A 257691-nucleotide genomic window follows, 5' to 3' on the forward strand; every position below is an offset into this window, starting at 1 on the left:
TAAAGTACCGGGTTATATTACTAGCATCGAACTGCCTTTATGTTGAAGTACGTCATTTTGTTTGCTTGTCTTTGTGTGTTTAACTGTGTGTGAATCTTGAGTAGGCCTATGTGTGTGCGTGAATGCGTAAACTGTGTTTACGAATTAGCAGAGCGTTTGGCAGGAATTAGACTGAGATAGAGACAGACTTTGTTTAAAGTTTGAGAATGGAAGCCAGTTTCTGTTTAGGAATAAAAAAAAACATTTAACAATACTCAGCTTATCAGCCAATTTATTATTGATGCCGCAAAGGTGGCACTAAAATATATTGCAGATAACAGAGTTAAATTTGAGTACTGTCTGGTTTCATAAACGGTAATTTAAAAGGCTTTGAAAAAACATGTTTAATATATGTTATAAGCTTCCGCAAAATACGAAGAAAAAAAACAGCTATTGTCTGTGTACGTGCCATTCTTAGCTGAATACTGTTTTACACACAGAGGTGGGTGGAGCCAGCAGCAAGTGCAGGCTGCATGAAAAATAAAAAGTGAGTGAGAGCACATGGTTTTAAAACTGCTTATGGATAACTTAGAGGGAAAAAACAATTCTTGGAGATTTGTTAAATCTGTCACAAACCAGGAGTATTAAAAAATATTCTCGTGATTACACGTAGTTGTTAAACTCTACTTACAAGTATTAATGTGTTGTGGCAATTTTGTAAAATAGACGTGGTTTAAGGTATTGCAAATAGCATAAATAAGACTTTATATTCAAGTGTTATTGTGTTGTTGCTATGGTGCAAACCAGACGTGGTTTAGATTATGGCAAGTAACATTAATAAGGCGTACTGTACTGTTAATAAATTTAATTAAAGCTACTATTTTATGAATTTGATTATTTTGACTGTTAAATTCCACCGTGGTTAAAGTAAAATTTAAATTGAAACCCAAAACTATCTTTCTTTTATTTGTATGAAATAAACAGAGCAGTAAAGTTTTAGAAACTTTCTATTTTTTGCCAACATTTCAAAATGCAGTAGTATTTAATCATTTAATCATACTTCTACTTATGCAATCAATTATTTTCTGTTTTATATCTGTAATTAATTTAGAAAAATTTGTAGATTTTATTCACTTTGACATTATGGTCTTTTTTTGTGTTGATCAGTGGCAAAAACTCCAAATTAAATCCATTTTGATTCCATGTTGTAACACAATAAAATGTGGAAAAGTCCAAGGGGGTTGAATACTTTTGAGAGCCACACACACACACACACACACACACACACACAGTACCTATAGAAAGTCTACACCCCCTTGAACTTTTTTCACATTTTGTTGTGTCAGTGCCTCAGAGTTTCATGCATTTAAATGAGGATTTTTTCCCCCCACTTATCTACACACCATACTCCACATTGTTAAGGGGAAAAAAGTTTTTATTGAGAAAAAAAAATTATATTAAATACAAAACTGAAAGATCATAATTGGATAAGTCTCCACACCCCTGAGTTAATACTTGGTGGAAGCACCTTTGGCAGCAATTACAGCTTTGAGTCTGTTGGGATAGGTCTGGCAATATTTGACCATTCTTTACAAAACTGTTCAAGCTCTGTCAAGTTCCTTGGGAGCGTTGATTGACAGCAATCTTCAAGTCATGCCACACATTTTCGATTGGATTTAGGTCGGGGCTCTGACTGGGCCACTCAAGAACATTTACCTTTTTGTACCTTAGCCACTCCAGTGTAGCTTTAGCTGTGTGCTTTGGGTCGTTGTCATGCTGAAAGGTGAACTTCCTTCCCACTTTCAGCTTTCTTGCAGAGGGCAGCAGGTTTTCCTCAAAGACTTTGTACTTTGCTCCATTCATTTTCCCTTCTATCCTGACAAGTGCCCCAGTCCCTGCCGATGAGAAACATACCCATAACATGATGTTGCCACCACCATACTTCACAGTAGGGATGGTGTTCTTTGGGTGAAGCACTGTATTGGGTTTGCGCCAAACATAATGCTTTGCATTTAGGCCAAAAAGTTCAATTTTAGTTTTGTCAGACCACAAAACTTTTTGCCACATGGCTGCAGAATCTCCTGAGTGTTTTTTTGCATACTTCAAACAGGATTCAAGGTGGGCTTTCTTGAGTAATGGATTCCTTCTTGCCATCCTACCATACAGGCCAGATTTGTGGAGTGCTTGGGATATTGTTGTCACATGCACACTTTGACCAGTCTTGGCCATAAAAGCCTGTAGCTCTTGAAAAGTTGCCATTGGCCTCTTGGTAGCCTCTCTGATCAGTCTCCTTCTTGCTCGGTCATCCAGTTGGGAGGGACGGCCTGATCTAGGCAGGGTCTTGGTGGTGCCATACACCTTCCACTTCTTAATAATCGTCTTGACCGTGCTCCAAGGGATATTCAAGGCCTTTGATATTTTTTTATACCCATCCCCTGATCTGTGCCTTTCAACAACTTTGTCCCGGAGTTCTTTTGAAAGTTCCTTGGTGCTCATGGTTAAGTCTTTGCTTTGAAATGCACTACCCAGTAGAGGGAACCTACAGGAACTGCTGAATTTATCCTGAAATCATGTGAATCACTACAATTTAACACAGGTGGAGGCCACTTAATTTGGAAGGCGATTGTTTACACCTGAGCTAATTTAGGATTGCTATTACAAGGAGGGGTGGACACTTATCCAACCAAGCTATTTCAGTTTTTATTTTTAACAAATGTTCTACAAATTTCTAGAATATTTTTTTCACTTGGAAGTTGGGGGTAGGATGTCTAGATAAATGGGAAAAAAAACTATTTTAATTCATAGGCACTGTATATATATATATATATATATATATATATATATATGTATATATATATATATATATATATATATATATATATATATATATATATATATATATATATATATGATGGGGAAAATCAATCAGCGATTTTACTGGAAAGGGATTGTAAAGGACGTGGAGCAATGGGTACTTTTTTTTTTTTTTTAAACTAATTTTTTTACTTTTTGTCGCTTTTCCATTCATGATTTAAGTATTAGTTGTTTCATCATTACTGTTCCCCTTAAGATCCTGCATTGTGAAGCATGCCAGAGATTTGAGAGGGTGAAGACTGTTGCCCCAGAACTGAATCCAATCAAAGTTGTTTCTCCATGGTACATGATCGGTGAGTATTACATCATTATACTTTTATAGTGAGGTCAGACAAAGAATGGAAGCACATACGTAATTTAAATGTAGTCTGTAATATGTAGAAAACTAAGAGAGTAGTCTGGTAACAAACTTTCTTGCTAGCCAGTTAAAACAGATTGTAAGCATGTGCTCGCACACCATCAAAAAGAAAACAAGCAAAATAATGTAGCCCCTGCCGGCTGCAACATTATAGAATTTCTCTCATTTTTTCTTACAGCAAGAAACAACACCCACCTGAAGGTGTCCAGTCAGTCTGTGGAGACAACTAACCACCCAGAGGACACGTGCCTGAAGGACATGTCATCCCATCAGGAAGAGGCAGAGGTGGTGTCACATGGACTGAAAGAAAACACCTGCCAGGTAACCCCAAGATACTAAATACTTATTTGATTGTTCACTGATGAGAATTAAGGAAAAATAAACAAACATTGTAGCCCGGCAATTGGATGGTTCATGGTGACATAGTGTTGTAGACATTAGAAACCATACATTTTTACTGTTTATATTAATATAATATGCACTTAAAAGTTTTACAATATTTCACTTGTAGTCCATAAATCTTATGATTCCACACAGGTGACTTGCCAGACGGGTGACACTGTGCTGATGGGGGCTCAGTGGGGACAGCCAGCACCACTGTTACTGCTGGGAAACCTTGGAAGCATCCAGAACATTGTGTTGGGACAACACACGTGGCTGGGTGATGAGGTGATGGACCACAGCCAGGCTCTGCTACGTAGACAGTACGCACAGGTGGGAGGTTTGTATGCTGTCACCAGCCTGACACAGCTGACTTCCTTCAGCTCATCGGCTCAGGGATTTGTACAGATTCTCAATGTGTCTGGCGATTACTGGGTCACGGAAAGTAACATAGGCTGCGAGTAAGGTTCTTTAAATGTGTTTGACTCTTTGGGAATTAATAATAACCATGATTTCCGTTCCCAGGTCGTATCACTGCTGCAGTACAGTGGAAAGACAGTTCAGATCATGTGGCCACATGTACAGCAGCAGCAGGGATGTAGTGACTGTGGACTGTTTACCATCACAAACAGCTTCACACTCTGCATGGGTGGAGATCTAGGCAAGTTATGTTATGATCAAAAGCAAATGCGTGATCATCTTTTTTCTTGTTTTGTAGATAGATCTCTTACTCCTTTCCCGAGCTGTGAGAGAATACAGGATTGGACTGGAGCTGATGGTGGAATGTGGGAGGTGTGGCAAATGGTTCCATGGCCAGTGGGAAGATCTACAGCCAGATGACCTCATAAGTATGGAGCAGTATATGTGCTCCATTTGCAGTTACACACATGGGTAAGTATGGCAAGTAAAGGTGAAACAGATTTATATGTATATGTATGTTTTTTTGTACATTTTATACTAAGCATTCTAGCTTAGTATATTATACTAACACTAAAATTTGGTAATGCCTGTCAAGCAACATTACCATAATTTACAGCTATTTACACATGTACAGTAGGGCATTGGTATTAGGGCTCATTGTCTTCAGTGTTTATTTTTCTTGAGTGCACAAGCTACTTTGATTTTTTTTTTTTTTTAAGCAGACTCTGATTTTGTATTGAGACCTTTTTATTTGGAGAAATATTGTAGATGCTTTTGCACTCTCATTTAATTGGGACGGTAGTCTTAGTTTCTAAGCTACTGAATTATTGCCCGACTTGAGTATTTCCAGGGCAGAGACATCCAAAGTAAACTGGATGTCAGTTATAAACACCCACCTTATTCAATGTAGTTTTTGTGAACCAGCTGGGGAGGGGCTGATTCACTGTATTTAAATGAAATTGTGCCAAATAAGGTGGGAGTACCATAATATAAAAGTACAGTAGATGTAATTCTCAAGTAATAAACAACTTCACATTTTACATGGACATATTTCAGACATTAGTGCTTCAATTTCAATTAGTTGAGATTAGACAATTACATACTATACAAATTAAGAGTATGAAATGTCCATATGATTTACTGGTAACATATATCACTATAAATTGGCAATGTAATTTTTTAGACAGGCAACCTCTTTAAAGTCCTTTCGTTGTGGGCTATGCGAGAAGGTATTTTAAATTTCTGTTAGACCCATTACTCACACCCCACTCCAAAGCTGACCTACAGTAAATGGGAATTGTATGTAAAAAATAATGTGATATTTTGTAACAATTGTAAGTCACCCTGGCTAAGGGCATCTGCTAAGAAATAAATAATACAGTACAGGGATTTTTTTTTTTTTTTTTTACTACTGCTTACACAGTAAGTCCTGAATAGCACTTTACAATGGAACTAAGCAATCTGATCATGTTTTATTGTGAAGAATACAGAAAATAAAGTTTGTTACATTCTAACATGTGGTGCCTTTGTGTGAATGTCACTTGCTGGTTCCGACATATTTCTTAGCAGACACCCTTATCCAGGGCGACTTACAGTCATAAACAAAAATACATCAAGAATCACAGTACAAGTATTAATACAATTAAGAGCAAGATAAAATACAATGACTTTGGTTGTAGCAAGTATGACAAAATACAATTCAATAATGGAGCAGATAAGTGTTAGTTATATAAGGATATAATTAAATACAAAATACTACAGATTAAAGAACACTTGAGAGATTATAGTACTCTACAGTGTAAAATAGGGAGCAGATGTGCAAGAGCACATTAAGGAAGAGTGATAAAGTGTCCAGAGGGAAAAGAGGAGGTCTACAGGTGCTGTCTGAAGAGGTGAGTCTTGAGGAGACGCCAGAAGCTGGTCAGGGACTGGGCAGTCCTGACATCTGTAGGAAGGTCATTCCACCACTGCGGGGCGAGGGTGGAGAAGGAGCAGGCTCTGGAGGCAGGGGAGCGTAGAGAAGGTACAGCCAGTCTTCTAGTGCAGGAGGAGCGGAGAGGTCGAGTTGGGGTATAGGGAGAGGAGGGTCTGGAGGTAGCTGGGTGCAGTCTGGTCAAGGCATCTGTAAGAGAGTACAAGAGTCTTGAACTGGATACGAGCGCTGATCGGGAGTCAGTGGAATGAAGGGAGCAGTGGAGTTGCGTGGGAGAAGCAAGGTAAAGAGAGAGAACATCAGGTGAGCAGCGGCATTCTGGATGAGCTGGAGCGGACGGGTGGCATACACAGGGAGGCCAGCCAAGAGGGAGTTGCAGTAATCTAGGCGGGACAGTACTAGGTTCTGGACCAGGAGCTGGGTGGTGTAGTTGGTGAGGAAGGGTCGGATTCTTCATATGTTGTTCAGGAAGAAAATCGGCAAGTGTATGTAGAGAGAACAGGAGAGGACCCAAAACTGCCGCTGGGGGGACTCCTGTTAAGAGGGGGTGAGGAGGTTGCTCCACACCAGGTTACCTGGTAAGTGTGGTTGGAGAGGTAGGAGGAGAACCAGGCCAGAGCAGTGCCAGCGATTCCCAGGTCAGCGAGAGAGGACAGGAGAATAGAGTGATTGAGTGTCAAAGGCAGCAGAGAGGTTGAGGAAAATTAGGACAGAGGAGAGAGAGAGAGAGAGAGAGAGAGAGAGAGAGAGAGAGAGAGAGAGAGAGAGAGAGAGAGAGAGAGAGAGAGAGGCAGCTCGGGCAGCGTTTAGTGAGTTAGTGACAGACAGGAAAGCAGAGAGCTGGCGGTGTACAACCCGCAAGGGTTTTGGAGAGGAAGGGTAGGATGGAGACTGGACAGTAGCTCTGGAGGGAGGTGGGGGTCGAGGGTAGGTTTTTTTGAGGACCTACACCCAATACACAACTCACTAAAATGATTGAGATCAGATTTCTGCTCGCCATGCAGTGCTCCGTTAAGGGTTCACCAGCACTAAGGCTAGACAGCTCCGATCTAGATTGACTTCTACTCTAGCATTTACACAAATCTAACATCCTGTATGCTTAATTAGTTAAGAGACTGAATTATACACACTAAAGTCAGGGACAGTATGTAGTGGTTAACAATCACATTGCTTTTAGTTCCAAATTTGTACTTGAGTATTCAAAGTTATGGAAGAAACATACTTATTTTATAGCATATGATATAATTTGGCTTAATACTTAAAATGCATATACAGTATTACTGATAACAAAAAAAGAATGTTATATCCAAGTATCAAAAACAACCAATCTGCAGACCTGCTTTGAAAAATGACAGGCTCCATTCCAGGATGATACCAATGATCTGACAAACACTGTATGAAAGTGGCAACATATACAATGAGGGTGTATTACTGCATTTTTTTTTTTTTTTTTTTTATTAAATGACAAGTTAAATGGTTAAATAAACAAATTTGTTTGCAGATTTAATTAAACCCTTAAATTGAACTAATCAGAGCTTTTACTTAGTTTAAAAGAGTTGGAGATAGTTAAATAAAATAAGGAACTTGAATTCAACATTTTGTAAGCTAATCAATTAAAAAAGTTAAATTAAGCAAATTAGTTCAATTAAGGTTTCAATTAAGCAATTGCGTTTGGTTGGAACAAAAAACACCAGGACAGTGAGTCCCCAGGACCAGGGTTGAGAACCACTGGCATAAAGAACTGTTTGAGCAGCTCGCAAAAATCCACCATTAACAGCCAAGGATTTAAAGAAACATCTGGTATAGCAGTGTATGAAATAACTATACAAAGTCATCTAAACACAAAGGCTTACACGCAACCTTAATGCTAACCACATTTGACAATTAAAAATTTATTTTATTTAATGGACTAAATTGTTATAAATATATATATTTGCAACAAACTTACCGTAAATTTTAAAATATATGTTTTTGCCTTTGTAACAGGGCGAGGAGCCCTGTACGTATTTGTTTATTTATTTTTAGAACGGGGGCTCCCCCTCTGCCTCTGTGCAGTGTATTTTGTATTTGTTTTGTTTTATGATTTATTTGTATTTATATGACGGCGAAGTGCCGTGTGTTTTGTTTATTTTTAAACGTGTTCTGGCAGAGGCGAGATTGGTGCTCGTCCTCTGCCAGGAATAAATTAAAAACCTCGTGCAGAAGGTGGCCATCTCCCAAGTTGATTAAGTGATTAATTTGTTGCTAATCGGGAGATGGTCACCTGTATAAAAGCCTGCAGCTCTCTCCCTTCGGGTGTGGGTGTTTTAGGAGTGAGAGCGGAGAAAGCGAGGAGAGAGAAAACGAAACTTAAAAATTAAAAATTAAACTTAAATACAGGAACAGTGACAGCAGTTGCCCAGCCTGACCTGTGTTGTTTTGCTTTATTTTGTGTTCATGACTTGTTTTGTTTGAACTTTTATTTTGCATTTTGTTTTGTGTTTAAAATATTTATTTTATTTTTGTATTATTTAAATAAATGGCGCCACCGCGTCTTTATTTTGAATCTGCAGTTCTGGTGTCAGTTTCCTTCCTGCTTCTGACCTGACGTCACTGCACAGCCACCCTCTCACAGCCTTACATTCGTCATACATTTTAAAAACATAATTTATGGATGCTGTTTAAATATATTAAAAAATATATTGATCAACAAATTGGTGTAAATATTTTGGAACTGAATAAAAATACATTAAGAATGTATTCATAAGTTTCCCTGAAACGTATAATGATGCTAATATGTGATGTTGACCTTAGACATTGGTTAAACATTGATAAAAACATGAACTAAATATATATACCATTGTGACAAAGTGGGTTATAGTGCGCAGGTGTAGAGGTGATGCAACCATACAGTACATAAATTATATATTTAATTGTATTGAAATATGTATTTACCTTTTTTTTAAATTTAATATGAATCAATATATTTATTATACAAAGCATTACGTATGTATTTGTCATATACAGATATTGCCTGAGCGGACTTATGTTAATTAGTTGCTTGCAAAGGACATTTGAGGTTGGGATTTTTTGTGTGGAAACTATGATTATTTGTTGATTAATATTTGATTACTGTTTTTGTGATAATTGTTCAAGTTATTGTTTTACATGTTTATTGTTCATTTGGTAGTATTTCTGTGATTTGCAGGCGCCCGGACAGTCTACAGGGGTTGCTGGTGTGCAGTGAGCCGTTGACACCCTGGCCGACCTAAGCCCTCCCCGTGGGAGGCGCTCGACTAATTGTGCCAATTTTGTTGTATGAAAAATGTACAAAATATCTTGATAATCTATTTTTAATATAATCTATTTAATTCAAGTTTGATGTTGGTAAAATATAAGTATCATACATTTCTTATTATATATAAAAAATATATTTTTGTTCTGTATGGGTTTAAGTTTAATAATAAAAATAGAAAGAACATATTTTTTTACACTTTTTGACTGTTTCCTAATTTATCACATTAAAAAATGTATGATGCTAGCAGGGAAGAAAATCGGCAGTAATGTATGCTCTCAAGAATGGCTAATAGAGTATTCAGACTTTTTCTTGTCAGTAAGTTTGTTCCTCTTACAACTCTAACTCTATATACTGTATAGCCTAAATTCACCCTTATTATTCTGGTTTCCTGCCACAGACATTTGTAATGTAGGCTAGATCAGTCAAAGTGTCTTATATATTATTATGCACCAGCATCCTCTAGGGCACAGAAGTTTATTGCCAGCCAAGCAAAAGGAAACTTTTATAAAGGCACTTTGGCTGATCCAGGTTATGTTATAAATTTCTATGGCAGGCAACCAGTACCGAAGAGCTACTCTGGAACTCTGAAACACCTCAAGACAGACGTAAAAAACAGTATTCGAGTAATTCACTAGAACCACTCAAAGGATTGCAAACATCACATAAAGGCAAGGGTATTGTAAAAAAAAAAAAAAAAGCTAGCTAGTGATATTCTGTTACAACCACAGAAATTTGTCTTAACATTTGCTTCTAAATATATCTTCTGAACTGCTTGCTCGAATTTGATGAAACACTACATCAATATAGATGTTATTCCACTACTATACTATAAATGTAGTCATGGTGACCTACTGACACATATCTTGTACTGTAGGGAACAGTGATCATAATACTGATTGCTCTTATGCCTTTTAAGACATTAAATGAAATGTCAGCTTGGCTTAGTTTCATATAGTTTTATAATTGTTTGAGGTTATAGATGATTTTACTGGCTGCTACAAACCTCAGACCAGGCACGAGAAAAGGGTCTATTATAACAAATAGATTGAAATACCACTGTTCAGCTTTTGGTTAAAACTTGAATTTGCAGTTTTTGTTGCTTCCGCTCCCTTCAATGATTGTGACACAAGTAAGTTATTATAACTTTGAACTCACAAGATCTGTTGTTGGATGTCCCTTCAGCTAGAACATCCAGCACAAATTATTTTCCAGATTACGTTGTTCTTACTTTGGGTTTGGCGTCACTGCTGCAGCACTGAATCAGTAATGAATATTTAAATTAGAAACCAAATTCTAAAGTGCTTAAGCAAGGAATACCTGATTGCATTGACAAAACTGTTGGTTAAATAGTTATGTTAGTCCCTGCCTCATGGATGATTCGAGATCGGTCAGTAACGTTTAGGTTTCTCTTTTCTCGGCAGTAAGTCACATTGCTGCTTGTGTATTCGGACAGTGACGTCTTTGTTCATCTTTTCTCTGCAGTCAGTCACATTGCTGCATGTGTAGTCGGGGAGTCATGTCTTTTGTTGGTGATTTTAATACACGCATCACTATACTGTACTCGAATTTAAGATGCAGGTTACTTTTGAGAAGCAAAAATGGTTAAAGTGCGTCTTAAATTCGATGGAATACAGTATATTTAAGATGGTTAAAAAAAAACATCTACCATAGGATTAATCACAGGGTGCACGTTGCATTTAATTTGTGGAGTAATTATACTTTTAAGCACCTTTTTCTACAGCCTGCTATTTAGTGCAGTAACAATATTAAAGCCTGCTCAACGAACATGAAAACGGATTGACGTCAGAGCAGAACTCGAAACCATGTGCAGTTCAGCTGTGAATTCTTAAGATATCAGATTTCATTTAAAATATTTTCCACTACTATAGTATGTGACCAAGAAAGTATTACGTATTCCCTATTGCGTATAAGACATTCTCTGAAAATAACTTGGTTATAAATACTTTAGGTCAGATCACAATGGGAACTCTTTTGTAGTTTAAAGTGGTTCCTATCTATAGTTCTGCAAGAGGTATACTGAATGCAAATCACAACCAGCACCACTGTGCTCTCTATGACATTTAAGGGTGGTTCAGTCTGGAGAATTGAAGGCTCTGTCATGTTTTTGTTTTTATTAGTTTATACGGTGTACACTGGCAGTTACCTTGCATTTCTGTTAAAGACATGTAAATCTATCTATGCCTACTTTTAAAATCCACAGAATTGAGATCTAGTTTGGGCCAACGTGCCTTTATATATCATTGCCTTCAAACATAATAAACAGCCTCTTCAGAATACCTTTTTAAATCTCTCATAAACATTTATTTTAAATCTGACCAGGGTTGTAAATCCTGTGAATACTGACTTTGACCAGGATCATGTAAATTAGAATTGTTTGCTTTTCTATGATTTCTCATTTTATATTACTCTTTTCTATGCTATGTTTGAACTGTTTTTGCCTTGTTTGAATGATTTGTCTCTTTTTGCAATTGCTTTTATAATGTTGTTTATTGCCTTCTTCTATTGCCAGTGGTACAAGTAAACAGCTTAACACTTCCTTTGAAGTGAAGGTGTTTATCCTGGTAAGTTTTGGTCTGTCTAGCTCCTGAATTAATCACCCTAATCAAGGAATCATTTGTTCAAGACTAGTCAGAGTGTCTCTGATTGTGTCGTTTAATTAGATTACTTACTGTCTGTTAATGAAGGCAGTATGGCCTACAATATACACTTTATTGAACAGTTTAACCTGTTCTTTTTTCCCCTCTAAATCAAATGGATAAATGCATTCAGACTTTCAGAGTTAAACAAACAAACAAAAAAAAAAACATTTTGCAGCATTTAGTTCTTATTAGAGAGGTCATTGAACAGAGGTCTGATACACTTGGGAACAGCAGATGGTGGATTTAATATTGAATACAGAGGTGACCTTAATATTAAATCCAGAAGTGACCTTAATACTGCACGGGACTTTGCATAGCTGTCAATAGGGGGAAAATCACCTTGAAAGTGAGGTGGCCTGAAAGCAAAATTATATTTCTCGAATATTCGATGGTTTGAGATTAAATAATATATATAAATAATATAAATAATCTTGTAGCAATTGTAAGTCGCCCTGGATAAGGGCGTCTGCTAAGAAATAAATAATAATAATAATAATAATAATAATAATAATAATAATAATAATAATAATAATATAATGTAGGAATGAGGCAAATACATATTTTGACTCATGACAGAAAGAAATTATCAACTATCTTGTTTATACATGATGTTTCTTGTTTTGTGTTTCTGATGGAGGAAAAACATCATAGGCAATGTGCAGATTTGGATGTTCTCTGTTAAAGTGGGGGGTTTGGCTATCTACAGCACACATCAACATTTTCTGAATTCATTCTTGTTTGCATAAAGATATTTCACACCTGAAATAAATAGAGAACATTTCTGCCTGTGATGCTTGACTTATGGGATGACCTGTGTAGTATTTTTGGACAGTAGCTGTTTTTGTTTTATGGAACAGCTTTATGCACAAGCTATTTTCGCTGGGATGATATTGCTTCTGTGGTCCAACCTGTGGGATACACAGCCCTAAAGACATTGCATTTATACCTACAGTACCGTTGTCTAAAAATGACACTTTTCCCTGGTACATTTTTTCACCATGTTATTATTATTATTATTTATTTCTTAGCAGACACCCTTATCCAGGGCGACTTACAATCGTAAGCAAATACATTTCAAGTGTTACAATACAAGTAATACAATAAGAGCAAGAAATACAATAACTTTTGTTCAAGCAAAGTACGTGTGACAAACCACAATTCAATAATACAGCAGATAAAAGTGATAGTTACATCAGGATATGATTAAATAATGATAGTTACATCAGGATATGATTAAATACAAAGTACTACAGGTTAAACACTTGGCAGATTACAGTATTCTGAAGTACAGGATTAAATGCAGTAAAATAGGGGGCAGATAAGAGCAAAATAAGGCACATTTAAATGAAGGGTGATAGTGTCCCAGGATGCAAACAGAGGAATGCAAACAGAGGAATGCAAACAGAGGAATGCATTTATTAATGATTCAAAACTAGTAATAAACAACAGTTACATATGTTTAAGCCCTTAAATTACCTTTCTGAGTTCTTGTTACAAGTTTTCTTACATTAATAGCTTCATTTTATCACAAAATGGTGCTAGACTAGTTACATTTAACCCTTTGCAGTCCATTTATTAAGTGTGTGTCAGGCGCGTCAGGTCCAATTTATTTTCACATGTGCAGTTAATTTTAGACGCGCTGTTTAAAAGTATTTTTTTTCCACAGTCAAACAGGTTTAAAAGGCCCTGCTTATCAACAAAGCACTCACTAGGCATCTCCAGCCCCGCCCCACCCTTTCGTTCGCTATAGCTTTCACATATGCTAAGACTAAGAAATAAATAATAATAATAATAATAGTCGTACATACCGATCAATCATCTCCTGATCACTCGTTTTTATCACCAAATGCCTCAATAATGCGATCCAAGTCATCATTTTGTTACTATAACATCTGTAAAAAGCTCTGCAAAATGTCTGTGATATTCGGGAGCGCTGATGCAGTAACAGCCAGCTTGTTTCCTTATGGCCGCCATTATCTGATGCCAGGGGCAAGTATGACTATTCATGAGATACGCCCTTTTTTTTTGGCTTGTCTCGGCTCCTGTCGCTACCACTCGGCCATTGAATGGTTTTCTCAGCTTTTTCCAGAGAAAAAACGACTAGAAACCTGTTTTTTGCGTCTTTTTGATGATGTCGGACAGGGTCCGACATTGGACCGGATAGGAATAATTGCAATGTCGGACCAGGTCCAACATAGGACCGCTAAGGGTTAAGGTGCTTTTTTGCTTTTCTCCAAAATAGTATTTACTTTCAATTACTAGGTAAATTCAGCTTCACTTATTTCTCACTCATTTTCTTTACTGGCTCAAGGACAACCTGGTTTAGGACATGGTGTTTCGATTCTGGAACCTGAATAGAACACATCATTATTGTATCATGCCAGAGGGTACATTTCCTATAGTGTCACAGAGCAGTATGGCTTTAGCTAGTTCTCAACTGGTTCAGGCCAGCTAGCAAGTGTACCAACACATTTTAAGTTATTGGGTGCAGGTCACTTTCAAAATAAAATATTTTGTTTCAGTAAAATGCTTAACACCTCAGCACTGTCTATTGACAGTTAAAGTTAAAACCAGTACATCAATTGCTATCTTCTGGATTAAAACATGGAAGACCTGTGTATTTATATATATATATATATATATATATATATATATATATATATATATATATATATATATATATATATATTGAAGTAGCGGTTAATATGTTTTTAATATAAATAATAAAACATATGTGTACTATTTAGTACAAAATATGTGGACAAAAATGTATTTGATCAATTTGAAATTATAGATGCATTACTTTGATAATGCTTATTTATATGTATATACTAAATAAATAAATATCATGTATTCTATATTGTATAATATCTGTTTCAAAAAGTTGCAGCTGTTAAATGTATATGTTTAATTAAATGTGTGAAAGTTCTTGTCTCTGTAAGTCACCTTGGATAAAGGCATCTGCTAAATAAATAAATAAATAAATAAATAAATAAATAAATAAATAAATAGAAAATAATAATAATAATAATAATAATAATAATAATAATAATAATAATAATAATAATAATAATAATAATAATAATAAATACTTCCATTTTTAAATGTATTTCTTACTAGATTATTTTATTGTCCCTGCTACATATGCTTAGCAACAAGATTATAATTTTAATTATGTGTAAGTATGTATTAGTGTATTGTTTGTAATACAGTAGAATAAATTTAGGTAGACCAGATTGGAAGTGCCTGAATTGGAATTTAGCCATTATATTTGCATAGTCCAACTGTTTAAACATGATCTATATTCTACAATTGAAACTATCAGCAATAGGTAAGGAATATTTTACCAATACAATACAATAGTATTGATGTTAAGTTGTGAATGAGCTGATATAGGTCTTTATTGTATTTTTGTTTTTGCGTGTGTTAGGTGAATAAAATATATTGAACTCTGCCATACTATTCATGTTGAGGTCTGATAAACCTCTAGGCATGTCTATATACTGATGGACATTACATAAGCAAATGAGATGTCCTTTATTTGGAATATTAATATTATTATTTGTTTATTTAGCAGACGCCTTTATCCAAGGCGACTTACAGAGACTAGGATGTGTGAACTATGCATCAGCTGCAGAGTCACTTACAATTACGTCTCACCCAAAAGACGGAGCACAAGGAGGTTAAGTGACTTGCTCAGGGTCACACAATGAGTCAGTGGCTGAGGCAGGATTTGAAGCGGGGACCTCTTGGTTACAAGCCCTTTTCTTTAACCACTGGACCACACAGCCTCCTATGTGCCTTCTCAGAACTGTGGTGTAATATTAACCTTTAATAAAGGAAAACACTTGCTTTAATGAATTTTCATGTACCTATTTCAGTACAGTGTAGTTCCTTCATGTAATAAGGAAATAAGCTTTTTAAAACAAAACAAAACAAAAAAAAAACATTACATTTTATTTTCTTCATAAAAAATTATATTTTCTGGGAAGAGTAAAAAAATCCATTAACTTTAATTCATGTTCTAAGGCTTACTCTTAAATGAATTCACGATCCAGTTCTGGTGTACTTTTTTATGGTAAACTGAGTATGTATGACCTAAACCCCAACGTTATCTGAAAACCAAAGCAGCCCAGAATTTGGGATATTATCTGAAAACCAAAGTGGCTCAGAATTTGGGATATTATCTGAAAAACTAAGCGGCCCAGAATCTGGGATGTTATCTGAAAAGCAGATGACTCCAAAAAATGCCTCCAAGCTTTTCCCACTCGTGTTGATGTCATATTCCTCCGACAGCCAAGGACCAATCAAAACGCGAGACTGTTATGCGGTTCCATCCCAAAAACCGGGCCTGTGTCATACCTCACAAGTATGTTTACATAAATTTAAAGCAAAATTGCCTGTGTTGATAATTATCTATGATAAGTGTATTGATTTAGTTATCAAACATACTAAAGTGTAAAACAAAAAATCATTTTTTTCTGCGTTATTCTGCAGCAAACTGATTCCTAGGGTCCCTGGTCATCAGCACAGGTCTTCTGGTTTGTTGGCCTTGGGGGTGCCTCCATTTGTTAAGCTTATCCTGGGTGGCTTCTTGTTGTTAGCAGCCTTTAATGAAGTTCTGCAGGTGGTATTCTACCACTGCTCTTAATTTAACTACTTCCTGTATCTTGTACTTGATTTTACTCTTATAGGTATCCGTATTCACGTTTTTTGTAATTGCTCTTATTTTAAAATGTTCTTACCCATTTATCGTACTTACTATGTGCCTTTAATGAACTTTACTCGCATAAGCAAATGTTTTTACCATAAGTTAACTGCTTTTAGTCGAACTCGCTCTTAAATGTAATTACTTACTGTATTCTTTATTTTGCTCTTATTTGACTTTGATCTTACCTGCTACTGATTTTACTGCACTTTATTACTTCTCTTATCTGTAATTTGATATCCTGTAATGTGATATTTTATAATGTGATATTGTGTAATGTGAAACTTTGTACTGTGATATTTTATTATTATTATTATTATTTATTTCTTAGCAGATACCCTTATCCAGGGCGACTTACAGTCGTAAACAAAAATACATTTCAAGAATCACAGTACAAGTATTAATACAATTAAGAGGAAGATAAAATACAGTGACTTCAGTTCTAGCAAGTACAAGTATATGACAAAATACGATTCAATAACGGAGCAGATAACAGTGTCAGTGATAGTAACATCAGGATATAATTAAATACAAAATACTACAGATTAAATAACACTTGTGACAGATTACAGTACTCTAAAGTGTAAAATAGGGAGCAGATAAGTGCAAGTAAAGCGCATTAAGGAAGAGTGATAAGTGTCCAGAGGGAAAAGAGGAGTTTCTACAGGTGCTGTCTGAAGAGGTGAGTCTTGAGGAGGCGCCGGAAGGTGGTCAGGGACTGGGCAGTCCTGACAACTTTTTTTGTAACAATTGTAAGTCGCCCTGGATAAGGGTGTCTGCTAATAAATAAATAAATAAATACATACATACATACATACATACATAAATAAATAAATAAATAAATAATCTAAAATTGAACAAACAACTTGTCACACATGTTAATATATTATTCATGTACAAAGTATTGTGGTTACATCAACAACCATTAGATATTTATTTATTTATTTATTGCATTTATATAGCGCTTTTTATACTAAAGTATCGCAAAGCACTGTACAGTACATAGCAGAAAAAAAGAACAAACCACAATACATTTGTACAGCATGTCACACATACGACTGCCACACTCAGCCCATTTAAATACAGATTTAAACAGTATACACAAAATACAAAAGCAGCAATTTTAAAGTTATATTAAAACCCACTAAGATAAGAAAGTCATTTTATAAAAGTGCAATTTTAGTCTTGACTTGAAAACTGTAACAGTCCCAGCTTCCCTGACAAACAAAGGCAGAGCATTCCATAATATAGGAGCTCTACAAGAAAAAGCCCTACCTCCCATGTTGCTCTTGTTCACCCTAGGAATAACCAGCAGCCCCGCATCATGTGATCTCAGAGTGCGGTTTGGAATATACAGGGTCAGTAACTCCTGCAAATAACTAGGTGCTAATCCATTCAGGGCCATGTAACTTAACAGCAAAATCTTAAAATCAATTCTATACTGCGCAGGGAACCAGTGTAAAGAGGCCAAAACAGGGGTAATATGTTCAGAATTCTAGCGGCGGTATTCTCAACAAGCAGAAAAAAGTGCATTATAATAATCAATTCTAGATGAAACAAAGGTATGTGTTAGTCTCACTGGATCAGATACAGAAATAATTGGTCTAAGTTTGGCTATATTTCTCAAATGGTAAAAAGATACTTTAGTAACCTCCCTAATATGAGATCAGGATCAAAGACGACCCCCAAACTCTTAATTTCTAGTTTAAGTTTTGATGAGAGACTGCAAGGGTCGAGCTCATGTAATCCCACATTTCCTTTTAGTTGGTTCTGTGAGCCCACTAACATAACCTTTGTTTATTTTATATATATATATATATATATATATATATATATATATATATATATATATATTTATTTAATGGTATTTTGTATATGTCTATATATTTTAAATATATGTTTTATAACAAAAAAACATGGAAAACCAAAGTAAACTGTGGTAAATGCATCATATAACCATGGAAAAAGTATGGTGGTAAACTTTTATAAGGGTATATATATATATATATATATATATATATATATAATTTTACCTATCTTTATATTACATTGTCTTTTATTTTCTTATTCTTTTTACAATATTTTTATAATTACTGCTTTTTTTAAGTCTGTGTGAAGCGCCTTGAACCTCTTGGTATGAAAGGCGCTCAACAAATAAAGTTTATTATTATTATTATTATTATTATTATTATTATTATTATTATTATTATTATTATTATTATTATGTCTTTCCATATATACAGGTATTTACCGGTAAATACATGGTTCTTCCATAAGGTTTAGAACATTTAGTTTTTATTTTACAACCCAGTACCCTTCCATGGACAACAGAAACTTTTGTTTCAATTAGGTTTCAATTTGACATGGAAGTGCTTTAAACATGCAAAAGGTCCCAGTGTTTCACATGCAAATTGGCCCATTGGTCATCACTTAACAATACACATATAACTCTTTAACCCAATACACAGCATGCAATATTAAACAGAACATGTATTTCTTTATCTTTTTTTTTTAATATATATATATATACATGTATTGGTAAACAGGTAACGCTGCAGCATCCCAGAACTATGTTTAGTATGACACAAAAAAATAAATATTTGGTGTTAATTTACTACATTCTGCCATAGTTTAGCCCTTTGTGACCCTTTGAAAGGGACTTCTTCCCACCTGAGACCTGTTTACCTCTTACACTGTATAAGTAGGTATAAATAACACATTCCATTAAAAAAAAGCTATTGCCTGTTCTTATAAACTGTTGTTTTTTGCTTACCACTTAAATATTCAGTTAAAAGTGGAAACACAGCCAGCAAAGATTTTAAAATCAGTATTGGCATCAATGCAGGGACTTGAATCTTTAATTTAAGTAACATTTCTAGCGAGACTTGTTTGTTTTTCTTTAGAAAGATTCGCACAAGAGTAGTTTTTATACCATAAACTACATTTTTCAATACACCTAAATTATATATAGAATTTGCACACTTTCAACCTATTCTTATTTCAATTCACAATGTATGCATAAGCACTGAAAAAAATTAGATACATCTGTATTAAATTTGACTGCTCATCCAGATACATACACTTCCATTTTAAGTATTGTAGTATCCCTGCTTGTCCAATTGTGTCACAGCTTGGAATCCTTGGCTCATTTACTTGAGGGTATTAGAATCTTGGTCATATTTTACAAGATACTAATAGCTAACTGGGACTGACTTTAATGAAACTGCATAGGTGTTTTTTTTTTTTGTTTTTTTTTTTTAAATTTAGTCGTTGCCAATTAGTTTTTATTATTTTCTCCCCAATTTGAAATGCCCAATTATTTTTTAGGCTCAGCTCACCGCTACCACCTCTGCGCTGACTCGGGAGGGGCGAAGATGAACACACACTGTCCTCCGAAGCGTGTGCCGTCAGCCGCCCGCTTCTTTACACTCTGCAGACTCACTGTGCAGCCGCCTCAGAGCTGCAGCGTCGGAGGACAACGCAGCTCTGGGCAGCTTACAGGCAAGCCCGCAGGCGCCCGGCCAGACTACAGGGGTCGCTGGTGCGCGGTGAGCCGAGGACACCCTGGCCGACCTAACCCTCCCTCCCCCCGGACGACGCTCGGCCAATTGAGCGCCGCCCCCCTGGAGCTCCCGTCCACGGTCGGCTGTGGAATAGCCTGGACTCGAACCGGCGACGTCCAGGCTATAGAGCGCATCCTGCACTCTAGCGAGTGCTTTTACTGGATGCGCCACTCGGGAGCCCCCAGAAACTGCATAGGTGTTTTAACCACAAAAGTATTTAGCCCTAAGCCAGTAAGGCAACTGTATAAACTAAAATTGAATGGCTTTTGAATTTGCTGTAAAACACATCCTTCCTTTGGTCAGTGCAAAAAAACAAACAAACATGCAATACAGTAACTGCAGTAAACAGTGAGATGTTAAATACATCTTATTGCTTGGAATTGTATATATATATACACATAGATTTGAAATTATTTTTAAAACTATTTGGTGTTTTCTGATAGGATTCAAATTAAACAGACATTTGGAACTGTATCAGATGTACAGCTAATTAATCAACACACGGTATGATCTGATAGGATTTAAATTCAGTTGACATTTGGAAGTATATCAACTATATATATAATTAATAAACACGTTTTAAGCTGTTCCAAGCATATCACAAAGTGCAGAAGCCCTTCAGGTATGCCAAATGATTAAACTTGTTTCCTGTAATACTCACTACTTTAACTACATCTGTAAAAAAAATCAACCAGTAAATCATTTACAAAGCATCAGGATATTAAAAAGAAACCAGATCTTAGTTTAAGCAGCATTAAAAAAAAGGGATAAAAAGTGTCAGCCTAAGTAACATCTAATCCTTGGTGATTTCTTTGTCAAAAAAATAAATTAGAACAAGAAGAAACCAACACATATCAGATAATCACTGAGCACTGTATGCTTGCACAGATGTTAGCAACTGAATGGCTGTTTCACAACTGGGTAATCACTTTAGGACCTGGGCAGAGAATGAATTGGTTAAATGTAATAATAAAGGTTGTGATTAGAAAAAGGTCCACCAGGTGATTTAAAATGAAAGGGGGTTTGTTTTAATGTTTTATTTTTAGGTATGCACACCTTATTTCCTCAAAAAGGATGTTTAAAAAATATGTTATATATACCCATATTTACTAGTGCCAATAACTAGTGTTGCAAACTATGACTTTGATTAAAAGCTTTCCCATAATGCTTTGGTTAAGTAACCCATTCATTACCTTGATCAAGACTTCACACAGAACACTTACATGATATCTGATTTGAGTTTCGGATCGGGAAAACCCATGTTCCAAGGAGGATGGATTAGTTCGACCTCTTTTCTTGTTACTTGAATTCTGAGGTGTCAGCTGGGGATTTCAGTTAACAAGATAGGTCTAACTATTACATCCTCTGAAATTAAGGGGTTTTACAAACTTATGCCCCAAAAAGATGTTTAATCAAGAACCAATGTATTTATTTATGTATTTATTTACTAAAAATGTAAAGAAAAATATTGTTTCATAGCAATGTGAAAAACATGTAGGTTATTGTTATTATTAAACTGATTCATTTACAATTGTATGAACTTGATTCAGGGGTTTAATGAAAATCTGGTGCCTTTATGCTTAAATATTCATTTGTTTAAAAAATCTCTACAGCATATAATTATAGTTTTACATGAAGATGTTATGAGTGTTTAAAGTTGTGGAAAACTTGAATTTGGTAGACACAGTAAGAACATACAGTAGCAAAGCATTTGAAAACCTGTGGCTTTATTGTTGCCTGTAATACAAGCACTTCTTTGATAAGGGACTGTCCTGTTTCTGTAGCAAGTCACTAAAGAAAGCCCCACCTACTTTTTAAATGCAGTATAAATACCAGCCTTGCAATGAAACATTGGTCAGTAGCAGCATCCTTTCACTAAGACACTTTGGCCAGTGAGAGAAAGACAGGACAAAACAGAAGAGGGCATTGCATTGATTGGTTGCAGCTTTACATAGGTTGCAGCTTTACATAGGTACAGGCAGATTGGTGGAGAACTCTAGTAAAAGAGAAAGCAATACAGGCTAAACATAAAGAAAGAAAACTTCCCATAGCAGAAATAGTTCTAGGTCAGAGAACCAAAGTTGCATGGAAATGCAGTGCAAAAAGCTGAAAGAGCGTGTCTCCTTGTTAGTTGTAGTTTTATTACTATGTTCCTCAACCAAAGCTGAAAACAAGATAAACGCAACAACAGACACTGGAGATGGAGGTGGTGCTCCTCCGTCTGGCTACAAGATTGTTACCTTCAACTGGCAACATGTCAAGAACCCTTATATCATCTCTGTCTGGATAATGGTGGCTAGTATCGCCAAAATGGGTATGTAATGTCTTATTGTATATTCATATTGTGATGGTTTAAATGCCTGGTGAATCGTATCAGTTCTCAGTATCAATATAACAAGTTTGTTTTTATGTATCGGTCTGTCATAATTAGGTAACTTACCACATTTTGAAATAAATAGGTATTTTATTATGAATTAATGGTAGGGTTTAATATAAAGTTTACTTAATCTGAGTTCAATGTGAATGACTTTTGTATATTAGTTACTAGTTTCAGTCACATATAATTTTACTTTAGTCAAGTCTGCATATTTGTATGTTGCATTTCTTACTAGCTGGGTTACACTTTAAAACAATGGTCGCAAATTCCTCTTCATTCCAGTACATTAGCTGTTATTCCTGTGGCATTCCATTTGAATTCATTATGAATCTCTGGCCATTTAAAAAACAAATGATCTTTCAAGACTGCAATAATCATTAGAAAATAACAACAAACCATTACTTATTCAGATGTTACTCCTGTGCAATCCTATATTAAGTTTAGTGAATTAAAGTAAATCAAATATTGAAGTTTTTTAATCTGATGACATTGAGAGTCTGAGATATGCAGAAGAGTCATATTCCATCACTTTTCTGTCCACAACAGTACAATCAATTCTAGTTTTGCATGACTTGTAGTGTGTGTGTGTGTGTGTATATATATATATATATTGGGCTTTTTATTGTATAAATCTATCTATCTATCTATCTATCTATCTATCTATCTATTTATCTATCTATCTATCCATCTGTCCATCTATCTATACATATATATATAATTTGTAGGTCAACAGAGGGAGTTTCTGCCTTTGATACCTTGATAAAACAAAAGAAATAGAAAAAAACGACTTTAAAATAATAGGAACTTCACAGTTTTTAATCTCATGTTTGTTTAGCATATAAAATAACTTGGTCTCAGCCTTATGTAGTAACCAGGGGCTGGTTTTTCAAAACGTAATCTGGATAACAGTGATCCAGATTTTGTAATCCTATATTTTGTGATCAAGACTCCAGCAGTGGCATTTTCTGAAAAAAAAATAATCAAATTGATCCAGATAAAAGTAATCTCGATGGCAAAATATAGGATTACAAAACCTGGATCACTTTGATCCAAATTACAAATTTTGAGAAACCGGCCCCAGGAGACTCCCATAACATGCCCAGATAATTGGATTACATTGTCATTCCCTTTATTGTCATGTCTCTCTGCTGCCTGCTGAATAAAGTAGAAACATCTTGTCTTACTATGCAACTATTTCAGGGCTTAACAGTCTTGTATGAAAAGAAAAAAAATACACATTTTGATGAATGGAGGATGTATAGAATTGCTACATGTCATTTGTGCTAAAATGGAAATACCTCCTTTAACTAGCTAAAGTTGTTTATGCTATCTTTTTAGAGAAAAAAATGAAAATGGTGTCTATAAAAATATACTTGATTCAAATATTAATACAAATTGGAAGTGGACAGGATGTCTTTAATCTATCTGGCTTCAAGGTCTTTACACTATATTGGTTTTCACACTGAATTTGAAATGGCATGAAGTATCTGATTGTTATCACAATGTCACAGTAATGATTTGGATTGTGTCTACATCTTTTATCCTGGTAAATGGGTTCATTTTGAATACGTACATTTTTACATGTAGGTAGAAGAAGCATATAGTTCATGCAATTTGAAGATCTGACTTCAAAGATAAAAGGTGGAGTTATGGACTACTGGTTTTAGAAAGTATTTAATATGTGCATAGAGCCTTCTGGTGTTCAGTATCTAATAACTGTCCTTCTACAGAACCGAAACAAAATGAGGGGAACGCATAAGGAACCCTATTGCTACTATATGGGATGCCCCATGAACCTTCTTTTCTCTGGTAATAGTGGCTTTAACTATTTGATGTGGCCTAATCACCTGTTAATGACACCTTACCAGTAAACCCTTTTTCATGTTTTGCATGTGTTATTTGATAGATGAACTGTACTGTAATTCTCCATTCATCCAACACAATTGGGTATCATATAACATCCAGTGTAGTAAAAGCCTTTCTTCAAATGGGTTTTGTGCTCTTAATTATAAGAGGTGGGGTGTCAGCAAAAAAATTAATTGGCAACAGAAGACATTTGAGTTTAAATGGTGCGTAGTGCTGAATTTAAATGAAGTTGATTTACAACTCAAAATTAATGCAGCAGCATGATGCTGGGAGTTGATTAACATTTCTCTCCTCCCCTCGCTTGATTGAATAGACCAATATCTGTTACTACTCTATAAAACAGTGTTAACTTTTTAAGTTAGTTCATAACGGCTGATGTTTAACTTTCTATTGAATCTGGACTGTTTGATTGCAGTTATCCAAGGCAATATGTGTGGAAAACTACTGAAAATAACACTATGATTACAAAATGTTCTACTAGCCTGGTGGCAAAACAGTACAATGAGTGAAACAATCAGTTAATCGCTTACTTCTCAGGAACAGCTGATGTAACTACAACTGAAGACACATCTGGTATTTAAAGCAGATGCAGAACTGATATATAAGCACCTCCCCTTTAAGTAAAAATTAACCAACACATTTGTAATGTTATATCAATTGTAATATTGGCTCAACTAATAAAGCGCTGCCGGAAGTGCTGATCTCAGTTGCAGACCCATAAAGAGCACTGCATTGACCTTCTCACTCCTGCTGGTTTAGGAAGGAATGTCGTCTAGGGCTAGTTTGCCTCATTGCGCTTCAGTGATTACTACTGATCAGGCGCCCAAGTCCAGGTGGGAACTTTTTAAGCTGGTCTCCTGCCTGCAGGGTTTAGAAACCCTGTTTCTGCTTCAGTTCAGTGGGTGCAAAGCTGGGAATGAAGTGTAATATTGCAAAAATAAGCATGTGCATATGTGCAAAAACACTTTGTTCACAGATTCACACATTGCAAAATCAGATTACGATTGGAAATTATAATAACAGTAATAATAATTGTAACTTCTAGTTATGCATTTTATATTATGTATGTTCAGCTGACCAAAATAACCCTTATTAAGATTGCAATGTTAATAGTTTTTCTATGCTTACACCAAAGTTTGATCTGTCTTCTGCTTCAAATCTCCTGCACACAAGTGCATGTGCCGATATTTGCACTAACTCAGTGGGTATTCAACTGATTAACTACTTTTAATTTGTTTAGCATTTTCCTTTTTTAAGCGGTATAATTTTGAATTGGGGTCAGTGATCATAATGTAGGCATTATACAGTTAATGGTCTCATTTAAAATGTATTAGGATACCAGAGATGGAGAGAAATGGAACACAGAAGTGGGAACTTGCCTTTAGACAGATACGTTCAGTTGATTATTTATTCATTGTAGATACACTGAGAGGTGTCATTAACATTATTAAAAGTTTGTAGTACCCAAGTGGTTTAAAAACATATATTTATAAAGTAGTTACTTTATATGGCCATTAAAAACCACTGGTCCAGTGGTTAAAGAAAAGGGCTTGTAACCAGGAGGTCCCTGGTTCAAATCCCACCTCAACCATTGACTCATTGTGTGACCCTGAGCAAGTCACTTAACCTCCTTGTGCTCCGTCTTTCGGGTGAGATGTAATTGTAAGTGACTCTGCAGCTCATGCATAGTTCACACACCCTAGTCTCTGTAAGTCGCCTTGGATAAAGGCGTCTGCTAAATAAACAAAATAGTAATAATAATAATAATAAAACACCTTTATAGCTGTGTGTGGAGCTATTGCAGAGTTTAAAGCTGACGCTTATAAGCACCTACAGCTAAAACTGCCTGGCAACAATGTTTGTGGACACTGCAGCTTTATGACTGAATGAGATTTGTTTGTGGACTTGATAGTGAGTTCCTGTTAATGTTACTCAGCAGTGTTGAAGATATTTCTAAACTAGTTTTATTAGCTTCCTGACAAATCAATTTGACACAGGTAAACTTTACAGGAATACATAAAAGGAGTGGTCCTTCATGGTCACATTTTTTGTTGTGCAACACATATTGCATTTTACCCAATCTGTTTTTTTTAAAAAGTTTATTTTCAAAACAAAATGTGGAGTATTACGGTAAATAAAGATAAATAAGGAGAGATGTGCAATACCCTGAGTATTGCAGTCAGGGTATTGCAGTTAGGTGCAGTGCTTGAATATGTGATGCAGTAAAAAAGTTGCTCTGGAGTTTTGTTGCTTATGACAGACTAGGGTTTCTGGCCAGAAATGACTAAGGGTGGTCAATGAGAGAGTAGTTTAGCCTCCACGGCCATCATATTCTTGGCCTCTCACAACTTCAAAGGTGTCCAGTGCCAATTGTGCTGAAATCATTTTCCCTGTGACCCAAGCAGAATTTGAACTCCTGCCTCCATATAAACTTGGGTTACTCAGACGACACTGTATGTTAAAATAATATCTAATTAGATTCAGTTTCGTGTAGGCCGGGGTATTGCCAGGTAGTGGCAGCAGATGACACCTGGTGGACAGTGTTAGAATAACAGTGATGAAACTAAAACATGCCTTTTTTTAAGGATCTTGCTTGTTTATTTTCACTTTATTGTTCTTTAATATCCTGGAAAAGGCAAGAGAAGAATCAAACGGTAACCAAGGCTTTAAAATACATTTTCTTATATAGTCATGATGTTAATAAGAGGCATCAGTTGTCCCTCTTTCAATTTGTCCATTTACACTTCCAGCAAATAACCATCTGTAATTTCCACCAAATATTCCTGACTAGTTTATTATTTGCTCGTGCCACTGGACTGGATAGCCTAAGGGCCCCTATTGTAAGAACCAATTAATTCTGCGAGTGATTAACATCAGTGTAACACTGATAGACTTGTATTTCTAAGAAATGTAATTATTGGTATGTGTTCTGACTTTGCTATTTTGAATGGCAGAAGAAAGTGACACTGTATTACATTATACTGCAATGTACTGCATTGTATCTTTTAGAAACTGCAGAGGTTGTGCATTAATACATCATTTACCATTGTATTGCATGTTCACTGAAGTTCTCCCACCCTAACACAGGACCGCTGAATCAGTCCCCAGCTGCATAGATAACAAGATCCCGTAACCTGTCTTTAAATTACATTATAACAGGATTTAATCCAAGAAGTTTTATCAGATACATCTTGTATATAATAGAGAACTAGCTGTGTAGAGCAGGTGCCTGTGTACTGGCCTGTAGGGCAGAAGGTTGTGGGTTTATCTCCACTGTCCTATTCCATAAAGATTGGAATTGCACTTATTTTAATTTGAGAATTGTAATTTTGGTTTTGTAATCATTTATATTAATAAATCTTGCAGTTATTCAAGTGCAATGTATGTAACCCAATACATTTATAGTGTTTCACTGATTAAAATCAGGGCTAAAGGAAGAGGATGTTTAATTTAAGTTAATAAAAGGGAAAGGTGTAGTGATTCTTATTTTAACATGTTATGTAAACCTATACAAAATTCAGCAGGTTCACATGCCTAGCATTTCCAATAGGATTGCAACCTGCTACTAAGTAATTGTAAAACATGTTGTCCAATGCTAGTATCTATTCACCACTTCATTTTTAATCATTAGCTTAATATTTAGGCTATTTACTTTTGTAGTCTTTAAATAGTACTCAACAGTAGCCTACTGTAATATTTGTTCAAACTCTGTACACATTCAGGTGGGCTCAAGACAGAAACTATTTTACAAACAAACAACAGATATATTCAATAAATTAGTTCTTATGTCCAAATAAAGCAATCACAGAATGCTTTCTACATCAATACAATAAAAAAAATCAGCTGATACTGACAGTTTGAGAATGTAACCAGGAACAAAATACATTGCATACCAGGATAAATTGTAAAATGTTATATATAAAAAAAAAAGTCATGGTCATAGTGAATCTGTTGGCATGAATAGGTCTGGATCAAGAAAAAAATCACAATAGGCCTTTTGATAAGGAAGTCCTTGATTTACTCACATGGGTTTACTTGAAAAAGGAGGTTTATGTCACAGTGTGAAGGGGCTGCACTTACACTGATTATTTTACAAACACATGGAACAATGACTGTGAGTAACACCAAATACAAAGGGCTAATAATTGCTGTTGGAATTGTTTGTAAAAATGAATAATTGACTAAAAGATCATTCAATTTAATCATTTCCTACATTTACTATCCCCTTCATTGTTTTGACTGTGGTTTGAATACAGAGTGGCCTAGCCTAAACTATTAAATCTTTTCATAAATAAAAAAAAATGAATTGTCTTTTTATGATTGGGTGTTTTAAACTAATGTTTAAAACACCCCATCCCACCCCCCATTATACCTTTGGGAGCTAGGTAGATCACCAAACTTGTTTTACTTTTGAAGCTTGTGTGAAAAAAAACTGCTTTAGCATTATGTTAAAATATAATCACTTGCAGTATGTCATGAAAACATTAACCGGTAATTATACTGTAAGAACAACATTGCTACAGTCCTTCATGACTCATGATATGAAAAACCACAATCTGGTCACACCATTTTTCTCTGGCTATTTGGTTGCAAACGGATTGACTTGCTGCCAGCGCGTAAACAAAAGGTTTTGTGCTACCCTTATAACATTACTAAGGTATAGAAAATGGATTGTCATTTTCTTTTGTTTGTGACATTTATCACTGGAAACAGCTTCCTTTGTCTTGATTATACCTTCTTATTCTATTCAAATATGCACCATAAAGTGTTTTCTCATTCTATAACTATGAGGACCTGAATTGTCATTTGTCAATTTTTTCTCATAAAAATGCAGAACTTCATAAAGATCTTCTTCTTCTTCTTCTTCTTCTTCTTCTTATTATTATTGTCGTGGTTGTTGTTGTTATTATTAATACGTGGTGATCGATAATATTCCTATAAACTTCAGTGTTTCACAGTCTTATTATACACTGGTGTATAAACACAAAACACCATCAATACCAAAACAAACAACACCAGCCTGCAAATCTAAAGTTTTATCCACAGGAGGCAGGGAGACATTTGTGGAAGAAAATAAATAAATATTTTTTTAAATGTGTACATTCAGATATAATTTATAAACTTAAAATATTTAGCAACTTTTCAACATTTAAATGCTACATCTGTATTTTAAAAATAAATATATATTTTGTTATTAAATATTTATTTTGAGAATCAGGATTTAGCTGGTCGCAAATAAATCTGGATTTTGTGATCTTAAATATTTAACTAAATCTTAAATCTTTAAATAGATTTAACATTTAGCTAAGTATTTAACAAAATCTTAAATATCTAAAAAAAAAAGATTTAACATTTAGCTAAATATTGAACTAAATCTTTAAATCTCTTAACAAGATTTAACACTAAATACAGCTAAATACTGTATATCCACTGTCTTCGGTCAGGTTCACTTCAGACAGACATCATGGCCGATTCCAATCATTTACATGAAATTACCGAGTGTGCGGTTGCTGCTGGTGGGGCGATTTTTGTCGTCCAGTGAGAGAATGGCAGAAGGGAAGTGGAAACGACTGAGACAGAGAATAACCAAAACAAAGTAAGAGACATAATAATTAAAGGGTTTATTATTTTGGCGTGGACCGTGACTGACAGTGGATCTGTTTATTGTAAAAAAAAATAATAATAATAAACCATCAATTTCGGAAAACGAAGACCCTGCTTGTGTGAGTCTGCTTTATTTTCAGACAATGCTACAGTATCATAGCGTGTCAATGCACCGTTATCTGTTATATTAATTGTGTACGAAGTAGGACTAAGGTAAAAAAAAAAAAAAAGAAGTGCGCTTAAAATTTATAAATTAGATCTGAATGTACACATTAAAAAAAATATTTATTTATTTTCACAACATTTATAAATCTGGGGAAAAATACAAGATTTAAGTTAAATCTGGGAAAAAATACAAGATCTGGAAAAAAATATTAATGCTTTTTTTCAAAGGCTTTTGAGTAATGAGGAAATCATCCAACTCCACTCTCCAAAAAAGCCAAGAAAATTTTCTACTCCGAATTTTCTACAAAAAAATGCTAATACATTTTTTTTTTGGTAAAATACTGAAGCTTAACATTTATTGTTAAAAAAAAACAACTTGTTTTTACAATTTTGTTAAATTCTGTTTTCCAGTGTTATTCTCAAACTTCAATTGTTAAAAATAAACTCTGCTAGTTCTACAATTTCTGTCTGTTATGTCACCATGTATTATAACAAATAATACAGACCAAAAACTGTACATATAAGGCTACATTTTGGGTTTCTGGTGACACTGAGAAATCACTCGAGCTAGCGCTTTGATAATTTGTCACCAGAAACCCTCCATAGAATTACAACCTTATTATTAGGCTTCCAAGTTGGCTTGAGAAGCCTATTGTTATTGTAAAGATTTTTTTTTTGTACTGTCGTTTTCTTCCCAAAACTTTAAACTGCCCCTGTTCGCACGCGGTGTAACCAATTAACTTGAAACTTGGCAGGTATCATCCTGTACAGATTACAGTTCAGATACAAAAAAAAAAAAATTGCAGTCCTGCATCAACCAAGATGGCGGCCTGACGCATTTTTTGGAAAAACCTTTCAAAATTTTCCTGGAATCGGTGAACCGATTGATCTGAAACTTTGCATATGTCAGATACTATGTCAAAGTGCAGATAGGTTAATGGTTACTATGGAACACATATAGGAACATAAGAACATAAGAAAGTTAACAAACGAGAGGAGGCCATTCAGCCCATCTTGCTCGTTTGGTTGTTAGTAGCTTATTGATCCCAGAATCTCATCAAGCAGCTTCTTGTCAGCTTCAACAACATTACTGGGGAGTTGGTTCCAGACCCTCACAATTCTCTGTGTAAAAAAGTGCCTCCTATTTTCTGTTCTGAATGCCCCTTTATCTAATCTCCATTTGTGTCCCCTGGTCCTTGTTTCTTTTTTCAGGTCAAAGAAGTCCCCTGGGTCGACACTGTCTATACCTTTTAGGATTTTGAATGTTTGAATCAGATCGCCGCGTAGTCTTCTTTGTTCAGGACTGAATAGATTCAATTCTTTTAGCCTGGGAAACCATATGTGCTCTATCCAAAAATGACCTTGCCTGCGACCTTTGACCTCTCCTTAAGTTAAAATGTAAAACTAGCTTATAACTTCTTACAGAGTATATAGGTTAATGGTTACTATAGAACACAGATAGGAACCCATATATGCTCTATTAAAAAATTACCTTGATCGTGACCTTTGACCTTTCCTTGAGGTTAAACGTAAAATAGGCTTATAACTCCTTACAGTGTGTAGATAGGGTCATTGTTACTATGGTGTTTAAAGTTATGAAGCATCGTGAGATAATGAACTAATGCAGTATTTTGAATTGAAACTGCTCCATAAAACTGATCTGTTGCTGACACTTGTGCTGCAATGCTACAGCTTGCCAAACCTTCCAACTGGTACTGAGCTTGGAAGCTGTAAAACTGCCTGGCAGTTCTAGTTATTATTATTATTATTATTATTATTATTATTATTATTATTATTATTATTTGTATTAACAATTTTATGTCTTTTTTGTTCTCTTTTCTTGCAGTGTTTCACATGTCCAGCAAATTAACAACTATAATTCCAGAAAGTGCCTTGCTGATTTTTCTTGGTCTTCTACTGGGTGGTGTAGTATGGGCAGCAGACCACGTCGCTTCCTACACCATGAAGCCAACACTTTTCTTCTTCTACCTCTTGCCACAGATTGTACTTGATGCAGGGTACTTTATGCCAAATAGACTATTTTTTGGGAATCTTGGAGCTATATTAACGTATGCAGTGATTGGCACGGTCTGGAATGCTGCAGCAGTTGGTTTATCACTATATGGGGTTTACTTGACTGGACTGATGGGTGAGTATGGAAACATTAGTAGTTATCCTCATAATACAAGCTGTGCAAGCTGTGGCGTCCATTCTCTCTCAGTAAACAATACCCTATGGTCCTGATTTTACACTGTTGGCAAATTGCCCGTGCAGTACATTTACTATGGAAGGGGGCATTGGCCTGTGATTTGCCCATGGAGGAAAATGAAAGCCTGTGCCTACTTTTCAAAATGCGGTTGTAGCCAACCAACTTCTATATTTGTACATCAAGGGGCTTTTTGAGTTACTAGTGAGGTCTATGGTTGGCTTGTATATCTATTACCCTGAGTGGAAATGCACTTTCTGTTGGCAGAGCAATAAAAAGTACATTACTGCAGAACTCTCCTTACTAATCAGTTTTGAGACCATACAGCACTAAGCTACTGCTTAGTTATTTAGTGGGTGTGGAAAGACACTATAAAACTGTTGCTCGATTGCTTTTATTTATGAGCTTTCCATTTTAAATGGTGGTTAAAATAATAAATGGTATGAGTCCAGGATTGTGAGTTTACTGTACAAAAGATGTGGTTTGTTTTAGTTAAGCTTTATTGCAGTACACTGCATTATTCATTCACATGTTTTTTTTTAAGTGGAACTCTACCTATGACCAGGTCGCTAATAATGAAATGAAACCCGTTGTGAATGGTTCTCAAAGATCGGAGTTGCTTATGCCTTCTTGAGAACGCTAAGTAATTATATAGAATTAGTTTCTCAGATTTCAAACAGTTTTATTCTTCATGGAATTTGCATGGGAAGACGTCTGAACCAGGGAACACTATGTATGGTAATGGTAAATGGTAATTAAAATGATAATACATTGTTTGGATTGCTTACCATCACTGGGTTAGCATGTCTGCATTCAGGTTGAAGGTTCAAACATCAAGTTTGTAATAATTTTAATTAATATATTTTCCTTTTAATTAATATAAAAGTATAGTAACTTGGTCCCTTTTATTGTACTTGTTTTGTAAATGTGTAATGTTGTTCCTGTTATTAATTTCTACTGCACCTATATGAATTTGGCACATAGAGAGCTCTGAATTATTTAACCTTTACCCTCAGGGGACCTCAATGTCGACGGCATGCTTGACTTTCTTCTGTTTGGCAGTCTGCTCGCTGCAGTGGACCCTGTGGCTGTCATAGCTGTGTTTGAAGAGGTCCATGTTAATGATGTGCTTTTTATCATTGTGTTTGGAGAGTCTCTCCTTAATGATGGGGTTACAGTGGTAAGTCTGTCTGTTTACATAACAGGTGTTCAATACTTGAAGGGACATGCAGTAAATATTGTAAAGCAAGATGAATGGTTGGGTTAATATTTTATGTCTTAGGGTGCTATTCATGGCAACTTTTGAACACTACAGCCATAGAAAACACTGTGTTATTTTTGGGGGAAATTGCAGTACTTCATCTATATAACACTACATTGCAATTGTATGTATGAAGTACTAAAACATAGTCCACTTGTCTGATAAATGTTAGACTAGACTTGTTTTTATCAATGTCGTCTTCTTGCACTACTTGACCAGAGATCCCCAAGCTTTTTGGCACCAGCAGACCATCAATATTAATTTTAAAATGTAATATAATGCAGCATCTATATTATTGGCTGCATTGAAAGTATATATATATATATATATATATATATATATATATATATATATATATATATATATATATATTCCCTTTAGTTTTTTAAAGTATTGGATATACTGATTTGTAAACATCTTTAAAATGGGGGTACATCACATGCAGGCACAATGAACACATGATTGGGAAAGAACAGACTTTGGGCTGGGTTCTCAAAGCTATTTCTATTACTGGTAAATCATGGTCGGGCCAGTTTTGTCTTGAAGATAACAAATACCTTTTACAATTCTTAAACAAATAAGAAACAACTTCAGATGACCCCTGAATTAAATGTTTTGGTAATTTTATTGGGTGCTTTTTTACTGTCTGAAAAAGATGTGCTAATGACGATTTGGAGTATATAGCTTTGAAATTGTAAACAGTATTTTTATAGTGAGATGCAGCATGTGGCAGATTTCAAGCATAACATTTTGTTAAAATAACATTGTCTTTTTTATATTTTAGGTCCTTTACAATGTATTTGATTCTTTTATTGCCATTGGTGGTGTCAATGTTACAGGAGTGGACTGTGTCAAAGGCGTAGGTATGGATACAATTATGACTATTTGAACAATTTTCTTTTGAGACTTGCCTTTTGTTTTTGTGAGGCCCCTTGGGTAGTTCCATTCCAACGACCTCAGCTGAAGGAAATATGTTAAACCAACTGAAAATGTAGGGTCATCCTGGAAGTAAAGCAATATTTATTAAAACAAACTAAATACATTGTGTAACAAGGGGGTTTTGTTACACACGTGGCTCGTCATTGAACAAGACTGAGGCATTGGGTGTTGACACGCCGCACAGGCTCGCAGAATTAATAAACACCTGTGCTGACACTAAGGTACCAGCAATAGTATTTAATAAAAAAACAAAACAAAACAAAGCTAAAAATAAAAGTTTGCCATACAAATGGCGAGCACTAGTCCCACTAAAAGGAACGTCCCACTCCAGGAACCTACTACTCTAAGCAAACCCTTTCTTTACACTGTTTGGGATCAACATCCCCTAAACTGACCTACTGGGCTCCCAGAGTCCCAGCCTTCTCACAATGGCTCCTGCCTTTTCAAATGGCCTCAGCTGGGCAATGCCTTCACGAGCAGCGTCTTGGGGTGGAAGGGTTTCATGTAGTAGTTCCCTCCATGGAGCGGACGCTCTCCTCATTGATGTCAACAAAGCAAGCTTTCTCACAACGCCTGTCTGTATGGCTAAGGCCATACAGGCAGTGTTGCCAACTTTTCAGATTTGAAAGTTGCCAAATCGGCCATAGTCGCCAAAAGTCGCCAACCAATCACAGTACATAAACACACCAACAACTACACATAGTATGCAGTGGTGTAATCCTAAATCGAGAAGTACTGGAACACTGGGGTGATAGAGAGCGAGCGCGCTGGTGTCACGCAAAATTTGGTCCCCCCTGGAAAATGGTCCCCCCGGACTATATTTCATAGATCAGCCTATGAAACCCCCCCCCCCCCCCCCCCTCCCCCCAGATTTATATTCATACATTGAAAATAAATATTTAGCTTTCCAGGACGAATTACATTTTAAGCATGGCTATTGTAAAAAAATAAATAAATAAAAGTACAATATTTGAGCTTAAAACATAAAAGATGCCTGATGCAGAACAATGGTTTAACTGGTGTTGATATAGCAACATAAAATGTAATAGTCTACGTAATGAAATTCAGAATTATCACAATCAAATGGCTAGGCTGCCAAACCCCAAAGAACATGGGAAAGTTTGTCACATCTGTAACTGCAAAAACACAATTTTTAAGGGGAGCTTATTCATTTGAATTGTGCTATTTAATTTCTTATTATATTCACAACCTTTTCTTTAACTGTGAATCTTATAAATGATTTGTGAAAATCAATGCAATATTCCATATGCACACAGTATATGGGGATGAATGAGGAAGCATTTTATTAGGAACCATGTCAACTAGACTACATGCATATGGGGTATTGTGTTGATTTTCACAAATTATTTACAGGATTCACAGTTAAAGCAAAATATGTGAATATATTCACAACTGGTCCGCTTCCTAAAAAAGTTGGTTTGAAATGTGTAGTGGTATTGCTGTGAATAAAGCTTCCTCATTCATCCCCATATAGAAAGCGCATTAGCGATATTGTATTGATTTTCACAAATGATGTATAGGATTTATAGTAAAGGAAAGGTTAACCACTCAGCTTCACATTTAAAGTTGGTTTGAAATGTTTAGGTGATATGGTAGTGAATATCAAATGAATATTGAACTTCAAACTAACTTTACCACTGGCGACACCATGTTGCTGGCTTGTTTAGAACCAGGTTCATGGCTGTTAAGCCCGTGGCTAAGCAAATGACGCATTGACTTTCCTTGCGTATCAAATGGGGCGAGGCATTATTTGATTTTATTTTATTTACCCTGACAATGATACTAAAAGGACGTTGCTAATACAGGATAATCGAAAAGTTTTGGCAATTTTATATCTCTGAAATTCTCAGATGACTGACCTGGAAATCACTTTTGATAAATTGTCGCCAAGTCAGCCCTTAAAGTCACTAGATTTAGGAACAAATTCGCAAAGTTGGCAACACTGCATGCAGTAGCCTCAAGCTGTGGCGCAGACGCCTTTTTGAGCTCCGCGCAGCTTTCCTGGGCACGCCCCCCAGCAAATCCGAACCACCCGATCAGCTCAGTGCTGGGTGAGCCCACCTGCTCAACTAGTTGCTTAGCAACACATCTCCTGTTGTGCGTCCCAGCTGCTTCCCTAAAGGCACACATGCACTCCCAAGAACGAACGACATGGTCTCCCTGTCACAATTCCTGTGAAATAAATAAAGATTTACTTCATAGAGAGGCCATAATGGTTGTATAACATTGTTTTTCTTTTATCTTTTGTTGTTTCAGTGTCATTCTTTGTTGTTGCTCTTGGTGGAACATTAATTGGAATTATATTTGCGTTTTTGCTCTCATACATCTCACGATTCACCAAACGTGTTCAGATCATTGAACCAGGATTCGTCTTTATCATTTCTTATTTGGCCTACCTAACAGCAGAGATGCTCTCTCTTTCATCCATTTTGGCGTAAGTTATAAGTACAAATGTATTTATTTATTTTCAGCTATATACATCTATATATCTATCTCTCTGCTGTAAATGTATTAACCTTGTATAGTAGATAGTTCTATATGTAAAAGTGGTATAATTTCTTTTACCCTGTTTCTTCAGGATCACATTTACTGGTGTTTGCTGTCAAAAGTATGTTCGAGCTAACCTATCTGAGGGGTCTGCTACAACAGTTAGATACATGATGAAATTGTTGGCCAGTGGATCAGAGACCATTATCTTCATGATGTTGGGTATTTCGGCAGTGGACGTAAGCATTTGGGAATGGAATACAGCCTTTATTCTATTAACGCTGCTCTTCATAGCAGTATACAGAGTCATTGGTAAGAATGTAAACAGATATTTTATTAATCATTTAATATTATATAATGCATTTTTTGGTTTTCTTGAACTGCATTAAAATATTGTATTATTCAGCCAAGAACAAGCCTTAGACACCTTGAGTCATTTCTTTCCCCCTCACCAAATGTACACGGTTTCTGATCTTCTACTTCCATTTAATAGTTTTTCCAGGTTCACATGTATGCCAAATTATAATTATTTTCTTCATGTGGAACTGGTCATCAAAACTAGCTTGCCACACCTTTGTTTTATGTTTGAATAAGACTGTAAACAGTCAATAATGGTCAATAATGTTCTTGAACAGATAAATCTCAAGTCAAGGTAACGCCTAACTGAAAAAAGGTCAGGGGAAATAGAAAACTAGCAGAATATTCCTGTAGATAAGGTCTGGGGTATGAATGAAAGCGCTGCTAGTGCGGTTTAATTAATAAATAAAAGGTTTGAACAAAATGAAACACTATACACAAAACAAACGGCATGTTCGCCAAAATAAATAGACAAAACAGTGGGCAAACCTCAAACAAGTATCGTGCTGAACTCTTTCAGCACGAGTAGCAATTGTTGTTATTATTCTTCTTTCTCCTCCTCTCTCCCGTTCTTCACTCTGAACACCCAACCCCCAGTGAGTGATTTGTGCCTCTATATGTACAGCTGTGCCAGGACTCAGTTACTAATTAATCATTCACTTGAATCCTGGCACATGAACTAATTTGTGCAATCCCCGTGCCCCATACACATTTTAAGTCACACATGCTACATAACCCAATTTATACCCCATGCACCAATACATACACACAACGATAACACACCACATACAAATAAAACACAAAATATGCACAGGGGCGGGGCACCCTGCCACAGTATGAAACAATTGTCTAATAGTTCAGTGCTTCCAACAAAAGTAGAAAGCTATGTTTAGCAATATTATCCATGCACTCTTTTCTGTTTTTGTAGGTGTTGTAACCCTTACATGGATCTTAAACCGCTACAGAGTGGTCCCACTGGGATTTATAGACCAAGTGGTTATGAGCTATGGTGGATTGAGGGGTGCAGTTGCCTATGGTTTAGTAGCCTTACTGGATGAAAATCGAGTAAAAGAAAAAAAACTGTTTTTCAGCACAACTGTTATTGTGATATACTTCACAGTTGTTTTGCAGGTAAGCATGTTGCCTTACAAGTAAATATAGTTAAGGGGTCCCCGAGTGGCTCACCTGGTAAAAGCACAGCAGTGTGGTGTGCAAGGTGAGTCATACTGCCAGGGGAGTGTAGGTTCGCTGGGGATTCCATTGGGAGTGTCGGATTGGCCTTGGTGCTCCCATGGGTTAGGGAGGCAAAACCGGAAGGGGCTGTTTCTCCTCATCGTGGACCCTACCCAGTTAGCTCAGGCTGGCCTTTGACCTCCAGAGGTCGGTAGCTTGCTGACATCAGCTTTTGAGTTCCTGAGTGTAGAACAGGAAGCTGGCTTGCTCGTGGATCAGAGGATGTCCATTGAATCTTCAGTTCCCTCAAGCTGTGTAGAGAGTTGCTGCGGTGAGGGGAAAATAATAATAATTGGACATTCTAAATTGGGGTGATACTCAGGGTTAAAATAATTGGGCACTCTAAATTTATGTTTTAAAAAAGTAAGAAAAAAAAGTAAATATAGTTAATTGTAAATAGGTTTCAATTTGTACTTAACAAGCATCCCAATCATAGTACAGTTTGAATATATGTGCATATTCAGTGATTTATTTATTTTCCAACAATGAAATGGTTAAATAAGTGACTGTTTTGTAGGGTTGTACTACCAAATCTTTGGTGACCTGGCTGAAGGTGAAGAGGAGTGAACACAGAGACCCTTTAATTAGCGAAAAACTTCATGGAAGGGTGAGTCTACCTACAAGTATAATTGTAAAGGAAGTCCTTCATGACTTTAATTGTACATATCAACTTATCTCGTTCTAATTATTTCCCAAGGCATTTGATCATATTCTTTCTGCTATTGAGGACATTTCAGGGCAAATTGGACACCACTATATAAGAGACAAGTAAGTTCAAACTTGTTACATTGAGGTTTAAGGAATGTATTTCCTGACACCTTTCAAAATGCTGAACTGTGCAATTTTAAAGCAAAATGATTTAACCCTTTGCGGTCCTATGTCAGACCTGGTCCGACATTGCAATTTTCCCTTTCCGGTCCAATGCCATCATCAAAAAGACGTAAAAAACAGATCTCTAGTCGTTTTTTCTACAGAAAAAGCCGAGAAAACCATTCAATGGCCGAGTGAGACCGATAGGAGCCGAGAGAAGCCGGAAAAAAAGGGGTGTGTATCTGAGCAATACAGATAGCCTCGGTACCACATAGATAACGCGGACATAAACAAACAAGATAGCTGCTTCTGCATCCAGTGCTCAAAGAATATCACAGACATTTGCAGAGCTTTTTTTAGATGTTATAGTAATAAAACAATGACTTGGATTGCATTATTGAGGAGTTTGGTGATAAAACGAGTGATCAGGAGATGATTTATCGTTATGCACCACTATGAAGAGGTATGTGAAAAATACAGCGAATAAGGGGTGGTGCTGGGCTGGAGATGCAGTACTGAGTGTCCTGTTGATATGCAGTGCCTTTTAAACCTGTTTTACTGTGAAAAAAATACTTTTAAACAGCGCGTCTAAAATAAACTGCACGTGTGAAAATAAATTGGACCTGACACGCCTGAGACGCGCTGAATAAATGGACTGCAAAGGGTTAATAGATGAAGACTGTTTGCATTTAGCTATAACTGTTTGTCCAATTGTAATGATGCTTGTTAAGGACATTCATTAGCACATGTTACTGAGTGTACCAAAATCTGTATATGGAGGATGTCTGTATATTTCAATCTGGAAAAGGACATTCTTTAGCCCAAATTATTAAAAGTATGTTTGGTGGTACAGTATGTGGAGTAACTCTATTACTGTCTGCATGTCAAACTGTTATTTTATATACATACAGTGACAGTGATAGGTCATTCTTGTTAACCTATAGTATATTGTTATAATTTCAGGTGGGAAAACTTTGACAAGAAATACATTAGTAAATTACTGATGAGGAAATCTGCTCTGAAATCCAAGGATCAAATCCTCGATGTCTTCCATAATCTGAACATTAAGGATGCAATCACCTATATAGCAGAGGTAATAACGCATCATATTGAAAAATACGAAAACAGTACATGCATCATTATCATAACTTCATTATATTCAGATCTGTAACCCACATTTTATTTAACTACCAATACACAACATTTAAGTTAGACTTGTTTACAACCATAAAATAAACACCACCCACACCACCCCTAAAACCCTTGTGAGACATTTGTGAATAATATCACCGCTGACCAATATACAAGGTGACTCAGCACACCACAGGAACACAAACAATTACAGAAACTGTTTATATTGAGCACTGCCATTGGCCTTATCATATTATGAAAACTTGGCATGGACTCTATATAGAGTCTTGATAACAGAATTTAAGTAATGTGTTATTATTATTTGCACAATCAGCCCTTATAAATGTTTATCACAGTCATTTTGCAGTTTTTCGACATGCTTTTCCCATGGTTAGGCTATGTGTTTACTATGGGAAACTTTTATAAGGGTTAGTTTACCTTGGTTTGTTTTTAATAAGCAGTACTATACCTCTCTGTGCTTCACAATGCTTAACAACGCTTTGCCATGCTTTCACTACGCTTTATTTCACGTAGCTGTGCTTTTACGGTGGAACACTTATAAGGGAGACCTTTTTCCAAATTGTGTCCTATCTTTCACATTGACTTGCCGCCTTTTTGTTTATTTTTAAGGGTGAGCGCAGGGGATCTCTTGCATTTATAAAGACCCCAAGTGCTCTCCAGTTGGTAAATGTGAACTTCAACAGCAATAAGCAATCAGAGGTTGAAGCACCCACGTCTTCTGTACTGTAAGTGTGTCAAACTACTTGATTTAATTGGATAATACTGAATGGCTGTTTATGAACTACTAAGTTGAGCTGGATTATAAATAAACTACAACACGCCTTTCTTCTGCTGCTCCTGTTTAAAGGCTTAAACATTATCACTTGTCCCTTTTCTTTGGAGAATTATATTATTTATATTGTATCTTGTATGCTGGTTAAGATTCACTCTCTATTTTTTGGAAGTTTAGCCTGTGTTTTTGTAGAACCCTTTTACTTCTTGTTTTGGACCGTTTGCCAGCACATGTAATGTGACCTTTTCCACAGGAAACTCTGTTTATCACTTTTACTTATGTTAAAATACTAAATAAAATATTCTGAAAAGCCTGAGAAAGCAGAATACAAATTAAACTGAAAGGGCAGCCAAATTGGATAGATGTTCTTATTCAAATTATATATCCTATAGCACTGTTATTTTTATGACAATGACTGCTAGCTTTATTTGCATCGCAATTGCAATATCTTTTTTTTATCAATGACACCTATGCTGAGGTACTAACTGGTGAACCCTCATTATTTTCTTTTTTGTGTTTATTTTTTAACAGGAGGGAAGATGCTAGTGCTATTTGTCTCGATATGCAAGCAGTGGAGCTCAGACGGAAGAGTTTACGAGACTGCGAGGATGTTTATACACATCATCTGCTTCAGCAGTACCTCTATAAACCAAAGAAGCAGGTAAGAATCTCCCAACCTAGTTCATTGGTCAAAAAAGTACATCAGTTGTATAAAATATATTGAATACAATTATACAAACATTTAATACAAAAGTTAAAACACTATGAACAACCCTTTTTTCAATACGCTGGGTAGTTGAAAAATCTGCGGTGTTTTTGAACATAGAAGTTGAGTCACATAACAGGGAAGTGTTTTGAAAATATTACGCTGGCAGCATAATCAGTGCAAATTTCAGGATTATTTTAAAATCTGTACATTACAAATGTAAAATGGAACAAAGATTTCTATTAAATAGAGCAAGTAAAATTATTCTCTCTTAAATTATTAAAAATAAAAAATAAAATCTAATTTAATTTAAAGGATTGAAATGTTGCAATTTATGTATTTATTTATTTATTTAAATATAGCAGAAATACAAATACAGCAGACACGAGGTCACTTCAAACGAGGACGATGCTCAAGAAAAGGAGATTTTTGAAAAAACAATGAAAAGACGACTGGCATCCTTTAAATCTACCAAGCACGGAGTGTCCCAATCGAAAAAACTAGCAAAACATTATAAGAAAGATCCTTCACAAAAGAAGGTAAGTGGTTATTTTCACACATTTGCAATTAGTACAGTTTTGTAAGCAATAACATAAGAACATAAGAAAGTTTACAAACGAGAGGAGGCCATTCGGCCCATCTTGCTCGTTTGGTTGTTAGTAGCTTATTGATCCCAGAATCTCATCAAGAAGCTTCTTGAAGGATCCCAGGGTGTCAGCTTCAACAACATTACTGGGGAGTTGGTTCCAGACTCCCATAATTCTCTGTGTACAAAAGTGCCTCCTGTTTTCTGTTCTGAATGCCCCTTTATCTAATCACCATTTGTGACCCCTGGTCCTTGTTTCCTTTTTTATGTCGAAAAAGTTCCTTGGGTCGACATTGTCAATACCTTTTAGAATTTTGAATGCTTGAATCAGATCGCCGCATAGTCTTATTTGTTCAATTATTTTAGCCTTGCTGCATACGACATGCCTTTTAAACCCGGGATAATTCTGGTTGCTCTTCTTTGCACTCTTTCTAGAGCAGCAATATCCTTTTTGTAGCAAGGTGACCATAACTGAACACAATATTCTAGATGAGATCTTACTAATGCATTGTAAATGTTTTAACATTACTGCCCATGATTTAAATTCAACACTTTTCACAATATATCCGAGCATTTTGTTGGCCTTTTTTATAGCTTCCCCACATTGTCTAGATGAAGACATTTCTGAGTCAACATAAACTCCTAGATATTTTTCATAGATTCCTTCTTCAATTTCAGTAAGATTCCTTCTTCAATTTCAGTATCTCCCACATGGTATTTATGATTCACATTTGTATTGCCTGCGTGCAGTACCTTACACTTTTCTATATTAAATGTAATTTGCCATGTGTCTACCCAGTTCTGAATGCTGTCTAGATCATTTTGAATGACCTTTGCTGCTGCAACGGTGTTTGCCACTCCTTCTATTTTTGTGTCGTCTTCAAATTTAACAATGTTGCTTACTATACCAGAATCTATGTCATTAATGTAGATTAGAAAGAGCAGAGGACCTAATACTGATCCCTGTGGTACTCCACTGGTTACCTTGCTCCATTTTGAGTACTTTCTCTTTTCTACATGTTAACCACTCCCTAATCCATGTGCATGCATTTACTTGAATCCCTACTGCGTTGAGTTTAAGAATTCATCTTTTATGCATTACTTTGTCAAAAGCTTTCTGGAAATCTAAGTAAACCATGCAATATGCTTTGCAATTATCCATTGTCGATGTTGCATCCTCAAAATAATCAAGCAGGTTAGTTAGACATGATCTCCCTTTCCTAAAACCATGCTGACTTTCTCCCAGGATACTGTTACCATATAGGTAATTTTCCATTTTGGATCTTATTATAGTTTCCATAAGTTTACATATAATAGAAGTCAAGCTTATTGGTCTGTAATTGTCTGTAATGGTCTGGTTCGGTTTTGTCTCCCTTTTTGTCGATCGGTATTGCATTTGCAATTCTCCAGTATGTCGGTACAACCATATTTGAATTATTTATTACACATGGGAACATAAATGTATTAATGTGGTGTGCTGTTATTTTTTTCTATGAATTGGTAAACTGCGATCTTTACATTATTTATTGTTGTAGGATTGGATGTGCAGATTGCAAGTCTGTGGCACATGGACAGTTCCCCTTTTATATCTGTAAATGCATGCAGTTAAGTTCCAGTGTATTTCTAAGATCATGTTAGATTAATTTCAACTCTGTTTTTGTTCCTCAGAGAAGTGATGAAATGCTGTCAAATGGAGGTCAGCTTGTTTTTCACGGTAAGGTTTATGTTCCATATTCTCATGCAGTAGCGTAAGTTTTTAATAATCTTGCATCTTTTGTGGATTTGTGGGGGGTCATTGCTTATGCTACCAGTCCATTGGTCACAGGACGTTTGTTGTGCTATGAATGGTTATTAGAAACGTAATGTTATCACCACTTATGCCAGTGAAAAATGGGATTTAATTCTAATGAAAACCTTTTATAATGATCAGTGGGTAAATGCATGTACAAAGGAGGACATTTTGCAAAAATAAGGTATTGATGGAGGTTTGATTGCACATAATTTCTATTGCTTGTAGGGGTCTATTCAATTGATCTAAACAGTGATGAATCTGAAATATTAAACTGGGACCAAACATGTAATTTTGTATTTGAACCTGTCTGTGTGTAATGCCTCTAGAAAATGGTGTTTCATTTTTTTATTTGTTTTATTATTATTTGTTTTACCTATTTACTTCTAGATCCCGAGTTCTCTGATCCAGAAGACCCTTGTGAATTTGATGTTATTAGCAACGGTGGTAGTAATTTTATCTCTAATGTTGCCAGACAGGCACTGGCTGACACATGCAATGGTAAATACTGCATATTCTTCATGTAACCCTACTCTGCAGCCTGTAATATAGTATCTGTACAGACTGCTTATAAACTCACTGTTTAGATGACTGCTGTCAGACAAATAAATAGACAAATCTTGGTAATCTTGTTGCCTTCTCTGTAATTTTTGTGATAGGAGTATTGTTTTCTCCACAAGATGTATTTCCTTTAAAGCTTGAGAAGCAAGTGCTTGTCCTTGGAGGTGCTTTTGTGGAATATAAAGCTGTGGCTTGGCTAGGCTTTTTACACTTCACAAATCTAATGCAACGCCAACCCATCAGAAATCCATCAAACCCATCAACTACCATTTTTGTCATTGTTTTTTAGTAGTTTGTTAACCTAATGATAAACTGAATTATTTCAGTGAGAATCACTGATTTTAAAGTAAGTATAACAGTAGATAAGCCAAGTCCAGTAAATTGCTAACTGACTTACAGTACTACTGCAGTTATGAGGTCATGCTGTTTTTTTTTAATAACCTTATTGTATTTTATTTTATTTTTTTTGTAGGAATTGATAACCTAGTATTTATTCCCGAAGAAGAGACAGTTACTAGCCAAGCACTTCCACCGTGGGCAACGAATAATGACACAGTTGCGCTGTCGCAGAGGGCTCAGGTTCAGATGCCATGGTCCCCAAATAACTTCCGTCGCCTTATGCCTCTGCGACTCAGCAGCAGATCAACAGATTCCTTTCTGTTAGCTGACATTCCTGTCCCTGAGGAGCACCCATTGTCCTTCCTCCCTGAAGGAACTGCCTTGTAATACTTTATCAAGTATCTTTGTATTTTTTTAAATGAACTGCTACATATCCTACCTAGAATGAGCACACACTGGAATCACTCTTGGTATTGTTGTAGTCCCCAGTATTTTGACCCAAAATAATTTCATTAATAACATTTAATGTTCTGTGGAGCAGTTCTGTTTTTTATTTTTTATTTTTTTTATTAATGCTATATATTATTTCATTTACATTTTATGTTCAAAGATTTATATTTTCTAATTCTAATTCTTTTAATTTTGTATATTCTAATGCTTTCCACTACTAGCAGCATCTTTAAATACATATACACGTATATGAATGTATATGTAAAATTCAGACAGATTTTGGAGCTTAAATGTTCAGGCATGTAAACAAACATATCTTCTGTCACTATTTCTGATATAATAAAGTTTAATCCAGGCATTTTTCAGTAGCAAAGCTGAGGTGTGTCTATATATATATATATATATATATATATATATATATATATATATATATATATATATATATATATATATATATATATATATAATCCCAGTTAACATTTTTTATAATTTATAATAAATGTAAAGAAACTTGGTAATTCTTTCAACAAGTTATTGAGTGTATCAGAATATATATAGAAGCTCAATTACAGAACCACATATTCAGTTGTGATGAAAGTTAGTTAAATAATTCTTTAACATTCTTTATTGAGAGTGTCATAATCTGAAGATCTAAGGAGATGCCTGTGTACTCTGTATTCAGTCATAGCAGGAGGGAGGGGGTGTGCGGCATGTTACAATTTATGATGTTTGCTGATTTTACTTGAATAAATATAGACCACTGCGAACATATAGTAAGATACGTTATCATAAAATGGTTCTTCAGCCAGGAAAGAACAATCTTTCAGCTACTGTATTTGTTTTAGAAGTAGTGGAATGCACAAGAAATTACAATAAATAACTTGACCATGAGAAACTGACATTCATCCTACTCCCACAAGTCATTGTCAGATTTGAGTATTGGTAACTGTAGAAATGATTCTGTAAAATATATCTTTGTTTGCTCAAGTGCTAAGCAGGCATTTTTTCAAAAAGTTTTCATTTTAAAACCATTCTACACCATTTATATTATGGTTTTAACTATGGTCAGACCATGCTTGGTATAGCACTTAACACAGAACCCATTTTTAACACACATTGTCATACCACAGGCAGTGTTCGGTTCTGTCTGGGTGACATTCATGACACAACAATCTCCAATTAACTCTTATTATAAACTGCTCTGGTTTTTTTTTTTTTTTTAGCCAATTAGAATGCACATTTCACTTTCTGTATTCTACAACACATCCCAGATAAACTCCATTCATGATTCAACCGTGCCACTTTCAGTTGGTACCATGTTGTATAGTCCATATCAGCACGGATTAGATCACCTGCTTTAAAAAGTCATACCTGGGGCATCTTTTCAAATTTCATTTAAAGTCCATTCAAAACAGTGACATAAGAAATCGGCCACGGTATTCTCTTCATCAAATTTGTCCCTCTTTTCAATGAAATTGACTACGTAATGAGTAGAAATGGTTAGAAAACAAATAGAGCTGGGTTTTTAACTTGTTTTTAATAATATAGCAGTATATCATAGATTAATAGGCAAGTGTCTGTGAATGGGCAATACCGGCACTTTCAGCCTTGGTCCATTCACCTCTGCTCCTGCCAATACTACCCACATACAAGTTCATGTTCGCAATCCTATAACCCTATACTCACTGGAACAAAAGTGAACACCGTGCTAGGCTTTTATATATGCAGCAGAATCAGTGATACATAAAAAAACAAAAAAGAAAAGAATATCCTTGAACCAACATCATAAGAATACATTGCATAAAAAAAATATATTGATCCCTGTGGCCAGGTATCACTGTTCAAACAAAACAATCAACATACAAATTTAAGGTAATTTAAGGTCAAAGGTGTTACTGGGTAAAGATGGGTCGAAGTTTTACTGGTTGGTCTGCTATTCTAACTCACCACCATGTACGAGCAGTTGGAGAATGTGTGGATAGTTTGGTTCAATAAAGTAGCTTTTGTCATAAGAAATGACGCAAGGTTTTGAAGCAAGCTCAGTGAGAAAAAAAATATACATGCACATGATATTTTTTAGCTTTAACCTTTTAGGATCCGCCCAATGTTAAATATCTTGCCGGCGATCTGGCCATTTAACTCTTTACTCAGGCACCTGCTTGTTATACATCATTGGAAAGAGGAGATTCAGGCCTTTAAAACAAGGTTGTGTATTTCAGGTAGATGACCATATTAGGAGATAGCCTTGAATGCGGGTGTTTTGGAATGTTGCTGCTGTGCTGAAGACAGACCTACCTCATGCAGTAAACAAATATTTTCACACAAAAGCTTTACAAAATAACAGAAACGGCACAAGGACCTATTTTCCGAAAAATATATATATATTTATTTTTTCATGTTTGTGGATCAGAGACAAGAGCTGTAGGGTTATGTTGCTCTTGTCACCACCATGCTAGCCATTCAAGCCACAGTGAACAGCCCCATCTTGTGCCACATAATCAGGCTGCCTGGGACAAATTATTTGAATGTTTTTTTTTTCTTTTGCACATTTTCAATTAAACCGTTTATTTTTGGTTGCTTTTTGTCCCTTTTGTACATATGGCCATAATTCCTTTTTTATCCAATTTGTTAAAAAAAAATGTTTTCCATGTTCCCTACATCTTGAAGTTTCATTGTACACTGTCATGCTAAAATATGTTTTACAAACAATAAATAATGTTTTTTTTCTTCTAAAAAGCATCTCTCTTTTTCTGTGGTTTTTGTTATCTCTATTGAACGGGTGAGTTTCAGACCATTAACTTTTTTTTATGGAAGCCTAGTATGTGCACATTCATTTCATGTATGACATGTACCTGTAACCTTTATCGTTAAAAATTTATAGCCACAAATCTAACAACAGTAAAAAAAAAAAAAAAAACAGGCAAAACTAGCTTGGACCCTAATGTATACCCTATTAAGAGTGGGCTGTAATATGCTTATCCTCCTGCTGTCATATATCATTCAAATATAAAAATAGCTTCTGTCTGTTTTTTCCCCTCACTCTTTCTCTGTAAGCTGAATCCAACTCCTGATGTACAGATACAAAATCATTGCCAACTATTACTGCTGCTTTGTGGATTTTTTAAATTTTATTTTTACTTTCTTTCAGTTTTGTAACTGCTGAACCCCAGATTTTTAAAGGACGTGTATAACCTGTCAAGTTTCTCTGCATTTTTTCCACCAAAATGCAAGCAATATTGACAGTAGGCTCCATCAAATTCTATAAAGACAAAACACTTTTTTTCTTTTGTATATTTCAATTACATACTTTTTTTTTAAAACAGTGTACAGCATTTTACAGCAATTTTTCCTCATCTAACATCTTGTCCCATGATGACTAACTGGAACACTGCTGCAGCAGGGTGATCCTGGTTTCATACCCTGATGGAATTTTTTTTTTTTTTGGGGGGGGGGGGGGGGGGGGGGGGGGGTGACAACATTCTTTCCCTGCACTACTCTCACTGAAAAATCAATGCATAAATGAATTAATACATAAACAGTGTGCCATGAGATTTACAGCCTATTTTATTTTAAAATATACAGTATTATACAGATAATCTCATATATGAGCTGATAAACATATTTGATAATCTTCATGTTTTATAGTTTCACAAATCAGTGGATTGTGCATGTCCAATAAATAACTAATCGCTTCTGTTCAAATCCAGTAATATATATATATATATATATATATATATATATATATATATATATATATATATATATATATATATATATATTGTAACACAGTGGGGATGGGATTGGAATCATCCCCGCAGTAAAATGTGTGGCTTCGTTTTAAGGCACATTTGTTTAATGGTTTGATTGTATTGCTTTATTGTTTAATTGGTTTTGTTAATTATATTATTGCTTAGTTATCCCCTACACCTGGTGAGTATTATTAAATTGGAACCAGGTGCAGGGTATAAAAAGAGAGCAGTTAGTTTGCTCGCGACTGCTGAGAAGAAGGAAGCAGAAAGTTGTACTCTGCGTCCTGGCAGTCGTGAGAAAAAAAAAAAGGTGCTGTATTCAACCTGTGTGGTTTTTGTGTATTTTAGTGGGGAAACAGCCTAGCTGTCCCACGTGTAGTCAGGGTGTTCCTGTGTGTTAGTTAGTGCTCGTACAGAGCTAGGTATTTATTTTGTTTGTGGGTATTTTGTGTTCGTGATTTGTTTTGTTTTGTTCATTGGTTCTTTATTAAAAATTAGCGCAACCGCGCTTTCAAACCTTCCATCTCTGTGTCTGGTCGGTATTTTAAAGGGCAAAACGAACCCAAGCCACAAGGCTCGTTTAGATATGGTGGCAGCGGTACTCAGCCCTACAGACCAGCACAGTTAAGAATCATGGACATTGCAGAGCTCATCAGGACTTTAGAAAAGTCCACGGCGGAGATGCAGGAGGCAACCCGCAAGCAGAACGAGTGCACCCAGCAGTGGAGGCAAGAGTGGGGGTTGCCCACATGGGAACAGGAGTTCCCCGTGTCACAGCTGGAGCTGGTGCTACAGAAGTTGGTGTGGCCGGCACCCCAGCAAGAGTCACGTGTACCAGAGCCAGAGCCAGAGCCAGAGGTGCAAGCTCTGGAACCGGAGCTGCATGCTCCGGAGAGAAAACCGGCAGTGCCTGAGCTGCAGCAGGAGCTGCAGCTGTCTGAGGAAGAGGAGCTGCCGCCGCCCGAACCAGAGGGGGAGAAGCTGCCCGAGCTGTAGCAGGAGCTGCAGCTGTATGAGGAAGAGGCGCTAAAGTGCCCAGCTCCACCACAGCCTCGACCTCCACCCCAGCAAAGCAGTCCGGCGCTGGTGGGTACGGTCCCTTGCCCCGTGCTCGTGGACACCCTGCCGGAATGCATGGACCTCCCTGTGCTCGACCTAGTGTCCAGGTCGGAGCACCACCAGGCACAGTTGCTCACCTGGTCCCTTGCTCCGCTATCCCCTGAAACCTCAGACGTCACGACGCAGTCGTGTGACGTCACTGGCGTTCCCCCTTCCTCCCGCTGTGTTCCCCCTGGAGTCTCAGAGGTCGTTGCGCCGGTCCCGTGGCTCACACCTCTGCCTGTCGCTGCACCGTCCAGGGTACCGGCCTACGCGCCGGTCGCCCCTGGCAAGCCGTTTGGGTCCCTCCTCGCCGGATCATGGTCCCTACCCTGAAGCGCCGGAGGAATCCACCCATCCTCAAGCCCACCCGAAGGATCGGGAGAAGGTGGAACTATGTGGACTCGAGGGTGGGTGGTTATGCTTTAGGGGAGGGGGTGGCCTTGGAATGGCCAGTCAGTGTTGCACACTTGGGGGGGAGGATGTGTAACACAGTGGGGATGGGATTGGAATCATCCCCGCAGTAAAATGTGTGGTTTCGTTTTAAGGCACATTTGTTTAATGGTTTGATTGTATTGCTTTATTGTTTAATTGGTTTTGTTAATTATATTATTGCTTAGTTATCCCCTACACCTGGTGAGTATTATTAAATTGGAACCAGGTGCAGGGTATAAAAAGAGAGCAGTTAGTTTGCTCGCGACTGCTGAGAAGAAGGAGGCAGAAAGTTGTACTCTGCATCCTGGCAGTCGTGAGAAAAAAAAAAAAGGTGCTGTATTAAACCTGTGTGGTTTTTGTGTATTTTAGTGGGGAAACAGCCTAGCTGTCCCACGTGTAGTCAGGGTGTTCCTGTGTGTTAGTTAGTGCTCGTACAGAGCTAGGTGTTTATTTGGTTTGTGGGTATTTTGTGTTCATGATTTGTTTTGTTTTGTTCATTGGTTCTTTATTAAAAATTAGCGCAACCGCGCTTTCAAACCTTCCATCTCTGTGTCTGGTCGGTATTTTAAAGGGCAAAACGAACCCGAGCCGCAAGGCTCGTTTACAATATATATTATATATATATATATATATATATATATATATATATTAAATATAGCGTTTAATCTAAAAAAATATGTCAGTATGGTAAATAGCAAACTAGGTTGGAAACACTAAAAATCAAAAGAAAAAATCATTTTTTGCAAGGTAAAGTTTGTCTTGAAATGCTTTACTACTTTTTTTTTTTTTATTGGACCACAAAGTTGACTCAGAAATGATTTTATAAATTACACAAAGCATTTTTTTTCTAATCCACTTAGCGACTATGGTGTTTTTTTTTTTTTTTTTTTTTTTTTTGGTTGTTGTAACTTTACTTGATTGCTGCATTTAAATGTCAGGTTCAAGCATTTAAAAAGCAGCATCACTTATTTGCTAATTTACAAAAAACGTAAATACCTTAAATTTAAGATTAGTCTGTGCATTTCTAATTGGTCTTATTTGAAATCATTCTTATCCATTTATTGTGCTTCCTACGTGCTCTTAATGGAATTTACACTTATAAGCAAATTAATTCGCTCTGAAATGTATTTACTGTATTCTTGAATTTTGCTGTTATTTGAATTTGATCTTATTTTTTTATTGATTTTACTGTACTTTAACTGCTTATCTGTAATTTCACAGGGCGGAGCTAGGCCACCTGCTGTAATGTTTAGGACATAACATTCGTAACAAATTGAACATATAAAGAGAGAGGCTCTGTCCTTCGACGGCCCTATGCATATAAAGGGGGGTTCCGTCATTGAGGAGACCCAACAAACAGGAGGGGGTCACCGTCTCTGAGATGACCCGACATATGAAGAGCGGTCATCGTCTCTGAGATGACTCGACATACGAAGAAGCTTGCGAACCAGAAAGAAAAACATTGATTAGTAATATTAACATGTAAAAGCGGTTCCGGCTCTTCCATGGCCCAATATATGCAGTAGGGGGGTTCCGTCGTTGAGGAGACCTGACAAACAGGAGGGGGGCCATCGTCTCTGAGGTGACACGACATACAAAGAGGGGCACCGTCTCTGAGGTTACCCGACATACGAAGAGGCTCGTGAATCGGAAAGAAAACAAAGTTAGTAGATATTAGAACATATAGAGCGGGGTGTTCCGCTTCTTCAAAAGCCCAACATTATAGAAGGGGGTTCCGTCGCTGAGGAGACCCGACAAACAGGAGAAGGGTCACCGTCTTTGAGGAGACCCGACAAACAAGAGGGGTTCTGCCTCTTGGGGCCCTCACATAAATAGAGGCATCAGAACCTGAAAGAGAAGAAGACAAGGAATCATGCATGCTAAAGGAGGGGTTTGGCCAGGGGTCCCCTCTGACTCACGGAGAACCCTCCTTTATGAGATAAATGAAGCAGCGCTTAACAGAGGGTTGGAGAAAGTGGAATCACTAACCCCCCAAAAGAAGGACCCCCGGCTCCCCGCTGAAGACGTTGATGAGAAGAAAAAAGGAGAACCGCCAATGCATATAGAAAAGAAGAAAAGAGAGAAAACATTTAACACAAAAAGAAAGAAAAACGCTTAATGTGACACAGGGGTTAGTAACTGTACCCTATTGACTATGTGAAGACCCTCTGCACAGTGGAAAGGAAAAAACCCCTTTCATTTTTATTTATTTTCTTTTTTAGGAGGAAACCTTTTGCCCAGGCGGATAGGTCTCTCCACTGTGGACTATACTAGCAATAGACTGATGGGCAGATGCTATTTCGGCTGGTGAAGAACAAATGTAAGCTTCGACTGCTGATGAGGTCCAGTGTCCCATATTTTTATTAGATGCTAGTTAATCTTTGCTCTTGCTGCTGAAGTGGCTGCCCCAATTCTGAATGAATGCGGAGTGTAGAATTGCGGGGGAAGACCTGCTCTGGAAACCAATGTGGAGAGCCGAGAACAAAACCAATGTCTTGAGACAACAGACCCGCTTGCATTGATAAATAGGGGGTTGGAAAGAGATTTGGGTTTACATTCTGTAATTTATTTCAGCATATGGAAGCATATGGGCATAGTTTGTTTTTCCCATTGGACCAGATTGTTTTGCATGAACTATGAAAGCCATGTGGTTAAATGGAGTCGGATTAATCCTGCTTTGGGAACAGAAAATCAATAGATGGTTCAGCCGGTGAAATAAGAGGGGTGATGGAAGAAGGAGTGCTGCAGTCATGTATGCTTGCGCTGTATTGAGTAGTCTGCTGAAAGTTGGGTTCAGTTGAAAATTAGCTGGCTGAACTGGAATGTCACTGCTGGAGTTGGCAGAGCTGTAGGGACCAGACTAAAATCTGGAAATCGCCGTAGTAATTGCATAATAACAGGTGAACGGGAATAATATGAACTGTAGATTTGTTTTTGCACATGAAAAGTATTCATTTCTTTGACCCCATATATGTGCTGCTGCGACAGTTGGGTATATTTTAAGAGCTGTGGATTTTAGATGCAGTAATAGGTTTTCAATTTCTAGTGACAAACAAAATAAAATAAAAAATCATTAATTGTTAAGAAAACCTCCAAATCTCTTAAATGAAGCGTTCGTAAATAAGGCCAGGTCGAGAGGTGCTGAAATTAAATCATCACAGAATATAGAACAGGCCTTTCCAGTGTTGAATGAGAGCCAACCACATTTAATTGTTTTATCTAGCTTCTGATGAAATATTAATGTAGGAATCCAAGTTTTTTGCCGTTGATGAAAGAGCAAGTAAATAAAAATATGAAATGTCCGACCTTGGGGGAAAATGCGAATTACAAATTAAAATGGTCCTGCAAATCGGTGCGTGTTTCTTGATCTGAAAGTTCTGAATACGGGAACGAATATAGTCGAGTTTAGATACAGAGGGCTTGCTTAAAACATCCAGTGCCAGTATGATTCCTAGAAATTGCAGAGGCTAAACATATCGTTTCCATCACTAGATCTTGAGAGATTAAAGTATTTGAGAACGGTAAAAATGGAAAACAAGGAGAGGTAGTTGATGGCTCTTAAAGATCCCACACAGGTGAAGAAGAACAGCTGGAATGGAGTCTAGTGTTGAAGAATCGATATCACATAATACTGATGTTGGATTCCAGATAAGTAGACTTTGATAGGGAAGAGTCCTTGCAATGAACAATAAAAAGCGAGAATCCAATCTTGATTGAAAGGAGTTGAAGAAATCCATTTTAGTTCAGAAATTGTTGAGAAAAGTACTCCAGTTGGTGGCGTAGGATGATCTAGTAGTAGGGTGAGAGTAGACGCCATGTATCCTGGGCTGAATCCAGGATATTACTAAGGAGAGATTTAGTTGAATAGATGATTTGATTGCGAAGCTTCCAGAGGCGTTGGATGAGCTGCAGACTTTATGAAGGAATCTGGATATCTGTATCTGAGCTAACGCACCGGCCATGTTATTATGAGTACCGGGAAAGTGGTGTCTTGAATAAAAAGGATTGGAAACTGAAATCCATATTAGACGACAGAGAAGTTGCATGACCAGTGACAAAGAGGACCGGTCAAGAGGGCTGAAGAGAGATAAATTCTACAAATGTTGGGGCAGATTTAGGCAGATCGATATAAAGTGTGCGGTGGATTGTATCCCTGCAGGCGTTTGCTCTGAGGTTGCTGCAAGACATAGATTTGCTGCAAAACCTGTTGAACTGATCGGGAACAGTCTATGAATACATTATCCATTGTGAGGTAAGAGGCTGCTTTAAATTATATTAATAGTTCTTCAATGTCTGCTGGCAGCTCCACACATTAATTATTAGCCTTTTAAAGTAAACATTTCAGGCTTGGTCTCTCCTCTCTAGCACCACGACCCAGGATCCTACAATGGAAGAACAAAAAGCACTTGGTCTCCATACTCCCTCTGTGTCCCTGGCCACGTACACCCCGATCTCGGCCCTCCCTACTCTGGTTTGGTTTTCCGACCTGGCCACTGGTACTTAACTTAGGTAGGGTAGGACCTCGGGTCTCAGGTGTGTACAGGGAGATGGGCGTAATAAACAGAAATAAAATTGTGAAACATAATGTGCACAACCTCAACTAATTAGTCACTCGTGACATATACCCGTGACATATGTCTTTCTAGCAACAGAACGAACATAAATAAAAAATAAATAAATAAAAAAACTACTTTTTGTCCCACACACAAATCTTGTCCCGGGCAACGGGCGTTACGAATTGCACACCCCTGAAATGATACAAGCAGCATTTTAAAACAAGTTTAATAGGCTTTAGTTCCAAAGTAAATATTACATTTTTTGGCCATCATTTGTTGGCAAAATCCCACCTTATAGACACTTGTCCTTCACAAACGCTAAAGCATCAGGGCCTATTCAACTTATCTAAACAGTGACAAAACATCAATGGTATTTGGATTATCCACCATTTCCATCAAACGAATAGACCGCTCCACTGTAAGACAAATGTTAATGTTTTCACTTACTCACAGAATCGAGCAGGTCCCCAGCGTTAAGATGTAAGTCATTTTCTTCAAGTTCATGATATATTGTATTACAGTTGCACAGTGCTGTGTCCTGTCTTCTGCTTATAATGCAGGGACCTCACGGTCCAGTTTCTTTTTTTCATTTTTGTACCTCCTACTACTTTTATAAACCTAAAGTCCACCTCTACTATCCAAGCAACTGAGCTGCTTTTCCTTATCATTTGTCATGGCCTACTGGCTACTAGTATGAACAGCACATTCTGCAGGGCAGGTTAACAAGGGAAGTGACACAAAGATACATTCATAATATGCTGCATATCAGGGCAGGTGAATAAATGCAGATTACCTGAGTTGGGTCATTTGTTTCCCACCTTACCTCACTTAAAACAGTTATTTACTAAATACCTTGTTTCCCTAAATTCAATGTATGTATTTTGCTTTGCCAGAAGACAAAAAAAAAAAAAAAGTATGTTATAATGCAATAATACTGTTAGCCACTAGATGGCAGTGCAACAATAGATTTGTTGGTTTGTAATTGAATGAACTTCCGTGAGTATTGTAACTACCAAGTAGTTAATAAGACTAAAGGGGAAAAAAACTGGGTAATTTTTATTTATTATTTTTTTTATTTTTAATGCTTACTGTGGTGTTTAAAGTTTAAACTTCTTGTAGTTTGACAGACAATTAAAGGTATTTACAATTTTACCGTTTTTTTTTTCATTATTATTATTTTTCAGGTGGGGATACACCCTAGCAATAAACATTCTTTTCAATGATGAATGAATAAATACTTCTAAAATGTTTAGATATCGGTACACGATACATTTTTTAATACAAAATAATACGTACCTTTGTACCCTCTGCTTGTATCACTCAGTCATGTACAGTCAAATAACACTTAAGTTGGATAAAGGCATCTGCCAAATAATAAGTTAAAACTTAAATGATAAGTATTAAGAAATATTACACTATGCAGTAACTGATGTAGATATCCTAAAAAAAATGGGTGGTGAAGTAAAATAATTTGTATAACAAAACAACTGTGCTATAAAGTCAAACAATCCAGAAAATAGGCTGAAATACCCCTCTAAATGCATTTATTATGCTTATTACTTAATCTTACAGTGATATATTCTGTGTGCTTCTCTTTTGTGTTTGTCTAGATTAATTAACATGAAGAAAATTGCTTTTGAAAAGGCTTCTCAAAGCTGAAATGTGATGGAATGATGTCAGTGTTACACATACTGTACACACCTTCAATTCATTTTTCATCACAGTGATCATCTTACCCCGCATACTTTTTGGCTATCTTTTTTTTTTTTTTAATAGATTTGCCAGTCAGCACAGCAAATACTTAAAGTACTATTTTACGTTTCAGGTTTCCAGAAAATGTGTGTGGGGTAGGGGGGCGGGTGTGGGGTGCGGGAGTGGAAGGGGTGACATCACAAATTCTATTTTTGCAGGATATAGATATTCTGTCTTCACACAGAATATCCATTGCAGATATGATCTTTTGACTGCTTATGGTTGACATTAAAGGATTGCTGGTTTATACTTCACATCTGTATCTATATTCAGAAATATTTAATATCTTATCTGTAAAATATCATGTTTTTTGTCTTTGACCCTGCTAATCTATTCAACCAAGGGGGAACGCTTCTGTGAATTCAGACTTTCTGAAGTAAGGTTGTTTTAGAAATGACCACTAGGGGGTGTACTTTCATTGCAACTGCCTCTGTAAACTGTGGCAGCTGTGAGTTAGTATTGTATTAGTAAATTTAAAATCTCAATACAAAATTACAGTTTCAGAGGGGGCAGACAGAAGTGGTTGAAAAAGGACATGTGTTACTGTAATAGTAAGTTAGCATGTTAAATGATGATACAAGTAAGAACAACAATAGGAAATGATAGAGATCACACATGATAGGATATTAAAATGGGGACATTTTATATGCTATAGCATAGTATCTTTAACTTTTTCAGGTTCCTATAATTTGTTATATTGCACAGCTGAAGTGGTATAGGCTAAAACTATAATGAACAAAGTCTGGTCAACAACATTGCCTCCCACAAGAAGCACTTGAGTCGCCATACCCAACCAATGTCCTTGGTCACTCTTTTCGCCCAGTGCTGATCTTTGTACCACTTAACTCATTTAAAGATGATCTCCCTTATATTCTGTTTAAATGATTTATGTTCTAATCCTACCTCATATTGAAAACTGCATTTAAATATGGCAAAAAAGTAAATTAAAAAAAAAAACAAAAAAAAAAAAACTTTGGTATGAATTTTTGAATGCTTTTTTGTAAAGATGTCCTTTGAATAAAGTTTGTTTGGGAGAAGCAATTCACAGTCCATAAATCCCTGCTCTGGCTTTCATTTGCTTAGTGTCACAAATGTTTCAGTTCAAATCCTTTATTTAACCAGGTAATTAAACCATCTGCTACTGCAAATTCAAATAAGTGTCAACCCAATGTAGATGAAACCCTTGGAACTGCCAATTTTAAAAAGCCTCAGGTCTAAGCTGATAGTTTGAAGAAGAAAAAGTAGGTATGTTTTGGAGAGGCTGGGACTTTGACAGCTATTGTTCTATAAATAAACATATAGCAGTATTTAACATGCCTGATACTCAAAGAAAGCCAGCCGTCCGTACAATTCACAAAGTTGAGTTTGATATGGCGCTCTGCTGAATGATATAGACTTAAAGTATCTCATTTCTTCAACTCAATCATAGGGGCCAATCTATAAATCACATCACCATAATCTAACATTGGTAGTAACATTTGAACTAATTCATACTTAACAGAGTGAGTGAAATGCTAGTCATTTTTTGTCAAACAGAAATAACGTGTTATGGCAGGCCAGGAGCCCTTTGTGTAAATAGTGTGTAGTATGCAAATAAAGATGTATTACTTTGAATGTAAGTTTAGCAGGAAAGGTTAATTCCATCCCTGTCCGATTCACATTTGGAATGTGGCTAACTGGTGGTCAATCAAGCCCCAGCCACATGGTATGTAGAGGGAGCCAGAGCCTTTGTTTGTTGGATGAGTTTTAGAGATGGTTCAGTGAAGGCGATGGCCCAGCCTGATTCTTTGTTCCTGTGCTTGTTTTGTTTTTGTTAATAAACATGCATGACAGTGCTTAAATGGCAGCTATCCAGCCTTTGTGTTTTGAAAGTTAAAGTAGTATCCAGCCAAATGCCCACATATTGTACTCTGTTACATGTTCCAATGCCACTTGCTTTAAAGTTGTTATATTAAAAGCTTGAGTATTTCACAGACATACTATTTTTGTTAATCACAAATGTTGTTTTGCTAGCATTCAGCAACAATCGTATGTCTGAAAATGTTTGCTGAATGTCAACAAAGCTCAGTTGCAGTTCCTTGGTAACCGAAGACAAACAAGTGTCTACAGAATACAAAACTGTATCACCTGCATCAGGGGTGAAGTTCTCAATAAAAAGTGCAGGTGCTCATATGCTCAGCCGGGTGTAAACATTAAACAAACTGGAACGATTTGCGTGCCAGTGAATATATACTTCAAAAATTTTTAGATATTGGTAAACGATACATTTTTTATTACAAAATATGCCTTAAAAAATAAAGCTTTGTACCCTCTGCTTGTATCACTCAGTCATGTACATTCATATAACACTTAAGTTGGATAAAGGTGTCTGCCAAATAAATCAGTAATAATAATAAGTTAAAACTTAAATGACAAGTATTAAGAAATATTACAATATGCAGTAACTGATGTAGATATCATAAAAAATGAGTGGTGGTATAAAATAATTTGTATAAAAACACAACTGTGCTATAAAAAAAAGTTATATCCCTCAAATTTTTTATGTAACAGGCATTTCTTTTACTTATTATATCTTACTTGTATATGTTTCTGTGCTTCTCTGTTGTGTTTCTGTCTAGATTAATTACCATGATCTATTCCAGAAAAAAAAATAGCTTTTGAAAAGGCTTCTCAAAGCTGAACAAGACGAAATGTGATGGAATGATGTCAGTGTTACACATACTGTACACACCTTCAATTGATTTTTCATCATAGTGATCCTCTTCCCCTGCAAACTTTCTGGCAATCTTTTCAGAATTATTTTTTTAAAACAGATTAGCTAGTCAGTACGATAAATACTTAAAATACTATTAAAACTTTTCAGGTTTCCAGTAAATCTGCACCACTGGCGCTTCTTAAAGTGTCTCCTCTCTCCATCCAGAGATTGCGAGCTCTGCTGAACCCCTTCTAATTCAGCGGTTTAAAGGGATAGTTCTGCATTTGGCCGATATAAAACTAGCCCTCTTAAGCACCCGGTTACATATACAAATTAAAGTATTTTTTGTTGTTTAACAGCTGCGCGTAATTTTACAAATATTTCACACCCGTAAGAAAAAGTGCTAGCTAGACTTTTATTGTATAATGAATTACCATACCATAAATTACCATAACATTTTTCTTGCGCGGAATGGTTAATCAACTTCTGAATCATTAACCATCTGAATTTATGAACACATCAAAACAAAACATGTAGCTAGTGTGGACACAAGCATGACTTGCATTTTTATCTTCATGGGAGTAACATTCAAAAACGAATTAGGGTATTTTCACACCTAGTTCATTTGACCGTTTAGAACATAAGAAGAACATAAGATATTAAGAAAGTTTACAAACGAGAGGAGGCCATTCAGCCCATCTTGCTCGTTTGGTTGTTAGTAGCTTATTGATCCCAGAATCTCATCAAGCAGCTTCTTGAAGGATCCCAGGGTATCAGCTTCAACAACATTACTGGGGAGTTGGTTCCAGACTCCCATAATTCTCTGTGTACAAAAGTACCTCCTGTTTTCTGTTCTGAATGCCCCTTTATCTAATCAGCATTTGTGACCCCTGGTCCTTGTTTCCTTTTTTATGTCGAAAAAGTTCCTTGGATCGACATTGTAAATACCTTTTAGAATTTTGAATGCTTGAATCAGATCGCCGCATAGTCTTCTTTGTTCAATTCTTTTAGCCTGTCTGCATACGACATGCCTTTTAAACCCGGGATAATTCTGGTTGCTCTTCTTTGCACTCTTTCTAGAGCAGCAGTATCCTTTTTGTAACGAGGTGACCAGAACTGAACACAATATTCTAGGTGAGGTCTTACTAATGCATTGTAGAGTTTTAACATTACTTCCCTTGATTTAAATTCAACACTTCTCACAATATATCCGAGCATCTTGTTAGCCTTTTTTATAGCTTCCCCATGCAGATTGAAGTGCGGTTCAGTTCACTTGGAGTTGAAACCTCCGAGAACCACATTATCCAACCGAAAGGATGGCTCTGGGAAAGCAAGCCTGTTTCCCAGCCTTGGAGCCTAGCCATGCTGTCCTCACCTCCACGAGGGCAGCTCTTCAAGAGCCAAGGGGAGTTCTTGACTTTAAGTCACAAGCACTCCTGTCCTTCTAAACCCCAGAAGTCCTTCCTCCACGCAACCCTTGCTCCTGCCCTGTAAAATGACTTCAAGATACATTTGCCTCTTTCTGTATAAAGATAGTACAGCTTTAACTTTTGAAGCCAATTCTAAGTCAGGCCTCCAGAGATGAAAATAAATAATTAGCACATTGCTTCACACTGACCTACCTCAGCATATCAGCGTTTCTCACAATTTACTTATCACTCTTCCTTAAATGCACTTTACTTGCTCTTATCTACTCCCTTTTTTACTGCATTTAACCCTGTACTTTAGAGTACTGTAATCTGTCAAGTGTCATTTAATCTGTAGTATTTTGTATTTAATTATATCCTGATATAACTATCTCTGACACTGTTATCTGCTCCGTTATTGAATCGTATTTTGTCATATACTTGTACTTGCTAGAACCAAAGTGATTGTATTTTATCTTGCTCTTAATTGTATTAATACTTGTACTGATTCTTGAAATGTATTTTTGTCTACGACTGTAAGTCGCCCTGGGTAAGGGCGTCTGCTAAGAAATAAAAAATAAATAATAATAATAATAATCTACTAGTCACAATACAAATAAAACTACTACCACTAAGTACAGCGGAATGATGGGAGTAAAGATTTTATATGTAAATGTTCGATCTTGGTGTATATAGGTAGTTACTTTCTTCTTAGTACCTTTAGATTAAGCGTATTAACACCTTTGATTAAACAATACGAAAGCTAATCGAAACAGTCTTTCAGAGCTTTTAGCTTGGCAAATAATTAACTGTATGTTTGCGTGGAGTTTACGTTCTAAATTTCAAATATCTTCAGTTCTAAACATTATAATATTATAGTTCAATCGTCCCTGCTAATTATATACCTGATTGAAAAACAATTAAATACCTTTTACCTATGGCATGGAAAAACGATATACTGTATTATTGTAACTGAAAAGAAGGTGAGAGGTGGTAACACGCGAAGAAAGTTACAGCTTGTAATACAACTATGTTTTAGAAAGGTATTTATTTAAATGTTACTGGCACTGTATAACCATCTTGTGTTCAAATTCACAGCATTGATAGCTTTAGTATAAAATGTAGTATGGAATGATTAGACCCAGGATGTTTGGCCCAGGAGCTGCCCTCAATTGAGATGCGACCTCCAACATTGCTCAGAGGTCAGCCAAGGCCGGCAGACAGAGGACCACTTACCCCCAGAAGGAGGCAGAGGTGAGATTTTGAGAACATTTAGCCAATATGATTAGTGTAGTGAGCTGAACTTTGCCCCTAAAATTATTATGGCGATTCATTTTTTGTTTTATTTTGAAGTGAACCAGAATATTAATCACTGAGACCAAGGTCTCATTTACAGTGACAAAAATACTGAATGCAATCAAACAATAACTGGCTTCAGTGCAACACTTTGTATAAATTTCACAATTGCATCGTACCATCTTCAGATGAGAAATAGGAATTAAGCCTCTTTAATTGTCTGATCATTACAAGCATGCAACTCCCCTACTTCTGTCTCATGTGAAGCATTCTTTCAAGGCAGGAAGCCATTCACAAATACCTGAATCCCAGGCATCAGCGTAAAGCTCTGGAGTCCTGAGTATGGCCTTTGTTCTACTTAATCCTCTTTAGCAAAAAATAATTCCTTTTCCGTCTCAGTGTTAAATGGCTGCCTTAGTACTGTTAATCAGTGTTCAGATTCCCGCAGCTTTGTCTCAATGGACTCTGCTGAAGTATTTAAGGTTTTATTAATTCAAAACTCAAGAAACTTCCATATACATTTTGACATTTCATACAATATCTGTAGTTTTTGGTACATAAATGGTAGGTTTGTTATTTTTACAGTAACATGCATGACATATCAGCCCTATTCCCATGGTAAAAAATGGCTTATTTCACAGCATTTCACTGTCTAAAAATAGGTATTTCAAGATATTTCACAATTAAACATAATATTTATTAAAGCAGAAGAAAAAGTTGTTACATTCAAAATAGATTGTTTTCTCTAGTTTTTATACATGTTCCTAAATATTTAAATGCCTACCTGAAAAATAGTAAATGTTAAATTGTAGAATATTTAATTGTTTATGTCCACCTTTTAAAGATGTTATATTCAGTGAATTATCAAACAAAATAAAATCAAAAAAATAACAACAGATGTGAAATATTTCCGATTTTTGATGCAGCTGGTGTCTTTTTTGTTGAAGACATTTTAAAGAAATCGAGTCTGTTCAATCATTTACCAGAAGCAAACTAAAGCAGCTGCAGGTTCCTAAACGCAACGTAACAGGTAGTATGTCAATAAGGCAAGCGTTTACTGTATTTATTTTTAAGTGAGAAAAAATATGTGCTGTATATGTACAGTATTCTTTCAGCAACGGGAATTTTCACAGAGAACTAAATATTACACAGCAATGGGTAGGGGAGACCGGGGACAGTTGTAACACGGGACAGTTGTAACACCTTGAATTTCTCCAATCAGAAGCAAGCTAGAGTGCCATCACTCAGTCAGCACATGCTCAGTTCAGTTCTCTGTCTGCCTGTGGAAGAGGAGCTGTCTGTGCCAAAGCCCTGAGATTTTATCTACAAAAATCGATTTTTGACCTAGTATAGTAAATTGTTTCCCCAATTTTCTTTTTGTGATATATACCAGTTATCTAATTTATGGATCCAGGCTTTTAGCATTCTCATCCCTGATCTCTGTATTTATAATTGACACAATTGATTGCTCTTAGTTTTGTTGTTTCTTGCTGGAACATGAGGTTTAGTAATGGCTCCCTGGGTTGGGACCAGTTGTAACATGTGTTACAATTGACCCCATACACCATTAGCTTGCACTGAAGGAAATCTTGCACTGAAGGAAACAAAATGTTCATATATCACAATTGTGACTCAGTGACATATTCTTGCTTGATAAGGCCTATGTTACAACTGTCCCCGGCCTCCCCTACATTTCTCGGAAATTGTGAAATCTGTGATACAGCCTTAATCATGATTAAAGAGCCAGTATCGTGTCTGTATAAGTATAACAATGGCTTCATGCCCGAATTCTCGTCATCATTCTTTCCAGCACCTTGCACCACGATAAAAGCTGCAAACTCCGCCAAGTTAACTTAGACGCTGCTCAAGTTGCTAGGATACAATCTGCCTGCTGTCTGGGATGAATTAACTCAATGGTCTATTGATTTTAAACATATTTTATTTTTGTATTTTTAGACACCATTACAATGTCATTTTGAATTTTTTGTAAAACACCCACTACAATGGTTAAAAATACCAAACCCACTCTGGCTGTGAGCTGAGGTCAGAACCAGTCATAGGCGGGGTTATGGGGGGTTAAGCAGGGACATTTGCCATCCCACATACTTTTGACAACATGTTCAAGGAGCAAGGCCAGAGCCGATGTCAGCACCCGGGCAAGAACCTGGGGCTCTGATACGAGAGGGGGGCCCACACACATACAGAAATCAAACTGCAAATGTGAGTAAATGTACTGTTTCTATACCAGCTATCCTACTCAAGCAGCCTTTAGGGCTAGAAATGTTTAGTTTTCACTAAACTAAACTGTATGCATGCAGTGCAGTGAAACTTCAGATCTCCCCCTTTTTTCTTTTCTGTTTTCCTTTGCACCTTGTTTCTAGTGTTGTCAGAGACACTGAGATCCAACTTTACATTATCAATAACATATACAGTGTAATACATTTAACTGTTTACCTGATAATTGCATACAATTGTGAAGTATTTATTTTGAAAATTAGTATGTTCCTAATTCTGGTCAAATGAAAATCATGTTTCTTATTCTGGTTAAATGCATAAAACTGTTAGGCACACAGGATATGCAATTCACAGAAATCTTGTGCTTCACTATTTTAAAGTTTTAAACAGGATTATATTGGCAAACCATGGCTACATAAAAACAAAATCTGTAAACGTAGTTTTTTCTTCATTTTCCAGAATATATATTCACTGACTTGCACAACACTTAAACGCTGCTCTTACAGCTACATTTATTTCCTCTGCAACAAGTATTAGGCCTCCACCTGTGCCGCTCACAGCACAGACTCTCTGTGGGCCTAGGGGCCCTAATACCTGCTGCACATGAAGTGATCTTATACTGTGGCAGTCAAAGTAAATGGAACGTCTGGAGAAATTCTATAGAAATCTGTAGTCGCAGCTGCCAATTGGCATGTCACAGTGCATCTGACCTTAGTAGAGGAAGGACTTGAACATTATGAATACATCTTAGGGAACTAAATGTTTTCAAACAGAAAAAAAAAACCTTTTTAGAAAATCCTCTAAAATTATAAATGTACCTTTAAAAAAACTTCTGTCCATTTCCTACCTCCAGATTGCCCTGAGCAGAAACGTAAAACCTCTAGATCTGGAGGGAAAACCTCTGATCTGCCAATACTGCCTGTTCCCTTAGTCCTGCCTTTTCTCACTCTCTATTGGCTTGTTGTTCGTAAAGCTGAAAGCCATTTGCTAATATCGATATACAATTATACAAATTGGCCAATTAAAGACATTATATAATTGCCACAGTTCCGTCATACTTTCCAACATCAAGACATTCATTTGACAAGCGTTTTGTCGAGCCTCATTATCATAACGTTTATTATTATCATAACACCTAAACGCCTATTACAATTATACGATTTTAAACCATCAAAAATGAAACCTGCCAAACCTCTGGAACCTCCAAATAATAATAAAAAAAACACAAATCTGGATGTCAAAAACTTTAGGAAAAGACTACAAAAAAAGAAAATCTAAAATAAACTACAATAAGTACACTGTCAAATCGTCTATGTAAATTAAAAATATATATTATTTCTGTAAAGTGTGTGTTCTGTTTTCTGTTAATTGTGTACTAAGTAGGCTACAGTAAAAAAAGAAAATTCGCTAAAATCATTTTTATTTATTTATTCATTTATTTATTTTTACTATTTTCACACTGTACAGTAATGTGTAAAATGCAGCAGCATGATTTATTTTGTGTTACCGGTAGGCTAAAGTAAAAAGAAAGTGTAATACAGCCAGTTATTCATTTGATTTTACTACTGTATTGAACATACAGATTTATTACATTTTTTTTTTTTTAAATCGGACAACTCTTGTCTCCTGGCATGTGCAATTTAGCGAGGAGCTACTGATTATGAAAACCTTTTTGATAGAAACATTTTTTTGATCTGGAGGTCCGTTGCCCGGGGCCCACAAAACCCTGGTGCTGGCCCTGGGCAAGACTGCAGTATCAATAAAACTACTTATTCCTGTATTATTAATATTATATTCTAAACTGCGTTTTCATGTGATACTGACCTAAATGTAAGCGTACTCGTATTGTATAAATACATTTTAAAAAAAAACTATTTAATGTATTATAATGAAGAAATATAATACCGGTCTCCCAACTAATGTAGATTAACGGTCAAAGTGAGGATTGCAAAAGGACCAAAGGTGGGTCGCGGAAGAGGGCATAGTTAAAATATACAAACACATTTTTGTGAATCAGTCAAGGACAATATTAGAACAATTATTTCCTGAATGTTACACTCTTGTGGACTGGTCCTTGGTTTTGAATATTACACTCTTGTGGACTGGTCCTTGGTTTTGAATGTTACACTCTTGTGGACTGGTCCTTGGTTTTGAATTCCTGCCCCGGGGTGGCATGGTCTACCACGTTTCGCTATCATTTTTTTCTTCCTTTCCAAACTGAACTGTACAATTAGGGAGATTAATATTGGATGTAGGACGGTAGTTGTGCAGGAATTGTCACGTTTCGGCCTGCCACAGTAATGTAACGAGTAATATAACACGCTTTTTATTAAGTAATAAGTTAGGAAATTATATTACTTTTTTTCTGAAGAAATGAATAACGAGTAATAAGTTATTTTTTTCAGTAACATGCCCAACTCTGAATACCTAAGTGCAAATCACACAATCGGAATTCTCTCTAGGTGGGGTAAGGGTAGGGAAGTGATGCGGATCAGCAGTTCTGTAACACACAAAAAAAAAAACCTTACAAACAGGCGTTTGCGTTTTTAAAATATCAACCAACACAATCCCCGGACATAAAGGTAGTGCCCAGACAAGGACTTTTCCAGTCTGTCGCCCAGGCTGTCACATGTTTCTTACTTAACTTTGTTGTCAAACATTATTTTCCCAACTACAAACAACAAGCCAACTAGAAAGCCTCCCTCTCAATATCTCAATTTTTCAGGGCTTATATTTTCAATTTTTTGGAGTGTAATGACTTGTGCTAAAGAACAAAAAAAGTGCGCAAGGTATTACTGTATACTGTATAGACCTACTGTAGAGATTTATGTTTTTACATAATGCAACGTGTAGCGTAATAATTTACATTTAAAATACATCGAGAACTGTAAATGTATGTGTGTGTGTGTCATTTTATTGTATTGTTTTTAAACCCGAGCTCCTCATGTCGGACAAACATGTTATTTTGATCTTGCACCCTTGCATGTATAGACGTTATCCTTCGGGCACTCTCTGCTGCAGCAAACCACAACTCAACTCCCGCTATTTTATTTGAAAAAATGTCGCACAACTCTCGCTAGAGATCGCGCTAAGATGACGCAAATAATATTTAAATTTGTGTATTGCGGCTCTCTTCATTAACATATTTTTTTTAGTACATATGACAAAATGTGCACTTTGCGAATTGTCGTAACCAAAATGCAAATTGCGGTATGTTTGCACTGCGACTGGCCCATCTTAATACATCTAACCCTATGTATTTAGCATTATTTCATATAAACATTTGTTTTAAAATGCATCACAAACAACTGCAAACTGGTCACCTTCATCAAAAAGTAATGTATAGTGTCAGTCTATGTGCTGACATATAAGAGAGTCAATACAGTAAAAAATGTGCTCTGTAGTGAAAACAAAACACAAGTAGAATTTTTGTAATTGTTTTTTGTTGGTCCTCTCCTATTATTAAAAAAAAGCAACATAACTTGGTGATGTATTGAAAGTATAAACTATTAATATCTTTGTTTAGGAAACTTAAAGTAATAATATTTCATTTTATAAAAAGGAAGCATTTTAATTGTATCATTCTATAATTTGTTAAAAAAAAAAAAAAAGGACTGCACTGTCATGATAAATTATAAAGAGGCCATCATTGTATCATAAAGCTTTTTTCAAGCAAATCAGTTGCATAGCGCATATGATCATGGGTAGCCTGTAACTGAGGAAAGAAGGGTAATTAAATGTGGGGGGCTGTTATAAATGTGGGGAGAGATGGGGGGGGGGGGGGGTGTATGCTTGTGTAAATATGGGGGGGACACTGGGTGGAGGTGGTTTAGGGACGAGGGACGATGGTCCGCTCCTCTGTTGACCCTCCCTGCTTTTGCTGTATTAGAGCAGACATTCTTTGCGCTCTGCAGTAATAAACTGCCTGAGCATTCATTGAGTGTGTCAGTCTGTCTTTTCTTTCTCTCCTGCCAATTGGATCAGTTCCATATACCCCTGTCTCGTCACAATACTTACAGTACATGGTTCACATGACTTTGTTTGTATGTGACACTTATGCAAACCGTTCTGTCTTGTATAAGTGAAATTATTATAAACTGGCCTTATTTGCACTACAGTGCATATATGGTTTATACAAGTTTGCTTATATGAAACATATAAAGTATGCACTTTTTAATACGTTTTCTAATAACAATAAGTTCAAAAGTTCTGTGTGAAAGTCACAGAATCACTGTTTCCCTTCTGGTATCTGTGTTCGATTATCTGCTAGGCCTGTCCATTGGGAGAAACTGTCACTGATGCTTCATTGTTTTGTTTTTTGTGTTATGTGTTCTTTTGCTGCTTGCAGTGCACAGTGTTGCAAGCCAGCCTTTCATTGAAGAGCATCAACAATTTGTTCAGGGCCAATAAGAAGCCATGCCTAGGCAAACTATGTGCCCATGAAAGGGGAGGGTGGGTTGACTAAATGCAAATATCCACTTTCTGCAGAATACTCCCCCAGTATTGACAGATGGCAAATCTCCATCCAATTTAGTGTTGGAACAGGCACAGTGCTTGAAAGAGCCTGAACTGAAGCACATTCAGTATCACTGGTAACTTGATCGTACTTAGGATAAGCTACATGAATAAAGTTGAATAAACACAGCCAAAGAAGGATATCATTACCGGTTTGTTTATAAGGTGAAGACAAAGGGAATTGTTTGTCTTGTGCACCTGTGGGGAGCCTTAAAGGTAAGAAGCTTTGCAACCTGCTTCTGTGGGTTCAGGATGATCTTTTGCATTAGAAAGTATTGTACATTCTAAGTGATAGGCTAACATTGCTGAGAATGGATCTTCTCAGGTGTTTATTTCTAGTTTAATTTAGATTTAATTCTATTTACAAAACGTGTATATTTATTTGTGTACATGGTTTTATTTTATTTTTTTAATGGTATTATAAATATAAGCAATAAATAAGGCAGTGAAAGCTTGTTTTTCTGTATTTTTTACAGTCTTTACTTTGTGGGAAACACCATTGGTGTGTGCTTGTTAAAGGTTGTGTTGAACCAAGTTGTTCTCACACAGGCAAACTAATTATTTTGGTTTGCTGATACTACAGCTTGAAGTCCATGATAACCTTATAAAATACAAAGAGGCAGAGGAGTTGAGTTTTAGGATATGAATCTTTGTTTTTTAAAATCCTCACTTTCATACCTGTTAAGGATAAAGGACACCTATGAATAATCGTCAGGTTTAACACCACAATGAAGACCCAGGTCATATACAAATGGCAGTTTTATTGACAAGGGTTGGTCAAAATACCACTATTATTCATTTAATGTTTATGATATGAACTGAGGTCTAATAATGCATGTCTTTAATTATAGCAAACAGTTAAGAGTTTATAAACTGTAATAATGTGTATTTTCCTTATCCATTTTGTTTCTTGAAATAGTTGGCTGTTGTGTGTGACTTGAGTAAATGTTTATGAGGTTTCCAGAAGAAAAGCTTTTCTTTATAACCACATGAAAGAGGCCTCAACATTAAGGGTCACTCACACAATTGTGCCATTCTCTTGCTACCCTCACCCCCCTCAATCGCTGCTTGATTAAACTCCAGGCTTCTTGAGTGAATCTGGAGGGAAAATGGTTGGCTAATTCTAAGACTAGAAGACCAAAACAAAGAATACAGAGACTCTTTCGTTTCAGTTCACATACCAAGTTTACCTAACACTTTTGACGTATGTTATGACATGATTCACAGATAAAGATCTTTTCTAGAAACATGAAAAGTCATCAGTTACAGCCAGCAGTTTTTGCTGGATGTTAGTTTTTCTGCATAGTTTAAGAAAAAAATTAATAAATAAATAAAAAAAAACTTTTTATGACAACTACCAAATTTGTAGAAGTAATAATAATACTTGATATTTCAAAATTCGTTTTTCATTTGTTATTGAAAACAGAACATTTTGAAACAGATCTGTAGTAGAGACAATCCATACTGAAATGTCAACTTGACATTCGCTAGGTGTTGTAACCTCATAAGGTTTTCCATTGACTTGACGTTCCCCTTGCTGGTTTCTAACAATGTAAGGCTTGTGGAAGTAGTGTACTCATTAACTGTTTTGTGTCTGATTAGCCATTACTGGCGTGCTGATGCTTTCCTGACTGTGTCTAAATCCAAACTCTAACCCCAGCACCATAACTGCTACACACTTCCTCCATCCCCCCCAGTGGAAAATACATGAAGCATTGTTCACTTCTAGCCCAAACCTTTATTGTTGAAAATAATTATTTTACACATACTGTACAGGACATAAAACATGTCCAAAATGTACAAGAAGCACTATACTTCCTAGGCCTTTCAAAATCCTGACAAGATGGTGGACAGATACAGTAAGCGCACTTTTCATAGTGTAGGAGTTCACCCTACCCTACGAAATGCGCACAGTTATCTTCTGTAGAAAAGTAGACCACAGTAAAAGCATTGCAAAGTGTAATAAAGCACAGTGAAAGCATGATACACTTCATAATGACTAATCATTGTAGACTTTTCTGGAAAGCCAGTTCATAGCCACGATGCCCAATGTACCTCATGTGGGATCATTTCATTGGATGTGCATTTTATTTTGTGCAGACATTTGATCTCAGGTTTGCAGGTTTGACTTTACAAAGTTGTTACTTCATACAATTCAATTACATTTTGTTTTACAGGTATATATTATAGTTCATACATATATACACCAATTTCTAGTTTTGCTAATGACCCTGGACATTGTTTTGTGGGTTCCCATAGCAACAGAGTTAAGAGGGGCTTAGTTCTGTGCTTACTAATGTAAAACGAACAGCAGCGCAGTCAAATTCACTGTGAACAAAAATGTGTCTTTTTTTTTTTTTTCGTAATGTTGTTGTTTTGTATTGCTAGTATACTTTGTAGTAGGCCCAAAAGCACATTTATTTTCTAGACACAGTGGCTGCAGAAATATTTAAACATGTCCTAAGTTTCATTACGCAAAGTTTTAGATTTTAATTTCCCTTCTCAAACTGCACAAATCTGTGTTAAGCATTACTAACTCTGCTGTGTACTTTGTTTTGCCTTTTATATCTTCATAGCGTTTTGGGGACGGCTTTAAGCTGTCTTTGTTCTTGGTCTTAATTATATATTTCATCTCTTATGGGCATCTTGATTGGTGACTTTTCCATTAATAAATATCTGTGTGGTCAATAACAGAGCTGTTCAATGCAGTCCACTAATGGCACAGTACATGAATTATATTGCTGTTCTTATTTTTGTTAAAAAACACAAGGATATCCACAGCCTGTATTTATTTATTTTTTGCTGAAAATAAAGTGTAATTGATCTGATAACTCCAGATTTTAAAGGCGTTATACGTTATGTCTGTGGCCACGTTTATGCCCTGATAATCCAGAGTGAGCATGTACAGTACAAGCCCTGAATTATGTTGTGTTATGCTAGTAGTATATTCAAGTACTCTTAATTCTACATACTAGCAGCAATATCCATATCCTATTTATGGCACAGAATGTACTATCCAAGATGATTTATTGTGTAAATGAATGAGTGAGGTGGAATGGTCTGTGAATAGTAATCAGTCTCTAATCAGTCTCAGATTTTAGACAGCAAGGGAAGCTGGGTCACAGTAGTGTTTGCCAAGTGATCTGCATCTCAATACAGCTTCTTAAGTAATAGGGGTAACAATAACTGTTTTAAATACTGATGCGGCCATTCCAGCTTGAGGGAACAGTGAACCATAAACAGCAATTACATTTTCTCTGAAAACTCCCTCAAAATCATGCTGGGGCTGTCAGAACACTGCTGTTGGTGGATTCCATGAAATCATGATTCTCTAAACTGCGGGGAAATAGAAAAAGCAATTACCATCAGTAGAACTAATAATGGATATGCTGCAGCCTAGTTTACTGCTGATTACATTGAAAAGAAAACTCTTCACATTCTGAAATTATCACTTTAAAAAACATGTTGTTTTACCACACTACATTCATATAGCTGGATAGAAACCGAAAATATCATTACATGTCACAAAATTAGAAATACACAACCCAAGAGTACCTAAGAACCCTTGAATTAAATACCTGGTTTGTTTCATTCAAGTTTTGGAGTTTTTCTCCTTTCAGAAAAAAATAGTGCTAATGACACACTGGAGTGAATGGCTTTCCTGAATTTCCCACATATACAGTAGCACTATCTTTACATAGTTATATGGTTTCTGAACCCTGTGTTGTAATGAGGGTACTGTAGATAATATAGACTCTACAAATAAGCCTGACTATACATTCTGATACTGATTCTGAAACCAGGTCTAACCTGTGACGTACAACTGTCAGTATTCAAATATATTCTGTATTCCAATTGAAAATACTAGTAAATATTTAAATAGTTACTTAAAGGTTGCTGAAATTTGGTAGTGATGTTTAGATATGATGTGCACTGAGAGGCAGAACAAAACAGATACTGAAACTATTTTAAGCCACTTCAGGAAAATGTATTTTAAATCTGTACTGTAATTTTAAAAGAAAAGTTTGATAAATGATGCGCTGTTATACAGATGTGGGTGGAAACAATGCTGATGAACTGGAATGAGTGTTGTATGTTTCACACCTGCAGGGACAGCTATGTCTCTTTGTTTTAAATACTGTGGCTTGCATGTTTTCTAACAGTATTTATACATCTTTTTGTATGTATGTTTTGTTAACTAGATTGACAACGCTGCTGAGATGAATTGTGTTGTCTTTTTCGGCTCCTGAAGTTTATGGATAGATGCTTTCTTTTTAGAAACTATTTAAATTGTGTATTTCAGTTGTGTACTGTAAAGTAATGTCTTGGTTGTGAAGGATGGGGAAGGAACGGAAAGAAAGGGGGAAAAAATGGAAAGGGCCTTTTTTTCTCTTTGATGGAGTGACACGTGGTAGCAGTCAGTATTGTTGGGGAAAGCTAACTACAAATAAATGTGATAACACACAGATGACATAAATACAGTGTGTTCCAATAACAAGGCAGCACTTGTGATATTAATTACCAATGTTTATGATAAAATAATAACAATACAAAGGAAAAAAAAATGTTAGCCTAACATTTTAACTTACCAGATGATTTATAATGATGTGTTGTGAAAAGTTTTGAACTGCACAACACCATCTGGGCTCCAAAACTAGTTTGATGGGATACGGTAGAACCCAGATTAGGAGCATCACAGTGAAGAGCATTTTCTGGAGTTCTTTTTTAACATCAGTACATGTGTATCATTAATGTAATCAATTCAATATTAATTACATTATTTAGTAGTCAATCATGTTTTAGTTAATTGGGTTTTTAGTCTACAGAGCAAAGTTAATGACTAATGTTGTTTCCTAAACAGGAGACCCATCTGTTTGTGCCCATTCTTTGTTTTGATCTTTGTTGTGATCTGTCCCTAAGCCCACCAATTATTGGTGTTTGATCTGGTAAATTCCACTCTGACACACTGAAACACAACAAACGTTCCACTCCAGCTTTAAGCACATCAGGGGAATCTTTGATCTTTTACCGGATGTAAACTTTCTCTGTCTTCTGTTTGAAATACCTGCTCCCTCTGACAACAGAGCCTAAGACACAAGATGTTTTATCCCACACAGCCTTAAGGGGTAGTTTATGGGCCTGAAATAGGGCAGTTATCTTAACTATATGTATTCTTTTTGTTGAGTCACTGAAAATCATTCACTGTTTCAGTCAGAAAGCCTGTTAAGTTTAATACAAATGCACCCCCTATAGAGCTGTCACATGTCTTGTCTCTAAGTACTGTACACTGACTAGAGTGTAACCATTAACTTGTTCTCCTGCGACCCCAATGGATGTAAGAAATACTGCATTTGTTCAATTGAGGCCACAGGGTGAGTTTTAGAGCCAACCTGAATAAACTCCTCAGAAATGGCCCTATACCAGGACTATATACTCTGCAAATTGATATTGAAAAGTGGAACATGTTTCTTATTTGCCACACCATAAAGTAACTTGTCCATAACTTTTAACACTCATATAATCATATTGTAAAACTGAAATGATCTATATATAGCTTGACGAACATTACAAAAAATGTCAGTACAACTTTTTCATCAGCTGTGTTAATTTGTTATTACTAAGAAAGAATAATAATATGATTTAATCTCCTCTGTTAAGATTATGCTACAAATAAATAGCATGAAACAAGTGTTGAAACTCATTAGTGCAGTCATTTACCACTTGACCTGTAGAATTAGACGCATGAATGAAAGCGTTTATTTGTTATTAAAGTGTTAGAAGATCAGGCAACATTGGCTAATAAGGACAAGCTGTTCTTCTACCATAGTCAAGAACATCCCTGGACTTTTGATTTGGGTTGCCTAGCAAAGCCCGCTCTCTGGCTTAAAGCAAGAAAATCTATCTTATTGTGTTGCTCTTTTTGTGCCTTACAGGAGCAATGCACTCTACTGGCAGAACAGCTTATCAAATCAAGCAGGGGCGACGACAAAAGCATCACAGTGAAGCCTGTGGCGTCATAATTTCTTAGTACCTCTTTAAGTATACATTGTGGGGCCTATCAATTGATCTAAACTGTGGTGGAGTTTGCATTGTTGTGTAGGAGGCATTTTTAGATTGATTTACATTCAAAAACAGTAAAACTATAAATGAGCCTGTAGGCTGTTAGCAGCAATACCTTACAATCTTGTCCCGCTGTGGCAATGCGCCCCGCCCGTGTGCATTTGTGTGTTGTGTTGTATGTTGCGTGTGTTAATGTTGGTGTATAGTCATTGGTACACGGGATATAAACGGGTCTGTGTTTCACGTGTGTTTAAAGTGTATAATTATATTTAGGCACGAGGATGGCACATCACTTCACGTGCAGATAAAATATGTATAATGTGAGCACGGGGTTGCACAGAATTAATTCACGTGCTGGGATTCAAGTGAATAATTAATTAGTAATTGAATCCCAGCACAATAGTATATATAGACGCACATTTCATTCAGTCAGGGTTAGGTGTTCAGAGAGTGGAGAACGGGTGAGAGAGAAGGAGTAAAATCGTAAGCGTAATTATAAATATAATAAGTGTATTCTCACCGTGTTTGTTCGTCTCCGTTTCACCTGTGTGTTAGTGTCTAGTCGTTTTGTCTGTCCGTTTATTTTGGCGTCAAGTGCCGTGTCCCGTGTTTTTGTCTGTTCAAACCTTTTATTTTCTGTTCTGTTTATTAAATGGTGAGCGCGATCACGCGCTCAGCTTAACGAAAACCCCAAATCTCTGTGTGTTACTTCCTGATTCTGGTCTGACGCCACCCACTCCGGCCGTCTTTGTGACACGTGGTGTCATCGTGGGATAATAGCGCCTCCAAGCGTCAGACCAGGAGAGGGGGTTCTGTGAAAAAAAAAAAAAAAAAAAATAGTAAAGCGAGGATGGGAAGAAAGAGCTGCAGGAAGCAGCAGAAGCAGCAGCAGCAACAACAGCTGCAGCCCTCATCCTGCATGCCGGGCTGGGAGGAGGACAGCCACAACGGGGCAGTAGCCACCCCTCTACCCCCACTGCCACCGGGTTCCCCACCGTCCCGGGAAATATGGGACTGGCTGGTGCACCCCGAGGGGAACTTCGCCAGTGACCTCCCCATGGTTATTCATGCACTGCAGATGCGAGATGGGAAACGATGGGAGGACTGGGAGCAACAGCACAACCCGGCATCCGTTCGTGACCTCACCATGGTGGTGCTGGGTTACCTAGCTGCAGACATGGGAGGGATGCCTTCCAGTGAGCAAGAGGGAGAGGAGCAGTCGCTGCCCTCTCCAGTACCTGAGCGGGAGGAGCCTGAGCGTCCACAGCCCGAGTGGGAGGAGCCTGAGCGTCCACAGCCCGAGTGGGAGGAGCCTGAGCGTCCACAGCCCGAGTGGGAGGAGCCTGAGCGTCCACAGCCCGAGTGGGAGGAGCCTGAGCGTCCTACGCCTGAGTGGGAGGAACCCGAACGTCCTACGCCTGAGTGGGGGGAACCCGAGTGTCCACAGCCCAAAAGGGAGGAGTCGGGGCGTCCACAGCCCAAAAGGGAGGAGGTCGGGGATGATGGCTGGGAGGTTTTTTTAAAGAACCTCGCAGCAGAGTTATGCCCTGGCTGTGGGGCTTATGGGCACACGTTAGCCATATGCCCCACCCAGTATGAAGAGGAGGAACTAGCGCCCAGACGGGGGGACCGCGAGCGTCCAGCGCCCAGACGGGGGGACCGCGAGCGTCCAGCGTCCAGACGGGGGGACCGCGGGAATCCGAAGCCTGAGAGGCAGCTGTTCCCACCTTCACCAGCAGAGCAAGAATGCCTGCTGGTTTCCCCATCCCAACCAGCAGAGGTAGAATGCCTGCTGGTTTCCCCAGCACAACCAGCAGAGGAAGAATGCCTGCTGGTTTCCCCAGCCCAACCAGCAGAGGAAGAATGCCTGCTGGTTTCCCCAGCACAACCAGCAGAGGAAGAATGCCTGCTGGTTTCCCCAGCACAAACAGCAGAGGAAGAATGCCTGCTGATTTCCCCAGCACAAACAGCAGAGGAAGAATGCCTGCTGGTTTCCCCAGCACAACCAGCAGAGGAAGAATGCCTGCTGGTTTCCCCAGCACAACCAGCAGAGGAAGAATGCCTGCTGGTTTCCCCTTCAGAGGCAGAGCCGCACCAGTCCGCTGCAAGAGAGGCAGAGCAGCACCAGTCCCCTGAAAAAGGGGGAGACTACACGCTGCTCCCACCTCCATCGGCAGGAGACTACACGCTGCTCCCACCTTCACCGGCAGGAGCAGAGCAGCCGGAGCTGCCTCTGCCTCCGCCACCTACATCGGCAGGAGCAGAGCAGCCGGAGCTGCCTCTGCCTCCACCACCTACATCAGCAGGAGCAGAGGAGCAGGAGCTGCCTCTGCCACTTCCAGGAGCAGAGGAGCAGGAGCTGCCTCTGCCACTTCCAGGAGCAGAGGAGCAGGAGCTGCCTCTGCCTCTGCCACTGCCAGAAGCAGAACAGCAGGAGCTGTCTCTGCTTCCCGTACCTCCACCACGGGGAGTACGGTGGCCGGAGCCCCAGAAAGGGGAGCTGTCGGCCACGAAGAAGGGGGAGGAGGTCTGGAGACCACCAACCCCAGCAGCAGTTTCGCTGCCGGAGATCGTGGGGGAGGTCAGGAGACCTGCTCCCACTGCAGCAGTTTCGCTGCCGGAGATCGTGGGGGAGGTCCGGAGACCTGCTCCCACTGCAGCAGTTTCGCTGCCGGAGATCGTGGGGGAGGTCCGGAGACCTGCTCCCACTGCAGCAGTTTCGCTGCCGGAGATCGTGGGGGAGGTCCGGAGACCTGCTCCCACTGCAGCTTCTTCGCTGCCGGCAGTACTGTGGTCGGAGCCCCATCAAAGGGAGCTACCGGCTACAAAGACAGGGAGAGAGGTCAGGAGACCACTTTCCCCAGCAGCAGTTTCGCTGCAGGAGTGGACCAACAGGCTGTCAGCCGTGCCACTACCGGCAGGGGTGCTGACAGCATGGCCAGCCATGGGCCCACTGAAGCCTCCCTTCCCAGCCCGAGACTTTGTCCTGGACTGCTGGATTTTTAAGGGGGGAGGTGGCCGTAAAGGCCATGTGTGCTGCGCACAAGGGGGGGGTATATGTGGCAATGCGCCCCGCCCCTGTGTGCATTTGTGTGTTGTGTTGTATGTTGCGTGTGTTAATGTTGGTGTATAGTCATTGGTACACGGGATATAAACGGGTCTGTGTTTCACGTGTGTTTAAAGTGTATAATTATATTTAGGCACGAGGATGGCACATCACTTCACGTGCAGATAAAATATGTATAATGTGAGCACGGGGTTGCACAGAATTAATTCACGTGCTGGGATTCAAGTGAATAATTAATTAGTAATTGAATCCCAGCACAATAGTATATATAGACGCACATTTCATTCAGTCAGGGTTAGGTGTTCAGAGAGTGGAGAACGGGTGAGAGAGAAGGAGTAAAATCGTAAGCGTAATTATAAATATAATAAGTGTATTCTCACCGTGTTTGTTCGTCTCCGTTTCACCTGTGTGTTAGTGTCTAGTCGTTTTGTCTGTCCGTTTATTTTGGCGTCAAGTGCCGTGTCCCGTGTTTTTGTCTGTTCAAACCTTTTATTTTCTGTTCTGTTTATTAAATGGTGAGCGCGATCACGCGCTCAGCTTAACGAAAACCCCAAATCTCTGTGTGTTACTTCCTGATTCTGGTCTGACGCCACCCACTCCGGCCGTCTTTGTGACACCCGCTCATAAACTTTTAAGGTAAAATTGATTGCCCAGCTTTTTTTTCCATGACCACCGCCATTTGTATTTCTGCTGCTTGTGTTGTTTACAGTGACGCAACCAGTGATGTTTCTACAGGTGGGCGCACATGATGGATCTGCTGCCTAAAGTATTCATTTGGAAGGTCCTTGTATTGTGATTGGGTTCAACTGGCAACTCATGAGTCACAGCTAATTAGAGGGCTGAGCAGAGTTTTCACATTCCAATGTCCTTGATGATACAAGTGGTTCACTTTGAAGCTTGGATCCATATAGAATAACATGCACTTGGTAGTTAAGGACATTTCATTGAAAACTGAAGCCAGTCTGTCTGTATTTACTGCTTACCACTGGACTAACAGTCTTGACTATGCTTAGGAAAATATATACATTCCATAAATGTAGTATTTAGTATAAAACATACTACCCTGGAATTAACCTCAAGCTTGCTTGTTACTGTAGAATGAGGCTGGTTTAAAAAGTAGGCCACTAACATGGCTCTTTTTGTTCTGTGGAATGTTTCTGGTGTTTATTTGTTGCTTCTTTTTTGGCCTTATAGATACAAAAAAAAAAATCTAGTATCAAATACCAACAATAGTAATGCAGTACACCCTCGCTATAACAAACCTGTTGGGGTCAAAGCCTTTTGTTTGTTATATCAAGGGGTTCGTTATAACGAAATGACAATCAAAATGAACAATAAACAGTTGGAGTAAGTTAATGAGATGAGATTGTGAATAAAAGTAGAATTACATGTACCTGTTCTTCACATGTATGCAGTATTCTGCCTTTGCATTATCCAATTCGTTAAAGAATTAAAACACAGTACAAAAAGCAAAAATCCCGAATTGAAGCTGAACTTTTATTCAAAACCAATCTGACATGAATCGTTTCAAAGTGCACCAAATCTTAATCCAACATGCAAGAATCCCAAACGGACCTTTTATTCAAAATTAACTGACAATTTAGACATTAAAAGTTAAGCAGATCCTCAAGTATTTTTGTTGTTGTTGTTGTTGTTGTTGTTGTTGTTTTCTTTAATCAATTTTGCTTTGCCGCATGGTTGCTGAACAAGCCAAAAAACACAGTTCTTTTTGACAACCCATATTCACAACATGCCCGCGTTACTCCTTTTTCCAAACAATCAATGTCGTTTCCAGCTTTGTTGCAACATGAAATGATTTCCGTTTTGGAGGCATAGTTACACAAAAGAGTTGACTTCACTTTTTTGGGGGCCAGGTTCGTTACAGCTGAAGGTTTGTTATAATGAAGGGCGTTATAGCGAGGGTGTACTGTATATGTCATTATTATTATTATTTATTTCTTAGCAGACGCCCTTATCCAGGGCGACTTACAGTTGTTACAAAATATATCACATTATTTTTACATACAATTACCCATTTATACAGTTGGGTTTTTACTGGCGCAATCGAGGTAAAGTACCTTGCTCAAGGGTACAGCAGCAGTGTCCCCACCTGGGATTGAACCCACGACCCTCTGGTCAAGAGTCCAGAGCCCTAACCACTACTCCACACTCCACACTATGAAAGTAATTTACCACTAGAGGTATACCCATGATGGCAATGTAAAAATGTTATATAAGGGAGTTAGTAAATGCCCTAGACCAGGACCAAACCCCAAAATGTCAGAAAAATCCTCTTTCAGTTTATTTGTTCCTTCACCAAAAGGTATGTTCTAGACTAAACATCCCTATTGAAATATTTTTAAACAGGAAAAACACCATTATACTGATAAGACCTGAAAAGAAAGATCTTGCATATTCCAGTACATTTATTGTGCATATCCTCCCCAAATTAAGTATTTTTTTTTTTTTTTTTTTTTTTTTTTTTTTAAATCCGTATGCGACTCTCTAGGCAGTAAACCTACCCTTATCTTTTGTAAAAGCAGATGCCTATGTAAAGCTTTTGGCATATGAAATATCAGCTGTTCCCACCTATTCACAAAAACTTTTAGGTCATTTTTTTAAGGACTGTCTTAATAAACATTCTTTTTGCTTAAAAAGAGCTTTAAATCTAAGTATGAACTAATACACCCTGTCTAAAACAAATGACAAGAAACAGCAAACTTGACTTAATAATGTTTTGTGAAAAGGGTCCTATATGTATTATTATGGCCTTTAATATCAAACTTAGTTTCTGTATTCATAAAAACAGACTTTAAAAACAAAATTATTTAAATAACTCACAAGTTTAGGTTTAATGAATAGAGCCCGATTGCTAACTTATAGCCAGTCCTATAGCTTCGAAAAAAAAAATCCTTTCCTTTGAGAAATTCCACATTGTTGCTACAGGATGGGACACTGACCAGTATCTTTATATGTACAAAGTAAAGGATTTCAGCAGATATTTTAGTTTTGAAGCTTAAAAAATGGTTGTGTTTTTTTACAAAAACATTTAAAGTTCCAAATGTGGATTGATGGGAGTGCAATAACAACAATTTCCAGAAAATAAAGAGGAAACTTATCAACATAAACATGACGTACATATCAAGTCCTGTCTATAAATAGAGCGCACTGCAATGGGTCAAACTGAATCTGCTTTGCAATCACTTGGGACTGTAAATACACAGTGACGTCAGTGCAGCTACCGACTACATGTAATCAGGAAAAACTAATAATAAATACTTTGTTTAAATGCCATTCTGAGTCTTCAGTGGACTAAATGTTCTGTCTTTCGCGTACGAGGTACTGTAGATGGGATAATTCACTCCTACACACAGTGAAAAAAGTAAGAATTAATCATAAGAGAAAAGAAAAAAACGAGTCCCATGACACTGTAAATTTGAAAAATAGTTTATTAACTAAATAAGAGAATGAAACTGATCTTGAAATGCAAGGCAGATTTAAAAAAAATACATACATTTTAAGCTTTTGGCTACAAAAGCTCCATCTCTTAGAGCCTCAGCCAGCACCAAGAGCCTTTTCTGCAATATGAATGACTGTCAATTCTTTCATAATCAGTACAGGTAATAGAATACAGGTCCTGTTATAGGAATCTATAGGTTATCGCTGGCATTCTAAGTTGTCATATCTACGGTCAACTCCATTCACCCAATTTCCAATCAATCTCTCAAGCTTTTCTTCTTTATTCTTTCCCCAGGGTTTGCTCCTCATTTCAGTAACAGAATGGCTGCTTACACCTGGTGTTAATTTGTACAATAGTGTATTACGATTTAACTCCCTATTTTAAATGAGGTGATAATAGTGCATGCTTTCCTCTCAGTTTACGCTAGGCAATAAATGTTTAGTGAATTTCAACCTAAGGGTTGTATTTTATGAACACATTATTTGTCCTCCTGTAATGTGTAAGGTGCAGTGTTTTCCCTGTGTATTTTGTATTTTCTGCTGGTTTATATTTATTTTCATTCCTTTACTGTATTTATTTATCTTTTGCTCAATGTTATACCCTATTGCAAAACATGAACAAAGTTTTACACAAATTCAGCCTGATTAATGTAAAGTTGTTGTATAGACATTTATACAGGGACTGTGATGTTTTAATGGTGATTCTTTTTTTTTTTTTGGATGATTGAATTTTTTGTGATGACTATATTTTGTCTCGTAATAATATGTTATTATAGTAAAGCTAATGTATATTGTTCTGTTTTCCTTATACTAGTTACATAAATGTTCAGGGGAACAAATTAAAGCTTCAAGAAAATGTTAAAGTGGACAGGTAATCTTGTAATACCTGATGGCAAGGCACATTTAAAATAAACATACAGATCTGTGAAATTTATTAACAATTGTGGGTCATTTTGGGGGATTTATAGAGCTCAGACACGCTAATCTGAACCAGCTGAGGCGAGACCCTATGAGTGTTTTGTTCTAAGTACTGTACTGATCCAAATGAGAGGGCCATGCTAAAAATGCCTTGTCTAGTGCTGTGGTACTTTTTTTATTCAAGACGCTCCAGGCATCGATTTTTATTGAACTTTTGTAATTTAACAGCTGCTGCTATGTTAAAGGATTTCGGGTAATATCAAACAGCTGTTTTAGCCACAGCAAACAAAATACAAATACCGAGTTACTGAAATAACTGCAGGTATAGAATACAACTGAAAGCTGCAACACATTTAGTCACAAGGAATTTGTATTAGTCAAAGTTCAGCAGTCATCTTTTAAATGATCTGCACTTGATCTGCTACAAAGGTTAACAGGAAATTCAAAACAAGGAGGTTAAATAAATACAGAGGCTTGGAACAATGTTGTAACACATCAAAGCAGATGGAACAGAACCTGTACTAATATTAGAAGAGGGGGTAGTGAAAGGCTATCAATATTGCAGCAAAAGTAAACTAGAAAAGCTGATTCAGATTATCTAGGAGTGCCGGGTTTAAAAAGAGGAGGAAATTGCTGGATGTATTTGTTTTGCTTCATATTTTCTGCTCCTGGAAACCTACTGATTGAGACTCTGCATAATATGTCAGCATTCCCTGCCTCATCTCAATGAGACCAAGTAAAGTTCTTCTCATTGAAAACGACTGGAGTGGAACCCAAGCAGGACAGGAGCAGGGGTGTACCTCAATATGTATATTGTGTCTATTAATAACAACTTGTTATACTATGTTGGCAGTGATTTCTAGCCATGAATGTCTACCAATGTTTATATTGTGTCAATGATAAATAATTATTATCCTATTTAGGTTAAACGAAAAGAAAAAAAAAATAGGGTCCTGTCAATTTGGAATAAAAAGGTTTGAGAATCTTGCCCAAAATTACTAGAGAATGCTGTGACATTTGACATACTGGCAACTTGGTTGGAAGTTGGTTCAGCAAATAAATTACACAAAAAGAGAGGAAATTATAAACTGATACCATCAGGTTACTGTAACTCATTATCAGAGATTGCTACATTGTTTACACTGCTGATGTCTGTTTATGAGGAAATACAGTCACATGTGCCCAACAAAATACAAATGCAATGACGCTCAAACTTTGAATTCCTAGATAATATATTTCATCATCTCTTGCCTCCAACATAATAGCCATGGGTTCAGTCTTACATTTTCACACAAATGAAGGAAATCTTTAGAAAAAGGTGTATTTTTAAATAAATTACTAACTCATGTGGTTACAAAGTTTCTAGGGGCTAGGCTAATCTTTGCTGGTCACATTAGGTCAAACTTCCTGGTTTCGTCTGTCGCATCTCTCATACAATACTTTACATCACAGTTTGGAAATCCTGAAATCCCATATTCTTACTTAATGCTGCGTCACAGGTAAGAGGAGAAGGAAGCAGGAATCTCTACCTCTCCCAGGTACCTAGGGATTTCACACTTGTATTTGACCTTTATTTTACCTGAGATTAGAAATCTCTTTTACCTGGGCAATAAGACAGAAAATAAACATCAAAATCACATATCACACACACACATTAACTAGTTAAAATATTACATTAGCAAGGCTGTTATCTGCAAGTTAAAAAAAAAATAACACTTCAGATTAAAACATTATGTAAAACAGCAACATATTTATCACTAGTAGCAAAGATACTAACAAACAACAAGATACTGAGTTTGAGCTAGTTCTGTAGATGGTTGGAGATATGTAACTAAAAGCTGTGTGTACCTTAGGACTGCAAAAATGTAGAAAATGATAGAGACCGGAGTTTATAAGCACTGGTACTGGTTGTTAAGATGGTAATTATGGCAATTATCTACCAGTGCTTCATTCTCCGAGAGGATGGTGCTGACTAGCCAGACAGTTTATACAGATCACAACGATGGATAGAATATCTTGAATCGGTCATGCACCATAAACCATCATGGTAAAGAGGATCTATTTATTTTAATTCTTTGTTTATAAAGAGAAGCTAAAAGTTTCAAACAAAAAAAAATTTGATTGTCAAAATGTTTACCACTAGTATATACTCGTATATAATCCAGGTCAAACAGTGGAATTGAAGAAAAAAAGCATAAATCATGTTTAGTGCAAAGAAGTATTAATAAATTCATTTTATTGGAACATGCAAAGGAAAGTACATCTGTATTGTTGCCATTGAAAAGATACAGCAGGTGGTAGAGTTGAGACGGCACCGAGTTATTTTTTTTCCGTCACTAACAGTGCAGACACACTGGCGGCGTTTACATGCACAAGTCATGACAGTTTTCCTCTCGACCTGTTTGCTGTACTTTTCAGGAAATGCGTTGCTATGCAGTTCTGGTTTAGGAAAAAAAGTTGGCCATACCAATGCAGATTACTCAATTCATAGTCATTTAGGGGAGGGGATATTTAAATGTCCGTGTCTGCTTACTAAGTACGAAAAGAACGAATCTGAACATCGTGAGGAGAGCTTCATGCGTTGCCATGAAGATAAAAACATTTAACAAGAGAAATTAATTCACATGTTGTCGCGCACATTCTGAATTACGCCGCGCATTAGCTACTTGTTTGTCTGGTTACCTTTCCAACACACACACACACACACACACACACACACACACACACACACACACACACACACAAAATTATATAAAATATAATTTCTACAAGTTTTACTACTTAGAATTTATATTAGTGTGTGTGTGTTTGTGGAACATCTAAAAGTTACATTTCATTAACACTAGAACCGCTTTTTACAATACATGTTTTTAATTTGAATCTAACCTACAATATTCCACTGACCCAACACAGGAACTTGCAGTTTTAGCTCAGTTGTGTACTTTTATTTATAAAAACAAAACAAAAACAAAATAAACACTTAGCTCCTTTTTGACTCCACTAACTAAACATAAACAGGAACCTAACTCAAACAGGACAGCTAAGCTGTTTACCTGTTAAAATAAAATCAACCAAAACAAAACAAAAACACAGTTTTCTAAACAAAACACACAAAAGGCTATACACAGTACCTTTTTCTTTCTATTCGCTTGAGCACACTATCAAGCGGGCTTCTTCACAGCGCAGTGATTTAGAATATGTGACAAGGCTCCAACTGTCCTTATCCATCCAATATATGGGCAGCTGGAACCTTGCTCGACCAATCACATTACTTGTTTCACATTCCATTGCCAGCCCTGGATTATATATATATAATGTAGGAAACAGGTTAATAGTATTCAGCATATAGGTCTGGAGGCAGCTGGCCTAGTCCTATGACAATCAGAAAGATAAAGAGAGTAGCCCTTTATTCTTTGTGTTTTGAACTTATTTTTAATTGTACTGAATCTGCAAAATTGTCATAAAATAGGTAAAAGGGAGTGAGCCTAGCTCGGTATCCACCTCAGAGCTACAGCATCGGAGGACAACGCAGCTCTGGGCAGCTTACAGGCAAGCCCACAGGCGCCCGGCCAGATCACAAGGGACACAGGTGCGCGGTGAGCCGAGAACACCCTGGCCGACCTAAGCCCCCTGCCCACCCAATTGTGTGCCGCCCCCTGGGAGCTTCCATCCACGGTCGGCAGTGGAATAACCTGGACTTGAACCGGCGACGTCCAGGCAATAGGGCGCATCCTGCACTCCACGCGGAGCGCCTTTAACAGATGCGCCACTCGGGAGCCCCCATGAAAATCTTTTCTGGCATAGTTTATACAAGTCACTTAAATAATGATAGGAAATGAACTACAAATCCTAATACTGTAGATCTGTAAAACGTATTTTTGCTTGATGCTTTGGTTTTAAGTTAGCTTGCCTGAGTTATATCCACACTAGTAGCAGTATAAAGCATATTACATGTGGGATACCATAATAGAATTAGTGCATTGCTTTTCCCATTAATTACCTTGTTGTTATTTCTATAATTTGAACAACCTTTAACGAATAAAGGTAATATTGTGAAATATTGTGACATTTAATGTAGTAGTAGAAATATTGCTATCATTAATTTAACATTCTGTATGTACTATACGATATTTAAAAGTGCACATATAAAAACAGTTGATGAAGAATACACACATTGTTTCTAAATCTAAAAAATGAAGCGTGAGTCTGTCACAAACCTGAGATCAAAAATACTCCCACCCTCATTTATCATCGGAGGTTCATATGAAAACAAAACAGTTTAAACAAGAGTCCAGTAAATATGTTATTTTTTTTTTAGTTGTTAAAGTTCATAATAATTACCTAATAACCTTACTTTTCGCTGGTCTCACATTTTCCCATATATAAGACACATGGTAATTCTTACAAACCTACTAATGAACTAAATTTACTGATCATGCCTTGCCAGATATTTCAATGCTGCACTTCAGCTGCATCCCTGAATTCACTGGAAAAGCTGTGATAGGCTAAACGTGAGGCTTTGGTGAGTTATTATAAATTGCCATAAGCAACTCCTCAGCAACCAATCACAGCTTTTGAATGACTCACTGTTTTCAATGTGTCTCCGTTCCTTGATGTAACCTTAGTGTGCTTTTTCTGTCTCAAGATGTTCTTTAAATGCTGTATTGTGCAATAATGCCAGTAAAGTGGTTCACTCTGTAAATACAGTGTTATAATTCTCCCTGTAATTTACTAATCGTTTCTGTCATTGCTTGTGGTAATTACTTGCACAAACAAGAGCTACTGTATGCTAAACAACAAACTTGTGAAAGTAATTTAGCAATGTGCAATCTGCACATAGGTGTTACATGTATAAACAGCTGGAATAGGCACATGTAAAAGCAAGGCAGGAGTTTGGTTGCTGTCAGTACAGTATTTCCAGAGTCAAACCTGCTATATCAAATAATTCAATGTGAGTTACTGCTAGTAGATAGAACTCAGACGAAACCACCCAATACAAAGCTCCTCCCTGTATCTTGCAAGTTTCATACTCTTACAATAGTTTTATTCCAGCCCAAAAAATTGCCTTTGTCAGAAAGGAAACACTCACTCTGTAAGGTTACCTAAGCAGAAAAAACCTAACTCCTATGGTTTGTTTATAGGTTTGTAAGTTAGGTTATTTATTGTGATACCCCGTAGGGGTTACAGGGATATAGTGGAGGTTGCTGTGGCATGGTAGAAAATGATAAACCTATAGTGAATTCATGTGAAATAAAAATAAAAAATGTAACATTAGCAAAATAGATAAGGTCACAGTAAAGATGGGTTACATTCCCAATATGTCATAAAATTCAGAGTACCTTCACTGTGACATTCCACAGTTTGTTGAAGGTGTGAAAACAGATAAGACCATGCTGAGATCACTCTGCTGAATAAATAATAAAACTTGAAGGAGTATTTCACCACAGGAGATTCCCACCAGAGCCTTTGGCTAATGATACACTAACTGTTTTTCTTACAAGTAAAAACAAAGACCTATACTGATTTATAAAGTATGTAAAACTGACTGTTGGTAACAGATGGCTACATATAGTCTCAAAATAGTACTCTATAACGTTAGGAAATGTAGAGTTCCATGGCAGACAGCACTTTGCTCATCCTGCATTTAAATAATAATACAAATACAAAACTAATAGAAAACATAATAATATGCACAGGGGCGGGGTGTACCCCATCACATATCCTCCCCCCCCCCCCCCCCCCTTGTGTGTAGACCACATGGCCTAGTTGACAGCTCAAATGTTGTCATCCTCCTAGCTGACAGTGGAAATTCTGTAAACAGAGCCATTAACAGCTCCCAGGCTGGCTCCTCCAGCCCCAGCAAATCCCTGGAGATCAGCAGCAAATGACCTCCAGGGCAGGCATCTCTAGGCAATAGTGCACAGGCAACCCCAGGCGATGGAGAACTGGCCTCCCCAGGCGATGACGAACTCGCTTTACCTCCCAACCCTCGTTCCTCCTTTGAACACACTCCCTGTTCAGCCGAATCTGCAGGTTTTTTATAGTGGTGACCGAGGGATTAACTAGCTATCAATTATCTTATTAACCTTTCGTTCAAATTTTGCATGGGTATAATAAATCTGTGTGACTGTCAGCTAATTCAATAATTACTAGCTGACAGTCATGCATTCTCAACAACAAACAATGGCAATGCTCGTCCTGCATTTCAATAATAACACAAATACAAAATAATACAAAACATAATAATATGCACAGGGACGGGGTGTACCCTGTCACAGCTTCTTTGTACAAAATATGAATCAGAAAGTAGACAGAAAAACAAGAACCTATAACCTATTATTCTGTTTTTTGTTTTTGTAATGTACATTCATTTGTAATTAACTATCCTCAAAAGTCACTTTCTAGTATAAACAGACCCCAAACAGGTTAAAATTGTTTATTTTCCATTGAATCGCAAATTATACCACAATAACAGCTTTTACATGTTGTGACAGAGATCGATATATTTGTTAAAATGTGAAGTTTCAGGAGCTGCACAACCTTAAAAATGTATTAAATTACATCTAAAGTATCATGATTATTAATAAATGACATTACATTTTTGGTTTCTGCTTCACCACAAGGAAATTGAGTGGTGTACACACTAGTTTTGGTAACACTTTATATTAAGGCGCTGCTTATTCATATTTTATAAAAATATAATATGCTTAATAACTATGTTTTAGAGTGTTAATAAATCATTATAGATGGTTTATAATCATGCAATAGCCATACTATAGATTACTATATCACCATACTATAACCATACTATAGATTACTATATCACCATACTATAACCATACTGCATCTATTATATATTTATAAAACATTTATAAACCATTCATAAGCAGCACTTTAATATAAAGTCTTACCCTAGTTTTTAATCACATAACAAGCTCAATAGATTAGGATTTTCAACAATATATTTATTACATTTGTATATTGTAAATCTAATCAAAAATGTTTTCTTTAGCCTTCAGAATCTTTTTCTCCTCCCCCCCTCCACACACATGCACACCCACACACACACACACACACACACACACACGCACACTTGTGTATAACAGGGACGCATATCCCACCCATTTCCCCTGTAATTTTAATCTTGGTCTTCAATATGGTAGTAAATAGATCACCTTTACAGTTTCACCTAATAATTGGTAAAAACTGATGATCCTAAATGTTAATTGAATTTTGCTGTCTGTTTTCATAATCATGCAGCTTCTCAATAATACATCAATATGGAATACCATAGATGACAGATATCATTTTTCTCCAACATTCTCAGTGGACCACGCTAATAGGATATGAGATCAAAGAATGCAAGTTAAGTCTTTTATCAAGTAGCAAAATCAGCTTTAGTGTTCTTATGAAATCCAGCCATCCTCATGGGACACCCCAATCTGCTGTCTAAAATCTCCTAAGTGCTGTTTACAAGCAGTGTCCGGAAGTACAATGGTCTTTATCATAAGCAAGCCTCTTCAACATAGTCTGTGATTTACACTGACAAAATGGTATTTGTAAATGTTTGCTGTGTAATTACTACTAGAACAATTTAGACTCAGCTGATGCGTTTTCTATTGTTTAAAACAATGTATTTATCTATAGAAATATTTGTTAGCAAACCAACATAAAAAACATATTACTAGTTCATCCTTTCTAGCACAGACTAAATAAACTGTTACGCCCTATCTCTGTGTTACTTACTCTACATGTTGTCTTGCTAAGTTACCTTTCATAAAAGACAATGGACCGGATTTTAAGAGCTATTTACACCATTTTTTTTTTTCAAATAGCAAAAACGCACCCAGTAAAGTTGCCAAACTAGAAATAAACAACTCAAACATTTAATGTAGGGGGTTTGAATCGTCTAAAGCTGGTTATTATTCATTTTAGAAATGTGCTGATAACAATTTGGAGTAAATATCTTTAAATCAGCCCAATGTACAATAATCACTTGTACAGGAATTAACATGTCTAATGCAGAAAATTCTTGCTAAGATCCAGGTTATGTAGTTTCTGATACAGCCAATTCTGATGCATTGATTAGCAAACAAACACCGATCTGTACGTTTTTTTTAATGTATTACTTAAGTTAATGATGATGTGAAATGTGCTTTTGGTGAATATATCACTGAGCTACAGAATAAGACACAAGCAGGTTTTGAGATAATATGCTCCTTTTCTCTTTTATCATAATTGTATTGTCTCTTTTCTATGATGTTACCATTTGATCTGTTACTTCATTAATTCTGCTAGAAAACTGAAAACTTGTTTTCTACCTTGCAAAACAGACAATTCCAAAGGTGTAAAACTTTTTTTTCCCATTTTCAGCAAAGGTATAAACAGCTATACTGAGTGACCTTCAAATCAATAAATAACCTTTAGTATGGTTTCATTAAAAAAAAAAAGTGTCTGGTGGCAACTGGTTTTTTAAATATGAAAAACAAAACAGCCCCTCATGCTGTAATACATGCAAGAGCGACCTCATTTAGAGCAACATGAAATAAAGTTTACAGAAGCATTCAGAAAAGTTGTGTTTGACCTAATTTGACGATGTGAATGATATTCATTTCATTTATTGAGATAGGGGATTGGGTATTACAGAACCTCTTAATGTTTGTATACCCCCATATGGAAATATCTCATTCATATATGTGTACTATAGTAAGTTCCATATAAGTTTTTGTTGTATGAACCATATAAGCATTCTGGTACAATGTCACAAAGACGGCCGGAGTGGGTGGCGTCAGACCAGAGCCAGGAAATAAATAAACAAAACGAGAGGTAGAGTTTGGTGAAGCTGAGCGAATGCTTTCAGTCTGCGTCCACCCCATAGCGACTATGATTGGGAGGTCGGGACACTCTTCCTACTCTTAGCTCTACGCTTGCTTCGAGGGGGCTTGGGCTTATTTGCAACTCCCATCACCCCTGAGAAGGTACTCACTGCTGCCTCGTCCAAGAAGGCACCGTCTTTATATGCACAGTACGTGGAGTTGTTTGGGCTATTCAACTCCCCACAAGGCAAGTCTGGTGGAACTTGCTCAGGGCCCCTCGGAACGTGTGGGTCAGCTTTGTCCTGGGGGGGGGTTATGACAGACAGCATTCTTTGGCTGTTACCGTCTGTTGAATTGGAGCTGTTAGCAGACTTCTGGCTTACCGCGTCCAGGGGTATTCCCATGTCCTCCAGTGCTGTATCTAGGAGGACCTCTAGGGGGCCCCTGGTTTTGCCCATACAAGGGAGGGGGTCAAGGATGCTTTGAAGGGAGGCCCTTCGCTTGAAGAGGGTCATTGCTACCGAGGTACTGCTGGTCAGGGAAGGTGTTGACCCTGACCTCTCCCTCGGTGCATTAGTGAACACCTCTTCTGCGAGGTGTGCTAGGGTTTGTGCCAACGACTGGGAAGGCTGGCTGGGGATGCCCTGGCTGGCTGCTACCTGCCCACTAGGCGGCAGTGTAGCCGTCCCACTCGCCTCCGTCTCTGCCTGCGAGGGCAAGACTGGGGACTTTGTGTGGACATTAGCTAGTTTTTGATCTGTGGGGGCCACCTGCAACTTGCTGTCTTTAATCTTTATCTTCTTTCTTTTCCCCCCATCGTCTCTACCCTTTCTTTTCCCCACCCTCTGCTGGTTCTTCACTCCCTTCCCCTCCTTCTCACTCTCACTTTCACTGTCGCTTTCGCTTTCCTCCCCCACGGACTCAATCCTTATGGCGTCATAACGAGAGCCGAGGGGGAGTGCTGGCGCTGAGAGGGCCCTACTCAGGGGGGGGGGCGCTGCTGGGTCCGGGCTCCCTCCCTGCCTCGTGTTCTGTATCAGAGGAGCTACTGGAGGAGCTAGTGGAGTAGCTGTTGTACTCTCTCTCTGGGCTGGGGGAAGGGGTCCTCGTAAAACGGGACATGTCTCGGGGGCGGGGGGGTGAGGGGGGTGCTGGTGATGATGGTGGTGCTGGAGTCTGGGTCTTGGATGCTGTTGGTGGTGATGTGGACTGATCTTTGTTACTTGCTCCCTCTTCCTGCTCAGGCCTAGGCTTGTTCGTGTTTGCCTTGCTGGCTCTGGCCATGTTGGCATAGGAAGAGGGGCAGTCCTTAAACAGGTGCCCTTCTTTCCACACAAATTGCACTGCCTCTCTTCTCTGCAGTGGCTGGTCTCGTGGGGGGCGCCGCAGTTCCTGCACTTGACTACAGTACATGCGGCCGCCAGGTGTCCTAATTCCCCACATTTCCTGCAGAGTTTTGGCATCCCATTATAGAATACCAGCCCTCTGTTGGGCCCTAACACTATGGAGTTTGGAATGTGGCGGACGCCTCCAATGCCCGATGGATCAACATTAAGGCGTACCAGCCACTTTCTGGCTCCTGTCCAAACCCCATCTTCGTCTGTAATTTTCCTCCCTTCTGATGACACCCTCCCATAGCGGTTAAGCCATGTTGTAATATCATAGTCGCTAACAGCCTCATTGAAAAATTGGACAGTAACAACTTTCATTTCTCTGTCTGTCAGTGCATCCACACAAAATTCTTTGTATGGAGCGAGATATTTATTCTCCCCCCAAAAGGACCACATTTCTTGTAACTTTTGGGGGTTCCTAAAACTGACCTCAAACACTTCCTTAAGCCCTGGCAATTTCACCAAACAATTCAAGTCAGAAGGGGAAAAACCCATACCCCTCTGAAGAATGGTCCGGCTGAACTCCAGTCTCGTCAGTCCTGGTTCCGTTTCCTCTTGATGGTTTCTTGTGAAACGCACCGCATTGTGCCTCCTGGTCTCCTGGGTTGGCCGGAACGCCATCCTTCAGCTGGCTCCTCCGATTGGGGTGGGAGAAGCCTCTGGACGTCCGGGTTGTCTCTCTCTACGGAAAAGAGACAACGTAAGCAGCAAATCTGGGCAGTTGAAGGAACTATTACTTTAGTCCCTGAGGAGATGGTCGCCTCGCACACTCAATGAATGCTCAGCCAGTTTATTATTGCAGAGCCCAAAGTGTGTCTGCTTAAATATAGTAAAAGCAGGGAGGGTCACAACAGAGGAGTGGAACCCCCTCTCATGGTGACCATTGTCCATCATCCCTAAACCACCGCCACCCAGTGTCCCCCCTCCCCATATTTACACAAGCATACACCCCCCTGATCTCTCCCCACATTTATATAATAGTGTCCCCCACGTTTAATTACCCCTTTTTCCTCAATTAAAGGTTACCCATGATCCTATGCACTATGCAACTAATTTGCATAACGTCCCCCGCTACAACTTTTTGTAATTCGACCAATAAAGCTGTGTACTATTCTCATATAAAAACGCATATGAAAAAAGCTTTACGATACAATGATGGCCACTTTAGATCACCTGACTATTCAAACACATGCAATCTTTATATATATCTTTATATATATTTTGTGATAAGACTTCCAGAGAATCAGTTAAATTGAGATGTTCACTGCATCTTTCCTTATTAGAACACAACTTACATAGCTGTGGACATTTAGGTAATTTATCATGACAGTGCAGTCCTCTTTTTTTTTGTAACAAATTAGAGACTAATTAGAAAATTAAAATGCTTCCTTTTTATAAAATGAAATATTATTACTTTAAGTTTCCTAAACAAAGATATTAATAGCAAGTTATGTTGCTTTTTTTTAATAATAGCATAGGACCAACAAAAAAACATAATTTCGAAAATTCTACTTGTGTTTTGTTTTCACCACAGAGCACATTTTTGACTGTATTGCCTCTCTTATATGTCAGCACATAGATTGAAACTATACATTACTTTTAGATAAAGGTGAACAGTTTGCAGTTGTTTGTAATGCATTTTAAAACAAATGTTAATATGAAATAATGCCAAATACATAGTCTCTTTGAACCACTGCAAGTATACTGTATACTTATTTACATTTCTTCATTGTGTTTTCTTATGTGCTGTCTGAAGTTCCACGTTATTCTTTCCTATCCTTATTGTGGCTCCGATAAGTATTTGTACACTTGGTATACAAATCCTTATTGGATCCAGTGTACCAGTATGTATATAAGACAACCATGCAAGCTTCATACAATGTCCAGGTAAGACACTAACATTTAGCAGTCATATATGAGTCAACATAAAATCCAACATGTCTGCCTTATATGAATTTTTCCTTGTATGTTAAATTCACAACATATATGTTAAATATATTATACACACATAACACAGAAGAAGCTTGTATGATTTGTATATATTTTTTTCCATATGGGACAAGAAAATACAAGTTCTGTGTTAGGGAATGCTTTCTGCAAACATGTCCCTCAAGTCCTCCTAAAAGTACAAGAGGTAGATACATACTTTCTGTCATTAACCAAAACTCAGAGTTTCATAAAACAAGGCTATCTTAGAGGAAACCAGTCCTAATCCCCAAAGACTCTGTGTTCATTTGTGTTAGATTTTGTGATAGCAGAACTGGAATTTGTTGTTGTTGTTAATGAATCAATTTGTCCGTTGGGCCAGTGATAGTAGTTATTTCAGATTTTTCTGCTGATTAGGGTATAAGGGTTAAGGTACAGAAACACATATGCAGTTAACATGGATTTGATTAAATGTACATTAATATTCAATATTTTATAGATAAATATAATTGATAAACTTTTTAGAAGATTATGAATCGTTCTTACGTGGTGCTAGAGTGTCATAACAAAAAACTAAAAGTGAAACTACCTTTAGGGAAGAGTAATAAACTTGAAAGCCAATTACAGATGCAGGGAATAAACTACAATAAAATAATATAATAAACTGTCACTAGGGATTATATAAGTTATAAAATACTGTGTACTGTTTAAAGGTTACTGTTGAGTAAGCCAATTGCTTATATATTTTATGCTGTGCAAACAGGACTTGTCTCTAATTGAATCAATTCAGCTAAATTATACTTCTCAATGCTCCAATAGCTGTGTTAATTCTTATCTATTTTACACTGTTTCATGATTGTGTGCCAAATGTGTTTTCTACTTAATCATGAAAGTAGAAACTTTTAAAAAGCATCTGCTTGCAAACTATTTAAAAGCTGAACATAGATTAAATAAATGTTTACCCTTACATATTACCAATATTGTATGTGTCTGGTAAATGTATAGCCATGTAAAGTCCAATATGTATATAAAAAAAAACTTTGCAAGGATTTTGCACAGTGTTTCATTTGGAGTGCTTAGTGGAGAAAAATTGCTGGGAGATCAGAGACTAAAGTAAACAGGAAACACAAGACGTGATTGTTCTGTTAGTGATTAATGGTCTTTTACCCTCCTAAACAAAACGTAATTTAAAAAAAAAAAAAAGTATCTACTTTAGAAATATAATTAATATACAGAAGTACTAAAAATACAATTAGTAATTAACTTTAACAGGCATTTAAACAACAGGTCTACTGAATACTACTGAATGCATAATGAAGATTTAAGACAATATTGACATTTAAATTGGTACATGGAGTTTGAAGCTGGATTGTAACTTGCATTTAAAACATTTTCAATACATTTTAAAAGGGTTATGTGTCATGCCTCTATTTTAAACGTGTTTTTTTTTTGTATTGGTCAATTTATACCTGTGCCTTAGCCTAAGACTTGATGACTGGCACGTCATTGCTTTTGTCATACAGCATGGAGGAGCGAAAGTAATGCTTTGGACAAATCTGAATTTGTTTTGCAACTTGGAGGTTTGTGTGTGTGTCCATGTACAGGAGAGTGTGGCTGTTTGTTTTGCCTTCTTAAGCCAGCTAAGAAGGCAAAATGTTTTGAACCAATAGAGATGTTAAAACATGTTAAATTATGGTCTCATTTAATTTGGTATTAAAAAGGGCTTCAGTTGGATCAGTTGAAAACATAATTGGACCATTTTTTAGTTTGAATATATATCTTGTAACTTTAGGAGGAAATGTTTTAGGGGGAAATAAAGTAACTACATGTACACTCTCTAAAATAGGTTTTGTCATCATTGGGGTTTAAAAGAGGCATGTAAACACAGAAAAAGCTGTCATAACACACTTTTTCTTGAAGAAATGAAATGAAACACCCCACATGAAATTTCACGGGGCGTGAGCTGGGTTGAAGAGTAAGGCAGAAGAAGCAGCAGGGAGCCATTAGTAGGACAGAAGGTGGTCACTGACTGAGGGCGACGATGCCGACACATCCCAGGGGTAGAGGACCCAGCAACCGAAATGAGATAGACAAGATGATCGCTGACTGAGGGCGACGATGCCGACACATCCCAGGGGCGAAGGACCCAGCAATCGAGGACAGGATAGAAAAGAGGTCGCTGACTGAGGGCGACGATGCCGACACATCCCAGGGGCAGAGGACCCAGCAACCGAAAACACTAATGAGGGTTATGACTCGGAGAGCCGCCCCTCGAGAGGAGATTGGAGAGGTACCCAGCATCTGAGACTTCTGTAAGAGGCGCTCGTAAAACCCCTGATAGGCCGAGACGTCACGCTGCCTGGGACCTGAAATAAGGACAAAGCATTGAAGTTAGTATGGGACTCAGCACGAGTGGCCACGTCCTGAAAGAGAGGCAGTACAGCAGAGCCTCGAGAGAGGTAAGATAAGCGCAGGAGCTGCAACAGAACAGATTTTGGCCGGGGCTCCGCTCTGACTCACATGGTGAGAACCCCCCTGAAGGTAAGGGAGGCGGATGCCTAACCCTGAGGTCGGGGAAGTGAGACTCACTTGCCCCACAGAGACGACCGATGCGAAGGCATGTAAGAAGGAGGAGGAGGGGAGGAGGAGGAAAACGAAACACTAGACAGAAAAGGTGCAGGTGATCAGAGCTTAAATAGAAAATAGATGCTAATTAACAGGAAATTAGAAAATTGGGAGATTGAAAGATTGGAAGCACCCAGCTCCATGCCCCCTGAACCACGCAAGCTAACATATAAATACCTTTAGCACTCTTTAACTCACAAAACATTTACATGTAGCCACCTTTTTCAAGGCAGCCCTATACAAATGCATCCTAAACCCAGTTTACACTGAGGCCAAAGCTAAATTTGAAGCAACTTTACCTTCCTAACCTCCCACCAGTTTAACATGGAAACACTTCAAAACACAGGTACATTAAGTACATGTAGTTACTCTGTAGTTACCATTTACTAATTAGTACATTCACTGATGTGATTGTGAGGATACAATGCACATTACCTGTACTGAAAACAAGATGAGAAGAAATTGGTTTGATACCTTAAAAGACACCTTGTTGAAACAAGTTTTTTTATTTTATTTAAACAATAGAATGATTGGAAACCGTTACACATTTAACACCTTAAAGTATAAAGCTCTTCTTTTTTTGCATGGTCGGTGGTGTGCTTCACCCTAAGCTGGGGTGAATCCTTTCCCTGTTGTATGTGGAAGTCTTTTTTAAGATCAGCAGTATTGGTAGAAGCCCAGTCCATTTGTTTTAAGTACAAAAGAGAGAGGTAATCGCTGTTCCCCTGCAGGGCAGAGAGATCAGTGTGGCATTGTTTGGATGGGAGGCTCTCTGTTTTTGAATGGTGAAGGAAGTTGCATCAGTATGCATAATGAAGCAGCAGGGAGCAGCTTCAGCTGCAGGGACACAATCCCAGCTCTCTCACGCTCCAGCAGGAATTTATTGTTAACTTTGAGTTCAGTGTAACTTCAGCAGAGTGGGAGGACAGTATGGCAACATGTAAGGAGGGCTAAAATGAGATGGGAATCAGGGCAACTTTTACTGACTTGACCAAGTGGATTGTATGGCATTGCTTTTTTGTTTGTTTGTTTGCACAGTTTAAATTGCTAACATGAACCAGAGAGGAAGAACTAGAAGTTGTGATACTTTTCTTAGCATAAAGGTAAGCACAGCCAATTGATACTGATAGTTTGTAAATAAGACAGCACATAGTTACATACGTGTTGATCATTTTACTCTTTGTACTAAAATACTAGTATCTTTACAGACAACTTTGCCCTTACATTTTTCTTACTACTGGTAGTAGTTTGGTTACATAAAAATTTGTAACCGAGGCATCCTTTGCAGTATCTTAATGAATCTGTTCCATTGTAACCACACCAGTAATAATATAAATGTGGGTAAATTAACACCATTAATTTTGAGCTTGTCAGTATCTGTTAATTTGATAACTTATAAATGATTGTGTTATTGAATTTTGTTTCAGATTTCAGATGTAAATGCACGTTTAGCATTTGAACCCACATTGTTATATATGTGTATAAAAGAAAACTGGAGCATTGCTGTTAGTGCTTGGGAAGGAATTCCCTTTCACACAGAATGAGCAGCAGGAATTTAGACCTCTGTGAACCAGTGTAGCCTGATTATAGTATTTAGTGTGGGCACAATTAAAGCAAAGGGACTGCATTTTTAAATCTTTTTTTTTTTTTTTAATGGTAGATTTCAGATCGATTTTTAAATATGCAAGGATCCGGCATAAAGGATCGCTCTTTGAATTGCAATTAAGTGCAAAGTACTGTGAATGGAACCTATTGAATTTTGTACTCACTCTTTTATGTGGAGGACAGAGGGTTGCTTAACTATCTTTCCTCTATGTTGTTATTTCTTGCTTATCAGACAGTTATCTGTATATACCTTTTATCACATAACTGTGGCAGAAGGCATTTATAGTTCTGCTTCTTTTTCTTTGATCTTTAGAAAATGTTGTCAGGAGCGTTCTTAAGTACCTAAATCTTTTCTTTGTGTTATATCTTAAAACAAAATTGTTTTTTTGTTTTTTTTACTGTGTTAAGCAGGTGCATAAATGACATGATCTCAATTGTTACTAGTACTGTATACATGGACATAGTTATTGCAGCAAGGAAGTATAGGATATTTGCATATTTTATCTGTCAAGTTTGAATAAGTTCTGTCAGACATAAAATTGCCACTTTTAGATAGATAGATAGATTTGCTTGAAACTAGTAAAAGGTATTGAGGTTTGTTTGTTTTGTTTTTTTTGTTTTTTTTAAAAACATATTTTTAATTAGATTGGGCTAAATTCTTAAAGACATTTACTCCAATTCATCATTAGCACAATTTGTTTCAGAAAATAAAGTTACCAGACCAGAATTAAACAACTAACGCTTTTAATTCAGGTGGTTGAATAAAGTATTACGTTGTTTGTTATTTTTTTTAGATGTTTAATTAGTGCTTTTTGAATTCATAATAACATAATAATTCATAATACTATTTAGTGAATATGTGTACAATTTAATTTACATTATTTTCCATTGGTTATTACTTAGCTTTGTGAATAGGGCTAATTATCTGTAAAGACTGTTCTAAGATAACTTGAATATCTTTCCTCAAATCTCTTCACATTCCTTTGGGCCACAGAGAAACACCTTTAATATCAAAAACTGGGTTTATGATCTGTCAGTGCCACCCAGTGTGACATGGTGGTGAGCCAAAACAGCTGGTGAGATGATGGGTGGGTCCTCAGTATCAATCTGTGTTGATACACATCCAGGTTCTACCCAAGGAAGCAGCAGACTATATGGGCGTAGGTGGCATTAATGTCACAGAACAATACCAAATGTGTTAAAGCAATTCTACTTGCCATTGCCAACCAAACTCATCAGTTATTCTACATGTTACTGCCTTTCTTTCTCAGGTAGTGTACTTTTAAAATCACTCAATCATTAGAAAATGACCCTGACAAAAGGGTTTTATGTGCTGTGCCTCTTGTAAGCACCTGATTACAGAGTGCATTGCATGCAGGCAGTATGTCACACAAGTATTTACTTACTGCTCCATAGAGCCTGGGGCTGGATCTGGAGCCTGACTGTCTAAATATCATGTCTAGTGTTTTCAAGTTACACCAATTGGTTATAACAGTTTACATTTTAAAGAGGCGCTTGTTTGTTTTTTTTCTGTATAAAACCATACAAAATGCATTAGAATAATAACTGTCCAAGTTTTGATGTTGTAAAACTGTATGAATCTCAGCAGCAATATAACCTGCAATCTGAATTTTGTTCAATAAATACATGAGAGTACTGAATCTTTTTAATGTTTTCTATGAAAGGTTTTTGTTAAAAGAACACTCCTAGTTGAAAATAATCCTATGTAATATGTTGAATTTAAATGAAATGTGAAAGAATTCAAGATGATTGACTGATTCATTTAAAAATAATGTGTCAGATTTACTTCATTTGCATGGCTCCAACGTTGAGGCTTGAGTCTGTGTTCTATAATTTCTTTTGGCCTTTGCTCATTCTTATTAAGAAAAGAAAATGAAGCTGTTCATATTTCAAAACTAGAAATCCATATCTGAGAATAGTAACTCAGTGTACAAAATATTTTTCTTGGTTCTCAAAAAGCACAGACTTGCTGATTCTAAAGCTTTGTCTATTTTGCTACACGAGAGTTGCATATAAATGGGTGTCACTTATGCCAAGTGAGTCCTAGATACACAAAATACAGGTTATACATCATACTTACATATTTGTAGCATTATTTAATATCACTACAGAGTTAAATGACCTGGAAAATAACTTTGCTAATACATGTTATTGTATGGAGTTCCATTCTCACAATCACAGAATTGTGAGCTAAGTGCATGCAATATTAGTAAATGGAAGCTACATGTACAGTAGTTAATGTACCTGTATTCTGAAGGGTATCTGTTTTCCTTAATGGCAGTGAATTAATTTATCAGCACTACCAGTATCTAAAATGGTTTTAAAGACTTTGCATCATCTGCCAGGGTATAGCTCTTTGAATGTCAGCTCTGTCTGTGTTTGCAGCTTTTATTTGAATGTAGTCAACTGTTCGGTGTGTTTTTGTTCATTCTTTTGTGCGGTGTGGGGGGTTTTGCATTCCATGTGAGTTCTTTAGTATAATAAATAACCTTTGCTTAAGTTTCTAGACAACATGAAAAGAAATGTCTGCTGTACATTTCATTATCTTTTGTCCATACCTAATTTTCATTGCAAAATTGTTAGTTTGCCTTACACACCTTGTCATCTTAACTTACCGATAATTGTGTCGCAAGCCATCTAAAACACGCAAATCTACTTTATTGTAGACTTTTTTCCTGTGGGTTTTATTGTATGCTTATAATAGCGTCTGAAAATCAACCAAGAGAATATTCTAGCAGGATTGATATACAGTTAAATGTCTGCAGTATTAATATACAACACTCTTTGGATCATTAAGATAGACTCTTGTGTGTCTATACGTCGTCCCTGGTAGTGCAGTGTGTGAATGCATTTTGTTGTGACACACATTTGTTGTTTATACCTAATGTTTTCTCTCAATTACAATACCTGAACAATGAAGTCATGTATAAATAATGACTTGTCTACTACCTGAAATACCTGTTTTCAAAACACATGGGGCTGGATTCTCTTTTACGCCAAATCATCATTAGCACAAAATAAGTTACCAAACAAGAAATACTGTGGGAATTGTACATTATTTTTGTATTAGTTTTGTAATTAGAGTTTTGTTCACCCATGGTGAACAACATACATTTGTGGGCAGTCAAGGCCCTTTATAATGGTTTATAAATCAGGTGGTATGTATGTGACCTATAATTGTGTAGAGTAGAAAAAAATGTTTTCTTAGAATGGCTAACACTATAGTGACATACTCATGGTAGAATAACTAATACTCTATGAATGTAGGTGGGTGTATTGTTCAGTGTGGCACCATCCTGCAGCTGGTGTACAGGCAGTTAACAATGCAACCGTTGTAGTGAAACCATGGTATAGGCCACACAAACACTTAGCAGCAGAAATAATTAAATAACTGTACATTTCCAAAATCAATAACTGTTTGACAGAATGAACGTGAACTTTTATGAATTTGTGTACATTTTCAAGAAGCCCCATACAAATGTAATATATGTTTTCATTTGTGTTGACTGGAATCATTTCCTTTGGAAACTCTGACCTGAACAAGCTGCATTGTTGTATTTACAAAGGTTGTATTTGTTGTATTTACAAAGGTTGAGCAGACAGCTCAATTGGAGGGAACTCAGTAGCTTTATTACATTTCTGCACAGTAGTCTCCGACTAAGAGAACATCCCTCGGGAAGCAAGCAAAGTGTTCTCTTAGCTGAAGTGTTTTCTAAGACGGAGTTGACCACCAGACACAATGAATCATTAAATAAATATGTATTAGTTGTCATGACACATGCGCATTAACATACGAAATTAACAGAATAAGTAAAAGAAAAGCAAATCGGCAAGTGTATGTTAATAAATTATAATAACAATAAAGTAATAGAGAAACTAACATTAATAAACTAACTGTCAAACTAAATTTACACAGCACCCCTACACATGTTAAGCTCTAGATTAATTATGAGTACATGTAAAGGAGCAATTTTCAAGACACGCACAAAACCTATTTAACAGAATGGTGAAGCAACTCACCAGAACAGGAAACACCAAATTGCTCGCCGATTGTGTCTGATTCAGGTTTTTTTCAGGAGTTCGAACAATTTTCAACTTTTTGTAGCAAGAGAAACAGCAATGGGTTTCGCCGTTTGTTTACATGCCATTTTGTCACGATGAGGTGCACTCGAGGAAATCAGAATACAAAACGATAAATAACGGCAGTTCTGGAAGGATTGAATTAACCAATCAGTGTTCCTCAAGACACTCTCACAACGGCAAGTCAGTTTTTAAAAGATTTAATAAACCATTTGAATTTAAGTTTGATGATGATGAGTTATCAGGTTACAAAACAGTTCTGTATCAGTTGTGAACAAATCGCTAGCAGTGCTAAAAAGGTGTTATTTTAAGCAAAGTTCCTGTTCCTTTAGGCAGAGCATTTACAATGGGAAAAATCAGTTTCACCACAAGGTTGTTCTCTTAGCCGAAGTGTTCTTTTAGTAGGTGGTCCTATACTACTTACACAAATTGTTTATACATATGTTCCTTTAAAGAAATATTGTATTTTAAATTTTTAAAACAAACACTACATGAAGGATTTGGCACCATTACCAAATGAACAGTGGTATCACAAACAATGGCATAACCAGCACACACTGGCGCAGTACCGTGTATGCAGTATAAAAACCGTCCAGATGGTAACCCTATTAACAAACTATAGGAAATGTCATCTTAACTCTGATATTTACATTGTTGTTCTCATTTAAAGTAAGCCACTAATGCACAGGTATATTTGCATAGCTTATTTCCATCACCTAAATGCAAATCTGTAAGTCATACAGTGCCTTGTGAAAGTATTCGGCCCCCTTGAACTTTGCGACCTTTTGCCACATTTCAGGCTTCAAACATAAAGATATGAAACTGTAATTTTTTGTGAAGAATCAACAACAAGTGGGACACAATCATGAAGTGGAACGAAATTTATTGGATATTTCAAACTTTTTTAACAAATAAAAAACTGAAAAATTGGGCGTGCAAAATTATTCAGCCCCTTTACTTTCAGTGCAGCAAACTCTCTCCAGAAGTTCAGTGAGGATCTCTGAATGATCCAATGTTGACCTAAATGACTAATGATGATAAATAGAATCCACCTGTGTGTAATCAAGTCTCCGTATAAATGCACCTGCACTGTGATAGTCTCAGAGGTCCGTTTAAAGCGCAGAGAGCATCATGAAGAACAAGGAACACACCAGGCAGGTCCGAGATACTGTTGTGGAGAAGTTTAAAGCCGGATTTGGATACAAAAAGATTTCCCAAGCTTTAAACATCCCAAGGAGCACTGTGCAAGTGATAATATTGAAATGGAAGGAGTATCAGACCACTGCAAATCTACCAAGACCTGGCCGTCCCTCTAAACTTTCAGCTCATACAAGGATAAGACTGATCAGAGATGCAGCCAAGAGGCCCATGATCACTCTGGATGAACTGCAGAGATCTACAGCTGAGGTGGGAGATTCTGTCCATAGGACAACAATCAGTCGTATACTGCACAAATCTGGCCTTTATGGAAGAGTGGCAAGAAGAAAGCCATTTCTTAAAGATATCCATAAAAAGTGTCGTTTACAGTTTGCCACAAGCCACCTGGGAGACACACCAAACATGTGGAAGAAGGTGCTCTGGTCAGATGAAACCAAAATCGAACTTTTTGGCAACAATGCAAAACGTTATATTTGGCGTAAAAGCAACACAGCTCATCACCCTGAACACACCATCCCCACTGTCAAACATGGTGGTGGCAGCATCATGGTTTGGGCCTGCTTTTCTTCAGCAGGGACAGGGAAGATGGTTAAAATTGATGGGAAGATGGATGGAGCCAAATACAGGACCATTCTGGAAGAAAACCTGATGGAGTCTGCAAAAGACCTGAGACTGGGACGGAGATTTGTCTTCCAACAAGACAATGATCCAAAACATAAAGCAAAATCTACAATGGAATGGTTCACAAATAAACATATCCAGGTGTTAGAATGGCCAAGTCAAAGTCCAGACCTGAATCCAATCGAGAATCTGTGGAAAGAACTGAAAACTGCTGTTCACAAATGCTCTCCATCCAACCTCACTGAGCTCGAGCTGTTTTGCAAGGAGGAATGGGCAAAAATTTCAGTCTCTCGATGTGCAAAACTGATAGAGACATACCCCAAGTGACTTACAGCTGTAATCGCAGCAAAAGGTGGTGCTACAAAGTATTAACTTAAGGGGGCTGAATAATTTTGCACGCCCAATTTTTCAGTTTTTTATTTGTTAAAAAAGTTTGAAATATCCAATAAATTTCATTCCACTTCATGATTGTGTCCCACTTGTTGTTGATTCTTCACAAAAAATTACAGTTTCATATCTTTATGTTTGAAGCCTGAAATGTGGCAAAAGGTCGCAAAGTTCAAGGGGGCCGAATACTTTCGCAAGGCACTGTATATATCATAGGCAGGGCTTCTGATTTTCGGTTTTAACCAATAAAACCCGATAAAACTCCCCCGATACAAAAAAAGTTAAATCAGTGGATAGCCAATAAACACCAGAAAACACCAGAAAAACTGTGGAAATGGTTAATCTATTCACGTTGACTTTACCCTTTTCACATTTAAAAAAATAAAACCTACTACAAAAATAATAATAAATACATTTCCCAGTGCTGCTGGGCAATGTCCCGCCTTCCTGACTTGTATCTATCATTGATTAGTTCTGAATACTTTAAACCCACCCCAACTACTGAGTGACAGCACATTCCTACATTTCTATTGGAGACTCCGCTTGCAAGATTTAAAAGCCTTGAGGATTGAGGCTTGTTAGCGGGATTTAAAGCTGTACACAAAAACCCCAGAAGAATGTGCCCGTGCCTGTGACCATAGGGATTTCGTTGTGGAAGACAGCAAAGGAAAGAAGGTACAATTTAAGTGTACTGTCAAGTTACTATACATATTTTGACACACACACACAAAAATAAATGCTCAAGCATTTTGGAAAGTAACCAAAAACACTAATTTCATACAGTATGTCAAAAACAAAAGCCCCGAAAAAAAAAAAAAATTACATAAAACTCAAAAATAGCTAAAAATAAGCACTGAAAAATACAATTAATAAACCCTGAAAAACAGAAGCCCTAATCACAGGTACATGGTGATTATGTGAATCACTCAAAGTAAAGTACAGTACATAGTTTCAACAATATCTTTTTTCACTAACACTTTAAAATAGCCACAAATTCGTAATGAATTCCCTCTGAATACCACATGACTAACACCTGAATATCTTATGCACTTCCTTAGAGTAATTAATTTTAAATTCAGCCCTGTTAATTCAGGTGGATTTAATTGCCCATATTCATTCCATGTTTCTGTGTAACAAATTATATTGATCATCTGTATAAGGCATGCATTTATAGCCTCTTACTTGCCCACCAGGGAATTGTGAGAAGTGTTAATTCATGTATGAATGCATACCTTATAAATGTTGTCAGCATAATTTGTTACAAAGGAACATGTACTGAATACAGGTAATTAAATCCACATAAATTAACAGGGCTGATTTCAAAATAAATGCGTAAGATATTCAGGTGTTATTCCTGTGGTATTCAGTCAGAATTCATTATGAATTTGCAGCTATTATTTTAAAGTGTTACCCTTTTTCTTTAAAGCCTGTGACTCTGTCACATAAAACAGTTTTCACCCAGGATCACTGATCAACAAAATGAAGTAAAAATGTTTCTAAAATGTCAACGTTTACATAATAGATTTTTCAGTGCTTCACCCAACTCTTTAAATGTACTGTGAATTGTAGGTTGTAATCCTATCTGGCAGTTACCTATGTCACTATGTGTATTGTCAAACAGTTATCTACAGCTTAATGAGAACAATATTTGACATGTTAAATGGACAGTTAATGATATTACACCATAGACTTCATTAGAACTGCTTTATGTTTTTGAACAAGGAAACAAATATATGCTTTAAAACAGTGTGATATATTGATAGAGAGATATACCAGTACTTCCAAGGCCTAATTAAGTGTCATATTTCTGTCTGGAAAAGACCTTACATCACTTACATGATCATATTGTACATGATTAGTCATCCGTACAGACTGGAGGAGATGAAGTCTCCAGTTTTCCACAAGGCCTTTTGTTTTGCAGCTGCAGGATAGTGCTCACAGGTGCTTCCCTCGAAACAGAAAGGTTGGACCAAGCTTTGGAGATTTCCTTCAGCGTTTATCCTGTTGTCTGATCTTTCTGATCACTGCATTCTCTTGTAACACAGAGGAGGTAATCATCATACACTGTCGCAAGCATACCAGTAAACAGCAAGTTAACAACAGATCATAACAACCAAAAACAGCTGAAAGGGAAAACTCCTTTTTGATTTTTGTTTCCAGTTTTGTGAAAAAATAAATACACTTGGCGAAAGCCATTATCATTTCCATTTTTTTTTATAGTTCATCTTTTCAAGGATGGGTGTACATTTAATTAATTCTGGTTTCAAAAGTTTTTTGTTTACTGTAGTATACAATTTGAAAAGTAATCATGACAAAGCAAATCTGTGCAAGGATATTTAGTTTTTTTTTTACACTTAAGTTTAGAAGGATGACATTCTACAGTTCCCAGTTCATTATATACATAGAATTGAACTCAAACATCAGGAATAGTTGTGACAAACCCCAGTGTTCCCATACAGTGCAGGCAGTCCTGTGTAGAAGTCACGGTAGTTCCGGAAAAAAAAGACTGGAGTTTATTCGAACTTGTCAATAACCCTGTTTTCTTACCTCTTCTTGCATTTTCACAACCCTCCACTTCATCTCTCACCTTGCCACCAACCTTTGGTCTAACTGTAATACTACATAACAAAAGAGGGCTCTCAATGGCGTTGTCCGTGAAATATCTCCTTGGCCGCTTTAGAACACCTTTATTATAAAAGAGTGATATGACACTGATGACTAGAATATTTTTAAAATAATTCTTACAATATTAAATCAAAATGAATGCTCTTGCATGTCTGGATGATTTCACAAATAGACAAGGAAATCTTTGAGAAATAACAATAAAAAACACATCAGAATGCATCAAAATGATTACGTTTGGTAGTCCCATCTGTACTTCTAATTTTGTTTAAACAAATTTTTTTTTGTTGCCAATAACATTATTTGAGATTATTTGTTACCAATACAGCGGCTGATCTGACACATGCTCCCTTTTTATTGGCACCCCGGGCTCAGGGTGCCCATTCGCGCCACACACGCCCAACCTATCGGGGCTCCCCGTCCAATATATATATATAGATGATATGATAAGCTCTAGAATCACTGCGTTTTTCGTCCAAAAATCGAACCTGTTTCCATTTTTTTCGCAACAAATTCGTATTTTTTTCGCAGCGATTGTGCTCAAGTGTGAAAGGTAGTATTCAATTCTATAGGTTCGATTTTTACAAAAAATGATGATTAATTTAGGTTTCTCTGTAGTTATCAACTAATGTTTTTAATGTGACTTAAGAGTGACTGCTTAAATTAATGTTGAACTCTTTTTTTTATTAGAAAATGTTGCTGCTGATGGTATGGGGTGTTTACTGTTTTTAATAAAGTCTTATGTATGACCAAAAAAAATATTATCATCTTATAGCAAAATTGCTTTAACACATATAAAAAGTTGCATAGTTTATATACCATATATAATAAAGATTTGTTATTTGACGGCTAAGTCATACAGATTCATGGGAAAGTCTACCATACCCAGAATTTTTAAGAGATTAACAAGGATATTTATCAGCTGAATACAATTGTTTGAGGTCCATTTTAAAAGCTCTGCAGGGTAACGGGAACTGCAATGAATAATTTGGCAGTTGAACCAGAAGAAAGCCTCTTTTTCTTAATGCCACAGAGCAGCCCTTAACAACCAAAGGGAATTAAGAAAGATATAGTGGCAAATTCTTTAACAGTTAATCCTTCCCTTATTAATACATGTATGGCTGTACCATAAAAAAAAATAAAAAAAACCTAATTCAGATATAACTCCAAAATGTTTTCTGCTGTGAATTATGTTGTTACTACATTTTGAACTGTTGTACAGGAACCATTAATGTAATACAAACAAACTCATTACTTAGTCTTACTTTAGTGTGGTCATTTCTGTAGTTATGTTTTAATATAAACTGTATATGTGTATGTAACTGGGTAGAGGCTGGGTGCGAACCGACTACCCACCGCACTGCAAGCGGGCATCTTAACCTCAATGCAAAAGAGATGAGCTTGTCTGCATTCATGGTTTTAAAGCTTTTAATCTCATCTCATCGACAGGGGACAGACAGAATCCACAACGACAATGTATCACACAATACTGCCCGTTATATGAAGACTTATTTCAGATCCATCAGAAACATCCTTGAGTATGCCCTCATGATGTAACCAGGACATAGTGCAAGCTGTAAAAAAGTAACTCTGACATCTAGAAAATATTGTCTGGTCAGTAGCAGAGCACCCACAATAAATCACCAGTGAAATCAGTGAAAAATATTCATAAAGCATGTTTTTCTACAGTTTGTGTACATTTTTAACACTTAAAACATATAGTCATTTTGTACTTAAATTTATGCCAGTTACATGCGGCTAACAGAAAATGACATGCGGCTAAGCCAATAAAGAGGGATTTAGAGAAAAATGATAATAATTCAAAATCAGAATGATTTCAAACATCATAAAATAGTATCAGAAATATAACTAATTTTGTAAAAGTTTATTTGAAGCTACTTACTCTATTATATGCACCACGCTTTGTAAATATATTCTTAGCTATTACCTTTCTTTAATCATTGTAGTGTTGTAAAGAGGCCCAAAGCAAACCAATCATGCTCAACTTCCAAATACTCTGAGGTAAAACATATAGAAGTAGAGAAATTTTGGCTAATCAATTCTTGTCTTTATCTCACAGGACTCTGAATCACTTGATACCTGCATCCAGAATACACTGTCTGCGCTCTACCCACCATTCAATGCCACTGCAGCTACAGTGCTGTGGCAGCTATTCAGCGTTGTTGAGAAATTATACCGTGGTGATGGGCTTCGGTGCCTGATTGATTTCCTTCTCCCTGCCAAGAGAATACTGCAGTCCATTCAGCAGGAAACATGCGTAAGTAGAAAATGTTTGCTAAAACAGAGTGCATCTTTGTTTTGAGCTGAGACCAGGCTAAATCTGATCTCCCTGATCTCACAGAATTGTTTTAAAAACCTAGCTCAGCTAAGGGCCCCATTGAAAGCAGATACTTGAATCTTTTGTGTTTTTCCATGACAGAGGTCTTTAAGCAAACCATGAAATGTCATTCTTTTATAAGTTCTGTTGAACATATTCCAGACAGGGCAATTTATATGCTTATTGCTTTAAGTGACCTCCGCATGTTTAATTGCATACTTACTGTTTACTACAGACATTACAACTAAACAGTCACTGTTCGGTTTTTAAAAAAAAAAGTTAAATATTTGGAAGGTAGCATCACAGTAACTAAGAAACAATACACAACCCTTACTTGAGTCCCATTTAACATTTTGATCTTCTAAAATAATATTTTCAACCACTGAACACAATGGGCCCTACTGTGTACAATGGCACAGTTTCAAAAGAGGAGTGTAACAGTATAAAACTAGAAATAGATTGCACATAAAGTAATGTGCACTATACTAAATTATGCTTTCATTCAGACTGCTTTTCACGCTTTCATACTCTACATCTCACAAACGAAGCCATAACACAAGTAAACTAAGTGACATATAAGAATTGTGGGAAACCTTTGACCTTTCACAAAAATGCCAAAGCCAATTTTCTCATGACTGGAGTAGAACCATTAGCTCCTGGAGTTAGGTACTGGAATTAGGTACAAATGTGGTTCCTATTACCTTTGAGTTAAGTCCTTTAAACTGAAATACAGTAGGTCATGCCAGCCATCACAAATAGAAGCCCTGATCTGATTTGAAACTAGTTCTGTACAAATACACAGTTCGGTATACAGTAGACTTGGTTCCTAGTTTATTTTCTAGGAAATAAGTTAAATGGAAGTTACAGTGCAGATTCTATGACAGTGTTGTCTTCTGTGTAGGAATAAAACATGATTCTAGTTTCTTGCTTGTTTCATCCCATAAAAAATATCTGTGTCAAAATAGAGCAATATGCCTTTTAGGGCTTTATATTAGAAGTATTTTATTACAGGTAACGTTGTGCATCACATACAATATTTCTTTGTAACCTGTAGAAGCTGTATTTTAATTTGGTTTCAATAAAAATTTTAAGAGGACATCGTGTGTTCATCTTCGCCCTCCCGAGTCAGCGCAGGGGTGGTAGCGGTGAGCTGAGCCTAAATATAATTGGACATTCCAAATTGGGAGAAAAACGGGGTAAAATTAATTGCCGACTACTAAATAATAAAAAAAAGTTGCTAACAACATTGCGCATGTTTAGTACATTTTACCCTAGACTTCCGATTCGTTTGCAACTGGTTTGCAACTATTGCGACAGCCGTAACACTTTAGTACATCTCTTAGTACACTTTAATACCGCGCACCAGCGACCCCTGTGGCTGATAGGGCGCATGCGGGTCTGCAGTGGAGCCATTCAGATCTGTGTAGTCCTCCAGCACTATAGTTCTGGTGGCTTCACTGTGGATCCGCAGTTTCAGCCTCCATTTCCCGAGTCAACGGGGGGTTGCAGCGGTGAACCAGGACAAAAATAATCATTGGGCATTCCAAATTGGGGAGAAAACCGGGATAACAACCACTGGCGATGACTAAATTTAAAAGAAAAAAATAATATTTCGTTGTATTGTATACATGGATTCTTGGGTTTAGCACATGATTTATTATCATAAAAAAATAATTTAATTATTTTAAATCAGAAGCCTTTTTTTTCAAATGAACCGTAAAGTTAACTGTGAGATAAAAGGATGGCATAATGAATGATACTTTAATTAAGAGATTACCAACGACATGTGTTGAATCGGATAAATAACGGTTCTAATTTACACTTGTTGACTGTGTTTTATTTTAAAGAATCTTCAGTTTTTAGTTGCAATGGAAAAAAAAAAATTAAAAGATGACTGTAATGAATGTTATAAAAATATTTTACTACTAATGTAAGTAATGGAACATCTATTTAGTTTCTCACTCACAGAAAACTGATAATTTAATAATACTATTCAAATATGACATGCATCCTCTTTTTGTTTGCAGGCAAGGTTCGATGGTCTAATTTTTTATCATGAAGGATGGCCATTGTGCATTCATGAGAAGGTTGTTGTACAGTTAGCTTCCCTCCACAAAATAAAACTGAAACCTGGAGATTTCTACATACAAATTGTTCCTCTGGGAAAGCAGTCTGCCAAACTGGTCCTAAAATGTCTATCGGGAAATGACCATGGCATCGAGGAAGTACTTATTCCAGAAACCATGTATGGGTGTATCTTCACAATTGAATTCCTGCAAAATGTAACTTGTGGTAAAAACTGCTGCCCACTTCAAAACTGTCTGTTGACCACCGGGACTGTGGTTTACAGAACACCTTGGAAAAACATAGTGAATCCCATTTTTATTGCCACAACTGAAAGCATTATGCAGAACTGCAATGGTAATTCAATGCACAATAACTTAAAAAATACTTCTGACAATGTGACAGATACTATGGAAAGTCATAGTTCACAAGACAGCTTCACTTCTGAAGATACAGATTCAACTGTTGTAGAAGCAACCCTGCAAGATAATCACAGAAACCAGGGGAATAATTCTCCTGCAGAGATGTTAACCAAATCGGAGACAAGCACATTAACTGAAGACATTGACGGAGACTATGTTAGTCTTGAAAACCCTGTTCTGGCAAGAAAACGTGTAGATGGAGTTTCACCCTTGGCCAACACAAAGAAAGAAAATGAGCACGCGGAAAACCAATTGCTATCTCTGAAATCTGACAGTAGAGACAGCACACAAACACTCTCATTCAATACTGACCTAAGCCATCCAAGGCCAGCTAGAAGACAGCTCAGGGATTCCCTATATTTTGAAACAAAACGGTTGTTTAGAAAGTCATACATGGAGGCCTTACAAAATCCAATGCACCTCAGCTCTAGCTCTGAGGAGTCAATAATGGAGGAGGCTACAGAGCAAAATGCTGGACGAGCAACTAAAGACATTTCCTTGAATGTGTCCAAAAACAAGACTCCTGTCAATTGTAACCAAAAGCGGGACCCCCTACCTTGTAGCCCTCCATGTGAAGTGCAGTCAGGGGAGGTCCCCTATGGAAACCACTGTGAAGCTTCTAGACCACATACATCACAAGGACCTTCTCTCAGTGAATACAGACGATCCAAATCTTTGGACAGGGCACATCAGATTTCACAGGCTAAAGGTCACAGAGAACGGTCGTCCTCTGGTGATTCAGCCAACCGAAGTCCCAAAAGGAATCTAAATGGATATGCCCGAAGGCTTGTAAAACTAGATTTTGATGGAGCGTTTTCCAGCTCTGAGAAAAGGCCAAACTGCAGAAAAGAGGATTCAGGTAAATAATACATTAAATGTTTCATTTAAAAAAAAAACTGCAGTATGATATCTTCTTAAGTGTCCTAATCTGACACTGGATTCAGTTTGTAGCAAATTGCCAAAACATTTGATAAGTGAGAAGAATGCATCAGCTTTCTTTTACATTTACTTTTTACAGTTTAATCACAGGGAATATATATATAACCTTTATCACTGGACCTTTTTCAAAAGTGTGTCTAGAAGAAGACAATACTGCAGCTAAGTTTCATTAATTTCTGAATTAAGTGTTAAACTACCTTTGCGTTTGTGGCTTATTCTTAGTAATTTATATCTGCGTTGTTATTGTACAGGGTGGATATACTGTAGAGTGCACCCAGGAATGTGTATTCAGGTGGATCTGTGGTGGGGCTGCTATGGCAATTGAATAAATAGTTGTCCCACCCTGGAAATTACGTGCCAGTGGTATGACAGTAATGTACACGACATGAGGTGTTATCTAATTAGGGCAGTACTTCAACTTTTTCCAAAATGTTGTTTTGATGTTCGTATGACATACAATAAATCTCGGAAAGTAGTTTGATGTTACGGACATGCCTTAGTCCTGAAATCCTTTTAAAAAGTTGCTCATCACATTATTGTTTTAATGTTTATTTTTTTAAATGGTTTCCTTTATGAGTGCCTATGTTAGTGTGTTTAAATGGTTATACCAACACAGCTAAGTCGGACGATTGCTTTTCCCCTCAGCAATGATCTTAGATTTTTTCTTTCTAAAGCATTTTCAGCACTTTCTTTCTTTATGTTTTGCAAATGCACTATATTAATTAGGTAATGGAATTCTACCTGCCCAGTTGTAGTGAAAATAAGCTTATATAATTAGAATTTCAATTAAAAAAAGTGCTTGTCTAATATTTTATGATTGGGAGATTAACGTTAATGATGGAACATATTGGCTACTTGAACCAGAAATTCTGCAATAGCAAAAGAGTAAAGAAAATGTGTGTTAATATTCTATTTAAAGCACATAAATACTGTGCCTTTAGAAAGTTTGATTAAATGCTGGCAAAGGAATAATGCACGTGCTATATTTAACGATAGTGCCCATCAATGAAGGCTCTACCGTAGAGCCTTCAACGAGAGGGCACTATCACAATTAGAAAACAGTTTATCTAATTTTCTTTAAAAAAAAAAACACTTTAAAACCTAAATTTATCTTGAACTTGTAATGATTCATTGGGTACCCTTCTGCTGAGAAATGTTTTAGGAATATAGTCCCAACATTTTTCATAAAAGGTCAGATATTGCGTGCATGTACGATGAAATCGAAACGCAAATGAGAGTTAAGTGAAGTGGGTATATAAAGTTCTAGCAATCTTAATTAGCTAATGTGTAAATTGAATGATTCAATTTGGTGATGCAGAGATTGGTATCTGACCCTCCCCCTGAACTTTAGTTATAAACTTCATACAATATGCAGATCTTGGTGTGAGCAGGATAACTCGTGGTGACGTCAGGCCAGGAAGTAGACAGACAACAGTGCTGGGCTATGTAAGCGCTGCTGCATGTTTTAATAACAAATAAAAAGTTTAAACAGAACAGAAACACTTATACAAAACAAAAACGTCATGGTGGCCAAAACAAACAGATACAAAAACAAGTAACATGCTTGGTTATAGCCAGCACCAGTAGAAATTGTTTTTATTCTTACTTTCCTTATCTCACGACTCATGTCTCTCCTTCCGCCTCTGAACACACCACCCACCATGAGCGACTGAACCGCTCTTTATATATACTTGACCATCTCCAAATTGATAATTGTTTAATTAATTTAGAGATGGTCACATTATGCACATGTTTTAGCTGGATGGGGGATCAACCCCATCCATGCTGTAAAATAATGAACAAAACGTTCAAACAAAGACAGTACCTTTAAATAATAATACTATAAATACAAAATAACACAAAACATAATATGCACAGAGGGGTGGGGATTATCCCATCACACTTACATATTTATGAAGAAAACAATATTGCAGGCACAGTGAACAGCGCTGGGACCAGAATTCCTCCTGCTGTGTGAGTTGAGACAACCAAGCTCGTTTTACTTGTAACCTGAGCCGGATTTGAACCCATGCACCCATTAGGTATGAAAGCCTAGCAGATCAGCCCACTGCACCATCCAGTTAAGCTCAGTGTAACTATTAGCTAATTTTGTAAGCTCTTTTTCACATGTACAACCGTAGCATTCCATCTTTGACACAATCTCTCTAACCTTGTCCAATTAAATACTTAAACAAATCTAAAAAACCCAATGTTAATGATATTTTATTCCTAGCCCCTTATATCTTATTAAACAATGATTCTATACATCTGTAGAATATAAAATCTGCAGCTATTTTTAAAGTACCTTGGAGGTAAAAACAGTCACCAATCGGATTTTAATCTTCCACGAAAATTGATTGAATCTACTGCACCTGGCCTGCATCTTGCCAGAAAAATTATTTATTTTCAAGTGGTCTAATTAATGTAATCATTTTGTCAATAGCAAAGATTGCTCATGGCTTCCAGGTATGTCATTTTTTGACTAAGAGCCCACTGATCCCAGCCTCTTAAATCGAGTCTGAACTTTTCATAAGAGGATAGAATATCTAATGTTTTCTCATGCATTAGGTAACATTTTAGTATATCTTTTCCCACGCAAGCCCCGCTTCATGTGTGCTTCGTTTAAGGTGACTATAAACTAAAGGAGTTTTACTCTTCTGTTGACAAGGCCATTATTATACACAGGGCAGCAGTGTGGAGTAGTGGTTAGGGCTCTGGACTCTTGACCAGAGGGTTGTGGGTTCAATCCCCAGTGGGGGACACTGCTGTTGTACCCTTGAGCAAGGTACTTTACCTAGATTGCTCCAGTAAAAACCCAACTGTATAAATGAGTAATTGTATGTAAAAATAATGTGATATCTGTATAATGTGAAATAATGTATAATGTGATATCTTGTAACAATTGTAAGTCGCCCTGGATAAGGGCGTCTGCTAAGAAATAAATAATAGAACAAAGAAACCAAGAAATACTGCAAAAACATATTGGTATAGATAAATAGTACCTAACTATGTTTTAATTAAAACTAATTCCTGGTTTTATTGTAGACATTATAAGTGTTGCACTATGAACATTTAGAACAATGTAACACACTAAGTATTTACATAGATTCAAATTTAAGCAAACAAAGCAAGCTTGCCATACCATAGGAAATATAAATACCGCTGTTTGGTTTCGAACACATGCATCCTTTAGGAGATATGTAAAGCATATAGAACACTGGGAAACTGTCTCTGGAGCTGGGGAAATTATTTGGTTATGGTTTCTGTAGAAAACAATGGGTGAATATTGCCTACATGGTTTTCTGTTTAGAGTGTTGATTTTCCCTCAGCGTGTTCTACTAGACTCTGGTGACTATAAACTAAAGGAGTTTTACTCTTCTGTTGGCAAGGCCATTATTATACACAGGGCAGCAGTGTGGAGTAGTGGTTAGGGCTCTGGACTCTTGACCGGAGGGTTGTGGGTTCAATCCCCAGTGGGGGACACTGCTGCTGTACCCTTGAGCAAGGTACTTTATCTAGATTGCTCCAGTAAAACCCAACTGTATAAATGTGTAATTGTATGTAAAAATAATGTGATATCTTGTAAATCGCCCTGGATAAGGGCGTCTGCTAAGAAATAATAAATATACAAAAGTTACCATGAAAAATAACATTGGGGTAGCATCAGACCTGCATGTTACCCTAAATAAACCATAGAAGAACCACAGCAGTAACAGCAATGGTAACACATGGGTTTGGATCAGATATTGTAGTGATTCCAATAGTGTAGCACACTGTTACTGATATGGTACCATGATACTGTAATTGATTGTGTTTCTGCAAACCATTGTGATTCTATTGAAGTGTAAGAATATAAAAAGAAAGTGTTACCACCATGGTGGTAAACTGAAACTATCATGTGAAGTCGATATGTACAGTATTGAATTTCAACTCACCTGCAGAAGTCATTCTGAAATGAAAACAATATTCCTTGTGCAAATATAATTAATTTGATATGTTTATTAATTTGCAGATTTTCTTCATGCTTGCACCACAGAGGGGGAGATTCAAAGAAACAATGGTGAACTTTGTCACACTCCAAACACGCCCAGCAGAGTGTTTAAATGTGAGACTGCACTTCAGCAAATGCTAGTCTCAGATTCAGATCCCAGTCTGCCCAGTCAAGCATCAGAGGTCAACCAGGAGCTTCTCTTATCTAGATGTGTCATATTACCAGGTCTGTGCCTCTGAGATATCTGTACGAAGTCTCTCAAGACTTCCAGTTTCCTACATTTAGTTTTATTCCTGAAAACTTAAGATATAATTATGACCTTAAGTGAAACCTCTGTGAACAAAATGTGTCCTTAATAGGTTGTGGCCTTATTACTAATTAATATTAAATAGTATTCGGATTTTAGAAGTTTATAGTTTAGCAGCATCACTTTTACTGTTTAACACTTTTTTTGGACAGTTTAGCCTTTTTTCCTGCAGTTATTTATTTTAGTTTTCTTAATCAGTTATACAATTCAGTTGCAACCAGTAATCTGACAGAAGTTTAATACAATTGGAATTACAGGTGGTGGCCTTAATACTGAATACATCATATTTAATATGGCCTTCATATCAAAGGGGGTTTTACATTGCTGTCAACTGGAGCAAATAAGGACTGTAAAAAAATGTCCTTAATTATGAAGTGGCCTTTTACCTAGATGACCTACCCTACTGCAATATCTATACAAAAAGTGATGAAAACATTAAAAATATGTTGTTTGTCAACTTGACTTGATAAAAACAAGGTTCCATCTTTGTTTTCAAATTCAATGTACTGAATACATTTTAACAAAGTTGCATGTTAATACAATGTTAAATTACCATTCAGTTTGTATTGCCCTGTAGGAAACAGAGACCGGTATGGCCGTGCTGTCATACAAGTCTGCACCCGAAACAAAATCTGGATAAATGAAAACTGCACAGCAACAGAGCTGACTCGTCTTATTATGTATTACTACATCACTCTTAGGTATGTTTTTTCTATTTCTATTATTGTAGTCAAATACATTATTAGGTATACATTTAAAATAATTCAACAATTAATTTCACTAACCAGTACCTTGCGTAGATCAGATTTATTTTCACTGGGTGGCCAAATGGTCTGTTAAAAACAGGTTGTTTTTATAGTTTGAATGATCTGAAATGTGACGTTTTGTTCTTGAACGTTCCGCCATTGCGTTAGGTTATTTGGTGCTGTGTTGAACACTTGCTTCCATCAATGGTTAAACTATTATTTAGGTGGATGGTTTACAGGCTTCTTACTTTTTCATGAGGATTCCAGAACCTGTAGTAACACAAGCTAAATAACGCCAATCCAGCATTCATTTAAAATATATTTAAAAAATTGTTTTTTTTTTAAATGAGGACGTACGTGGTACGTTAGACAGCACTGAGCGAGCATTTTTGAGAACGTCCAATATCAAGGGGTTAAACGTTTCACTAAGTTATTTATTGCTGCCCTCACATTAAGTGGCGCTTCGCAGACACTCTGTACAGTATATATTTAAATGCTCATTCGCCTTGTATTAATGACTGACAGGTTTTTTATTTTAGTTTTTAAAATAAAAAAAATAGTAAAATTGGATGCTCTACTGTGTTAGTAAAAGTATTGTCACGCTGTTTTAACAAAACAACACTCATCAAGCCGTTTGGTATGCATTCTGGGAGCTGTAGTTCAAACGGGAGCGTGTGTCTAGTGATTGCATTGTTTACAGGCTCCCCCAGAACTACAGATCCCACAGTGGCCTGTTAAAGGGAGCTCGTGTTTAACTTTAGCGTAGTTTTTACAGCAAAGGTATTCTCAAACAGCTGCTTTAATACTATAACAAGTGTATACCGCAGTTCATGGTAAGTGGTTTTATACAGAACTGTAAACACACAAGATATATACAACATGACAGTCCAGACACAACAAAAAACAATAATAAAAAAGCCGCCCGCATTATCATTAAGGTGAACTACACTACTGCTAACCATAAAACCATCCATCAGCCACTTATTTTCTGTCGTCTTGGAATCCATAGTAACAAATGACCTGCTCCCTTGCAATATTTATAGCAATGTCACTTAAGGATTTTCCCGTGTTTGAGTACCCTATCCCTCTCTTTGGCTGTTTTTTTCGGCCACAAACCTGATTTACACAAGTAATTCTCCCAAACGTGCACGCGCATCACCATTTCACGTGTAAATTGCCCCGCATGGAAACCCCATGATTTTCACTCTCCGGGTGAATTAACCAGACTCTCTGAAAGTGATGCTTGTAAACAGCTATGTTTTAATCTAGTATAGTACCAGATATAATTAAAAAACGGGGGGAGGGTCTCTGCTGCCTTTATCCAGTGGCTAGGCAATAGCCACAGTGCCACATTGATTTGAATGCAATTCATTCGCTTTAGTAACATGACTAAAATCAATAAAAATAAAAAAATAAACATTAAATCAGTACAGGTTTTAAAAGCCATTACATTTTTTTTTGTTTTGTTTTTAAATAGAAAAGACCAACGTGGATTAGGGCTGACTGTCTTAGTGGATGCCCGGCGATACCCACCTGTTTCTGTACTCTTCATGGCCTTTACAGAAATCCAGGTAAATTCACAAATCATTGATTACCGATACAGGTATTACATGTTCCTAGAAGTTAGATATATTAATGTGTGCAGAAGTGGATTTGCCTAAACTGTGTAAGAACTTTGCAAATTAAGCACATTGTTGGTTTGGTTCTATTTGCTGAGGCTGATTTCAGTGGGGTTGCTTCATGGCTGATAACAGACAGCATACAGTACCTTCATGATGTCTATATGTGCACGTCAAGGGACTTACTTGGTACAAGTAAATAGGACATTGTTCTGCTATTCCTGCATGCAGGGGAAGTGGGTGTGATTAGTGGGACTAATACCAGGTCATCTCCAAGTAGTCACACTGAATCTACAGCTAAATTGTGACCAGTTTTGGATTTTTCTACTGAACTTTTAGTAAGGAGTATTCAGTAAGTATGCACAAAACATAACTACAACAATAAAACACAATGACACAGTAACAGTGATTAGTTTATAGAAATGGGTCTCATTAAGCTTTAACCCAGGAGTTACAATATTTAAAGTTCATTCGTGAAACTTGCTTGACTAAACAATAGTGTTATAATATCAATTGTATTCATTCCACCATAACAGTATTGTGTGAAAATTAGGATTTATATATAATATAAATCCTATTTACTTATAATATTTATAATACAACTGTCCTTTTATGAGGCTGGTTTCCCATGTATGTAAATGTAAAGCAACACAGAAACAATTCCCTGCAGATGGCATTTTTAAAGTCCCTGATAACAGCCGTTTGTGGGAAAATCCGTGCAGTGTTTCCTGTATGCTTTTGTGTCCAAGAATAAGATTAGGATTACCTCAACCATTTTGGTTTTGCATGTCCAAAGGCTTTAGAAGTTTCAGATGGTTTTGTAACATTTTTGACAAAAAGCATGCCCTGGGGGAAGGCTTGTTCGCACTTGCTACTAAATGGCAGATGGTACAGGTGGTAATCATGGAACACTTCAGAGGAAAGAAGAAAATTATAGATGTTTGTAAATCTGACTCTTTGTCTGGTTTATTGTAACACATATTGGGCCAGATTTACTAAGCTTTTCTTGAGTACAGCATTTTCACCACTTCAATCAATGAAATTTGAATATAAATGTAACCCAATGGATGTAAACAGAGGCTTCCCCAGTTGTGTGTGAGTGCCTGTGAGGGGCTGAGTATCTGTGTCTCTGAGTTAATGAATATACTGTGTTAGCACTGATTTGCTTAGATGATGTACAGTAATAAGGCTGTATCTACTGTTTCACAGACACTTTTTCCAAACATACTTTACTCCATCCTGATGCTCGTTGACAAAGAGGCAGCCTTTAAACCAGAGAGAGATTCTATAATACAGGTAAACTATGAACCAGAGGTTGTGCAACATTTTATGATTTTATCTCAGCACATCTACTAAAACATTTTCCCTCCCTTTTTTACAGTATGAAGTCCTGACATCACTGAAAGCACTGCACAAACACATTGATCTGAATCAACTGACACAAGAGTTTGAAGGGACGTTTCCTTATGATCACAGTCAATGGATACAGTTCAGAAAGGTAAATATACAAACGAAACCACTATTTGGGTCTCCCTGGTTAGCTGTAAGGCCAGCCTTAAGTGTTTCTGAACAGGCAGTAGGGATTACAGCAAAACACATTACTTACCTTTGCTGCCTGTTGTATTCTGTGTATTCCTGTGATATATTTTTCAACATATTAGCAATTGTTTTGATATTTTTATTCATAAACCTTTACAATTATGTTCATTTCACATCAGGTTTTTGACATTAAAATGTCTTGATGCATCACAAGATCTGCTTTTGGAACCCAATCAGAAATATGTCATTGGCCCAATAGTTTCAGTTGTAAATGGTGTCTAAAGCGGTATGCAGTTTTGAGCACAGCTATTCTTCATAGACCCTATAGGTCTGAAAAGACCATCAATAAAATGAATGTGGTTATATTTCAACATTAAAAACGTTTACATGCTTGTTTAACATTTCTGTTGCTCTTTTAGAGTGAAAGACATTGTTGCTATATCTTGAAAACGTTATATTACAGAAAATAGAGCCCTTTGCAAGTAGCTGCAATGTAGCCATCGCCTCCCTACAGAGATCCATCACTACCTTACACTCCAGCACCACCCTGAACACAGTACAGGTATGTCTAGAAAGCATTTGCAATGATAGTGAACATTTATAAACTAGATTTTGTGTTGTAGAATAAAACAGTATAATTAAAAAATATTTTAACTTTATTAGAACCAAAATTTGCGACTAAAAATGATGAATATAAAATGATATATAAAATAAATACTGTATGCTAGAAATTAGTCAGGGTCCTATCTATCAGTAAACTACTCTACTGCCCTCATGTGGCAATTAGGAGCACAGCCCCCAAATAAATGCTTTAATTCATAGGAAAATGTGGGATGGTTAAAGAAATTGTAGCATGTAAATCCCCTTTCCAGTATTTTAATGGTTTAAATAATCATTTTAGACAAATAATGTTCACATTACTCATATTACTATACTTCAACCTATACATTTTAAATTAAACCAGTTTTTCCCAAGCCAAAAAAAAAAAACTCAGATATTTATGTTATGTATCCATTGCATTGGCATTTAAAAATGGTACATTAATATCTAGCAATTGCAATGGTAATTAACATTTAATTTACTTCAATTTTTTTGTATGTTTGGGAATTGAAACATATGTTAAAAATGTATTTTTTCACACTGAAAATCATCCAAACTATGAATGCAATTAATAGTGCCCATTTCTGTTAGCTAACTATAAACGTGCCCTTTATTCCTATAGGAAGTTGTTGACCTAATAAACAAACAGAAATCCTTGATGAAGTATGTGCTGGATGATACGCGGCTAGTGAGACTGAGACTTGAAGGAGGTACCATTCTAGCAAGACTCAAGAAGGAAGAGTTCTGTGATACTGAGGATTACAGGTAAAGAGCAGCGTCAAAGCACCCTTATGCTTGTATTATCTTCCAGGTTATAGTGATCTACTTTTTCATGACACTGATAGATCTAATTTGGTATTTACAGCAGTGGCAGGGCATAGACAAAATGTTACAAACATACAGTTATTGTTATCTGCTTAGTTAGTATAATTTAAATTAAATGAAATATATCTAAGGGGGGGATCACTGTAACTTTGATCTTTTGAGATCATAACTTTTTTTAACCTTATTACACATTTGGACACATTTGAACACAACTGTGGGATACTACAGCTAGTTAACTGAATTACTCTGTTTGCAGGGGCGCCATTGAGATGGTCACTGCGTTGTATAATCAGGTGGATGAAGAAGTGCACCAGCTGGTAATACTGTCTAACAAGTCACTGCAGCAGCTGGAAAGCCTCCTTGAGCTACGGAAATTTGAGGACGGATGTGACCAGGTTAGTAGCCTTAACTAGCCTGTTTACAGACAGTGTTCTCAGTTCAGCACGCATGCGCTACTCGGGTTTGCAGATTGAAAAGAGGGAAAACAGATAACAGCTAAAACGTAAGTCTCCTGTTGTTCCTCAGTCCACCTCAGACATTAACTGGGATGCAGAAGTTAGGTGACATTCAACAAAGGACATTTCAAATTGGTTAAAACTGGTTAACATACATAATTGGACGGTATAAAAGTTAAAAAGAATACCGATAAGAGAAGCAGCGAAGATGATAGTGAAGCTAAGTAAGACTAGGGAAATGGACCTATGAAATACAACTTTAAACCGTTTTTCATATTTTTTCACTGTTTGTTTTGACAGATTAAACAGTGGTTCAATACAGAGGGAGAGACACATCTTGCTCCTCTGGATTCCTTGTCTTTTGATTCACTGAAGCAAATGCAACAACGTTTCAGTGTCTTTCATGAAGAGTTTGTGGTACGTACTTGGCCAAGGAGAATATTTGACATTTTTCCTTTGAGTGTTAAAAACTCAAACCTGTGTATCTGTTTCTCTAATGCTAAATTGTTATTGATTTCTCTTTAAACAGCAGCGCTACAAACAAGGGCTGTGTCTGATCAAAGATTCAAAGAGCATAAACAGCTGCTCACTTTCCGATGCTGTGCATCTCGAAGAAAAAGTGCAGAACTACCAACAGTTTTTGAATACAATCCTCAGCAAGATTGAAAAACGGAAGAATGAGTTGGAAATACTGGTGAACCTGTATGAGTTTTATGATACGGTAACTTTTTAATTTAGCAATGCAGTAACAACTATATATATATATATACTGTACTGTACATATTCTGCCTTGTTTTGTGGTGATGGGGTGGGTCTTTTTTGACTCGCACAATACTCAGTGAGATATCATTCTTGGCAGTCACTGTTGCAGAAATACATTTTTAGGGGGTAAAATAAAAAAAATAGTGTTTTCTTGGGGGTGGCTCGTTAGGGGTATCACCAAGTGGAACAGAAGGACCTCTTAATTGTATTCTACCTTAATTCCCCGGGTCAGGGTGAACTGTAACTTCATTGCCTGCCACATGTAGGTCGGAGTGGCTTTACCTCTCTAAGGCCCAATTGGGCACAACAGCCCAGGGTGCCTCCTAGTCAGCTCTAGAGCCTACACTGCTCTAACTCTCCCTTCTGTGGTGTGGCCCACCCACCTGTCTAACTCTGCTGATGTGATCCCCACCCAATCACACATGACACCCTTCTATCAATCCCCATGCTCAGCTTAACGTGACTGTCAAAACACATCAAAGATCCCAATTATTAATGTGACAGTACGCTCCCTAGCTGATTGATGTATTCCTTCAACCAAGACTAAAAACGTAGTCTCCTGTTGAGAGCAACTATTGCTGATTTTCTTTGCAATAGAGTAGCTGTTAATTATGTCATGCTATTTTTGGCTTTTGTAGTGGTGGGGACCAATCAAAACATAGCTTAGCTTTTCCTCTACCAGGTGCGGATTTCCTATTGGCCCAGTGCTGATGGCTGAATTTGCTCAGCCCTCCCTGGCGCATCAGCAGACAGAAACATGTTTTAGGGTGAAATTAGGATTTTATTTTTATATTTAGTGAACAAAGGATATGATTGAGTTTAAATGGGCAACTAAACACCCACTCTAAAGACATTACATTGTCACAAAATAGATGCATTTTGGTTCTTCACGGAGTTAGGATAGTTAAGAAAATCTGATTACTGCATATGTTGAATAGGTTTCTATCCCATTTTTCTTTGTTATCCTCAGGCTAACCAATGGATGGAGCACTGCAATGATTATTGCAGACCACTGAATATGGACAACAGCTCGTGCCTTTTCTCATCAACAGTGGTCCAAACCTTGCAGAACTACCACAGAGAAGCAACAAAATTCTCGACAGATAATTTCCGCAGGCTGAATGAAATGGTTTTAAATCTGAACAGTGCTAAGGAGACGAAGCAGTGGAATACCCACTGGTTGAAATGCCAAAATACCCGCCGTTGTTTGGAAGAAGTACTGTCTAAAGTCACAATAGTTCCAAAAGCTTGTAAGGGAGGAATTGCTTCCAGAATGTCATCAGACGCCAATCCCAGAACTAGTGGAGAGTACAACGACTGTCAAGGACTCGGACAGCCTTCTTTCAAACATGTGAATGATAACATGAGTGTGGAATCCAATGTAATGTTTGATCATGAGGATGTAAACCAAAATTCCAGTGTGTTTTCTAAAAACACTCCTATATTTCCACATCCTTTTTCTTCAGAGTCTGAACGATTCATCAAGTCTGTGTCTGTGTTTGACGATACCGATAGTGACTGTACCTTGGATTCTTCCTCTGCCTCTTGCCGGTCCGAACCCATTTCCTCTCCAGTTGCCCGTCACAGAAAACAACCATTAAAAAAAATAATGAAGAAGACTTTGACTTATGGCATGTCCCAAAGAGAGAGCAGCCACATGGAAACCAATCACAATGGATACACTGGGGTTTATATTAAAGGCCTGGAAGTAGCCAATAATGTGGCTGCTGAAAAGAAAATACAGAGGCCTGACATAAAAAGCCCCCAGTTGGGTCGAAGTCGTAGCTTATCATCGCCACCTAGAATGCACTGTACACATTCAGATGAGGGCAAAAAGATGAACAGGTAAAAATATGTGTTTGTCATTAAAACGGACAGAGTAGTCTTGTGCTGTCATACCGGTTTAAAGTTCCTGGGGCCTGCAACCCAATGTATTCAAAACATTTCAAGGGAAAAACAGTTATTACAAATTGTTATGTTGTGAACTCTTTTATATTGGCTTCATATAAAGACCAGCTCACCATGATGTACATTCCAGCAGTGCCTTGCATTTTGGAGACAATCTGAAATTCTTCCTCTGTTAAGACCATTTTACTCAGCCCTGGTCATAATAGAGAGATTCCACTGAACTCATCATTTAGTATCACCCCCAACAATCAGATGTGGCCAGCCAGCAGTTCATTGATCATTGGAATCACTTTACATATTATGATGCAGCAAGTGACTGTTCTATCACATGTGACTGGAAATACTGTATTGTAAAATGCAGTTTCCTAACCAGGGTTTATGTGTCTTCCAGCAGCAAAGTGCAGCACATCATGGATGAAATGATCTCCACAGAGAGGGAATATGTGCGATCTCTTGGTTACATCATTGAAAATTACTTCCCTGAGATGGAGAGAATGGGCTTGCCTCAGGATCTCAGAGGAAAACGCAACATTATGTTTGGAAATCTGGAAAAGCTGTATGATTTTCATACCCAGTATTTTCTCAAAGAACTGGAGCACTGTGTGGATTATCCTTTGCTTGTCAGCAGCTGTTTTCTCAGACATGTAAGTCTTTTAATAATGTTGATATAATTGATATTATTTACGAACAGTAGTTTTTGTGTCTTGGATCCAAAGCCCTCACACTAGTTATGAAGCTCTGAACCACTAGTTTGTAATTTGTGTACATTTTTGTTTGCTTACTGTATTTTCTTATTTTATTTAAGTCCTGGTATATAAATCATTTTGTTACAGCATTATAATGTATTGTAATCATAATACATATATGAGAAGTCAACAAATCACTGTGATGACATCACTTATAATAAATAATAAGAGACACTCTACTTCAGGTCGAAAAGACCTCTGAGGTGCTGAAAGCTTGTGATTAATTCTTGTTTAGTTCATCCAGTAAAAGGGATCAGCTTGCCTTCTCTTTGTCTAATAAGTTCTGTCAAACGCTACTTTTCTGAACATTCTATGACAGCAAACATTATAGAAACTATTTAAAATATAGAATACAATAAAAGGGTAAATTAAATTGTAATTAATGCATTTTTTGGAGAACGATTACAAAGTTTACATATATATTATCTTAGGAGGAGCAATTTGGGATGTATGCTTTATACAGCAAGAACAAGCCACAGTCTGATACCCTGCTTGCCAGTCATGGAAATGGATTCTTCAAAGTGAGTAACATTTGACCTACTTTCTCAATGTCATCCAGGGCATAATTTGATTAACAGCATATCTGATTTCAATTAAGCCAGTGCAGATTTTATAAAATCAGTTTAATTGGTTTGTTAAACATGGGAAAATAAATAGGGCAACTTTACTGTCAAATTGAATAATTTTCAGTCATAAAATGTTCATTATATGACACTGGGGTCTAGCAGTGTGGAGTAGTGGTTAGGGCTCTGGATTCCTGACCAGAGGGTTGTGGGTTCAATCCCCAGTGGGGGACACTGCTGTTGTACCCTTGAGCAAGGTACTTTACCTAGATTGCTCCAGTAAAAACCCAACTGTATAAATGGGTAATTGTATGTAAAAATAATGTGATATCTGTATAAAGTGAAATAATGTATAATCTTGTAACAATTGTAAGTCGCCCTGGATAAGGGCGTCTGCTAAGAAATAAATAATAATAATAATAATATCCAATCCATTACAACAGCGGTGGATGTAAATACCCTTAGCTTTTTAGAACCTTCTTTTATAACAATTATTTAGACAGAAATACACAAAAGAGAGATGGCCAAGATCTGTATACACAAAAGTCTCTGTTTTAATGACCGAAACAGCTGTGCTGTAAAATCTGCCGCTGTAGATCAATTGAATAGACCCCATTAAGTAATACATTTATTCAGTTTTGAAAACAAATACCTAAATTGGCAACAAAAATAAACATTCAGGTGCATTTATTTTTATTGCAAAGTAGGAAATACAAATCACTGTTCTATATTTGTATTTGATTTTGGTTCCTGCAGTTCATTTAGGCCCTTTGTATGTGTGGTTCATACTCACAGTTTTGAGTAATATTATTTATTTATTTAATACTTTTTTTTTTAATAGAATAAACAATTAGAATTGGGTGATAAGATGGACTTGGCTTCCTACCTGTTGAAACCTATTCAAAGAATGAGCAAGTATGCCCTGCTTCTCAAGGACATGATTAAAGACTGCAGCAAATCACAGGAGCAGGAGCTCTCTGACCTGCGGGCTGCTGAAGAAATGGTGAAGTTCCAGCTGCGTCATGGCAACGACCTTCTGGCAATGGATGCTATCAGAGGATGTGATGTGAGGAAATTGTTATTCAGATAATTTGGTTATCTTTATTTCTATAGTAATACTAAAAGAAACATACAATTCTTTAAAAAAACATTTTTGCTAGAAGTCTTTCAATGTCTTCTATTTCATTTGTATTTTTGATGTCACAGAATAACTGCGCTTGTAAAAAAAAAAAAAAAGTCATATGGACAGTTCTTAATAGGTGCAAAGGTCTAAAACAACTTTTCCACAACCTTTTTATTCAGGCTGAATGAAAAAATGAATAAAAGCAGTGGTGATTGTAAATGGTTTTCATATAGTTCAAGTAATTTGTAATAATCTGTAATAAACCACACTTATTTCAGGTCAATTTAAAAGAGCAAGGGCAGTTGAGATGCCAAGATGAATTCATTGTGTGGTGTGGACGGAGGAAAAACCTTAGGCATGTCTTCCTCTTTGAAGACCTGATTCTTTTCAGTAAAACTAAAAAGATTGATGGAGGATATGACGTCTACATTTACAAACAGTCGTACAAGGTATAAAAAGCACATAAAGCTATATAAAATGTTCTTTCAATGACAATCTTACAATCTTACAATATTGTTATTAATCAGTAAAAATAATGTAGACAACAACCTAATTTATCTATTATTAGGTATTATGTGTTAACATGGTTATAATTACTAGAAGTGATGATTAATACATTTTTATGTTAAGTAATTTAGTGTAATTTTATTTTATTATCCAGACCCTAGCCTTATCAATATTAACAGATAACTCATAATTATTGCAGTTAATATAAATCGTAACCCATTCAACTTGATGGGACATTTAAATTAAATAAAACATGTTGGGATATTATTACATATCGATATACACATGCAACCCCAGAGCCATGTTTGTAACATTTATTTACAACACCAATGCACCATTTTCAGACAGCAGAGATTGGCATGACAGAAAATGTCGGAGACAGTGGACTTCGGTTTGAGATCTGGTTTCGAAGAAGAAAATCCCAGGATACGTTTATCCTACAGGCCAGCTCCGGAGAAGTTAAAGCAGCCTGGACCAACATAATAGGGAAAATCCTGTGGAGGCAAGCCCTGCGAAACCGGGGTAAGCAAAACACCTGAGACTTTGTGCAAAGAGTAGAGCCAAGTATATTTATTTACAAAGAAAAATCTGTAGTGAACATTAGTATTAAACCACTAAGAGGGCACCTTTTTAGCATTGAGCTCTTAATAAAGTGTTGTAGTATGACTGAATAATAAATGATAATATTAGGACTGGACTGTAAATTCCCTGTTCTTGGTGCAGTAGAAAATATTTGGAATAATCCTAACTCAAAACCAAAACAATTAATGCGTAAACAGCTGAAATGTTGAAAGGATTTGTAGAAAACTTGGGCAGATTTTGCTCAGTTGTTCATTAATACCTTATCATACTGAAGACATGGAAAATATACTTTTTATATCATGTAATATTTAAATACTTTAATAAATACAATGCCATAATTGTGCAGGGTTATTTTATTTTATTTGTATTTATTTTTTTTGGTTTTGTATTTTTAATTAATTGAAGAGTTCCATAACCTTTACCATTAAAAAGTACAGGTGAATCCATTTGCTCATGAAAAAGGGGAGAGGGGGGTTACTGCCCACAAGAGCTGATGGTGAAAGATGTTGGGGAACAGTTCTTCAGTTGGAATAAGAAGGCAGTTGTGAACAGGGATTCTACTGTAAAAATCTAAACTTATGGGTGGCTCAATATTCAATATAGTTAGATCAACTCTGATAGCAAGTGGCTCAATAAAGAGTATATTCATGAGATTTTAATTGCAGAACTACGGATGCAGGAAATGGTGTCGATGGGAATAGGCAATAAGCCATTTATGGACATTAAACCCAGTGCTGCTGCCATCAGTGACAGAGCTGTTGATTATATCATGAAGGGAGCAGGTATGTTACTTTTATGTTTGTGTTACACACAGTTTAATAGTAATAGATAACTTGAAAATAAATCAACTGGATAAGCACATGCCAAAATAATTAATAAAATATAATACTGTCACTTACATTTCGAATTTGTTCATTTTACTGCCAAACTTTTGCCCAACTACAATGGTGTGATGTACCCTGGGCCCCACAACTTCACATACTTATGTTACATGATGTGTGGACCTATGCATTTTGAAGATACCTGGCTGTCCACAGGTGCTGTATCACAGCTTGCCTAAGTAGTTTGAGGGGATTGCCCCAACATGTTTGAGTGTAGCCTGTGCTATGTTGAAAGTATTTAAAAGCCTTTTTTAGACATTGTTTGATCATGACAGAGGGGGTCCTGTTTCATTTACAGGGACTGTTATATATAAGCATTTACAAAATAAACAACCCTAAAGATACCAGTCACTTTGTAATGCTGAGGTATGGGTGGGTTAATTGAACTTGTTAGCACAAGTTCTTGAGGCTTCTTTGAGAATCTTAGAATTTGTGACTTATTTTAGCTATTTACCACTCACCCCAGTTTGAGAAAGCACTTGGGACATTAAGTTAGCATACATTCATATTCAGATGTAGGCCAAGGTACTAACTCTCAGCTGACCTACTTGCCTTATTTTGATGAAAATGAGAATATGTTATGAGATGGCATTCAACATATAAGTGGTGATTATTTACTTGTTCATGTCTCTAACCCATTTAGTGGCTATTTATAGGAGATTAAAAACAAATGTTAGTGTTAGTCGCCATTAACTATAATGTTATTTAATTAAAGATACCTTGAATTGTATTACTTTGTTGTTTGGTTCTATTATTCTGCATACATGCAAAAAAAAGAGTTACTAACAGACTGGAGTAAATGCTTTACAAATATGCCTCTTGAGGTTATGGATAGTTATTTATATCATTGGCGGGAGATACTTTCCTGTGTCACCTTCACACCCTGTGTTGTTTTCTTTTAGAATCCAGAACTAGAGCTTCTATAGCAGTGTCTTCATTTGACCACTCAACACCTTTCAAAAGGCCACATTCGACTATTTCCAGCAGTAGCACCTCCTCTTCAAGTAGCCAGTCTTCTTCTTCCATACTTGGATCATTAAACTTGCACACGTATCCTAGCCCAACTTTCAATCACTGGTCCAATGACATTGGAACCTGTATCGAGGAAGACGAACTGGAGCAGGAAACTGGAAGTCAGCCTTCTATGAGTAAGTCGTTTTCCATTCAATACGGTTTATTAATAACTGTTTTGTATTTTATGTAGGATGAATAGAGTACTGTACTAAAACAAAAACAGTACAAAATATTTTATACAGAGATGGCAGATATATAGTATACTGGTGCTCTTGACAACCCAAATTGTACATATTAACATATGTAAGAAAGAAACTGATGAATCTATTAAATATTACTTACTTGTAATGTACAATCTTGTGGGTCAATGGGAAAACAGATATTAAAAATGGTTCATATGGAATGTTATCAGTGTCATATCAGTGAAAGCAGGCTAACTCATAATCAGTGATCTACTCAACAAGGTGCTCATTGAGATGCTGAAACTGACTTAGTTTTGAACCTCAAAGTAATGAATCATCTACTGTGGGTATTATATTGTAGAAACATGAATGTCATCTATTTTACCAGTAGTTCTGAATACTAAACTATATCATTTGTATCTGTTTTAATAGTTACAGAGAGTTCTGAGACCTCTTCACAGTGCACGTCAAGTGAGAGCATGAGCGGTTTCAGCCATTTCGCTCCCAACTGCCATTCACAGCTTCCAATAGAGACATTCTCAGATGAAGGGGCTTCTTATCTTTGCTCTCAACCACCTTCACAATCCACATCCCCAGCACTATTTCAGAAAAGCACTGATCTTAAACAGCCTGCCAACCAGTACATCACTGCAGTAAGTATGGTATAGAACTGTAAACTTTACTTAAACACTCTGTTGTCTGTCTAGTGCAGGGATTTGGGTTAACTCTTCCTGCTAATATTTTAAATTGTCCACTTCTAAACGTTGCACCATATTTTTTTGAAGACTGGGAGAAAAATCAGGATCAACAAGGGAAGATTAAATATGTTATAAATGTGTTCTCATTCAAAAAGTAGGCCCTTATGCACTTATCGTGTCCATATGCAAGACTGCAAGACTACATGACGAACATGATAACTGCCTTGAATTTTTACAAACTTTTATCTTACACACCTAACCTCCTGTAGAACTGTGCATTATATTTTTTTCTTTTAATTCCTTGGTACAAAATAGATTATACTGTTTCTATTGATATTGGAGAACACAACTACATCCCCTATGAGCTACTTTTTACACTCTGCCTAAGATTCATAAAGATATTCATAATCCTCCTGGTAGACCAATAGTGTCGGGAATTGGTTCTTTAACTGAACCTGTCTCAATTTGTAGACTATTTTATAAAACCTTTGGTACAAAAGCTGCCCTCTTATATTAGGGATACATCAGATTTTATAAACAAGGTTCAAGCGTTAGATGATTTGAATCCTACAGATATTCTAGTAACTGTGGATGTATCGAGTATATACACGATCATCCCACACGGTGATGGCCTGGCAGCCATAGAATACCTCTGACATCTTATCTACAGGAATTGGCTTCTTTAGTGCATTATAGGAATTATTTTAGATTTGAAAACACTTTTTGTTTACAAATATATGGGACTGTGATGGGTACAATTATGGCTCCCAACTATGCCAATTTACTTATGGGCAAATTTAAGATGGATTATATTTATAGTAATAATCTTTATTTACAAATGATTAAATCATGGGTCCGATGTATAGATGATGTATTTTTCATCTGGACGGGCAAAATTGATGAATTGAAGGAGTTTGAAACATTTGTAAATAGCAGACATTCTACTATCAAATTTGAGATGTCATTTGACTGTAATTCCATTGCCTTTTTGGATGTCCAAGTGTTAAAAGTTGGTATTTTTTTCTACTTCAGTTTATAGGAAAAGTACAGACAGGAAGAATTTTCTCAATGCTACCATTTTTCATATTTTGTCTCTGAAACGGAGTTTACCTTATAGTCAGTTACTGAGAGTGAGACGTATTTGTAATACTGAGCAGGACTTTGATAAACATGCAGAAATTGTTGGCGAAAGATTTAAAGTGAAAGATTATAAACCCCATTGGATTAGCCGGGCATACAAAAAAGCAAAGGATATGGATGCTGTTGCAGCCTCGTGCCTATAAATCAAAATCCGATGCCTTACCCTTTTCCTTTAATTGGCTTCATTTCTGAATTGTAACTTTTTGAATTGATACTTTTTATGAACTGATACTTTTTTAAATTGATAGTAATTGTTTTTAATTGTTTCTTGTTTTTGTGTCCTGTTTTTGCATTGAGTGTTTTGCAAATGTATGTACACCATGTGTTTTAAATCGATGGATACAGGTGAACTGATTTGTTATCTGTTAATTGTTAATTAAGTGGAAACCATATATGAGATTCCTTATACTGAGGAAGGCAGTTTGCCGAAACGCACCCGCAGCTCCGTTCCAAATCGGGGTGGATATAAAAGATTTTTTGAATCAAAAATGAAATAATAAAGTAATATTAATTGTACTTTTAAGTGCTTTGGATTGTTTTTTTAGTGGAGAGTGCAGGTCGTTCTTTATCAATTTATTGGAGAACCAACCCACAAACTTTTGCCAGCAGTAATTTTGGTTTTAATTGATTGTATCTCCTTGCTTTTTTTTGTCAGAGAAAGACCTCTAATATAGCAATAGGCCTCTCAACAGTGGTTTAACTGAAAGGTTTTTAGGTCAGTAAGTACAGTAAATAGTTTTAACGGCTTAAATGTATTTGACTTTACAAGACTGAGCCTCACCAACACTAATGATTAGGAGATAATTCAATTTTAAACAATAACCCTTATAACTAATTATGGTTATAGTAGTACTATAACATATACTATAATACTATAATATTTTTTTGTCTTGGTTGCATGAGTATCGTTTGATGTTGGTAAAGGGGTTACTGCTGAACAATAACTTTTTTGTTCCTACTTGGGCTGTCTGGTTCTTTCATTGTTTTCAAACGTTAAGATATTGTAAATAATTTAGCACATTGCTGTAACCCACACAGAAATAAAAATGACCTTTGATGTGATATCAGATTCAATAGCCTTCAACGTATTTTTTTACTTATGTTTTAATATTTAACTTCTTGTGAGACACTGGGGTTGGACAAAAAGTAGAAACACTTGCCAAAATTGGCAAGGGAAGCACTGATTTGTCAAGTCTGAAAGGCGTTCAAATTGTTATGGGTGGATGTAGGAACTTTCCTTAATGATAACCACTCTAATTCCTTCAAGGAGTCTGTTCAAAGTCTGTTCTCAAAATCATCACTTCTGAGACTCGTCCTTGAGAAACATCAGGCATTTCTGTAGTCTTGGATACTGAAACATCTGCCAACCGAACACCTACTGTCAGCCTTCTTGCCTGTCACAACTGAAAATTAGCTGCAACAGGGAGATGCAGTTTTTATATATTGCAGAATATATTTTGGAGATCCCATTTGCATAACAAATGAATCAGTCATGTTAGGGGCATCCTATTTACATCAAAGTATGCGCTATAGTGTTTCCCTTTTTCCAACTTCCAGGTTAAACATTTTTGTTGCCTGTTTTGTATGCTGATAGCTATTTAAGAATATTAATTAATACAATTTTACTTTTTACAGCTATGAAAAGGCTTTGAAGACTCTTCTCAAATTGCAACTTACTTGAATACAACATAAACCAGTTATCTAGATATCTCCACAAATAGTTTTTACATATCACCTCTGACTGAAGAAGGAATCCCAACTTGCAAAATCTTGCAAATCTCATGAAACTTTCCATAGGTTTGCTATGTAGTTGTGCACACCATGTGCATAGTAATCATGTATTTTGTTTTTACAATTCAAATGTTAATTGTAAATTACTAAAAATTATTTTTATAAAAATGGCCTGGTACATTTTGAAAAGTATAACTGTTCAGAGTTTTATGTCCTTGTTTTAAGTTTTTTTTTTCTTATTTCTTTTATAAGAAAACATGAAAAAAGAAATATTAGAGAACAAGTCGTCTTTGCATTTTTTCAGCTGACAGCATGCAGATGAATGTGTAAATATACAGTAATCATTTTGTTTTGTATATTCTAATTGTTCACTATAAATAGATTTTGGAGTTTATAGGTCTTTCTTTTTCTGTGCAGTCTAATAAACAATATTAAAGCTGTAATTGTGTCGGTAATTGTATCTGTGTAACAGTAATGCGAAAGCTTAGTGGGATCGTAACAGTTTATTTTTATAAAAGGTATTGCTGCAATTCAAATTTTGTAAAACATTTTTTTTAATACAGAATTTGTTTTTTCTCAACTCATTTTATTATTGTACCATGCGATTAATGTCTTTTTGTGCCATTGTGTGACTGTTGTTTATTGATTTATTATAATATGTGCATGCTTTTAAGCATGTTGTACTAATTCATTTGTTGGACAATGCATTTTTGATACTACATCCCTCTACACTTAAACTAAGGGCGGAGTGCATTTTTAAACTACATTTTTAAGGATCTTACCAATCATCCAATTAGAATATCAGGAATTGGCCGTTCATCCCACGCAATCAAACAGAGGCTTCATACAATAGGTTTCCATGAGGCTCGTACTCACATCACATAAATCAAATTCAATATTGGTTGTACATAGCAGAATACTGTAAGCACCTTTTTATTGTGTGCCATTCATTTGAGCTCATTTCGCTATTTGCATTTAAGGTCTAAAATAAATAACTGCAACGTAAAGTATACTACACAATATGTTTTTCTGTTTCTCCTTCATCGGCGACATTTTTGCTGACAAATCTTCAGTCTGCAGATTCAAAGAGGTTTTAAGGACCGTTTGTAAAAAAAAAAAAAAAGAATACAGGATCTATATAAGTGTTATCAAAGATGTATTATATTGTAATAAACTGTCAACACTTTTAGTAACTTGCTTGTAGAAGCTTAGAAATGGCATCCGGGGAAATGTAGGCCTGCTGTTTTTGGCTTGCTTTTAATTAGATTTCCACAAATTAGATAAATAAATTAAACCAAAAATGCAAGACCAGCCATTTTAACAACAAGCATAACTGAAAGATAGCAAACTGACATTTGCAGTGCTGGTATATATCCCAAAATAGATCTCCTGCATGTGACACCTCACTGTCCAAATAGAAATTCTGATGCAAGACAGCTGCTTCTAAAATGACACATAGCTGTCTGGACAACTTGAGTGAAAAACTGAGCCGCACTCGCTACATGCATAAAATAATAGAAAAATGAAGAGCCTAAAGTTTATCGCTGCCGAGAGTTTTGTGTTAGATACCACAAATGCCAAGAAGAATTTGATTTATATTTCTCAAAATCTTTATCCACTTCTTTTTAAAGCAAGTTATTTGCAGGAACAGTCTGAAGTGATTCATGACATAATTCAAAACTGGCCTTTGGCTGAGTTAAACCTTAACAAACTCTTGGGGGCAACGGTGGATTGTGAAGATGATTTAACAAAAAGGACTTGCTATTGCTGCATGCAGGCTTTTTTAAATGGGCTGAAAGCTCATGTTCTCAGCTGCTCCACAACATACACAAAGAAGCTCAAACTGGTGGACCTCACAGGAATAAAGGATGTTGAATTCCAGCTCTGCAAGTGCAACAAATCTTTGGGGAAGTGGGCTAGAACCGAGCTGGTAGCCAGAATCTGTTACGATGTACTAGTAGCGATGCAGTCTGACACCATTAACCCAGCAGTGTTTGATATTTCAATTAATATTCTGATGGATGTGTTTGTTACCAATCGGAGTTATGAGACGGTTGTCCCGGCCTTGCTAATGAGATGCCACTGTCCTCTGAAGATAAGATGCGTAGAGTTCAGGGTTGACAGCCTAGCTCTGAAAAGCCTCTTTTACATCATTAAGCTCGTCGAGCCTGGTTCTCTGAAGAAGCTGGAGATGGTTCACAATGTCCGTCTGGAAATGATGCATTTGGAGGTGCTTCTAACGCATGTTTCATTTCCTGAGCTGAGATCGCTGACCCTTCCTGCCAAGGCATTTGATGTACGCAGACTTGCACCTGAAGATGAGGCAGTCTTATCACACATTGGAGAACTGCTGAGTAAGCTGACACGGCTGAATGAACTGAGTCTAGCTTTTTCAACTCTCACCGGGAGGATTCGAAAGCTGCTAAGGTAGGCTTTCATCAGTCTAAATCTTTAATATATTGAAGGGTAAAATGTCTAATAAAGTTGGCTTTGTGCACACTGGACATCGTCATAGAACAAACCTTGTTGATGGACCAATTTGTTTGCATTTTAAACTGTACTATATTCCATTAATATTTGAAATCTGTTTGGCACAGCAATAGGAAAAAGAAAAACAAAAATGACCTTGTCAAGGAAAAAAGGGGATTTAATTCACAGACACAAAGTTATTATCAATGGTTTTCTTTAAAGTCTGCTTTGATTATTTTAATAAAGTTTGATTTCCACTAAACTGTTCTAGACAATTGTTGGTTTATTTAACCATAGTCTAGAAATATTTCACGAACACCCCTTTTACCACAGTAAAAGCATATCAAAGTGTAAAAAAAAAACCATAGCGAAAGCATGGGAACTATGCTTAAGCATTGTAAATCCCAAAGAGGTATGGTAAAGCCAGATTTAAAAATAAAACAAACAAACAAACAAAAAACCTTGGAAACCATAATTAATGGATACTATAATCATGGGAAAACTGCAGGAAATAAAATGCTAAACTATGTGGTAAACTTATATAAGGGCCCAAACACCAAAACTGAGTTTAATAAATGAAATAAATGTGTTGTGGGCATTAACTTGTATTGTTTCACAAATGTTTTTAAATATGGGATTTCTTTTGTCCTGTGACAGGTCGATAAACATGCTTTAATGCTAATTTTGTTCCATACGGTGTACCTTAAAGTTTATGAACAAGTTAATCAACACTAGAACTCTCAACATGTTCATTTGAAACCACAATAGTTGATGCATTTGTTTATGTTTTCTAGTCCCTTAACTACCCCACTGCAAGTACTTGAGATTGCGAACTGTTCATTGAACCATGCTGATATGGCATACCTGGCGAACAGTCTTCATGCAGAGTACCTCCAAAGACTGGACCTCAGCGGCCACGATGTTGCAGACCTATTCCCTTCAACGTTTTTCAAACTTCTCAGCCGTGCTTCTCACACACTGAAGAGCCTGACTCTGGAGGAATGCAATATTGGAGACAACCATGTCAACATGATGATCCTGGGTTTGGTACCATGCAGAAAGCTGAGAGAATTCAAGTTTCTAGGCAACCCTGTCAGCTCTCAAGCACTTAAAAGCCTTTTCAGTGTGTTTGCTGACTTTCCTCACCTAGAGTACATTGAGTTTCCAGTTTCCAGAGACTGCTACCCCAATAATATTACCTACCCACTGGATGATGAAAGTCTGGTCAATTATGACAAAAGTAAATTTCAGAGATTAAGGGAGGAGCTTTTATTAATTTTACATCAAGCAAACCGTGATGATATTGTGGTCCGCACACCTCTGTTTGGGAACTATGACGCAGAAATTAAGGAAACAAGAAATGAACTGGGTGTTTTTATGCTTCAGTCATTGAAAGATGCACTCTCCAGCTTCATGGACAGTGGTGCAAAATAGACCACTATATGAAGAGAGTCCTGGTTTGATAGAGACACCGAAAACCAATGTTACAATATCTCAGGGTCCAATGAATCAATGTTGCAGTGTTAGCTCTGTATAGTGTAACACTTTAATTTCTGAAAAGATAAGGAGGCTCATGATATCAGACTCACCAATAGCACAGAAATCTTTAAATTAAAAAAAGAGATAAACATTCTTATTGACACAAAGCTGCATGTAAAAGTTAATGCATCAGGGCCATTGGCTTTCATTATATTTATTTTACTGTGTCTACTGTCAATAAAAATGTACATGCTAGATGGCTCTGTTGTACTACAAGCCTCTCTGATAAACTTAGGGCAGATGTATTACTAATTGATGAAATGATTCTGGGGAAACACATGGACTATAATAATACATATAATATATACAAGAGGTAAACATGCATCTAAAAGCAAAGAAAATTATATAAAAGTGTATAATGTAGATGTGTAATTTGATGCATTGGTAAACAGGTTAAAATGTATGCCACTTCATTGTGAAGTTTACTAAACAAAGTGGTTGAGTTATACAGTGTATTATAATGTATAATAATTTAACAAAAAACAAATAATGTTATTATTACAATTTATTAATTGCTATTACTAGTTTTAATATTAAATAATACAAATAATGTTTTGCTTGTAATGTAACCTATTTTGTAATTATTACTCCCTTTATTAGCATAAAGTACATATGTATTTGGAAATTCTTTTAAATTGTTAGTGCTATTAATCTAACCCATCTGTTATCTGAAGCCTATTTTGGATACTATGTTTGAAATGACTAGAGAAATAACTTATGCTGTGGCCTGTTATATTGCTTTTTTTGTATAGTATAGTGTAGTGTAATGTAGTCCATTAATTAGAATAGGGTTGCTTTCTTAAAATGAACTTTCAGTGTGACCACTGAAGTGCTTTTTTTTTTTTTTTTACCAAAATACTTCAGTTACCGGCAACTGCGTCTTCAGATTTAGGGGTTGATTTGATCAACTTACCCCTTTGGGATAAGCTACCTCTAGATTTAGGATTCATGCAATCCCCAGTCCTGTGAAATGCTTGAATAAAATCCAGTGAGGTATACATTGATATAATCAACCCCTGAGAGTCAGTGAAGTTTCAAAGTTTCCAAAAACATCAGGCAAGGTCGAAACCCTTTTGTTACCACCAGACAGTGCCTATAGAGGCCACACTACTATTAAGCATTGCACAATGATATAACACCCCATACAAGGGTCCACATGGCGAGTCGGTGCTACAGCACAACAAGGAAGGGTTATTTTCATCCCATAGATACTGTGTAATCAAATAAACAGACCCAGCCTTGGCAGAGTTACAGGTTACAGCTGACACGGTATGCACTGAGGGGTAGATGTACTAAGATGGGCCAGTCGCAGCTCAAACATACCGCAATTTGCATTTCTGTTGCAACAAATCGCAAAGTATACATGTTGTTGTGTTTAATAAGAGAAAATATGTTAATAAAGAGAGCTGCTATACTCATTTAAATATCTGGGACTTTCTTTTTACTTTAGCCTGTAGGCCGCAGGCTACAGGTAACACAAAATAAGTCATGCTGCTGCATTGTACACATTGGTGTACAATGCGAATAAGATTATTTTAAATTGAAACTAAATGATTTTAGTGTTTAATTATTATTATTATTATTATTATTATTATTATTATTATTATTATTATTATTATTATTATTATTATTATTATTAGTAGTAGTAGTAGTAGTAACTTGGCCTACTTAGTAGCCTAGCCAGTTAACACATACTTACATGATACTTGATACTTACAGGAGGACAGTGAATTCTCGTTAATACGAATTTCAAGGGACCAGCAACAAATTTTGCATTATACCACTAATTAGTATTATCAGGAGTAGCCTATAAGCCAAATGTATACAGTCAGTTTTTATTTAAGTTAGTCAGTGGTGCAGTGCTAAATTGTGCACAATTACAAACAACCTGCACATTAATAGAACAGGTGTGCTTGCTATTCCTATACAGATGCTCAGAATGAGCTGGAGGGGTTAGCGGCACAAAAATGTCATAGAAAAGCATCAGAAATGTCATAGAAATTTGTTTTCAAGGTTTGTAAGTACACCCTGCTTTTAGGGAAACATAGGTATTTGGGTGTTTGCCTCAAAAATGCACTGAGCACAACTAGCACCACACGAGAAAAAGCAGACTGGGAAATGTCAGCAACAATTGCAGCTGTTTAAAACATGCTTTCAAAAGCTGGTGCAATTGTAAGTGTCACAATTGCCGGCAGCTTTAGTACATCTCATTATAATATCTGAGAATCCTCATTTGCACTATTTCAGCCCCCTTTTTGCAAATTTATGCAGGAACAGCTGCTGCAAAGAATTCCCTATAAAGTCGCTAACAGCATTGAGCATGTTTAGTACATTTCACCCTAGATTTCCGACTCGTTTGCAACTGGTTTGAGACTATTACAACAGCGCACTTTAGTACATCTACCCCTCAGTGTAGTAGCACACTGATATTACTTAAGAAATCACCATGGAAATAAATAATACTGCAGAGGAAGCATCCACAAATGACGACAGCACAATGATATTGAGAGGACTGCTGTGAGGTTCTCTCCTGCCAGTTTCAAAAGGTCATTATAGCTTTCCATAAATTCCAAAGGGAAACTGGCAGAAACTCAGAATGATAATGTTTTTTTTTTTTTTTTGAACTGTTGGTTTGTTAGTTTTACACCAAATAATTATTACTTCACAATTGATCCAAATATCTGTAGCTGAAATTATTTGTTTGAGATACCAGTTGTTTTTTGGACTATGGTGACATTGACTACCAAAATCCATAAGCTACACAATAAGCATCTCAGTGTTCATATACATTATTTATAATATTAATTTTGAGAATATGTTTGTGCTCAGCATTTAAAATAAACAATACATATATAAACAGTGTGTTTAAAATCTGTTGCTTAATATTATGAGAACCACAGATGTATAGGCATTATATTTTTTTGTACAACATTTGTACTGTATTGCTCCCTAATGATGCATCACAGCATGTTAACGCAATCAAAAATACATCAAGAGTTATTTCCCTGTTCTATGCCAAATCAAAAGGCATGGCATTTGTGTGTTTTAAAAAAAAAAAAAAGTTGTTAATTGGTTTACACTTTCATCTCCAGATAGTCTAGTTTCATTTAATATACCGGTACCCCTTACATTATTAGTTAAAGCAAAATGAAAAAAAAGCTTCACAAAAGATTCAATGAAATTCGTTTTCTGGTTTTAGCAGCAGTCTAACAGAAGATTGAAGACATTTCTGTATGTCTGAGGTATGTTTTTACGCTCTCAAATAAAACTCTGGCTTTTGACCATTAACCTTACTATAGTAATCATTTAGAAAAATTAAGATATATAAGAAATTCTAGAACGAGGAAAGGCCATTCAGCCCACCTATGCTCGCTCGCTTTAGTGTCAGCGTGGTCCATTAGCATTCAGGAGAGGAAAAAAAAAAAAAAACCTAACCAGGTTAGTAGGGGAAATGAAACCTCTGGGAATCCGTGGCTAAACGGACTGCCATTCCTCCACACAGTTAGCTAAAGGTCTTATAATAATAATAATAATAATAATAATAATAATAATAATAATAATAATAATAATAATAATAATAATAATAATAATAATAATAATAATAGCAGACACCCTTATCCAGGACGACTTACAACTGTTACAAAATATCACAGTGCAATGTATCGCATTATAAAATATCACATTACAAGTTATCACATTATAAAATATCACATTACAGAATATCATAATACAGATAAGAGCAGTTATGAAAGTACAATAAGATTAAATTTAAGTAAGAGCAAAATAAAGAATACAGTAAGGTATAGGTAAGAGCAAGTTTGACTAAGAGCAGTTATAACTTATAGTAAATATTTGCTTATATGGACTAAAGTCCAGTAAGATGTAGTGTAGTACATCTTACATGTAGTAAGTATGATAAATGGATAAAAATGATTTCCCAATAAGAGCAAATACAAAAAACATGAGTACGGTTACCTATAAGAGTAAAATCAGATACAAGATACAGTTATAGGAGCAGTAGATGAATGCGGCAAGGTATGGAGCAGTTCATTGCAGGTACAAGCCGATTCAAGAACTGGTACAGTTGGGTGCCATATGGTCCAGTGTAGTCGAGAGTTGAGGTTTACAGATGTTGTCTGAACAGGTGTGTTTTGAGGAGGCGCCGGAAGGTGGTCAGGCACTGAGCAGTCCTGATATCCGTGGGTAGGTCGTTCCACCCCTGAGGGGCAAGGGTGGAGAAGGAGCAAGCTCTGGAGGTCGAGGAGTGGAGGCGGCGTAGGGAGAAATTATAGTCTGGTGATAGAAGGGAGCAGAAAGGTCAAGACAGCGATAGGCGAGTACAAGAGTTTTGAATTGGATGCGAGGGAGAAACAAGGAAAGGAAAAGACAAGGCGAGCAGCAGAGTTTTGGATGAGCTGGAGTGGACGGGTAGCAGAGGCAGGAAGGCCGGCCAGGAGGGAGTTGCAGTAGTCGAGGTGGGACAGTACCAGGGCCTGAACTAGGAGCTGCGTGGAGTAATCGTGAGGAAGGGGCAAGATGTGCTGAGAGTAGGAGAGTGAGGGATCAAGGGTGACACAAAGGTTCTTGGTGGATGAGGAGGGAGAGACGGTGTTGGATTCAAGTGGAATAGAGATAGAGAGATCAGTGGTGGGGGAGGACAGGGAGGGGGAGAGTCTGATTTGGAGAAGTTGAGTTTGAGATGATGCAAGTGCATCCAGGAGGAGATGGCCGACAGACAGGTAGAGATATGGGAGGAAATGTCGGTCAGAGGTGGGAAAGGAGAGGAAGATCTGGGCATCATCAGCATAGACGTGATATGAGAAGCCATGGGAGGAGATGAGGGGACCCAGGGAGTGGGTCTAGAGAGAAAACAAGGAGGGGTCCCAGGACTGAGCCTTGGGGGACACCTGTCGAAAGAGAGCAAGAGGCAGAGGGTGAGCCACGCCAGGACACCCGGTACATACAATCGGAGAGATAGGAGGAGAACCAGGCAAGAGCAGTTCTGGAGAGTCCCATGTCAGTAAGGGAGGACAAGAGAATAGAGTGGTCAACTGTGTCAAAGGCAGCAGAGAGGTCGAGGAGAATAAGGACAGAGGAGAGGGAGGTGGCACGAGAAGAGAGTTTGTGACTGAGAGAAGAGCAATTTCAGTGGAGTGTGCCGGGCGAAAGCCAGATTAAAGGGGGTTAAGCAGGGAATGTGTTGACAAGAAAGCGGAGAGCTGGCGGTGAACAGCTCGCTTTAACGTTTTAGAGAGGAACAGGAGGAGGGCGACAGGACGGTAGTTCTGGAGGGATGAGGGATCCAGGGAGTTTATTTTTTTAATATGGGGTGAGGTGAAGCAGCCAGAGAGCAGAGCGGTGTTGAGGAAAGAGGAAATAAAAGGTAGCAGCCTGGAAGAGGTGAGTGGGGAGGGGGTCCAGAGCACACATGGTGGGTTTATGGTTCTGGAGCAGGGATCAGAGTCTGAGAGGGGGAGAAGGAGGAGAAGGAGGGTAGGATAGTATGGGTTGCAGAGGGTGATGGGGAGAGAGCAGAGGACAGGGTATGGGTAGGGAAGGAGGTGAGGTAGTGAAGAGTTTGCGGATGTCTGTGATTTTGGAGGAGAAGAAGGAGGCAGTCACCAGCCGAGGTGGAGGAGGGTGGAAGGGGGGGGGGCTAAGGAGGGAGGAGAAGGTAGAGAAAAGTTTACAGGGATTGCTTGTCAGAAATGTGAAGAGGAGGGAAAGCAGTCCCTGGTGAAGAGGAGGGCAAACAGTCCCTGGTGAAGACAAGGTCCGATTGAAGGCCTGCTGAGTGTGGGGGGGATGAGGAGAGACAGAAGGCAAAGGAGTGAAGAAGGGGAAGAAATCCAGCAGAGTAGGGTTGGAGAGGTGGATGTTGAAGTCACCTAGTAGAACAACAGGGGTGGAGGGAAAGGGGAGGGAGGGAGGAAGTCGGGCTCATCAAGAAAGTAAGGTGTCCAGGAGGGCGGTAGAGAAGAATGACAAGGAGGTGACAAGGGGAGGTGATTTCAACAGCGTGAAACTTAAAGGTGCTAACAGAGACAGAGGAAAGAGCAGGGGGGACAGAAAAGAGCAGGGAGGGAGAGAGCCGAAGTCCTGTTCCCCCACCCTGTCCAGAGGGGTGAGGAGAGTGGGAGAAGACATAGAGAGAGGATAGGGTGGCCGGAGTGGTAGTGTTATCAGGGGAGATCAAGGTTTCAGTGAGAGCTAGGAAGTCAAGAGAGAGGTGGGAGGCAAAGGCAGAGGTGAAGTCAGCCAGAGGGCGACAGAGAGAGTGTGGGGGGGGTCAGCAGCGGAAAGAGGGAGAGGCAGAGAGATGAGGTTAAAGAAGTTAGATTTGCGGCGGCGGCAGGGAGGAGACAGAGGACAGGAAAGAGAGGAGAGGATTAAGGGGATATTAAAGATAGTCATGGTAAGGAGCAGTAGAGGAAAGGAAGTAGAATGGGTACGGGAGAGGGTGGTGCGATCGATGCTTGGATTGAAGTTTACGCAGCCAGTCCACGTTGGCCTGTCCTCGTGTGGACGACTACAATGTAGACTACCAGCCCATTGGTGATGAGGCCCTTTGGTGATGAGGCCCTTCGGTGAGCTGGTGCTGAGTGCTGGTACACTAGCTTAGCGTCAGTGCTTATATAATGCCCTGCAGTTTGAGAGCTGGGTGCTGTAGACAATAGGTTGCAAATTACCCTAAATCCAGTCAGCTGTGCCCTGTGTGAGTTGCTAGATTGATACATCAACACAACTCGCTCACGTTGCAACCTCAACTGGCAAGCATTCACTTTACAAATTAAATTTGATATACTTACAGAGTGATTGGTCCGTCGACTGCTAGCCTTCCTTCAGTGTTGTTATTAAGGTCACAGAAAGGGTTATACAGTATTGTTTATGACAGCATCCAGCCTATTCTTGAAGGATCCGATAGTCTCTGCTTCAACAACTGTCCGGCAGCCTGTTCCAATGGATCACCACCCTTTCTGTGAAAAAGCTCTGCCCCTCAGTTCTGAATATACCTGTGAATAGGATGGCTGGTGGATGACGTTAGACCAGGAACTGAAACCACACAACAACAGCTGACTGGGGTATGAAAAGCACTGTGGCACTTTTATTAATAAATAAAAAGTTTAAACAAAAGAAAACTTTTTCACAAAACAACAAAGGCATGAGGGCCAAAACAAACAAACAATAATGATAAAATGAAATTAAACCAGCACGAGTAGCACTTATTCACTTTCAGTGTTGGTTCTTACTTGTCTCTTTCCTCCTCTGGACAACCTACCCTGTGCAGCCAAAGCTGCAGGTCTTTTATATTATGGCCGAGGGATTAACTGATTAACTGGCTGTTAATTATCTTATTAACCCCTCGGCCATAGTCTGCATGAGTTTACTAAGTCTGCGTGACTGTCAGCTAATTCAATCATTACTAGACAGTCACGCATTCTCACGAGAGGTATTTAGAAACAATAACAAATAATGGCAGATGAGTTTTTGCCCGTCCTTCCAAACGTAATACATAATAAAATACAAAATAATACATAATATGCACATGGGCGGGGAGTACCCTGTAACAATGCCTTTCTAAAGCTTCCACCCACAGCCCTGGGTTGTTCTCTGTGACCTGTGAAAAATAATTCTCAGCAGTTAATTTGTTGAACCCCTTGACAACTTTAAATACCTCTATTAAGTCACCTCGGACTCTCCTCCTTTCTAGGCAATACAGATTCAGTTCTTTCAGTCTGTCTTCATATACCATACCCTACAATCCTGGAATTAATCATTGTGTTGCTCTCCTCTTTACTCTTTCCAATGCCTTAGTGTCTTTCTTATGATTAGGGGACCAGAAATGTACGGAGGGTTAGAGTATTTCTCTCCATTTCCTAAGTTTAAATCGACTAAACCCCAGCAGCAGTCTGTGACTTGTTGAGCCTTGTTCGCAGTCATGGGAATTCTTTAAACAGACTTGAATGCCTTTTTGAGTGTGTGAAATCACAAGGACAGCCTGTTCTTGTTTGCAGCTTACTAAATTTCTGCTGCCATACTAAAAAATGCATGCTATGAAACCGTACCAGAGATAAGTGGCAGCTCATTCCAATCTGAGTTCATCCTGCCAGGATATTTCAGTTTTTATCACCTGACCTTATGGTTGCCCACTTGGTTAGTAAGGTACCTTGGAAATCAGAGAGTGTGGTTGAAAGCTCATCAGTTACTGTTTTTAGCCATAACCACTGCTAAACCTTGCCATCCATGCTCAGGAAATAGTAATAATTTAGGAGGACTATTGTATGATCTATACAAAATAAATAAAGAAATACGTGTTTGTTTCCATACACTTTAACATGAATGTTTCTATGAAATTAGATTTTGTGTTGCACGGCAGGGAAGCAAAAGGCAGCATGTGTGATATTTTGCCAAGAAGAGTTGTGTGTTACAGATATCATTACATGGATGCTGGATTAGTCATTGCTTTTTCCCATTGCTTACACGAAATAACTTTGAAACGTACGTAGTGAACACATTTGCAATGATGCACTGCCACTAAAATAGACATCTAGCATTATTTAAAGAGACGAAGACCACATTGAGGACACTTTCATTCAACTGAAGCCATCCGTCTGCGACACAATAGAACATATTTAATTAAAAAACTAAGAGCTGGCAATGCATTCCTCAGCTTCAAAGGGCACCTCACATTTATTCAATGCCCACTGTGAGGTGAAGGAGGACAATCTGAAAGATAAGGAGTTGTATCATTCAAGCTGGCAGGATCTGGTCATGGAAACAAGACCATGGGAAAAGTATGTAAAACTACCCAGTTCTAATGTGTATTTCATATATTAAAGCAGTAGGACTGGGATGCTGTAATGTTACTGAGCTGTCAGTACAGTATTAATTAGTATATACTTGTTTTATCAACAGACATTCTAGAAGAAACCTGACTGAGAAGGATATATACGATTGGGAGATAGAGGGGTATTTTAATAATCTTAACAGTGATCTCTAATAAGAACTGCTTAATAGTAGATCCCTTGCTTGAGTATTTGTGTTTTGTAAGTGGGTAAGGGGGGGGGGGGGGTCAGAAAACACCAGTATGAACAATATAGTTAAAAGAGAGAAGAATTTAGTTCCACTGTTGTAATGATAATTAAAATTGACCCCAGGGAGACTAACTTTTATAAATGTTATATAGTATACCATGGTAGAAGCATGTTAAACAGCATCATGGAAGCATAGTGAAGCATATTAGGCAAGCATACTGTAGGAAACAAAGTATAATAAAGCCCCCAAAAACATGGTAATCCAATATTTTAGAATTAAATATCAGGCAAACCTTTTCAAATACGCTACAAACATGTAGGAAAATTCATCTAACCTATTTGTTATTTAAAGTCTGTTTTGGACGCTGTGTTGCAAATGACTAGAGAAACAATTTGTGCTATGGCATGTTATTATAATGATCTAAATATAAATTTTTTGTTTTGTTTTTGTATAGTGTAATGTAGTCCATTAATTAGAATAGGGCTGCTTTGTTAATTACACTTTGACCACTGAAGTGCAACCTTTGTTTTAATTTTTAATTTTTTTATTTTTAAGAAAACACTTTGATATCCTATATTAATAAATGGTGGATAATGTTGCTGGGTCATTCCATGGTAATTGTCTATCTATACTACACTGCACCATGTAAAACGAAAAGTGTACCTAGTCTAAAAAACCTAGCGTGCGCGTGACCCCTCTACAGGGGTGCAAATGAAAACTGGTGCTAAACTGTTTTGAAAGTTTAATACCAGACTGCTAAATTATCAAGCCCCCTTGTTTGCAACCAGTTTCTGCAGTTAAACTTCCCCACACAACACAAACCTTCTCTCTTGCGTATGTGGATGAGTGTGGGTGGGTCATGCGAGTATCCCAGACCCAATGAAAAACTAACATCATCTGTGGTTGCTAAGGAATACAATAAATACATAAATAAATAAATACATTTAAAAAAATTAAACATGTCTACTGGTGCCAGAATTTAATAAGATAGCCTAGTGCTTGAATGCTATTAGTAAATGTTTGAAGAGACCTTGAACTAAAGGGGAAGGCTCATTTGGCCTTTTCTTCTTCTTTTTTTTTTTTTTTTAATTTAGTAGTTGCCAATTAGTTTTTATTATTTTCTCCCCAATTTGAAATGCCCAATTATTTTTAGGCTCAGCTCACCGCTACCACCCCTGCGCTGACTCGGGAGGGGCGAAGATGAACACATGCTGTCCTCCGAAGCGTGTGCCGTCAGCCGCCCGCTTCTTTACACTCTGCAGACTCAGCGTGCAGCCGCCTCAGAGCTACAGCGTCGGAGGACAACGCAGCTCTGGGCAGCTTACAGGCAAGCCCGCAGGCGCCCGGCCAGACTACAGGGGTCGCTGGTGCGCGGTGAGCCGAGGACACCCTGGCCTACATAACCCTCCCTCCCCCTGGACGACGCTCAGCCAATTGAGCACCGCCCCCTGGGAGCTCCCGTCCACAGTCAGCTGTGGAATGGCCTGGACTCGAACCGGCGACGTCCAGGCTATAGAGCGCATCCTGCACTCTAGCGAGTGCTTTTACTGGATGCGCCACTCGGGGGCCCCAGTACATTTGGCCTTTTAAAGGTCAATAGAAGGCCAAAATAAAAGAGAAATATGTGCTTGACTGCACTTACTATATTATTAGTTACATATTAATATTTACATGTTCAGACCGTTGAAAGATGCTCTTATTCATGACAGTGAACCAGGACTCCATTAGGGGCTGTATATATTATATCACAAACAGAAAACGAAAGGGGTGTACCAGTAATGGCTACGTAATGATGTTTAATGTGTTTTAGTTTATTTTTGCTGATTTAAATTAAATTAACAAACATCTTGCAATTTTCACTCCTAGGACAACACTCTCTGAGAATAACACTCAGAAAAAAGAGACATATGAGAAGAAACATCTGGACACCTTCTTAGTGCAAAGATCTCCAGATCAGAAGATGAAGATCGGAAGGCTAGGGGAGAGGATGACCGAATATCAGCTCCCCTACAGGAATGTTCTTCCCGTGCCCATCTTTATGCCAAATAAAGTGCTGTCTGTCGCTAAAGATTCAGCAAGAGCTCCAACGCCCGCAGAACTAAAAGCCATCATGGAGTTTGAAAAAGCACTGTCCAGTGGTGTGAGCGTAGGCCGGAGAGAAATTTCTGAGATAACGAAAGAGATGCCGAAACTTATTCAGCCAATCAGGATGGATTTCAGAGCCTCCAATCTGATGCCTCCTAGAAATGTACTGCCACAGTTCGAGGCTATACTAAGAAGTTAGTAGCTCCTAGTTCATGGAAAGTATAGTAGATAGAAGGGCTAGACAGAAAAACATTGGCCAAGTAAGCACTGCACGGCCATTAAAATTGGTATAATTTATATTTACTATATATTTGACTTATGGTGTCAAATTGACTGAACTTACTGTAGTTGTATTTACTAACGTCTTAGAGTTTTTACTGTTTACAGCTTTCAGACCTCATTGATTAACTTTGTTAAACAAAGGCACTAACACAGTTTTTCTGGTACTGGTGTATATTTTTCACATTGCCTTGAATTAAACCTGCCACCATTTTAAACCACTGAGCGGCGCTATAGGCTTACTGTTGAACTATGAGAAAAATATTAGATTATGTTTAAAATAGTAAAAAATTAATACCTGACATACATTAAGTAGCTTTTAGGAAAGGTTATCAAAAATGTAAAAATAAGAGTCAAAAGATAAATGTCTGTGAAGGGTAAAAAGCACAGGTACTGTCTAGGTTTTTAGCTGTCAGTGAGTGAGACAGTATCAGTTTGTGAGGTAGTGGAGAAATAAATATAGGTTGGTGACGCATAGAAAGTGTGCACATTATCAGGATGAATTATCAGAAAAAGACTTAATCAGTATACATTGAACAATGTTAAATTGCAAGTTGATAGCTTTACTTTTACAGTTTTTCCAAGAATGCAAGTATCCTTAAAGTTGCGCTTACATGTCTCAAACAATGCTTCTTGCTGCCCTCAACTGATGCTCTGTACTTGTGTATTCCACAGGCAGGCAAGTTTGGTATTTGTTTTTAACGATAATCATAAAAAAAAATAAAAATAAAAAACTAACTGTTTCTCATTGAATAATATAACTATATTAGCATACAATTAAAGACTGCTTTTTAAACATACATTTTCTTGTTACTTTGTGTTTTATTAATGATTAGTTGATTGTGAGGGTTACAGGTGGTTTGTTTTGCTGATATATTAATGTGAATGTGCTTAAACTGTATCTTACTCTGGTGAAAAAATAAAATCATAAAACTCCATTCAGTTTCTTATTGTTTAACCAGGTAGGATCTACATCTCAATTTCAATGAGGTCCAGGTCTTAAGGACAAACCAGTCAGTCGCTTGGCAACAAATGCCAATACAATTGTTATAATTTCAGTATAGCACATTCTTAAATGACATCAATAGAACATACATCTGCAGTATTGTAATTATACATTTCTGATTCATGCTGGCAATGGCAAAAGTCTGAAAGTCTCAAAAATGAAGACAATTTCAGTGGTGTGCAATGCATATCGCCCGACGCCTGGCACAACAAGTTTTACCGTTATACTTTGCCCGTCAGACAAATACTTTTTTTCTTCTTTTGTCACAAAGTTCCTGTAGATTTCTAGGGAGTCACGCAAGGTATATATATATACACAGAGTACACAAATACACATATCCTTTTAATTCACTGATGCTCTGTACTTGTGTATTCCTCAGTCACACACAGTAACATACTTAAATTAATGCAATAATACTATTACTTTGCCTTTTGTATACAGCAGGACCCCAGTAAAGTTTGACCACCAGCTCTAAGAAGAATATTTAACATAATAAAATTAAAAAAATATTTTATATATAACGGTTTAGCAATTTATTTTTTAAAAAGCTACTTAATCGGGTGATTGGCAGTAGGTTTGTAAAGCTATCGACTTTGTTATTGACTTAATTATTTTTAATACAACTTTTCCCTCCATTTTAACATTGTGATCAGAGATAGACCTGCTTTCCAGTACTTGTACTAATATAACAAACCACGTGTGACTATTACTTAATATAAAGTATCATGTTATGCACAAATGTAAGAATTAGCTTTCTGTGGTGACTTACTTTTTTCTTTCAAATTGCATATACAGTGCCTTGCGAAAGTATTCGGCCCCCTTGAACTTTGCGACCTTTTGCCACATTTCAGGCTTCAAACATAAAGATATGAAACTGTAATTTTTTGTGAAGAATCAACAACAAGTGGGACACAATCATGAAGTGGAACGAAATTTATTGGATATTTCAAACTTTTTTAACAAATAAAAAACTGAAAAATTGAGCGTGCAAAATTATTCAGCCCCCTTAAGTTAATACTTTATAGCGCCACCTTTTGCTGCGATTACAGCTGTAAGTCGCTTGGGGTATGTCTCTATCAGTTTTGCACATCGAGAGACTGAAATTTTTGCCCATTCCTCCTTGCAAAACAGCTCGAGCTCAGTGAGGTTGGATGGAGAGCATTTGTGAACAGCAGTTTTCAGTTCTTTACACAGATTCTCGATTGGATTCAGGTCAGGACTTTGACTTGGCCATTCTAACACCTGGATATGTTTATTTGTGAACCATTCCATTGTAGATTTTGCTTTATGTTTTGGATCATTGTCTTGTTGGAAGACAAATCTCCGTCCCAGTCTCAGGTCTTTTGCAGACTCCATCAGGTTTTCTTCCAGAATGGTCCTGCATTTGGCTCCATCCATCTTCCCATCAATTTTAACCATCTTCCCTGTCCCTGCTGAAGAAAAGCAGGCCCAAACCATGATGCTGCCACCACCATGTTTGACAGTGGGGATGGTGTGTTCAGGGTGATGAGCTGTGTTGCTTTTACGCCAAACATAACGTTTTGCATTGTTGCCAAAAAGTTCGATTTTGGTTTCATCTGACCAGAGCACCTTCTTCCACATGTTTGGTGTGTCTCCCAGGTGGCTTGTGGCAAACTGTAAACGACACTTTTTATGAGAAAGTTTTAAGAATCTTTAAGAAATGGCTTTCTTCTTGCCACTCTTCCATAAAGGCCAGATTTGTGCAGTATACGACTGATTGTTGTCCTATGGACAGAGTCTCCCACCTCAGCTGTAGATCTCTGCAGTTCATCCAGAGTGATCATGGGCCTCTTGGCTGCATCTCTGATCAGTCTTGTCCTTGTATGAGCTGAAAGTTTAGAGGGACGGCCAGGTCTTGGTAGATTTGCAGTGGTCTGATACTCCTTCCATTTCAATATTATCGCTTGCACAGTGCTCCTTGGGATGTTTTAAGCTTGGGAAATCTTTTTGTATCCAAATCCGGCTTTAAACTTCTCCACAACAGTATCTCGGACCTGCCTGGTGTGTTCCTTGTTCTTCATGATGCTCTCTGCGCTTTAAACGGACCTCTGAGACTATCACAGTGCAGGTGCATTTATACGGAGACTTGATTACACACAGGTGGATTCTATTTATCATCATTAGTCATTTAGGTCAACATTGGATCATTCAGAGATCCTCACTGAACTTCTGAAGAGAGTTTGCTGCACTGAAAGTAAAGGGGCTGAATAATTTTGCACGCCCAATTTTTCAGTTTTTTATTTGTTAAAAAAGTTTGAAATATCCAATAAATTTCGTTCCACTTCATGATTGTGTCCCACTTGTTGTTGATTCTTCACAAAAAATTACAGTTTCGTATCTTTATGTTTGAAGCCTGAAATGTGGCAAAAGGTCGCAAAGTTCAAGGGGGCCGAATACTTTCGCAAGGCACTGTATCTATAATTGTTTGCGTGATTTATTTTAATTGCAAATATATATCCTGCCCGCTAGTACAGTTTTGTACAGGATACATTAGTTTATCTCTAATGTAATCAGTTTTATAGACAGCCCTGTTCTCAGGCTACGTCTCAAATTCTGGGCCGCTTTGCTTTTCAGATGATGTCTCAAATTCTGGGCCGGTCTTTTGATGTTCTGCCGTTACAGATGACACCCGAGTTTCTAGGTCATGCTCAGTTTACCATAAAAATGTACATGAGAACTGGATCGTGAATTCATTTAAAGAGTAACCCTTAGTACATGAAGCAAAGTTAATGGATTGTTTCACTCTCCCCAGAAAACATTTTTTTTATGAAGAAACAGAAATCAAATTGAATTATTATTATTATTTTTTAAAAGCTTATTTTTTTATTACAATGAAGAAACTACATTGCAAAATCTGTAAAAGAAAATATTTTTTCTTTGAGGTCAGTAAGCATTCTTGGTTATGTAAAGCAATTTAGTGTGCTTGCCTGTAATGCTGTATTTTAAAATCATGGTATAAGGGCTTGAAATGCAAGGCCTCTCAGGCCAGGTCCAGTGTTCAAGAGGAGACTGTTGCAGAAGGGGCAGAGGGTAAGATGGACATGGTGCCTCTTTAACCATGGCAATCTCACCTGTGTGCTTTTTCAAAGGTACATTTATACATGAATAGAGATAGCCCAGCCTGGTAGTTAAGAGGTTTGAATACCAACTGTTTCAATAACTACTAGGGCAGCAGTGTGGAGTAGTGGTTAGGGCTCTGGACTCTTGACCGTAGGGTCGTGGGTTCAATCCCCGGTTGGGGACACTGTTGCTGTCCCCTTGAGCAAGGTACTTTACCTAGATTGCTCCAGTAAAAACCCAACTGTATAAATGGGCAATTGTATGTAAAAAATAATGTGTTAAAAAATAATGTAATTGTATGTAAAAATAATGTGATATCTTGTAACAATTGTAAGTTGCCCTGGATAAGGGCGTCTGCTAAGAAATAAATAATAATAATAAAAAAATATGTACAAGTTTTAACACTGTAAAATATTAAACACTGAAGTACCAAAAAAATAAAACATTGCAAATTATTTTCTGTTATTTATTTTATTTTCCGTTATTTGTTTATTTACAGATGGCACGTATATGTAACATTTTTTGGCAAGTACTGTACATCTAGTTGGCAAACAACATACATCAGAAATCAGTACCTACATAACACAAAGTGAGTTAAGATGTGATTTTATTTGTTTACTTTCCAAGCAAAGAGAAGCAGCAAAATAATTCTGCTGGTGTTGACCAAGGAAGAAAAAGTGCCAGTCAGAAGTAATTTAGTCCTGTGTTTTAATGTATCTGAAAATACATTTATTATTTTGCTGCCTGTCTTCCGAATACTTACGGAAATGTTTTAAACCAGACAAACAAAGGAAAGGTGCACTTAAACATATTAAATGATCTGGAATGAGTTATTAAATACAGGCATGAAATATGGGTTTTATATTATTTTATATGATCTGCACTCTTTTAATGTTCAAAGTTTTACTCTCCCTTTCTTGGTACTGACAATTTCCAGGTTTTGTTTTGTATCTAAAGCAATATGCTTTAGGTTCCTTTTTTGATGTCTGACATTCATTCACTTTGTATTTTCTCTTAGTTTAGGTCTGTCTTTAAAGTTAGCCGTTATGTTAGTCTTTATTTATGGTTTCAGTTAAATCTGTTTTCTCAGATTTAAACTTTTTATGTTTACATGATTTATTATATATTTTTTTTTATTTGAAAAAACAAAACAAAACAAAAAACACCACCACCAACTACAAAACATGATTTTAAGCCTAAATGAACAATCCCTGCATTGTCTTAAGTGATACTAATATCTACGATAGGTTCACACCTAGGATAAATCATACAAAAAACATGTATGGGGTATCTACTGGTGTTTCAAGTTACAAGGTCACTTGGAGTTTGATTACGTTTCCAACAGTGACCTTTCTGCTCTCTTAAACTTCTGTAGTTCAACCTGTAGCTCCCACTGTTTGAGAAAAAGCCACATCAACCTTCCGTTTTTGTGTTTGTCTGTGTTTAATAGGCCAGCACAGTATCTGTCATGTTTGAAAATGGTTTTAAGATCAGCTTCCATTTTCAATTCCACAGCGACTGGGTCTGTGGCGGCTTTAATGAGCAAATTCTTCTCCATCTCCAGTCGCCTGTCTCGGGGAAGAAGAACGCTACAAAAAGCACTCTGCCTTTCAACTAATGCTTCCTCAAAGTGTTTTAGTACAAACGTGGCTTTATTTTGCCAATCACTTTCCTTTTCCAAAATGCTACGGAACAAGGCAGCAGCAGCCCCTGAATGTAGTAGCTGCCGCTTTTCCTTCTCAATCTTCTCGCGCTCTTGCTGCAACAGTTTTTGCTCCTCTAGAAGCTTGCGGCTCTGTGATATAAGAGCGTTCCGGTAACCCTGCACCCTGCTGTGCTGCTTTTCCAATTCCAGCTCAAGGTGAGCCACAGCTCGCCGGTTCTCTGTGACAATATCCCGGTATTTCATGTCTAGATCTTTCTGTATGGATTTCATCTCCTTTTCATATATTGCTTTTACTTCCTGTATCTCTTTTTGAGACTCTCTTGTCCAAATCCACTCTACAATACATGAGAAATAAAACAAATTAGCCTCTACAAAGCAAATGTATTGCACAAATGTAATTCAATTAGAATCAGGTAAGGGAAAAAGGAAAAAAAAGAAGGAAGCTTGATGGGTCAAATCTTTCTCGGCCATATCTTTTCTTAGGATTAAAGCAGTATTTTAAAGAGCCTATGACATGGAATTTGACTCACCAAAAACACAAAAAATAATATTAACAGCTCTCACTTGAACATATAATCCCATTAATTTTACCAAATTATGTTTAATTGCACTACAATTAATCAAAATATTATTTACTGGAAATACACAGACGACGATCTCGACGACGAGGGTTATGTATAATACTACGATTTTTAATAAATAAATAAATGATGGCTACCACCTGAACGTTTATGAAACATTTGAATACCATGTGTTTTTGGTAATGCTTTATATTGCGTGGAAAATTAAATAGATATGCAATTGCATATTAATGTTAAAATAATATTCAATAGATATGCAATTGATATTAAATGTACGTTAAATTATTCCTTGTTATTTTCCATTAACATTTAAGTCACATTAACTGTATTTTCATAAAAACATGTAAACAATGGGAAATGACTACATATTTTCAAGGGTAAAAAAACGTAATATAAATGGACGTGATATGCAATTACATTTTCAATCGACATTTGGTTAACATTTAGCAAGAAACCAGCTATTGCATATTTATTAAATATTAATTTAACATTTATTTAATATGCAACTGCATATCTATTTAATAATAATTTATGCCACGCAATATAAAGCATTACCGTTTTTTTTTTGTTTGTTTTTTTTTTGTATAAATGGTTCTTAATACTGTATTTCACTGACAGTTTATTGTGGCATTGACATACTAAAATCTCTGAGCCGGGTTGCTTAGTAAGCAGTTTAGAAACTGAAATTGCCGCACAAAACTCTTAACGGTTGTTTTTATATTACCGAATTTATATATTACATCATTATATTGCACATTGTGCTTATAAAGACCCTGTGCTTGCACTGTATGTTTTACTGAAAAAACTAAAACTAAAAACAAATTACTAGTAGTATACCGGTAGTGTTTAACGCAAAACGTACCCGAGACGCCTCCCGCTTCTCAAACGCCTTCGATGTTCTTGGTCGTTTTGTTTGGGGACCCACAGTAGCTTTTTTTATTAAAAACAGTTGGAACTGCGATATATATATCTGTTTGATATTTTATTTTAAAACACTGAAACTCAAAATCAATTATTGTAAGGTGACATTGGTTTTATGTTGGGAAATATTTTTAAGAAAAATAAAAAACTGAAATATCTTGCTTGCATAAGTATTCAACCTCTGTGCTGTGGAAGCTCCCAGTTTACACCGATGAAAGAAATTGCCCTAACGAGGACACAATTACCTTACCATTGGCCTCCACCTGTGAACCATTAAAGTTGCTGTTACATTTTCTGGATAAAAAACCCACTGTTGAAGGACCATTGGTCAGGCTGTGAATCTGAAGGAAAATGAAGACCAAAGAGCATTCTACAGAAGTTAGAGCAAAATACAGGGAAATACTGCAAGAGAACCTGCTTCAGTCCGCTAAAAAACTGAAGCTTGGGAGGAAATTCACCTTTCAGCAGGACAATGATCCCAAGCACAAGGCCAAAGCAACATTGGAGTGGCTCAAGAACAAAAAGGTGAATGTCCTACAGTGGCCCAGTCAAAGTCCTGATCTCAATCCCACTGAGAATCTGTGGCACTATTTGAAAATTGCGGTCCACAAGCGTTGTCCAACCAACCTGAACAACCTGGAGCAAATCTGCCAAGAAGAATGGGCCAAAATCACTCCGACACTGTGTGCAAAGCTGGTACATACTTACCCCAAAAGACTTAAAGCTGTTATTGCAGCGAAAGGTGGCTCTACCAAATATTAATGTGTGGGGGTTGAATACTTATGCAAGCAAGATATTTCAGTTTTTTATTTTTCTTAAAAATATTTCCCAACATAAAACCAAGGTCACCTTACAATAATTGATTTTGAGTTTCAGTGTTTTAAAATAAAATATTAAACAGAACGAAATTTCAATGTACCATTTGTAATTCAGTAATATGAGAGAATTGGTCAGGGGTCTGAATACTTTTGCAAGGCACTGTATATATATATATATATATATATATATATATATATATATATATATGAGAACTTCTACTTGCACAAAATAAAAAAAAAGTATATATTACTTACTAAATGCTGCCAGACCTAGCATTGGCACAAGCAAGGCATAATTCCATTTGTTTCCATCACCACCTCCCCTCTGGTCAGGCCGGATGTTCGAGCCTGGAGGATCGTTGAGGTTGTTCATGGAGCCACACTTCAGAAGAGAAAACAAACTCAGTTATTCAGCTTAAAACTTGGACTTTGTAACTGCCTGGAGTGAGAGGCTTAAGGCACGTAAGAAACCCATTAGCATGCCTGTCAAACCACACTGTTTTAAATGTGATCTAGCACTAATCAAACTAAGGACAATGTGGTTGTTTATTACTTAGGAGTTTGAATGTATTCCTGCCCATTTCAAGAAACAAGACCAGAACATTTAGATATAATATTTGTTATCACCATACTCTGAACAGGAACTGTTTAATTTTTTGTAATATTACCATTTGTTCTTATTCTCTGTAATAATTATTCAGTTTTGATATACTGTAGGTATGTTTTTATTCAAATTGACATCTAACACATAGTATATCTAAAAGTATGGTAAAACAGTAATTCAACATTCAAATTATATTCTACCAGGACATTACAGTTATAATATTATTATGAGATAATTAAGATTAAATAGCAATATATCAGTATACCAAAAATAAATAGACCACCACTCAGTGTAAGGTTCATATTCTTTTTACCAACAATTCATATTAATTATAATTACGTTTTTATTAATTGTATTTTTCGGTGCGTATTTTTAGCTATTTTTTAGTTTTATGTAAATTGTTTTTTTTTCAGTGCTTTCGTTTTTGATATGCAGTATGAAATTAGTGATTTAGGTTACTTTCCAAAATGCTTGAGTGTTTTTTTCTGTCAAAATATGTATAGCAACTGGATAGTACTTGCACACTTAAGTTGTACCTTTTCTCCTTTGCTGTCTTCCAGAACGAAATCCCTATGGTCACGAGCACATTCTTCTGGGGTTTTTGTGTGTAGGCATTTTATTTACATTTCGCAACAATTCTGTTTTAAATCCTCTGTATCTTAACTATAATACAGCTTTAAATCCCGCTAACAAGCTTCCATTCCTGATTGGAATCTCGTTTTAAATCTCGCAAGCAGAGTCTCCAATAGAAATGTAGGAATGTGCTGTCACTCAGTAGTTGAGGCGGATTTAAAGTATTAATAACGAATCAATGATAGATACAAGTCAGGAAGACGGGACATTGCCCAGCAGCACTGGGAAATATATTTATTATTATTTTTGTAGTAAGTTTTATTTTTTAATGGAAAAAGAGTAAAGTCAACATGAATTGATTAACCATTTCCACAGTTTTTCTGGTGTTTATTGGCTATCCACCGATTTCATTTTTTTTTGTATCAGGGGTGTTTTATCCGGTTTTCAGAAGCCCCAATCATAATCTATCGCTTGTAGGACGATATATATAATTGCAACAACTTATAGACGTATTAGTTTACAAGTTGATAAACCTAATACAGAACAAAAGTAATATTTGCCACATCTGGATGAATTCTCCTGAGAAATTATGATGTTGCTGGTGTTTGTAAGGAAACACAATTAACTAACTTTGGTTTACATAACTTCGGTCTCAGCTGCTGTGATGCTACTGGGTGTGGGCGCTGTATTTGATGTGTTTACCTTCATGGACTGACATTCCTGTTCTTTTCCACAGTCTTTCCAGCTTCTCTGAACTAATTCCCTTCCCCAACTATAAACACATTCTCAGCACACAGGACCCCACCCAAAATGAATCTTACTCCAACACTTAACACACACACACAGATTATATAAAGTAAAGGTTATACAGAAAATTAAACATTCCAACAGAACCTGCAGAGAAGTGGTGAAATCACTTCCAAGGTTGTGTTAGTCTGGCTTACACATTTGTGTTGACATATTTAAAAGGACCAGTACACAACACTTTCAAATAACTACTGTATATTAACATATTTAAACTTAACATTTTACTTAAATAAGTTTTGTTATGAAATACAACCACACAAACACACATTATATATATATATATATATATATTAGGGGGGGAGAGGTAGTGGGGACACTACATTCCCCAGAATGCTATGGGAGCAAGCCAGAAGGAAAAGAGAGAGAGAGAGAGAGAGAGAGAGAGAGAGAGAGAGAGAGAGTCATTGTGAAGAGACCTGCGTGATTTAACAAAAGGTGGTGTGTAAACCTTTTTGCTTGTGTAGTAACGTTAATGTTTTGTGACTGGGTCTGCTTAAAAGGGGTCTACGAACCTGAAAACGAGTGAAATCCTTCACAATATATTATATATATATATATATATATATATATATATATATATATATATATATATAAAAAATCGACTTCCAACTATATTTTCTTTCTGCATTGACTGACTACATTTGCTGTTTGTTTTATCATCAGAACAAAGGACTCGCACATATCAAAATCTGGCCACAAGTGGATGCTGAACTAAACAGCTAATGTGGAGTTTATAAACCTGGCCCAAATACATTTTATTGAGAAACAAAATACTAATTAAATGTGACTAGACACCAAACACAAAATGCTAGTTTTGGGGAGCAAAATATGATGTATGACTTATGCAAGTCTTGGATAAACTTTTTCTTTAATTGGTTTACATTTCGCTGTTAGATGTTTATGATTTTCTACCTTTGTAACACAAAGGGTCCATATGAATAACATAAACACTGACAGCATGTAGATCCAACGCTGTTCATATCTACTATAAATATGTTCATGAACGCTGATTATTTTATAACTCACACATTGTTACATTTGTCTTAACACTTCCGATGAGTTTATGCTGGAGTGAGTTCTTGAGAATTCACATAATCACAATCCCAAACCACATTATGCTCTACATAGATGCAGTTGTAAAACTTCTAGTCTCAAAATATTTACTTCAGACTTAACACCTGATTACAAAAAAGAAAAAATGATTTGCACTTTGCTTTTGAAATAAGTAAGTAGGGTTAATGTTTTATGAGCTGTTGATGCCAGAGCTTTGAATATCAGAATTTGTTCCTTTGTTTATATGGCTTGAAAGTACTGCAGCCTGGCACTTTTTCTATTTGTCTGAAATATTGCACCATCTAGTATCTGAAAATGGTATTTCACCACAAAGAGTGAGAAATAATAAATTACACATCTTATAAGGCATTTCATTATATTTTGAAAGTCTGGATGAATAAAAATATGTTGTGCACAACAATGGGGGAAATACAAAGACTTTGTGAGACAAAGAATCACTACAATTCCACCCTCACTGAATTTGTGGGACAGGTGACTGACAAAGAATTAAATAGTTCTTCTGAAACGGGCACTCTGTCCAGCTCTGTCCGGCTAGCGGCGTTCACACTGGACGCAGTGCGGCAAAAGCAATTGTTTTCAATTAAGACGCCGTGACTTAAACTACCAGCAGCCAATCAGGGGAAAGTAGGAGGCTCCTTTGCGAGAAAGAAATAAAAAAAATAATAATAAAATGGAGGAAAAGCTTGTGGTTCTGATTTCAGATGTCCAGAGTTGTATAATACAACATTAAGTAGGTTTGAAATCTGCCTTCATCAAACCGGAGCTGCTGTATCAGCCGATGATATTTGCCGTACCTTTTTCTTTTCTTGGTGATGTCATGGACCCACAGCGATCTTATATTTTTTCTTTCTCCGGTAGAGCAGGGCGATCACAACTCTCTTTTTCTGTTTGCTGTTCATTGTTCCAGGTATTGTGTTGTCAGATGCACAGTACCACTGATTGTTGCCGCTTTTACAGTTTCCCCCCCAAAGGTTTGATATGATGGGATGGCAGAAGTTGCATTTTTAATCATGTGTATACGATAATGCTCAATCATTTCAATGTATAATGATGCCTTTAACTCACACTCTCTTTGCCTATGCCCAGCAAACCAGACAAAACTCACAAAGAAAGAAATTTTAAAAGCAACATGTTTTTATTTTATTTAAAACACCACAATTGCCTGATATTTAGGGTAAATTTTGGGGGGATTTTGATGGTGTATTGGGGGTTAAAATTAGGTTTTATATATATAAAATTTAGGTGATATTTTAGTTCACAGTAAACATAAAAGAATAATTGACAAAATAGGTTCTACTAACATATGCACTAGTAGATGTAAAGTGTGTAAACACATAGACAAACGTAAAAATATAATTAAACATAAGAACACCACATATCCACTAAAAACTAATACCTACTGTAAAAATAGCAATGTTGTTTATGGAATAGCCTGTGAAAAATGTGATGAAATCAAATATGTTGGAGAGACTGGAACTACTTTATATAAAAGAATTCAGAACCACCTTTCGTTAATTAGAAATAAAAAAATGAATGAACCAATAGTACAGCACTTCACCAGTCAGGGACATGACATAAATGCTGTAAAGTTTGTAGTATTAGAACAGCTCAAATTAGACAATGCGACATATAGAAGAATAAAAGAAAGTAAATGGATAAATAGACTGAACACGATTATGCCAGCGGGACTCAACAGAAAAGAATGAACTAATTAACTTCAATAAATATATAACATTTAAATAAATAAACAAAATTCATTCAAAAGTTGTGCATGCTGATGCGCTGGGGAGGCCAAATCTAGACTGATCCTCAGAGCCAGCATTGCATGATATAATAAAAATATAAGTTTATGTAAAGTAGTGTTAATTGGAATTAATACAGATTCAAAGATAGAAGTAAAAATGATGTCACAATATATAGAACACCATTACATCATGTAAGAATAAATCATGAATTTGAATGTAAACAATAACAAGTAGTTGTCATGCCGTCAAAAACCTATAAATACCTCCAATGTTTGGATTCAAACACAGGCTCCCTTGAGAAAGATATGTACAACATATCGAAACGTTGGGCAGCTGGCTCTTTGAGCTAATATATATATATATATATATATATATATATATATATATATATATATATATATATATAATGTTTTGCTCCTCATTACTTGGCAACCAAAAGTCCCTGTACATGCATTGGTGACGTAACAACAGACCGCCCACTGACTTTCCCCTGCCACGTTCGGTATGAACAGTTACCAAATTGATTTAAAAACTTTTTTTTTTTTTAACTCCAGTTATATATTAATGCGTCTGCCTATCTATTCACCCACCTGTCCGTATGTCACACTTACGTTTTTGCCTAAATCTAAAAATGTGTTTTTGTGTGACAGCTACTGCATGATGCATGACAATCTTGTCAAGTGTGCCAAGGAATTATGATACTAACATCCATAACTATAATACACTCAAGGTAAGATGTGTTGCAATAGGAAAAGAAACTAGGAAAACTATTTGACATACATTCCGACTGGATGTTTTGAAGACATTGATGTAGACTTCTAGTTGAAACGTTTGAAATTGCAGTGCAAGCGTTTAAATTAAACTTGCACCAAACAGTACTCTACTACAATACAATTCTGAAAACAACCAAACTGCTGAATATATTGTACAGTTAGCAAGTGACTAATTTAGTCTGAATGTCAGCATACATCAGGAAGTTCACCATCGAACCGGCTTCAGCATCAATACATTGCAGCTGTGGCACTGGAACAATTTTTAAAGTGGGGGTGCTAAAAGCCATTGAACAAAACTGTAACCCCTGTATATGATGGAAGTCATGCAAAGCTAGCACCCCTAGTTCCAGCGCCCTTGCATTGTAGACTCACCTGGGCTGTACTATACAGTGCCTATCTTATTTTCCAATTGTTGCAAACCAGCCGGACACCATTTCTGTAGTTCTGAAAAGAAGTGACATCATTATTGTTAATATATTATGTCCCATCTGGTGATCTTTTTTTCCAATATTGCATTCCACTGATAATTCTGCTTCTTTACACAGTAATAAGCCTATTCAGAGGAGACATGGCGTGCGTTCTTGACACTGAAAGAGCTTCCGAGAAATCTTTTCAGAGTGCTTCAGAGGGTGAATTTTCTCTTTAGTTTGCGAACGACCTAAAATTGGTGTTGAACAAGGCTAGCGTGTAGAAGACTCCTCCCGTTTCTCCCCTTCAGTCGCTTCAAAATGTCAAACCCGAACTTAAAATATGTGCAATATTCTCAAAAAACATTAAAATGACAAATATAAAAATACAAAATAATAATAGGTTTAGAATATACCCGCATCCACCACAGCGAGCCATTAGCCATTTTGAAAGTGAACGCTGTGACAATCCAGCTCTGAAGCTGGACCGGCCAGAGTGTGTTCCGAGCACTCCGAAATTCATCTCCACAGAGCACTCCAGGAGTTTACAAACGGTCAGAGTACACTCTGAGACTCTGAGACTGAGTTTAGGAACGCACCCATGGTAACAGCCATTACCCACCTTGGACACTGACCAACTGCTACCCGGTTCCTGCTCGCTGCACTTTCACGTCGCTCACTGTCAAAAACATTACACAACAGTTTTGCACTCGGTCAACTACAATAGGAGGGGAGTAATGATTATTATATTCACCAGAGAAAGCGCATTTGAAAGGTTAATAACAATGTAGTTCTATACATTACAATACATTAGTATATATAATATTGCATGTTACCGCCAAAGCGGGTAAAGACTAAAACGTTAGTTTCGTTGAAAATGCTACTACCAGTCTACCCCCAGGATTCTACATATGGTATATCCCGATTTCAGGTCGGATGTAACTGGCTGTCACTATGGGTAGGCGTTCTGCAGACTGAACATCATGGCTGTTTTGTGTGGTGCTTCTAGAATTCTTGGCAAGACTGTGCTTTCAACGAAAGCTGTAAGTGTGCATTCTTTTGAAGTAAATTAGAAGAGCCCAGGGATATCAATATTATCTTCGAACAACTCGGTGTGGCAATGTAAATTTGTGTTTAAGTGGTTCGTTTTTGAGCAGTCAGTAACCAAAGTCATTCATCACTCACAGTCAGCTGAGTTAGATAACCGCCGCTGATTTTGTTAAATGTAAGGTAAAAAAAAAACAAAAAAAAAAACCCTTTTAAGATTGGTAATAAAATATAATACAAAGTGTAATGATATCTGGTAAACTATAATAATAAAGGCGAACTGAAAGGTGTCTAGAATTCGACAACACATTTAGTGATGTGAAGCCAAGGTCAGTGTGCAAACATAGAGAAAACTATTTTGTATGAAGTTTTACTCAATTAAAAAGTTATGCTAACCACAGTTAATATTGTAAAAAACAAACAAAAAAAACTACTTATTGTATACATAATAATTTTATAAAGAACTTAAAAAACATTTGGAACTGCATTATGGGATACTGGAGGGCGGAAATGCGGGGTCATGCAAGAACTTCTGATGAGGCGACTGGGATGCTTGCGTGCCACTAGATGGCACTACAAAAAAGGATCAAATGTGTTTTATTCATTCAAAATATAATTCAGAAAATATTTATTTGTTTTAGTAAGCAAATCTGTACATGATTTTTTTTATTTGAATGCTCAGTTATATATGCTTTTCTAACAATATTGTTGTTAATACAGTCTATGCAGTGGGATAATTACAAGACATTACAAATAACATTGTTTTCTGCCAATTATTACTGGGAAGTTGGGTAATATAATATGATATGTGAGGCAATGCGGAAAAGGAACACTGTTTAGCTACCTGGAGCACTTTTTTTTTAATTGGTGAAGAAGGAACCAACTGTGGCAGCAGGAATCTTCCAAACAATAATGATTATTGTTACAAGTCTGTGGCATAACTACTATCTGCTAGATCAGGGGCTCTCAAACTGAGGGTCGTGGCCCCCTTGGGGGTGTAGTGGAAGGGATCAAGGGGGATTGCGTCACCATCACATTTTTTGTAAAGGATAAAAACATTTTTAAAAGTGAGAACCAGAGCGTTGAAGAGCAGGTGCACTGGTAAAAATGAAGACTGGAACTTTAACCATATGCGTCATCATCATCACCCATTGTTGGGGGGCGCGGTTGGTTGTTGGCAACATTGTGAGCAAAATCTGAGTCAAACAAAAACAATAAATAGCCTTTTTTCAAAATAATTACACTCATTTGAAAAGCAATCTTGGCCACACAACCATGCAACACACTGTTCTGAATACAAGAGCAGCCAAAGTTCCCATTTCCCATTTATAACCATGTACCAGAGTTGGCCAAGCCGCATGCGGCTCCCGGTGAAATGCTGGGTGATGCACACTTTACGCGCAGCTTGAAAGAACTGAAGAAAGAAGAGAGAGTTAAAATAACAGAGTTTTATTTTTTGGTCTCTGTATCCATTCGTGTTTATTGTTCTCTCTTCTCACCCTTTCTCTCTCTTCAGTTTCATTGAGCCTGCATGTCCACTGCAAGGACATTTCGTCACTTGATGACCTTTGACACCGTTCGCTGCTGCATGCCTATTTAGGTCACCTCGAGTGAAAGCTGGCTGTGCAGTTGAAAGTGAATTTCATAATTTTTAAATAAGTGCTTGTTCGTTTCGTGGAGCCAATGCATTGAGCAAACGATCCACGAGTAATAAACGAAAGTATGAGACTTTAAGACAGAATGGGAGTTAGTTTGCTTTCTCTGAAAACAGTGGTAAACCTGTGTCTCATCTGCAACAAATTGGTTACACACTGTAGTCTGTACAAGACAGCAACCTCAAACGTCATTATCAAACAAATCACAACACATTTTCATCTGAATATCCTCTTATTATTATTGTTGTTGTTGTTATTATTATGAAAAAACAATTATATTAATTATTGTATATGGTATATATTTCAGATGAGTTTATATTTGTAGCTAACAATTTTAATTTCTTAGTCAGCTTTTAAGGTTGTAAAATCATTGACACATGTACACCAAAAAAACAAAATTGCTGGTCGCACAAACAACTTTTTCGGGACCAATGCAACCAAATTTGGCGAACTGAAGAGCCCTGAAGAATCCATTTAACTTTCTATTGTTCTGGCAGCTTCCGGCGATCGTCCAAGGAGGTGCTCGGCAGTTTCACTTCACTGTCTACGGGAATAAGGACAAGACTGCAAAAGTTTCAAATGCAGTAAGTATTTTATTTATTTATTTATTTAAATGACTGACATGGTTTTAAGTATGGATGTGTTAATGATCTTAATTTTGAAGTTTATTGGTGTTTCGACTGTTAACAATGAACTGATTTCTGAACTGAGCAGCTCCCATCCTGTTTAACTTATGTTTTTGATAGAACCTTCTGATCTGACTGAGGTTACAGCACTCGCAAATTATGAATCACCTCGTATATTGTTTGCAGAAGTTCCGATTAAAATACTTTGTTTTACTGTCTTTTTTCAGATTTCTACACAGTACCCAGTGGTAGACCATGACTTTGATGCAGTTGTTGTGGGTGCAGGTGGGGCCGGCTTGCGGGCTGCTTTTGGTTTGTCTGAGGCTGGCTTTAACACTGCCTGCATTACAAAACTGTTTCCTACAAGATCACACACAGTGGCTGCACAGGTAAGACAGCCTTACTGCCCAAATGAATAAATATATATTATTATTATTATTATTTTTTTTAATGAAATCAACTTGGATTTACTTGTTTTATGACGGTCTGTTTATGTTCAGAAAATCCATTAACATTTAGCAGATGTACAGAGCTTTGTTAGGCAGTGATTGTATTGCATAAGTAATGTAAAGTCCACCAAGACTTGATTATTTAAGATTTCAAAAACACAAAACAAAATTGACTAAATGTTTTTTGTTTAACATATTTTTTGTGTGTCAGGGTGGAATTAATGCAGCCTTGGGGAACATGGAAGATGATGACTGGAGATGGCATTTCTATGATACAGTAAAGGGTTCTGATTGGCTGGGAGATCAGGATGCAATCCACTACATGACAGAACAGGCACCTGCTGCCGTTGTTGAGGTGAGGATCCCATTACAACTGTTAGTTGGTAATGCACTGAAACACGCAAGTCTGGATCACCAATCAAGATTGCCCACCTAAACTGTAACAACAATGATAAAAATGAATGTTTTAAGCAAAATATGTGTGAATCAGATTTCCCCAATTGCCCTTCTTCCTCAATTAATCCTCTAGCTGGGATTACAATATTACTTCCTGTAGTAGTATATCTAACTGGCTGGATCATTGGTCCTTTGGTTAAGTTACACAAAATGTTCTCAGGACTACCAAAATCAGTCTTCTTTTTTAGTACTGGGAGGGGGGACAGTGCTTTTTAACTCTGTGGTAGGCCATGGTATATGCACTGTATCTTTTAATAATTTTAGAATCCTCCCCAACCCACCTGCATCCCGCCTTAAACTTTTAAAACAATATTTCTTGTAGGTTAAACTGTCAATTGTGTGAATTTTTGGTTTCAGTTGGAAAATTATGGAATGCCATTCAGTAGAACTGATGACGGCAAGATTTATCAGCGTGCTTTTGGAGGACAAAGTCTGAAGTTTGGAAAAGGTGGCCAGGCCCACAGGTGCTGCTGTGTAGCTGACAGAACTGGACACTCTCTGCTGCACACACTCTATGGTCGGGTAAGAAGCTGTTTATAAATAGGTCTGTAAATACAGTGATAAATATATATTTTGGTATCCTAAAAGGATATTCATAGGCATTTTGCAGAGAACTCTTACAACTGGCCTTGTAAAATGTTTCCACAGATCCAGATTAGCAATGTTACGTTGTTCAAGATTAGTGGTTGGAGACTACGAAACTAGCTATGAAGAATCTGTTTAACTCAGTGTTAGATCTATAAAATATATTGTTTTTTGCTGTACTTGATAATGGCACTTTTCCTGGTCACGCCAAGTTCCTCTTCCTTGCACCTTTTTGTTTCTAAAATTCTTTGCCTCCACTTCCCTCTTTTTTACTTCCTTCCTCCATCAACTCTTGAAAGTCATGCCCTTTTTTTTAAATGAGTTGACGTTCTTTTTCTTTTTTCATAACTTTCTCAAATTCGAGCATCCTTAGCCCTACACATTACATATCATTTTCCATTCCCTAATGATATCAAACTTGCTGACACAGATGTCTTGGGACTCAAGTTCTCCAGTTTAGCTCCTTCCAGCGGGTTAAAAACACCTCTTTCAACCTCCTGGGCTTTCTTGATGTCCCTATGCTCTATACTTCCTTTGCTTCAGTGCTGGGTGTTTCCCTCCTGTCTCCCAGGCTTGGTGGAGATGCCAGCTGGTTTTGGTAGTTGTACCTGGGTGCTGATATCCACCTGGGTTCCACCCTTGCCTGAGGTAACTTGTTTCCTGCACAGTGAGGTGCTGGGTTCTGTGGTGCATTTCATGACCCTGGTGATCCATATGTGACTTTCCTACTTTCTGTTACTCCAGCATTACTTCTTGATGCGGAATCATTACCCCTGCCTTCCACATATATCCTCAAATGATCTGGTTTCAATTGAACATTCCAGCTTTCTGTATTGTTTGATCTCGCCTGGTAGATCCTTGACCACGGCCGCTTCCAATGAAGTTATAAAACCCCTAGTTTTACACAAACAAAATTGGCTGTGTTTTAATACTGGAGAGCTAGATGGATGTGGCTCTTTAAAAGGATAATAATTATGTACCTTTCTTTAGTCCTTAAGGTATGACACCAGCTACTTTGTTGAATATTTTGCCTTGGATCTGCTGATGGAAAATGGGGAGTGTAAAGGAGTGATAGCGCTTTGCATGGAAGATGGGTCAATCCACCGCTTCAGGGCAAAAAACACTGTCATTGCCACAGGGTAAGAACATAAATACAACAAAAATAGAGGTAGCTTGGCATGTTTGTTGTGCAACTATTCCTGATAAAAATCCATTTGACTGTCTCTTTTTTTTTTTTGTTATGACATGGGTTTCCAACAATTTAAAGTGCTGTGTCATTTTATGGGAGTTGAGGGACTATGCTAATATTTTGGTAGTCGCACATCATAAGAACAGTACTATTAATCAGTGCATATCTTTAAAAAAGGTGGGTGTTTATAATGACTTGCATGCCCAATTATTATCTGTTTCCTTGGCTCACCGCTCGCAACCTCCCCGCCGACTCGGGAAACGGAGGCTGGAACACGCGTCCTCCGAATCGTGCTCCTGCCAAGCCGTCATTTTTCGCACTGCAGATCCACAGCAATGCCACCAGACCTATAGTGCCGGAGGAGGTGGATTCCCCAGTCGACCTAAGCCCTCCCTACCCGGGCAGCGCTCAGCCAATTGTACGCCGCCCCCTAGGAACTCCCGGTCACGGTCAGCTGTGACATAGCCTGGATTCGAACCTGCGATCTCCAGGCTATAGGGCACATCCTGCACTCCGCGCGGAGCGCCTTTACTGGATGCGCCACTCGGGAGCCCCAACTTTGTTAAATTTTTTAATGCTGTTACAAAAATGCTCCAGTTTTACTTACCACCTGGGTTTACAAAAGATGTAATGTAGTCCTCTACTTGTCATCCTTGATATTTGTCTACCTACAAGGATGGTTAAATACAGTAACTTGTCAGATGTTTCCCCTAATATTACCTCGTAGCACAGAACAGAGTTGTTGTGCTGTGCTGAAGTTCTGCCAATCCAACCAATGCCATTGAAGTTTATTTTTTAATATGTGTTTTGTTTTATGGCTACAAAACACATATTTTATTTATAGTATCTAGTACCATCAGCATCATTGCTTCACTGCAATATGAACTTGAAGTTGAAATAATTTATCGGGTAAAAGATGTAAGATTCTTAACAGCGCACTTGAATTAAATCAACATGCTGATAGAATACAGGAGCAAATTTAAACTTATTTCAATACATGGAGCTACCTTAATAAAAAATAAAATGAGGGTGCGATGAGCTCCCGACAATGCCACCAGATTAGTGCTGAAACTGCCAATGCTTTCTCATTGTATATTTAATTAGTTTCAGGTTCGGGTCAGTTTCATCTTTTGCAAATCTCGGTTTCAGTTTGGGAAAATCACCCTACCGCAGTGGTAACTGCAGCCCTCCGAGTCTGGAAACCCTGGTTCAGATCGAGGCGTTCTGTAGTACAAACCTTAATGCAGAACTATCACAACAAGTGAAGCATGAAAATGCAATAAATCGGAATTATATTTTATCCAATTAATCAACATACACATGTAAGCAGGCACGGATCCTGGACATGCATTGTTCATGTAAAATGTCAAAATGTCAGGGAAGTTAGTTTGATCGACTTGCCCACTTCCTCAGGTTAAGGGACATATGCGTTTGGAAACAAAAAAGTTACTGTATGGGGCACCCGAGTGGCACATCCGATAAAGGTGCTCTGCGTGGAGTGCAGGATGCGCTCTATAGCCTGGACGTCGCCGGTTTGAGTCCTGGCTATTCCACAGCCGACCATGGACGGGAGCTCCCAGTGGGTGGCGCACAATTGGCCGAGCGTCGCCCCGGGGGGGGGGGGGGGGGCAGGGTTAGGTCGGCCAGGGTGTCCTCGGCTCACCGCGCACCAGCGACCCCCTGCAGTCTGGTCGGGCGCCTGCGGACTTGCCTGTAAGCTGCCTGAGAACTGCGTTGTCCTCCGCCGCTGTAGCTCTTGGGTGGCTGCATGGTGAGTCCGCAGTGTGAAAAAAAGCAGTTGGCTGACAGCACACGCTTCGGAGGACAGCGTGTGTTTGTTTTCGCCCTCCTGAGTCAGCGCAGGGGTGGTAGCGGTGAGCTGAGATTAAAAAAAAATAATTGGCAATTCCAAATTGCGAGAAAATAATAAAAATAATTGGCAACGACTAAATTTATACAAAAAAAAAAAAAAAGTTACTGTATGAAGGCTGCAGCGTGCATTTAGAGTGTAAAATATTCCAATTATATTGAATGCTGCTTCTCTTTTTCTTTTAAGTGGATATGGGCGTGCCTTTTTCAGCTGTACTTCTGCCCACACCAACACAGGCGATGGCATGGCCATGATAACTAGAGCAGGTTTGCCCAATCAGGATTTGGAGTTTGTGCAGTTCCATCCCACAGGTATGTAGTTCTTCCTAGAGACTAGGGCTGTCCCTGTACTTATTTTTGAGGGCTACTATTTTCTTGGCTATATGTTGAGAACCAAACCTAATTGCTTCCAGTAAGCAAATTCAGGCTTTGATTAATTAATTATATACCTGTTTATAAACAAGCGTAATTCAAATCAATACAAATTTATTAGGCAATGCAAATAAATACAGGATTTTATTTATCTACAATAATAAAAAAAGTCTACAAAATGTACTGTATATACCATTGGGTCAAAACTTCTAAGAAAGTTACTGAACTTTGTTCATGCGGTAACCATATTTCATCCTGAAACAGAAGCACCATAGACAAAGATCACATCGATCTACATACATTGTATAGTATCAGGGTTTAACTTGTATGAGCTTGAATTAGATTTATTTAGTTGGTCCTATTGCCAGTGTTGAATTATACTAATTGTCTTTTTTTAATTAAAAACGTTGTAGGTATTTACGGGGCTGGCTGTCTGATTACTGAAGGCTGCAGAGGTGAAGGTGGCATCCTCATTAACAGCGAGGGTGAGAGATTTATGGAGCGCTATGCTCCTAATGCAAAGGACCTTGCATCTCGAGATGTTGTGTCACGTGCTATGACCATTGAGATCCGTGAAGGAAGGTTTGTACTGCTGCTGTTTTGCCATTAACCCTTTCTCTCTATAGGGCACTGTAGACTCCCATTATAAATCACATATCAGAAATCAGCCAATCACAGTGAAATATTTGCCAAAATTCCATTACATCTTATCCTGTGTACAAATCCCATGCATAGAACACCACACCTAATTGCAATGTAAAAAAAATGAACATTTTTATGAACTTGTACTAGTTTCTCTGAATAAAAAAGTACCAAAATTGCAAATACAAAAGCACTTTTGTTTTTAATAAATAGTCTCATCCATGACATAGCACCTATAGATCCAACAGACAATGTATTAACTTCTAAAATGGAAAAAATGGTTTGCTATGGGCATGTTAAACGTTCAGGCCTTAAAGAAAACCTAGTTAAGACTCCTAGAATTTTGTGTAAGAAATGTTGCCAAATTTTACAGTGAAATAACCCTAACCCTAACTATTTTCCATCAGTATTAAATGACCTATCTTCACGCTTTTTTAGTTGTAGATAAATGCCTGCTTTGGCTCCACTGTTACAAAACCTGTTCATTATTAAATGTACATGTTTTTAATTAAGCCGACACTTCCAGTTTCACATTTTTTTGCTTTGCAGAGGATGTGGTCCTGATAAAGACCATGTCTACCTGCAGTTACATCATCTGCCACCTCAGCAGCTTGCCACCCGTCTGCCAGGCATCTCTGAGACTGCCATGATATTTGCCGGTGTTGATGTCACAAAGGAACCTATCCCTGTCCTTCCTACTGTTCATTACAATATGGGAGGAATTCCAACAAACTACAAGGGGCAGGTAGGCACAATGCATTAAAGGGGCTTTGTACAGTCAGTGGCACAAATCAGTTGGCACTATTCACAAAGCGTCAATGTGTTATTTAAAGCCTATTTTGATAGATTAAAAGTTTGATGTTTATACCTTATATTCTACATTGTTGGAAATTTGAAAATCTGAAAGCTACCAAGTACAGTACACCCTCGCTATAACAAACCTTTTGGGGTCAAAGCCTTTTGTTCGTTATATCGAGGGGTTCGTTATAGTGACAGGACAATAAGCTGTTCAAATCTGACATGAATCGTTTCATGTCAGATTTGCGCCAAAATGCACCAAATCTTAATCCAACAAGAATCCCAAACTGAGTTTTTATTCCAAGTCAACCCGACATAAATTAATCAGATCCTGAAGTTTTTTTTTTTGTTTTGTGTTTTTTTTTCTTTAATCAATTTTGCTCTGCCGCATGGTTGCTGAACAAGCCAAAAAAACCCAAGAGGTATGCCTGCGTTACTACTTTTTTCAAACAATCTATTTAGTTTCCAGCTTTGTTGCAACATAAAACTATTTTAGTTTCGGAGGCATAGTTACATAGCATATTATTTATTAAGACAAAAGAGTTGACTTTACCGCGGAGGTGGCAGGATGTTGACAGTGTGTGTTTATCTTTTAGGTTTTTTTTTATTATTATTTTTATTTGGGGTCCAGGGGCCAGGTTCGTTATAGCGAGGGTGTACTGTATTTCAATAAGAGCATATTTTATTGGAAGATTTCATTTTAAAAATGAAGGACTTGATGGACAAATATTTAAACATGAATCATACAAATACCATTTTAACATTTTTTTGTTCTAATTATTTAAGCTCCCAATGCTTGCCCCACTGAACCACATTCCCCCACTCTCTTTCCACTTTGTTACTTTGTAATTTAGTATATTATTTGTAAATGCCCTGTTCTATTGCAGGTCATTACTCATCGTAATGATGAGGATCAGGTTGTTCCAGGACTGTATGCCTGTGGGGAGGCTGCGTCTGCATCCGTTCATGGAGCCAATCGACTTGGTGCAAACTCCCTTCTTGATCTGGTTGTGTTTGGTCGTGCGTGTGCTCTGAGCATTGCTGAATCTTGCAAGCCTGGTAAGCGACTTAAGACTTTGTGAATACTGTAATGTACTTGAAGAAAATGGAAATCTGAATTGAATGCTTTGTCTAGAATTTTGTTGAGTTCTGTTTATCTTTTTAATTTTTTTTTTTTTTTTTTTTACTTTAGGAGATACGCTTCCATCTCTTAAATCTAATGCTGGAGAGGAATCTGTTGCCAACCTAGATAAAATGAGATATGCCAATGGTGACAGAAGGACTTCTGAAATCAGACTTGACATGCAAAGGGTAATATATCCTTAAATTATATATATATATATATATATATATATATATATATATATATATATATATATATATATATATATATTATTGTAACTATATATATATATATATATATATATATATATATATATATATATATATATATATATATATATATATATATATATATATATATATATATATATTATTGTAACAATGTTCTCCCTCAACAAAACACAAATGATACAATATCACTTTCCCTTTTTATTTTTTACTGAAGTGTGTATACTGTTCATGTGTTTCTTTTGTCCTTTCCTGTGACACAGACAATGCAGGCCCACGCAGCTGTGTTCCGTACAGGCACCATTCTTCAAGAAGGATGTGAAAAACTGAGCGCTGTCAACAAGACAATAGATGACATAAAGACATTTGACAGAGGTATTAATCCTAATTAACACTCATTTATAACAAAAATGTGCTTTGACATGCCTCCTTATACTATAGCACCTGCTACTAAATCATATTGCACTTCCAGTGAGGTGGGCAAACAACAAGTTTATGGAAGTGGTTGAGTGTCCAAACACAACCTTTTTTATTTATTTATTTATTTATTTATATATATATATATATATAAAGTATGAACTCAAATTTCTTTTATATGTTAATTTACCTTTACTTTTAGGCATTGTGTGGAACACTGACCTGGTGGAGACTTTGGAACTGCAGAATCTGATGCTCTGTGCGCTACAGACAATCTACGGTGCTGAGGCACGCAAAGAGAGTCGTGGAGCTCATGCCAGGGAAGATTTCAAAGTAAGGGTTAATTCACTCATGTCAAATCAACTTTTTTTTTTTTTCTTGGTATCTGTATAACGTTTTCAATGGTTGGGGGTTGGTAACCCCATTGTTACAAAGATACTGTATTTTTTGAGATTTAATACCATATTTGAAATAACCATACATTGGTTCAGAATGGCCTCCGAAAGCACATATTAATTATTTGGTGTTACCAAAAACTATAGGGAGCGTCTTCAATATTTAATTATTCTGTATTTTTACAAAATTGTTTGTTTTTTTATATATATATATATTTTTTTTTTTTCAATTTTAAAGTAAATTAAAATACAAAAGTGAATTTTGTCTTTAGGATCGTGTAGATGAATATGATTATACAAAACCAGTACAAGGACAACAGAAGATCCCTTTCAGTGAACACTGGAGAAAGCATACCCTGTCCACTGTGGATTCAAATGGAAAGGTAACAAACAAAATCATTTATTTACTCATAATGTCCTAGTTATGTTCTCAAGCTTGAAGCACACCTAGCGTACTGTTTTTCTTGTTTCTTTTGAAAGCTTGTGACTCCTATTACTTCTGAACGTTTTGTTGGATTGATTTGAAAATGTGTATTCACCCTCAATGTTGGGAGGACTGAACAAACATAATTGCTGATTCTTCAAAAACAACAAAATCATCTACCTACTGGCTATTAGATCTACATATATAGCCTAAATTGATAACCCCATGCCTCAGATACCTGCACTTTTTTATTCCTTACCCCAATAACATATTCCAACTAATAGTGCCAATATTAGGCATAAGAAATGGTATTTCAAAATGATCACACTTACATTTGTTTTTGTTTGCATTTCTTTTAGGTGACCCTTGAGTACAGGCCTGTGATTGATACATCTTTAAATGAAGAAGACTGTTCTGCCATCCCACCTGCTATTCGCTCTTATTAGTCAGAATATATAAATATATTAATTGTCTATCATTAAGTGCTTCTTTTTTTAATAGTAATTTTGGTGATTCTTTCAATCTGTGGTTTCAAACATTTTATAGGATATACCTGTAACTGTGGACCCCTGATGTATGTTGACATTTATTGCTAAAAAAAGTAGACTGTAATTGTGTTGTGTGCACGCAGAATGATTTAAATATGTTGTTCTTGATTTAATATAAAGTCGACCAGTATATTGCTACAATCTAGAAAAACTAGAGACTGAATATTGCAACACATTTAAGAGTTTACTAAATTGCTTACATATCTGAGCTACACTCCTGCTGTAAATAAAAATCACCATTTTCCATTCTGTTTTAAATATAGCTGGCACTTGCTGCCCCCAAAAAATCTAGCTCCAGGGGCCTTATTTGCAAAACCATCATTTTGTACTGAAATGCAGTGTATGTCTTGCATGCCTTACAGTTGCTTGATTTGCTATATTCTGGGTAGCTTTAAATGTGGTATTCAAAAATAAAGTTGTTTGAATTTAATTACTCTGTTCTGAAACAATTGGAGATGACTAGAAATGCCAGAATTGCCCTGTCCAACAAGAACCTTATAACATGCATGAGATAATGGAAGTTATTAAAATATTAATGAGTGCTAACCAGGGTTTTATTTGACTTATTAGTACTGATTTCCTCTGTTGTTTTCTTGAAAATCTTCTAGTTATTTTGCTTTTTTTTTTTTTTTACTACTTTAATTCAGGAAACACCTGTGGTAGATAAAGTACTTTTTTCTGTACAGTATTTAATATGGCCTGATTGTACACCACTTTAGCCAGAATATTACAGGAAGTTAATCCAACTGGTCAGAGCTCAGGACATGTAATTAAGCATCCCCATAAAGGGATCTTGTATGAGTTTGTTAACCCGTCACCAGACATACTACTGCTAATATCTCATAAACCATTTAAGATGGCAACTTCAACATTTTAGTGTTGTGGAAACTGGGGACAAAATCTGAGGGCACCCTTCACTTTGACCTGTGATCTACGATGACCACCATATTGAGGTCATGTAAGTTTTTGGTTTCCGGTTGATAGGCCTAACCCTTCCAGATACTTCGTACTTTGCACAGAGGTGTGTTCTGTGCTTCTCTAGATCAAGTTGAATCATGGGTGTGACTTACTTTCTGCAATGCTGCCGCTGCCATTTTGTCAAGGCTTCAGGAACCATTTGGTCGTAGTGACTTGCAGGGTTATATAAATCCTTCATTGTCCAGTAAAAATAAACGCATAGTTGGCCTGGAAGATAGTATTGTCTTGTCATAGTGTGGCCAAGTATTTAGTCTGTAAAAATGCTAGCCAAGCAGCAAACAGACAACCAGACTGAAAACTTCCTACCAGAGGACATACATGCTTTAGAGAAGTTGTTTTGTAAGCAAGGTTATAAAAAAATATGGAAGCTACTACAAAGTACAAAATATGTATCCCCAACAACATCAACAGCAAAAAAAATACATAACCACATTCTACTGGTGAGATCACTGCACTGTCCCTGCGGAATTCTGATTCAGGTATTTATTATTATTATTATTATTATTATTATTATTATTATAAGAATATTGTAGATTTACAACCAGTATTTTGATAATGTGCTGCACTAAATATTTTATATATATTTTTTATATCATTAACCTAAAACAAAAGGATCAGAACTGTTGAAGCTACCGTTCTGTAGGAAACCCTGTATATATTATATATGTACGTGTGTAATATGTATATGAATATATGCAGTCAAAAAATGTTTAGCAAGTAATGCATGGCTAGTGCAAAGCACTCTAATGGAATGTTGTTTTTTTATTCTTTCATTTTTTTATTGACATTTTTTGGTGGCCAAATGAGGCAGGCTGTACTTGCGGTTCTTCAACACAACTTCAAAACTTCTTGTAAACCCAGTTTAAGAAAGCTGCACGATATCAGTAATCGCTTGAGGCCAAATTGGAATGCAGACAGACAGCTACTAATTAGCTAATTTGCATGTGGAAGGAGAATTTTTACATGTAAACCCAGATTACCCAAAAGGTGCTTATTTTTATTTTTGCATGTAAATCAAGCCATTGCCTCTACGTGGTATTGAAACATAATATAGACAGTTGAAAATGAAAAGTTACATTTATCTTCTTTTTGTTACTTATTTAGTTTGTAATGTGCAAGGCAAAAGCTCTCTTTTTAACAGTGTATCACTGGGTACACAGTGTAAAAGAGCTTTTTCATCATTGGCTCAGGCACTTGCCTTTCTAACTCTTGGGGGGGATTCACTTCCATTCCTTTGTGAGTTGATCCTAATTACATTCTAGCAAGCACAGGCACGTGGAAGACAGCATACCACAGTTTTTTGTACTTGAGTATAAAAAGCAGATATTAGAGTTAGAGCAGAGGAGACCAGTGAAGCTGTTAGAAGGAAACGGGATATTCAGATCTTCCTTTATAAAGGTACATGGCTGTGTTATGTATATTTTAATATTTTGTTATGGGCACAAGCTTTATTTTAAATGTGCTGTAAGATACATTTGCGTGCATTTCAGTTGCACTTTTTTCATTTTCTATACTTGCAGAATGTAACTTGCAATTTCAATATAAAAATAAAATTATATATAAAAAAAGTATACAATGGTAAAAAATATGCATGGATGGTAAAATACTATTGTAATACATGGAAAAAAGCATAAACATGTATAGTATATTAAATGCATATTCTAAGCATGTAAAGACTGTGGCAAATTGCTAAATATTGAGCAAATATCACATGCACCACAGGGAGTAAAACATCTTCTAAACCGGTGTCCCATGTATTACATTGTTAAAAAGAAGATTGGAGGCTGTGTGGTCCAGTGGTTAATGAAAAGGGCTTGTAACCAGAAGGTCCCTGGTTCAAATCCCACCTCAGCCAGTGAAAAGGACGCACAGATTCAGCTATGTGTATTAATCAATCCCCTCAGGCATTGCTAAACATGAGTCACACCCTCATACCAGCTGCATCTCAAATGGCGCGCCTAGGCAAGAAAATATTCTGTAAGCTCTCCTCAATAACATTTACCATGGTAAATGTCCAGTTCTTTTTATTTCCTTACTAAACTTTCCTCTACTTTGTTATGTTTTAACAATGGGATACAAATAAATATTGAAATCAATAAAGCAATAAGTAATGTTTGTACTAAGGCTGATACATTGATATGGACAGTACAATACGATACTGAGCAGACTGGTAAAAAAAAAAAAAAAGTATATAAATACCCATAGAAATATAGGAGGAGTTTAATTTTATTGTTAGTATTATCTATGAAAATCATATAAGCACATCAATCTATTTTTTAAGAATGATTGACCCTTTTCTTTCTTTCCAGAGCATTCATTGTGTCCTGGAATAAGTGTTGATCTGTTTAAAAGCATCATGGGTGTCCTTTTCAAGGTCATCCTGCTTTTCTGGATATTGCGAGTGTCTGCATCAGACCCTGAAGCTGAGGCCCTCCTGATAAGACCAAAGGGTCTCCTGGGTATGTTTTCTGTTGGATAAAGGGTTTGAGCTGTGTTTCCACTGCCTTTAAACACAATTTGAATTCTTCCTTTAAGCAAAAAGAGCCTGTATCAATAGTGATACACCTCAAAGACTTTTCACAATGATAAAAATTCAACTGCACAATGATAGTGGAGTCTGTGGAAACAGTTCTGAAATGATGCTGTCAAACCTGTTTCCAAAACGTGCGATTTTGAATTTAGTTTTTTCACCATTGGTAAAATGTTTTGTTCTCTATCTGGAACCTAACTATGGTTGTGATGTATGAGAGATCTACCTAAGGTTATCCTATGGAGAAAGAAAACTCAGATCGAGAATAGTGTAAATAGGGATAAAACAAGTCAAAATATCAAAACAGTAGTGGAGGTTTACCAGAAAACAGGTGTGATATGTAGCCTACCTATTCTGCCAAATTTAAATGTCTCCATTTATCAGTAAGTAGTTTAAAATTCCATTTTCATTTGTTTTACTGTCCCCTCATCTTTAACCCTCCTGTGTTGTTCTTATTGCAATAACTCAAATAATGGTGTGTGTTTGTTTCTTTTTGATATTGTGTTAAGGAGCATTGACCTGAATTCAGGTACTCTTTTGTTCTAGTTGTCTGCTATAGACGTATGCATTGTCACCCAGGCGAGATCAGCCAACGTTAGGAGCCACTGCCATGTAGTGTACTGGTATTGGCAATACACAGCTGCACATAGCAGCATTGTCCCCATTCTTCTATTGAATAACTTTTGGTTTGTATCATTCCATTTTGAATATGCCAAAATTTCAAAGAATATGCAGAAGTTAAAGTTTACTGGTACAAAATAATGTCATGTGCCGTAGTTCAGTTTCAATCATGTTATGGGACCTACCACAAAATAAGTGATACAATATCAGGGACAATGTTGCAGCGGATTTAAAAAGCTATCTATCCTGAATAAATGTATGAAGACAAAAAAAAAAGATTAGTAGGACCAGTGATAATGCTGCTAATAATACCTTGAAACCTTGAAACATTTCTTATAATTTTGTTAATATCAAGACTTTATTATCTTTTAGGATTATGGTAAAAAAAAAAAATATCTATTGTAATTGAAAATTATGTAAATTACATTCAGACAAAAAGAATATTGTTTTGGAAACCACACGGTATCACTACAGGAACCATATGGGCCATATTTTCAAAAAGTTTATATTTTTAACTAACTCCTGTTTTTTGAAAGGTGAATAATATCTATTGACTATACAAAATTAGTATAAAATATCTAACATAATGAAGGCCAGTGGCCCTGTATATATATCCAACTCATTGTTTGTTTGCTCTGCAGGGAAAGATGACTGCCCAATCAATGTGTATTTCACTGTGGACACCTCAGAAAGCGTGGCATTGAAAGAGTACCCTTGGGGCAGCCAAGTGGAGGAACTAAAAATCTTCCTTCGAATGTTTGTCCAAAAACTCCAGGCCACTAAACTGCAGGCCAAGCAAGTGGAATGGTCCTACGGAGGCCTTCACTTTTCTGACCAAGTGGAAATCTTCAGTGAGATAACCAGTGATGTTTCCACATTCCTTGCCAGAGTCAGTGCTGTTAACTATATTGGCAGGGGGACGTTTATTGACTGCGCTTTGAGGAACATGACCGAGCAAGTCAGGCTCACGCCATCAGGGAAGCCCCGTCTGCAGTTTGCTGTCGTTCTTACGGACGGTCACATTACAGGAAGTCCCTGTGGAGGGGTCCAGGTGGCAGCAGAAGCTGCAAAAGCTGCCGGGATCAAAATCTTTGTCGTAGCAACACACTTTGATACCATGGAGAGTGAATTGAAACAAATTGCAAGTTCCCCTGTCGAATTGTATCGCAAGGACTACTTAGCATACCCAAGCGGCCACAGACAATCTGCAGTCAACAGAATCACTGACCTAATGGTTAGTATATGTCTAGAAATAGTATTACCACCCTCTCTTGATTCTCTCTTTGTTTAGTTTACTTTGGTAATGTTTTTTTTTAATGCAACTCAATAGATCAAAAGTTACTGTGTTTGCTGTTTGATTTGGTTAAAACCTTTTATAATAAATACATTGACATTTTACTTATCAAAAAGTGATGTAACACATAATTGGCAAAATAAAACGTACAGAAGCGTTAAAGGGAAAAACAAGCATATCATATTGCTGCAGAATAGATGGGTGGACACAGTTAAACTAAAGTATACTTTTTATTTGATGTTCTTATGTATAAGCATGTTTTTGTTTTATATTTTAGGTAAAAGAAGGAGAACATGAGGTGAGAAAATAAAAATGGCATGTGATATATGTTAAACCGTCCATCTATGGTATGAAATTAAATCTTAAATCCTGGGATAAAACTATAAGAAAGATGACAAAGGTTTACTGTCTTGTTTGTTTATGTAGTGTGAAGGACAAAGGTGCTTAGAAACTTCAGGAATACCAGGGCCCAAAGGACTTATGGGTATAAAGGTAAGAATACTTCCAAAGATTATATTTTTGACATTCTAATTTGTTGTTAACATTTTTCTCTTCAATCATCTTTGTGTTTTGTTTATTTCACTAGGGGTCAAAAGGAAGTATAGGTCCAACTGGTGACGTGGGGGCTCCTGGACAAAGGGCAAGTTACTGTATATTTTACTACATTAACTGTTCTTGTGTGTGATGAAGAAAATGTATTTTTAAAAAAAACTAAAGCTAAACTCCATTAAGATACATTAATGTCTATTATCAAATCAATCTCACTCTAACTGGCTTTCTACTATAAGTTCAAAAGTGAGTACAGCGTGATACGATTCAGTACACACCATCTCCAGACAAACCAAACAACAAGGAATGGATAAACTTTATATCGTCATATTTTTATATTAATTAACTTACCGTTGCCCATCCTCTCTGATTGCCCCACACATTGCTGTATAGCAGCCTGCTCACAGTCAAACAGAAAGTCTGGCCAAGATAGTTGCAAGACCAGGGTGTCAGGCTGCAGCCCTGATAGGGAGCAGTACATGTGGTAAGAGAAGCTTGAAGCTGTTTGGATTTGTCATAAGTTGGATGAAACCCCAGTTAGATTCTAGTCAGTTTAACCTGAATGCGGTGAAGAGGTTTTATTTGTAACAAGAGCAAATCGTTGCAGTTTTGCCTAAATATTGTTCCCTGAGGGTTCTCAGTGGCCAGTAAAGGACAGTACAAGACTAGCATTTGAAGGGGGACAGACCATTTTGAAACAAAACATTCACATGATTTTATATTTCTATATTAACATTTAAAAGTGTAAGTACATTTTCATTAAATATCTAGTTAATCTTGTACTTGACCTGTACCATAACCTGTAATTGTGCTACATTGGCAAAAAATACTGTAAGTTATACTTTTTTTACAGGGAGATCCTGGAATTGAAGGTCCAGTTGGTTTTCCTGGCCAAAAGGTAGGTGCTGTATGAATTTAATATTACCAATGCTGAGAAAATATACTTACTGGACTGTTAAACTTTTTTCTGATTTATTTGTAGGGGTATCCTGGTCTTAAAGGATTAAAAGTAAGTTTCACACAGATTCAGATTTACCTTTTATTACAGGTTGATGCCTTTTTGATGGAAAATTAATATGCTTTTTTTATTTTACAGGGTGATATTGGTGCTCCAGGCTTAAAGGTAAATTCATTTTACTGATATAAATAGTAAGAGGTGTGTTCTTTTTTGAATCACCGTACTTGAGTGATGCTTTCTTTATAGTATCATGCATCACGTATGAGAAATCAACCAATCACAGTTAAGGATCTGTCAAAATTCCAGTACATCTTATCTTCTGTATCGATATGTCATCCCATGCTTATAACATATGACAATTCTAGTTAAAAAAACCCAGCAACTCCTGAAAACAATATTCATTTAGAATAGATTCATAATAAGAGTGTCTGTTTATAACAGAAATCTTTTTGTATCATTTGGTAGCTTCTCTTTGTGGACCTCTTGCCCAAACTACACAAGATGGCATCTCATAAAGCAATAAGAGATACCCTAAACACAATGTATTAACTTATACAAGAAGATGTTGTCTCATAAAAATTCTGATAGCCATAGCTGCAATGACCCCCATATAATCTACTAAATAAAAACACTGGGTATCGTCCCGCGCTGATCTGTCCAACACCATATGAAAGCAATGCCAGCAATACAGGTGGCAAAATGCCTCGCGTGACGAATCAACCTTGGCACCTACCTAGCCTCAATATATCCTCAATATTGTAACACAGGAAGGAATACTCAACACAGAACCCCATAATTTACTGCCCCGTAGACCTATGGCACCATTCCATTTTTTGTTTTACAGTACTATATGTGTTTTACATGCTTTCATTGTGCTTTATTACACTTTGCTATGCTTTTACCATTGCATATACCAATTAATTTATATAAGGGATGTACCAACTTTCCCATGCCAGCCAGTGGCACACAAAATCATAACCTCTCGTGTATTACTGCAAAGCTGACTCAGCTAGGTCCAGTACATTATGTTTGTCTTTTCTTAATATGTGTGTGTTATTCAATGTCATTCTAAAAGCACTGAACGTTTTTTAAGGGTCAACCTGGAACACCTGGGTACAGTGGAATGGATGGTATGATGGTAAGATCAGCATTTACTTTCATTATTCAATACGTTTTTTCACTAGTCAGTGTGGTTGAAGTATAACTAAATCATTTGAACTTTCTTTTGTTCTTTTTTGAAGGGAAAACCTGGCACTGTTGGCACTCCTGGCTGCAAAGGGGACACTGGCATGCAGGTAAAACAAAGATAAATACTGTCCTTTTTTTATATAAACATAAGAAATACATTTTGAGCTGGCATTATCATACAAATGGCCTATGGGAGCTAATGGGATTTAGAATCTCTCACTGTAACAGATTTGACACAGCCTAAAAAAAAAAACTAAACAAATTTAAAAGATGTCTTCATACACAAAACATATTTTTGTATTACCTGCCAAATAATTGACTTGTGACCTTTAGTATGGTGCCCAGTTATCTAGCAGGTGCTGTATATCAGTCATGCTCACATATAAATGGTCACATATAAAGTGGGAGGGTCCAGAAAAGTGACATTTCTAGACACACGTTTCTGACCAATAGTATATGTTTGTATACAACTTCTGTTTTATTAATCACATTCTTGCACTTCACAGGGAGGAATGGGTCCCCCTGGTGACTTTGGCATCAGAGGTGAGGCTGGAGATCCAGGGGTAAAGGTATGTGTGAAAATGCTTTAATACTATACTTTCTTTGGGTAAAGTTCCAGTCAACAGCACACGGGGTAGTAAAAATTACATTTTCTACAACTGAGACCTTTGCAAAGCACACAGTACCCACCAGTATCCGAAAGGTATAAATGCCTTCGATCTTAAAAAGAAAAGCAAATGCAAATGTTGATCCCAGTTTAGAAAAATTCAGTGCAGTCTGAACATGTCAAATACTTGATCAAAATGTTCAATGAATCAGAAATCCTGCAATCTACCTGCGAAAGTGTTGATTATTGTATTTTAGAACAGAAGGTAACAAAACTTGACAGCAGAAAATGTGCCTGAAGTAGAAAATCTAAATAGTCTTTAAAATGTAAAGCATGAATATGTTCAACGTGATTGGCAGATGTTATCTATGTCTACGGAAAATGTTTATCAACATAATACATGTTGATAATCTGCCAAATGACATTTCTAATTGACTTTGATATTGAAACATTGCTGCAGGGATATTATTTATTCAAGATAGGAAAGTAATGTTAGGGAGTATATTCAATGCCAATTGGACCAAACTCACCATGTCTGATTTATCTGTAAATGTACATAAAACCACATGGGATTATTTTAAACAGAATCAACTCCCATCTTCAGCACTATGGCTTAATTTAAGAGGATATCCTATGACAGCTAAAAATGAACCCTAGAACGGCCCTTTGTCCTCCTAATATATATTTTATTCAAAAGTCCATAGAATGTTAAACATTGGCTCACCAATCCTTGTTTAGTTCGTTTTGAAAATGGGCTGTTATGCAGCAAAGGTTTCAGAGCTGTATTATTGTATATCCTTCCCTAGTTAAAACAAGCCTCTCTTTCCATGATTAAAAAAAAATATTCAATAATCACTGTCAGTAATTAAACCATATTTACCTTTTACCCTATAATACTATTATGTTTATATCATAAATTGCTTAATATGGGCTTTTTGACTTTAACAAAGGAAACTGAAAAATCTGCCAGATGTATGCATGAGCTAAGGATAGGCTGGTGGAGTGAGTGACAGGATCAGAGGTTGGTTATGATTGTCTCTGTTGTTTAGTATACAATGTTTATTTGTTTGAAATGTAGGGTTATGCTGGACAGCCTGGAAGATCAGGGCCCCAAGGAGCCAAAGGTGATGATGGTGAAAAGGTACAGTATATTAAAGAGACAAGAATGTTATATTGCAAAATATAATACACAGCAATATAAACATTTATTATTATTATTTTTATTAGGGTGTGTATGGTTACATTGGAAATCCTGGGCTTCCCGGACAAAAAGGAACAAAGGTATTTTACCTATATACATACATACATACTTTATACAGGACTTCTATATAGTGTACTTTCTTGTGAGCATATATTTTAATTATAGCCTGTATTTGCCTTTGTCAGGGGAAAACAGGAGCTACAGGAGATGCAGGTGACCCTGTAAGTATTGTTTTATTATACACGATGGGCAAGCTTAAGCAGGTTATTAAATACAGAGGCCCTTTAACAACAGTCAAGAACAGTTTTGTGAATACCAAACTGTACTTAATTCATTAAAACATCTTTACTGCTGTACAGCTGTACCAAGGCTGTAAACTGATATTGTCATTGACGGTTTACAGCCTCGCTGTGCCAGTACGACAGTAAAAATGTCAGCGCACCGGGTGAGAGAAAAAATGTTTTCCAATCAGCTTTAAAACAATGTGGAACTTAATTGCCATTGATTGGTATTGAATTGTAAAGGTGAGGGAAGCACAGCTTTTCTGGTTTTGAAATCGGCACATTAATGAATGGAAATATCCTATTTATGACTATCAAAAAATGAGAACACCATATTGAAAATGTCTATACATACGTTAAAATAACTGTTTTTATGGGTAACAAGCTAACTTCTCCCCACCACCCAGAAAACCCCTTGTTAGATGGAACTGGACCCCAATGTTAATTTGCTTTAATATGCAGAATGTAATTCACAGGGTACAAGAGGGGACAGTGGAATAGTTGGACAACGAGGCAAAACTGGCGGAAAAGGAGAAAAGGTATGTAAAATGAAACGCAATCCTACAGTACGTAATATTATTGGTCATATTTTAATAATTATTATACTATGTCTTTTCTTTTTACTGTACAACATTATAATCCGTTACCAAATGATTTCAATAACGCCATAGATCCCCTTTGAAATGTGGCAGTCTGGCTCTGCTGGGGTCCTGTATAAAAGGTTTTTATTTTATTTTCACTAATTTTTGTGATATATTTTAGGGGGACCTCGGACCTGAGGGGGAAAGAGGATTGCCAGGAAGACCTGGAGAAAAAGGAGTCATTGTAAGTAAGACTGAATGAAGGATGTTTGCTTTTAGGGAACTTTGTACTGTGTTTCCGTTAAATTTTACTGTAACAGAACTTGGTTTTTGACTCCTGTAGGAAGGTGTAGCTGTGAAGGAGTAAGGTGTAGCTGTGGAAGAAACCGATGCTTGGGGTGAATCACTACACCAAGAAATAAATAAAATAACCTTTGTCAATAAAGGGATTTTCTTGCCAGATTATTCCTTGCAATTTATTCATGTTAGTTTTCTCTAAATCCGTTCTATGCTACAGTATATGATTATTCAGAAAGAACTGAAAGCTCACTGAATCACACTTTTTAATGATGGTATTAATGATTTTGCAGTAATTTGCATAACAGTAGGCCAAACTGTCTGATACAGTATATTATGTGCGCCTCAAACAATTTGAACCTTGTTATACTGTAAGTACTGAAAACAAAGACTGCTCTTAAACCTGAAGTGTACCCACAATTAAGCTAATTTTTCCGCTTATTGCTTGTTTAGTACCTTCCTCAAACACTTTTTTTCACTGTTATCTAAAAGCAGATTTTTTTTTTTACCTGCTAGACAGTAGACCTGTGACCTTCCATTAAGTTAACACGTTATCAATTTAAAATGTATTTTATTTATTAATTATATAAACAAATGATCTTCCCTTATTTCCAGGGGTCCCCTGGTTTCCAAGGTGTTAGGGGTACTCCTGGAGAGAGTGGCACTACAGGAACACGTGTAAGTGGCGGCTTGTCAATGGGCTCTAATAAGTATGTTTTCAGCACCATAAATGCATGCAGTTCAAGTTCCTATAAATATTATCAACATTCAATGGTCGCTGAGAAAAATCTGAAATATTTTGTTGTGACGTCGTACAGAACTTCACTTGGGATCTTTATTGAAGTATTCTTGTTCGAAAAGCTAAAAGAATATATGAAATCTTTTAGTTACCAACAATTTAAAACATCCTACATGTGTTTCTTAAAAGGCTGCTTTCATTTTTCTTTTTCTAGTTTTAGTTTTCTTCCTGTTCCTGTTTTGCATTCTACTAAGTTGATAAACCGTCGCTTGGCTTTTTAGGGAAATGCAGGGGAAGCAGGTGATTTTGGACCAAGAGGAGACCTTGGGTCCCCAGGAGCTAAGGTATGGGTTTTATTATTAAACTGTCAACGCAAGGAGGGTTCATGCTTTGGCTTGTCTGAGCTGTAGAAATATTAAAAGGAGAATTGAAAATGGACTGTTAGAAATAAAAAGATTTAATGTTTAATAAATTACAGAATGTATCTAAATGAAAATGTTGATTATTAGTATTTAAATATATAATTTAACACATCAGAAGCCATATGAGATACAGACTTTATATTTGCAGTGTTTTTAAAAAAAAAAAAAAAAAAAAAAAAAGTACCTGTGCAAAATTTGCTATTTTGCTTTTCTGTGATTTTGTTTTCCGGAAGACTTCTTGGGATAATTTGTTTTAACCTCAGGCTATATCAACGATTGATACCACACACTTTGAGATATTGGGACCTATTTTGAAACTAGTACAAAGGCACATTTTTTGAGAAGAATGCAAATACTTTCATGGTATAAAACCAACAACAAAGTAATCAGAACAGTAATTTAATAGATCCTTAATGCAACCAAGTTGTTTCTCAGTAGTTTTATATTGTTATTATTTCTTTCACAAATATGCAGTCTTGTTTAAAAAATGTGCTAGTGACCTTAATCTTGACAATGTGACTGTTTTTGTATCCAGATGACCGTGTGTGTGTGTGTGTGTGTGTGTAAATTGTGAATTACCATTTACATTAGGCACGTTAGGTAAGTGAGCTGCTCAGTGAAACAACCCACTTAACGGCAAGCTCAGGTCCGCTCCCCTGAGCAGCTCAGAATTCTCACTCTGAGATGCTCAGTTATTTAACTCACCCAGCAGAATGGTTCATAGGGGATACTTTATTTTTGTTCACAAAACACCATTGCCTAACATACGGTGCTATTATTTTAAAGGGTGACAAAGGCAAAGATGGATACAACTATGCAGGCGCCAGAGGCATACAGGTAAAACAAATGTTGTTAGCAACAAATAACACATTTTGAAAACATGCTATACAGTGTCACTTGTTGTCAAGAATAATTTGTAGTAATCATAACTTTGTCTTCACATTTCTGTTCAGGGAGACAGAGGAGGGCCTGGGTCTCAAGGACTGCAGGTAATATTAGAAAATAAAGATCTTCATTCATATTTTGAGACTGCATAGGGCAAATGTTTATCAGTCCTGTCATTGAGTTACATCACAAATAATATACAGTAGTGCTCATAGGTATTGACTTAATGTATGTCCTTGGTCTATAGCCCAGGCTATCACCGGTTCTGAATCCAATTGAGTAGTGTTTGATCGAGTTCAAGAGGCTGTTTAAAACAATGTTGCTGTTTAGCTGGAGTTCATACTTGATGATAGTAAAGATGCACTGACTGGGTGTCACAAACTATGACCCAGTTTTATTTTTTTATCATATATAAAAAGTATGTAATTGAGAGTTAGTTAAATATTTATTTATTTAACTAATAACAGACCATTCAGGCAGATAAATGATTGGTTATCTCTTAAGAGCAGCAGTGTGGAGTAGTGGTTAGGGCTCTAGATTCATGACCGCAGGGTCGTGGGTTCAATCCCTGGTAAGGAACACTGCTGCTGTACCCTTGAGCAAGGTACTTTACCTAGATTGCTCCAGTAAAAACCCAACTGTATAAATGGGTAACTGTATGTAAAAAAATAAAGTAAATAAATAATAAAATTGTAAGTCGCCCTGGATAAGGGCGTCTGCTAAGAAATAAAATAATAATAATATCTGAAAACACCTATGGGTACCTAAGTGTATGGTAACGATTTGATAGGGTATTTATTCAACTGATATCTAAAAGTCATGTAATCTAACAAAGATCTTCTAATATATATATATTTTTTTATATGAAATCCAATATACCAGATGTTCTTGATTTTCTTTTCCAGGGGACTCAAGGGTATTATGGGGACAAAGGGGCGCTGGGGACTAAAGGCATCAAAGGAGAAAGCGTAAGTAAAATTGCAGTAAAAGTCAGTCATATATGTCTATATACTGTATATCTGTTTACAGATCCAAGAAGGACAATTCAATAGTAGGATTATCTCCATCCTCTATGAAGATTGTTCACAAGCCAAATAATGTGTTAGAGGAGAAGTGCACACCTATAGCTGGCTTCACTCTTTACTATACTAGTCAACAGAAAGCAACATACATGGAACCAGTTTGAGGAATACGAATGCAAGCTTCCCATGCCAAGAAAACAGCAGTGTAATGGGCTGAATGGAAGCTATATGCTGGAAGCTTTAATAGTATGGGGAGGAATAAACTACTGCCACATCTTACATTAGCATACCATTTATGGACTAAATAATACCAAGCCTAGAAAAGACATTTTCTTACCTATCAGTAGCATAGCAACATGTGACTTCCATTTATGCTACTGTAAACCTATTGCTAAGGGAAAGCTTGTTTTAGTAAAACCTAATTAGCATCAGTAGATTGATTGTAACGGGTACTACACTATTCATTTCAATATGGATTGTGTGGGCCCAGAAATTATGCAACATTTTACAGAACGCCGGTTTGTAGAGGGGTTGAATTAGACAGGTTTTACTGCACTTATCTGCTTCTAAGAGTTGATTTATTTTAATGGTCAATAATTCTGCTTCAATTCCTTAGGGAAATCCAGGACCGGAAGGCATACCAGGTGAGAGGGGACAAAGAGGACAACCTGGATCACAGGTAATCTCATACTAGCCTGTTGTCTCAATAAGTATTCTGCACAAATGAAGACACTGCAGATGAAAGACAAATCTAAATATTATTGTGCTGTTATTTAAGTGAGACCTTTTTTGCTAGTTACCACACTGACAGAACCAAAAGGTTAACAATATATATATATATATATATATATATATATATATATATACAAATAAATTGACATAAGGGTTAAAATCAAAGTAATTTATTCCAAATAATCATTATATTGTAAAACAAATAAGAAACATTTTAAGACTACTAACATTAATTCAAAGTCTGAGTGTTACATTCTGGTTTATAACTTTATTGAGTGTGTTTGTTCCTTTCTGAAAAACAATTTGGAGTAAATAGTTTGAGAATCCAACTCAGGGTGTTAAACGCTGTAATCTCATGGATTTGTATTTATTGATAAATTGAATTTTACAGCTTCCTGCTTTCTGTTTCTTATTGGCATACATGTCTATTGTGCTTAAATATCCCTACTCCCTGCTTGACAGAAATGGAAGCATGACTCCCCCTCCAGGGCTGAAACGCAGCAGCGCGTGCCCTGACATGTTCATGTATTCCTTGTGCCCTAATCCGCATCCAACTGTTCTTTTTATTGACACCGGATTTATTTTATAGTTGTTATTATATTTGTCATAGGGGTCTCCAGGAACTCGTGGAGCCTCCGGAGTAACCGTGAGTAACAATATATATGAATAAAATACCTTTGTAGTAGTAAAATGTTTAACGATTACTTTATTTAACCTTTACTGTTTTTGCTTTTTCTATTGTTATAACGCCAGGATTGTGACATAATGGGATATGTAAGAGAAACATGTGGCTGCTGTGGTAAGATTTTGTTTTTTTAAGTAAGCTTTGGTTTATATTATAAAAAATAAATATGTTTTAGTGTTTTATTTAATTGTATATATTTTTTCCCTCAGTTTAGCCTCTTAATAGTGACTCTTATTCATTTTTCCTAAATGGATTCCCCAAACGTTACCCTTATAATGTTTACCATAGTAAATGCCTAGCAAAGTGTAATAAAGCATAGCTTTGTAAATCCGAGAGGAATGGCAGGCAAGCCATGGTAATGCAAAATTACTGGTAAAATTGTATAAGGGTGTATTGCATAGTAAATGTTTTAATTATTATTGTAAGCTTGTTTGTAATTATATATATATATATATATATATATATGGTGCAATGCTGAAGATAAGCAGTTGTTTTTCACTGTGCAGTAGCAGTATATAACTCCTGATTGTTTTGCAGATTGTGAGAAAGTCTGCCAACCGCTCGACCTTGTGTTTGTGATTGACAGTTCTGAAAGCATTGGAAAAACGAACTTCAGCCTTGCTAAGAACTTTGTCATAAATGTAGCAAACAGACTGGGAACAATGGCGAAAAACATATCGGATGTATCAGGTACATGTTTGTTGATTCATTATTTATTAGACGCATGGAACCTCTTTCACAGGGAAGCCCTGTCAGATGTAGGCAACACGTTCAAATGACAGGAAAGACATAGATGGCTCTCTAACAATGCAAATCACACCCATGTGCTCTAGCAAATGATTATGTGGGCGCGTTTTTGGGGGAAACGGTTTGTTTTGTTCCCCCACCATTATGAAGCTGTTTTTACAAAATCATATCAGTTAAACAAGACGTTCAGAAGTCACCATAAGCATCACAGGCTTTCATAGAAACAGGCAAACATCCAAACATCATTGGTATTAAGACAACCATACAAGACGGCAGACAGCCAGAGAAGTGAACATTGGGGACACAGCAAGCTGACTTTTGCTGTTTGTGTTTAGGTTCCCGGCTTGGGGTTGTGCAGTACAGCCATCAAGGGGCTGTGCAAGCCATTCGAATGGATGACAAAAGCATTACCTCAGTAACGTCCTTTAAGGCCAAAGTAAAAGCTATGGAATGGATAGCTGGTGGAACATGGACACCATCAGCTTTGAAATTCACATACGAACAGTTAATTGTGCCTGGCAGACGGCTAGGCACTAAAGTAGTGGCTCTAGTCATTACTGACGGACGGTACGATCCAAAAGACTTAGACAATTTGGAAGGCCTGTGTCAGGGAGTGGAAGTGTATGCTATCGCGATTGGGGATATGTTTAACAGCAAAGCCGAGAGATCATCCTTGGAGAAGATAGCTTGTAATATTGGTGACAGAGTGAAAACTCTCAGTGTTTATGCTGAACTGACTGCAGAGGAATTCCTGGAGGTGAATGAACAAATTCTTTGCCCAGGTAAGTTCAACTGTCACCCACTTGAGTTAAAACAGTTTTCATGATTAGAGTGACAGCTGCTTGTTAACTCTGCCTAAATTTGAATATTACAGAACCTGAGACCATCTGCCCAAACACGAATTGTGCCCCAGGTAAGAAACCTTGGAATGTATTATTTTCTTTTTTCTTACTTTCACATCACTCATTTTTCCATTTTAGGTAGTTCAATTTGCCAGCGGTTACTAAACAGCCGTTTAAGTCAAACAGCAACAGGATTTGTAGAAACCTTTCCTATTGAACTACAGCAGTCTGCAGTTTTAGGGGGAGCTATATTTTCTAGAGGACAGCAGTGTTGAAATGGTGTTGAAAAATTAAAAGCAGTAGGCAGCAACACTGTGAAAAAAAGTATAGAATTCCAAATGTGATAGAGAGGATGAGGTCAATTGCTTTAGCATGATCTATACAATAACTGTAATAGCTTGTCAGTTTATGAACAGACAATAAACCCATTGCTACCTGTGTGTGACAATCAGCTACTGGTATATAGAAGTTAAAGGGTGACACATTTCACAAACCAATACAATTTTATTGTCTGCCTAAGCAGGTCACTGTTGCAATGGTTGACTGCAAATTTGCAAAGGCGAATTCTCATTGTACCTGTAATAAAAGTTTAGCTAAAGTTAGCAGTCCACCTTGTTAAATTGCAATTAAAAGCAATTATTTTCTAGTTAGGGATCACCAGAAACATGTGATAAACAGCATTCTACACAAAGCATTAAAAGGTATAAAATTATGATTTCCATCTGCCTGTGTACTGCTGAGTGAACGTGTTTCCAAAATGCCCACTCGGGGGAGAGTAAAATACAATCCTTTCCTGCCCCAGAATGTTTCTCCATTTTATTTAGCTAGACTAAATATTGCAGTACTTATATGCAATCAATTTTGTTTTGTAGAACTAAAGGTTGCCCCGCTTGTACAGCGCCCTGTCGACATTTTGTTCTTTGTTGATGGCTCGGAGCGAACCGGAGAAGAAAACTTTGGGACAGTTCTGCGCTTTATTAACCAGATATCCCAGGAAATCAGGCTGGCACAGAAAGAGAATGACTACAAAGGAGCAAGGATCGCGGTCCTCCAATATGGAGGTGAAGCTGAGCAAGACCTGCTTCTCGATTTCTCACACGATGCAGCCGTCATTCATTCTTTAATCTCAAAGGCTGTGTATGGCGACTCATCGTCCCATTTGGGAGGGGCAGTACTATATGCTGTAGATAATTTAATAAACAACCGTGCACCTAGATTCCGTGGAGTGAGGAAGAATGCAGAAACGTCCTTTGTCTTTTTAACCGATGGAGCAACCAGTGACAAGAACTTTGATGATGGTATCATGTCTATGAGAAAGGCAAACGTTGTAAGCACTGCAATTGCTGTTGGCTCCGATGTTGATAATGACCGATTGTTGCAGCTGGTTTTTAACGATAAAGCATCACTGTTTCATTTTAAGAAGTACAGCGACCTGACCTCAACACGGGTTGTTAGACACATTGCACATTGTTTAGGTTAAGCTAACAGGCCCTAAAATCTGAGATACTGGGCCTTTTTTTAAAGCCAGTGTTACAGTACACATTTTAATCTTAAATGCGAGCTCTAAAATAGTTCATATCCCTTATAATATTCTCACAAGACCCTTATTGGCTATTTTTTATTCTCTCTTTTTTTTTTGCCACGTCTCTATAAGTTTGCTTCCTGTGTTCCAGGAAACAGGACCCAACCTCCACCTTACTTTTGTTTTATGGCATTATACTGCCGTAGGGAATTGGGCCAGGTAGGGTCCTATTTCCTGTAACACATGAAAGACAAACCAAGCACTGCAAACCTGTTGTGTCATGATAAATGAGGATTCACCTGAATCAAAGTGTAACAACAGCAAAACAATAATCTACTTGTGAGTTTTTGAAATGGTTGATTATTATCCCTTTATGTTGATCTAAGTTACTAGTTTTGTAACTTTTCAGAAGAGTCTAAAAAAGGTGATTTTTTTTCTCATCAGCAAAATACCATTTTATGAAACTGCCTTGCAAGCATGGATTGGTTTCCTGGTGTAAATACTGTTTTCAAAACACAAAATACTTAATTTTAAAGGATGGAGAAAATATTGTAGGTGCTTATTTCCTTCTTGTTATCATAATCTTTAGTGAATAAAATGTTTAATCATTTGAATGGTTTACTTTTAGAGAAATATTTGCAATAGAATGTTATAAATACATATTTGCAATAGAAATCTTTTACTTGGATATTTTTTCATGTAAATACAAATTACTTTTAGGCATTTTGATGACAAACGTTTTCCATGTGTGTTTGTTTCTAAATTATATATTTAAATAAAATGGAGGTAGCTATTAAATATTTTCTTTTGTGTGTGTAAGAATGTGGAGATGCTGACTGTTGTGTCCTTCTAGTCTGAAGGTCTACTTCATGCTAAGAATAAGAATGTAACTTCTTGAAAACTTTAGTTTCAGTATTTTATGTACAACACATAGAAGAAAAACAGCTCATTTGATTAATCTGAATGTAAACACGGTCATATCATAACAATTAACATTTAATTTTCACACCTTCCGCGTGGTTCGAGTTTTGAAAATCGTGAGACAAAAGAAAACTACGTCAAAGTCAAGTTTTGTGAATTAGCTTTTCCAAGCTGATTCATAAAGGTGACATCCACAAAAGACTTAAAATGAACAATAATTTATTGCATTTCACAAATGGCCATGTTCATCATGAAATGTAATATAATTTGGCCTATGGCCTTGTCCATTGGAGCTCGACAGCCGCCCCTCTATGCTGACTGAACTATGATGTAATGTATATTAATTGAATGATAACTAATGCCAGCGGGCAGGAAAAGTGGCACTCTGGGCCACCTTCCCCCAAAAGGACAAGGCCGCTTAGTCTACCTTGCGATAGCAAAATAAAATCGCCCAGCCCACGATTAGAATGAATGACATTTTGTAGAATAGAGAAAAAAATCCTTGTAATTAATTGATGGATTTTCATTCGGGGTCTGATTAGATGGAGCTCGATAGCCGACCTCTATGCTGGCCTAACTACCTAATAAAGAAAAAAAAAAAAAAATTCAAATAAAAACATATCTTACCAACAGGCAGGACAAGTGGCACTTGGGGCCACCCTCCCCCAAAAGACAGACCCACTTAGAACGAAAGACATTTGATTTGATCCAGGGCTTGTCCACTGGAGTTCGATAGCGGCCCCTCATGCTGACCAAACTACCTAATCAAATTATAAATAAAAATTAAAACAGATCAAAATAGTCAAATTTTGCAGTCCTCCAAGCCAGTCTTACAAAACATACAACTAAAATGTTTTCAGTCCGAAGTATCTGCAGATCACATTATGTGTCCAAGTATTCGTTCTCCAAGATAAGCATTATTAATATAATTATCAACATTCTGTTTTGACTGACTTGAGGACCTGACACTTCTCCCTGTGAAATATTAACCTATTATAATTGTACTGAATGTAAAATAACTATTTTTAATATTTGTAAGGTGCTTTTATTTTTAATTTGAAAGAGAAAGCACAGTCTTTTTTTTTTGTGCTTCAGTTTGGTTTCCAACAGTTTGCATTTTGCAATGGGGAAACACAATGTTCGGGTCTGTTACCAAAGAAACATAAGAATAGTTATACAATTCTGTGGTTTCATAGGGAAAGAACTCATCCAGTAACAAGACAGCAAGCAAGGCAGATATTGAAAAAAAGAAAGTAGTTATACTAAAAGCTGATTCCTAAAAAAACAAGCCTCCTTTAAACCTAGTGAAGACCTCTAAAATCAACATGTGTTTGTTTGTGGATATGGGGATAAAAGCCAGGGTGAAAATGTTGCTCCAGACCTTGACCAGGCTGAAACCAATTCTGGACCTTCACATAAAATAACTTTTTAAAGACAGTTCTCAATCACCACGTGCATTTCCACTGGTTGTTCGATTGGATGTCGGGACCATTTATGGTCTTTCCCCAGTTTTTCATGTAAGCCCCCCTCCTTTAGAAAGAGAGAGTTCTCAATCATCAAGTACATTTCCCCCGTTTCTAAGGTTTGACTTTTCACAGCATGAACGTGGCTGCAGACAGGATCCCGTCCAAGGGCCGGAACCACAAAGACAACTAACCTTTTTAGGGAGCAGAGGCAAAAAAAAACAAACAAAAAAAACCCCCCATAAAATATAAATTAAAGGACATAAAAAGGATATTAAGACCTCTAAGGGGGAAATGGTCTTCAGAGTGGACATCTTCAGATTGTTTCTACATTGAAAGGGGCACACAGGTTGGTCATAATGGTGAGTCAGTGTTTATAGGAATTAAAAGTACCTCCTATAAGCGCCATCAGTATCACAAAATGAGAGATCACCATGACCCGTAAAAATGTAAGCTTGACACTGTATACCATAGATAGGACAAGTTCCATCTGATAGTTGCAAAAATGTGTCCCTACACAATGAGATACATAAAGTGGTTCTCTAGATAAATGTAACAGGACAGTTGGGATATCCATCCCCAGAGAGGGAAAATAATGAGAAGAACAGGATTGTTACTTGTTACAAAAATGTATTTCACAGGCAATGTTACTACATCAGTACTGTGTAAACCAGGAAGGACGCTGCCTCTTCCTCTCCACGATCCTCTTGCCTGCATCTGTATCTGCAGGCTTTTCCCCTTCGTACAGGACCACCGTCTCCACTGCAGGGTTGTTTAAGGGCTTTCCTTCCTGCACCTGAATCTGCCCTCGGATAATGGCTGTCTCACGACGAACCTTTTCATAGCAGAAGCCACAAAGAACATGCTTCTGTTTCAGATTTCCACATTCTGAGCAAGGCTCAATGTTAGTCTAAAATAAGAGAGAATTTTGTTTAAAATTTCTGTTTGAAAAAATATGGTAAGGTCAATACTGATAGGGCCCACAATAAAACACAGGATTAATATAAATAAAAGAAACAACTTTCATTGGCCCAACATAGATATTGGTCCCTTCTTGAGGTAAATGTGGATTTGAGATGAAATAGGTTTATATGACTACATTTTAGAATAAAGACTAAGAACTTTTTAAAATGGAACACAATTGAATACAATAGTGATGCAAAATAGCAGCATTCGGTTCTATACCTTTAGAGCAGGAGGCTGTTTGTAAACAAGGTATACAAGGAAAGAATACAAACAAGATTAAACCAAACCTGTTCAGGGGTTAGCTGGGGATTTTTCATATTTACTTACCTATGCTCACCACAACTTCACTACAGTCAACCTTGTGTTAAAAAATGTAATGGACAAACTACTTTTAAAGTGCAATAACACACTCCTGGGCTTGGCCTTGTGGCTCACAAAGCACCCAGGGTATGCAGTCATTTCATAACTACTGCTTACCCTGTCGTGTGTTATTGCTTACTTAATGACCACCTGTCCGCAGTGAACCCTCAGATAATCCAAGTGTAAACTTCCTATGTTAAATGAACTTTGTATGGTTTTAAAGTAATAGCTAGCTAAAAGACTAGCCCCATTTCCTGATACAATCGACTCAGAGGTGACATTCAAAAGGTTTTACCTTCTTTTGCAACATATAGAGGGGTTCAGAAAAGTATTTGTTATCTACAAGGCTGAACTGATTTATAGAGTGTGGCAATAGAGAATGACACCACACGTAATTCCTCTTCAAGGATGTTTTACCTGCTAAATCAATGTTAATATGGTGTCAAATTGTGATTTTACACATGCATGTGGTTTCTACTAAATGTTTTAAAATGAGAGTAATTGAGGTTTTACAAATTGAACTAGAACAAGTGTGAGGATATCCAGAGGCTTTAAACAAAGAATGACATTAAAATTAAATTAAATAAATACCACAGGTACAAAATTCGGTTTCAGAGCCTCAGAAATCGCTTTAATTCAATGGTAACCTCACTGTAACTAATATGTAATTTTAAATGCATTATTCATAGTGTTTTAATTAAATTATACCAAATCACGTTTTTATTTACAATGAAGGGAACACATAATACATGTTTTCATTATAAGAATTTGGGTGACACAGTGTATGTTCCCTTCATTGTAAAATAAACGTGACTTGGTATAATTTTATTAAAATGCTATTAATAATAAATTAATCATGGTTGTAGCAGCAGTTTAAGTATTCTGTAAATATTTTGTCTAACAGTTAAAAAGTACAATGCTTATGGGGCTGTGTTGTTATCAGAAGATATCGGCAAGGACATTGCATACAAACCAATGGAATACCTTGTGTGTGTGTATATATATATATATATATATATATATAAAATCAAAGAAAAAGGTAATGTAGGTACACAAAATTATGAATAATTGATAAAAGAAAATCAAGCTGAAGAAGGACGTAGTCTGAAACGTTCTGATATAATTTTTTTAAATTAATTATTCATATTTGTGTACTTGCATTCCCTTTTTCTTTTTGGAGGTACACAGCAGTTTTCCATGTTTTATTTATTTTTTTATTTTTTTATTAATAGAGAGAGAATGTATGCATGTCTCCAGTCATATGTGGTTTTCACGCTCACATCGCCTTCTAGCCAAAATTGTGCCATAGCCTTATGTTTTCGCCTATTGTCATTGATTTGCCCCGTTGCTGCTGTACTTTATGCATCTAGAGCAGGTCAAACATCAGAAAAAAAAAAATCACAAATTTATTGCCATATGTGTTGAAATACCGTCAGAGAAGACTTTCATAATTTCCATATCATGTTGAGAAATATGTACCAGTCTTGATCACAGTTTTGTCAATAGCAATTTTTAATAGTTGTATAGATATGGCAGTTTTCAAACCTCTCGCATCACCTCTGTGTCGCTTCTGGCGTTCATGGTCACGTTGCTGCAAAAGTGTCTCATCGCCAATTTAAGAATCACATTGCGTCTGGTGTGTGGCAGCCTTAAATTGGAACCTTAGTCCTGTAACCCGCAACTCCACAAATCAGCCAGCATTTTTGTAAATAGCACCAAGTGTAAAACAATAAAATAAATATGTATTCGTATCATGTGTGTCAATTTTAGGCGGAGCTTCTTTGTCAGCAAGGTGACACGGCTGAGAGAATTATTTTCCTCTGTCATCCCGTCTGGTGCTGTCAGTGTCAGTTTCCCAGCACACAGGACAGTATCGCTCAGTAACGAGGTGCAAACAGGTGACTGATCAATCTATAGGTGCGTTTACTAAAGTGCCTTTGTTGAAAAAATAAAAAAAAGTATATATTTTTATATACAATATATATGTATATATTTTTATATACAAATATATATTTTTATATACAAATATATATTTTTATATACAAGTATATATATATATATATATATATTATATATATATTATTTAACAGTGTGTATTTTTTAGGAAAATAGAATTTAAGTCTAATATGTTTAAGGACCCCAACTTTTGTTGGACTAGTACTACAATTTTGGTAGTTTCTAACCCTGAGTAGGTATACTACATCTCACCAGGATGTATTTATTCCCCAATTTAGGATTACAAAAATATAATTATTATTAAACTACTTTTGTATACCAGATAGTTATAAGTTTTCAGCCGGGGGCAATTTTGCAACAAACCCAAAACCTTGGTGACGATATAAAAAGGAACAACAGGTGATTTAGACATTTATTTTGAGTATATTTATGCATTGGAGATGCTTAGTAAAAAAAAAAAAAAAAAGATCAAAAAAGCACCTTTGTTTGGATGAGTTTTTGTGGGTGCGTCTTCGACAGCGGTTGATCTCAATGGTGCGTCTCTTTTTGGGAGCTGCCATCCAGAAAATATTATCCAAAAAGCTGTGCTCTTCAGTCTCCTCATTTCTGTGTGGCTGGGGAAAGATACCAGGACACTGGACTGCCAAAGCAGGAACAACTGTGCACATGAAAATAACAGACAACACACTGTTAAGTAGGCCTATTACATTATATGAATTCAGTAATAGTACAAATAAATGTCTCTTGCAGTCACTCAACAACTGAGCTTTTGTAAAAATTACAGAACCTTGACAAAGGCATAGCTCCATCTATCCCATGGTTGAGGATCCTCCCCAGGACACTCTACTAAACAAGCTGTGTGTAGGAAGGCCTGGTATGTGCACGCGATTTACATTCGCCAAAGAATAACATAACAAACCCAATCCATATGATACCCTTTCCAACGTGCTACTGGTGTCTTTAGCCTAATGCCATGATGTCAAAATGAGTTGAAGATCAGCTGGCTTGCGGCATTCTTAAAAACACAGGTGTGGTTTTTGGCATGTTTTGTTATCTGGTATCAATCTATACAGCGGTTTGCAGCAAAATAAGGCAATGAAAATAAATGTTGTGCTTTGGCATGGAATGACCCTTCTTGTTTTGTTGTTGGTTTTTTGAGGCTCCATTTTGTTAGCTCAAGTGATGCCCAATTATCCTAATACAACACTACATTTGTCCATTCACCTCCTGGTTTACAGGTAATGGAAGGTAATCATGTGCAACTTTGTCAGTGTACGGTTATGGTGGGGTACTACAGTATTTCATTGCAGTAACACAGACGATAGGGGCATTAAACTCCACCCAATTAAAGCAAAAAAGTCTGCCCATTAAAAGGTCAAATGCAAAAATGTACCGGCTTCAACTACATTATATCACGCAACCAGTATTATACGTTAACGTATATTACATATTACAATACAACACTACCAATACTGTTTTTACAACATTTTCTATCATAAGAGATAATACACTCGAAAAACTGCCTGATGACAGTGCGAACCACACACACACAGTTAAGAAATACACAACAAATGTATTGCTACCGATACCTGCACGATTATTAAAACCGATCGCTTGTAGAATCCTTGATTCCAGGTGAAGAAATGAACGCCTGAAAAAAACCATAAGCCCCGTTGCACTCATTATCGCAATTTAAATTTATATCCCAACCAAAATTACTACATGTGTGATTGTGCTGGGTGCATCTGAGGGTCACTCACACAGTGCGAGTGCCGGCGTGTGACGAAATAATAGTTTGCATTATGGGAATTGTAGTTTTTTGTTTTGTTTAAAAAAAAAAAAAGCAGGCGCCTGGGCATAGTTCCATAGCTTCATTCGACAGGAAGAGTTGTGCATTTCTTTTATGGAAAAATAAACAGCTAATATTGGTTCGTTTATTAAACCTACAAATGTGTATTACTAATAGTGTAAGTGGAATTAAACAGGCAGTAGCGGGCCATCGTTATATACAGATTGTTTCACCGGGCTGAAGTTAGAAACCAACCCTTGCTGACGTCACTTTGTTGTATTCTTCGTATGTAATGTTAAAAGAACACTTCTTTTTCAACACAAGGTTCCACAAACTACCGGCTCCTTTAAATCACGAATTCATTAATAAAAAGTGGACTATCAAACATGTACTGTTGAATTGTATTGTGGGATTTGTAGTTTCAAGGATCGTTATGTTCCAGGATGCTCTGCGTTACTCACGTTTCTCCGCCAATCACCGTGCGTGTCAGCGTTGAGCTCGTTACCCCGGCAAGTGAGTTAAAATGACGGAAAGAGGATACAGTTTCTCGCTGACAACTTTCAGGTAAATTAAACCGTTTTTCCCAGATCTATGAAAGAAAAAGGATTAGTATATTTTAAATGCTGTGGAAGAATAATGTAAAATGGTTAAACTCACAATTTCAGTTTATAAAATGTCTAAAATACAAGCCATGCAGAGTTGCACAGTCACCCGGTTGTTGGCCTACGTATATATGTACCAGACGGTGTGTATTTAAATGATACAGGTTTTTGTTTTCACCTTTAAATAAGGTATGCTAAACTCAATCAACGGAATTATTCCTAGTTGACACTAACATTCGTTATGATTTGTAATTATTAAATGCATTTTATTAAGTGGTGTTAATAATAATAGGCCCATTTACATTGTATGGAGAATGTGCTTTCACTTTCGTTTATTTATATTTTCTAATTCACGCGAATTGTTTTTTAAAACAGTTGCACACATGATGATGTAAGACCCCATAAGTATAACTTTTAATGTTTAATGTTTACAAATAATAATATGAAATGCACCAAATCTTTTTTTTTCCCCCATTGATATAATTTTTACACTGTAACTGTCAGCTGACTGCGAGAATAACATGTGATGAACTGTTTTACAAATACATTCATTGGTGTGCCAACTAATAAATAACTAACAAGTATCGTGTAAATTGGTTTAAATCGTACTTGAACGCAGGATGAACAATGCTGATGTGCAAGTCATACACGTTGGCTTAGCCTTGTATTGAAAACTTGTTCTGTCATGAATATTTGATGTTCTGGCTTCAGTTTTATATGGACAGATCTTTTTGTTATTTTTGTGTGTCGTTTTTTTGGAGAGGGGAGGTAATACAGTTTTAAAAAGTTTATGAAAACTGATTTTTTTTTTTTTTTTTTTAATACTGTAATTTGAACCACGTTTCTGTTTAGTGGGAGTTTGTGTTGACAAATCGGTCTAGGGTGCAGAAGGTTCAACTATGGAAACCTTATTATGCACACACACGTCCATATCTTTAGTGCTAATACATATCACTGTAACTAACAAAAAAGTGATCCATGAGCTTTTTGTATTTATAACAAAAGTACAAAGACCCCCAAATATGTGTATTATAATATAATATATATTTTTTCCATTTGCAGCCCTTCTGGCAAATTGGTTCAGATTGAATATGCCCTGGCAGCTGTAGCAGCAGGAGCGCCATCAGTTGGAATAAAAGGTAATTATTATTATTATTATTATTATTATTATTATTATTATTATTTAGCAGTTTGTGTGTTCCACATAGCCAGTTAAAGAAGAAATCACGGAGGTCTGTTTTCTTATCGAATAACTTAACAACATAGTGCTGAAGATCGTTTGGTTCTTTTTTTAGGAATATGTTGAATTTTCAAATATGCAGCTTGAATGGCTGATACGTATTACCTAATCACCATCAGTACAGTAAGTTATTAGGTACCAGGAAGCAAAAGAAACGTAATCTGCATTTAGGTAAAATAAACAAGCAAAAAAACAAGATGTCTTCAGTTTAGGGTCCAGTGACAATGTTACTAGTTCAAATAAGAGGGCAAGAATGGATAAGCCTTTTGTTATTACTCCTTTAAATATAAATGTTTACGTTAAGAAATAGTAGTGGTTTGTTTGTACTGTTTGTCTGGTACTTAAAATTACATTTTTATAGTGGATCTGGTAGAAGGTGTTTTATGTGCTTGCAGTGTACTAGGGCAGGAATTTCAAATAGTATGCTGTTTCCTTTTTTTTTTTTTTAAAGAGAGAAATACTTTTCTTTTATTATTATTATTATTATTATTATTATTATTATTATTATTTGGGAAATATACATAGTAAAACAATTTTAACCTGCATTTATGTGTTTAGACAGAGAATGTATCAATTAAGAATTCAGGCTATAATTCCTTCTTAGAGGTTGGGTCTGTTTTTTCTGTGTGGTCAGAATTTGTGCAGTCTTGAATACAGTACCTGCCAACTAAGCACCAACTATCTACGGTCCCTCTTAGTTAGCCACTCTGGCTAAAGCAGCTTAAGTTTTTCCAGTGTGGATAAAAAAAATGTTAAGCCACTTAACAATACTGTAAACAAGTTAAACATAATGTTTCACAAGGCAAAAAGATGTGTGTTTTATTTGAAAACATGTAGATATTTAAATTATTATTATTATTATTTATTTCTTAGCAGACGCCCTTATCCAGGGCGACTTACAATCGCAAGCAAATACAAATACATTCAAGTGTTACAATATAAGTCATACAATAAGAACAAGAAATACAATAATTCTCAAGTGTGACAAACCACAATTCAATAATACAGCAGATAATAGTGAAAGTTACATCAGGATATGATTAAGTAGTGATAGTTACATCAGGATATGATTAAGTACAAAATACTACAGATTAAACACTTGGCAGATTACAATATTCTGAGGTACAGGATTAAATGCAGTAAAATAGGGGGCAGATAAGAACAAAATAAAGCATATTTAAATGAAGGGTGATAGTGTCCCAGGATAAATGCCAGACCCTACCCTTTACAATACACATAAACAGTATATTTAAAGTTCACTATAACTCTGATTCCCATTTAATAAATTCCAAACTTAGTCCCAAATGAAAAAATGTCATTATAGATTTCCTAAATTCTGAATAGGTTTGCAGAGATATTCATGTACTGCATAATCCTTTACATTATTTTGACTTGTGACGCGGTTTTCTTTCCACTGCAGGACATTGCTATTAGTGTATGTTATTATTAATGCCAACCTGACCAACCGCAGCTCTAGTTACACAAGTTTGTACTAATGTGATTAATAATATTAGTAGGATTGTACAGCCACTACTGCGTTAAAAAAAATATATATATATTACTGTTCTTTCACCTGGGACTACTGACAGTAATGTTGCACCGATTCTACATTAAAACTCAATATATCCTATCCTAGTGAGACAAATCCTTTTTTTTAAATAATAAATGTTTATTTTTTTATTAAATTGTTCCTCTTTAGAATCCACTCTTACGATTTCCAAAATATATTTCAGCACATTTTAAAGAGATGGCAAACAACGAGAAAAAAAAAAAAAATTGGCTGTGATCTTTTGAAGCTGCGTGTTTCTGTTCTTTAGTGACCAGAGGGTATGTTTGAAACTAGGACTGCTTCACCTACCTGTGACTATCACGTTCATATTTTAGTTGTGTGTACATGGTTGGTATTCCTTGGGCTACATCTTTTGCAACATGATTCTGATAATTTGGATGCCATGTTTTTAAAAATAAAAAAAAAATTTTTACAAGCAGCGCCGTCCGCTGACTGTTTCTAATTAGAACCTCTGTTCTCCCGCCAAACACAACGTTTGTGGCATACATTTTATGTGAACAAACTAAAGGGCCTTCATTGGGCAAAATGAAATCAAACTAAACAGTCTGCATTGATTCATGTACCAGCACCCATTGAAAATAATCGTGCTGGCATCTTACACAAGTACATTCTTCAAAGCCTTTGCCACCGTGGCGAACTTGGTGAAAAATAGTTGAGCCACAAGGGAAAATGTTTTGCTGGTGGTGAGCGGCTAGCAGGAACGCAGACTATTCCTTTGTCAGAATACAGAATAGGCAAGGTAGACAGTTTAATCAAAATTGTGTACTGTATACCAAATGTGTTTCCACTTTTTAACCAACCATTGTATATCAGTTCTTCATCTTTGCTTTTTTCAGCTGCTAATGGAGTGGTGTTGGCAACAGAGAAGAAACAGAAGTCCATTCTGTATGATGAACAGAGTGTACACAAAGTGGAGCCAATCACCAAACACATAGGCATGGTGTATAGTGGCATGGGTCCTGATTACAGGTACCTCTTTGACAAAATATTGAAGACAGTTCTAAGGACAGAATGTAAACTGGTTTGCACGCTCCAGTTTATTATAGCAGGGGTCTGCCATTATAGATTCCATGTCCAGTTTCACCTTCATACACTACTCACCTAAACCTTTTATGAAGTGCAAAATAAGTAAATGTTAAGTTTGAATCACATTTGTACAGAATCACCTTATTTTTATTTGAAAACTGCAAATGCTGAAAAACTAGTGCATCACGTTTCCTTTTTTTACATATTGGTATACATCTAGAGAACTGTTTTTGTGATGTACCATGGTGATGACATTCTTTAGTTCAGTTTTGAGTGTGTCAGAATGTGATTAAGACATAGGTATTAAGACTGTATTTGTTTTATGTTAATACTGTTTTAGAATGTCTGATAACTATTGTGGGTGTTTTTCTTGTCCAGGGTGCTGGTACGAAGAGCTCGGAAATTGGCTCAGCAGTACTTTCTGGTTTATCAGGAGCCTATTCCTACTGCTCAGCTAGTACAGAGGGTGGCGTCAGTAATGCAGGAGTACACACAGTCCGGGTGAGGATTTATTTTATTTTAATCAAGACCATTAATTAAAACCATTTCAATTGGTCTTGATTTGTCACACTGAAGGAAAGGGTTGGTGCACGCTGATTGTCTCATCACATTTCAGTTGATTTCTAAATAGACTATTAACATTTAGATTTAAAACACATCGTTTGATGTGAAAGCACTGGATTGCTTTAATATTAAAAATAAAAACAGACCACAGCCAATTTAAAAAACAATCCATAATAGATGCAAAGCATAACTAATTAAATAGTTTCACTGCTGGTAATCGCAGGATCATGGCTGTTTAGCGATGGAGAGATTTTTCTTCTGCACATTTCTTTGGCTGAGCATAAGTCGCAACAAAAACTGAAAATTCCAAGAAAATGTTAAGCACCTGATGGGCAATTTAACTTTTGATGTTAAAACTTCAAATGATCATACTTCAAAACTACAATGTTGTTAGTTCAGTGCTCTTGCTCTCAGCCAGAGATTTGGAGTTCACAAACTAAGGTACTTCAGTGTCACTCATTAGCCCTAAATCGAATGAAGCTGAAACCTCTCTTCTATTCCATTGATCGGAACATTGAGGGATCTAAAAACTGCTGTTATCATGATTAAAATGAGGTAAAGTTGTGTTAATAAATGATCTAAATCAACAATGCATGCAAGTTTGTAAAACACCAGGTAAGAAAATAACCTTTTGGATTACTTGAATTGATCCCTGTAAGCATTTATGGACCTGGTAGATTATGTGTTGTGGTTTTAAGACAGTCAAAGTCTTAATTGGTGTTGACTAGTTATAAAAAAAAAGTACAATATTTCTATTTACACACTTGTGCTTTTTCAGTGGTGTGCGTCCATTTGGAGTATCGTTGCTGATTGCTGGTTGGGACGAGGGACGTCCGTATCTATTCCAGTCTGACCCATCAGTAAGTAAAGCATGCTCATATATATGGTCATCTGTATGCATAACATGTGGATAACAAATATTAGAATGAACTGCATTAATTGTACAGCCATGCTGTCCAACCTTACAACTGAAGTGATTTCTAAGCAGTTACTTTATTCAATGTTAAATGCAGTTAATAAAAAACAGATCTTATTTTATTTTATTTTTTAAAATATTTTTCATACAGGGTGCTTATTTTGCATGGAAAGCCACAGCAATGGGAAAGAATTATGTAAATGGGAAAACCTTTCTTGAAAAAAGGTATGTATTTGTTTTTTTGCTTTTATTAAATTGAATCACAATATATATATGGGTTTAGCATTTAACCCTTTGCGGTCCATTGTCGGACCTGGTCCGACATTGCAATTATTCCCATCAGGTCCATTGTCGGACCCTGTCGAGAAAACCATTCAATGGCCGAGTGGGAACGACTGGAGCCGAGACAAGTCGGGGAAAAAAAAAAAAAAAAAAAGGCGTATCTCATGATTAGTCATACATGGCCCTGGTATCAGATAACGGCGCGGTCATAAGTAAACAAGCTGCCTGATAGCGAGTCCCCGCACAGAGAACACAGACATTTGCAGAGCTTTTTTGAGATGTTATAGTAATAAAATAATTACTTGGATCGCATTATTGAGGAGTTTGGTGATAAAACGAGTGATCAGGAGATGATTGATCGGTATGTACGACTATTATTATTATTATTATTATTATTTATTTCTTACATAGGTGAAAGCTATAGTGAACGAAAGGGTGGGGCGGGGCTGGAGATGCCTAGTGAGTGCTTTGTTGATATGCAGGGCCATTTAAACCTGTTTGACTGTGAAAAAAAATACTTTTAAACGGCGCGTCTAAAATTAACTGCGCGTGTGAAAATAAATTAGACCTGGCGTGCCTGACGCGCGTTTAATAAATGGACCGCAAAGGGTTAAAGTACATACATTTTGGGTATAAATTGTATTTATCTTATTTAATTTAATAGTATGAATTTATGAAAAAGCACAGTACTGTTTAGTTTATTTATGAATCCAAATGATTATCTCAGTTTTTTCAGAAAACCGCCAGTAGCCAAGTATAAGACCATGTGCCTATTTGTGCGATTTTATATGGTATATGATTTGAAGCTATGAAAAAAGTGCTAAGTTAAATAAATCGTTTTTCTGTCCAGGCTGCCACTTGTGGCATGCAGGCATTCTTGATTTCCTATCCACATAGGTTTATAAAAGAAGCTGCTGGAATCAGTGTGTGTTTGTTTTGTTTTTTCTAATACAGATACAATGAAGATCTGGAGCTTGAAGATGCCATTCACACAGCAATCTTAACGCTAAAGGTTAGCTGTTCGATTTTGTTTCCATTTTTTTATTCTTAAAAAATATATAGCTTATATATTTGTTTATTTACTTATAATACTTTTTTCCTCCTATGAAGTTGTCTTGTGACTGTGTGTGTGTGTGTGTGTGTGTGTGTGTGTGTGTGTATATATGTATATATATGTGTGTGTGTGTGTGTGTGTGTGTGTGTGTGTGTATATATATATATATATATATATATATTGGTGCCTTCGAGCATAGAATAATCCCTCAAAACTAATTATATTAAAACTAAGACATGTACAGTATATAATCTCCTCTATATAAAGACAAGCTCACCACTAGTAGTCTCTCAAAACAGTGGCAATCTGATGATCTTCCTCTATCAGGACCAGCTCTGTTAGGAACATTTTAGTCCCTTTGGTGCTTCGAGGGATTCCACTTTATTATCTGTTTTACAAATTTACATTCCATGTGATCCGTTTGTGTATTAACAGGAAAGTTTTGAAGGGCAGATGACTGAAGATAACATAGAGGTCGGTATCTGCAATGAAGAAGGGTTTAGACGACTCTCTCCAGCAGAGGTTAAAGATTACCTGGCTGCCATCGCTTAAAACAAACCAACATCCAAACTATTCCTTCTGAGTTGTGTAGGTTTCTTCAGTAATGTACAAATACTGTATTTTCAATTGAGGAGCATTTTTATCCATTTGTATTTTTTTTTTTTTTTTTTCTTGTTGGAAAACAAAAAATAAATACCAGTAATTAAACATGGTTTCGACTACCCATTGTTAATGAACTCCAATGTTTGCTGAAAATATGTTCTTGTTGAGTCCAAAAGTAAAAAAGCATATCCATCTCAAGGACCGTACACCACTGCTTTTGAGTAAGAAACTATGCTAGAGTAGGTAAATTGGGTGATGTTAGTGATGGCTTGCACTGATCCCATTAATGTCTTTTGCTTCTTGAGCCATGCTTTCTTAATCAGAGTAAGAACTCTTCCCTTATACCATTCACACTGTTGACTGTGGGCATGTGTTTTTAGTTTGTTTTTAGCTGTCACTCAATTCATTTTTTTTTAGTAATACCAGTACATATGTCATTAAGTATGCATGTCATACATTATAAACTTGTGTTCATTAGTTGACAGGAACAATCAGGATACTGTACCCAAGTTATAACATTTTAGACAGTTATCATGGATTCTACCAGTGAAGTGTAGCTTCTTTTTTTCCTGCTGGGGATACAGTACATCCCCCTTGGTGAAAGGAATATAGTGTAAGCCTCCATCCATCCATTTACCTAGGACTGCTAATCAGCTGTGATGAAAATTGATTAAGGCATTAAGTTATTAAGGAGTATTAGAATATGGGATATAAATCCTGCGTTCTTCATTGTTTTATTTTACATGCGATTTTTTTTTCTAACACATTTTGAGCTGTAAGCACAGCGATATTCACATTTACTCTCTTTGAAGGGTCACTTCTCAATAGTCTTGCTCTGATATACATTTCATGAGCACTTGAAAATAAAAAGTGGTTTATTGTAAACCCATTTATGAATTTTAATGATCGTATTTTTATATTTTTCAAGTTATCATACCAAACATACCCAGCCATACACACACATACACAGCGGTCCAGATAAGCTGTGTACCTCCTGTTTTTGCACAAATTTAAATTTAGTGCGTATTTCAGATTTTTTAAGGTGCAAAAACTCAACCTACTCCATTACCATTAAAGATTGTACACTATTTATCAAGATTACTCATGACTTAAAGCTAATGCTGCATTTTACCCCCTGAAAATACATTTTACTCTATGTTAAAATGAGGGTAAGTTACTCACAGACCCAAAACCTTATCTGGAGCTCTGCACATACAAGTGAAAAAGAGAAAGAAGCTTCCAGTATATGGTCATTTAAATAAGGCTAAATACAATTTTATGGAGAAAACTATTACAAAAAGTACAGGTCCATACCCGAATCATTTAAACATAGCCTCTAAACTAGAAAAAAAAAAAAAAAAAAACTTTTGCTATGCCTGGTCTCAGGTCTGAACTCCAACATTCGTTCTGTATTGTGCTTGGGATCAATGAGGGACTGTCGCATGTTGGTCAATTGTTTTCCCCAAGTTCCCAGTGGGCCATCCTTCAAATGTCAGGGTGTGGTAGTCTGAGGCAGGTTTGGCTGTCAAGACAATCCCAGACATATTCAGAATACTTTGTGTACTTTATGTCTCTTTCATGGCTAATATTTATGGTTACCAAGCCTGCTGCCTTTGAAAAACAGCTTAATATCAAAAAAGGCTGACATTGTGCTTTACGAAGAAATGAATATGACTGAAAGAACCTAATTCAGTCCAACCTGAATGAAGATGAAAAAGCAAATGCTCATGTCATGCCAAATCGCTGCACAAACTCTGTTAAAGTGTTGATCTCGCCCCATCCTACTTTAGGATCCATGCTATAAAGCTGTTCATGTTCATCTTAGACTCTATAAAGAAAGTAGATATGATGACCAAGGCTGAGGTTAAAATGATCCCATTCTTTTCAACTACTGAATTAGTGTCTTCATTTCTTAATTCAAATAATACAACAAAAGTATCTCCTCAGAAGCACACTTTGGCACAAATTACTTGCAACTTTGGAGCAAGTTAACCAGTGGTGTACCACAGGGATCAGTATTAGGTCCTCTGCTATTCCTAATCTACATTAATGATTTAGATTCTGGTATAGTAAGCAAACTTGTTAAATTTGCGGACAACACAATAATAGGAGGAGTGGCAAACACTGTTGCAGCAGCAAAGGTCATTCAAAATGATCTAGACAGCATTCAGAACTGGGCAGACACATGGCAAATGACATTTAATAGAGAAAAGTGTAAGGTACTGCACGCAGGCAATAAAAATGTGCTTTATAAATATCATATGGGAGATACTGAAATTGAAGAAGGAATCTATGAAAAAGACCTAGGAGTTTATGTTGACTCAGAAATGTCTTCATCTAGACAATGAGGGGGAAGCTATAAAAAAGGCCAACAAGATGCTCAGATATATTTTGGAAAGTGTTGAATTTAAATCAAGGGAAATAATGTTAAAACTTTACAATACATTAGTAAGACCTCATCTAGAATATTGTGTTCAGTTATGGTCACCTTGTTACAAAAAGGATATTGCTGCTCTAGAAAGAGTGCAAAGAGCGACCAGAATAATTACGGGTTTAAAAGGCATGTCGTATGCAGACAGGCTAAAAGAATTGAATCTATTCAGTCTTGAACAAAGAAGACTACGCGGTGATCTGATTCAAGCATTCAACCTGACTTTTTCGACCTGAAAAAAGAAACAAGGACCAGGGGTCAGAAAATAGGAGGTACTTTTTTACACAGAGAATTGTGAGGGTCTGGAACCAACTCCCTAGTAATGTTGAAGCTCACACCCTGGGATCCTTCAAGAAGCTGCTTGATGAGATTCTGGGATCAATAAGCTACTAACAACCAAACAAGCAAGATGGGCCGAATAAGCAAAACATCACACAAATAAATGTGTTTGTTCTATGTCATTGGTTACGGTAGTTCTCGTACAGCATTCTTGATTTACTGTGATCCACTACATTTCAATTTCAGTATAAGTTTTTGTGGCGTCTGCTGCTTTCATCTCTGCTGTATATGTTGCCAGAGCACAGGGGCATGGAACTCTGCACGCAACATGTAAATGGTTGTGCGTTATGCTTTGATAACTACGGTATATGTATTCTGTTTTTATGTTGTGAACCAGTTTATTGCAATAACTCTAGAGTGGCGTCTAGAGTCCAGGCACTTACAACTTTTGATGGCTGATAATTTGTGTTTGTGCAGTGTAATTCTTTTGTCACTTGGTTTCGTTCTTTTATAACAGTGGTTGTGTAATAGTCCTGCACTCTCGTGTTTTCTGTTGATATTGGGTTGCTTAAACTCCATATCTGCATTAGTTTCTTTGCTGCTTTTGAGTTTGAGTGGTTTCATAGCTGTAATGTCACACTTTTTTTCTCCTCAATTTGGAAAGCCCAAACATTTAACCCAGCTCACCGCTGCCACCCTGGCACTGACTTGGGAGAGACGAAGATGGACACACGCGTCCTTCGAAACGTGTGCCGTTAGCCGTCCGCTTTTTTTTCACTCTGCGGGCCCGCCATGCAGCCACCTCAGAGCTACAACGTCGGAGGACCATGCAGCTCTGGGCAACTTAGAGGTAGGCCCGCAGGCGCCCGGCCAGTCTACAGGGGTCGCTGGTGTGTGGTGAGCCAAGCACACCCTGGCCGACCTAAGCCCTCCCCACTCGGGTGGTGCTCGGCCAATTGTGGGCCGTCCCCTGGGAACTCCCGTCCACGGTCAGCAGTGTCTATAGCCTGGAATCGAACCGGCGTTCTCCAGGCTATAGACGCATCCTGCACTCCACGCGGAGTGCCTTTACCGGATGTTTCACTCGGGAGCCTGCGATGTCATATATTTCTAGTTCAAGTCTGATGTTAAACATGGTGTTTTTGTTAAAGATTTAGGATCTGTTTCTGAAAGGATATGGAGAGATTTTCGAAGTGTAGCTTCCCACCAATAATGAGAGGAAGCGTTTCTTTGAAGATCTTATTCTGCATCAAGCTGCCAAGGCCCCAGCCTCAAAAAAGAAAACAGGTTTGTTTTATTTCTGGTTGTAAAGCTTAAATTGTTGTTTTAAAACAAGTCGTCTATACCAGATTTATTACAGTACTTAACAGGCTACTAGTTTGCAAAATGCAGTAGTGCACCATGTAATTTTCAATAAAATTCAAATGCTGACTTTACTTTACAAGTACTGGCTTATAACACATGAACAAAGTTCAAATATACAATCCTGTAAAGAGCGCCTTTCTCTCCAGTCATGTCTCCATTCATAGTGGAGAAGGCGATGGATGTACTGCCCTTGGCCCCTCCGGTCCATCCTCGGCAGCTGACTGAGCCGGAGCTTCGTCGGCTAGAGGAGCAGAAGGAGGACACGTTGAGGGAGCTGCGGATCTTCCTCCGCAATGTCACCGGCCGCCTTATCATGGACAAGCGATTCCGAACCTTCACCAAGCCTGTTGACCTTCAAGAGGTATACCAGCCTCCATGCCACAGTGGTTATAGCAAGACAATGCACCTATCCTGGGCTGAATACAGAGTTGGTGATGGTAGTGGCAGTATTGCTTATAGTCTAGGGGAAAGGTTACATTTTAATTTACCAGTAATAGTAACTCAAGCACCCTTGCTAGGATCACTTCAAAATCCAATCCAATTCAAAGTAATTGGTTTATAGAAACTTCTATTTTTCGCTCTCCATTTTGGTTTAAACTGTTCTGTACTGTGGTATGCAGTTATGAGCCTCTGACAATGGATGGGGGGGCTTTGATCCACATTGGCACCTGCAAAAACTGCTACCAAAGGTTCTGTGGTTGTCAAGTCTAATGTAGAGGAACCGTTCAATAATATATAGCAGGTTTAGAGGTCTTTGCTGTTGACTGCAGTTGTTTTTAATGTTTTAGGTTGATGATTACTGCCAGGTTATCAAGCTACCCATGGACCTCTCTACTGTCCTTAGAAAAATTGACATGCATAAGTACAGTACTGTGAAGGAATATCTTTGTGATGTAGTCCTGATCTGTAGTAATTCATTGGAATACAATCCAGGCAAAGATCCTATAGGTATCTTTTTTACTTCTCCTTAATTTGTTTTCATATGTAAGGAAGCAAATCTGATAACTCGTACCAATTAACACTACAGGCAATGCCATGCATGTCAGTGAAACCTGTTACACAAAAATAACACTTCATGCGACTTACTGTTGAGATGTTGATGCATTTCCCAGCTAACTGGTGTGAGTAGATGCTGAAAAATGGGTTGCACAGTAAAACATTACTCTGTCACTGCCATTTTGTTAGGACTAACCCTAACCCTAACCCTAACCCTAACCCTAACCCTAACCCTAACCTCAATCCATATCGGTGATACAGACCAGACCACAAATATTTCATATGTGTTTTGTGATTAACTTGGTTAATTGGTGTCCTCCAAAAAAGTGTACACTTCTACATACATATATACCTACCTCTACCTCCTCTACGCTCCCCTGCCTCCAGAGCCTGCTCCTTCTCCACCCTCGCCCCACAGTGGTGGAATGACCTTCCTACAAATGTCAGGACTGTCCAGTCCCTGACCACCTTCCGGCGCCTCCTCAAGACTCACCTCCTCAAGACTCACCTCTTCAGACAGCACCTGTAGAACTCCTCTTTTTTTCCCTATGGACACTCTTCCTTAAATGCGCTTTACTTGCTCTTATCTGCCCCCTATTTTACTGCATTTAATCCTGTACTTTAGAGTACTGTAATCTGTCAAGTGTTATTTAATCTGTAGTATTTTGTATTTAATTATATCCTGATGTAACTATCACTGACACTGTTATCTGCTCCGTTACTGAATTGAATTTTGTCATACTTATACTTGCTAGAACCAAAGTCATTGTATTTATCTTGCTCTTAATTGTATTATTACTTGTACTGTGATTCTTGAAATGTATTTTTGTTTACGACTGTAAGTCGCCCTGGACAAGGGTGTCTGCTAAGAAATAAATAATAATACTACTACTACTAATAATAATAATACTTCTTCCCAACCCCTATTTATTTCATGATGCCTCTGAAGATGCTTTGTTTGTATTGACAGTTGAACAATCCTATTTTCTGACCCTTCATGGGTCTAATAAAATCCACAAACACAAATGATCAAAGTTAATAATAAATATTCAACACATACGACATGAAATAGATAGTAGTCTCTAATCAATAAACTATTTGTTTTAAAATTAACTTTGGGTATTACTATTAAACAGCTGCTAACACTGAATATTGGTAGTAAAAAAAATACATTTAAAAAAATATAATTATATTCAAGGATTTGAGAGGAACATTTTCATTCAGATCCAAATTAAGGGATGCTGACGTTGCTTTGGTGTGAAGGTTTATGTTACTTTTTTTTTTTTTTTTTTTTACATGATTTTGGTTATAAATGACAACAATAATTTCACAACAAAATTTAAGCTCAACCTACCTTTTTTGTTTTTTTAATCCTCTCATGCTTTATGGACAAGGGTTCTGTTAAAGTATGTTAACATTTGCTGAATGTATTGTCCTCTCCAGTATGTTGGCTGTATGTCCATGAGAAGTAAAAATGTTTGCAAACTATTGCGCAGTTTAACTCAGCCTAGAGTTGATAACCACTGAGATAGGTTTCATCACAATAGCTGTAACCATACTAGGTCACATTATTTTTTAAACTCCATGGATACAATTGTACCAAATCGATATGTTGCTGATTCATTCAGTAGGTGGAATAAAATCACCTGATAATGCAGTTACATCATGTCTTATTGTTCCCAACAGCAGCTAGATAATCAACTAAACTCTTAACTGTCAATGTACCTCTCAGCACTTCATGTGTGCTATTTACACCTAGCTCTCCTAGGGAAGTGGGGGAGCAGTTGATCAGTTGTTACTAAATTAATGAGTTCTAACCAGTACATGGAGTTTTAATCTGTACACTGAAGTCTTTTAAAAGTGTACTTCATGTAGGAGAGGCTGTGATTTTGTTGTAGATGTATGTCATTTCCAAAAGGATATGACTGTACAATATTGTATAATAATTATTATTTTTTGTTTATTTAGCAGACGCCTTTATCCAAGGCGACTTACAGAGACTAGGGTGTGCGAACTATGCATCAGCTGCAGAGTCACTTACAATTACGTCTCACCCGAAAGACGGAGCACAAGGATGTTAAGTGACTTGCTCAGGGTCACACAATGAGTCAATGGCTGACGTGGGATTTGAACCGGGGATCTCTTGGTTACAAGTCCATTTCTTTAACCACTGGACCACACAGCCTCCTGGGTTACTGGAAGAATAATCTTCCAGTAACCCAATTGCCACTTGTTGTTTTGGTGGTTTTACAGATCGTTTAATCAGGCACAGAGCCTGTGCTCTGAAGGACACCACTCACGCTATCATCAAAGAAGAACTTGATGAGGAATTTGAGAAGATTTGTGAGGGAATACAAGAATCATGCCAAAAAATAGGTATAACATTTGCTTATCATAAATATGTGACATATTTAATTCTGGTGCATCATGTGGATTGCGTTTTCAGTCTTCTGAGAAATTTGGTTAGGAATAACAAGCATCTCTGCTGGAGTAATAACAAGCATCTCTGCTGGAGTAATAACAAGCATCTCTGCTGGAGTAATAACAATCATCTCTGCTGGAGTAATAACAAGCATCTCTGCTGGAGTAATAACAATCATCTCTGCTGGAGTAATAACAAGCATCTCTGCTGGAGTAATAACAATCATCTCTGCTGGAGTAATAACAAGCATCTCTGCTGGAGTAATAACAATCATCTCTGCTGGAGTAATAACAAGCATCTCTCCTGGAGTAATAACAAACATCTCTGCTGGATTAATAACAAACATCTCTGCTGGAGTAATAACAAGCATCTCTGCTGGAGTAATAACAAGCATCTCTGCTGGAGTAATAACAAACATCTCTGCTGGAGTAATAACAAGCATCTCTCCTGGAGTAATAACAAACATCTCTGCTGGATTAATAACAAACATCTCTGCTGCAGTAATAACATGCCTCAAACCTGCATTAATAAACATTGTGATGCTGCTAAAGTGTTTTACATTTCCAAAACAAAATTAATGTTTGTTTTGGCAATTTCCATGTCAAAAATTAGTTTTGAGCACTGTATAACATCCCATCATTCTTAGACTTTGGAATGTCTAAATTATATATTGCTTAAATAACCTCTCCCCTCCTTTCTCCTTTTTAAAAAAAAAAAAAAAAAAAACCTGAAGGTTGCCCAGATTCCAAGTTTGCACCATCCTATTACAAAGTGCACTCAAAGCAAACTACTGCTGTTGATCTGAGGAAAAGTGATGCAGATGTACTCCAGGAAGCTAAACCCAAACCTATGGCAAGTACTATATCTACATGTGAGATTTTGATCTCTGTGTACCATATCAAAATGAATATATTTGCATTGTTCTCTATATTGAGATTAATGTCGCACAATTCGTAATAAGCTCGGTAATAAGTACGCTAACATCATAAATGAGGACAGCCGTTCTCTGTTGTCTATATCATAGACCACATGTGGAATGAGTAAATCAAGAAAATGCTTTGTACTTAGCATTCAATAAGCAAATTACTAACTAGATGCATTAATGTAAAGGTTGGTTATAAGTGACTACCACAACAAACCATAGAGGGAACTGTAGCCCACACTAAGGGATAAACTGGAAAACCACAGACGTCACATGCGTTTCTAAGTAAATGGATCCAGAATACCGGTGGCATGTTCATTTTTTTTTAATGCAATGGGTTAACCACAAACAGGGAAAGGGGTGAAGTCAATGTGAATTGAGTAATCATTTCCAGCGTTTTTCCGGTGTTTATTGGATATACACCGATTTTTATTTATTTATTTATTTATTTATTTATTTATTTATTTATTTATTTATTTGTTTATTTGTTTGGGTGTTTTATCGGTTAGAACTGAAAATCAGAAGCCCTAGTTACACTGCAGTAGAATTTATATAAAAAAATGTAACAGTTTATGCAACATTTTATTTAGCTGCATCTTAAGCAGATGTGGAGATCTGTGGGGAGATACTGTGAAATACTGAGTCTTCATCAGCCGATCAACAATGTTCTTCTCCATTCTACCTTTTTTAAAAATTCCTGCAAAAACCAAGCCCAATAAGATTTTTTAAATGTTCCTACAGTTAAGATGTATTAAAAGACAATTTCTCATTTATTTTCTTTAAAAAAAAAAAAAATTACAAAAAAAACACTTTAAAACTTACATTTACTTTGAACATGTAAGGATTTATCGGGTACACTCCTGCTGAGAAGTTTTATGAAAATACTCTAAGAAATGCTCATAAAGGATCCCACATAATTAGAGATCAAAAAACAACTTTTATTAAACAAATAACTTTTACTTATCGGAGTTGCTTATAGTTTATCTGAACAGTGCCAGCAATATTACTGAACTGTTATTGTCTCGGTTTGTTGATATCTCCGTTCCAGTCAAGCTGACGGCTGTGGTTGGTTGGCAGTTGCAGGTACAGGGTTGTTGCTTTCGTCAATGCAAAGTATTGATTGGCTGGTTTTGGTAGATAATAAAATTAATTTGGACCAATTGTGTCTTTATTTAATGTATACTGTCCAATAGATATGAACTAATCTTCAAAATACAGCATTGTCATTGCACTGTGTTTGAAAGCAGATACGATTTTATGACAGGCTTGTGTACAAACCACAAATGTAATAACCACCTGCCCACAAATGTAATTTAATATCTCCCACAAATGTAATATCTCCCACAAATGTAATAACCACCTGTTCACATACAGTGGTTTGCAGAAGTATTCACAACCCCTGCAAAGTTTTCACATTTTGTTGGCACCTGAGTGTACTCCACCACACTTTCAAATTAGACTTTATATGTAGAATCTACACAAACTACTCCACATTGATAAAGTAAAAAATGCATATAGAATATAAATAAGTAAGATTTACAGAGAAAAACAGATTAATCTCAGTTGCATAAGTATTCAACCCCTTTGCTACTGCAGCCCTAAATCAGCTCAGGTGCAAATGATTTGTTTGAAAGGTCACAAAATTAGTGAAATGGTTTCAGCCTGTGTGTACTCAAAGTGGTTTAACTTGTAGATAATTTCCCTCAGGTATATAAAGACTTTCAAGCTGCAACTCACATAGTGAACCAACAAAGCAACCATGAAGACCAAGGAGCTTTCAAAACAAGTCAGGGATAAAGTGGTAGAGAGGCACAGAGCAGGAGAAGGGTACAAGAACATTTCAAAGGTGCTAATTATCTCTCTCAGCACAGTGAAGTCCATCATTAAGAAGTGGAAGATGCATCATACCACCCAGACACTACCCAGATCAGGTCGCCCTCCCAAACTGAGCAGCCGGGCAAGCAGGAAACTGGTTCTGGATGTCACTCTGAAGCCAACAATGACCTTGAGAGAACTGCAAAGTTCTGTGTCTGAGATGGGAGTCAGTGTTCACACATCAACAATAAGCCGGTCCCTACACGAAGCTGGCCTGTATGGATGGGTGGCAAGAAAGAAGCCATTACTCAAAAAGCCTCATCTTAAAGCACGTATGGATTTTGTGAAAAAGCATGTAGATGATACTGCAGACATATGGAAAAAGGTTTTGTGGTCAGACGTGACAAAAATTGACCTTTTCGGTCTAAATTCCAAGCGTTACGTCTTGCGCAAGCCCAACACTGCACATCACCCAGTCAACACCATCCCAACTGTCAAGCATGGTGGTAGCAGAATCATGTTATGGGGATGCTTCTCTTCAGCATGTACTCGGAAGCTTGGCAGGATAGAGGGGAGAATGGATGGTGCAAAGTACAGGCGAATCCTTGAGGAAAACCTGTTTGAGTCAGTTAAGGCTCTGAAACTGGGGAGGAAATTCACATTTCAGCAAGACAATGACCCGAAGCACAAAGCAAAAGCCACACTGGAGTGGTTGAACAAGAAGAGAATTAATGTTCTTGAGTGGCCCAGTCAAAGTCCTGACTTGAATCCAATCGAAAATGCATGGCGAGACTTGAAGATTGCAGTCCATCAACGATCCCCAACAAACGTATCAGAACTGGAGCAATTTTCCTGTGAAGAATGGGTACAAATTTCACGATCCTACTGTGCAAAGCTAGTAGTGACCTGTCCAAAAAGACTCATAGCAGTAATTGCTGCAAAAGGTGCTTCTACCAAGTACTGACTTAAGGGGCTGAATACTTATGCAACCAGTAAATTTAATTTTGTACATTTTCTTTGCAAGTTTTGCTGACATTTAACCTCCTCCTCATATAACAGTGTTCAATTTAACCACTACAGCTTTAAATAAAAAAAGTTTGTTTGAAAAACTGCACACATTATTTGTAATTCAACAAAATGTGACAGTATTGGTAGGGGGTGAATACTTCTGCAAACCACTGTATATGATGTGTCCCACAAATGTTGCATCCATGATAATGCCCATGAATTACTTAGTACATATTTAATTATGTATTTAAATAAGTTTTACTTATAATTAATAATATTCATTCGTGCCGGTTTTGGATATAAAGATTTTTATAAAAAGCCATCTGCATACCCTCAGTAATGACTGCCCAATGATTATTATTTGATTTATTTTTTGTAATAAATAATAACTGAAAGTTGTTAGATGGGGTATAACATTTTTGGGAGAGATTATTACATTCGTTATTATATTTGTGGGAGATATTACATTTGTGGTTTGTACACTTGCCTTAGTGAGTGAAAAAAAAAATCTGCTCCAATTAAAATCCATGCTGCTAGGACTGGTTAATACATAATAGCAGATAGGAGTTTACGGAGGCTTGTCTCCTGAGGAAAAAAGCCAGGGTTGCTGTTAATATAGGAATATTGACTCTAGGGTTTAGGGGAAAAAAATAATTTTGTTTTAAATTATAGACAATAATTGTATGTGTGTGTGCATATATATATATATATATATATAGATAGATAGATAGATAGATAGATAGATAGATAGTTTATTCTTATTATTATTATTATTTAACCTTGCCTCTGAAGAGACTCCACTGGTAAGAACCCAGGTGTTTCATTAGCTGTGCTGGCTTGTATAACTTGCAGCAACGGAAGATACGCTTAGATATGGTCATGTTTACGAAAGGGCTGTAAAATGTTAGCAGTTGCACATCTACAAATGTGCCTGGTGCAGTCACTTATAATAATAATAATAATAATAATAATAATAATAATAATAATAATAATAATAATAATAATAAATTGAGAAAAAATTCTAAATGAATGCCATCTGTTCGACATGAAATAGAAGATAACTGATTTAAATATTAAAAATACATAAACATATGATTTATAATTATATATAGGTCTAAATACTTTTAAAAGTTTAATCTGAAAGGACAATACAGTAAAGTGTGAGGTGGTTTAAAAAAAAAAAAAAGCTGTTTTCCCCGGTGCCCTACAGCGAGGTCCGCAATGTAAACCTTTAATTTCCACAGCACAGTCGCACCAATAAATACGTATCACTTTACGGTCACGCGAAAGAGGAAGGACTGGGTGATCGCTTTCTGATGACGGCAGGGCGTGATTCGTCGCTGATGACGCCAGGCCGGATAAAAAATCAAACAAAAAAACTACATTTAAAAATTTTAACAACTTAAACGCCATGGGAATCTTTATTTTTTCACTATACATTAATCAAATAATCTGTTTACCTAAACCGAAAAGTGGGGCAGGACGAGTTTATGTAAAGTGTGTATAAATACTGCGCATGTAGAAAACGAACTGAATTTTTTGTTGTGCATCCTTTCTGCCTACTTACGCTGCGACTGCTGCAGTAACTTGTACTGAAGACGGTGAGGGAGGGAGGGAGCCAGCGAGCGCGGAATAGATAGAGGGTGCAGCGCAGAGAAGGGGAGCCCACTACAGCGAATGGGGACTGTGGATTGAGTGCTCCTGCTGGTATGTATCCAAGTCTTGAAATGTTGCTCTATATCGCCCTAGACAGAGGGCAGCCCATCAGTGCCGTCAGACACAGCCAGCACAAGGCTCAGTCAGGAGTGAAGGGTAGACCTTTGTTTAATCATGGATGAATCTCGCACAGTATCTTGAGACGGAAACAAATGAGCACTGGCTCCGATCATCTATGCTAGACCACTTGCGTTTATGTTTTTGTTTTGTTTTGTTGTAGAACCTAGACCACTCTTACCCTACCATTTTTAACACTGATTTAGCAGTTTCTGATACTGTTACTAATGTTAATAGTAGAAGCCAGGATTGTTTTGATGTTAATAATAATGGTGTGTACTAATGAGGAATTGGGTAGTAAGCTCTAGTGGTGTTGTTGTTTTTTTCTTCCAAGCTACAGTGGGTGCATAACAATTCGTAATTCACAGTGTACAGTCACGTTTAAAAATGCCTTTTCTTTTTATATTCATATAGCATGATTCAAATCCTGCTATATGAATTTGCTTCTGGTTAGGCTTTGGAAATTTGTGGAATTATATGTAGTGAGAATAGGGTGTTCCATTATGGAACTCCCTGTGATCCATAACATTTTATGAACTGTGTGTGTGTGTGGTTGATTTTAATAAATCAATAAAATACTATAAAACTACCTTTTATTATTGACCTTTTGGGTTGATGCTGCTGTGTGTGATTGTTTAATGTAGGGTATTGCTTTCTGCACATATTTTGTAGAAGGTTAATGAAATAACTCGCTTGAGTTTAATATTTACTATACAGTACTTAAATATCTCAACGGCAATGATGTGACCATGCATACTGTTATTGTATTACTACAGTGTACTGTAACACCCAATTGCATCTGTTCTTTTGATTTGTTGTGCATATGAAATTAAACCACTGTAACTGAAAATAGGCAAATTAGTGATTGTCTAACTTATAGATGCCGTTAGTAGGCCACACATGCAATTAATTTAAAATAATGAGAAAAGGAACACAGCCACAAATGAAACTTTTTAGAAGTTGTTTAAGATGCCTTATTAAGCACAAAGTGACCTAACTATTTCTCACAGGTAGCTATTGTTCTATATCACCGATTTACTGACTGAAAATTGGAATTCTCACACCCAGAGGTTTTAATGCCGGTAGGTATATAAAGGATATAAATGACAAATCTTGACTTGTTCTAATAAATTTGCACACTACTGTATGTTTTTTTTTAATGCATTTATGTAAATGTAGGTGACAGAATCTACAGGTAGTAGGTTGTTTCATTTGTAGCCACAGCGTACAAATCTTTTTAATAGAGGAACCAGATTTCAGTGATAGTTGCCCACTTCTACGGTGTCCATTTTAGGACATCCTCAGTCGTCACCCCTCCTTGAGTCAGTCGTCGCCCCTCCTTGAGTCAGTGCTAACCCCGTCTCGAGTCAATCCTCACCCCTCCTCGAGTCAGTCGTCAGGCATCAGTCCTCCTCAAGGTTTTTTTTTAATTTTTCGTTGAGAGTGGGGTTGGACGGAGTCGTCTGAATTACCCAATCAAACAAGAGCAAAAAAACTTTCGGTGCTTCTATTGGATGAAACCGATGTAGATGCTGATTGACTGGTTTTTACCTTTCTTCAGCATTTAATATGTATACTGGAAGTGTTTATAAAAAAAAAAAAAAAAATTAAGGTACGATGTGCAGTCTCATTATTTGAATTTGTTTGGATTTAAATTGTAAGGCAAATCTTATCAGCATACGGCATCAGATGTAACTTTTTTTTGTGTAACAGAAAACCATCTAATATTTTCTGAAGAAAAGCATTAGAAAGTAGACATTTGTGTCTTTGTGAAGAAAAAGCAAGTTTCTCCCATGTACCCCATAGTACATGTGTAATTTGAGATTGCTTTCTGTTACATTTTGATGTGTAAAACCTTTTTTTTTTTTTTTTTTTTTTAAGAATTCATAATATAAAAAGACAATATGAAGACATGATTTCGTTGTTATAGAAAAAATGCAAACTTAAGTTTCGCTGTTGCGGGTTTACCCAGTCCCTGCACAAACACACACTTTATTAAATCAAAAAATGATTAATGACGGGGTTATCAATCAATCAATTTATTTTTATATATTGCTTTTCTCATAAGATATCTCAAAGTGCTTCACATAACAAATTAAACTAGAACTGCCAGGCAGTTTTATAGCTCCCAAGCCCCAGTACCAGTACCAAACACTTAAGCAATTACTGGAAGAAGCGGGTTTAGTTCTTGATATTTGTCAAGTTTGAAACCAGTAACTTCACCAGTTCTCCAGAAGAAGTTTTGAAAGTTTTTTCCCAAAAATGCGCCAGGAGGCCATCTTGGTTCATGCACAAACACAATTTTTGAAAAAGTAAATTGTACTGACACACAGGGGTCGGCAACTTGTCCGTACAAGGACACGCATGTCCGTGGCAGTGAATACGTCTAACACACGCACAAACGTAATTATACAGAATGTCCGTTTTGTTTGTCCATGGCCAAGGTGTTTTTTTTTTGGTTTTTGTTTTTTAATGTCCGTCACCACTCGACATGGTGCCGACCCCTGCTGACACACGCATGATGGTTTTCAGGTTTGGAGTTAATCAAGTAAACCGTTTGGAGTTAATCAAGTTTTAAATTTAAGAAGAAAATGCAGGGCCAGCAGCCATCTTGTTTAACAAAACAACACCATTTTGTGAATTCTATTGTCACCAGATGATGCCTACCAAGTTGGGAGTAAGATGGTTAAATGGTTTTTGAGCAGAAGCAGTTTGTTGTTTGGTGCACATTTTGTCAAATTTGGTGGCAATATTTTGATATGAAATTTTATCACAGCAACTGCTGCTTTACAAAATTTGAAGCAGGTTTGGATGTTGATGATATATGCCAAGTGTCAGATCAATCACTTCACTGGGTCCCAAGAAGAAGATTTCGAAAGGTTTCTAAAAAAAAAAACAATGCGTCAGATGGCCATTTTGGTTCGGGTCAACACTATTTTTTTTAAGATTCAGTTGTATTGACAGTGACAGGGATGATGCTTGTGAAATTTGGAGTTAGTCAAATAAACCGTTAATCAACTGAGGCAGTTTTAAATTTAAGATGTAAATGTACGTCTGGCGGCCATATTGTTTTACAAAACATCACCATTTTGACATATTTGTATTCCATTGTCACCGGGACAAAGCCTACCAAGTTTGGAGTTTGTTGGTCAAACAGCTTTCAAATAACACAGTTTGCTGTTCGGGGCGCGTTTCGGTAAAATTTGTGGCAGCCATTTTGATAGTAAAATTTATCACAGCAACTCCTGATGACATATGCAAAGTTTCAGATCAATCGGTTCACCGATTTTGAAAGGTTTTCCAAAAAATGCATCAGGCCGTCATCTTGGTTGATGCAGGAGTGCAATTTTTTTTGCATCTGAACTGTGATCTATACAGAATGATACCTGCCAAGTTTCATGTTGATTGGTTACACCACGTGCGAACAGGAGCAGTTTGATGGAAGAAAAAGAACAAGAATAGGCTTCCCATAACATAACATGATGCTGTGAGGTAAACACGCATGCACCAATCAGCAGCTACACTGACATCTGTTTCATCCAATAGAAGCACCGAAAGTTTTTTTGCTCTTGTTTGATTGGGTGTTTCAGACGACTCCGCCCAACCCCTTACTCTCCCCGAAAAAAAACAACTGATGCCTGAGGATTGACTCGAGGAGGGGTGAGGATTGACTCGAGGAGTCGTGATGACTGACTTGAGGAGGGGTGACGACTGAGGATGTCCTAAACTGTACACTGTACATTTCGTTGTTGGTGATTGTAGCTAACAAAATACATTTTCCACGCCATGCACATCCATTCACTATATAGGTCTGAAATGTGTAGTTTTTAAAAGAAACCCACATTTCGTTTATTTTTGTTTTGAAGCACGATATCTGGTGGTACAGCACCAGTTAAATAACTTTTGCCTGCAAGTAAGGCATGGAAACTGAAAAACCAGATCTAAAAATGAAACATGTTTGCAAGGTGTTTCTTTCAAAACTGCACAGTTGTACATTAGCAAATTGAAGTGCAAAACCGGTACGATGCATGGAATTATTTTTTCAGCTACAACCACTTTAATTTACATTTTTATGGACATGTAAAAGTGTTTAGCAAGCACAAATTCTGAGCCCTATTTAGGCATAGAGAACGCACAATGATTGCACCCTAACATGCTTTCTACCTAATGAATAAGTCCAAAGGAAACTTTTGTAAACCGTTACCTCTTCTATCTCGGATACCATTTGAGCAAGTAACTTATTTTTTTGCATGGTTACAAAAACCCGAGTGGCGCATCCAGTAAAGGCGCTCCGCGTGGAGTGCAGGATGTGCCCTATAGTCTGGACGTCGCAAGTTCAAGTCCAGGCTATTCCTTTGCCGACCGAGGACGGGAGCTCCCAGGGGGCGACTCTCAATTGGCCAAGCGCCGCCCAGCGGGAGGGAGGGCTAGGTCGGCCAGGGTGTCCTCGGCTCACTGCGCACCAGCGCCCCCCTGTGGTCTGGCCGGGCGCCTGCAGGCTTGCCTGTAAGTTGCCCAGGGCTGCGTTGTCCTCTGACGCTGTAGATCTGGGTGGCTGCATGGTGAGTCTGCAGTGTGAAAAAAAGCGGTCGGCTGACGGCGTGTGTTCGTCTTCGCTGATCCCGAGTCAGAGGGGTGGTAGTGGTGGGCTGAGCCTAAAAATAATTGGACATTACAAAATTGGGGAGAAAACAATAAAAAATAATTAAAAAAAAAACAAAAAAAAAACAAAAAAACCTACATGTTAAATCATTTTAAATGGGAGTTTGGCATTTCTTGGGTATAGAGACAGTACACTTTGAGTTCTTATTGTAGTGTACACTATGCCCCTGGGACTCTTAGTTTTTATGCAGAAACTCTCAGTTCTCCTAGACATTGCCTAGAAATTATTGGAAAAAGTTCATACAGTGTAGCCTACTGTACCATTGTCATCATTTTGTTTTGTTATGAACATGGAGCAGACAGTTTTAGTAAAAACATGGCAAATGTGCTTGATGTCTTTCACAAATTACACTTCCATTTGATGTTTTTAATTTTGCCAGTAATTTTCCTCCAGTTCACCGGTATGACCAAGTGATACTAAAATATGTAAAAACTGTATATATCAGTGTTACCGTGAAGTGTGTAATTGGGATTAAAAATGCTAAGAAAAGTGGACAAGTTTATATATAGGTCCACTTTATATATCATTTATTTATTTTTTTCGTAATTGAATATCATCCTGCTAGAAATAAATCGTAAGGTACCTGTGCACCTTCAGTTCATAGTGCTGCAATAGGATTGCTTAAATGGTTATTGATTCTTCTTTTGTAATTATGCTGGATGAATAGCAGGCTGCATTACATTAAAATACTCAATGAATACTAAGGGAAATAAATTAGTACTGTTAAGAGGTTCTTTGCTGTATACGCATATTTACACACCTAGAGAATGTTGCGAGCCAATCAGATGTCACGCTGTTTGTCTTACAAATGTCTTTCTAGCTTTTGGCAAATATTTTCCCTTTAGAAAGAAATAGAGATAGGTAGTAGACGCTTTGAAAAAGGATGTATGAACTGGAAAAGGCTTCCAAAGCTTTTGTGTTTGCATTAGGAAGCTTCATTATTGTATCCTTACTGAAAACAAATGGAGAGTATTCAAAATTGTAATGTTGTATTTACCAAAAGTATTTGATCAATTGAGAAAAGAGTTGAGATAAATATGATCTATTTGTTTTTTAACTCCTGGTTAAACCTGGCTGCTCCAATATAACATTTAACTCTCTCTTTTTTATTTACAGGTAAATGTGCACTATGATGCTGTAATCATGTGTCTTTGATATTAGTTGAACAATTTAAGTGAATAGCAGTGAACTGAACAAGTGAAACACAAAGGAGAAGACTGCAGAAAACAGATTCAAATTCAGATTATATTGCCTAATCTCCATCACTGCTGTTAAAATGGCAAGCAAGAGAAAATCCACAACACCATGTATGGTCCTCCCAATGCAAACTGAGGAACAGTACCCAGATCTGGAGATGGAGGAAGGGCTTGAGGTACAAAATGAAGTCCCTGTCGAGAATCCCATTGCTGTTGCTGCAGAAAGTGTTTCCAGTGAGGAGGACGTCCCTGAAACCGATAATCTATTAGACACAGATTCCAAAAGGGTTGAAGGAGGCTACGAGTGTAAATACTGCAGCTTTCAGACGACAGATCTCAACATGTTTACATTTCATGTTGATTCTGAGCATCCAACTGTGGTTTTGAACTCCTCTTATGTCTGTGTGGAGTGTAACTTTCTGACTAAGAGATACGATGCCCTCTCAGACCACAACCTGCGCTACCACAACAAGGAGGACAATTTCATGCTGACAATGGTGAAACGCAACAACCAGACAGTCTTTGAGCAGACGGTCAGTGACCTCACCTTTGACGGCAATTTTGTGCAGCAGGAGAACGAGGAGAGCGAAGATGCGATGGCAGTAGGAATTCCGTTCAGCAAAACCCCAATCATGAAAATGAAGAATAAAGCCGAGCCTAAGAGGATTGTTGTGACACCTAAAGCTGCTGATGACCTTGAAGTCCACAAAGAAAGTGAAAGTGAGCAAGAGCCTAAAGAGATGCCGGCTGTCGATATGCCAGCTATCGATATACCTGCTGCAGTTATGCCAGCTCTTGATACGCCAGCTATTATGCCCACTCTTGATATGCCAGCTGTTGTTATGGCAGCTGTCGATACGCCAGCTGTTGTTATGGCAGCTGTCGATACGCCAGCTATTCTTAAGCCCACTGTCGATACACCAGCTTTGAATACACCTAGTCCAGCTGAAATGCCAGCACTACCGGCTCCAGTGGAACCTGCAAAGCCAAGCATTGTCATCAACCCAACGCCACAGAATTTAAACAAGACAATAATCGGTTCTGCCACAGTTCTTCCTGCAGGATTGGCCCAGGTTCTGTCTGCTCTGCAGAACCAACAAAGCTCTAGAACTCAAGTCCTGATCCCTGTCAGCAGCATTCCAACCTACAATGGCTCTATGGACAACAACGCTGTGCTGGTTAACACTTACAACAAATTCCCTTACCCAACACTATCTGAGATTGTGGGTCTGTCATTCCAGACCAAGTACACAGAGGAGCAGATAAAGATCTGGTTTTCCGCCCAGCGCCTTAAGCATGGAGTCAGCTGGACGCCAGAGGAGGTGGATGAGGCCAGGAGAAAGCATTTCAATGGCACAGTGCACACCATGCCACAGACCATCACAGTCATTCCAGCACACCTCTCGGCCGCCAGAAATGGTCTCCAGCCTATCCTTCAGACCTGCCAAATAGTGGGTCAGCCAGGCCTTGTTCTGACACAGGTTGGTGGTGCAAACCCCATGCCAGTAACCACCCCAATCACTCTGACAGTCGCTAGTGTCAACAATCAAGTACAGCTACCAAAACCTGCCACCCAGGTTACCCCAGCCATTGTGGAAAACAAACGTGCTCCCACTGTCCAACCTCCTCCACTGACTCCTCAGGAAAACTCTGCCCTAAGCCCTGACTTCTTCGGTCTGCGTCCAAAAAAGTCTAAGGAGCAGCTAGCCGAGATGAAGGCCAGCTACCTGAAGCAACAGCACCCCAGCGACGGGGAAATCGCCCGGCTCATGAGATTGACAAGACTCACAAAGGGGGAGATTAAGAAGTGGTTCAGCGACACAAGGTACAACCAGCGCAATTCAAAGAACAACCATCTTATTGTCTCCAATGAACAAAACAACAGCAGCAGCAGCAGCACCACCATAGTGATCGACTCAAGTGACGAAACTACAGGTTCTCCCACGTCGGGTCCCGTTAGGGAGCCACGTAAACAGTCTTGGAATACTTTCCCTGACTTTACCCTACAGAAGTTCAAGGAAAAGACGGCTGAGCAGCTTCAGGTGCTGGAGGAAAGTTTTCAGAAGAGCAACACACCCACAGACGATGAACTGAATAGGCTGAGATCAGAGACCAAGCTAACCAGACGAGAGATTGATGCCTGGTTCACGGAAAAGAGAAAGGCACCAGAATCAGGGGAAACAAAACATGAAGGGAAGGAGAGTGAAATGGCCAAAGTTACTGTCGCTATCAAAACGGAGACACAGACTCCGTCTTCCAGTGGCAAAGCCAAGTCTGGCAGGGACAAGATTGGCAAGAAGACCCCGGAGCAACTACATATCCTGAAGAGTGCATTTGTGCGTACACAGTGGCCTTCATCAGAGGAGTATCAAAAGCTCTCAGAGGAAAGTGGCCTTCCAAGGGCCTACATTGTCAGTTGGTTTGGGGACACGAGATATGCCTGGAAAAATGGCAACTTGAAGTGGTATTATTACTACCAGAGTGGCAACATCAGCGCTATTAATGGGAGTGGATACAGGAGGAGAGGAAGAGGAAGATCTAAAGGCAGGGGGCGAGGAAGGCCCAGAGGAAGACCAAGGGCTATGAAGCGTTCAGCCAGCTGGAGCAGGTCCCCCGCGGTGATGAAGTTCAAGACGGGAAAAGACATCCTCAAAGAGTATTATTTGAAGCATTCATTTCTAAATGAACAAGACCTGGACGAACTTGTTTCAAAGTCCAACATGGGCTATGAGCAGGTCCGGGACTGGTTCGCAGAGATTCGGAGGCGAGAGGACATGGGTGCAGATCTATTTGATGACAGTGGGGAAAATGAGGAGCCAGAGGAGGAATCGCAGGAAGAAAACCAAGTGGCAGTTGGTGTAGGAGAAAGTCACGGTTCTGGGGGTGGTTTAGATGACGATGACGACGATGAAACAGATGATAGTGACACTTGGGAGCCTCCACGACATGTCAGACGAAGGCTCTCCAGATCAGATGATTAGCATGTAACCAGGTGAGTCCCTCCACACAGTGGCTAGCTACAGTACAATCAGCTAGTACATAAGGATTATAATTTCCCACAGCGCTGCATATTCTGGGAAACGGATGCACCCATACCTCACTCTTTCATATTTACAGTAGCACCAAAAATTATTATATGAAAGTCTTGCAGTGCAATATGCTTCCTTGTGTTGAAAACAGACATTTATCAAGCGGAAGCTTTCTGAATTCGATGTTGCTACATGCCATCTTGTTGCAGTATGCTATATTTTTATAGGTCATTACATTCCCTTTTTTGGGAATCTAGGTCACGGTGACCTACATTTTTCATGAGTTCTGATTGAACACAGCTGTCTTCAGTTAAAGGGTGTTCGGTTTCCACCTCCTTTCGCCTTTTTATTTTTAGTTTATTTGCTGAAGCAACAACTGACATATCATTGAGGCTACGATTTTGGCACGGTCATTTTTAGTACATTTCACGGGCAAGGTGCAGCAAAAAAACAAAAATAATAGCTACATCAACAGACACCAGCTTTTAAATAGTACACCAAAACCAATAATATAAAGACTATTACTTTTGACTACTGACAAGTTTACGTTTCTGTAGAGTGTACAACTTAGTTAGTTTTCCACAATTCTGAAACAGCATGTTGTAAAGAAAGCCTCTACGTCGATAAACTTCTGTTCTCCGATGCATTTGTTCTTCTGTCTACAGAAAACAGCTCACACCGTTTTTTTTTGTATAGCTGTCTTTCCTACTACAGATTCAGTGGCGTGTGGCTTTCATTTATGTAAATCGCTTTCAATATGTTTGTCACCAGCTTACTTTTTCTTTTAGTTTGTAATCCACAGGAACATTACATGCTGTACAAAACATCATGCCATCACTTTCATAATACAGTGCTCCCTCGCTGTAATGCGGGTCTCGGGCGATACACAATATGAACGTTATAACGCGGGACACATAATAACACCCATCTGAGTAAAATATAAAATAAAATAACTCCCTCTCTGTAATGCACATTTAGTGAAGCAAAAATGTAACTTTCAGTGAATTAACCACGCATAAAGCACCATAATCCACGCGCTATTAAAAAAAAAAAAAAAAAAAAAGGTAACATTCCCACTCGTGGATCATTTTAATCAGCAGTTTTTAAACTATAAATAGCCTGGCTAAATGGCGGTCTGGAGTTCAGTTCGAAGCGACAGACAAGCAAACCAAGTGTGAGAAGGAGAGCGGGTCCGGCGAGGGGAAGAGCCGCAGCTCCTCTCGCAGCAAAAATGTAAATACATTAGGAAAGATAACCATGTTATAGGCCTAATATTTATAAAACTAATGTTGAATGAGATGTCTGTGTTATAAAGTGCCAGCGCAGCTTTTCTTCAGTTCAGATACTGTATCAAAAGAGAGAAACAGAAATGGAAGTTAGACTTAGAAGTTGTTTACAGTTTGAACAACACCGGTACTGTATTTACTGTAGAAATATTGCATGAATCACTAGTATAGGCGAGGCGCGTTATAACCAAGAGCCTTCTAGCGAGGGAGTACTGTATGTCCGCTTTGGATATTTTTCACTTCTCTGCATAGCAGTAATATTTGCCACTTTGCTCACACTTTTGTCAAAATTTTCACCCCATTAACTTCAGCTCCACTCATTTTACATGCTTGCTCGCTCAGCTACAAATCTCATTCACTGATCTACATATCTGCAGGTACATGCTGATTGCATACACAACCAAACCAATTTACAGATACTGACAGATTTTTATTTTTAGTGCATGACACACTGCATTTTTGATAGAAATAAAGGAAGCGTCTGATCAAATGTGTTTGTACATCCATTTATATGTATAATATTTGTATAATCATGTTATTAAACGTGTTGTGTTTGAGCTGCCAGTTATTTTGATGAAAGGTAGAATTACTATGGTTAACTGTTAATTTCCTTATCCACTTGTCAGTCCTCCTACTTGCTTGTTTTTTTATTACATCATTGAAACTTATTTATAGAAAAATGAGATGGTTTAAGGTTACCCATTCCCTTGCAAAACAGATTACAGTAGTTCCAAGTTAAGCATAAAATTGCATACAGAACTTGAATTCTCCAACTTTTTATAAGTTACATGATTTAAAAAGTCCAATTTAAACAAATTATTACTTAGATTAAGGGTTCAATTAAGTAATTGAGAGTTTGTTGGAACAAAAACCAGCAGGGTAGGTGGTCCTCCAGGACCAGGGTTGGGAAGCACTGTCCTAGACTATACATATAATAAAAACTTGGCAATCCATTCTGGATAATGGAATTGCATGTGGCAATGAATGTTGGTAAGCCAAAACTTTTTGAAAATAAGTTAAGGATTTTATTTAAAAAAAAACAAACAAACAGACGTGAGACAGAATTGGAAACTAGATAATGTGAGTTACACGTGGAAAAGAGAATACATTTACAGTGCCTATAGTAAGTATTCACCCCACTTGGATGTTTTCACAGTTTGTTGTGTTACAACCTGAAATCTTGATCTATTTAAATTGGATTTTTTTTCCTTTGATTTAAACAACCAACTCAACACTTTCAATGTGTGAAAAAAGTCTTCATTAGATAAGTATTAACCCCCTTTGCTCACTCCTAAATAAGCTCAGGTGCAACCAATTGCCTTCAGAATTCACACAATAAGTTAAATGGAGTCCATCTGTGTGCCATAAAAGTGATTCACATGATTTCAGATTAAATACACCTGTCTCTGTAAGGTCCCACAGTTGGGTAGTGCATTCAAAGCAAAGATACTACTATGAAGACCAAGGAGCTTTCAAAACATCTCCGGGATAAAGTTGTGGAAAGGCATAGATCAGGGGAGGGATATAAAAAGATTTCAAAGGCATTGAATATCCCTTGGAGCAGTCAAGTCGATCATTAAGAAGTGGAAGGTATACGGCACCACCCAGAATATGCTTAGAGCAGACCGTCCTCCCAAACTCAGCAGCCTGGTAAGAAGGGCATTGGTCAGAGAAGCCAGCAAGAGGCCAATGACAACTCTGAAAGACCTACAGTGTTCCATGGCAGAGATGGAAGAAACTGTCCATGTGTCAACAATAGCTCAGGTACTCCACAAATCTGGCCTGTATGGAAGAGTGGCAAGAAGGAAGACATTTCTGAAAAAACCCCATGTAAAATCCTGCTTGGAATTTGCAAAAAGGCATGTGGGAGACTGAAAAGATGTGGCAAAAGATTCTGTGGTCCGATGAAACAAAAATTGAACTATTTGTCCTAAATGCAAAGCGTTATGTCTGGCGCAAACCCAACACAGCACATCACCCAGGTAACACCATCCCTACTGTGAAGCATGGTGGTGGCAGCATCATGCTATGGGTATGCTTTTCATCGGCAGGGACTGGGAAGCTTGTCAGGGTAGAGGGCAAAATGGATGGAGCTAAATACAGGCAACTTGAGGAAAACCTGCTTCAGTCTGCAAAAGACCTAAGACTGGGATGGAGATTCACCTTTCAGCAGGACAATGACCCCAAGCACACAGCCAAAGCAAAACTGGAGTGGCTTAAAAATAAGAAAGTGAATGTCCTAGAGTGGCCCAGTCAAAGCCCGGAGGGGGGGAGAGAGGGAAGGGAGGGGAGGAGAGGGAAGGGAGGGGAGGAGAGGGGAGGGAGGGGAGGGGAGGGGAGGGGATGTGAATACTTACTATAGGCACTGTATATGTAAAAGCTTTGAAATTTATTATATATTTATTTGGCCAATTTTTCCAAGGTGACTTAAAGGGTTACAATGCAAGCAATATATTTAAATACAGTATAGTTGACAGTAGGTGCAAATAATACTACTAAAATACAATCTGAAATAGGATGCAACAAGTTAGGATTACAACAAGTTATACCTACGATGACATATTCGTAGTGCAGTAGATCAGTGATGTGGTGCATAGGTCAAGTCCAATGCATAGCAAGAGGGATAGATCAAGAGATCTACAAATACAGTGTAAACAGGAGAGTCTTGAGGAGGTGGCGGAAGGCAGTGAGAGACACAACATTCCTGAACTTCTCCAGTAGCTGGTTCCACCACAGAGGGGCTTTTGCAAAGACCCTTTTACAGCACTACAAAATGAGACTGTGTAGCATGATCACATTAGTGATGTCAAAGATTATGTTGTTCAAATAGTCTGGACGAGCTCTGGTTGAACTCCAGTGCTTTTGATATTTTACAAGTCTGTATCTATGGTCCCTGGTAGACGGTTAACATTGGAAATTAAGTCGACACTGACTACTTTTGTTTTGTTTGTTTTTTTTCCCCCTCCAGATGCCAGAATCACCGTGTTTTATTTATACTGAAGGACAGACATGAAGGCTGCTGATGTTTATTTACAAAGACCAGACCTTCGATTAGTTTGGGTAGCAGAGAATCCCTTTTTTTTTTTTTTTTTTTTAATGTTCCTTTACAAATCAAGAGATGATCTACATTGCCAAAGCTACACTGCTGCAGTCGTCTGAGTTTCCTGTGCAGTGTACAGAATGCTGAAGGGTTTATTTTGTCAATATGATGAGCGAGTTTAGTCACGGAGCACAATTTTTCTTTTTTTTTTCTGTTTTTTTCTTAAGATTTAGTGACCACTAGTTTTTTTTTATTCTTTTTGTCCAAAAAAAAAAATAATAATAAATTAGTCGCTTTAATGCTGTAGGGTGGGTAGGCCAGCCCCCTGCGTTCTCTGTGTGATTAAGCTTATAGCTTTGTGTGACCAAAAGTTTTACAATGTAAACATTTCTTAAAATATTAAACCAATTTGTGTGCTATTCCAAAGGCTCTATATTAACCCAGTGAGCGATGTTCACAATCTTTTTTTATGTTTAATGTATTAAATACAGTTGACATGATACTGTTTTAGGCTGTAATCTAGAACAGTCTCATGATTTAATTTGTGAAGTTTGTGAATAAGGCTCAGTCTCTATTGGAATAACATTATTTTTTTTTTTGCACCATCTTCTTATTGGGTGGGGGTTGGTTTCATTGACTTTATAAGTGCATTGTTTTAGACTGTTCATCAACGTCTTAACACACTTTAAATCTAATGTATTATTAATTGATTGACTTCTCCGACAAGAATGGCACAAATATCAACTAAATGAATGTCCTCAAATATGGTGTAATCCAAACAATTTTTTTGTAAGGAAAAGCTGTATTTGGGAGAAGGAGACAGCTTTAAACAATCTAGAACTAAAACAAAAATATAGAAAGCTGGTAGAGGAAGTTAAAAAAAAAAAAAGGCTAATTTAATTATTTTGTGAAGTCAAGAGGTACTGCAAGGGGTTAATATAGAGCCTTGTATGTTGCATGATGCTGTAATGCAATTTGTAGGTTTTTTTAGGTTTAATACTGGCGGTTCTAAATGTTGTTGTCTTTTTAATCCTGCAGGGACGCTATAGTCTTTGCTTTTTTTCAATAAAAGTCAAAGTTTTGTATTCTGTTGTATACCTGTTTTTCATATTGCTGTCTTGAACATAGTGGATTGTGTTTAGAGTGCACCACTTCTCTTCACATCGGAGATTAGAGTACTATAGTATACACTGTAATCATTAAACCATTTCCTTTCTAGCTGTGGTCCAGTTAGAATTTGCAGTTGTTTAAACATATTTATTATTTTGTGGTTAATGTACTGTATGGAAAATTTAAAATCAACATTGTGTCTGTTTTACAGCAATAACTGTATAATTATAACAATTAAACAGTTGCTGTACTTTTTTTTTCCATGTTACCTTTTGTGCTCTTACCTTTCTATCCTTGCCAATGTGTTAATTGTGATTCTGAATATTAAATGGACAAACAGTCTTTGGCAAATCAAAACAATGGACAGCAGTTTACAATGAATACAGCAAGGCCATGGCTAGTAAGTAAAATGTGGTAACTCAAAGGTACTTATGACTTCGGTGGCCCAGAAGTGGAAAGAGGTAGCAAATTTACAAAGAAGTAGCTGCAACCAGGAGCATAAAACAGGATGGCAACATCAAAACAACTGCAGCCACATCATTTAGAAAGCACCTGCCGGAAGAAACATTTTGTGCTGAAAGTTCAATTTATGCCATAAATTAGTTTTTATTTCCGGTAAAGCAAGGTTCAGGTGAATGTCACCATATTTACCAGTCAGCGACACTTAATTGCAAAGAAAATATTTTTAAAAATTGTCAGAAAGCCAATATTTCTGTTTCATCTTGGTATTTATCTGTTTATATCTTGGAAATGGATTATGTAACGAATATGGCATTCTTAACTAAACCTGCAATCCATTTAAAGAAATAATAAAGGAGTTTGAATAACTGCAGTATAAAGCAGACATATTGTCTTTCTGCCTATTTTAAATATATTCTTTGCAATTAAGTGTCTCTGACTCATAGATATGGTGACATTCACCAAAAAAGGTCATTTATGTGACATAAAATTGAACTTCCAGCACAAGATTTTACTCCCAGGGAATAAAATTGAACTTTCAGCACAAAATTGTACTTCCAACAGACACTTTCTAAGTGATGCACATGCCTGTTTTTGGATCCGGCTGCAGTTATTTAGATGTGACTGCCCCGTTTCAGTCGCCTGGTTGCAGCTACAGTGTCGTGAAAAAGTATTTACCCCGTCTGATTTTCTGCATTTTTGCATATTTTTTGACAATGTTATCAGATCTTCAACCAAAACCTAATATTAGATAAAAGGGACCCTGAGTGAACAAATAACCCAAAAATGTGATACATATTTCATTTATTTATTAAAGAAAGTTATGCAACACCCAATTCCCCTGTGTGAAAAAGTAATCGTCCCCTTAGACTCAATAACTGGTTACGCCACCTTTAGCAACAATAACTGTAACCAAATGCTTCCTGTAGTTATTGATTAGTCTCTCATACCGCCGTGGAGGATTTTTGGCCCACTCCTCCATGCAGAACTGCTTCAACTCGGTGACATTTGTGGGTTTTCGAGCATGAACTGTTTGTTTCAGGTCCTGCCACAACATCTCAATGAGGTTTAGGTCTGGACTTTGACTAGGCCATTCCAAAACTTTAAATTTCTTGTTCTTCAACCAATCTGATGTAGACTTCCTTATGTGTTTCGAATCATTGTCTTGCTGCATGACCCAGCTGCGCTTCAGCTTCAGCTCACGGACGGATGGCCTGACATTCTCCTGTAGAATTCTCTGATACAGAGCAGAATTCATGGTTCCTTCAATGATGGCAAGGTGTCCAGGTCCTGATGCAGCAAAGCATCCCCAAACCATGACACTACCACCACCATGCTTGACCGTTGGTATGAAGTTCTTACTGTGGATTGCAGTGTTTGGTTTTCGCCAGACATAACGGGGCCCATGTCGGCCAAAAAGTTACACTTTTGACTCATCTGTCCATAGAACATTGTTCCAGAACTCTTGAAGATCATCCTGGTGCTTTTTTGGCAAACTTAAGACGAGCATTCATGATGTTCTTAGTGAGCAATGGTTTCCACCTTGCTACTCTGCCATGAATCCCATTTTTGCCCAGTGTCTTTCTGATCGTGGAGAGAGGCCTGCAGATACCCTGGATGTTGTTCTAGGGTTCTTTGTGACTTCCTTGACGATTTTGGTAGGACGGCCACTCCTGGGAAGAGTCACTACTGTCCCAAACTTTCTCCATTTGGACAATATGGCTCTGACTGTGGTTCAGTGGAGCCCCAGAGCCTTAGAAATGGCTTTGTAACCCTTTCCAGACTGATAGGCATCAACAACTTTTTTTCTGGAGGTCTTCAGGAATGATGTGGCATGATGTGCCTCTAGAACCTGTGTGCTGATAACTTCACTCTGATGATAAGAGCCAAAGTTAGTCAGATTTATATTGGGCAGGGCTAGCCCAAATCAGGCCTGGTTGTTAACCAAAGTATTCAAACAGCTGACCCTAATTATACCTTTAATTGGGTTGAGTTAACTAGAGGGGGGGGGGGGGGGGGCAATAACTTTTTCACACCTGAAGATTGCATGTTTGATTACCTTGCACACCAAACAAATCAAAGCAGCACCAAAGTCTGGTGTCATTTTTTTTCTCTCAGACTCCCTCTATATACTACTACAACCCACAAAAAAATCTGACCAAATACATTGTGAAAAATGCAGAAAATCAGACGGGGCAAATGATTTTTCACGGCACTGTAGATCTCTGTAGAGTTGCTACCTCTTTGCACTAGTGGGCCACCGTATAGGACAGACCTGTGGATTTCTGTTGTTAATAGTGTTAGAATGTTAAAGAGAGACCCAGTTTGCAATATTAATAAAGCAAAAAAAAGGCTATTCTTTTTATAAATAATGAATATTTTATACTGATGTATTTGTTCAGTAGTTTGTATAAATTTTATACTTGTAACTTTGTTGTGTGGTTTGAAAGTAAACCTTATTACTAGCCACAGCCCACATGGTATAACTGATGACCAGTGGCAATTGATTGCCCTGTCCTTTTGTAACATTTCTACTAAAATCCTTGTTTTTTCCACTCCTCTACCATGACTCAAGCCCAACACATAGGTAAAAAGAAAAAAAATGATTTGGGTCACTGTGTATTCTCCTTCATACATCCAGCTATCTTCCTATATGGACGTTTTGTGACCTTGGTTACCAAAGGTACAGTAAAAGCCAGTTTTACACTTTCTGGCTGTTACAGATGGATGTGTGAGCTTTTAAAGTTTGGCATACATTTAATTAAGATGAAATTCAGAAATCTATAGACGGTGTTGGTCTGTCTTTATCCTTTCCTTGCTTTATCACAGAATTTTATTGCAACTAGGTAACATCTTAAAAGGGTGATTTTTTTCTGTTTTTGCAAACTGAGAATTATGCTACAATTCTAATTCAAATCTGCTAAAGAACATCTGGTTGCTCCTTGATGAATTACAAATTTACATGTTTTTGTAATGTGTTGCTGTAGCAGTTTTTAAGGATGGGCAGAGAGTACTTGAATCAAAGCAAGAATTTATATTTTCTCAGCTCCATTACATAAACCTATCAGATTTCCCAGTGACTGTATTAACACTGGGACCTGACTTTATATCCTTGTCAAGGGAAATCTGCTTTTTTTGTGACTGGTTATTAAAAAGTGGGAACACTGCACTCAGTGGCCTTGTGCATTAAAAAGCAGAAGGAGCAGCATTGTGAAAGTAAAGTAAAATAAATAAATTATGTTTTAAAAGCCGCAACTTTGATTTGAGTTGTTATACAGAACTTTTATACTGATGTGTTTGGACAAAACATACCTAATAAACGGGGGAAAAAAACAACAACTTGTGTTAAGAAAAATAACTTTAAAAAAAAGAAAACTACTAAAAATAATGTGTAAATGGTAATTATTTTGATATATGTGCACCACATTAAGATATGCCTAAAATATATTTATGTTTAAGGGTTTCTAGTTTACTTTTAATTCTAAAGATATTTTAAGTTGCTAAGCCTGGTAAATATTGTAATTGTTTTGCTTTACACACAATGGGCCTATTTACAGAAATGTAAGGAATGTTTTTAAGGACTTTTTTTTTTTGGTTTTTGGTTTTTTATTTTTTTAGGTTAAATAGTGCTTTTAAAATTGAGAATACAATTTTAACATTATCTAAAACTTTTGTGTGCAAAACTTGATTTAAAGAGCAACTTTGTACAAGTATGAAATGGTGGTTATCTTAACTAATATTTTTTTTTTGAATGAGAATCTATTGTTTTATTTTATTTTTTACAGGTTGAATAACCACCAAACAAAATATGGCAGGGTCACATGCATTCTTTTGGAGCATGTACTTTGTTAGGAAAGAAAATCAAATGTATTTTCCTGAATTTCTAGAGATGTTTTTTTTTAGAGCAGTTGAAAAATTGAATATTGTATTGTTAATTCTGCTGGATACATATCATTGTTGGTTGTATTTATTATTTGTTATTCATGAGCAGATGTCTGAAAAACATGCGGCTGGATTGCAGGGATATTTTAAGGGTATTAGATATGGTTATAGTTATAGGCATGTGTCTGTGCTTACATTAAAGTGGACCAGGTGAGTCCATCATGGACAGGTTTCCATCCTCCTTCCTCAATCATTTTATTTATTTATTTATTTTTCATTTATAAATTTTGAGTGACCAATTATTGTTTTTTTTATTTATTTTCCCCTTATTTGGAATGTCCAATTATGTTTATTGTCCACACCTTTGCGAGTCCCCATACAGCACAGACGATCTGAGGGCGTGACTGTCCTCCGATCATAAGACGAGCAACCCAGAGCAGAGGTGGGCGGGCTACCAATCCTGGAGAACAGAGATCAGCCCTGCTTTTTATTCACTGAATATAGTCGGTGTCTGGCCAGTATGGTTCACTGTTGCGTGATGAGAAGCAATCCCTGCCGGTTTCCCACCAGGGAGCGTCAGAGCCAATGCACAGCCCGGACGCGAACTGGCGCCGTCAAGCTTTATTACTCATCCTGCGCTCCCAGCGGCCTTCCTCAATCTTAATCATTTTTTAAAAGGGTACCTCTACCCAAAAATAACAAAGCTCTGTTTGTGCTCCACATATACAATAAATACTTCTTGCTGCACCGTTTTGGTCAACAAGTCGCGCGTTTAGAAATGTTTTCAATTTATTTGTCCACTTTTTGGCTCAAGTAACACTTCATGGCCCTGACATATTGAAGCCTTTCAGGCAGCGACGTGACGTCAAGTCGTTGATTTCCCTGATAGGCCAAAATTTGCCCCGCATGGGTTTATGGGATACAACGGTGAAAACACATAGTTGACGGAGTGTAAGCTTTCGGGTGTTTGACTAATAAACGTAAAAATAAGACGAAAAGGTTATTTTGTGTGACAAATGTTGTTGAAGCTGACACCCTGGGAACCGTCAAGAAGCTGCTTGATGAGATTCTGGGATCAATAAGCTACTAAAACCAAACGAGCAAGATGGGCCGAATGGCCTCCTCTCGTTTGTAAACTTTCTTATGTTCATAACGGGCGGTCATAACAAAAATAATATTTTAAAAAAAAATACTACATAATTTGAGAACGGGGTAAACACTGACAGCCTTTCCATTCGGTAGAAATTCTTTAGTGTGCGAGGACCACTTTGAACCTGAATGCTACGAAAGGAACATGCAGGCAGAGCTTCTGGGGTATGAATGCAACATTGCAAGACGAGGCTAACCTGACGCGATGTCAACAATATTTGCTCACAGCAAAGGTTTGGAATGAAAACCAGCAGACACAGGGGGTGCCCAGGACCGAGTTTGAGAACCCCTGGTTTAGCACAATGAAATCATCAAAAGGTAGGTCATTGTATATAACTCAATTGTATTCATTAACAATAAGGAATAAACTACATCAAAGTGGGCAAGTAAAATGACGAGACCGAAGGGCAATGTCACCAGAAGCCCGAGATAATACTAGTATTACATTCTTTTTATTGGCACACTTTGATGTACTTTATTTTTTTTATCAGTTGTAGCCGTTTACAAAAGCTTGACAAAGTATTACACTTATGAGTTATAGAAGAAAATTGTATTCTGCTTTCTCTTTCTTAACGTTTCCAGTTTGAAAATTGTTACAATACAGTTTTTCACTGTTTTCGTGTGTAGGCTCGCATGCTGTTTCTCTGTTCTCACTAGAAGTAATAATTTTCTCTCTGCTGCAATTTTACTCTGGTTGGAGTGATTAGTATTGCTCGTTAGTATCTGCTGTACTGAAACAAGTGGTTTTTGTAATTTTTTTTATCGATTACAATTACTGTATTTTTAGGTTGAAACTGCCTGTTTGTGTGTTTCCTCCTTTATCTTTCAGGCCGGTACCTCTCTCTTTCTCTTAGTTTCAGGATAATAAACCTTCTTACTAGGTAGCTGCTGCTGCTGGTACTGCTGGTACTACTACGATTACTACTACGACTAAGTAATAATAATAAATGTGTCTCGACCAGTTACAGTTCACAGTGCTTTGTTCTGTGTAGTGTAATGAATGACCCCTTCTGGCCGAATAGGCACATGTATGTGTGCATAAAGACTAGAAACTGTAGGTTGGGACTTCCATTATGTCAAACGTTTTCAGCCACACGTTTTCTACTGAAATGATTCAATGTTCACTACCACTATAGGTACCTTTTAAAAACCACAATTAAAACTGTGCCTCCATAATAAAAATGTAATCCCACTATGGACACATTGCATTAGGAAGGTGGTAACAATATATAATTAGTGGGGGTTATTTTCAGCTGTTCATTTTTGTCTTTGTATTACATACAGATAATAAAACGTTTTCTGTGTTTCTTTGGACATCAATGCATATTACAATGGTGGCAGTGATTTGGGATGTATACTGGTCTCTTTGTTGCATGCAATTAAAATTTGATTTTAAATCAATGTCATGGAATATGGGGGGTTCTTGGCCAATGTCACAGGTAATCTCCAGTTATGAAGTGATTTTAAACCAAGTACAAAAGGCACACTGAATGGTTGTCAGTACTATTGATGCATTGTTAATATTTTAAATATACAATATACCTGTTCATCCATTGGCTCAGTGTTGTATTGTATTGTTGTTTTCTACGAGTACCATATTAAACGGAAAATAAGAGATTCAAATTACATTATACAACCATTAAACAAGATAACTGTTTTACAAAATCCGGAGAGGAACGGAGTTTACGGGAACTCGGGGCAACCATAGCTTTTTGTTTGCCGGGGTTGTTACAGTGTAACACAGCTTCAGTGTCCACATTGAATATGGAGTTTTTGGGTTGTGAGTTTGATGATTCTGTTTTCACAGAAACTAGAGAAAGAACTTCAGTCAAACTGACATCATATAACGCAAAATTCTGCGAACCAGAGGCAAGTTTGTACAGAAATATTTGACTGATGAAAATAGATTACACAATGTAATTTTTCACATGAACAGATACCGGTACTAGTCACGTTTTTGCTTCTGCAGAGTAGCCAAAAAAAAAAAAAAATTAAAAAAATTGTGTGATATAATTTATAGCATAGGGATGATTCACTATTTGACCTGCATGAAAAAATAGTGCAGTGGTAAGCATTGTCGACTTAAAATACTATTAATAAATAAGTGTAAAAAATGCCAGGACTGCTGGCTGCGTATGTTTTGATTTTGTATTAATTTCTAGCACCAACACGTCACATTTCTTTAGTCTGGTAACTATTGTTACTTTTTTTAAAGGTGCATATAACTGTGATATCTGTTTTCTTTTTTTAAATAAATGTCGGATGTTTGTTTTTGTGCCCTTTGTTAAACCTGGCCAAAATCTGTGCCTTGCCCAGCATCCATGACCAGGTCATTTTTATTTTGCTTCTTTTCTTGCATAATTGCAGTGTAAAGTCAACAAAGTTATTGAATGTGAATTTTTGTTTTTAATCAATACAGTGGTTTTGTGAAGAAATAACGACAGAAGATGAACTTGAAAGGCAGAAAGCCTTTAAGTTTCGAGGGGATCTGGCGTACAGACGCCAGGACTTTCAGGTAATGACAATGATATATTCTCCACTGACACTAAATGGTGAAAGTGCTTGTCAACCAGAATAGCACACGTTGGATATGGAAAATATTCTCCCTGTTCTAGGTTTTCAGCATTGACTGATCTCTTTTTCTCCAGATCTATTTTTGAGGTCAAAGATCAGAATCTTTAAGGGGTAATGTTACCTATATATATATATATATATATATATATATATATATATTATATATATATATATATATATAATATATATATATAGGTAACATTACATTTTTGGAATCCAATAAAATGACACCTAAGTCTCCAGCATGAGTAAGGTTCATTTAAAGGTCAAGGGTTGTGCACAACCACATTTGACCCCTGAAACTCATCAGGCTGAAAAATATAACTTGTTTGTTTTTTGTGTGGAACAACTCCAAGCAGAGTTTGGTTTATATTAGAGGCGGTATGTCAATCACAGACAGTAAAACATTTTATTTCTATCTATCTATCTATATCTATCTATCTATCTATCTATATATATATATATATATATATATAATATATATATATATAAAATATCTGTAAGACAGTTCAAATACTACAACTTCCTACAGCAGTGGGGTTGGAGTATTCTGTGGCACCCCATGGCCCAATCTAATGACTGATTTATTTTTCTCCTTAGTAAATATGTTTTTTACCAAATAGATTTGTCAAAACCATTGTGGGCTATACAATGTTAATTATGTGTTTTACAAGTGCCACTTTGTAAAGCATATGGATGTTTTCATCTCCAGTGATGGCTGTAAATAGTCTCACGTTATTGTTTCAACTAGGGATCTAAAACCCTTTTTAAAACGAATTTTAAACAAAATTTTCTAGAGACGGATTAAGTCTCAGGGGCTGAAAGTCTTTTTATTGGGCAGAAATAGAAAGAAATGTATATTGAAAATGAAGATTGAGGACCTAGTTGAAACAAAAAACCGGGACTGTATGGTCACCAAGATTTGAAGTTGAGAAACAACTAATAAGAAATAAACCAAGATCTTGTTTCCACTGCTCTTGTATTTGCAATACTATGCATACAAATTGTATCTTTGTCTTTTTTATTTCAGAAAGCGCTGTGTGAATACTCAAGCTGCTTAATGCTGGTGCCGGAGGGTAACATTGCCATCAGGCGAGATGTACTAGAGGGGCTGGCTCGAAGCTTCTGTCAGGTGGGCAGTCATGGAGAAGCTATGCAGATAGCTGAGCAACTGGTATGTTTGTTTTATATATTTTATTTAGCCTTTTCTCTCAAAAGTACATATTAAATAATGAGGATGGGGCTTAATTCTTGATTTATTTATTTATGTATTTATTTATTTTATTGTATTTAATTTTATATACCATTAAAGCAGAAAATACTAATTTAGTTTATGCATACTGTATGTGAATATAACTGTAAAATATAACAATGTATCAAGCAGTTAAAAAGAAAAAAGAGGAATATTTTACATTTGTGTGTATAAAAAAACATACAGGAAATAGCTGCAAATGTGTTATGAGAGAATTGAGGTAAAGCTATATGATGCTAAAGACTAGTTTATACTTCAGTCTCCAATATAAACAACTTTTCTTTCGCAGTGGACATTTACATACTTAATACCTGTCAGTAGCTAAATCTGCCAACTAGTAGATTTGATCATAATCTGCAAATATTTTCGCTGCATCCTTATATATGCTTTCATTTTTATAGAGGAGTGAGGCAACCAACAGCAGTCACCTTACAGTTGTGTTAAACCTTGAAGTGACCATCTATCGGAGCACTGGAGACCTGAGAGAGGAGTTTTCTAGTTTACAACAGCTTGTATCTTTATACCCTTATAACCACTGGCACTGGAAGAAACTGGCAATGGCTTACATGAACCAGCTTCAGTCTCTGTCTTCCCCATCATCATTAAGGACTACAACAAATGAGCCCAAACCACATCAAGCACAAAATGGTGGGTCGGAGGAAATGGTTGATGCTAAGGTCACAGCGTGCCCGACAACATACAGAGAAAACGGAAAGTATGTGAAGCCTCAGTGTAGCAGGAAGGCTACAGAGGATCTGTTGTGCAAGTCAAACAGAATAAGTCCCATAGAAGGAAAAGCAAACACACAGGAACAAATCCCATGGAACTGTCAGGGTCATGAAGAGATGAAAGATATCTGGCTAAGGACATGCATATGTTTTGTAAGAGCAAGGTAATGTAATTTGCCTACGCACGTGTCATTGCATGTTTATTCGACCGGTGGTGGTTTGTAGACATGTACCCAGTTTGCCTCCTTATGGTGGTTTTGTTCATCTTTTTTCATAGAAACTTCATAGAAATTGTACATTACATGTTGGGTTGAGGAGGAATTGCATGTTGTTAACATGACGCATGTAGGACAGAACCAAAAGTGCACAATATTAGTAACAGCTGTAAAGCACAGTATGTCAACTTTGTTAATACATTTGCTACTTGAATGTCTACAAGCAATAAGGTTATATAGCTTTTTAATTTGTCAAAATCTAGAGTCGTGTATAAGCAGAAAATGTGTCCAATTTGCTAACATTATTTAGGACACAAGGACACACATATGATTAGCTGCAGAGTTTAAAGCTGCATTCCTTCTTGGTTCATGCATTTAAATGCATCAGTGCAACAGATTTTGATTCATTTTTAAGTTGGAACTGTATATACAGAAGGTATATAATCCTAACTCTTCCAGAATTTTACCAACTTCGATATTTGAAAAAAAATTGATATTTAGTCCGTCCAGCAGGCATGATACTGTAAACTTTTTTTTTTTTTTTCAAAAATCCTTTATACTTGTGTTTATTATTATTATATAGTTACTTGTGAATAACAGCTAAATAGTAATATTAAGTGTTGCATGTTTTAAATAACATATCAAAATCTTAAGTTATACCTGGTCCCCATTACTGTGAAAATTGTCTTTGACTTAGTCTCTTATAATTGGTTACTGCTTTAATTCTGTGATTTTGCCAATAAAGCTCCATTACAGATGGTTTCAATTAGAAATTAACCATTTCACTGCCACATTGTTTCAACCTCTGGACCTATCAATGATACAGGTCTTTTTTCACATCCATTTTACTTCATGTTCAAAAAAACATTCCATCTATATGATATTTTCCCTTGTTTATGCCCCCAGGGATATTTTATTTTTGTTCACTAAAACTGACATTCTTAGTTAATTTCTGATTTCATGTATTTTAATATGTTAGATTTGACTTGGGCCACATTTTTTGTTTTCAGGCTGCTGTTCTGCATGGTCAAGTTCCAGCAGTCCTCATTTGTCTCTGAAAGAAACAAAAGAGCCCAGGAGGAGATTGATAGGATACTCCACGACCTACAACTGAAGGAAGAGACACTTCACCTCATTACAGAGGTGAGGGGAAAAAAAACTTGCCAAAATGTGTTTCAATGTGGGTCCCTGCTGTACCATCAAGTGACCAGTGTAATATAGAAAACATAGTCTCAACTTTCTCTAACTAGAATTATCTTGTAATCGAGTTAAGAGAAGTACGGTACATTACAACAAACATTTTTAAAAATGTGGTTAATGTGTATTGTTTTAATAGCCGGATCTGTGTTTTATGGTGTGACTCATCGATACATGGAAGTTAACACATTTTAGACATTTGGGCACTCTTGGTAGCCCTATTACAGAGGGTGTCCATTTGTCATGTTATTAAATGATCATTTGCCTTTTCCTGTGTCAATTGAGTATCAGTAAGAGCATCATTTTGCTCATTTTTTGCTCATTTTCTGAAGGCCACAAACGCAGACCTATTTGGAAAGTTGCTTGGAATTGCAGAGTTCTTGCTCATAAGAGCCATTTTCATAAGCTTTTTTTTTCTTTGTCTGCTTACTGATTGATTACTATGCACACCTTGACAAATGTACTCTCAAAATCATGAAGCCCATGGAAACCCAGTGTTGATCATATAGAACCCTGGAATATACCAAAAGAGCCTTTTGAAAATTGCCACTTTACTGTCCAATGGTGTCCAGTGACATTTGTCACAACTGTTGGGCTCAAAGATGAGCTTTAATGTATTTCTTTTGTATCAATCAATATTGCCATGAAATATGCATGCAATTTTACATGCTGCTTTTCGTCTTGCTAATCGGTGTAATATCAGTCATATCAGAAGCAAGGCACTTCCTGGAATGCTATTTTTACACACACCTACTTGTACTAAAATATAAAATGTGTAAAGCCTGTGACTGACAGTTTTTATGGTCATGTTCCTTTTGGTTTCTGGATAACGACCAAATGCTTTGAGATATTGGTCACAACTGATTAAGTTTGTATCGTTCAATAAGAATGAACCTATTGTGGCAGATAATAAATCAGCATAGCTACTGCTACCAGACCGGTATTAACAAAGGTTTCAAGATTATTAAACTTTATTTAATCAATCAAAACATATTGAAGTGTTTCAAATTTGATACACAGATGAATTGTATGATTGTCTCAGTCAAGTTCCATCATGGGTGAAAAATAAGATATTTCATGTGTTTTAGGTGATGGGAGAAGACCTTGTTGTAGAAAAGTTAAAAGAGGAAAGTCAGGATGCTGAAAATTCCTCCTCGCTGGCCTGTCTACAGGTGCTGTCAGGCCCTATGTTTGAGGAGAAGTGGTTTGGCAAGATCCGAGAGACAGTCCTGTCTGGAGAAGGGACAGAATGCTGTCGGTAGATGATGATGCTGAAGAGAACGAATGTAGCTTTGTCAAATACTTCATGGAATAGAATGTCTGCCATTTTCAGAAATGTTTTGTACACTGATCATTAGAGGAGGTCGCATGATGTGTTTAACTAAAAGATCATGGGGGGGGGAACCCCTCATTTCTAAAATAGCAAAATTAGTTTGCAACAAATACAAAAAAAAGAGATGCAACATATGTCTTTTGTATGCTGACCTTTTTTAACCTGTAATTTTATGACCTTGTGCTGTTTTTTTTAAAAATTAAAACTGCCTTTTAGCTCTGGTCTTGGGCCTTTCTTTTTTAATTCAATTCAATTAACCCCATCCATATTTATATTGCCTACCCAGAGTCATGCTGTTTGTAGAAAACATTGTGTGAACTTTATGGAAAATAATGTATTGCCAACACAAATACAGTTTGCTAACATTTTATTTTCAGTGCTGCTCAAGCATCACATGCAATATTTGTGCTTGTTATTTTGTGAAAACTATGTTTACTGATCTTGTTGGAGAAGCAAAGCGTATAGTAGGAAGATATCCAGGCACATCAGATGAGGTTTGGTCTAAATTGGAGAACAGCTTTGTCATTATTTTTTATTTATTTATTTTTTAATTGAATGTTCATTTTGTTTGTACAATCATGGTGCTGCAATCCCTGGTGGTTAACCGAATCTCTGCATTTTAAAGTGGTAGTTTGATTTCCGATGAAACACGGATGCATTGTGGTGTGATGCTTCATTGTGCTCCTGGTTTAAATGAGTAAAATGAAAACAAATGTTCTTCCCTGCATTTGGATACTATTTAGGATAGCAGTGCACTCATTTAAATCTAGAAAGTGAATCTCTTTGTTAACTAAATATTTTGGTATCCCTCAATAGATAACCCTTCTTCAAGAAAGGCAAAACAATTTAATAATCCATATGCATAAGTAAGTGCATGAAACTACAAACAACTGTTTTGATTACACCGTGTAACAATTTTTTTTTTTTTTTTTTGTTCCTGGGTAGCAAGTGTTATTTCGTAATTGCTTATGCCTCAAAAGTATAGAAAATGGCTATTCCCCACAAACTTTGCTTTTGTGACCAGGACAGTGATATTTTGAAATTTACCTATTTTCCAGAACATTCCAGATAGATTCAGTGCTGAGTAACTTCTAGAACTTTCTAGAACTTTCCAGTAATATAAATAGTAGTATAAATACAGGGGCCTTAAGCCCACCAGTTCAGTTTAGTTCCAGCTGCCTAAGTGGATACATATCTGCATTTTTCTGAAATGGCATCAAAAGGCTGCAAGCATCCGGCAGACGCATTTTGCTATGTCTGCGGCCAATTTATCAAGACAAGAGCGAAAAAGTACTCCGTAGAAGCATTTGCTAAGATGTGTGAGGCCTACAAGGCATATTTCGGCATGCCTGTCGGGGATCAAGACAAACCCTGGGCATCTCATTTCACCTGCGAGCACTGCAAAAAAACTCTGGAAGGTAAGATGGACAATTGTTGCTTGGAATTTTATGTTATAAAATTTGTTAAAATTTTTTAAATTGTAAAAGTTTTTAATTTTAAAATGTTTTACAATTTTCAATGTTATTGAAAAAATATATATGAAAAATGTTGCGAGAATCTCTTACACATTAGTCATGGGTGAAATAAATGTATTTTTGTAGGATGGTACAGAGGGGAAAAGAGAGCCATGAAGTTCGCTATCCCAAGAATTTGGCGGGAACCCACTGACCACTCAAGCAACTGCTACTTTTGCATGGTGGACCCTACCAAACGTCGGACTGGCAAGAACGCACCTGCTATCACGTATCTGGACCTTCCTTCATCCATCACCCCGGTGCCACACTGCCATGAGCTCCCCGTACCCACTCCTCCGGAGAGAGAGCAGCCGTCTTTAGAAGAGAGCAGCAAGTCAGAGAGCGAGGAAGACGTTGTAGATCCAGATGACAATTTCAGAGGTGGAGCTGAGGAGAGAAACCCATACTACCCCAACCAAAAAGACTACTCACTTCTAAAACTTTTGTAGTCATTTTTGTATTACTTTAGTATAAATACATGTTAATTTGGATTCATATGTTTTTTTTTCTGACTTTATGTGAACGAAAAGACACAAATTTGCCTGTTTTCTCATTGGAAATAGGTAAATTTCAAAATATCACTGTCCTGGTCACAAAAGCAAAGTTTGTGGGGAATAATAGCCATTTTCTATACTTTTGAGGCATAAGCAATTAGGAAATAACACTTACTACCCAGGAACAAAAATTGTGTTACATAGTGTTATTTTGTTAAGCTAAAAAATGTACTCAAGAATTAGCTGAGAAATCTTAATCACTTTTGTCAGGTCAGTAAATGTATTCCAATTAATAATCACTAGGTGTTCAAAGTAAAGATTAGTCAAGTAGCACGTCCTTTTCTTTTTGGTTGGTTCAGAAATCTATAAACTTGACCACACTTGTGGGTGAAAAATGGGTTTCAACTTGCCATACTTTTTAGAATAATAGTTATATAACCATTAAGAAAAAACCCTGAAGATTGACATAATGGGCAAATCAGATTCTTGTGTAAACCTGTCACAATCAATACCATCCTCTTTTAGAAACTGGGTGGTGCCCGGTCTATTTATAACCCATATCATGTCGCACTGACAGTTTTTTTCTTTTCAAGGAAAAACAGGCTTTGAAAAAATATTCATTAAACAACTCATGAGTTAAAGCTTTGTGAACAGAGCTCTATGTTTCTAAGCTGTTCTTCAAATAACACTAGGTAAAGAATGATCTTACAAATAGGAATATAAAATATTCAACTAAAGTACAGTACTGTAAGATGGGAGCTGTTGATCTGTAGCTTCTCGCACATCTCTGTAAAATGGTGCAGGTTCCTGTGGTCGAGCAGCAGGTAGACCGAGACATTGCGTTTGTTTGTTGCTTCAAGCAAGTCGCAGAAAATTTCTACGTCACTGAAAACATCCATCACTAATCGCCAGCATCTACAGAATTACATAACGGAATCAAAAGACTGAAGTTATATTACAAAACACACACTTTCGAAGAGATTTTAAAATAAGAGCAATAATACATGATGGCTATTATCAGTGGATAGACAGAATTGTAATTATTATTATTATTATTATTATTATTATTATTATTATTATTATTATTATTAATAATAATAATAATAATAATAATAATAATAATGAGCAGCAGTGTGGAGTAGTGGTTAGGGCTCTGGACTCTTGACCGGGAGGGTCGTGGGTTCAATCCCAGATGGAGGACACTGATGCTGTACCCTTGAGCAAGGTAATTTACCTAGATTGCTCCAGTAAAAACCCAACTGTATAAATTGGTAATTGTATGTAAAAATAATGTGATATCTTGTAACAATTGTAAGTTGCCCTGGGTAAGGGCATCTGCTAAGAAATAAATAATAATAATAATTATTACTATTAACGCTTTGCTTGTTTTTTTATTCTTTAGGATAATTCAAGATTTGCAGATACTTTTTATAACAGTTTTATTAGCTCTGCTTTTTTCCTTTGAGTAGGCGTGATCATAAAGCAGCTGAATAATAAATACACAAATAATTTTTCTAAACATTAGTTACCAAAGCTAAATAGACATGTTGAACTAAGGAATTAATGCCAGAGTAAATAATGCTGAATGCAAAGTAAGGATTGTCCAATCATAAAACAACCACTAAGTGCCACAGCAATAGGATTTGCCAACGCTACTGAACTAAAATGTATTTATACACAAATTTTGAGTGCTTATGCCAAGTAGCAAGAGCATAATGAATTCACATATCCTGACACACAATTGGGTTCCAGTGTAAACATAATATTTTGCACTTTCAGCAAGGTACTGAGCATAAGTTCTTCAATTAGTTCAGCTAGTAATGCTGATATCTAATGGCTATGCATACTTATGCTAAGGATACCAAGTTTTATCACAATTGGGTAAGAATTAGGTCATAATGTTCAACAAGAAGCAGTCTGTCAACATTACCTCCTTAAAAAATATACAGTAAATACCCACCACCAACTGTGATAAACATTGTTTCCGTACTTTCAATAAAGCAATTACTAATACATATGTAAATTACATAGTCACTTTAGTAATCACTTGTGGGAAAAAAAGGCAATACATTCTATGTCAATCAGTATGTCAATAACATTTGTGAGAAGCGTTAGAAAGACCAAGTTAATGCTGTCTGTGCTGAACAGCATAAATCCTCACTCAGTTTCTATAGATATGATATGCTACCAAGCAAGATAGGATAAGCAGCTTATCAAGAATTCTCTATTCTCATCCCCACAAACCTTTCTGAAAGTGTTTCAGAGTGCATCCATTCATAAAGGAAACATCTGGTAATCTGGACAATTACACTTTTTCAATTATAGGTGTATACTGGCAGCCATGGTTAGGAACCAACATCTGTACAGAAAAGTAAGAATAATGGCATTCCAACATTTTGGATTAGCTCGAGCTTGATTCACTTATAGGACACAGCAATCGGAACGTACTTGTTTTTTATTTATTTTACTACATCTAAAAAAAAAAAGTATTTTTTGTATCTCTAAGATAAAGTACAATGTATGTAACAAAGATGTAAAATCAAAACCTCAACAGCAGGGCCATTCTATTGTTAACAGCTCTCTATTGTTCCTGAAACAGAAAAAAAAAAAACCTTGACCCTGTCCTTTATTTTGACAAGGGTTTACAACAGACTTCTGAGTGCTGTGCCAGTGGCTAATTAAGAAGGGACTATGACAATATTTTCGATGTCATGAGAACCATGCTATTAGAATATAATAGAAACGTTACAATTTCACTTACCTAATTGTGGCTGTCTGTGTTTACAGTAAATGTAACCAGAATGTCATCTCTGCCTTTTTTTAATTACCTCGGAGGATGGTTAAATGTAACACAGGATTCCCTTGTAGCACAAATGAGATTTGTTAACGCGCTGTGCAAAACTTGGGTCAGCACTACTAGGCTATCTAGATGTGCTTCGTACAATCATCAGTATCAATACCTTCACTACAATATCATTTTCAAGTTAAAACAAAATATGTCTGGTAAAAGATGTACAATTCTTAACTCTTAATCACTTCATTTTTTGTATTATAAAAAGAAAAGTACCTTTATATTAAAATTATTTTCAACAGGGGGATTCAATTCTACGATCAAGGACTGGAAGCAAAGGCTTTATATTGATTGAGCTTGCTGATGTGATTTATCAGCAACAGTCAGAGGGTGTCTATATCAACTATTATATATTTTATTTGTAATTTATACTTATAAAATTGTGGGGAAGCACTGATATACAGTAGCTCTGTTTATTCC

General features: G+C 37.0%; 10 protein-coding genes and 1 pseudogene across 14 annotated transcripts; 9 read left to right on the top strand and 2 right to left on the bottom strand.

The window, feature by feature from the left end:
* The first annotated feature begins 22024 nt into the window (after window positions 1-22024).
* On the top strand, window positions 22025-46194 carry LOC117400010 (sodium/hydrogen exchanger 3-like). 2 transcript variants are annotated; one of them, XM_034920685.2, is made up of 16 exons: window positions 22025-22467; window positions 32012-32314; window positions 33388-33551; window positions 34417-34495; window positions 36849-37026; window positions 37171-37391; window positions 38365-38567; window positions 39187-39276; window positions 39367-39437; window positions 40443-40572; window positions 41241-41356; window positions 41935-42064; window positions 42472-42648; window positions 44364-44409; window positions 44875-44985; window positions 45518-46194. In XM_034920685.2, the coding sequence occupies exons 1-16, from the start codon at window positions 22239-22241 to the stop codon at window positions 45769-45771; spliced, it is 2502 nt and encodes an 833-aa protein (XP_034776576.2). In that variant the 5' UTR covers window positions 22025-22238; the 3' UTR covers window positions 45772-46194. The 2 variants fall into 2 exon arrangements, with proteins under 2 accessions (XP_034776576.2, XP_058878323.1); XM_059022340.1 differs by lacking the exon at window positions 22025-22467 and adding an exon at window positions 29907-29992.
* A 52520-nt stretch (window positions 46195-98714) lies between these two features.
* Window positions 98715-136452, top strand: LOC117399361 (pleckstrin homology domain-containing family G member 4B-like). 2 transcript variants are annotated; one of them, XM_033998461.3, is made up of 23 exons: window positions 98715-98936; window positions 110408-110605; window positions 112693-114010; window positions 118103-118306; window positions 118966-119089; window positions 120612-120705; window positions 121963-122049; window positions 122135-122251; window positions 122756-122854; window positions 123515-123657; window positions 123974-124112; window positions 124473-124589; window positions 124702-124893; window positions 125905-126779; window positions 127234-127486; window positions 128020-128109; window positions 128993-129217; window positions 129553-129723; window positions 130126-130303; window positions 131029-131145; window positions 132147-132392; window positions 132873-133093; window positions 135914-136452. In XM_033998461.3, exons 1-23 carry the CDS (start codon window positions 98886-98888, stop codon window positions 135917-135919), a joined length of 5265 nt encoding a protein of 1754 aa, XP_033854352.3. In that variant the 5' UTR covers window positions 98715-98885; the 3' UTR covers window positions 135920-136452. The 2 variants fall into 2 exon arrangements, with proteins under 2 accessions (XP_033854352.3, XP_033854353.3); XM_033998462.3 differs by having other exon boundaries at window positions 127237-127486.
* Window positions 136453-136584: 132 nt separating this feature from the next.
* LOC117399828 (leucine-rich repeat-containing protein 14B-like) lies at window positions 136585-141435 on the top strand. Its single transcript, XM_033999228.3, has 2 exons — window positions 136585-138436; window positions 139273-141435. Exons 1-2 carry the CDS (start codon window positions 137532-137534, stop codon window positions 139910-139912), a joined length of 1545 nt encoding a protein of 514 aa, XP_033855119.2. The 5' UTR covers window positions 136585-137531; the 3' UTR covers window positions 139913-141435.
* A 7153-nt stretch (window positions 141436-148588) lies between these two features.
* zmp:0000000930 (telethonin) lies at window positions 148589-152355 on the top strand. The gene is made up of 2 exons (XM_034001099.3): window positions 148589-148812; window positions 150920-152355. Exons 1-2 carry the CDS (start codon window positions 148676-148678, stop codon window positions 151335-151337), a joined length of 555 nt encoding a protein of 184 aa, XP_033856990.2. The 5' UTR covers window positions 148589-148675; the 3' UTR covers window positions 151338-152355.
* A 3601-nt stretch (window positions 152356-155956) lies between these two features.
* LOC117399710 (coiled-coil domain-containing protein 127-like) lies at window positions 155957-166194 on the bottom strand. Of its 2 annotated transcripts, none has more exons than XM_033999059.3 (4): window positions 166096-166194; window positions 165439-165510; window positions 159746-159872; window positions 155957-157505 (listed from the first exon to the last, which is right to left on the bottom strand). In XM_033999059.3, the coding sequence occupies exons 3-4, from the start codon at window positions 159861-159863 to the stop codon at window positions 156835-156837; spliced, it is 789 nt and encodes a 262-aa protein (XP_033854950.3). In that variant the 5' UTR covers window positions 159864-159872; window positions 165439-165510; window positions 166096-166194; the 3' UTR covers window positions 155957-156834. The 2 variants fall into 2 exon arrangements, with proteins under 2 accessions (XP_033854950.3, XP_033854951.3); XM_033999060.3 differs by lacking the exon at window positions 166096-166194 and adding an exon at window positions 165890-166073.
* Window positions 166195-166386: 192 nt separating this feature from the next.
* Window positions 166387-178725, top strand: LOC117399409 (succinate dehydrogenase [ubiquinone] flavoprotein subunit, mitochondrial). The gene is made up of 15 exons (XM_033998536.3): window positions 166387-166516; window positions 168673-168759; window positions 169029-169190; window positions 169462-169605; window positions 170064-170228; window positions 171282-171430; window positions 173537-173661; window positions 174135-174303; window positions 174913-175108; window positions 176049-176220; window positions 176354-176472; window positions 176775-176886; window positions 177131-177261; window positions 177596-177706; window positions 178107-178725. The coding sequence occupies exons 1-15, from the start codon at window positions 166457-166459 to the stop codon at window positions 178191-178193; spliced, it is 1989 nt and encodes a 662-aa protein (XP_033854427.1). The 5' UTR covers window positions 166387-166456; the 3' UTR covers window positions 178194-178725.
* A 1826-nt stretch (window positions 178726-180551) lies between these two features.
* LOC117400601 (collagen alpha-2(VI) chain-like) lies at window positions 180552-197774 on the top strand. Its single transcript, XM_059023414.1, has 29 exons — window positions 180552-180671; window positions 181583-181732; window positions 183066-183658; window positions 183996-184016; window positions 184145-184210; window positions 184305-184395; window positions 185104-185165; window positions 185250-185276; window positions 185364-185390; window positions 186319-186363; window positions 186467-186520; window positions 186920-186982; window positions 188099-188161; window positions 188248-188301; window positions 188407-188442; window positions 188979-189041; window positions 189265-189327; window positions 189996-190058; window positions 190401-190463; window positions 191328-191378; window positions 191495-191530; window positions 192332-192394; window positions 193065-193127; window positions 193791-193826; window positions 193934-193979; window positions 194403-194555; window positions 194948-195394; window positions 195487-195525; window positions 196327-197774. Exons 2-29 carry the CDS (start codon window positions 181630-181632, stop codon window positions 196932-196934), a joined length of 3099 nt encoding a protein of 1032 aa, XP_058879397.1. The 5' UTR covers window positions 180552-180671; window positions 181583-181629; the 3' UTR covers window positions 196935-197774.
* Window positions 197775-199970: 2196 nt separating this feature from the next.
* On the bottom strand, window positions 199971-204443 carry LOC117400602 (large ribosomal subunit protein bL32m-like; annotated as a pseudogene).
* A 419-nt stretch (window positions 204444-204862) lies between these two features.
* Window positions 204863-212397, top strand: LOC117399744 (proteasome subunit alpha type-2-like). Its single transcript, XM_033999111.3, has 8 exons — window positions 204863-204995; window positions 206096-206172; window positions 208680-208812; window positions 209248-209370; window positions 210212-210293; window positions 210501-210574; window positions 211586-211643; window positions 212121-212397. Exons 1-8 carry the CDS (start codon window positions 204955-204957, stop codon window positions 212235-212237), a joined length of 705 nt encoding a protein of 234 aa, XP_033855002.1. The 5' UTR covers window positions 204863-204954; the 3' UTR covers window positions 212238-212397.
* Window positions 212398-224798: 12401 nt separating this feature from the next.
* LOC117399317 (zinc fingers and homeoboxes protein 1-like) lies at window positions 224799-239598 on the top strand. Of its 2 annotated transcripts, XM_033998411.3 has the most exons (4): window positions 224799-225233; window positions 226310-226381; window positions 231079-234150; window positions 238442-239598. In XM_033998411.3, the coding sequence occupies exon 3, from the start codon at window positions 231239-231241 to the stop codon at window positions 234137-234139; it is 2901 nt and encodes a 966-aa protein (XP_033854302.2). In that variant the 5' UTR covers window positions 224799-225233; window positions 226310-226381; window positions 231079-231238; the 3' UTR covers window positions 234140-234150; window positions 238442-239598. The 2 variants fall into 2 exon arrangements, with proteins under 2 accessions (XP_033854302.2, XP_033854301.2); XM_033998410.3 differs by lacking the exon at window positions 226310-226381.
* Window positions 239599-245210: 5612 nt separating this feature from the next.
* On the top strand, window positions 245211-252633 carry zgc:101716 (uncharacterized protein LOC492784 homolog). The gene is made up of 7 exons (XM_033999567.3): window positions 245211-245431; window positions 246921-246982; window positions 247533-247628; window positions 248718-248861; window positions 249341-249831; window positions 250893-251025; window positions 252168-252633. Exons 1-7 carry the CDS (start codon window positions 245281-245283, stop codon window positions 252339-252341), a joined length of 1251 nt encoding a protein of 416 aa, XP_033855458.2. The 5' UTR covers window positions 245211-245280; the 3' UTR covers window positions 252342-252633.
* The last annotated feature ends 5058 nt before the right edge of the window (window positions 252634-257691 follow it).

This window comes from Acipenser ruthenus, chromosome 4, assembly GCF_902713425.1.
Source record: "Acipenser ruthenus chromosome 4, fAciRut3.2 maternal haplotype, whole genome shotgun sequence".
Taxonomy (NCBI): Eukaryota; Metazoa; Chordata; class Actinopteri; order Acipenseriformes; family Acipenseridae; genus Acipenser; species Acipenser ruthenus.

What these genes read in the sequence shown, in the direction of transcription:
- LOC117400010 (XM_034920685.2), top strand. Translation starts at nt 22,239, where the DNA reads ATGGAAATGCAGTGCAAAAAGCTGAAAGAGCGTGTCTCCTTGTTAGTT. An exon ending in GGACTGTGTCAAAGGCGTAG is followed by an intron (nt 34,496 to 36,848) that starts GTATGGATACAA and finishes TTGTTGTTTCAG; the next exon opens with TGTCATTCTTTGTTGTTGCT. An exon ending in AGCAGTATACAGAGTCATTG is followed by an intron (nt 37,392 to 38,364) that starts GTAAGAATGTAA and finishes CTGTTTTTGTAG; the next exon opens with GTGTTGTAACCCTTACATGG.
- LOC117399361 (XM_033998461.3), top strand. Translation starts at nt 98,886, where the DNA reads ATGAACCAGAGAGGAAGAACTAGAAGTTGTGATACTTTTCTTAGCATA. An exon ending in AGAGAGATTCTATAATACAG is followed by an intron (nt 122,050 to 122,134) that starts GTAAACTATGAA and finishes CCTTTTTTACAG; the next exon opens with TATGAAGTCCTGACATCACT. An exon ending in TGTGATACTGAGGATTACAG is followed by an intron (nt 123,658 to 123,973) that starts GTAAAGAGCAGC and finishes CTCTGTTTGCAG; the next exon opens with GGGCGCCATTGAGATGGTCA.
- LOC117399828 (XM_033999228.3), top strand. Translation starts at nt 137,532, where the DNA reads ATGAAGAGCCTAAAGTTTATCGCTGCCGAGAGTTTTGTGTTAGATACC. An exon ending in AGGATTCGAAAGCTGCTAAG is followed by an intron (nt 138,437 to 139,272) that starts GTAGGCTTTCAT and finishes TATGTTTTCTAG; the next exon opens with TCCCTTAACTACCCCACTGC.
- zmp:0000000930 (XM_034001099.3), top strand. Translation starts at nt 148,676, where the DNA reads ATGCATTCCTCAGCTTCAAAGGGCACCTCACATTTATTCAATGCCCAC. An exon ending in GAAACAAGACCATGGGAAAA is followed by an intron (nt 148,813 to 150,919) that starts GTATGTAAAACT and finishes TTTCACTCCTAG; the next exon opens with GACAACACTCTCTGAGAATA.
- LOC117399710 (XM_033999059.3), bottom strand. Translation starts at nt 159,863, where the DNA reads ATGAACAACCTCAACGATCCTCCAGGCTCGAACATCCGGCCTGACCAG. An exon ending in GCTAGGTCTGGCAGCATTTA is followed by an intron (nt 157,506 to 159,745) that starts GTAAGTAATATA and finishes CATGTATTGTAG; the next exon opens with AGTGGATTTGGACAAGAGAG.
- LOC117399409 (XM_033998536.3), top strand. Translation starts at nt 166,457, where the DNA reads ATGGCTGTTTTGTGTGGTGCTTCTAGAATTCTTGGCAAGACTGTGCTT. An exon ending in CACACACAGTGGCTGCACAG is followed by an intron (nt 169,191 to 169,461) that starts GTAAGACAGCCT and finishes TTTGTGTGTCAG; the next exon opens with GGTGGAATTAATGCAGCCTT. An exon ending in TGCTGAATCTTGCAAGCCTG is followed by an intron (nt 176,221 to 176,353) that starts GTAAGCGACTTA and finishes TTTTTACTTTAG; the next exon opens with GAGATACGCTTCCATCTCTT.
- LOC117400601 (XM_059023414.1), top strand. Translation starts at nt 181,630, where the DNA reads ATGGGTGTCCTTTTCAAGGTCATCCTGCTTTTCTGGATATTGCGAGTG. An exon ending in TTGGTGCTCCAGGCTTAAAG is followed by an intron (nt 185,391 to 186,318) that starts GTAAATTCATTT and finishes ACGTTTTTTAAG; the next exon opens with GGTCAACCTGGAACACCTGG. An exon ending in TTGGGTCCCCAGGAGCTAAG is followed by an intron (nt 190,464 to 191,327) that starts GTATGGGTTTTA and finishes ATTATTTTAAAG; the next exon opens with GGTGACAAAGGCAAAGATGG.
- LOC117399744 (XM_033999111.3), top strand. Translation starts at nt 204,955, where the DNA reads ATGACGGAAAGAGGATACAGTTTCTCGCTGACAACTTTCAG. An exon ending in TATTCCAGTCTGACCCATCA is followed by an intron (nt 210,294 to 210,500) that starts GTAAGTAAAGCA and finishes TTTTTCATACAG; the next exon opens with GGTGCTTATTTTGCATGGAA. An exon ending in AAAACCTTTCTTGAAAAAAG is followed by an intron (nt 210,575 to 211,585) that starts GTATGTATTTGT and finishes TTTCTAATACAG; the next exon opens with ATACAATGAAGATCTGGAGC.
- LOC117399317 (XM_033998411.3), top strand. Translation starts at nt 231,239, where the DNA reads ATGGCAAGCAAGAGAAAATCCACAACACCATGTATGGTCCTCCCAATG.
- zgc:101716 (XM_033999567.3), top strand. Translation starts at nt 245,281, where the DNA reads ATGAATGCAACATTGCAAGACGAGGCTAACCTGACGCGATGTCAACAA. An exon ending in CAAAATTCTGCGAACCAGAG is followed by an intron (nt 246,983 to 247,532) that starts GCAAGTTTGTAC and finishes TAATCAATACAG; the next exon opens with TGGTTTTGTGAAGAAATAAC. An exon ending in ATATGTTTTGTAAGAGCAAG is followed by an intron (nt 249,832 to 250,892) that starts GTAATGTAATTT and finishes TTTTGTTTTCAG; the next exon opens with GCTGCTGTTCTGCATGGTCA.